The sequence below is a fragment of the Crocodylus siamensis genome, chromosome 2 (genome assembly GCF_052110815.1).
Source record: "Crocodylus siamensis isolate JL-2025a chromosome 2, ASM5211081v1, whole genome shotgun sequence".
Lineage (NCBI taxonomy): Eukaryota > Metazoa > Chordata > Crocodylia > Crocodylidae > Crocodylus > Crocodylus siamensis.
In genome coordinates, this window is record NC_143396.1 from 255,249,697 (window position 1) to 255,538,054 (window position 288,358).

The 288,358-nt window shown below is 46.8% G+C and overlaps 3 protein-coding genes and 1 long non-coding RNA gene across 11 annotated transcripts; 2 read left to right on the forward strand and 2 right to left on the reverse strand.

The window, feature by feature from the left end:
* Positions 1-8,123: 8,123 nt before the first annotated feature.
* Positions 8,124-36,881, reverse strand: ALKBH1 (alkB homolog 1, histone H2A dioxygenase). 2 transcript variants are annotated; one of them, XM_090033800.1, is made up of 6 exons: positions 36,750-36,881; positions 26,484-26,592; positions 16,561-16,723; positions 11,492-11,582; positions 10,095-10,288; positions 8,124-9,619 (listed from the first exon to the last, which is right to left on the reverse strand). In XM_090033800.1, the coding sequence occupies exons 1-6, from the start codon at positions 36,870-36,872 to the stop codon at positions 9,208-9,210; spliced, it is 1,092 nt and encodes a 363-aa protein (XP_089889926.1). In that variant the 5' UTR covers positions 36,873-36,881; the 3' UTR covers positions 8,124-9,207. The 2 variants fall into 2 exon arrangements, with proteins under 2 accessions (XP_089889926.1, XP_089889927.1); XM_090033801.1 differs by lacking the exon at positions 36,750-36,881 and adding an exon at positions 28,472-32,698.
* A 54-nt stretch (positions 36,882-36,935) lies between these two features.
* On the forward strand, positions 36,936-39,835 carry LOC149872083 (uncharacterized). The gene is made up of 3 exons (XR_016440354.1): positions 36,936-37,015; positions 37,317-37,375; positions 39,755-39,835. It is a non-coding gene; the product is annotated as an uncharacterized LOC149872083 (long non-coding RNA).
* A 2,123-nt stretch (positions 39,836-41,958) lies between these two features.
* Positions 41,959-65,800, reverse strand: SNW1 (SNW domain containing 1). Its single transcript, XM_090033799.1, has 14 exons — positions 64,645-65,800; positions 63,457-63,610; positions 61,552-61,713; positions 51,341-51,436; positions 51,142-51,248; positions 49,759-49,863; positions 49,602-49,671; positions 48,791-48,856; positions 47,431-47,547; positions 46,896-47,037; positions 45,793-45,889; positions 43,916-44,033; positions 42,809-42,972; positions 41,959-42,726 (listed from the first exon to the last, which is right to left on the reverse strand). Exons 1-14 carry the CDS (start codon positions 64,656-64,658, stop codon positions 42,528-42,530), a joined length of 1,611 nt encoding a protein of 536 aa, XP_089889925.1. The 5' UTR covers positions 64,659-65,800; the 3' UTR covers positions 41,959-42,527.
* Positions 65,801-82,401: 16,601 nt separating this feature from the next.
* Positions 82,402-202,571, forward strand: ADCK1 (aarF domain containing kinase 1). Of its 7 annotated transcripts, none has more exons than XM_090033805.1 (11): positions 82,402-82,454; positions 87,797-87,933; positions 92,785-92,868; positions 135,574-135,777; positions 167,114-167,272; positions 172,195-172,353; positions 177,075-177,191; positions 197,009-197,158; positions 197,458-197,655; positions 200,003-200,196; positions 201,552-202,571. In XM_090033805.1, exons 2-11 carry the CDS (start codon positions 87,808-87,810, stop codon positions 201,721-201,723), a joined length of 1,563 nt encoding a protein of 520 aa, XP_089889931.1. In that variant the 5' UTR covers positions 82,402-82,454; positions 87,797-87,807; the 3' UTR covers positions 201,724-202,571. The 7 variants fall into 7 exon arrangements, with proteins under 7 accessions (XP_089889931.1, XP_089889932.1, XP_089889935.1 ...); XM_090033806.1 differs by lacking the exon at positions 82,402-82,454 and adding an exon at positions 82,526-82,694; XM_090033809.1 differs by lacking the exon at positions 82,402-82,454 and adding an exon at positions 85,902-86,000 and having other exon boundaries at positions 197,458-197,556.
* Positions 202,572-288,358: the final 85,787 nt, after the last annotated feature.

Sequence of the window (288,358 nt, forward strand, 5' to 3'; positions counted from 1 at the left end):
GAGGATATAGTATAAAAGCAACACCAAGAAAAGTTGGATTTAGGCTGAGGGCACCCTCGCTGGCCCTGTCAACTTGGTTAAATACCTGTTAAAACAGAACTGGAACATCTGTTTGCTGTGATCCAGCACTAACCCACTCAGAGAGGAAGCTATTCCTCTATTCTGCAAAACAGAAAAGCTATGGCAGACATTAAAACCCCCCTTTCTCCTTGTGAGTGCTGGAAACAGTAGCTAGCTTCTCCAACACTTATCTGTTCAGAGGCCCTGGATTTGAACAAGTGTAAAATGTGGCTCCCAGCCAGAGCCCATGCTTACTTACAAAAAATAAGAATTTAGTAGGTTAACCTGTTCAGAGCGGACACACACAAGACAGGGTGTACATTTAAAATAGCAGGAACTGGGAAAAGAATGTGTTGGTTCAAACTAAACCTACCTGCACTATTCCAGGCTGCTCCTGTGAGAAGAGGAACAAGGCAGATCTGACCAGACTTTCCACTGTGAGACTCAGGAAAAGTCAGGTCTACATGGAGAAAAGGGAAGATTCTTGTATTAATGAGATAAATATCGTCTCCCCTTTATAATGAGTCATGACGTTATATAAAGGCAAGAGGAAGGGCTATTTTAAACATGTCTGTGCCTTTTTTTTAAGCCTAAGGAAAAGGCCGGGTTCTTTTAGTCCAGAGTATATAAATGGTCCATCCATTCTAGTATCATGTCTGACTTTAGCCAATACCCGATGTGTTGAAGGATGCTACACAAATGCCATTAAGGTGTAATCTTTTCAACAGAGAAGTTTTGCCTCGTCAGTTAGAGGTAGGATATGACCTGAAACAACTCTACACATTTTCTTCAATTATTTAATGTTCTAATTTTCCATGTAAACATCTGATCTTGCCCTGAGTTCTCCTAAGGACTAGATTTCAAAGGTAGAGGTTGTTTTATTTTAAAGGCTGTGAAATAAAACACATACATACATTATACATATGTTGCCTTTCATTCGATGGCTCTTTGGTCTTGTATGAAAAAGCAAAAATACAAGCAAATCTGTTAAAGACTATTCATCATCTTCAATCCTTTTATCACATTCCTCTCCTGTCTTTGTCTTCTGTACAAACAAAATCACTCTTTAAACAGGGGCCTTGTTAGACATCACAATCTATTGCCCGTCTCTGGAGCCCTTTTATTTCTGTTATGTCATTTTGTGATGTGACCTATGCATGGTGCATTTTCATAATTCTGGTCCTCTCTGAAAACAGTTCAGTGGCTGGTACAATACTGGTTAAAGGAAAGCTATAGGAAAGAGGTAATTGGTAGTAACAAGTGACTTTGTTAGGTTAGACCAATCCAAAGCTTTAAGCTGCAAGAAGAGAGTATGTGGAGTAATAAAAAGAATCTCAATTGACTCCGTAAATATAGGGAAAATTACCAAGACCAGAGCCATTCAGGTGATGCATTCAGTTGTGGAGACAGCACCCCCAAGTATTTTAATGATCAAGCTGGCAAGAAACATGCTTACTGCAAAGCTGCATAGAGACGCTGTTGCCTGGGCTAGTACATCATACCTGGCACTAGCTTTTCCAAAGGACGTTGTGCTGGAAGAAATCAAGAATTAGAAAGGCAGCTCCTTTAGAACGGATTTCTTTCTCCTGCCTCCCTACAGCTCACATAGGTTGATTTCTGAGATCATGATGCCTCCGCATCAGTCTAATCAGTGTCGCTGCTGTGGCTTTGAGACTGCTTAGGCACTCTAAAGATTTCAGTTTTATACTCTATCATATTGTCTAAATTGTAGCCAGTTGCACAGCAGATATGTACCTGTAAACCATATCACCAGGACAGAAGAATAGCATGTGTGAATACCAGCCTGTTTTACTTACCAGATGTGAGGTGGCTCAGTTGTCTTTCCGTGACCAGTTCACAACAGTCATTTTGCAACCTAGGTAAACCCAAGATTAATCAGGAATCCATTTTCTCAGGAAAATGGACCTTTCTTTCTGATTTGCGGAACAACACAGACTGCACTCAGCAGCCTGAAGGGAGAGCACTTTGGATTCAGTCTGTGGGCACTGTGACCTCTGTTGAGATTATTAAAGGCTAGCTGCAGAGACTTCCCCCAAATGCACAGGTATAAGCATGGCTGAGTAATATGGTAGATTTGGATACTCCTACCTGGGATATGCTATGAAAAAACTGCTGTGCTGACACGACTATCTTTGTACTAACTAGGCTGTATGATAGTGTCACAGGTAACCTTGCAGTCTAGATCAGAGTTGTCTAACTGGCAGCCCAAGGGCCAAATGCAGTCCCCAAGGGCTTATTTTGTGGTCCCTGGGCTCCCACACAGCTGCCCACCCTCTTTCACCGTCTACAGCAATCACTGGGGTTTCCAAGCTCCCCGCCCTTCCCTGCCCCCATGCCAGTGAACAGTGTGATGTGGCATAGTGCAAACCTCAGCTTGGTGCCCCTGCATGGTATGGCACAGTGAAGGAGCCCACAGTAGGGGAGCCGAGGGTGAGGCCAAGGCACTCAGGTGGCAAGTGGCCTGAGGGACCTGTGGCTTGCACTAGCACAGCTTGCATAGCATGCAGCCCCCACTGGTGTGGTCAGGGAAGTGTGTGGCCCTTAGCTACTTATAAGCAGGGATCTGGGTTTTTCCATTTCCCACGGAATAACAGAGAAAACCAAGCAGATTCCCTGTTTTTATCGGAGAAAATGCGGATTTCTCTTTTTACCAGTGAAATCCGTGGATTCTCCACTTTTGCAAAGAGTTCTTGCAGGTTGGCACAGCTTCAGCCTGCAAGAGCGGATTGCAGAAAGGGTGGGAAACCCCCAGCCCTGCTGGGAGGGGAAGGGGAGGGCTGGGTCTGAGCCTCTGAGGCAGCCAAGGCTGGGCTCAGGCTCAGGCTCAGACTCGCCCTTCACCTCTGGAGCATGGAGGTAAGTGGGGCAGGGCTGGGGAAGATGGTTGGGGGCTGAGGGAGTTGGGGGATGCTGCCAGCTACAGGTGGCACATCACAGCTGGGAGCAGGGTCAGGGTATGAGGGCAGGGGTGCCCCTCTGCGGTGGGCTTTGCAGGCAAGAGATGCGGGGTGCAGTGTGGTGCCGCCCAGCTGCCTGTCCAAGGGAGGCGAAGAGGGAGGCTGGCATGGGACCTGCAAAGCCCCACCCTGCCGCGTGCAGCTGCCACCACCCTGCACTGCCGCGGAGCTGTGAAACCGCTTGCAGGGCATGCCATTGCATGCAAGGCCCGTTTTACCCCCTGGTCAGGCAGTGTAGAAATTTACTGACAAAATCATAAATAAAAGTGTAGCAGGCTCAGTGCTTCAAGGACAGGCTGATAAGACACAGGCCTCATCGCCTTGAAGTCTGAAGCAGAGATACAGCCCCCCCCATTAGTTAACACGCAGCCAAAAACCAGTTTTGAAACAATTGAGTTTTCCCACACTGACCTAACATCTTGTTTTCCTTCACAGTGGAAAATTCCCACCTGCGCGCGCATCTTGTCTGTAAACTATAGATCACCTCTAACAGTTTTATTCGGGGCCCCTGAGTTCGCTCAGAGTGCCCAGCATGCTGAATAAATTTTGAGATTGACAGCGACTCTGTGTCTTTGGGAATAGCTCCGCAAGGGGTCACAAACTCAACAGCAGCACATATGTCGCCCGCACACGGTGGCTGCCACCACATTGCTGCTGCTGCACCCTGCACCACTTGCCCACAAAGCCATGCAGGTGGCTGTGGGATGGTAGTGCAGGGTGCAGTGGCAGAGTTGCGGTGGCAACCTCCATGTGTGAACCTCCTGTCAGGCCAGCTGGCATGTGTGTGGCCCACAGAGTGGCACCCCTGCCCTCATCCCCTGGCCCTGCTCCTGGGAGTGGGCACAGGGGCACACTTCCCCCTTTCTTGATCTACCTCCCAGCACCTTCCCTTTCCCCCCCACACACACTTACTTGCTGGGGTGGGTGTCAGTGTCTGTATATCTGTGGGTCTGGGGGGCTGTTGAGACTGTTGAGGGGGAGTGCAGGAGGGGCTATGTGGGGCCTTTAATTTTTATCACGGATTTTGGGTTTTTAATCAGAGAATTTGCAATTTTTAATCAGAGAAAACCAGGATCCCTGCTTATAAGTCAGACAGCCGTGGTCTAAGCAGATCTGAAGTCTGGAATGGTGCAGATAGGTTTAGTTTGAACCAGCACATTCTCTTCCCAGTTTCTGCTATTTAAATGTACACCTTGTCCTGCGTGTGCCCACTCTGAACAGGTTAGCCTGCTAAATTCTTATCTTTCATAAGTAAGTGTGGGCTCTGGCTGGGAGCCACATTTATGCTCATTCAAATCAAGGGCCGCGGCACAAGTAAGTGTTGGAGAAGCTAGCTACTGCTTCCAGCACTCACAGGGAGAAAGGGGGTTTTTAATGTCTGCCATAGCTTTTCCGTTCTGCAGAATAGAGGAATAGCTTCCTCTCTGAGTGGGTTAGTGCTGGATCACAGCAAACAGAAGTTCCAGTTCTGTTTTAACGGGTATTTAACCAAGTTGACATGGCCAGCAAGGGTGCCTTCAGCCTAAATCCAACTTCTTTTGGTGTTGCTTTTATAATACATCCTCTGTATGATGAGACTGTCCCTTCTGTCCCATTTACTTTCTGAACTTTGCCCAACTCATGGGTGTCCATGTTGACTGGACTGACCAGGCTCTAGAGACTGAACTCTCTCCTCCCCGTTAGGACTTGCCTGTTGGTGGTAGAGTAGCAAGGGGAAGCTTTCTCATGCTGTGCTGATTCCAGGCAATGTTAATAACAGGTTTGTTTATTTTGTTATCCATTCAAGTAAGCATCTCAAATTCTTGCTCCACTTATTGTGGTGCTTCTGTGTACATTTGTTTCTGACTTGTGGACACAGAGGCAGGACAAGGCTTCAGTGACTTAATGGGTCCTTCCCACAGTCAAATACTGTCAGCCAGCTTGCAGCTTTCAATGCGACTGCAGACTTACAGGGGTTTAATACTAAACAAGTTTTCCAGTTTCTGAATCTCAGGGAAAGTTGAATCCTTGTTCATTTAAATCTCACCTATGCAATAATTGATTCATGTTTAGCAACAGTTTAAGTAACTGTTGTGGAAGAAATCAAACTTCGCATTGTGGTTGAATCAGAACTGACAGAGCCAGCTTTTCTTTATTTAGGGCTATACTGTGATCACAGGGAGGATTTCATACAGCAAGGGGAATCATTCACTTGTCTGTTTCAAAGGAATCCTCCCCCTCTCTAAGTTTTCATGCACTTTTATACTTAAGACAGATAAAGAGAAAAAAAATATGACCTTGAAGAAACTAAAACAAGTTTAACTTAATTGGACATCTGTGCACAGAATAATAAGACATGTAGAATTTTTTATCTCAAAACATATAACTGAAATAAGCAGCATCAGCACTTCTGGTCTCTGTCTGTTTTTCTAGTCAGGGAGGCCAGAAGCCTGACTAAATTCACTCCTACATTCCCTAATTTTTTTTTCCTTTAACAAGTTAGATATTTATAGCCATTAGTCTTTCAACTTCTAGTTTTTCTTTTTTTTTACTTTCTGCTATTTTAACATACAAATTATATACTGCGTTTCTGGTTGATGGGCTATTCCTCATTTGCTTAACAGCACAGTTTAAGTAAAATTGAATTATAAACACTAGGCATACTCTAATAAAAACAACAAAAAATATCAACAAACTATGAATGACGATAGAGCCTAAGGAACTGAAAATAGAGCTAAACTAAGAACTCAAATTCTAACTATCTGACTTACGCAATTTAGCTGCTTCTTTTCGAATGTTTACTTACATCTTGGATTTCTTCTGAATTATCGGGAATATAAGTACAACATTTTTTACCTATTAAAGCACAGACTTCTCCTTTGCTGGCTAGTGTATAATCTAACGCAAGTTGGTTTTCCAATATCATTTGCCTTATTTCCTTCATTTCTGTATTTATTTTATCACCAGTAGCATTAGCAATTTTTTCCAGAGATGCTGCAACGTTCTTTATCTTGGACATAGCTAAGCTTGTGCCATAGCTGGGGAACATTATACTCCAAAATCTTTGATGTTCTATAATCTTGTGAACATTGCAAATTATTCCTTTAGGTAAGTGAGATTTAATAGTAAAGGCAGGATACACTGCAGAGACATAGTACATTCCTCTCCAACTGGAGGGAAGCTTTTTATAGGCCTTATCTCCACACACAAAATAGTGACCAGCTAGTGCACTATGTCCACCTGTATTACAGCACGGGGACATCATCTATTGTGAATAATAGCCTGAAAATTGACCTGCAGGGGAGTAGTTAGATATTCAGGGAGGGGGGCATGTGCCCCCAGATCTGCACAGGATAGGTTGGGCTGTGGGCTGCACCAGGCTCTTCCTGGCAGGGGACTGGACTGGGCTGGGCTGGGCTTAGAGCGGGTGGTGGTGGCACTGGGAGGGAGGCTACAGGGGGGCTGCAGCCACCCCAAAATTCACTGTATTCCCCTGTGGTCCCCCTCCCAGTGCTGCCACTGCCTGCCCAGAGCATAGCATGGCCCAAACCCTGCCACCCCCAGACTGGGAAGAGCCTGGCACAGCTTTGGCTCCAGCTTGCCCTGTGTGCAGATCTGGGGGCACATGCCTCCTGTGCCCTCCCAGGGTGCGCACACTAGCACCAGGTGTCCCTTGGACAAGCCACTCATGGCTCTGTCCTATGACCACCCGGCTGTGCAGGGCCAGCTCCTGCCCCAGCCCCACTCCCTCCCCCTGCCCTTTCCCCCAGACTTACCTCCTGTGGGGATGTATGTGCACATGCATGTGTGCGCTCAGCCCCACCAAATAATTGTTTCTCCTTCTAAGGGACCACACCAGCAAGGCTCACTATAGTTAGCTAGGTCTAGTTTTCCTTGTTCACTCAGCAGTTAAAAGCAGGAGAAACTTTTGTGGCACTCTCTTGTGGAGACCTCTTGGATTTAAACCCATCCCTGGACTGTTTAAAGCAGAACATCCTTCCACTCTCAGGCGTTATGAATTTGTGCATCTTGAGCCTATAACTGGCCTGGGGGTCCTTCCTCAAAAGGATCAGTGGTAATACTGGGAGCATTAGGGGAAAAAACAGAACACTAAAAGTATTGAAGAATAGATATGGAACAACACAGTTCACAGAGTACCCACCTTCATGGTACCTACTGAGCTGTACTTTGCACTTTACACAGCAAGAATCTCACCTCAGATTTCTTCAGTTACAGTATAGCGAACAACAAAGGGGTCTGTTGGCCCACGGGGTTCACTAGCGAGCCCTTGCTTTCTACCCCCTGAGGGATAGGTGCGGCTGCCCGCTAGCTAGTCCCAGGGCTGGTCAACAGCTCATGAACAGGATAACAAACAACAAAAACTGTAACGTAGTGAATCGAGGAACGGGGTCATGACGCCAGTCCAAAAGACAGTCCATAAACCGAGGTTGGAGATGAGAAGCCAGAACAAAGTAAGCCGAAGTCAAAATCGAAGCCAAACAGTCCCGTAACTGAGATCGAAAAGACAAGTCGCTCCACCCGCCATCCGCAGCCTCTGCTTGCGCCTCACAGTCCCTGCCGTCCGCAGCCTCTGCTTACAGGATCGTTCTCTCCTTGTGAGACCGTCCCTGCAAAGGCAGCCTCTGCTCACACGATCCAGCAGTCTCTCCTCCAAAACACACCCGGGTGGCAGCTCACAAACCTTTTATAAGAATTTAGTGGCCAATCAGAATGCTCTTCACAGAGAAATTTCTAGTCAAATTACATCATGCAGTAATCATGAACTGAGCATGTGCATTAGATCAGATTACCTTATGCTCTGTGATTGACAAGCCTCCAGGTCACCCAGAGGGCACATTCTGGGGTAGTTTCAACTCCCTGTGATGGCAGCACCAAACTTAAGATTTTTCCTTGACATGTGGTATTGCCCCAAACCCCCCAACCAGCACATCAGATGACCCTGCAGAACTCCACAGGGTTCCTTCCCCACAGATGTGGTATGGTAGTCGATCTGAGAGAAGTCAGAACGAGACAGCACGAGGGATATGGCAGCATTAATGACACAGCAAAATAACTAAACAGAAAAAAAAGAAACAAACTCTCCAAGACAGATAGGAATCTTTAATTTAAAAACAGAGTAAGTTTATTCATGGGAAAAGCACGACAAAATACCCCTGGGATAGAGAGTGACACGCCAACAATTAAAATTGCATTAAAAAGCAGATAGGAAGGTCTGAGTCCTAAAGAGGATGGGCACAAAAGCCAGCATTTTCCTTATTTAGTTTCAATATATTTACTTGTTGGGCAATAGAGATAGTCTCTGATTAATTTATTTTTTAGGTACTTCATTTACAACTTCATTGTTTCTGCTTTAAATTATTCTCCTCACTCTGCTCCTTAAAGAAGCCAGGCTGGGATTGCAGGACTACATTTCTGTGGGCAACTAAAAGGACCAGTTCCAAAGTAGGGAGCCTCCATCACACGAGGAGTGGAGACAGGAAACTTGAACAGAAGTTTCTAGATCATCTAGGAAAGCCGTTGCTCCTAATTATTTTGCTCTAGCCCCATTCATGAGCTTAGTCTCTGATGGTATGGAGGGCAGAACTACAGCTGACTTAACTCTGTAATTGATGTCATTCTGCCTTCTGCAGAAGACTGTTCAAGACAGTACTTTGTATAGGAGATGGCCCCACGCTTAATGTGCCGAAAGTAGATATCTCCTTCAGGGGCCTGTTTTCATTTAATCCTAAAGAATCAGCAGCAAACTTCAGAAGGGCTTTGCCAACCCAAGAACCAACTTCAACATACAAGCAATCACTCTCTTGTCTGTGCTGGCACCTACTACCCACAGACGCCATGGCATTTATAAACATTAAGAAACTGAGTATCCAAATCCAGTGATGGGGGCATTTTACAGGTAAGAAAACTGAGGTACAGAACAGAAGTAATTTGCCCCAAGTCAAACAGAAACAGAAATTGCATCGTAAGTCTCTGGCTTGTGCTCTGGTCACAAGACCAACCTTCTTTCTCTTTTAAACCTTCCTCTCTTTTCCACCTCCATCTTCTAAAAATAAGGACTGGAACTACTCTGCCAGAGTTCCTCATTTCCTCTATAATTAGAGGGTGATGGAAACCATCTGCTCCATCTGGAGATTACCATTGGGCCAAAGGCCTGGGTTCTCTTCACATCTCAGCTGTCTGCATTTGGCTTGTGTCGCTTGGCTTTACTGTCCTCCTGATGGTAAGAGTCTTTAGAAACTGCTGTCTGCTCAGAATCCTCTGGAAAGCTCTGACCATCAGGCAGCACCTGCCTGATGGTCATATTAATGCGGGAAGTCTGCAAGTACTTGGCACAGACCTGCCAGTCCTCTTCAGAGCTGTGCTCAATGACTGAGCCATCAGGGAAGTCTGAAGGGAGTGCCAGCTCCAGGCATGAGGGCAAAGCTGTCCCCTCAAGGTTGGGGAGGACTCGGGGAACAGCATGGTACAGTAGGCGGCTGAAGCCAGACATCACCATGATATCTCCACTGTGCATGAACATGGCTGTAGGGGCTTCGTCCCGCTTCAGGCCCCCCAACAAAAATATGGAGGATTGTCCAAAACTAGGGAACGAAGATGTATGGAGAAAAAAACAGAGAGATAGAAGTCAATTAGTGCAATCATTATGTGGAAAACCAGGAGATTTTATCAACTACATGCCTTTTAACAAATCTGAGAGAGCCACAGTTACAAGTTTAGATTTAGCACATGAAGAGACCAACAGCACTGGCTTAAGCTAGGCAGTGTGGGCAGATGCCATACCAGCTCGGCATATGCATTTCATCCTTGCTGTTTAGCACCTTTGGCTACTCTGCTAGTCCAGAACCAAGCTCCCCACTCTGCTGAGGTATATTTATCCTGAGCTGCAGCATCCACTGCTACTCAGGTCACTGAGTGTCCCTCAAGCATAGTTCTGCTTATGAACCTTACTCCTCACCTATAGTGATCCTGCAAGTTTACCAAAAAATGAATTCAACAGGAGATAAATGGATCTGCTACCCTCCACAACACACCAAGGTCTCCCCTCAGCCAACTCACCTGAATGATAAGAGAGGGTGGGAATGATCCAACTCAGATTCATCCACATGAATTCCCAGAGAAGAATCAAAGTGATAGTAATTCAGGATCCCTGCCTCAGCTTTGAAGCTCTGAAACCCACATGCTGCAGCCACTTGCTTTGATAAGAAAGCAAGGTCAATGGGGAAAGGAGTGTAGTGATCTGCTGAGTATATCTGGAAGGAGGAGGAGGAAGAGAGAAACATTTAAAAAAACCAGAACCTAAGAGCCTAGACATTTAGTGAGAACTCAGGGGTATAGCTTGCAGTTTTGCAGAATGACATCTTGGTTGTCCCCACAGTGGTCATGCCATGAGCAACAGGAGGACAAAACTTCCCTCAGACCCTTAGGTAAATTCAGGCCTATTGACCCATTCAGTTCTAGGCCTATGCTGAGATTGCCCATACATTGCTAAGTATGCCAAGTGAAGGGTATTTTGGGCCACAACTGAAGCCAATCTCAAGACACTCTAGATTTCTCAAGGGCCACTGAGTAGCTGTCAGAGAGGAGCTACTCGGTCATGGCTTCAAGTTGCCAACCTAACAACATAAGGCTCCATTTTCTATCACCAAAGCTCCAAGCTAACCAGCTTATCTCCTCTTTAAAAAGTAAAACCAAACCAGAGTTGAAACCCTGCTACTTCCCATTTCTCCCTTTCTCAATAAGTATTTCTGACTGGGGAGACTGAGAAGCAGCAGCTGCATTTTTATTAAGGCTGTACAGTAACAGGTTTGCCCTATACAGATAACATTGCAGACTCACTTAGTTATGTGTCTGCAATGTGCTGAGAGACTGTGCTCTCTTTCTGCACTTTTCTCCCAGCCTCACAATCTGATTAGAAAGGTCATTTTTGTTTCAGAGATCTTCAGCTGCCTCAACCTGCCTGGTAGTTGGTGACAGTATGCTATTGCTTTGGGCTTGAAGTTTATGGTCAGAACAGGAGTAACCTCCTCCTGCCATGTTCTCTCATCCACCCCTCATCGAAAGGCAACATTTTTCAGGAGTGGCTCATCTTCATGTACCCAATGCCAGGGAATACCCTTCACTCTTACAATTATAACTAATCCAAGTGCACTTCCTTGCAATGAGGAAGAGACATTCTGTCACCTGAGAATAAAGGCTGAGATCTGGAGGAATAGCATGCACCACTGCACTACCTCCTAAAATCAAGAATGTAGCTTTTACCATTAAGCCTTCCATATCTGGTTCAAACACCTCCTGAAGATAGACCCTTGTGAGACATGAGGATTTCACAGCCATCTTATTCAAGAATGTCCTCTCCCACCCTTCTCCTAACATATTTAACCCCTTCCTCACTCCAACATCATAAGCAGGCAGGAAAAAAAAGGAGAGGGGAAAGCATAATTCCCTTTGAATACCTTGTTATCCCAGTTGTAATGGTAACCAAGGGTCACCCAGCGTAGCTTTTCCAGTAAACTTTTGGGTTCTTTCTTACTGGAATTTTTCCTCCTAAAAAGGTTGAAATTAAAAAAAGACAACATCAATTTCCAGCAGAATTTCTAACACTAGTGCATGCAGGAAGTCACTGTACGTACAGCAGCCTATGGAACATCTCAGAACGCACCTTTGATCTGCAGAGCCTGACGCTCCTCCTCAGCATGGCTGCTTGGAAAGTTCAGTTTATACCATTTGCACAAAGCTTTCTGGGCCTGATGCAAACTCCCTTCTCTGCATTGTCAATATAAAACCTCCAGGGCAGGGAAAGGCAAAAAATATCAGTGAACTGGAGGAGTACATTTAGAAGAAAGGGAGACAGCTGAATAGGTACCACACTGGCAAGTTACTGCTAAACATGAGGAGGCTTGTCTCTGAACAGTTGATGGGTGTAAACACGGGAGGACTATTTATTTAAGGTAACATATAGGGTAGATCTAGAAGAAAAGAAGAAATCCTGTGACAGTACGATGAGCTGGCTGCATCTCAAAGGATGCGTTAGTAACTACTGCTTGGTGCATGTACAATGAGTTTGATAGACTGACTAGAAAATAACCTGTAGGAAACAATGCTGGTCTGAGTATGGAACATATGTTGGGTGAGTTAACAAGTCTGCTTCATCTTGTAATCTTTCAGATTCTAGACTACTGCTGCCATGCTATGCAGAACAAGAAACATAACCTGACATATTTTTATGCGAGACAATATCAGAATGGAAATGTCACAGCATTTTGTCAACAGCTGTTCTGAAACAAAAACCCTAATATAGAGAGGCAATGGCCTGAGTCAGCTCAGCAGTTGAGAAAAGATGGAAGGCCTCAGAACAGTCACCTAAAATGTTCTATTGCTATAGGGATAGGACAATATTTGTCAGGATTCAGCAAAGTGTACTGCTATAGGAGGTCACACAACACCACACTGGTGGTAAATACAGAAGCAATCGCGCAAAAAAAGAGACAGCTTCCAATTCACTTAGTGCAACCCTGCAGCTCCCCTTTCAAGCAAGAACATGAAAAGGGCGGGGGGGCAGTGTATATGCAGAATATTGTAATAAACAGTAGTGCCAGGCTGTTAGCCTAACAGGACATATTGTTTCTTAGGAGGCAGGAGCTTCATGTCCTCGTCACAGCTGAATTTCACCCAAACTTCTGCACTCAGCCATTCCTTTTCTGTCTGAATAAAGACCTTGCTTTTTCTGCCCTCTAAAGTACAATGGTCTGAAAACAACAACACACCCCTTTGCCTGCACATGGGGTAGGAGCTCAAAGGCCTTTTCCCTCATGTCTTAGGAACTTTCATGGTGCCAAGATTAGTGAGAAAGTCACCACTCTAGTTTCCTTCTTTGAGATAAGGATAAGTAACTACACTAATCAAAATGCAGCAACACGCTAACTGCCATATGTATGTTGGACTAAGCAACTGTGGTTTTTGAAGACAGGTGACGTGGCACTGAAAGCAAAAGAACTCAAGTCTGTCTCCAAACACACATCAAGAAAAACTTAACATTTGCAATTAGGAAAGTTTAATGAGGACCTGTATTTTCAAATCACCCTTCATGATTTCATTACAGTGCCAGAGGTGTTCAGATGATGCCAGTGTCTCCACTGTTGCATGCTTATTTTTCCAGGCCTTCATATTTCATACGTAGCTCCCATGGAAGAAAGGATGATTCTTCACACACTGGGAAACTATAAATTCCTAAGAATGGGCTAATATGGAGTGTTAGAGGTCAGGACTGTGAGGTTCTTAGATAGCTGAGGGTGGAGGAAGGTGTCAATACTGAAAAAGGGTCCTACTGATTAGAACAGAAGGGAGCTAGCTGAACTGTAGTGCGCACCCACAGGTCAAGAACAGCTTAGAGAACTTCAGACCAGGACTAAGATGCATCCACTTTGTGAATAGGAGGGCTCTAGTACTAGATAAGAGCAGGTGATAGGTCACGCCTAAAATCCATTGGCAAAGATATGGAAGGAAGCTTAAATAAAGCCTGCCTGCGATAAGCCTACCTCTAATTAGCTCTTAATTCTTCTCTTTCAAAAGTGCTGTATTAATTTATTTCAAAAGCCCCACAGCAGCAGTGCTAAAAGGCATTTAATGGCTCCTCTAGAAAGTGAGTTTCTAGAGATCTTTTGGGGGGGTTTTGGAAGCTGTATGCTCTAAAACCTACCTCTTCCTGCTAGCATCACCTTCCTCCTCATTTCCCTAACAGTAACGACCAGTATAAACACCTTTCCTCCCTTGACAAAACTGCTGGATGTACTAAAACGTCTGGAGTGCATGGTAGTTTCCATTACTCAGGAGAGGACCCAGGTTCCCTTCTGTCAAGGAGAACAGCATGGAAGCCCCTAGATCCCACACCAAGCATGGAGCTCCTGCCTGGATGGGATGAATCTGTGCCATCATACAACCAGATTTAGCCATCTAGTTAATTGTTTTAAAAGCCATCTTAAAACTGTGTGCAGACTTGAAGTGGACACTTCCTTAGTTCAGCAACTCTCTCAGCCATACGCACTGACTCTGTGGGTGCTCCGGGGCTCAAGCACCCAACAAAAAAAATTAGTGAGTGCTCAGCAGGAGGCAGATGTTAAAATAAATTAAAAAACGGGTTTTACCAGAAGCAGCGTGTGACTTCAACCTGGCTCTGCAACATCTGTAAAGATTGGGCACTTCAGCAGGGATTTTTGGTGCTTTTAGCTAAAGCCGATTCAATCAGCTATAAGCACCCAGTCTTTACAGATTCTGCAGATCCAGGCAGAAGTAACATGCAGGGCTTGGCACAGGAATGTGTTGAGTTAAAAGTGAAGGTCTGGGGGTTTTATTTATTTATTATGTCTGCAAGCACCCACTGGCAAAAAAAAGTTGGCACCTATTCTCTCAGTAGCCCCCAAAAGCTTTTGCCTCAAGATGACAGATAAACTGGCTGGATTACTCCCTGTCCCCCAGTGAAAGCACCCATGCAGCAGTTGCTCACTGTCTCAGACAAGTGCTTCATAAAACTGCCAATGTTTTGCCCAACCATCACGCCCCGTGCAGCACTGCTTTCAACCGAACTGGAACCAGCTGCAAATTAACCTGATCACTCTGTGCACATGTAGAGGATGCTGCTGGGAAAGGTGTCAAGCATGAGCAGCAGTCCAGATTTCTCTACAGGGGGTGCTGTGGACCAGCTTTTCGAGAGCAATTTTCAAACTGGACTGAACATGGAAATGTAAAGCTAGCACTTTAAAAAACAAAGGGTTGTATGCTTCTGTATCCAATTCTGATTCTGGAAAACGGAGGGGAGAGCTCAACCAACCAGAATTCTCTCCCAGGTACAAGGCCTCATCAGCCATAATTCTCCCTATGCAAGGGGTTTGGGGATACAAACTTAGCATGTGCCATTTTACTGAAGAGGAGGATATGGGCTGCAAAGGGAGGATGCCACAGTAAGCAGTGACATGTGAAATCAACAAGGCTAATGACATAAATTCTGTGAAGACTGAAGAATTGTAAACAAGCCACGCATACATTTTATTTTCATATGTGACTTCAGTGCTGGATGAGAGATGACAGTTTGACAGCCTGGAGAAATCCCCAATGTACCTTCCGATCAGGTACAGCATAGGCAGTAGCAAGACATGCCTCTCTTGTAAAGTATGCCTGAGATTGATCACCTCTTGGGCAGAGGAAGGATGTGCATTAAATTATATATTTAATATTTGGCTTCTTCACCAAGACTGGATGGAAATTAATGCCAGCGGCAGTGATCAAACACCAGTCAGCAAAAGACGTGTGCAGGCAGAGGTTATTCTGGAAAATGAATCCCTGTAACTTATCAGAATGCAGGGTGGCTTCCCCCTCCTCCTCCCCTCAGGGGTGGAGAGAAAATAATATTTTACAGCAGGTTTGAAGGAACTTGTGGGGAAAATATTTTACTTTTATAATGGGACTGTGGTGCCCCATCTACTCCTTCAGTATGCTAGAGACAGTTCTCCTCCCTTGATAAAAAATAAAACACACCCAAAACAGCTGTTTTTCCTAGACAGGACAGGGAATGGCCATATCCATGGCAGGGGAGGAAAGAAAATAAATGGTTTTGGAAAGTGTCCTTGGAAAATGAAACACAAGACTGACAAGGAAGGACAGAAGGACTCTGACTCTTTAGCAACTTTATTCAGGGGTTCAGGGTACAAAAAGTTGGCCCCTCTGGGGTCCAGGTCCAATATACAAAGCAAAGACAAACAAATTACCATCAAACCAAGAGCACCATGCCATTACATTCATAACATCACACCGTGACAGACACCTTCACTGTATTACACGTTGCGCCTAACATGCCATTATGCAGTTGGGACACTAGCCACATGGTCATACAAACCAAAGCCCTCTATAAACAAACTATTCCTACCCTGCTCTATCCAATCATACACGTGTCAACACCTTCACCTTCCCACACAAATAAAAAAGCAACCTGGTGAGGGCCTAGGGTAGGAAGGAAGGAAGGAGCAACCTTTTATTTATACAGCATCAGTTCTGATTCAGAGAGAGTGAGGGGAACTGACTGGTTCAGAGTGCTGAAGAAAAAAGTCCTTTCACCTCTAGAATATAGGTTCCAATCTAAGGTCTAGAAAGATCGTGCAATCCTTAATGTCTGGATTCAGCGAGACACAGCTTCCTGATCTGTAGGATGTCAGTTCTGAAAAGCAATTGATACTATATACTTATCACTTGACTAATGGGTCGAAGCAGTTTGCAACTAAAGAATCCTATTCCCTGGGTGAGAAGTGGGAGGTTTAGCAAAAGTGAACAAACAGAATGAAGACCTAAATTGAATTTCAGGTATGTCCAGTTCAGTTCCCCTCCTTGCATTCATCTTCTTGTAGCCAATCTTTTGCCAGTTCTCTTCCCCACTAATCTGTATCATATCAGCCAAACCAATCACTAGAAGTCAAGTCTTGTTTAGGTTTTTATTTTTTAAAAACTGTTTGAGGTTATTCTGAAGGACAGGACTCACCTTAACTGCTCCTTGCTCCGCCCCCACAGATCAGTGGTCTCCTCAGCAGTCATGTGCCTGTCCAGGTTGCACACATTGGGCTTTCGTGGGTACAGCTTCAGACACTGTTTCACCCAGTGACGCTGGCAACCTGGAAGGAAGGGGTTTGGGATGAAGATGAACCCTAAAACATGGAAATAAGAGAGAAAAGCATGGTTAAGCATCCTTTCCTTTTTTTTCTAAACCATGCAGAGTGAAGTGGTGCAAGAGAAGGGGGAAATGGGACTCTGCCTCATGTGCTTTTTCACTGACCCTACATATCAGCAGATGCAATCCATTCTTGAACTGAATCCATTTTATAACCTGTGGTTGAGTTAGAAATAAAGGGCTGAAAAACCCAAAGGGTTCTATGAGAAAGGGTTTCAAGAAAGATAGACAGGAATTAGGCCAGCCTGAATAAAGAGAACTGACAGGAAGAGGTCTATTTCCCAATTTAACCCCAGTTACAGTTGACAGGAGAGATGTGAATTTAGGAAGGAAGGAAGATAGTATTCAGTCGCCTTACTGAATATGATTTTACTTTTGGAATGTTTCCTTATAATTCATCAATGAGCCCAGAATACTTACACTGAGCCTGACTTTAACAGTCTCTCTAGGCTTCAGACTAATCTCCTTGCCATGTCTGAACTCTGTGCTCTTTTTGATACCTCAGTGACCTGAATTGCACAGAATATTTCACAGACCCAGAGAGTCTGCAGCATGAAATCTCTCTTTCCTTTGTTTTCCACCAATTTCCAAAGCAATCCAATTAAATCCAGCTTAATGTTTTATACCTGCTAATACACGTAACAGGAACATTAAAAATATGTCCAATCTCCCTGTTGCTGCAGTCCTAGTTGCTATCTATGTCTTTGTGATTGACTTTAATTGACAAACCAAACAAAACTTTGGCTAGGGTACATATTAACTTGGCCATCCAAATGTCCCACTTAAGGTTCCAGCAGTAGTCTGTGGAAGAGGAATAGTAAAAATGTACTGATTTTCTTAGTCCAGAACTCAGCAGACAGTAGTCCATATGACAATAGTCAGGACCACAATTTGCACTAACTGGTATTCCAGGAGAAGAGCCAAGGTCTGAAGTGACCTAAGACCTCTTCTCTATAAAAAAGGTTGTCTCCAGGCCAGGGAGGAAGCACAATGGTGATGCGTGACATGCAGGGGAAGCTGCCATTGTTCTTTTGCACCTGTGCTCTGGTTCTAGAACAGCTATCCAACACTGTCAATTTGGCAAATTTTACCAACCCAAAATTAACATTTCATGTAGGGGAAAACAGGCAAGAGAAGTTCCAGAATTAGCTCTGTCAGGTCTTTGTGAGCTGTGAAGATGTCCAAAGTTAAACAGAGATGAAAGCAGAAGTAGGCAAAGCCTAGGCACAAAGTGTCTGTGGGATGCAAGCTTACCTTACAGCTTTGTGAAAGGGGTAATAAAAGCACAAGAAAGACCTCCTGCCAGCACTTCTCACAAGCCGTGCAATAGTAAATTAACTAGCTTAGAAATAGAACCCTCAAGGTATTAATATGTTATTGCTCACTCCACTCACTCCCTTGCCTCCTCAGACCAGTGGGTGCCTTCAGACACCTTTGGTTACAGTATGTTCCCTTGCCACAAGTATTAAAATTATTTTCTGTTGGTCTCTATATGTAACAGAACAACACTTTTTTCTTCTGTGTATTTTCTATCTGGGGTTCTTGAAGCACTTCACAACATACTGCATTTACTCAAATAGAATAAAAGGTTTTTTCCTTCATTTAACATGGAAAAAAGAAACCAGGTCTGAGATTCAAGTATCAGCTTTGGCAGACCATGTGGTCTGGGCAGGAGAGATCACGTGACATGGTTTGGGGAGGACAAAGACCACATAGTGGCAGAAGGCCTGCTGCAGCTGTAGCTCTGACCCAGGGCAGGAGCTGGGTCTAGGACTAGGACTGGAGCTGCTGCCACTGCTTGGCTAGGCTGGAGCTACCATGTAGTCTGTGCCCCAGAGTCAGAGCCAGAGAGCCACCACATAGGATAAGTGGCAGGTGGGACAGATGCCAGGGAGGAAGGCAACGAGGCATTCAGGCCCCAAAGGGGAGGGGAAGGCAAATGGCATGGGGAGGGTAGTCACGGGGGGGAAATGAATTTAAGATGATCCCCCCCAATAATTCTAGTCTATGAATGGAAAATTTTATAACAAGTTTATGATTTTCTGTGTAGAGAATCAAATTGAGGGGTCATCTTACATTCAAAGTTCTCTTAGATTCGGGTAAATATAGCACATGAATTAGTGTTAAGCTAGGATTATCTCTATTTTATTGATATAGGAGTTGAGGCACAGAGGAAAGAAGGGACTCACATGAGGAATTAGTGGAAAAGCAATGACCAGAACCAGGTATTTTGATTATCCATCTGATGCTACAGAATATATTTAATTCTCAGTAAATCTTTGTTGCCTGCTAGTTGAAATGGTATTCAAGAATCAAAAAACAGATCTGCTTGAGAATATGAATGAGGGAAGAAGAGAAGGCTTACTGGTGAAAAAAGCTGATCACCTCTGCTACTTGGTTTCAGGCACAGATTTCATAGATTTCTAGGGCTGGAAGGGACCTATTAGATCATCGAGTCTGATCCCCTGCTCTGTGCAGGAAAGAGCACTGGGGTCAAGTAACCCAAGTCAGGTGCTTGTCTAATCCTCCTTTTAAATGCCTCCAAGGTATCATCTCTCAGCCTGCTCTTGCAGAGGCTGAAGATATTCAGGTCCCTCGGTCTGTCTTCATAGGATCTTACCTGCAGGCCCCCAACCATATAAGTAGCTTCCTCTGAACCCTTTTCAGGTTATGTACAACCCTCTTGAAGTACAGCGCCCAAAACTGGACGCAGTACTCCAACTCTGTCCTCACCAATGCTGCATAGAGGGGAAGTATCACCTCCCTAGACCTGCTTGTGATGCACCTATACTAATGCAAGAAAGAGCGCAGTTAGCCTTATTACCTCGTCACATTGGCGACTCATGTTCATTATTGCGTTGACTATGACCCCGAGATCCCTTTCCGCTGCTGTCCTACTTAGAACAGTACTTCCCAGTCTATTTTTTGGTGATTCTTTCTCCCCAGGTGCAACACTTTGCACTTATCTTTGTTAAATTGCATCTTATTCTGATCCGCCCACTTCCCCAGTCTGTCCAAACCTGCCTGAATTTGCTCCCAACCCTGTAGTGCTTGTACTATATCCCATAGTTTGGTGTTGTCTGCACATTTGGACAGTGCTTTCTACACTCTCATCCAAATCACTGATGAAAATACTGAACAGTACTGGTCCGAGGACAGAGCCTTGGGGGACACCACTGCCCACATCCCTCTAGGTAGAAACTGACCCATCCACCACCACTCTCTCACTGTGTCCCATAACCCAGTTTTCCACCCACTTGACTGTGAAAAAAATCCATGACACAGCTATTTAGTTTATTTATAAGAATTCGGTGCAAAACCGTATCAAAAGTCTTTTTAAAATCCAAGTAAATAACTTCTACCTCTGGTCGTGCATCTAAACACTTTGTGATCTGGTCATAAAGAGAAACCAGGTTAGTCGGGCAGGATCTGCCTGCTATTAACCCATGCTGGTTGCCCCTTAGCATTGTGTCACCTGCTGGCCCCCCACAAATGTGATCCTTAATGATTTTTTGTAAGGTCTTGCTAAGAATAGAGGTGAGGCTAACTGGACTATAATTACCCGGGTCCTCCTTCCTCTCTTTCTTGAGGATAGGGACCACATTGGCCCTTTTCCAGCCCTCTGGGACCCGTCCTGAACGCCATGAGTGCTCAAACAGTTGCACCAGTTGTTTCGCTGTGACACCGGCCAATTCCTTTAGTACCTTTGGGTGAAGACCATCGGGGCCTGCCGACTTAAATACATCCAATGCAAGAGGGGGGAGGAAGAAGGAGAGAAGCCAGGCTAGGCACTAGATCCTGCCCAGGAAAGGCAAGTGATCCAGCTGCCTGTACCTTTGGTTTAACTGACTATTTGTTTGTTTGGTGGGCATGTGCTCTGATAAGCTGGGAGTGAATGTTGAGTGCCTGCTGATTGCTGTGGGATTGCTGCCTGGGCCTGAGTCAGCTTAGACAAGCCATCACTGAGAGAGCTGAGGGCTGGCCAGGTAAGCAGAAGAAGAGACACTGTGTCATCGTTGTAGGAGACTCCTCACTGAGAGGAACAGAGGGACCCATGTGTTGTCCAGATCCCACAGTGCACAAGGTCTGCTGCCTGCCCAGAGCCAGGATCAGGGATGTCACAGCGAGAATTCCTGACCTCTTCCAGCCCTCTGACAACTATCCCATGGTCCCCATCCATGTGGGAACAAATGATGTGGCCAGGAGTAGTACAGACCGTATCATGAGTGACTACAGGGCTCTGGGGACCAGGCTTAGGAAGACGGGGGCGCAGATGGTCGTCTCGTTGATCCTCCTGGTCAGTGGTCGCAGTAGGCATCACATCACCTGTGTCAGAGAAGTTAACCCGTAGCTCCAGAGTTGGTGCCATTGTGCAGGTCTTGGCTTCCTGGACTGCACTTCCATGCAAGGGACCTCCTGGGATGCAATGGGTTTCATGTCTCCACAAAAGGTAAGAGTCTCTTTTCTTACCTGTTGGCTGACCTCCTACATTGGGCTTTAAACTAAGTACAACGGGGGATGGGGAGGCAGGAGATAGAGAGAGTCTAAAACCTACAAATTGCAAGATATACAAGAGTACACCCCAGGTAAGTACCAAGAGGCCCTTTGGGCATCAGAACAGGGGGCACCAAAGGCACTATTCAGAGGGCTCAAGTGCCTCTATATTAATGCTAGGAACATGGGGAACAAGCAGGAAGAACTTGCACTTCTGCTTGCGCATAATAACTTAGATTTAGTGGGGCTAACGGAAACCTGGTAGGACCCTATCCATAACTGGGTGGTACACACTGAGGGCTAACAGGCTGTACAGAAGGGACAGAGTAGGGAGGAAAGGGGGTGGGGCTGCTCTCTATGCAAAGGAGCATTATACATCTACCCTAATTAAAATGGGATTAGAGGAGGAGAAAGTTGAGGCATTGTGGGTTAGGATACATAGAGGTCAAGAGGAAAGGGACTTGGTGTGGTGATCTATAGCAGACCCCCACCACTAAGAGGAAAAGCTAGACTTGGAATTATTCAGGCAGTTCTCAGAGGCTGTACAGTCTAGGGATGTGGTTGTCATGGGGGACCTAAGCTACCCTGACATCTGCTGGGAGAAGCAGTCAGCCAAATCCAACTGCTCATGTAGGTTCTTAACCTGTGTGCAGGACCTTCACCTAACGCAGGAGTTATATAGTCTCACTAGCGAGAATGCCTTACTGGACTTGGTGTTGGCTACAGGGGAGGACATGGCAGGGGAGCTGCAAATTTGTGGTCACCCTGGGGAGTAACCACCAATCAGTCAAATTCACTATATGGTGTAGGGTGGGTAAGATAACCAGTAGGGTGGAAGTGCCTGAATTTAGGAAGGCTAACTTCAGTGTGCTTAGGAGTTTAGTCAATAATACACTACAGGATAGGAGTATTGGTGAGATGGGAGTCCAGAAAGGGTGGTCATTTCTAAAGGAAGCGATCCTTTAGGCACAGAGGGAGATGATCCCAGTATGAGGGAGAAGGGGGAAAGGAGCCAAAAATCTTCCTTGGCTAAACAGGGAAATCCAGGACAGCCTAAGGGCAAAAAAGAAGGCATATAGGCAGTGGAAGCACGGGGAAGCTACCAAGGAGGAGTATACCTACTTGGCCTGCGCTTGCAGAGAGGCAGTTAGAAAAACTAAAGCAACTACAGAGCTGAGGCTGGCAACACAAGTTAAAGACAACAAAAAGTCTTTTTTAGGTATGTAGGGAGTAAAAGGAAGGTGCAGGGCAGCGTAGGACCCCTACTGAACAAGGAGCAATTAGTGACAGACAAGGGGGACAAGGCTGAGCTATTCAATGAGTTTTTTGCCTCGGTGTTCCTGAACAGAGCTCAAGATAAGTCTTCTAATGGGTTCTTAGATGGGCATCAAAGGGACACAAGCCCACTGACTGTTGACGCTGACTTGGTGCAGAGTCACTTGGATGGACTGGATGTGTTCAAATCAGCAGGCCCAGATAAGCTGCATCTGAGAGTACTGAAGGAACTGGATGATGTCATAGAAGAACCACTGGCATGGCTGTTCGAGCACTCATGGCACTCAGGTCAGGTCCCAGAGGACTGGAAAAGGCCCAATGTGGTCCCTACTTTCAAGAAGGCGAGAAAGAAGGATCTGAGTAATTACAGGCCAGTCAGTCTCACCTCCATCCTTGGAAAGGTCTTTGAAAAAATTATGAAGGAACATATTTGTGGGAGGCCAGCGGGAAAAATAATGCAGCAGGGAAACCAGCATGGATTCGTAGCAGGTAGATCATGACTGACCAATCTGGTTTTATTTTATGACAAGGTCACAAAATGCTTAGTCGCAGGAGTAGAGGTGGATGTCCTTTTCTTGGATTTTAGCAAGGCCTTTGATATGGTGTCTCATCCCATTCTCATAAATAAATTAAGCGTCTGTGACACAGACGTTTACACAGTCTAGAGGGTGGCAAATTGGCTTAGTAGTCGCACCCAGAGAGTGGTAGTAAATGGGTTGGTATAGACCTGGAAGGATGTCGGTAGTGGGGTCCTGCAAGGTTCAGTCCTTGGACCTATACTCTTCAATGTCTTCATCAGTGACTTGGATGTGGGTGTAAAGTGTACTCTGTCCAAGTTTGTGGACGATACTAAATTGTGGGGTGAAATGCACACTCTGGAGGGTAGGCATTGTAGGCAGACCTGGACAGCTTAGAAAAGTGGACAGTACACAATAGGATGCAGTACAACAAGGAAAATGTAGAGTGCTGAACCTAAGGCACAAAAATATCCAGCACACCTACTGGCTGGGAAATGACTCCCTCAGCAGCACAGAGGCGGACCGGATCTCAGTCATAGTGGAACACTAAGCTCGGAGTCCAAGATGAACATGAGTCGTCAATGTGACAAAATTATCAGCAAAGCTAACCGCACTTTATCATGCATCAGCAGATGCATGACTAATAGAACCAAGGAGGTGTTACTTCTCTATGCGGCATTGGTCAGACTGTGGTTGGAGTGTTGCATCCAGTTTTGGACGCCGTACTTCAAGAAAGATATTGATAGACTCAAGAGGGTCCACAGGAGGGCCACTCATATGGTTAGGGGCTTACAGGACAAGCCTTATGAGGAGAGACTGAAGGACCTGGCAAGAGAAGGCTGAGAGGTGATCTTATGGCCACCTACAAATTCATTAGGGGGACGCAGCAAGGGATTGGAGAGGCCCTGTTTACCAGGGCGCTTCTTGGGGTAACAAGAAACAATGGTCAAAAACTGACAGAGAGCAGATTTAGGCTAGATATTAAGAAAAACTTCACGGTAAGGGCGGCCAAAATTTAGAATGGGCTTCCAAGGGAGGTGGTGCTCTCCCTTACCTTGGGAGTCTTGGAAGAGAAAGCTGGATAGGTATCTGGCTGGGGTCATCTGACCCCAGCACTCTTTCCTGCCCAGGCAGGGGGGGGACTCAAAGATCTGTTGAGGTCCCTTCCGACCCTAGCATCTATGAATCCAACCCCTCCAAGCGCCCCTTCCCTAGGTCAGCGCTGACCGTTGGCAGACTGGTATCTCTCTCATGCCAGACTAAAGTATCATTGGGTATCTGATAGAAAATATCAAAGGTATCTGATAGAAAAAGCTAGCTTCCAGGTACAGCAAGCATAATTTTCCTATATAATCTTACACCACAGTGTAAGTGTAAAATAGCAATAATGCTGACTTACTTGAAAGCTGTATTAGGAGAAGCAAATCAAAGTGCCGAAATGTTCAGATAAAAGGTGCTACAGAAGGGTAAACAATTAGCATTTCTGTCCCAAACAGGCTTCAGTACCACTTTGTTGTTACATGGAACTGAATATTTGCCAATGTATTTGTATTTCATAACAGGTTTTCCATGTCAAAGCAAAAGAAGATACAAAGCCTTGAGAATACTCCATTTTGTTCAATGGGTAAGATGACTGGCAAGGGGCATCTAGGCACACAGAGATAAAATGACGATGACAGAAAATGTAAGCGTGCGAGCAAGTGTGTAAGTGTAAGTCCAGGCAGAGAGTAACTGCATCACAGGTAAACAGAACAAAAGCTAAGAGGGGTTGTTGGTTGTAGCTGGGTTGGTTTAAGCACACAGGCATTTCTTAAAGAGATCTTTCCAGAACTGCTCATCCTAGCCTTTAAACAAACACCAAACTTCACCACCAAAAGCAAACTTCCTATGATCCAAACCACACCAAATGAATCTAAACCATGCCAGTACAAGAAATATAACACCTGCCAACACAGCTCTACCAGTCCCACAATTAGTACATCTCTACCAGTCCCACAGCAGAACCATCGCCATTCCTGGATTTTAGGCCTGTACCTCCAGAAATGTAATATATCTTATCCAGTGTACCAAATGCCCTGATGGAAAATATGTAGCAGAAACCAAACAACTGCGTACCAGAATGAACACACATCAAAAACAAAAATATCCAATTACTTCTCACAAGACAATCACACTCCTTCTCTGATCTCTCAGTTCTGATTCTCAAAGGGAAATTACAAAACACCTTTTATATGTGAGCCTACATGTTTCAATTCATCAATCTTCTGGATACAAAAAAATCATGGACATTGGATTTATGATGCATTACAACCTGACATATAACACCCCAGGTAACCTGCCTCCAACTGACCAATTGCATTCCTTCACACATTTCCCCAACTTCCTCACCTCCTATCTCTACCTATTGTCTTCCTAACTTCTGCTCATTTGCATTTTTATAGACATGCTCGCTATAAATTTGCTTCTTTTCTACCTTGGAGAACATATAACATCAGCAGAGTCTCCCTATGCCTGACAAAGGGTCTTTGTGCCTGAAAGCTTGCAAAGATCTTTTTCCCAACTTTTGGTCTAATAAATGATATCACATCTACCCAAAGAACTTTGCCTGTCAAAGCTAAGAGGGTGCACAGGTGAAAGGTTCTTGATGAGATTGTCCAACTCTCAGTACTTCAAAGAGACTAATGGTTACTGGGGTTGTCACAATTTCAGATAGAGCTGACTAGGCAGCTTCAGAGCATAGGAAGGCCAGAATTTTATTTTCCCAGGCAGGAATTGTATTTGAGCCTAGGAAACTGCTTAGGTTACAATGAAAGGTAAGCTTACACAGCACATATTGCAGACAACATGCACAAAAGAACGCTGAAACCACAAAGACTCAAGAGAACTACCAGAAGCAACATCCTGTTGCTGGAATCCAGGGTTTGGGATCTTTTACCTCCCACTTAATTCCCGGAAAAGGTCCGCCTCCCTAAAGTCCCCTGTATCTTCACTTACTGCATTCTTTGTTGCATACAGTTGTTAAGTGTAGTTAGGCAGATGTCACATACATCTTTCCAGAGATTGCTGCATTTCCGACAACGAGTGGAAGGATTCCTGCAACACTTGTTAACATCTAAGATTCAAGGATGTTGTGGAAATGTCTAATTGTCTTCACAGGATATATGCCTGAGTACTTGTAGTCTCAGGGTCAAAGGCAGAGTTGGTGAAGCTAAGAAAAGAAACTGTACTCTTCTGCTCCCATTTTCATGCCCACAAGCTTCCAAAGTCTTAAGTTAGTTTCCCCCCATTCCCTCTTACATTTGGACTAAAATTTACATTATGGTCAAACCATATCAATTCTTTGCACAGGGCAAGGTAAAGCCACAGAAACTAGGGAGAACAAGGGAGGGAAATGCTCAAACTAGATGCAAAAGGCCACATTTGATTTTACTTGAAGCCAAATGCACTTACCGGGATAGCCATCCAAGCTGTAGGCTTTCCACTGGCGAACTGGCTGCAATCCTGCTCTGTAGGCATCTTGATCACTGACTGAAGAGATGCTTAGTTGAGACCTGACCACCTGACAAGAAGGAAGCAGAGATCAGACAATGAAGCAGCTTGAAGATGTAATATTCTTCCAAAAAAAGCTGGGGTTAAACAGGTTTATATTCAGCAGAGTTAAAAGAGAAGCATGAAAATCCTTCCTGCAGTATGTGAAGGTCCAAAAGGGGTGCTGCCAAACTTTATACAGCTGTACTGCACTGCATCAGCTTCTCAGAGATTCTAGTGAGGATAGGAGTTGTTCCCAGAGAAATATTTCCTTAGCAACCTTACAGGGAAATAAGGAAAAGTTAAAAAAATCAAGCAGAAGGTTAAAGCCTTTATCATATGTGATAGGTCAGAAGGGAAGTGACTTACCTTCCAAGAATAAGAAAAAGCCATATGGGGCCAGAAAGAATACTGAACTATATGACTATCTAAGGTCATGCTGGCAGTGAATGGGCCACTCTGATCCATTAAAAAGACAATAGTATTTGGCACTTGTTTAAAAGCGCTTCCCAAACCTTGGTAGTTCATCATTCATCTATCTTCCAGTGGGATGGTATTACCTTTATTTTGCAGAACTTCCTCCCTATCCTGAACCGAGATATTTCTCTGCTTCTAGTACCAGATCATCAGATAAAGGGTTAAAAGAATCATTTTTAAAGCCTTATTTGCAAAATGTATCTCCATGTTCTCTCTCAGTTCAGTTGTTCAGGTTGCACAGTGAGGAATGTGATACTTAGGCAGATACTAAAATACTTAGGCAGAGCTCCCATCTCCTTTCAGACTCAAAGCTGACAGTGCCCCAGTTTACAATTTTCTAAACCAAAGGCAAAAACCATATGTCACGGATGGCCCCGCGAGCGGCCGTGAGCTCGCGAGCGCCCCTTTGCCGTGCCAATTAGGGTGGTCTGACACCCTCTACTCGCCCGCCACGTCTTAGATCTTATTGGTTCAGTATGGGAGGCTGCCTACTCGCACCTAACGGCACCTCAATGGTCTCACTACCGCTCCAAAGTGGGGTCCTCTCCCCCAGCCTTATGGGCAAATGCGTGCCTCCAAAACCTCCCCTTTAGCACGCCCCAAGCCTCGCAGCTGTCCCGGGGGACGTTGTCTGGTCCCCTTCCTGTTCTGCGCCCTCTCCGGGCCTCGCCCTCTCTGGGGCCTGTACCGCGCTCACCGCGCCGCGCCCTCTCCGGGGCCTTGCCCTCTCCGGGGCCTGTACCGCGCTCACCGCGCCGCGCCCTCTGCGGGCCTCGCCCTCTCCGGGGCCTGTACCGCGCTCACCGCGCCGCGCCCTCTGCGGGCCTCGCCCTCTCTGGGGCCTGTGTACCGCGCTCTCCGCGCCGCGCCCTCTGCGGGCCTCGCCCTCTCTGGGGCCTGTGTACCGCGCTCTCCGCGCCGCGCCCTCTGCGGGCCTCGCCCTCTCTGGGGCCAGTACCGCGCTGTCCGCACTTGGGGCTCAGGTGGCCGTAGCCGTGCCTGGCCCCCTTGACCCTTTCTTGGGTCTTTTGCCCCACTGGGCAAAGTGCACCGTGCTCACCGCACTGCGCCCTCTCCGGGCCTCGCCCTCTCTGGGGCCTGTACCGCGCTCTCCGCGCTGCGCGCCTCCCGCGCTTGGGGCTCAGGTGGCCGTAGCCGTGCCTGGCCCCCTTGACCCTTTCTTGGGTCTTTTGCCCCACTGGGCAAAGCGCCACCCTTCCGGGCCGGGGTCCAACCCCGTGCTCTGTGCCACTCCGGCACCACCGTTGTGCCCCCCCGGCACCGTGCCCCTACTGGGCACCCGGAGCCCCCAAACTGCTGGGGAGCCCCCCTGAGGCCTCCTCGCTCCCCTACAGCCTCACCCGGTCCTCCGGTGTAAACTGTAACTTAAAGCCAAGCCCGAACGGCTGTAACAAAATCAACGAAGAGCCTACCTGCTCGTAAAGCCAATGCTCCGTCCTACCTCTCATCAGGGCAATCTTGTTCCCTGCATCATTGCAGCCTGTTAGGGGTAAGGCTGCAACCCCCGACTCTGGCCGCTCAGCTCAGCCGCAGAGCTCCTGCTCCTGCGGCAGCCAGAAGGGAACTGTTCCCTAGGCTTTGGCCTAGCTGTTTATAAGGGCCTGGCCCTGCCCCCTCCTGGCCACATGACCTGCCTGGTTGCCCTAGCAACCCCCATCTGTGTTGCTTCAGGCCTCTCCTCTTCCTGGTCTCTCCTTAGGAGCGGGGCGCGGGAGTGCCCCGCGACACCATACATATTTTATTTTAGTGTTAAGCTTAAATTATGCAGAAAACAGCAAGATCTGTGTAAAATCTGCGAGGCGACCCTGAATCCCTGACATTTTCACCAGGTTGCTCTATTCTGTCATTAAGAAAGATTTTCTGCTGCCAACCATGGGGGGCCATTAGCTCCAAGACTCTGGTCTGCAGAACGTGCCTTCAGAAAGGTTTCTTATGCAGTGAGGAGCATCACCACAAACTTCCCAGCTTCTCCCTCTCTTCCCCTCTCTCTCTATCTAAAAGCTGCTAATGCACCAGTGGCTGCCATAGTTTCAGAAAGATGGAAGCTGCTACTCCACCAAAGAGCTACATGTACTGAATCAGTTAAATAAACCTCAGAGATAGGCAGCTGGGAGATGTCTAACTTCACTGAAGCACTCAGTCATTTGCAACAGTTTCTGAGAGAATAAGAAGCACAATATATCTGGCCAACTTTTAATGGTCAATCATCATTCATAGGGAAGAGATGAACCCTTTTAGGCATAGGGAAAAAAAATCACTAGCAAGTTATCAAGTTATCAAATCATCTCAGATGATGGTAGGGCAGGAGAAAGACACACAGATAGCACTGACACCTGCAGTGCTTGGAATGTCCCAAGTGGGCTGCAGCATGGGACATCTATTGTGTTGATAAGAGGATGTTTCAAGCCCCCAAAAGGGATAGGACATCAACGAGCCCTGCATTCACTCAGATACTATTTGTCAAGTGTAGTCCAAGGTACTGCATCAGGTTATCACAAGCTTCCTCCTACTGAAATAAGCACCACTAAACATCTATTGCATATTTCATAAGGGGACGTCTATAACACTTCACATCTTCCCCATGTAGCCCACATATCTCCCACAACACTGTTACTAAGAGACTAAAGAAATATAGACTAGATGAAAACACTGGTTAGAATGATCATCATGACCATGAGTCGTCATCAGTGTCTAGTTGGGAAGAGGTATCAAGCGGACTTCCCCAGGGGCCTGTCCTGACTCCGGTATTAACATCTTCATTAATGATCTGGACAATGAGATCAACTGCATGCTTAGCAAATTTGCGGATGACACCAAGTTGGTTGGAGTTGCAAACACTGGAGGGTAAGGCTAGGATCCACAATGACCTGGATGGATCGGAAAAACCAGGCCACAATCAATCAGATGAGATTCAAAAAGAAGAACAAGTGCAAAGTCCCATACTTGCAATGAAATAACCGCATGCATAATATAGACTGGCTAGGCTGCAGTACTGTAAAGAAGGACCAGGGGATTACATCAGATCAACGGTGCTCAATTTTTGGCCACGCTGGCCAAATGAGCGGTGTGGAGCTGGATCAGACTGTGCACCGGAATCAGGACCACATGCCCAGATCCAAATGGCACTGCCCAGCCCAAGAATACCATACAACTTCCACCTGGCTCTATATTTCAAGATCAGAGCACTGGTGTGTAGGACAGTGTAGGGCCCAATCCTGGCACAAAAAGTCCAGCAGAAGCAGTGCGGGGTCCCAGGGCCCCAGTACCTGGCACATGGAGCTGGGTGGGGTTGGTGCAGGGCCCCAGGACCCCACACTGCCTCTTGCTGGGTTCCCATGTGTGGAGACCAGGGCCCCAGAGCCCTGCACCACCTCCACACAGCCTCATGCAGGCATTGGTGCCCGTGTGTAGGGACTGGGATCCCAGAGTCCTGTACCTCTGCCCAGCCCTGCGCACAGGGATCAGACCCTGCATCACCTTGCATGCTGCATCCAGCATGCAGGGCTACAGCCCACAGGACTCCCCACATACCTGGAGGGAGCCCTGCAGATGAGGTGACACAGCACAAAGAACTGGAACTGGCCTGTGGGCTGTGGGCTTAGCATCCCTACAGTAGACCATAAGTTGAATAGGAGCCAACAGTGTACTCTTGCTGCAGAAAGAGGTCAACAGAAGTCTAGGTTGCAGTAATCAGTGTCACTTACAAATCAAGGAAAGTCATTACTTTGCTCCATTCAGCATAGGTGAGGTCTCACTTGGAGTGCAGTGTCTAGTTTTGGGCCCCACACTTTAAGATATGGACAAATTTGAAAAAGCCCAGAGGAGACAGACAAAAATGGTTAGAGACCTGGAAAGCATGACTTGTGAGGAAAGGCTGAAAGAGCTAGGTTTATTTAATTGGGAAAGGAAAAGACTGGGAGGAGTGGGGGTGAGTGTTGATAAGTCTTCAGATAGGACTATTATAAACAGCATGAATATGGGTTTGTCTCTGTGGATGTAGGGGGCAGGCCTAGGAGCACTGATCTCAGTTCTAGCAGAGGAAATTTAGACCAGAGATTACGAGGAAATTACTGACTACTAGGGTAGTCAAGCATTGGAACAGGCTACCAAAAGGAACTGTGAAATCTCCATCCTGGAACTTTTCAAGAGTGGGTTAGACAGACACTTGGCTGAGATGATTTAGTCAGGAAAGATCCTGCCTGGAGCAGGGGGCTTGACTAGATGACCAGCCCTACTCTTCTATCATCTTGTATTTCAAAGGTTTTAGTAAGGCTTTCACATTTATCAGTATCCTTTATTAGCCTTCTATTTGTTGTACAATCTTATGGGAGACAGCCCTGTTTAACAGTCTTTTAGGTGGTATTTACTGTTCTTTCCTTTAAAAGACAAAAGTTGGTTTAAATGGTGTGGAGCTGCTATTGTTATTGAGCCTGCTGGAGTCTGACCCTCCTTCCTTTGAGACAAAAGACAAACAGAAAGACTAGATGGTGGTGCCAGTTTCTTTGACCATGGGGTGTTGTTCCAAGGAGGATTACTAGGAAGAGATGGGATTGAGATTAAGACTGATAAACGTTTAGGCTAGAAAAGACCATTATAATCACCTACTCATGTCCCACATGGCACAGGCCACAGAAAACAGCTGCTTTTTTTGTGAAAAATTCTTAGAGGCAAGAAATCCTGGGAAGAAGAAAAAAAGTGTCCCCAGGGCTCTAAGAGTAGCATTTTTCACTACTGTTAGTTAGGTGTTCTGTTTTTTCAAACAGGACTCAAACACAAAAAGCTAAATGGATGTACAGTTCAAACTGCCTTTCACTAAGAGAGATGCATCAGAATTAACACAGAGAACTTGGAAGGGTCAGCGCGAAAGTACTCACATGGAGGTAACTTCCACAGCACCATCACCCCTCAGACTGTTATGATGCATTAAGGAAAGCATTTGTGGGAAAGCAAAGCGGAATATGAACATGGAAATGCAGAGCAAGAGGAGGACACTTGGGACTGGCCAGGGTTGCTACCTATCCATACATTTAAATGTAGATCATAAAAAACATGGCTTAAAATGACTAAAAGAAAAGATGGAGTGGCAGTTAAAACAACTAACAACTTGATGGAGACAGCAGAGCAGTGCCACCTCGTGTCTGAGCTGAAGCACAGCACCCTGCAGGGAGCAATTTTCTGAGGGCTTTGTAGCCCCCTTCCTTTCAGCCATCTGCTGCTGCTGCTGCATCTCATCACCTGCCTGTAACATTGCTGGATCATAGGTTAGGCAGACAGTTGTCCTTCTTTGGGTGGTCTGTGCCAGACTGATGGAAGAGGGGTGGGAGGGTAAGGCTGAGGGTGCACCAGAGGGTGCAGAATGGTATGAGGTGCAGCCAGGGGTACCAGGACGTGAGGATGAGCAGGGGAACCCTGGGGTGGGGGTAACACAATATAAAATCATTGCTGCAGTCTGCAAGCTTTTTACTGACAGCCAAGTTTTTAAATATTATTTTGTGTGTTAAATATTTAAATTCAGGGTGACTAAAAATCAACAATTTTTAAAAAGCAACTGATATTATTTACATCAGATTTTTTATTTAATCGTATTTTTTGATTTTTTAAGATGCTTGTTAAAAACAAACAAACCTACAGATAGTTTTAATTTAAGATATGTTAAAGCTCAAAGATATCATCATGGAATAGTAGAGGTGCACCGATAGAGATTTTTGGGGCCTATACCAATGGTCGATTTTTAACATGACATATCGGACAATACTGATCCGATTGCTGATATGCACCCCGGCAGTTCAGAGAGCAGCATGCGGCTGATAAGTCTGTTCTGGGGGAAGGGGAGGGGGATGTGTGGGGGGGCAGATTGAGGTCATGCGGTGAGGGGGTGGGGGAGTGGGGCTGGGGCAGAGATAGGCGATGCCCAGCCAGGGCAGGGCATAGGATGGAGCACCTCTATGATATAGAGTTTATAACTTCTAATTATATACTATTTGAGAGAACATATTTATGTAACCTTTTTAGAAGTTTTGTAAGTAGGTCAAAACATGCCATGGACAATATTGGGGACCCAATCTTATGGAATTCCTAGAGGCTCTTCTATAGATTAGTAAAGATCAAGAAAACGACTGTACCCAGTGGGACTTAGTGCTCAGTCTATAAGATCCAACTAAACATCTCTGTGATGCTGAGTTTCAGTTTTCAAACTGGATTTGTCTCTCTAAAGATCACAGGCAGACAAGGTTCTTGGGCAGATGTGATATCTTTTAATAGACCAACTTTAAAGTTGGAAAAATTGTTCTTTGCAAGCTTTCAGGCACAAACACCCTTCTTCAGGCATAGGGAGAGTTTGTCATCTCCAGACATAACATCTTTGTAAAGAGCAAGCAGTACACTGAGAAGAGAGAACAGACTTGACTACCCACCCGTCAGCCCTACTGTCTCTCTGCAAGTTTATGTACACACAGTCAAGCCCTTACCTTTCTCTAAAAGTGCAAAGTTCCAAGAAGTTAAATAAATACACGTTATCAAAAAACAAGAATGCACTTTTTGTTGAAAACAATGATTAAATTAAATGATTAAATGAGGCTTCCTGACCAATTTAATTAAAATCAAATCCACCTTCTTTAAATTAGAAACTGGCTGTGTCCAGGGCCTGGCAAAAGGGTTACATATTTATATTATGTAGAGCAGGACACTAAAAATGTGTGCCAGTAAAAAAAAAGTTTGGTCAGCTGGAGAGGGTGGAGGCAGTTAAGGCAAAACCTTAACTATTAACTTTTAACCGTAGCTCCAAATGGATCACAGTCATAGTCAGAGGCAAACCAACCTGGGGAGCTCCCTCCTAGCCAAGTCACTTGGGAAGGGAGTCCTACCCACAGCTGCCATCCAGGGACTCCACCACTTATGATCCAAAAGAAATTCCTTATTCAAGCCAGTATACTTAGTGCAGTGGGCATGGCACGAAGAAACTGCACTCTGGCTTAGGCAAGACTCTGGTCAGGAGAGTCCAGGAGAGTCACCTAGTGCTACAGAGGCATGGTGTAGGGTAGCCCAAAAAGGATTTGCAATGATAATCTCAGGCCAAAACCCGAGAGAAGGGTGCTGTGAGTTGACAGCATGACAGAGCCAAACCATGCTTTGGGCTAGACAATGCTCTGGTCAGGGATGCTTGAAAGAATTACCCAGTGCCACAGTCATAAGTGCACTGGCCCAACAAGGACTTCCATCTCTAATCCCAGCCCAAAAAAGCGTTCCTTATTCGAACAGTTATACTTAGAACAGTGGCTGGGGTGCTGTCAGATAGCAGCCAGGCACGGCCAAACCGCATTTTGGGATGGGCAAGTCTGTGGTCAAAGATGTCCATGAGAGTCCTCCAGGCACACAGAGATATGCCATGCGGTGGCCCAAGGAGGATTTCTAGCTGTAATCCTAGCTCAGAAGCCTGTTCCTTATTGGGTCCATACATCTAGCACAGTGGCTGGGGTGCTGTCAGTTAGCACCCTGGTACGGCCAAACCGCCTTTTGGGCCAGGCAAATCTCTATTCAGAGATGTCCAGAAGCATCCCCCCACCATGGCGCAGAGGTGTGGGCTGAGCTGGCCCAAGAAGGATTTCTGGGAACAATCCCAGCCCAAAATCCAGTTCCTTATTCAGATCCAAGTACTTTGCACTGTGGCTGGGGGGCTGTCAGTTGGCAGCCTGGCACGTCTAAGCCATGCTTTGGGCCGGGCAAGTCTGTCTTCAGCAATGTGCAGGAGAGTCCCCTAGTGCCACAGAGGCATAGCGTAGGGTGGCCCAAAAGGATTTTTAGCTATAATCCCAGTCCAAAATCCAGTTCCTTCTTCAGGTCCATATACTTCACACTGTTGCTGGGGAGTGGTGTCAGCTGGCAGCCTGACATGCCCAAACCGTGCTTTAGGCTGGGCAAGTCTCTCATCAGAGATGTCCAGTAGCGTCCCCCAGTGGCATACAGACATGGTCTGGGGTGGCCCAAGAAGAATTTCTAGGTATAATCCCATCGCAAATTCCAGTTCCTTATACGGATCCAGATACTTTGCACTGTGCTGGGCTGCTTTCAGTAGGCAGGCTAGCACGGCCAAACCGCGCTTTGGGTCAGGCAAGTCTGTGGTCAGAGATGTCCAGGAGAGTCCCCCAGTGCCACAAAGGCAGTGTGGGGTGACCCGAGAAGTATTTCTTGGTATAATCCGAGCCCAAAATCCAGTTCCTTACTCGGGTCCAGATACTTAGCAGAGTGGCTGGGGTAGTGTCTGTTGGCAGCCTGGCATGGTCAAACCATGCTTTGGGCTTGGCAAGTCTCTGGTTGGAGATGTCCAGGAGAGACCCCCAGTGCCACAGAGGTATGTTCTGGGAAGGCCCAAGAAGAATTTCTGGGTATAATCTGAGTCCAAAATCCAGTTCCTTATTCAATTCCATATACTTAGCACAGTGTCTGGGGGGTGGTAACAGTTGGCAACCTGGCGCAGCTAAACCACGTTTTGGGCTGGGCAAGTCTCTGGTCAGAAATGTCCAGGAGAGTCCCCTAGTGGCACAGGGAGATGGTCTGGGGTGGCCCAAGAAGGATTTCTGGGTATAATCCCAGCCCAAATTCCAGTTCCTTATTCGGGTCCAAGTACTTAGCAGTGTCTGGGGGGGGTGTCAACTGGCAACCTGGTGCAGCTAAACTGCATTTTGGGCTAGGCAGGTCTCTGGTCAGAGATGTCCAGGAGTGTCCCCCGGTGCCACAGAGGTGTGGTCTTGGGTATAATACCAGCTCAAAATCCAGTTCCTTATTTGGGTGCATACAGTCAGCACAGTGGCTGGGGTGCTGTCTATTGCCAGCCTGGCACAGCCAAACAGCACTTTGGGCCGGGCAAGTCTCTGGTCACAGATGTCCAGGAGAGTCCCCCGGTTGTGCAGAGGTATTCTGATGGGTGGCCCAAGCAGAATTTCTAGCCATAATCCCAGCCCAAAATCCAGTTCCTTCTTCAAGCCATTATACTTAGTATAGCGGGCATGGGGGCTATCAGCTGGCAGCCTGGCACGCCCAAACTGTGCTTTGGGCCGGGAGGGACTGTGGTCAGAGTTCTTTGGGACAGGCCCCCAGTGGCATCACCATGAAATATGGGGTGGACCAAGAAGTATTTCACCCCATAATCTCATCCTAATCTGACCTTTGTTTAGGGCTCTACACTTGATGTGAGATATTATTTGACATATTAATTAGTACATTCACGTAGCTAATTAAATTCCGTCTCTTTAGGACGTATAATTCAATAATAACAAGATTTTATTGGGTCTAGATTATCTTTGAAAAAGGAACAAGGAATAAGGAACTGGGAGTAAGGAACCAACTTCAGCCTCATGTACACGTTTTATTTATTGACTGCGAGGCTGGAAGGGACCTGGGAAGATCATCGGGTCCAGGCCTCTGCACCAGGCAGGAAAGACAGCTGGGATCAGGTTGCGATTCTCCAGTGAGAGCTGCCTTGCTCGTGCCACGGATCTTGCCTTGCCCATGTGGCCGCTCTACGTTTACTGCGCAATTCACCAGTGAGCTGCGCAATACATGTAACGTGTGCGGGACCCGGGCTCCTTCCCGCCTAGAGAAATGAGGAGCCCCGCCCGCCCCGCTCACGGGCCCCGCGAGGGGCACCCAGGCTCTCCGGCCGCCGGGTAGGCGGGCAGGGTGCTGCCGGGTTACCTGACTCCCCGGGGCCGAAAAGTCGACGACGCCCCGCAGGTCGAGCCCGTCGCGTCGCCGGTAGAAGCGGAAGAGGCGGCGGAAAGCATCCTCCCCACCCTCGCGCACCAGCGCAGCCGCCATCTTGTCCCCCGGTCGCGCCGATTGGCAGAGCGGGATGGGGAAAGGTCAGAGTGGAAAGGTCGCAGCGCCTGCTTCCAAGATGGCGGTCAGGGATTTGTACCGTAAGATCCTAGTGAGGGGGCTGCCCTGGACTGTGGGGAAATGTAAGGTCGGGGTTTTCTGTGTCTCTGCGCGGCCGTAGGGCGAGGTCTGAGGGGCTGTTCGGGAGGCAGGATGCGGGTGGGGAGAGACTTCCCCGGAGCCCTTCGTGGGGAGCGGAGCCCGCCCGGGGAGACCTCCTCTGGCCCTGCCCCGGGCGCGGGGGGACGCGGGTCCTGTTCGGTTCTTCACGAACCGGCTTCCGTGGGCCCCGCGAATGAGGCTTGTCCCTGCGGAGAGCGCGGGCGGGACTGGGGCGGCCTCCTGGCCTTGAGCTCGCTGTGACTGTGTGTCTTTCTTCCGCAGTTGAAGTCTCCGAATATTTTAAGCAGTTTGGGTCCATCAAGAAATGCAACGTGCCGTTCGTGAGTATGAGACCCCTCCCCTGCAGCACAAACGGATTTACTGGTGTTTGCCAGCAGGAACTTTCCCTGCTGAGGCAAGAGTGGGGTGAACAGAGGCAAAGGCTAGTTCTGGTATTTACAGACCTCAATGGAAAAGTGCACTCATCAGATGTTTCTCAGAGCTCAGTCAGTCTAGTTGTCAAGAAGTCTTGGGTTTGGATAATGCTTTTTTTCCCCCCAAATGTTTGTCTCTGCTTCTTTAGATTGCTTAAACAACTTGCAACTCTTGGCAGGTCTTCCTACTTTTGGATACATTTAGATGTTTATGATAACTGATATTTGGATAATGCTTGAAAATGGTAAAAAGAAGAGCTGGGAGTCTGGACTCTTGGCTTGTGTTACTGTTGCTGCTACTTAGGCCATAATTTGCCCATCTGCACAATACTCAGAATAACAGAAGAGCCTTGAGCTCATCTGCTCCAAAGCATTATGAAGGTACAGATCTAACAAGTAAGTAGTTTTTTGCTTGACCGAGGAGGTTTTTGGGTCTTAACTGTCAAGTAAGATGAACAGTGTGGCTGTTTAAGGATAGACATATAGACAGCAATGGAGCTAAATGGGATGGTCCTTAAAATTATTTTCATTCTTCTGTAATTCAGAAGGTAATCGTGGGATCATCAGGCCATGGGGATCATCAGAAGATTCTCATCTCTAGGAGAAGTAGCATGAATACATGTGAAGTATAGTGTTTCAGCTAAACAGTGTCGTAGCCCAAGTTCTTTCACATATCTTGTGTAAATATTTAGGGATTTAATTCATGATGCTGAAAAACTCCCATTCTGAAATCTCCATCTCTCTCTAATTCTGTCTGATAGTTAAGCATTTCCTTAATGCTACCTTTAAGTTAGTAGATCACATTTCTTTCCCCTTTGTGGACAAGTATTCATTTAAGAAACTGGAACGGTCACTTTCTTCCTTTTAACTTGCTTACCTTGGGATTACAGAAGAAAATGTATTGGAGTGAGCCCTCTGTTCTTCCTGCGTTTTTCAGTGTAAACAATGGTAACATAATGGCCCAGGATATGAGAGAAACAAGATTGGTAAGGTTATATATCATACACTTGACTGGTGCTCTCTCAGACCTGACAAAAGGTGCCTGAAACCTTGGCTCTCACTTATACAGGTTGGTCTAAGAAAAGCCATTGCCTCACTTTCCAAATCCTGTTTCTTTCATGTGAACAGGTCATCTATGTAAGATTAAACTTGGTATGAAAAGTAAATTAGTTGGCAGGCAGTAGAATGGTGTGTTCTTTAGGGGAGTATTTTCTTAAAACTAAAATATTGGGATGGTATTAGTACCTCTGGGTACTGAAACAGCACATTATAATGGTATCTAGTCAGAAGATTCACTGTTATTTGGAAGTGCTGTTAGCCATGAGTGAAATTGGCAGAACTATGTAGTAGCCTCAGGCCTAACTAGCTGTGGCTTAACCATTTAGGTACTTTAGAACAGTGGTTCTCAACCTTTTTTGTACCAAAACCCATTTGTAAACATAGATGTCTAGTCCTAACCCAGTGCTCCTCACTCCTGACCCACTGCCCCTAGGCCCCAGCCCCCCCAGTGTGTGGGATGGGGCTTGGGGGGCCCAAGCAGCCCCTTCCAGGCTGGAACTCCATCAGTCTACTAGGGAAAAGCCATGGTTTCCCACATTTTTCTCCTTTAAAAGAGAATTCATTTTTAAAGCATTTCCATGATCCTTTCATGTATTCTTGAGACCTGTTTTTGGGTCACAACCCATGTGTTAAACACTGCTTTAGATGATCTAATTGTTTCACCTGGCTCTCCCTTTTGTGAATAACAACTCACTTTTAAACAATTCCATTATTTGAAGGGAATTTAGGAAGTTGTCGTTTTCTCTCTGCCTGTGTGGTTAAGGGCAGTTTGCTGCAATGTACTTTCATCGCGTCTTAAACAACTGTTTCCCTCACTTGTCAAATTCCTTTCCAGCACTGAAGCAGTCTCTTATTTTCAGATCAACCTTCCATTTAAGTGTCACTTATGCTATGGATTTCTGGGTGATGGGTTGTGACTGGAATTTGGAATAAATATCTCTGTCATGGTTTGGAAGTGAAGTTGAAAACATTAATTCTTCCTGTATTTGATGCACTGAAGGAGAGGGGAACAAAGCAGCACTTGTTTAAATTCTGATACACAAAGCAAATTGGTGTAAGTGGTTTGAGGAGAATGGGGTGGGTTTCTGAAAGAAGCAGGCCTTTACTCTTCCAAATTCTATATCCCCTTAAAAAAAAAAATAGCTGCAAAAAGGAAGTTAGAACAATATGCATGTAATGCTTTGTATCAGTCTCCTAAACTGCCTTTATTTTAAATTGGGTGTCTAGGGTGAAACAGGATTTAACAAAGGCTATTCCTGGGTTATATTCCATTCGCAACACAGTGTCCACAAGGTGTTAAAGGAATCTCACACTTTAGAGGGAGCCCAGGTAACAACTTTCTGTTGAATCCTTAATCAAATGATTTATTCTGCTAGACTCTTCCTATGTCTACTTCATTCTGAGTAGGTTACTGGCAGTGAAGCAGTATGGGGATCTCAACTCAGAATATAGTAACTTGTTTATTGTAATTAAGTAGTTAACCATAAGATTCTAAATTGAAAACTTTTTCTAAAATCTTTCCTCCTTTCCCCTCCAGCTTAAGTAAGTGGTCTTGTAATGTGTTGTAAAGGTCAAACTGTAACTATTCTGGACAAAAACACTATCCTAAAATAGCCTTGAACCCAGTTTTCCCTGCACCCAAGAGTGGTAAAACTCTTGCACATGTTCTTAATGTATGCTCATGTAGACATTGTCTTGCATAGCTTCCTGTCTTGTCCCTAGCAATACACATTCAAACTTAAACACTTCAAATTGCACAGCAGCCCATAGCATGTCTACCCATTGATACAAGTGCAACTAAAAGTAGCTATTTGCTGTGGTCCTGAGAGTTTGAGTGGCATTATAACATGGCTTCAGGTAGAATAATGTAATTATTCTTTCTGGAGGACAAATGCTTGTGGTGGCAGCAGCTGCCTCTAAATGTATAGAAAGGGTAAAAAGGTGGTATTTGGTCACTTTATACTACCTGAAAATCTAGAGCAAGGTAAAGATCAAGCAGAAGCCTGAAATTTCTGTATTAAAGGGTATGCTGATGCAGTAAATCTACCCTTGTAATACAGAAATTTCAGGCTTCTGTTGGATCTTTATCTTGCAGATTAGTCTAGTGTGGTGGAAGGGGAGGGGGCAGATAAAGGCTCCTGCAGTGAAGAAAGCTGTGGGGTTGGGGTGGGGGAAGGGGCAGCATAGATTGTGATGTAGCGGGGGGTAGGCGGCTCCTGCTGCTGTGCGCTGCTCGTCTGGGAGCTGCTGGTCCTGCGGTTCATCCAATGCTTGCCTGCATATTCAGTGGTTCCCAGTGCTCTTCTTGCTGCTTGTCCAGGGATGGGGTGCCCCCAGATCTGTGGGGCAGCAGGGTGGGGCTGTACCAAACTCTTCCCAACAGGGTGGAGCTGCACTGAGAAGAGAGATGGTGAATTTGCAGCTGCAGGCTGCCCCTGTAGCCCCTTCCCAGTGCAGCCCCAGCCTGCCCTGGCCTGCGCAGATAAAGGGGTGGATACTCTCTCAGATGACCGATAGGAGCTGCCAGACCAGCAGTAGAAGCTGCCCTCCTTCCCCCTATGACCAACCACAGCTCTGGGCCATGCCCATTCTGCCAGGGCAGCACTTGGCCCTGCCCTACACTCTTCCTTGCCGTGAGGGGCCTTGATCTGCCTCCTCACACATGCCTTCCCTCCCCCCTCCCCTTCCACCATGCCCAACTTACCAGCTGGCAGTTCTCAAACGGTATGGGGCTGTAGTCCTCGTCTCCTGTGTTGCACTGTGCCTGTACATATGCACATGCACAGGCCAATTATCGGTCAAATTATTGGCCTGATGTAGCAGATTTCCAATATAGTAAATTTTCTTTGTATCAATGCCGATCTGACATCAGACTGATGTATCTGTGTACCTCTAATCTGTACATAGTAGAGGAAGGTTTCACCCTGTGGTAAAGTAGCATGATAAACTTAAAATAGCTCTCTAGTTTTTGTGCAGTGTTTAATTGATGAGGACTGAACAGCAGTCAGCTTTAAGTTTCAGTCGCTCAGAAGTCCTCAGTGTAAGGCGATGAATTTCTGCCTCACTGTAAAAAGGTTCACTGGCAATTTATCCTAGTTCATTCCAGGCAAGTGCCTCAGACAATTACTTCCTATTAGTTCTACATGAAATTCCCAGGAAGCTCTTAAAAGGTATTTTACTAGGCTAAATATGATTTGCAAGGCAACACAGCTGTCTTTAACCTTGTTGGGAACTTGGAATCTGTACTCATGCAGGATGAAACCACACTTTATTGTAGATGAGAATACCTTTAACAGCATGTCTTGCATGAAATTGGGGATAATTATAGTGAAACATCAAGACAGTGATTTTAAACAGGTGACTTGATTTTTTTTTCCAGCTCAAGATCAAGTCAGCACCTTTCCAGAGCAGTATTAAACTAAGATCCATACTTAGTGGAATGGATTAACATCAGAAGGAGGCTTTTTATTACACTGGCATGTAACGCATTTAAAATAAAAGATTACTGACAAACTATGTATGAGTATTGGATTTAACAGAGTCTAGCTGGTTCCTCTTTCAGTACAAACTATACAGCCACAGCAGGAGAACACCAAATCATAAGGTCCCCACCATATTTCCATTACAGCATAAGCAATGGCTAGCTATATACACCAGATGTACTTTCATCAGATGAAGTAAAAAGCTTTAGCTAACTAGACAGAACTAAAGCTCTAAACAGGAGTATCCTCTTAACCTGAAATGCTGAAAGAGTTCTCATGAGTATGAGCACAGGCCAAAATTCTGTATACAAAAATAACACCCTTATTAATGGTTCAAAATGGTTTTCCCCTTCCCATTTCCCATGGATAGTTATCTCCAAAGAATCCATGTGTGTAGTCTGTACATTGCTTTCTTACATGACCATCCCACTGTGCATCCCTGCTGATAGATTAAAAGTGCTATTAGCATGGAGTCCAGGGTTTCAGTCCATTCTTGCCTGTCAAAGAGGCCAGGCCACTCACTCCTTCCTCCTCTTCTTGCCCTCATGCTCATGTTCTTTAGGGCGGCTGCTATCGGATGGCCTCTTGGAACCTCCATGCTGTTTGGCTTCTTCTAAGAACTTATCCAGACCAAATGGATCTTCCTCAAACTGAACTGGTCCCTCTCTGCCCCTCTGTCTACGGTCAGAGCCAGAAAATTCCTTATCAGGAACAAACCTGCAGCAGGAGAGAGATTATATTCCATCCATTTGCTATTAAAAATGAACAGCAAAGAAGACTGATATGCTCTCTCTCTTACCTGTTTGTCTTTATTCGAGCCTCTAGATCATCACCATACATGTCCTTATCCACATTTTTGTTTGGTCTGTAAATGTTTTGGGCCATGTCTTTACCACTTCTCCAGGGTTGGTCATATACATTGTAAATTTCATCCTCTCCTCCAGCAAAGCCACTATCCATACCCTGGAAAAGGGGAAGATAGGTAAGAATAAAGGTAAAAACCAGAACAAGATGCTTGGAGTTTACAGAACTCAGCTGATTTAAATAATAAGTGCTTAGTAACACCTGTTTCTAATTAAGTCTGTTAATTGCAACCATCTGTAAAACAAGAAGCACAATAGACTATGGATGACACTTTGGCCCTGTCCTGAAATGTAGTAGCTTAAATAACAATTTTACCACGTTTCAGCCTGGAAAAAAGATGAAGGCTGATTTTTGCAATAATAAAAGGAATAGTTAGTTTAGAACTTTAGTCAACTGTCAGAAAGAGAATGTTTAATTTTTTGAGTCATAACACTGAAGAACTGCAGTAGGAACTGCTGCTTTTCCTTGTGGGTCTTTCATAGGAGGTGAAATCAAATAGGAAAACTCAGGGAGGCTGAAGAAAATCTCATCTAGAGTGATGACTTAAAAGTGGAGAAGGACCCCCTAAAACCTGTTATTGCTATCAATTTAGATGTAAACAAGTCAGAATCAGCTAATTACAAGTTTACGACTGTTTACTTTCAATCTTGGAACATCAACCTTTACCTTTATGTCTATGGTACATTTCCCCTATTGAAATACATTTGGTGCATGAGGGGAATGGTGGTCTTCACTTTTATATGAAACTCCTCTACTCCTCAAACATAAAAGCAACATTCTTTCTTGGCAGACGGCCATCATACATTTAAGCATTCAAAACATCCAATCACTATGCCATCAGCATTAAATGAGAGCGCAGGACAGCTGAAGCAATTTCTACTCTGTCTGAGATGCACCAGTCTTCCTTCAGAACTCATTCATATATCTGACAAAATGGGGTCAACTCCAGTTCTCTACTCTGCATTCTCCCTCTGAAAGGGTGGGTTGGGCCAGCATGTCCCTTTTAAAATCCCACACAATTGAGAAGCTCACATCCATTTACCTTGCTCTGGTTGAAAAGCCTCTGGTCATACTGGACTTCACTAGATGTTCGAGGGTTGGGAACACCTAGAGCAATAACTTCACTGATATCTCTGTTTTCATTTCTCTGCAGCTTTGACCTAAGTTAAAAATATAACCAAGTTTACACTGTTTGTCAGGCAAACTCAATCGCATCAATTAAGAAACTGCTATCTAATGCTTCACTAGTAAGTTATTCTGAAGGATTCTGTGCCTTGCTCATGTTTAGTAAGTAAAGCTTAACGTGGTCTTTTGGCAAGGAAAACATTTTGAGAAAAAAAAGTCAAGTTGCTACAGCATCCAAGTTAACCTCTACTGTTAGTACAATGTTGCATTCAACCTGTCTAGAAACTGCAGTATTGTTTTCACTAAAACCCAATATCAAAGGCAGTTTGATAGGGTTAGTGATCTAAGAGTTGTGAGCTGAGAATTTAAACTTCCTGTAGTGAACAAGTCCTATTAAGCCAACCTCGTGGGTATAGGCAGAAGTGTCTAAACTCAATTATGAGGGGAAAGGATCCAGGAACCAGATGGGTGAAATCCTGGTCTCACTAAAAATCAATTGTAAAATTTATATCAACATCAACAGAGCCTGAATTTTGATCCGACCGTTTACACATTTCCTAGGTTCTAACAACTTAAGAGTCTATTCAATATTAGACTCTATTCTCTATTGTTGTCAACCAAATGGTGTCTGGCCCAAAATCTGAAGTTTAGATAACTATCTTGACATCTTTGAGTCAAATAGCTTCTGATCAAGAAAATTAGATTCTGTAAGCTAGGCTTAACATAGCAAACTTGTTACAACAGAAGTTCTTGTAATTCTGTGACTTACACCCGCATTTTCTGTAAGCTAGGGTTTGAAAAATTTTTAAAAAAAAAGTACATGCACCCTTATAAGTAAGGCTATCATTTTGGAAGGGGTTTTTTTAGTATCAGAGGTGAGGAAAAAGCAGCAATGTTCATGGAAAAAACAAAACAATGACCCTTGTAGTATAAATTCCATCTGTGAGCACAGCCTTATAGGTAGAGCCTGTTTTAAATTGTGGGTCCGGCTCACAGCATGGCGGCTCCTTTAATCTTGGGAGTTCCCCCCACATGCCCCCCTGCCGTTGATTGGCGGAAGGGCCTGTTGGCTCTGCCATCTGCTCCTGATGGCTGGGAGGCAAAAGCCAGTTTCAAATATGCTGCAGGTTTTGCCTCACACTGCTTACTGCTGACCAGACAGGAGACAAAACCACAGCACATTTAAAACTGCGGTTTTTACCTCACAGCCATCAGGAGCAAGCCACAGGGCTCCTCCACCAGATCAGGAGTGGAAGGGGGGAGGGGACAGAACATGGGTGGAAATCCTAGATTAAAAGGAGCTGCCATGCTGCAAGATGGGCTCAAGATTTAACCCAGGCCATACTTATAGGAGCTCCAGCATGGAAGTCTAATGTCCCATTTTCCCCCCTACTGACCAATAATGCCTGCTTCGTTTCATTATTTTTAAGCACAGCCTCATGGGAGCTCCCATTCTTTCCTAAAGGCAATATACCCCATGATCCTGTGGGTCATCATCTTTTGACAAAGTAGCAAGGTACCTCATGAGAGCCAGTCTTCAAATTCAAAGGTTTCTACGAGGCTGTGACAATATCATAGCCTTGCCTACCGGTCCTAAACTCAGAGTCAAACATTGCCTACAGAAGTTACACACACTACTAGAGATTAAGTCCCCTAACAGATCAGATTACTTTATCTACTGATCTTGCTTCAATGCCAATGCAACCCCCTATTGGGCAGTTCAGACACCTGCATAGTCAGATGGAGAAGCTGGTGTGAGAACATCTACTAAACAAGCTGCTTTTCTTGACTCACCTCTTGTCAGGGGCTGCTCTGGAAAGATTCCTGTCATGCTGTCTCTCTTTACGCCGGTCATGTCGAATTTCATCTCTCTCTCTAGCTTCTCCATCCTCTGTACAGACACATTTGAGATTGTTCATTATGTACAGTCACTTGTTATCTAAGTTAATTAAACTTCAGTTCATCACAGTAACTGAATTCTATTCATTTAGAAAAAAATGAAGGGCCTTTAATTCAAAACTACATTAGATTTTGAACAAACTGAAAAAGGAGAATTAAAAAAAACTTATCTTTTATGGCAAGCATGTAATTGGGCTTGCCAAAACAGGTGAAGGTTGCAGTCTCTGCTATAACTGTTTATTCTTGGTTTCCAACGGTTTAGGTTAAATCCATATAGAATTATTTCCCTCTGCTCTGCCTGGGAATTAATACCTGTCAACTCCCATGGACATTAAAGGTGCATCACAGTGATAAGTCCTCCTGTACCATGGATAATGGTGGTGGTAATGATTATTATTCAGATATATTCCACTCTATCCAGAAAGTACCTTTTTGTGTTATTAAAACTAGCCATTGGTATCCAAAGATCAAATCCAGGCTGTGTGCAAGAACATCCACTGCCATGTAACATGTAAATATGCACCCAACAGTTCTGATATGCTTCTTGCCCTTTCCTTAAACACGGTGCCTAGATTACTGGTATTTCAATCCAGAATAAATGGCTGCCCCAATAATTCCTATTTAGTTAATAATTGACCTAGAACACAATGGAGACTTCTTGCTATATTCCTCGTTAATGTCAAAGATTCCCAAAGTCCAAAGCCAGTTCTTGAGTTCTGGAGAGCCTTCACTGCAACATCTGCTGCCACAGAAGTTTGGGACTCAAATTCAGACTCCCTTCAAATTACTTGCCCATTAACTGGCTGAATAGACAGGAAAGTCACTCAAGACCAGAAACCATTTCAGTGCTTAAAACCTGATTTTTTTTTTTTTAAATCACAGACTCTCAAGCTCTTTTTTTCCCCTAATTTTAAAGGGTTCAAACAAAAATGAAAGCACCTGAAAGCATCCTGCCTAGATTTCTTGCGGGCAGATTGCAGAGAGGGAGAAAGAATTACCTTTCTCCACATGGGTTTTGATCCCTGCTCTCCTTTCCCTGGCTTTCTGGGCCATCTCTCGGAGCTTTTCCTCATGCTTTTCTTTTTCTTTTTGAGCCATTTTTCTCTCCACCTGGGCACGCATCTCCACGGCCTCACGAGCCTGCATGAGTTTAAGAACATTTGATTAACAATATACTGCTACCACCCTGGATGCAAGGACAGCAGAAGGAGCTCAGAAGCTGCCCAATAAACAGTGTCACATTTGTTTTCAATAGGAATCACATCTTAAACGTGACATACAAAGCCAGGCAATTATACAGCTTAGCAATTAAAGCTAAAAACCAAGAAGAGCCACATGCTCCCAGAGGCTAGCCCCTGCCAAGTCACTGATTCAAAAATCTTTGGGATAAGACTTTATATCACATGTCAACCCAGCAGGAAGACTGAGCAGAAAGCCATAACCTCACCCAGTCGTTTTCCCCTCAAGGAAATAAAAATACAAAGAAAATAATAAAACCAACCACTGCAAACGCAGATTAAACAACTGCCTGACCTTTCTGTCAGCAATGTAGAGAGCCTCAGCCAGCTTGGCGAAGTTTTCATTAATATGAACAGTCTGCAGTCCTCTGCCATCTGCAGCCAGACGCTTGTCTAATGGAATGGTGTAACCCTGGCGTGAAAACAGACAGGCACTTCATCACCAGAAAGAAACATGGTGTACTAAAAACGAAACAATCCAAAATCTTAACCCATCATTAATATGCTTCAGTGGACTTGTTCTTCACACATTTACATAATTACACTACAGAATGCAAACTTTACCCTGTTTCACACAGAGCATGTATTTTTCAAATGACACCTTAATTGGGAGGCCACTGGTCATTTGTAATCAATGTCTCAACTCTTAACTGTTCTGGGAACTAACCAAGCAGTTTCCCCATGTTTAGGTAGTTTTTAAATGCATTTCAAATGTACTTCATTTTTTTTTTGAATCTATAAAAACTTCAGTCACCCCCCAAGCTGTGTACCAGGGGACAAGATTACCAGTAACTGCATGAGATAGGGAAAAGATGTACAATCTCTCAAAAAATGTACTCTGCAGGCATTTGGGGAGATTAAAGATCTTTATGAAGATTTTGTCTCCCTGAATTTTAAGAGTTTTGATACCCACTAGAGATTCACGTTACAGTGCAAGTCCCCTTAACACAATTACAGAAGCAGAGAAAATAAATATCAGAGCACATGGTTTCCTTCCACCTACATTTGGAGTTTCCTCATGGCTGTCTCTTAGTCAGTTTGAGAAAAATGGTTGAAACAGCCATGTCAATATATTATTAGATGCCCTCCCCTCCAAATGCAAATGCATATTTACTGACAACCAATGTAGAGCCAGTATAGATGATTCCTACTAAACAGCAAAGTAAGTGCATTCCCTGCTAGTGAATAAAGATCTTAACCTTAACTGCAGGTAGAAAATGAATGAGAAGGCACAAGAATTCTCTCTAAATTCAGACTACAGCAAGTGTAAAAAAGAAATGACTAAGTTCTCTGAAGCCACCTTTTCCTTTTTCAGTTTAGATGGCCTCACTTTCAGGGCATTCAGTATTTTGTTTCAAGCTTCACATACTGCACCACTACAGGGATTTTTATTAAGTGTCATTTCTTCTCAAAATGTATAATCTCTGACATGAAGTAATATATTCTCTTTCAGCTCTGTGCTCCTGTCATCTTGACATTCCTAATAACTAGCAAAGAGAAAAACCAAGCTGTACAATTGTGTTTCCCATTCTGAAAGCAGCCAGTTTACTGAGCTTTGGAGGTTTAAAACCAGTATTATTCAGGCTGCAAATCATTCACAGAAGTCTCCCAGCAGGGCACAATATTAGAGGGTGAATTTATGACAACTTAATTACCTTTGCATTTTTCCAGTTTGAAATGCACGGAGGAATTTTCCACTCTTGTTGCTCCTTCACGGTCATCTAAATTGAGAGATAGGGGAGAGAAGTCATTTTTAGATTTACAGCAGGTTTTCTCTCAAAATGGCAGCTATGAAAACACTGGGACAAATCACATTGCAAAGGCCAGGAAGCTTTTGCAAAAGAATAACAACCTTGTTTTGGTGAAAACTGAAGCATTTACTGTGCTGTACTTTCCAGAATGATACAGCAGAGGAATAATACTTTACGTAGTTATTTTCATACTGTGGATACAGTCCAAGTTTAAGTTTCTCTGGATGGTTACCAAGCCACCATCTTCCTCTGCTGACATGTGACCACTCTGAACACGGCTCATAGCTGGACTTAGTACTACTGTTCTTAGATGTTTAACACCAGGTCAAGCCCTTGTCCTCAAGAACAAGCAAGCCAATGCACTAATCCTCCGAGGGACAGCGAACCTCATGCTGCAGAAACAAAGCCTGTATGCTAGTCAAAGAGCAGTGCCACTGTGTTAAGGCTAGTATCTCAGTCAGACCTACAAGCCAAGGGGAGTCACAACAACGCAAGCCTCTGTGAAACCGGTAAAGAATGTAATCACCCTTTGTCAAGGTTAGAGAAACCTGACTCACTTCAAAACTGCCAGACTCTTACATGCCAGATTAAGCATCCAACACCCATCAGCATCATCCAGCACCCATCAACAGGGAGAGAAGGCAAATGCAGCACAAGTGCTAGTCAAGTACAGACACTAGAAACCAAACCAAAACACAGCAACCACATTCAATACCTTTCTGCTGGGAGAGTGCATTACGGGAGCTGGAGGAGAAGGTGGCCCACGGGGAATTTTCTTGTTAATCCTGTATAATAAAGCAGTGTGCTCAGTAAAGGAACACACAAAATCCTCACTTTGCTACTATGAAATGCTCCAGGGGTAGAGTACTCACTTGAATCTTGGGGGCTCCATGGGGTCCTTCTGCATCTCTACCATTCGAATAACCCTCTGTTTTGCTCCAGAGTTGAAGGCCACACCCTGCTGAGATGGTGTGTACCTGAACAAAGTCATCAAGACAGATTCAGTTCTCTATGCACACTGTGTGCTCTATTTCACCTTCCTCAGCCTGAACCATTCCCTCAGCATTTCTGCTCCATCCACACCAAATTCTTTAAATAGTTCTCAAGGTTCTTTGGGTAAAATAAAAGTGATATATTTTATCAGACCAACTACATTGTTGTAAAAATTGTTCTTTACAAGCTTTCAGGCACAAACACCCAACTTCAGGCATAGGGACAGCCTGTTGGTGTTTATGTGCTCTCCTTGGTGGAATAAAAGCTCAAACTATCAAGACAAGGTAAGCACACACATGCTGTATGTGGCGCTGCAGTTCCATTTGCAGCACCACACACGCCACACATGTAGGTATTCACCATGATGCTAATTTGCAATGCTGGGGTATATTCTGACACTGGGAGAACCCAGTGTCAAAAAAAACCTGCAGCAGAAAAAGTGGGGCGGAGCACATAGCAGCAGCATGCACAGCCCCAAACTGGAGCCTGGCCAGCCGGAGTCACGCTCTGGCCGCTGGCCAGGCTCCCTGCTGCTACATTGCTAGCACTGGAGCCCTGGGAGGCCCCCAGGTAAGGCTGCTAGCCCCAGCCCAGGTGCTGGCCCCAGCCTTCTATATGCTACCCAGGGCAACATGCCATGTGCTAGAGCACACATGCACAGGTGTTCCCTGGAGACAAGTAGCAGTGGTACATATTGTGCTGCTGCTGTTTGTCCCTGGGGAAATGCACATGCCAACACGTCTGGATCAGGCCAGAGAATCTACTTAGCCAGAAGCTCTATATTTTGGGAAACCATTCCCTATTAACAGGTTCACTAGTTATGATGACCCAGAAGATTCCTTCATATTCTGGCACAGATGTACATGCTGAAGCAAGTCAAACTCTGATCTGAAGGTTGCCTGTGGCTGTAGCTGAAAAATCCTCCTAAATAAAGACTAGCCTTGTAATTTGTAATTGTTTCAGAAGAGCAACCGGAAAGGGAGAGGCAAATTATAAAGATCTCATTTTGAATAAAAACTCACAGGCAAAAGCCGAATTCCACTGCACTGTGTTTTCTGTACTGGAACTAGTAATACGTTTCCCTGAAAAGCAGTAACCCCTTAACACGTCAAAACTGCTGGTATATTAAAAAAAAAAAACCCATATACACATACATATATTTGTGCCAAGGAGCAGGCTTCAAAGAGGAGGATCCTCTTTTCAAAAAGGAAGGGATGTCCTCCACAATCAAACGTCTACAGACAAGGCTTATGCACACTAACCTTATGTACTGAGCAGGAGCTAGTTTGTCAGCAGCTCGGACAGGCATAGCTGCAGCAACTTTCTGGGACACCGATTTCTCCAGAGCTGCTCTTGTTTTCTCAGTTATCTGTAATCAAGAACATAGTATTAAGTACTTTGACCAAGATGCAAGAAATGCAGGGTAGCTTGAGCAGCTACGTCCACCCCCATATGCAGTACCTCTTTAATAGCTTCCTCATCAGGTCTTTGCAGCTCAGGATCATCCACATTCATAACCTCTTTTGGTACCAGGTCTGTATATTTGCTGTAAATTACCTGAAATGCAAAATGATCAGTGCATTAGGAACAGACAAAAGGCAGAGTTCCTCATAGAGGCATTTTAGAAGCTAGATTATCCTTCAGCTGTTACCAATCTGAGAGCTCCTACTTACCAATAATTCTTAAATTATCCATGTCAAATATGAAAGTAGTCTTGCTCCTATTTTACAGAAATATGAACAGAAGTAGGGAAAAAGAAAGTGACTTTACCTCAGTCACAGAGTAAACTAATCCAACAGCAGGGCTAATTGGCATTCAAGTTTCCTGGCTCCCAGTGTTCTGATTACCTCTGTATTTGGGCCCACAGTAGGGTTAGGGGATCCAGATTTATATTTTCAGTTTCAAGACTTAGGGAAACCGATATACAACCCATTGCCCCTGCTTTCACACTTTACATTGTCATCATCCCTACTGCCAATAAATATTTGAGAGACCTATTGTCCATGTTCCACCCTTCCATGCCCCACTTCCCCATGAATACTGCAGCCTTCATACAATTCACTGACACAACTAACTTTAAGATACAATAAGAAAAATCTAGGAAGGAGTGCTGCTGCAAGAATCACATGAAAAATAAAATGTGAAAGAGTCTGAATATCACATTTGTCCCAGTGAATTGGGAGTGTCAGATACTGTTAGTTCAAAGGATTAAAAAATAAAAAGCTTTGTAATTATGAAGGAGAAAACTGAAATAAAGAGCTCCTGATGGTGTATACCAAACTATAAAACTGACCTGTATTCTCAATGCTCATTTAGCACATAAGAGCCATTTACTGCTTCTTTTCCCATGCACTCCAAAATTAATAATCCTTTAAATGAATATCAGTAATATTCCAGTAACTTGCAAAGCCAAGTGAAGGACATCTGAAGTGCAGAGTTCTTCTAAGGTAATTAACTATAACACCCAAATGTCTCCAGCACGAAGAGCCAGGCATGTCAGAAGAGCTTGGATTATCCCAAAAGGCAAGAGAAGGCAAAAGAGTTCTCTCAGAACTACAACATACCCCCTGAGAGATGCCTAGGTCACAAATAAGCTTTGTGAACAAGCTAAATCCAGAACTCGTTACTCACTAAACAAATATTCTATTAGTGTGGAAAGTGGCAGGAAAGCACTTGGAATTGAGTGATTAGTTTGACAGAAGTAGCAATAAGCACTGTAACCTCACTTCCTTCCAAAAATGTACAAGACTATCCAATATTATTTGGATCCCTGTTTTGGCTAATGGGAGGGAAAAAAAAAATCAGGTAAGAAATGCATCACAGTGTCGTGTCTCAAGGCATTTACTTTAATCCTTCAAATCTTCCATTCCTTTCACCTGGATAACTGCACTTTGGTACCCAAGGCTATGATCATGGGAAGACTTCAATGTGACACAATGTTCTGGGAAGCCATTGTGACAAGTATGAAGCAAATTATATATTCCATGATGTCCCACAGTGTTAAGAAGGCATGTTGCTACATTTTGCACAAGTTGTGGTTTCTGGAAGGTTTGAGGCCCAAGTAGATTGTGTTGCTGTAATTTCAGAGAAGAAATAATGGAAACAATCTCAGTTACAGGCTAGGTCATCAAGAGATTACATGGCACCTGCATCAGAGAAAAATGAAGAGCACTCTTGAGGTGCAAAATGACTCGACTAGGTCCCTTCAATTCGGGACTGCACTATGGATTGAAATGTCTGAGAATGTTATCCTTGTAAATCAATATACAACCTTTATCCTCCTTGATAAGAATTTCAAATAGATGATCACAGCCACGCACTGGACTAATCTGGCAGCAGCGAATTCTGCTGTATTGTGACGACAAAATATTTTTTGCTCCCTATATTACTTGCTTCTAACTTCCACTCTACAACAAGGGCACAAGCCACTTCTGCAAAAATGGCCCTTGAGAAGCAGCTTCTGTGAAAGGTAATTATATGGTGCCATCTCCAACCTAACACTAGCTCCTCCCCACATCATGTAAAGGGACGAAGCCCAAGGACCTCACGTGGGGAGAGAATTGTGTAGACAGCTGCCCTATGCAACATCAGGGTAGATTTGAACTAGGGCTGTCAATCACAGCTAATACATGCCATTAACACATTAATTGGTTCTTGCATTAATTTTAACATGTTAACAATGCACATGATTTTGGAACCGGTGCCCAAGCTCTGCTGCCTCCAGGCCTCTCAGTGGGGCAACAATGGTAGCCCAGAGGACCGTAGGGAACCCTGGGTGTGGGTTCTAGATGGCTGCAACAGGAGGTAGGGGACACACACATAGATGCACAGACACAGATACACGAGCAGCCAGTCTACATGCTGCATGTAGGGCAGCACTGCACCAGTAAGTCGGGGGCGGGGGGGAGGAAGAGAGGGAAGGGGTGGCAGGGAGTAGATGGAGGCCCCCACAATAAGGGAGAGAGTGAGCCAGGGGCTGGGGTGAATGGGGTCACGGGGCCAAGGTGGCTCGCCCAGGGGTGGGGAGGGCCTCCTGCTGTGTGCACCCCTGGATGAGGCATGGGGAGCTGTGGCAGGGCACTGTGGGTAGGCCAGGGAGATGGCAGGTGTCTGATGAGAGTGGCCATTTAATGCCCATCTCTCTGTCCTAAAGGAGTTTGAAGACCAGCCAGCAGGGGAAGGACATATCCCTGCTGAGCTCCTTGTACCAGGAACAACTTGGAGATATATGGGCTAGGGCTATGGGCATAGAGGAGGCCCCAGGTTCTGGGCATGACCTAAAACTGTACCCTGCCAGGATAGGGAACCCTGGTGGGTTTGCTGGTGGTGTTTGCAGGTGACACCCCCTCCTTCTGCGGCAGCCGCCCAGAGCCTGTGCTGAGGTGCTGTGCATGCATCTGTCCATGTGTGTTGCCCCTTCACTCAGTCCCAAGACAACCCCCGCCAGCCGTGCTGCTGCCCCCCACTCCTCACCCATGGTACCCCACATCTTGCCAGGGCATGTGGGAACCACCTTCCCTCCTCAGGTTCCAAACCCCACACACACACCCACAGCCCCTCACACCTTCACAAATTCCACCCCGGCCAAACCCATGCCCAACCATATGAAGTACTTGCATAATTCTGAGTTTTCAGCTGTGCAATTAAAATCACAATTAATTTTGACTTAAAAAAAAAAAAAAAAAAAAAAATCACACAATTAATCGTGATCAAATTTTCTAACAGTTTGACAGCATAATTTGAACCTTATATACTTACTAAATCAGGGACTACCTTCACAGCACCTGATGAAGTAAGCCCTCTGCTTATGAAAGCTCATGCTATGTTCTGATGAATTACCAGTAACCTTCCATCCTATTGTGTGTGGCAGAGGTTGCCAGATAGTGGCATTGCATGTAGTCTCACAAGTTCTTTCCTTGGAGTGTGTGGGCACAATCTACCCTGTGGCGAGGACTGGGGGTTTGCCATGGCATAGCTGTTCTATAGTAACTGCTCAGATAAATCATCTCACCTTGAGTTCAATGAAAGCTAAGCTACTATGGGCTAACTTTCATCTACTGCAGCACAAGTTTTGGGTGCCTCACTTCAAGAGGGATGTGGATAACTTGAAAAGGGTTCAGAGAAGGGCTACTTGTATGGCTGAGGGCCTGCGGGTAAGATCCTATAAAGACAGACTGAGGGACCTGAATCTCTTCAGCCTCCGCAGAAGAAGGGTGAGAGGTGATCTCATGGCCATCTACAAACTCATTGGTGGGGGTGGTCAGCAGGGAATAGAGGATACTCTGTTTACCAGGGTGCTCCTCAGGGTTACTAGAACAATGACCATACACTGAAGGACAGAAGATTTAGATTGGACATCAGGAAGAAATTCTTTATAGTGAGGTTGCCAAAACATGGAATGGGCTTCCAAAGGAGGTGGTGCTTTCTCCTACCTTGGAGGTGTTCAAAAGGAGATTAGACAAGCACCTGGCTAGGGTTACTTGACCCCAGAGCAGGGGCTCAGACTCGATGATCTAATAGGTCCCTTCTGACCCTAGAAATCTATGGATCTATACAAATCTGATTTTGTTCACCTTTAAGATGCAAATCTACTCTGATTTCTGCTTAACTTCAGACTAACAGTTAACTACCGTATTTTTCGGACCATAAGACGCACTTTTTTCCCCCCAAAAGTGGGGGGAAAATGAGGGTGCGTCTTATGGTCCAAAGGTGTGGTACCCCAGAACATTTGTTTGCGGTCCCATGCGCCCGCTTACTGTCCGCTGCCGTTCCCATGCTGTGGATTGCTGTGTGTGGGGGAAGTCCCGCCTCCTGGAGTCTCAATGTCAGTCAGTCAGTCAGGTCACATGATCGGCACAGCGCACGCCTCCCCTGCGTGTGTGTGTGTGACACTGACAGACTGACAGGATTAGAACGTTGAGACAGGAGGCAGCTAGGTACGGTACTATTTTATTTTATTTTAGTATACCGGTACTATTTGGTTCAGAATATTTTTTTTCTTGTTTTCCTGCTCTAAAAACTGGGTGCGTCTTATGGGCAGGTGCGTCTTATGGTCTGAAAAATACGGTACCTCCATCTAATGAAGACATAACAGTAGCCCCAACAAAACAGGTTAAATTAATAATGCTGCTTGCCCATGTTTTAGTCACATGGGCTAAGCTGTTATTGAGAATATGCCAGTCAGATATGCTGCAGTACAGAGAGATTTGCATAGGGACAGCTGTTATGGATCTCTAGTTTGGGATCCCATAAGGTCATGGTTAGATTGATCTGTGGATCCATCCCTGGCTTCTGTGCATTTGGCAGGCTCCTTACACCAGCCCCAGGCAGGAGAGATGATGACATGCCAGATCCTCAAGAACCACAAAACCAGAGTTTTTCTAGGAAAGCTCCTAGTAGCATTTTTTAAAACCAAGATAAAGAACCACAGGAGCATGAGTGATAAGCTACTGAAATGGTGAAAACTGCTGGCAAGCTACCCAGACAGGCCCAGCAGCACCAGTCTCCACCACAGGAAGGCAGTCTACTTTATTCAACATTTCCAAAGGTGGTGGGGAGAACAAAACTCCCTGATAAAAAGCCAACTAATGAAGTGATCCCAGTCAGACTCCTTATGGAACATCTCATGAGACTATTAGAGAATTTAGAGAATGTGATTTACCTACATAGCTCAGGGTATTCAAGGTTCTCTGTTCAATTTTATTCATATGTCAGCAAAAGTTAGGTTGGTAAGGGACATTCTGTAACCCAGTCCACCACGGCTCACTGAAAGGATTACTTCTTTCCTAACACTCTCAAGTCTCATTTAAAACAGCTCAAATGAGACTTCCATCACCTCCACCGAGAGGCTATTCCATGACCAAACACTTTCAAAATGGAACCTAAGTTTTTTTTTTCCCCCCTTTAATTAACACTTTTGATTCTAGCTGGTGCCATCATATTTGCATAATTCCTCTCCATGCTCAACATTTATATCTACCAAGTACCTTTGGTGATGATAAAAGTCAATTTGGTTGAGATGGAATGGGCCTAGAACCAAGAACTCTCACATTCTATCTGACCCGTGGAGCCCCTAAAAAAATTTAGAAAATAAATATTTATCTGTCTTTGGTTCCTGTCAAAAATGACAGGAATCGGGGGCAGTAGGATCCAGGGGAAACCCAGTGAGCTACTGCAACAGCAGGGCCTGCCCAGCGCCGGCGGGGCCCAGAGCAGGGTGGCAAAAGTACAGGGTTCCGGCTGGCAGGGACTCTATGGAGCCATACCAGCTCCCCCCTCTCCCTGCTGGTGCAGCCCAGCCTGGCTCCACAGACCCCTGCCAGCCTGTGCCACACTCTGGGCCCCACCAGTACTAGCCCCGAGACATTGGTCCCAGGACACTGGGACATTGGTCCCCAGATGGTGACCAGGGGCAGGGCACCTGTCAAGGGTCAGGACTACCCATGCAGCCCTCGATAGCTTGCCAGAACTGGGTAAACAGCCCTCCGCCCGAAATAATTGCCTGCCTCTGGCCTATGTGCTTGGCTGCAGCTGTATACATGTACGGGGCATTTATCAGCCACATTAGGCAAAACAAAAAAGCCAATTTCTGATACAGTCAATTTTCTTTATATCGGCGCAGATCCAATATCGGACTGATGCATCAGTGCACCTCTAATTATTAATGATGAAAATATTTTTTCATTGGTCTACGAGTGTGAGGTAAAACTGACATTTATCAATGTTTACCGATAAAAACTGAATCCTGCCAACCCTATGTATAGGTAAAATATGTAATGCTGGCATACCTGAAGATTTCTGATCGCAAAGCCACAGACAATGAAGGTCGGACAGAATCTCAGGAAGTCATCTAGTCCAACCACCTGCTCAAATCAGGTGCCTCCCCAACTAGATCATCCCAGCCCAAGCTTTGTCTACCTGGGTCTAAAAAACCTTCAAGGATAGAGACTCCACCACCTCTGGGTAGCCTAGTAGTAAAAAACACTAAAACCTTTCCTTGCTGCAACTTGAGACCATTGCTCTTGTTCATCTATCACCACTGAGAACAGTCCAACTCTATCCTCTTTGGCACCCACTTTCAGGTAGTTGAAGGCTGCTCTTAAGTCCCCTCTCTGTCTTCTTTTCTCTAGACTAAATAAGCCCAATTCCCTCAGCCTTTTATCATAAATCATGTGCCGCAGGCCCCTAACCACTTCCATTACCCTCCACTGGACTCTTGTTAGTACCTGCCATATTCTCCACTACCCAACCAGCTTGTTTACTTTACATCTACAGTTTGAGAGCACCTCAGTACTAGGATGGAATAACTGAGGTGCACAACCTCCTCTCTCAGCTCTAGAAAATATTTTATCTTCAACCACTGGGCTAAAAGATCCAGCATTATTTTTGCAGACACCACACTGCAATCTCACAGTTGGGCTTTTGTTTTATCCATGTCCATGCCCACTACTTCAAGTGATTATAGGTAAACCCTGATTTTTCAAACTTTGACTGGGATAATTGAACTTTGAATTTCACTCTGGACTTAAAAATATGCTTTGAAAAGCTTTGGAGTCTTTGCTGGGACACCTGTGAAAACTAGGATTGCTCTCTATGGATTTTCAGGTGTTTTCTTCATTGTGAACCGTCTGACATCCTAGGGGCAGGAGAAGCGTGATTGTTATTTCTTGTCTATAGTTCTGCCCTGTCTTTTTGTTTTCTATTCTTTGTTATATTTTACTACAAAGTCCCAATTACTGTCTTATACAAGTATAATTACCATTTTGAACCACCTCCCTCCTGCAGATAATTAAAGATGTTAAACAAAGCAAGACCCAGTACAAATCTCCTTCAACTAATACACTGACATTGCCATTGGTTCTGTTGATTCAGATGAGTTTCAATCCATTGCAGTTTAGAGCCAGCCTGATTTTTAACTTATTTTTCAAACTGACTGTGGCAACTTAAAATGCCTGTCACAATAATGCATGTAATACATGACATATATTCAACACTTATTAGACTGTGGTTTCAATTTTTTTTAAATAATACAGTAGTTTGGAGCTTCACTCACTGGCAGTTATAAGATCAATTTCAGAGAAGTCTAAATATAAAAGCCTAATTTGGGTTTTGAAGACGGTCAATGAATTTTAGCCACTCTGACAAAGGCAATTCTCACCCCATTTTACGTATGAATTGTGTTTGTAGCAGGACACTAAGGGCAGCACAGGTGTAGGTTGCTAAGGCAACCGATTGGATCAGCTGACCGGAAGGGGGCAGGGCCTGGCCTTTATAAACTGCAAGGCCGAGGCCAGAGTCAGTTCCCCTGCTGGCAGCCTGAGGAAGAGAGAGCTCTGTTGGAGCAAGCGGAGCAGACCAGAACATAATATAGAAGCCTGATGGCTGGAGAGTGCCTGCTTGACAGTACTAGGTGGAAGAAACCCTGATAACAAGGAGATACGTGAGAGGGAGCCAGGTTGGCTTGGAAGTTGTGTTGTAACCCAGGAGAGGAAGATTTTGGTTTTGGTTATTGTTATGAACCGGAGGACCGGGCAAGGCTGTAGCGGTGGAGGAGGCCTCAAGGGAGCTCCCCAGTAGAAGGGGAGTTCCTAGCGCCAGAGAGGGTGCTGTGTTTTGGGGTGTCCCAGCCCCAGTGTGGGCGACTATCGGGACAGGCCCCAGTGGGGCATAGGCCCGAGAAGGCGGGTCTGGGGGCCAGGTAAGGTTGAGGCTGCCTGAGCCCCAATTCTGGGAAGCCTGAGTCGGGCATAGAGGGCCCCAGTGCGGGCAGAGAGCGCGAGAAGCGCGGAGAGACAGGCCCCAGTGGGGTGCTGTCTGTACAGGAGAAGCCCCAGGTGGGGGCAAGCCTATTGAGAAGCCCCAGGCGGGAGCACGAGGCACAGGCCCCAGAGCGCAAGAAGTGCGAGCAAGGCCCCAATGCGGGCGGAGAGCACGAGAAGCGCGGAGGGACAGGCCCCAGTGGGGTGCTGTCTGTACAGGAGAAGCCCCAGGTGGGGGCAAGCCTATTGAGAGGCCCCAGGCAGGAGCATGAGGTACAGGCCCCAGGAGAGGGCGAGCATACGGAGGAGCCCCAGGAGGGGGCGAGCTACTGTCTGTATGTGGAGAAGCCCCAGGAGAGGGGGCAAGGATGCATGAGCACGGAGTGACAGGCCCCGGTCGGGCACTGTCTGTACGGGAAAGGCCCCAGAAAGGGGCGAGCATATTGAGCAGGCCCCAGGAGAGGGGGCGAGCATATAGAGGCAAGGCACCGGTGCAGGCTATGAGAGCCGCAGGCGACAAGCCCCAGGGTGGGCGAGAACACAGGAGATAGGCCCTAATGTGGCGGGGGCTGCGGGAGAAGCGAGGGGGCACCCATGAGGGCGCAGCTCTGGTACAGTAAGACCCCATGCCGAGGAGGGCAGGAAGGCAGCTTCCCATTAATGATATACCAACAAGACATGGCAGGTGAGACGGAGGGTGCATTCAAGACCCAATCTGGCATGGTAGGTAGGGGTGCTAGGGGAGGTCACGGCACCCCCAAAGAGCGTCCTGCCACGGTGTTCACACTCCTTCAGCTCTTGATACATTTAGAGAAGTTAGACACCTTGCTTGTCTACCTCAGGGGAACATAATACCTGTAACACCTCCCTCATTTTCATGGAAAACCTAGGTAGGTCATGCCACGAAAAATCCTGTCTTCCAGAACAAATATCCATACCACCCCCACAACCAATTTTTAAGTCAGGCCTCTGCATTTTATTCTCTTTTCAAGTCTCCTTTGGTTACCTTTGCCTCTGCAGGTAATATACTTTGGGAAAGAAACAGTCAAACATCTGGTCTAGTCAAGCCTCACTAATCTCTCCAGCCCCAACACCTGCTTAAGGAAAATTAAAGCTTTAATGCATTCTACCATCCACATCCGCCCCTTCTGAAGCAGACCTCCTCAATAATGGGGGCTGGGTAGTTTGACAAATCATTCTCTCAATGTCAGTTCGGACACCACAACACCTAATTTCAGTTTTGCCAAGTCTCCTCCCACCCAAGTCAATAGGAGTTTTGTCACAGATTCCAGTAGGAGCAGTACTAGGCCCCAAGTGCCTTAAGAATGTGGCAGTCTTAAGTCCTGTAGCACCAGCAATGCAAGAGAAGGCAAGAAAGATACAATTCTAGTGCAAAAGATGAATATGCAGAAGACTATCAAAAATGTCAACTCTTACAAAAAAAGTATGTTGGTATATTCTTCTGGAAGTTGAATTTGTGCTGCTGCCTGTATTTTATAACTTGGAGAGAGAGAAACTTCTATTTAAACCTGGATCACTGAAGTCACTTAAGGCTTCCTGCCAGGATTCCCCCCTCACAGCCTTGCTTCCTTTTTGGCACCCTATAAAGGAGGTTTATTAAACTCCAGCATAAAGCCAACCAGCAGACAACGTCCACGTAGGCAGCAAACAGCTATATTACTTTCTCTCTTGGTTGAAAAAGTTACTAATTATAGTTACAAAAGGATCATATCACCATATCTTCTGGGTTACACTGTTCCACACTGTTCAGCATTACTTCAACTCCTAATCTTTTAACAAATCTAGTTGCTATCTAAATACCAAAATGATGATTGCCTATTGAAACAGGTCTAACCCAATCCAACTGAAGCTTCCATACACACAACCCTCATTAAGCATCTAAGAAGCTATTACCTTGTCCTTTGACTGTCCTTGTCGAGCTATAGCATCATATTTTATTTTTCCTTCCGCATCCACTTGAACTGCCAGAGCATTGGACATTTTCTTCTTTCGGCCCATATCCAACGGGTACTGGGCCACATGGATTTCTGGAAAAGCCCCTCCATCTCCAAAATCCTACACAGGAAAGAAACAGAAGTGTATAGTGAATAAAGCACGTGGGATAACTTTGTCAGTGTTTTCCAGTATGAAGCAGAAGCAGGAACTGCTTTGGTTTCCAGCACATTGACCCTGCTGTCAGTGTCAAAGTTACAGTGCACCACAGCATACTGTTTGGGTGGGTAGCAGAATTTGGATTTTTTTTTTTTTTTAAACAGGAGCCACCAATATGCATTTATCTCCCTCAGAGAAATATCTACAATTATCTGTTATACTAAACAGGGGTCTATTGCCCCGACTGGAATAAGCATGCATTATCATACTAGTGATTCACATATGAATTCCTCTCCAATTTATTATTTGTATCAGCATTTTTAACATTTGTGATCTTTACCACTATAATGAAAAGTGTTTGTGGACCTATGAAAGGCACAAGATTCACAGGCCTTCTGCTGAGGATCTGTATTTACCACACACAAAAAAAGTACAACTTTTTTTTTTTAAAGGCAAATTTATTCTGCTGCTAAATGACCAAACTTTCCTGCTAACGCTTATAGTGGGCATAGTAGGAATGCCCAATTCTAAGTTATCAGACTTCTCCAGCATGACATGCACTATCACTTGGGTAAGAATTACAGACCCCTATACTTTTTATTATTCCCCCTTTCATGTAATACACAAGAGCTAAAGCACTTAATAAACTGATGAGACTGATATCTTGAGCTAGGCTATCATGAGTCAGTAACAGTTAAGGCACATACAGGATTAGTTGTCCCAGCATGCTAAGAACAATCTTATAAGGGAGGAGAAATGCAACATGATGCACTCGCAGTGAGGTGCTTCAGTGTTTTCATCCATGAAATGTTTTCAATCATTCATTCAATGTTTTCATCCAGTTTCATCCATGGTCATTTTTAAATATTTGGGCTGATTTGTAGTGGAATATATTTTATATTACATTGATGAACTACATGGAAGATTTTGTGAAAACCCAGAGGGTGAATGAAATACCATATGGGTAAATTTGCTATGAAAAAGCGAGCTATAAACATTAGTGCACGGGTTGTCAACCGGGGGTACGCGTACCCCTGGGGGTACTTGAGAAGGCCCTAAGAGAGTACACATGGGTAGGCAGCAATGAAGCACCACCTGCCCAGCCAGATCTGAGGGGAGGCAGGGGGAAGCTTGCACGCAGCGGCTGCCACTCTGCATTTGGCTGTGCACCACCCCCTCCACCAGCGACGAGTGGTTCCATAAGTTACGCTGTATAATGCGTTCCTAAGAGGTTTCTAAAGTATGCAATACAATAAAAGCCATGTTATCTGGCACTTTTATTAACCAGCATGTTCTATTAACCAGCACGCTGGTCGACACGGCATAAGTGAAACTGGAAGTCCACTTCATCAACTTTGTGGCACGGCCCCTTCCTTGTCCCCCAGAAGAATGATGCCAGGGAGTGAAAGCCTGGTACCAGCCCAACCAGGCAAAGATTCCTCTCCAGTAACCAGCATATTTGGTTATCCTGCACCCCCCATTCCCCATGGCTGCTGGATAATAGAGCTTTTACTGTAATAAACCAAATGAAAAAATAAAACACACATCCACCTAGCCTGTTGAACATACAGCCAATTCCCACACAGCCAGGCTCACACAATCCTCCGTGATGTAATCCAAGTGCTTAGAATTCACCTCTGCTTCAAAAAGAGAAGAACAACTTTTCAGGGAAAGAGACTTCATTAGAGCATGAATTTAAATATTTACCTCCAGCATTCGTGGTATCCATCCTTTCCGATAACCATATGGAGGCGGTTCTCTGCGTGATGAAACCAGTGCCGTTTGTCTTGATCGCTGAGCTCTTGCTCTTTCTTCTAATTCTAGCTGGTCCTGAGACAGCTGAGTTGGAGCTGGCAAAAAACTGCAAAAATGGGAGAAGGAATTTTAATCTTATATTCTCACATTCTCCACACCTAAGACTGAATGCAGTACTTGATTCTGCTACTACGGTATTCAAAATAATTGCTTATCTGTCCCTGGTCTGTATTGGATCATAAGCAATGTACAATACTTGAGCATTTCACTTTCCAGTTATGCAGCAGCTACTCTGGAGTTTAAATGGAGAAGAGAACACAATCTCTCCCCACCAGGCCAAAAGATTTCTATGGGGTTTGATAAAACCATCATCCACATTTGCACCCCACTGTCTGAACAAAACCAGGGCAGGAGCCATATCTACCTTCTCTTTAGCAAGGTAAAAAACAAGCTTGGAAAACCCTACACAAGTCTGCATCTAAGTATGCTTTCCACTGCTCTTGACAACAATGTGAAAAATCCCTAAGTTTCAAGCATTTCCATACCTAAGTGACTAATGAAAAAAAAAAAAATTGTTTCTACCCTATGTGTGGTGCAAAGCACTTAGGCCCTAGGAGGGCTCCCTTGTCCCTTCAGGACAGAAGTGGAAGATCACAAATTTTGGGGAAGCCCGTGCCCGCCCTGGGCTCCTACGGCAAACCCCGTGCCCTTCCTCAAGGAGGGGCCTGTTTGCCTGCCTGGTAACAAAGCCCTTTCTGATCCCGCCAAGGTCTGAGGAGCCTGGAGAGCAGCTACCGGGGCGTAGCGGGGTCTGCCCGCTCCTGGGGCAGGGGGCGCTCCCCACCGAGCAACCAGCCGCCCCCTACACGGGGAAGCCGGTCGGGGGGAGATAAGGGGGAGCGGCTGCCCTCGCACAGGGCAAGGCGGCGGCAAGGGGCTTTTCCGCCCCAGTGCGGGGCGCTCAGTACCGCCCATGGCCCTCGGCGGCCCCGGGGGCGGCGGCTGCCTCCGAAGCGGGCGCTCCCGGCTGCGGGCCGGGGCCCCTGGAGCAAGCCCACTCCGCCACAGCCAAGGAGGACTGAGGCCGGGCGAGGGAGCCCCCAACCCCGCACCGGGGCGCACCCGACCGGCCACACCGACCTGGTGAGCGCCATCTTGTCACCTCCTTCCTCTTCGCCAGGCTCCGGGCCGTGAAGAGAAGCCGGGTGCCAAACCGAGCAGACGCGGCGCGAAAAGGCTTCTGGGAGTTGTAGTCTCTATTCCGCGGGACAGTGCCATGACCCATTGCGCAGGCGCGCAGGCTGAAAGCTTCCTCAGCGCGAATCTTGGTCCCGCAAACGACTCTAGGCGGCTCCAGTGTTCCACTGCGCATGTGTAAAGGGCTGTTGCTCGGCTCCGCGCTGCTCTGTGAGCTGGGGAGAGCACGTGCGGGCTGGGGCCTGGGCTGTTCCCCCGGGGCTGTAGAGCTGCTCGGGGACGTCTGCTGCTTGCAGGCTCGGTCCAGGTCCTCTTGTGCACCACAGTGGGGCGCAGTAAGGGCTGATCATTTTTCCCTTTTTTAAAGAATTTTTTTCATGTTCCAGGCCAGATCAGATAAATCCATTCCAAATCCATGAATCATTCAAGAACCATATGTGGCCCTACTACCAGAAAACATCCACCCCACCTGGGACTTCAGATGTTAACATATTGTTTGGCAGGCATCCTATGGGCAGGCTCAAGCCCAGGGGCTTGGGGTTCAGATGCCCCCAGGTTTTGCTTGCCCTTAGCCATATGGCTGCAGGAGCAGGCTAGGGAGGAGTTGCCCAGTTCCATGAAGTGGGTGTTAGAAATATTATTAAAAATGCATTATTAATAGTGTTGTTAGAAAAACACAGCTGCTAGCTCTCCTTGTCTCCTTGGTGGAAGAAGGGCGGGGGTTGGAGATTGAAGGAAAAAAAAGCTACTAAGGGCTCTTTGTACTAAGGTATCACTCTCTCTTTGTTCTGCAAATTTACTATCTCTTTGTTACACTAAATCACACTTTCTTTCATGGCTCCCACATTTCTTAGGCTAGATAAGAATAATTGCCATCTTAGCCTTGAGCTTGAACCTTTTGTAACCTGAAGTTCTTTCTAAGCATGCGTAATAAGCTAATGCATATATGCCTATCCGCCCCGCATACTTAAGTAGTTAATTATAATACACATGCGATGTATGATGTGACGTATTCACATACATGTTTGTATGAACCGGAAATGAGTTGTAAGAGTTCCTGCTTCTGTACAGGTGCTCAGGAGAGAGGGGATAAAAGCCTGCTGAGAAGTGTTCCCCGCGGGCAGAGTGTTTGATCTTTTGTCTCTCTCTCTGACCCTATTTGCAAATATATACCTTTTGTATTGCTAATGGAGTGTGTCTGTGACTGAGAGTTTTTTTTTCGCCTCCCGAGAAACGAACCATAGCAGATTTCTGCAACATGGGCATAGAGCTAAGATCTTCCCATTGAAAACTGAAGTGGGAGAGTAGCTATACATTACCTCTGTGGGTACTACCCTATGCCAGAAAAGTGGTTATCTCCTGTCCCTGGGAAAACCACCATGGTGATCATGGTATTTTCGCATCATCCATGACAGATGCCAGCACTGCCTGGCCCCAAGCAGCAGTGCCCTCACTGTGACATTACCTTGTTGGGCATCGTCATGGCACTGAGCTCTGGGACCTGATCTGTGATGGATAGATACCATGGCCCTCTCTCCAGTATGGAGCTAGCCTGTGGCACTGGCACAGGGCTGGCATAGCTGTGTTGGCAGAGCCCTCTAGTGTGGTGATGTTCAAAGCTTTTTGGACCCATTGGCCAGAGGAGAGGCATGGGGCTGGTCTATGGGACGGAAGGAGCTCTGCACACTGCCGTTAGGCCCCAGGGGGCCTCATCTGGCCCCTGCCTGGGGCCTGGCACTACTTCCTCCCTGCCCCAAGGAGCAGGAGCAGGAGCAGGTGCTGAGGCCTGGCACAGCCCCTGCCTGGCCATGCACACTGGATGGAGTGCAGGGCCCAGGGATCCCTATGGGTTCAGACATTTGGCAGCATGGGAGCTGTGCCACCATTCCCAGTCCAAACCTATGGAGAGTCCTGCAGGCCAGATGATGTGGCACCACAAGCCAGATCTGGCCCGTGGGCTGAGCCCCCCATCTCTAGTGCAATGGCTCTCAGCCATTTTAGATCAAGGCACCCCATTACGGTTCTGAATTTAGTGATGTCCCTTTTCAAAAAGTGGTGACACATTTAGAACTTTTTTTCTGAAGCTTCTTTACCTTAAATGAGATCTTTTTACAAAAATTATTTATGTTTTAATTTAAGCACGTGGAAGAAGTTGTAGGGACGCAAGAAGTCAGAACATGAGAACACTGCAGGGTCTGAGCCCCATAATTACATGGGTACAGTCCTATCACTACAGGATAGGGTTTGCAGACCTCCCCCACCCGCCATGACCTGAAACTGGCAGTGGTGCACCACTGGCACTTCCGGGCGAACCGCTGGCACTTCCAGGTTGGTGGGATCAGCCACTGGGGGACCGCATCTCCTGGCACATTCCCTGGCCAGCACTTTCAGGGGGGGCACTAGTACTCTCACCTGCCTCCCCCGCCCAGGAATGTTGCTGTCAGGGGGTGCCCCAGCGCTTTCAGGGGGTGCATGTACACCCCTATGCACCCTCTACACATCACCACTGGCAGCAGCAGACTCTCCCACAAACAATTCAGGAAGAGAGACATTTTCTGCAAGACCCCAAGGAAATCCCTTTTTTTCTGTTGGATGTAGGGTCTAGCTATTGGAGACAACTTAGAATGCCGGGAGCCAGTGAGTGTACACTTAGCCTGAGTGAGAGAGGTAGAAAACAAGACTATGCAAACTGCCTAGTGCTTCAGTTAGGACACAGCCCCAAACTTCAGCTCCACACCTGTTCCCAGACTGGCTCTGCAGCCCCATATGTCTGTACCTGTCCCTTAATCTGCAGCTCCTGTTTCTCCCACTGCTGCTTCCTTGTGAGAAGCTGCACCTCATTCTCCATTAACTCGCCCTCCCCAGATCTCTCTCCATAGACACTGGGGGCTACCAACACCATCCAGTACAGGCCAGGCCAGCTCAACGAGCCTTTCCTTACTTTGAGCGCTTTGAGTGGCTCCATAAGACCGCTATGCAAGGCACAGACAGGTCATGCCAGGCCACTTCCTGAAGGATGCACACATCTTAAAATGTCCTTAGAAACATGTTTCAGCACCCCAGGGTACCACAGCACCTGGCTGAGAATCACTGCTTTAGTGAAGATGCTGCATATATCAGCCCAAAGGTTTTCTTCCTGCATATTTGTACCACCTCCTGAAGTAGCATAAGCTAAGCCAATAAAGCCCTTTTCTGCCTGCATAATGGCATCCATAGCAGCAGTTTTGCTAGCATTACTATGCCAAGTAGGGGTTGTAATCTTTTCAACTCTGTGTTCCAATAGCTGATATAGCTGTAGTGTAGACCAGGCTAGTGTCATGAAGTACCAACAAAATGAGCCAAAATTACATTTCCCTGCCCCCTTGATATATTTCTGGTATCTGCAAGCTGCTGTTGCTGGGAGAAATGTTCCAGAAAATTTGAATAATCCATAAAAATGGCATCAGGTGGAGATTCTGAAGGATGGGAGCATGATAAAATATTCAGATCTTTTCTCAGGCCTCTTTTATAAAAAGACAGCTCCCAACAAGCAATGGAACTTTACTTTTAATTACCTATCAGAAGCACAAAGTGTCCCAGGCAGGGACAGAAGATATAGTGCAAGTAAGACTGCAATGAAGCTCTTTGCTAATTTTGATATCTAGTACCTGGATACCATAGATAGATGCATTAGAGAGAGAATGATAGAATGATGAAAAGTGCTATGTAAATGGTAAATATTATGATCAGTGTTATGCAACTCTGTCACATTTAAAATGTTCTTAACTAGGCTTAAAAGTAAAAAAAAAAATCTTTTGTACTAAATTTAAATGCCAGCTGCTGCACTGTATGTGTGTACTGGGCATACATTCACATACCTCCACAGAGGCATTTTCCCCTGATTCAAATTTCTAAGAGGCTGAAAGAGAAGGAATCTTTTGAGATTTAGATAAAGAAAACTGTTCATTGGGACTCCCCCCCACAAAACAAAACAAAACAAAACAAAACAAAACAGTAAATTCTATTAGCCTGTGAAAGGTAGACTAGTCTTACTAAAAGAAGTTAAGGTAGTGCTGGGAGTAGGAATGGAAGAGTCCAGTTCTGCATAAAGTCAATACAGCAACATTAATTAAGTAGTACTACCGCTTATATAATATTGGTACTTAAGGCATGGCAGAAAGCAGGGCTTCATTGTGTCAGGCATTGTTTTAGATACAAGGTAATAAACAAATCTATGCCCAGAAGGGTTTACTATCTAGCACAGGGGTATCAAAGAGTCCAACCAAGAGCCTTTCAAAAAGTCCAGCAAAATCACCTCAAAGAAGTCCTTCCAAATCAATATGATTGCTATTTACGATATAAATACATTAATGTAGCTATATTACTCATCTATAATTGATTGAGTACAAAATTCTGGGGTATTTTTTGGTGAAAATAGGGTACGGGCCTTGGTTCAGGAACCAATCCCCAATTTATAACATTGTTTCTTATGAGAAAATTGGCTTTGAGTTACAACGTTTTGACTTAAGACCTGGGTTTTCAGGAATCAATTGTGTTGTAAATCCAAGGACTGCCTGTCCTCTATTCTGGGCACTTCAGCCAAAGACACAAAACTTTTTCATACATTGTTTATCAATAGTCAACAGCAAATCATTTTGCCAGGCCCCATCTCTCTCTCTTCTCCTTTTCATTTCCTTCCATCTTTTGGCAACAAACAACAGAGCAATCTTTTCTGCAGCTCTCACCATCTGAAACTCTCTTTTTGTATCTCTTTTTCCAGCTCTCTTATAGGTCACAGCTGAAAACATACATTTTCTCTCTTGTTTTGGCCTCTTGGATTTTTTCTTTGCTGTATTACAATATTTAATGCTGTATGGCAAACTATATTATACAACTCTGTAAAGTGTTTTGACATGTAGTTTGTATGAAGGCTGCTGTACAAAATCATTGTGTTAAGCTGTAAAATTGTAACTGAGCAATCTGACTCAGCTCAGACTCTTGGGAGATGCTCCATTGGTTTTCTTGCTCTCACTGAGTGCTCCTGCAACTGATTCATCTTTATTTTTTGCAATCAGGAAGCTGCTTTTGTTTCCAGATGATTTTTAATTTTCTGTTACCAGCAAGAACTCAGTTCTTCCGAATCCTTTATTTCCCCTGCCTAAACTTGTATTGCTCAGTACAACCTTAGCTGTGACAAGCTGAATGCAGTTTAGTCAAGTCTGAGCTTAATGTGTGAGACTGGCTAATTAATGTTTGTAGATATAGAGGGCGCTGAGTAGAGTTGAGCACATAGCAACAGGGATGGCACAAGCTTTCTCAAGTCCATATGGTTTTGCAAATGTATTTTAAACCACTGTTGTTCTACTCTTGTGCTTCTCTTTCCCCACAACTCTACTAATACCATGCTAACCTAGAAGTTTTTTACACAAATAGCTTATTTATTAGAAGATACAGTTTTGGATTGAGCAAAACTAAATTTGCAAATTGTTTTGACTGAGAAATGAAAAACACTTAAAAATGTTTTGCTTCAACATTCTGAAAATAGAATGTATCAACTTTGTTTCAAAGTGGTGTTCTGAGACTGAATTTAGTTATACTATACCTTTATTTTTTTTTAAGGATAAAGAACATACCAAAGCACAGTATTTAACTTTGGGTTGGTCAGCTTGTTCAACGGAAAGTACAATTATTCCAATTTCTTTTCTGTGACAAACAAGCAAAACATTTGTTCTCAGTTCATTCCAAACATTGTATCTAAATCCAGTCATTCAGCTGAAAAAATCAGGTATTTGTACAACTCTACCAATCTAACCTATGACACCCCGTCTTATTTTCATCCTCTATTATACATGACCTTTTTTTTTAAGTTATCACTACACAATGCACAAAAAAAGGACAAACTGGATTAGAAATTGGCTGACACTTAAAAAAATAGTTGTCAATGAGGCATCAGTGGTGATGTTTCTGACAGGGGTCCACAGAGACTTGATTAGACTCAATTGTATTTCAATGTTTTCATCAGTGATCTGCAGATAAATAACATTTGCAAATAACACAAGCATTGACAGAATGGTAAATAATACCCTGCCTTCTGCCTGACTTCAGTCTAACGTAGCTAACTACCTTTCACTAATCAGGACGGAGCAGTAGTTCAGAATGATGTGGGTTGCTTAGTATTGTGGGCCCATTCAAACAAAAGAAACTTGCAAAGTTATCTAGGAACAAGGAATGCAGGCCATGTGTTCAGAATGGGGGCCTGTGTCGTGGAAATCAAGAACTCTAAGATGAATCTAGGAATCACAGTGGAGAAATAGTTTGACATCAAGCCCCAGTGCATGGCAGTGGCAGCAAGGACTAATGTAATCAGGACTAACATAATCACTTGAACTATAAACAAGGAAATGTGACAGTAACAAGACTAAGGAAGAGATTTTTTTTTTTTACACACCATTATGAGATCAATACTGAAATAATGCATACAATTCAGGAATCTGTATTTTTTAAAGGATATTGAAAATTTAGAAAGCGCAAAGAAAGGCAACAAAAACATTTGAGGGTTGGGAGAATATCTATGCCTTACAGAATTAAAGGGCTTAATATGTTATCTAAAAGAAAACTGAGAGAAGATATGGTCATGATATATATGCTGAGTTCCTTCAAGGGAAGAAAATACCAGGTCCTAAAGACCACTTTAGTTTATCAGGAAAAGGCATGAAAAAATAGCCCCAGGAAGGTTTGAAGCCAAACTTATTCAAACAAGGCTGTAGTGAATCTTCTATTTCCTGAGGTCTTCATGTCAAGACTGGAAGTCTTTATGGGAGGTACAAGGTACAACACAACATATGCTTTAGTTAAGTTTAATATTTTGGGCTAAATAGAACAGTAATTGGATGGAATGTTATGACCCATAGAATACAGGATAGCAGACAAGGTGATCTTACATTGTTGGCCCTAAACTTATTTACTACAAATCAGTAAACTTGACATGTCTCTTATGAGTTCAGGGTCTCTTCTGAGTAGAAAGTGCCAATCACAAATAATGCCAAGCCTGGCAGAGATTATGAAACCACCAGCAATGACTAGGTTCTGACCATTAAACTCATTCTCCTATGGACCGCAAAACAGATGAACACCCCCACCATCAAGAAAAAAAGTTGACCACATGGGCACATCTACACATGGAGGTATGCATGCTTGCAGCAGCTCAAATAGGAGTGGCACAAATTTGAGCGGGGGATCTTTGCCTCAGTGCACGTGCCTGGACATGTACTTGGGTGTGAGGCAAGTTGTGCCACTTGGGGCAGAATAACACTGCTCAGCTCCTCCTGGATCTGCAGCCAGGGAAACTAGAGCCTGTATAAATATCTGTCCTGGTGAGCAGCTCAGGGCTACTTGTCCTAGGAGCTTCTGCAGCCCAGCCAGTTGGTATCTGGGAACATTACTCCTTGTGCCGGATGGACTGCTGAAGCAGCCCTAACCTGGAGTGGCCCCTGCCCCCTCTACCCACTGCAGGAGTCTGGCAATGGGGGCTGCTGCCTGGCTGTGATATTACCTGTGACAACATCTGCCCCCTTGGACCTACAGCCCCATGGCTGTGCACCTGGCAGACCTGGATGGGGTATCTCCGCTCTGCCATCTGGGCAGGTATCATCCAGCAGATGTGCTCCTTGTGGTGGCACACTTTAAACTGTCTGAGTGTGTCCTCTTGGCCCTAAATGGCCAACAGGTCAGCCACCTCATCTGCCCTCCAGCTGGGTCCCCAGTGCTGGCCCTGGACAGGCTCCTTTGCCTGGGTCATGCCACTTGTCTCACCAGCAGAGATCCTGGTTTTCCCTGTTTAAAAATGGCAAATTCTCTGATAAGAAACCCAAATTCTCTCACTAAAATACCCCAGATAAGTGTTCTTTTGCTATTAAAACTAAGTGCCACTATATATAGAGAGAGATCAGTTGGGCAATGTTTTATTGATATATTTACAAATTTAAAGCAATTTGGAAGCCTACCCGTACCTCTGTTATAATAAAACAATACATTCTAAATATCTACACACTTTGGCATTTACTTTTGGCTTCTTTGTCATTGAAAAATCAGAGCTGCCCCTACCCCCTTCGCTCACCAGGATGTGCAGTGCTGAGCCCTGCCCCTGCCCTTGCCCCTCACTCTCAACCCACAGCCGGCCCCCCACCCCAGGCCCCTCACTCCTGATCCACAGGGCCATGTTACAAACTGTTCTGAGATGCAGCAAGAGGCACGTGCAGGCTTGTGTGGACACGCCCCACAGTGTTGTCTTACTCATGATCCTGTTTATTTGATACTAGCCAATTGCCTGTCAAGAATGATGGATTTCAAAAGAGTGTTTATATGGCCGGCCTTGAAGGGTGAGCAGGGGGCGGTGGCCATGTAAACACTCCCACCGCCACCGCCTCCTCCTTCAGCCTCTGGCGGAGGGGGCTCCCTCTCCCCCCGCCCACCTCTGTCTGCTCCGGTGAGCAGTGGGGCCTCCCTCCTCCCCGCCCCGCCTGTGTGCCTCTCTTCCCCACTCCCCTCCCTCCCTGCTGCCTCTCCCTCCCTGCTGGCTGTTGGTAATAAAAGTTGTGGGGTGCATGCATGCATTGGGCACCCCACCCGGCCGGGCACGGGGGGGTGGAAAGGGTGGCAGGGCCAGGCGGTGGGGCGGCACTGCAACCATGACGCCACCCTGTTCACCTCCCCCTGCCCTGTGCCAGCCTGTGCCCTTGCAGCCAATTGCTGCCCTCTCGGCAGCGCAGGTGCAGTTGATGAAGAGTGTTACAGACAGACAGACAAAGCCCTTTATATATTTAGAATGGTGGAACACAGTGCACCAAAAGCTTCCCACATATGTAACTTGCCAATGTCTTTCACTCATATTCCAAGGTGACTTTCTTTAGGGATAAGAAAGGAATTTGGTTACAGTGGCCCTTATCAGTCTTTAGCCTGGGTGCAAGCAGGGACAAGCACTACCAATTATGCAGGTGGCTTTGTGTTATAGATAACAGAACTGGATAGAGATCCACCCACTCATTTTAAAACATTTTTTCTGACTCATGAAAGAGCTGTATGGAGTCCTCCGGGGTAGATTAGAGATGTTAAATTAGAGGCACCCTTAGTCTCTGCTTCAGTACTCTTCACATTTCCAAATACAAAATTAAATGTCTCATGAAATATCTTGTAACAAATGGAGATGACAATACAATGTAATGTAATAGGTTTGCTAATATCAGAGATCTGTATTCTTAGTAGTCACTCTGAGTTACAGAATAAAAACGATCAAAATAAATTACAATTCTCAGGTCAGGGGATAAATTATTCCATGGATAAATTGTTAAACAGAGAAAAAGAAGAAGCTTATCTCAGGCAGAAAGGTTCAGCCACATTGGCAACCCCTGTGCTTTACATTCCCCCAAAGGTTACAAGGAGCATTCAAAAGGAATAATTACATCTTGGGAAAAAAAGGGTCAGAAGGTCTATTAGTGCTTTTGTAGAAGTCTCTGAATTCTTCAAACTGCTCCTGTATTATCTGGGATGATTGAAAGGAAGGCTAGTTTAATTTCTATAATTTGTTACACTTGGAGGAGAGTAAAATCGCTCAAGAAAGTAACAATCATCTCATGCATTTCTATATGGCCTTCCAGAAGCCCACAGTATTCTGTAGAGTACATGCTTGTAGTATTTCATACGCTGATGAAAAGCAGGAACCTCCTCTAAGGTGGAATGTAGTGGCCTAGCAACACCCTTTAATGGCCTGGGGCAGGAAGTGAGGGGGGAATCCCTTAGGCAATTGCAAGGGGAATGTATGGAGGTAGCATCTTATGACCCAAAATGAAACTTGGCCAGAAAACTGGCTCTAGCACATTGACTGTTGTGAAAAGTGCCCAAAGATATTTAAAGACTGCAAGGTGGAAGGACCTTGATTTTATACATCATTTAAAGATAGCTCTATAAGTAACACAATCATGGTTTAATAAGACAAACAGTTCCTATTGAACTGCCCATTGGAGTAAATATATTTTTGAAGGTGTCCCATCAAAGTATTGGCCTAGTCCAGGCTTAAACAAGACAAGGTTGCAGTGTAAGCTGAGATGGCTACTGTTCCATAGACATCTGGGTGTTTCCACTGGCGGTACAAAGTCAACACATTTAAAGCTGACACAGATGGACCTGCCATTTTCTCCCCCATGCCCATTTTGCCCTAGTGAAAGTGCTCTGAGAATGTTAGGCTGTGCTGTAAAACAACTTCCAGGTGGATGATTTTGTTCTGTACTATCTGTCTTGATTTGTGCATCCATCAGCATTACAGCTATGGAGAGCTTCTATGTGATACAGAATACAAGTATTTCTTCTTACAGTCAGAATTGACAGAACCAGAGAATAATCCTGAAACAAAGATTTCTAGTAACAGTTGATCTTTTGGGCCAGATCTTCACCTCCGTTACCCTCACAAAGCGCTACACTGATTTATAACTGCTAATAATCTGACTCAGTAGTAATATGAATATCAATACAGTATTAATATCATGGTTATAACATCCACAGACTGGATTGTGTTAAATGTGGTTAAAAGAAAGACTATGGATTCTTATTCCATTATCTGGATTAACTTTGGTGACTCCTTTGTTGCTATAGGTTTAATGCTTGTTTGCTTGTCTTGACCAGTTCTACCCCACTACCCCTCTCCTACCCCATTTCTCTCTCACCCCTCCCACCTTTGTCTTCTAATTTCTCTTCTCAATTTATCTGTCCTTATACAAAAATAGAGGTTTTTGCATGTTCTTTCTTTGGTTCTCTGGTTAAAGAGCTCAAACTACTTCTCTAGGACCTCAAGGTCACAGGTTCACCTATTCTGTGAAGTCCTTTGGATCTCTCGTTCCCCTGTACAGGGGAGAGTTGATCTTGATGATAGTCATCAGATGTCTTTAGATATTTTTAATCAAAAAGGATTGAAAAGAAAGAAAAAAAGTGAGAGAGAATAATTCTTTGTGGGGAAAGCTGGAGCTGCCCTTCTATCATCTCTACAAACAATCTGACTGAATTCTTCCCACCATGGGCTTGGGACAATGAGGCCCTGTGTCAGTGGAATTGTTTCAGCTTTTCCAATATTCTGCATTAGTCACACCCCTGGGATGCAAATTTCTTTAGCAAAAACCAGAAAAAATACTTTTCCTCTTTCCTGGTAATTTGGGATAAACCGAGATTTATTTTATTCACCAGTTAAAAGGAAAATAGAAACCAAGCCAGCGTCTTTATTCTAGTCCAAGCTTTTTCTTGCGTGCTCCCGCATAGGCTCTCACAAAGGAGCTCTGATGGCTCTAACTAGGTGCTTGTTCTAATTATAGAGTGGTTTAGCTTTGGTTACATAATTGCATATTGCACTGGGGCACATGACATTGTTATGCTACAAAAGCTTCCATTTTTATCTCTCCCAGCTCCAGCCTGTTTAAGAGCAGCAAAAACTGGATTCTTCTGAAGCATTATAGCTTAGTTTTTTCAGTGGAAGCCGATAGGAATCAGATGCTGGACTGCTTCTTTCCTTCTGCTGGGAACATTGCCAAGGCTTGTGATCTAGTGGTTAAAACAAGGGATTGGTAGTCAAGGCTGTTTAGCAACAGTGAGTTCATAGACTCAGAGAGCGTGCACGTGTGCTTGCAGCAGCTCAAATAAAAGCAGTGCAAATTTGAGCCGGAGCTTTTTGCCTCTGTGCACGTGCTCGGACATGCACTTTGGTGTGGAGCAAATTTTGCCACTTGGGGCAAAATAACCTTGCCTGGCTCCTTCCAGATCTACAGCCAAGGGGAGCTAGAGCCTGGGGCCAGCACCGGTGCTGTCCCCAGCAGTATAAAAAGCTGCCCTGTCCTGGCCCCTTCCATACAAAAAGCTGCCCTGGCAAGCAGCTTAGGGCTATTAGCTCTCTGGAGCTTCTGGGGCTCAGCCAATTAATACCTGGGGACACTACCCCTTGTGCCAGCTGGACTGCTGTAGCAGCATCCCAAATCCATTTTTTAAAATCCCCCCAAATCCATGCTCTTCCACATTTAAAACAAAACAAACAAAAAACCCCACTCTACACACACACACATATATCTAGACAGAGAGAGAGAGAGAAGTTAGGTAATGCTTTATTGGTATATTTACAATGTTAAAGCAATTTGGAAGCCTACCAGCGTCTCTATCATCATGAAAAAATAAATTCTAAATACCTATGTGTTGATCTGTGCTTTTGATTTTCTTCACACATGATGGGTATATGATGGGGGGATGTGGTATTTGTAGGAAGGTGGTGGGAAGGAGTGTGGGAGAAGGTGGTGGGTGGACATGGAGGGATGTGGGTTGGTCTGGGGGCATTGTGGGTGTGGGGGACCTTGTGTGGGGGCTGCTCAGGAGGGGTGGGTCCCTTGGCCCCCACAGGGTGCAGACCCACCCCCCAACACATGGAAAACCCTCTCCACTCAGAGTCCCAACTCCACCCTGGAGGGCCACAGACCCTATCCCCCACAGGGCCCCAGCCCCCCCTGCCCAGGGCCCATAACTAACCTTTAACACCAGTAGTGGGGGGGGGCCATGCGCCGAGTCCAGTCTGGTTGTGCCAGCCCTGGGGCTGCTCTTGCCACCGAGCTGGGCTGGTCTTGTGGCAGCAGGACCTGGTACAGCATGCGGGAACTGAGTACCAGGCCCAGCTGGGTCCTCGGCCCCCTCTGCAGCCCCGCTGGGCGGGGCCCAGATCCCTGAGGCTCGCTAGTCTGGCTTTGCACTGGCCAGCTCCCACCTCTGCCCCATGCCTGCAGGGGTGGAGTGGGGTGGTGAGGACCTGGGCCAGCCCCATGTGACTTGCTAGTCTGGCCTTGCACCAGAGTGGGTCACAGGGCTCTGGGAGGCACAGCTCCTGTGCGCGCCTCCTGGAGCTGTGTGACCCGCTCCAGTGCAAAGCCAGATTAGCGAGCCTCAGGGAACTGGGCCAGGTCCTCACCCCCCCCCCCCCAGCCCTAGGGACATCCCCCCCGCCACTCTCCAAACCCCCCTGTCACCCATGAACCTCTTCCCCCCCAACTTACCTTGGACAGTGCTGGAGGCAGCAGAAACACAAAAGAGACACTCTGGCCAAAATCAGAGAGTCTCTTTTGGAGGATTGGCTTTGGGCACGGTGTTGAACCACGACTTGCTCTGCTCTATTGCAGAGTGGTTTCCAGGGGTCTAATTTTGTCCCCACGCTGCAAGTTTGCAGTGTGGGGAATGTTTTTTTTTTGTTCCCACATGTGCCTGTTGCCCCGCCTCAAAGGGGTTTGAGGCGGGGCAGCAGGCACATGCGTGTTCATCTGGACGTGTCCATAGATGTTAGGGTCGGAAGGGACCTGAATAGGTCATCGAGTCCAACCCCCTGCCCTGGGCAGGAAAGAGCGCTGGGGTCAGATGAGGCCTGAGGTGCTGCAACGGGAAACACTGTTTACTTTTGTTTCCACCCCTTGTCTCTCCCCCAGCCCCTCAGCAGGTGACCGGCGAACACGGACTACGAGGCAGTTGGCTGCCCGGTGACTGCTGACCCTCTTCCCGGGGGGAGCAGGACCCCTCTCTCAGCTCCCCTGACTGCAGCCATGGAGGCCAAGGTGGGTGAGCTCACACCAGGCAGGTCCCAGGGCCTGGGCCAAGGCGCACCGCCCCCTGTGCCCATCACGTAGCTCCTTTAAGCTCCATGCCGGGGCAGTCCACACTGCATCAGTGGAGAAGGGGCAACGCAGTCCAGTGCAGGGATGAGCATGCGAGTGTGAAACACAGGTGCCTGGCTGTCAGTGGGGCCGTGTTCCCGGGAGGGAAGCTGAGGAGCCCACGCAGAGGTGCCACATGCATGCATGTGCTCGTGAGGAGGAAGCAGAAGGTCACACTCACGCCTTCCTCCTCCTCCTCCTCCTTGTCCTCCATGGGAACTGGAGGCGAGGAGGGAGGCGGGCTGCATGCGCGTGGCCATGTGTGAAGACCGGGCTCCTCGTCCCCAGTGGAGATGGGCAGCGTCCTGAGGCACTGCTTCTCCTCTTTCTCCTCCTCCTCCTCCTCGCTGCTGGTGCAGAAGGCCAACAGACAGCTGCTTCTCCACAGCTTCCTCTACCTGGTGCCGTATGCTCAGGTGTCTCAGGGCAAGCCTACATTATGCGTCTTTCATTCACTGAGAAGTGTGTAGAAGCAAAAGTGTTTATTTGAGTCAAGTGTTGGGTATTATTTCATTGTTGCTTTTATACTGTTTTTATTTTGGATTTTAAACCACATTTCCAGACCCATTTCATTGTCACTTCCTGCAACTTCATTGGTGTCAAAGGTCATGTGACATCATTTCCTGATGTGATACCACTTCCCGTGAGGTCTTTGAATATGGCTCACCGGTCCACTGGGTGATTAAAAAGTTCATGATCCAGCCTCACATTCAAAACGGTTGGACACCCCTGAAATAGAGCATCTCCTATTCCCTGCTGCCCTTCCCTGATGAATTTACAGGCAGCCACAAGATCAGCTGTCAGCCTTTTTTTGTGAAGGCTGAAGAGATCCAGGTCCCTCAGTCTCTCCTTGTAGGGCCTTGCCTGCCAGCCTCTGACCGTACGAGCGGCCTCCTCCAAACCCTCTCAAGACTCTCGGAACTTGGAGATTCCAAGTCGTGGCTGGAAGCGGGGGATGGTGACTATGGCTGAGAGTTACCTTCTTTTCTGCAGTTCCAGCTGTGCAGCAGGCTGATCGCCTCAATGATTTCCCCATTACTAATCCCCAGTTTGTTTCTGATCGGTGTTCAGATTGAGATCAACTGAGATCATGAGCTTGTTTGCATTAAAATCAGTGGCAAAACTGCCATAGACTCTTAACTACAGCAGGATTCCCTCTTTTTATGTACATGATTAAAATCCTTCTCTTCATTGCTCTGCCTCCCATATCAACAGCACCTGCAAACTTGCAGAGTTTGCTTTCAACACCCTAAGCCATTTATTTATGATGAATGCTACCTAGCCATGCCAGGATGCTTCCTCAAAACCTATCCTTAGTTTAACCTGAGCTAAAGCCTTAACTTTGCCTTCCCTGAGTTCAAGTTGCTTCACTTCTGAGAGCATGTTCATAATTAACTTCATAGCACTGAAGTTAAGCATGAATTGTGACATCTGGGATGAGGGAATAGGCAGGGTAGATGATCAGGCATGGACAATGCAAGAGGTGGTAAGGCAGAGAGTAGGTATGGCAGGAAGTAACAAAGGAGGAGTCCAAGAAACACTCCTGAAGTTCATTAAGGAAAATGAATGATCAATTGTGCATCATGGGCCCACAAAGGAAGACATGCTGATAAGCTTTTTGAGAACTGGTCACAGAAGCTGATTGAAACAGATGTTCATCTTGAGGACTGTTATCTGAAAGAAAAGCTTATTAGTGGGAATCTTCCTTGGGTACAGCTGGCTTGGCCTTCATTTGCTGCAGTTTGGTATTTCTGGAGGTTGCAGTTTTGTGCTCCAGAACTGAAGCTTTTCTGCAAAAATAAATTCTCTGCCTCTTCTGGTTTCAAATATGGGCCAAATGTCACCAACATAGTGGTGTTTGCCAGAATCTACACACTGTTTGACACAATTACTCCTGAAGTGCTATGGACTGTACTTTATGAAGGTCTTTCTTGTTTCAATTGGCTTATTTACATCCTGGGTCATCTGTTATTGATTCCTGTCACCTTATGAACTTTTTTTTTCTAGGATCAATTGAAACAGTTGCCTTCTTAACTCCATCCTAACTATTTTCTATTTCCCACTGTGGACTACCCAGGTTTTATTGGATTCCATCTTATCTTAATTTCTGGTTGGAAATCAAAATTATTTTCCCTGTTTTCCAGTGAAATAACATTGCATTTTTGCAATGATCTATTTAAATGCTTCAAATAGAGTAGCTAACTATGTAGGTATTTATATTGGAGAATCTGAGTGGCTTGCAATAAATATGCTAGTTTAGCAGGATTTTTTATTCTCGTTCTTGGTCCTCCTCCCCCAACTCAAGGCATGTATTTAGGCTTTTTTGTTCACTTGTCTATTATCATCATCATCACCATTATTCTGGGAAGGCTTTGATAAAGAGTTTTTGCATTTCATCTTGAATATGGTAAGATTTGTCATCATTCTTGTTTCTCACAGTAAGGAGATTCCTAGCTGAAGGCCAGCTGCAGAGATTTCTTTCCTGTAATTCTTTCTCTTGTTGTCAACTGCTCCATTGTTCCTGATGAGTGGAGTTGTTGTACCAGATTATCTTTTGAGAGAAAGTCGCAATTTATGAGATACTCCAGAGCACTGAGGGTTTTAGAATTTCGGATTTGGGCCCTGTATTTAAATTAGTATTTAATGGGGAACCAGTGAGGGTCTTTGCTATGGTAAAGGTAAGATCCTCAACTACTATAAACCAGTTTAGCTCCATTGTATCTATCAATTTACACCACATAAGAACAATTATTCTTGGCAATTTCTTACCAAGGTAGCTAACATTCTTCTAACTCAACTGGTGTGTGAGTTAGCAACCTGCTGTTGCTACCAGCGGCAAAAAATGCAGCCAGGTGCCCAGGACACCTGAAACATATGGGGGCAGTGGTGATTTCTGGCTGCTGCCAGCACAATTGTGTAGCTGCAGTGGCAGCAGTCATTTCCCACCTCCCCACCCACACACTCTTAACCCCCCAAATCAGTGCCAGGGCAGCTGCCCCAGTTGTCCTTTGGTTATTCTGTTGTTGGTTACTGTAGGCAAAGCGCTCATGGGTACTGCTATTTAAACTACAATATAATGGCTTGAGTGGCCCCATCTAATCTGGTGCTACTGAAAGTGCTACCTACTGCTGGCAGAGGTGCCCTGGTGTCAGCAGAGATGGGAAATTCTTGTGTTTTTTTTAAACCCTAATAAAAACTCTGCTGTAGGCAGAGGTTTACTTGACTTGACGGCTCATTGTATTCTACCTGATCTCTTCTAAACACATCATTTCAAAGGTATAAATGACCCTCTCTTCTCTTTAACTTCTGGACCCAACCTTCGTGCCTAACAAAAGCGTGTTGCACAAGTCAGGCTTGAAGCTAGAAATGTACGTGGCACCTGCAGGAAGGCGTCAGTCTGATGCTGTTGGCAGAGGATTGTTCTACACACAATGGTCTCAGCACAGAGGCGAAGCGTCCCTCTGGTCTGTCTGTGGTACATTGGTGGCTACTCCAGTGGTTTCTATTACAAGTACTATGCTCTCCCGTTTCTGCAGGGCTTTCCAGGAACGCAACCCCTTGAAAACAATCTTCTGAGTCCTTAGGAAGTCCAGGATGTGGCAGGAGACAAGTGTGTGTAGGCATCAGGGTACAGTGGACATGTGCCTGGCAGAGAGGCAAAAGGAATCAGGACTCTTGGTACAAGTGATATATTTTATTAGACTAACTAGATATTTGCAAGAAAAAATCTTTATTTGCAAGGTATTGGGTACATGCACCCTTCTTCAGGCACAGTAGAGTGCAAAGACTGTATAACTTCTCCTAGGTGGAAATGAAAATTCCTGGGCGAGACCCAGGTAGACTTATTATCATTAACCGCGCCTGTGAGTCGCCCCCTGGATGGGGCAAAAATCTGTGGCCAGGCTGCCGTAGCTTTCCAGGGCCCGGCTGACCTCACGGGCGCCCAGGGCGGGGACAGCAGGGGACTACAAATCCCAGCATACCGCGCGCGTGAGGACGTACCATGGGGGGGCGCTTTGGGATAAATATCGCGGTACCAGGAAGCCGGGAAAGTAGCTGGTACGTTCCCGCTCCCTTCGCGGGGGGTGGTCGGGGCGTCGGGCTCTACCGCGGACTACGGAGCGGGGTGGGGGCTCGTTTCTGGCCCGCTGCGAGCGGCTTGGCCCAGAGCTGCCCGGCACCGGGTCCCTGGTCCGAGGCGGACCCAGTGCTGGGGTTTGCAGCGGGAGGCGTTGCCGGGTGCGGGGCCTGGTGAAAGCCCAGCCCAAGAGAAACGCCGGAAGCTGCATCTTACAGCGGGTGGGCGGCCGGTGCGGGCAGCTCCTGCGGGGGCGGGGCAGCTGCCACACAGGGCGAGGAGGACTAGGCAGAGCGGTGGATCAGACGGGGAAGCGCGGGGCAGGGGACAAGGGGTAGGGGGCAGAAAGCAGAGCAGATCAGGTAGAGGGGGCAGGGCAGCAGAAAGCAGAGCAACAGATCAGAGAAGAGGGGGAAAGGGAGAGGGGTACAGGACCGATCTGTTTCATGCCTGTCAAGAAAGTTACTCTCATGGCATTAATGACCTAGGCATTACTTTCACATGTTGTTGTAAACGTTGAACTGGCACAATCATCTCATCCTTTGGGTCAACAGTGTGGATCTTGTTGAGGTGAAGAGTAACTCTGAACAAATCTCATCTGATGATTGCTTAGTAGCCCAAAAGAGAGAGAGAATCCGTCTAATTTGGTGGACTTTCATAGCATAAAACAGAAGAGCTTCAGTTGCCTATTTGGTTGCCCATTTTAGACACGAGGGTTGCAGGAGCTGCAGACATAGTTCCCATGCTCCTCTCTAAAAGTAGGGTCCCTGGAGGGTAGGGCTGAAGCACACTGGTGAATAAATATGTGTAAGAAGCTTGTCCTGAGCAGAACCGGTTTGCTGAGTAAATGGAGAACATTAGGCTTCAGAGCCAACTTTCCTCAGTGTGAAATTAATTTAAAAGAAAACTAAAACTAACCAAGCAAAATGTAGAGAGGTTAAATATTGTCAATATTATTGCAAACAGGCTCTTGAATTACCTCCTATACAATGCTGGATGTATTGTTACATAAGCCTGAGACTGAGAATAGCAACTCAGGATATGGAGATGAAACATTATACTCAGTTAAGTGGAGGTGGAACTTGCTGTGTGTCAAGCTAGTCTGTTGTAACTGTTTTATGCATTTGCTCCTATGGTAAGTAGGAGGTAAACTATCTAATTCATGGGCAAACTGTCCAGGATTAGCTTCCATTCACCCTGAGAGAGCAGACAGAAGAAAGAGTTACTAATGATCAACTGACACAGTCTCCCTCTCCACCCTTTTAAATTGGTGTAATTGTTTCATCTGTCCAAACCCTCATTCTAGATCAGCTTTATGCACAGTCATGTACTAAGTCAAGGGAAAGTCAAAGAAGTTAGTTTAAGCCTACAAAGGAAGAGCAGAAGGTGATTCATTAGCAAACATTTTAATAGTGAAAGGCGGTTAGGCAGAGAGGCGTATTTCACAGCTGACAGTGTCTTTAAGATACCCTTAGGGATGTTGTAATAGCTCATTTACATGATAAAGACTTACTGACACCTTATGGACAACTTGAAATGCAATTGATTTTGACAACTTGGTTTCTGTACCTTATATTGGAGGTATTTTAATTCCCCTTTTTATTGCTGAGAGACATTAAACATGAAAACAGGAACTTGGATACTGAAAAGCTCAGCTGCTGCTTCTGTTTGTTCTCTGCCTACAGTTGCCATCTTCTGTTTGTGACGTCACACTTAGTGGGTATGAAAACAGTCGTGACATCACAAGCTGCAGATTATGGCTTCGGGTGGGAAGAAGATGTGGGAACAGATGGACCTACAACCTGTTTCCAGGCAAATATTCTCTATAATAATAAAAGAAAAAAACAAGCAATGAGAAGAGGCACAGGTTTTTCTTTGTTAAAAGGGAACTTTGCCTGACAGTTTGAATCTCAGATTTGCTGATGGATACTTTTACAGAAATTTAGGAGAAAACAAAAATGTTTTCCTGAGTTAAAACTGTTCCATAAAAGTATGCTTTGGAGGCTGTGGAGAAGGGTGGGGGGTGATTTCTGCACTATTTCTGTGATATGATACATGCCTTAGTTTACCAGCCTCTTGACTGCGTGGAATTTATAGCAAAGGAGTATTCTAGGGAGTAACAGCCAAGAAGCAAAGCAACTGCAGAAAACTTCCAGAGAACAAAGGCCCTGAAAGGCAGAGTAGGAAAGCTTTCTTGGGGAACAGGAGGGAGCTGGGAATGCCCATGTGCCTGTTCCAGCCAGGCTAATTTCCCAGGTCCAAGTATTGGATCTGAGGGATACTAAAACAATTAAAGACCCCTACTTAGAGAGGAAGGGAGTGGGAAATGGCTGGAGGTGACGGAGTGAGTGAATGTGGCGAGGGCCACTTGCCCCTTCCAGTGCGGAGGCAGGGGTGCTTGGGCTAAGGGGTACTTAAAATTTGTAAGGAAGTAATAAAGTTTATGGGAGGTGATAGTGCCTTTGTACTTGGCACCAGTTTGGCCTCATCTAGAGTCCTGTTCAGTTCTGAGGTCCACATTTTAAAAAGGACATGGAGAAGTTAGACAGGTTCCAGAGGGTGACAAAAATGATAAAGGGTTTGAAAGGAAGGCAAGTCATACAAGGAGAGGCTGAAGGAGCTAGGGACGTTCAGCTTGCAGAAAAGGTGCTTAAGACAGGACATGATGGCAGTTTTCAAATACCTGAAGGGCTGCCATAAAGGAGAGCAAATACCTCCTCTTTCTTGCTGCTGAGTGTAGGATGTGGACCAATGGCTTGAAGTAGCAGCAAAGTATGTTTGGATTGGATATTGGGAAGAACTTCACTGTAAGATCTGTGAGGCTGTGGAATAGACTGCCTGGAGTAGTTGTGGATTCTCCATCACTGGAAGTGTTTAAGCAGAGGTTGGACAGCCTCTGGTCAGGCTGATCTAGGTGTAGGTATTTCCCATGCTTCTGGGCTCTGCTGGTTGCTTCATGGGACTGGGAGGAGATTCTGTCCCAACCTGTACCCCTCTACCATGTATCAGGGTTTTTTTTAATTCTTCCTTAGAGGCACTGGGTGTTGGCTACAGCCAAGGCTGTGGACTTTGACTGCGGTGTGTCAGTGCTTCTGCTGGGACTTAAAAGCCAGAGGGTCCTGGCCAGATGGTCTTGCCCATCTGCTCAGGGTCAGACCACTTGCCATATTTGGGGTCAGGAAGGAATTTTGTCATATGGGCAGACTGATGTGGGCCACGGGGGGTTTTGCCTTCTTCTGTAGCAAGGGGCATAGCCCTCTCCCTGGTGTGTGTGTGTGTGTGTGTGTGTGTGTGTGTGTGTGTGTGTGAACAACCTTTACAGCAGCAAGGATGTTGGTGGTTGTGGTCCCCCTCTTTTACCTGTGGCAGGTTAGGGTGTTGTAAGGATTGACTGTGTAATTTTGCTAAGAGGTTAGACAGTGGATTTATATGGGATGGTTTGAATAGGGATGATCCTGCCTCAGGCAGGGGGTTGGACTAGATGACCTATGGAGGTGCCTGCGAACCCTGCTTCTCAATGATTCCAGGTATAAATCATGCATGTAAGTTCTTGGGGTTATTTTAGCCTGTTTCTCTGACTCTGTTCCTATGACTCATAAATAACAGAGTTCTGAAAAGGCTAAACTGTATTGTAGCCTGTGCTTCCTTATTACAAGCTCCCAGGAGAAAGCAACCTCCTGGGGATTATGCTAGATTGGCACCTGTGAGGGAAACAGTGGGAGGAAATGGGGTGCTGGAAAGTACAGACATTGTTCATGAATGGTAGAATTGTGGGACTCTGAGGGAAGGGGAGGCTCAAAGCCTGTCACTAGGAAGGGCATACTCATGAGAGACTTGTGAAGGATGCAAGGCATAACACAGCTGGGGACATAAGTAAAACTAAATTTGGGTCAACTTTCCCACTGATTTGGTAGGGAACTGAGGAACAGCAGCCTTGGGCTCTTGACTAGAGGGTGCAATTGACTAGAAGCAGAAAATGAAATGGGATGCGAGTGCCACTGCCCATGGCAACAGGCCAAAAGAAAAGAGGATTCAGTGGAAGGCAAGGACAAATAAACTGGATTTGTAAATGGCTTCCAGGTTTGCATAGTCAAAAGTGTCATTTAATAAAACAGGGAAAGAAACTGTCAGGGGGAAGAGGGAATGTTTCTTCTCCTTTTCCTCCCAGAGGTTTGTAATGATGTATAAGCATGTCTAACAATCTAGTTAGAGGATAACCTTAAGCCAGTTCTAAAATACCCCACTTAATACTAACAGTGACATAGTAGTTAATGTTTATATAATGAATTACATGCTCAAAACACTTTACAACCAGCATTCAATTAATGCAGTAAATAGGTGGGTATAGCTGCCATCCTCCTCATTTTAGAGGGAAACAGAGTGGGAAGCTAAGTGACTTGCCCAGTGGTCTCTCCCCCCTAGTTGAGCCAGTGGTAGAACTGACAACTCTCCTTTTGATTTCACAGCCCCTGGTCTCATTCTAGCCACTAAACCAAGCTGCTTCTCAGTTGTGTGGGGTCATAAATTAGAATTGCAAAGCTTTTGCCTCCCTTTCCCCTGATGATAAGAAGGCTGAGAGAGTCCTCGTTTGTTGATTTGAGATTATCACTTCCCTCTTTGCCTCCTTCCAATAGATCTCACCTTTTCAATACAGCAAGCACAAATTGCTTGGTTTCTTTTTTAAAGTCCTACTTTCCATTGAGACATCAACCATGCAGTCTGGCTTTGCCAACACTTCTTAAACCCTACCTACTTCAAGATGCTTCCTGACCTCTTGACAATGGTTGGGTAGCTGGTGTGCTGTGAATAGCAATAAGCAGCAATCGTATCTGACTCACGGTTACTTTGTGCATCCCATGTCTCTCTTGTTTCATTTCCTGGTGTCTCTTCCATTAAGCTTATCATAACACCTTTGAGGCTGATGATCATTTTCTTAGGGGTGTACAGCTTCTGACACAATGAAGCCCTAATCTTCTAGACATGCTACAGTGTAAATAACAATGAGGGAGATATAACAATAAGAATACTACTAATAATAATGAGGTTAGAGCTGCTTGTGTATACCTGCCTGTTGATTCCTAAGGCACAGAGGAGAAATGACTCTCAGGATCCATGATGCTCTGAATACTGGAGTACATTCCTCCCACACCCAGACAACAGGGGTCATTTGCCATCTGATCAGCATGAATCCTGAGCTCTGGTGGGCAGGTAGAAGGAAGTGCTTGGATGACTTGGAACTTCTAGCCTTGGCTGCTTGAGATTACTCCTTCTGTTCCCTTCTTGCTACTCGCGTAGTAATGATTCCTACTTTGTATCTCTGCAGTGGTCATTGGCATGGCCAGACGGGCCTTGAAAATTTTCTCTTTGGCAGCAGCTACCTCTGGTGTCTACCTGTATGGCAACAAGCATGTGGATCCCAATGATTTTGGAATCATTCGAGTGGGCAGAGCCATTGCCACAGTAAGTTTAACCCAGCAGCAGTGTGGGAGGGACAGAGTGAAAGGTTTGCTGATTGGGGAAAGGGAAATTCTTGGGAAGGAAATGGGAGTTCACAGGGGTCAGGAGTGGAATTTAGTTTGTTCTTTTGCTATATTTCAAGTTTACATTAGCATTTGGCTCCGGAACTTTGGGTGTTTCTGTGGGGTGTTCCTACAGCCTGAGGAAGAAGTAAAAACAAGGAAGGGAATGGAGGATAATTGTCTGTGAAGCAGAGGGAGCTTGTACCTTATGGAGGAGCCTTCCAGGTCAGTATTGCTGGGAGCACACTCATGTTGCTGTGTGGCTTTCCTTATGCACTGCCTCCTCTCCACCTAGAACTCAGTACTGTGCATTCCCACTGCTGTTTCTGGTAATTTTGCTTTTAAATCTCTGTTGCTTTAGGCTATTTCTTATACAGTAACAGTTTTTTTTAAAGGATTGTACAGTAGCTGCACAAATACTATGTTGAGGCCTGACCTGTGAGCTTTACCCTAAGTCCTCAGTGTTAAAAATTGGGGGAAGGGGAAGAGGTGTCTGAGCATGTATGTTTGTATGGTGATATTCTTGGGGTAAGGGTGAGGTGGGAACAGCACTTACACTTCACAAGGTTTGATTTATTTCTCTTACGTTTCTAAAACAAGTCCAAAAAGACCTCCTAGCTCCATTTGGGTGTCTCCTTTGGTTTCAGCTTGTTGATCTCAGTATCTAGACACTTGTACAGAGGGTCACAACCTGTCTGGCTGTCAGCCACAGCTCTCAAGAGCTCTCCAATGAATTCATTAAGCACATAGTAACAAGGTAGATCAGATCCTGTGGAGGGGATTGGTCTGCCCTGCACCTCGGTTGTGTTATGTGGCTGTCACTTCAGCCCAGAATCTCCATCACTTATAGGCTCCTGGTGCTACAATACTGTTGGCTTGCATATCCTGGACCCTTTAAACATTGTGTCAGTGAGAATTACAAGGGGGCCTCTGCTGCTGGAGGATCAGGTTCAGGGAACGTGGCTTAAGATCTACTACATTCAGGCTGGTGCAGAAAAGAAAGTGAGTAGTGGCTGAGGCCTGAGAGGGTGTTTGTTTTGGAAATGCAAGGTGGGAATGTTGACTGTCATCACCCTTTTAAAAATAAAGCTAAATGAGGCACTTCCTACCCGATTGCTTCATAGGTCTGCATGATTGCTACTGATTTTCTGTATTACCACCATCCCCTGTGTTGGGGACATATCTTCATTTTACTGAGGTACTGAGAAGTGACTAGTCCAAGGCCCCACTGACATCCTGGTCAAGCTGTTGTAACCCAGGAGTCCGTTGCCCTCAGTCTCAATCCACTTGGTCAGTGTTTCTCAATATGAAAAGAGTGGCTAATACTATAGTCCTATTTTTTTTTAAAGGGTTAGAAAGTGTTTTTCAAGAAGAGGGAGCCTCAGTTGCATCTCATTTATGATAGTTGCTTAGAGTTTGAGGGGTTGTCTGATTGTTCAGATATGTCCTTTGCTAGGAGATTTTTGATTTACAAGTGTCTGACCAAGGCCAGACTGAAGGACTTTGGCTTCACCACGACTTGGCGCGCACTGTAGTGTCATCCCTGCCCTCTGGGTTTTCCCTAGTGAGGGGCCACCCTTCTCTCTCAGGGGAAAGAGGCAGCAGTAGGGGACCCTCAGTAATTCTGTGCATGGATGAGTCAAGTATGCCCCTTGCCTTCCTTCCAGGAAGCCATCTGCTGCCAGGGTCCTCCAGAGCAATGGGTTTTTGTATGAATACCCTACTGCAGTGGTCTTCAAACTTTTAAGTAGATCACGTTTGGCATTTAAAAGCAACCCAAGATTTACTGTGCGCTGCTGCCACTCCCCACCCCTCACCCAGCAGCTGTCTGTGGGGAGGAAAGGGAGGGGGCAGATCAAGGCAGAGGGAGAAAAAAATATTTGGGAGCGCGTGTCCCCAGCAGGCAAGTCCCACCTGGCCAGGGCCCCATTCAGCTTACCCCTGTTCCTGCCTTTGTGGCACTGTCCCTCACTACGGGGGCCTTGATTTAGCTCCTGCCCCTTTCCTTCCCCACAGACTGACCTACTGGGCTGGGGCATGTGTGCACTCAGCCTCTCGCCTCAGCCTCGGATAGATTCCAAGAGACTCTGAGATCTACCGCAAGAAGCTCTGAGATCTCCTGGTGGATTGGGATCCACTGGTTGGTGAGCACTGCTCGACTAAGATGCACAGGCCTGTTTGGGCTCCAGGCTGCATGCTAACTCAGCTCATGTCACTGCATTAGTTCACTCTTGTCTTATTTCTAAGCATTTCCCCATAGCCCTGAAGGCAAGATAATTACTGTCTTTTTAATGAAAGCTTAGTTGTCTGTAAACATTTGACTCCTGGAGCTGGTGGCCTAGATAGAGACCTGTTGTGTCTATCCCTTAATTCAGTACTGGGTAGACTACTTAATGGGTCAGTAGGGTCCCATAATCATTTTTGGATGTCTTCAGTCATGATAGATAAGCCTTAAATGCTCAAATATTATCCAAAGAAGTACACAAACGCCTGGATACTTGACTTTACCTGCTGGACCCCATCCAGCCACATGCAGGCTGTATTTAGAGGGTTTTGTTTTTTTCCCATGGGCTTGGGAGTAACAGCTGCAAAAATGGAGGGAGAAAAAAGCTATGGAAAGTAGGGGAAGTTGGTGGGAGAGGGGAAAGACATGGAGACAAAATATTCTTAAACTTGTAGCCATGTTTGCTTTGAATTTTGCTTGCAGGTTTGATTCAGTTTCTATTTTATCCCCGCTGACTCAGCTGTCCCTTGTAAAATTTCCTCATGGACATTTCTGATATGCCCAGGGGGAAGTTCTGTTTGTCCCCAGATTTAGGGAATTTGATTTCGCTTGTGTGTGAGGCCCAGCGGAAAGTGCAGGGATACTCGAGGACAGGGATTTTGAGTGGAAACATTGGTTCAGGAGGTGGTGTGGTTAGTCAAGGGAGGTATGAGTTAAGGAACTGAATGATGTTTCTTGGGATGTTTAAACACAGACTTTAAAAGTTCTTCTTGAGGACAGTGCTGCATTGATAGTGTGGGCACTGGGTGATCTCAAGGGTCTCTTTATGTCTGTGAAGATTGGCTCCAGCTTAGAACCCAGAGGCCAGAGAACCAGTCTTTGATGCAAGTGAAGTTCTCTTTATGTCCAGATAACAGTAGGTCTTGGTGTCTGTGTTCTGGACAACCTTAAAAATTAAGCATCTCTGCTTCAATTTGGCTGTTCCTTTCCAAGGGCCGGTTGCTGCCTCTTCCTCTTTGGAGTATGTCAAGTTAACATCCTCTGCTTTAGCTTAAGTGCATCTCAGACACTGGAGGAGATTTAGCAATGTCAGAGTTGCCTATCAGGATCATCGCAGTACTAATTTAGTGTTCAAGATTACAATGTAATTAGCAATTGCTTAATTAATTCCCTCTTCCCCTTTAATGCAGACCAATCTGTTTAGCTGTTTCTTTTCAAGTTGGAGGTGATAATTACCATCATGGACCAGAGATAAAACCAAAACCAAATGAAACCTTCATCCAAGGCTGATTGGAACCTCCCTCCACCCTAAAGCTATTTTTTAAAGTTGGAAAATGCTTGGTAAATGCTTTTTTCCAATTTTTTTTCACAGCCCTCTGCAGTTCCTGGCTTTAACAGGGACAAGAAGGGATGAAAAGCCAAGAGAAAAGGCTTTTCCCACCCAGTTTCTAGCTTAAGGAACAGGAAACAGCTGAAACCTCAGCTCTACAGGGAGAGGACACAAGCTTGTTTGTGCTTGATCCCTAGCCTAGGGGACAGGTGATTTGAATTTAAGCTTGTCCTAATCTTTCATTACTCCCCAGCTCTTTGTTTTCAGTGGCTTTCTTTCTAACATGGTCATGACACTGGTTTCCTTGCCTTCAGACTTGCATGGAAGGGTATGTTGACTGTACACAGACCTGTTTGTTGTTTTATCCCAGCAAAACCAGAAACAAACACTGGTTTGGGATTGAGGGTTTTGGAAATATGATTTTAGATCTGAAATATTTACTGGTCCCGGGGGTCTTTAAATCCAAATGGAAATTCTGTAGCACATGTTCATCTCTGTTGCCTAAAACTTCATAAAAATTAATGTTTTCACCCCCATTTCTGTCCTTGCTAATCTGTAGTAACTGCTTGTGTGAATGCTGTTATTCCACAGTAGGTGGAAGTTGAAGTGCAGCACTTTAGTTTTCTTTCATGGCAAGGTAGTGTGGAATAACTTTCACTTACCATGAGGTGAAAGATGAAAGGAACTATCCAGATTTTTTTCTCAGTGCACTGGTGGTCAGTCAGTGCAGGAGGTATGAATGGGTAAATGGCCAACCATGGTGGAAGAACTATGGATGGTTTAGCTGTGTTTATGTATATTGTTTATGGAAGTACCAGCAAAGAATGGGGCATTGTTCTGCTAGTTGCTGTACATACATGGAGTAGGAGATGGTGTGAATGGAAAGGAAAACAGGGGAAGCTGTGAAAAGTAATAAATATCTGTAAAATACTTTGAGTTCTTGGAACGGAAGACAGAAGATACAGAAGTAGTGGATGTTATTCACATTTAATTTCACCATGTTAGTGTTTCCTGCATGACAGGGAAGTTTTCAATTAATGTTCTTTGGAAGAGAGATTCTTATGTGTATTAGTTTTCATTCATCATGAACCTAATATGATGAATGGTTATTTTTTATTTTATTGTATTTTATACCCTTTTATTTTAAACCCAAATTAAGAGTCTAAAGCTAGAGTCCCTTGTGGTCTTGGTCAGAGGTTATTATAGGATTTTCATGTTGTATATACTTTGGTTTTCAGACGGCTGTTATAACCTATGACTACCTCACTTCCCTCCGGGGTGTCCCGCATGGATCAGAGGAGTATGACTATGTCAAATCACAGGTAAGGCCACCGCAGATTGGGGCTTCGCTCCTCAGGTACTCAGCAGAGAGAGAGCGAGTTCTGCCAAAAGCAAGACTCCAGAACAAGTCAGTGAAATCTTGGCTTGATTGATCAGCCTCTGCACCTTAACACATGGATTCTCAGTGGTGCCAGCAGTAGAAAGAAACTGCTTTGAACAGGAAAAAGGACTCTGCTAGTAAAAAGAATTACCTATCTGCCAGATGGGAAAGATGAGCTATCTAGGCCAACCACCCCTAACCCACACCAGTGTACATCCATCAGGGTCTGGACATACTGAGAGGAAGCATGTTTGAGTTTCCCATCAAGATGCCACGCTGATTGGTCAGGTGGAGGCAGCTCACTTGTTGGAGAAGTGGGAAGACAAGCAGCCTGGTGTTGCTTAGCAATGGTGTCTTATGCTGCTTGGCCAATTAGCTGGTGGCAGCTGTAATACAAAGACTAGGTGCAAGTGAGGCAAAGGTGGAGGAGTAGAGGGGAAATCCTTGGGGATTAATCAGGGATCAGAACATCCTTGAAGAAATGAGGAATAATTGAGCAAACCAAGGGACTCCGCCTTGCCAGGCTTTCTCTTGCTGCCTTTGATATAACTAATTAATATGAATAAAAATAGCATCTAATGACAGGAACTAGGATATAAATGACAATGTTGCCCCAGTGCCCTGTAGTCCTGCCCTGCAGATCTCCTCTTTCAGATCAAGGCCTTTACTCACTGCTTTGTAGATAGACCCCCTCAGTCTTGACCTGCAGGCACTTGGCTTTTCTTTCTTTCCCCTTCCTGCCTCACACTACTTTGCCAACACTTCTCTGCCTCTACTATATCAGTCCTGGAGCCTCTTTAGAACAGAGGATATGGATCATGCTGAACTATGTGCACTAAGCTCAGTTCACTGTTTAACTAAGTTAGCATTTAGACCCTAAATGTTCAGAAGTGAAAAACCAGTGCATGGGACTCTACCCATCCTCTCCCTGGCCTCCAGAGGGCCACCCAACCTCTCTAACACTATATTAACCTAGAGTTGATTTTAACTAGTGTAAAGTGCTTGGGAGCTCTTTGCAAAGTAGCTTCCCTTCTGACCAAGGGAATTGATTTGCTCAGTGGTAGCTCTTCTGATTGCGAGGATGTGGTACAGATACTGTGGGATGAATTGGGGATGGGTGTCAGACTGACCACCTTGGCATCTAGAGTGTTTGCCTTCTACCTGCCTGGGTCTCTGCCACTTCCATAGCTCTATGGTGGCCCTCAGAACTTGGCTTTCACTCTTGGTTCCTGAGTCTAATTTAGTTGTGGATAGTAGCAGGTGAAAATAATGGCCTTATGGAAAACATCCTTTAGGTTGTGCTGGTGAGTTGATGTGTTCAGGTCTTGGCACATAGCACAAAACTGCCATCTTTGTCAGCAAAGGAACCAATTAGTGCTGATAATCTCAGCAAAAACCAAGGACTGGGTGAGCTGTGGAACCTGGATTCCTTTGGCACTGGTCTTTCTAGGCCAGGTCCCTGGACAGTGGGGTGGGAAGAAGCTGACTGTGCTGTTGCTTGCGTGGTGGCTGCTCTGAGATTCCAGGGCTGTCAGTATGGCCCCTTCACTGTTGATTGGGAAGACTGTGCCACTGAAATTTGAGTCTGCTGAAGACCTGGGTAATCCTGCTCTGAGCAAAGCCTGGGTGGGAAAGTTGCCTGTGCTGCAGACCTGCCTGTGGTTTGACAGCTGTTCCCAGCAGCCCCTGCAAAATCCTGACCTTTTGCCTTGTGTCTCCATGGCCTCATTAACCTCTGTCATGCAGCTTCTGATGGTTTGTTGACTCATGCGGAAAGGACTGCACTTGTTGGAGTTCTGCCATGATGCACTCTCTCTTCTTGGCATTCAAGACTTAGATGAATCAGGATTTGTGCCTTGGCATAACCAATGGCTAGTACAGCAAGTTAGTGCTGTGTGAGGGCTCTATTCCGTGGCCTGCATTTCCTTTAAGCCTTAGGCTGCAGAGAGGGGAAGGTAGTGAAGCAAATTTTGACTAGTATAAGAAGGCAGAACACCTTCAACAGGTGTAGGACCTGTGCCCACCTTGCTGTTGGAAAGGCTGCACTAAGTGTCAGATGTCTGCCATCGGTGTGATTTGGCTCCAGGGGACTGAGGGTGGCATACTTGTCCCTTCTGTAGGGTGCTGGTCTCACTTCAGCGGTAGGTGGATAGCAAACAAAGGTCTTCACTGTTTGTTGGCTGAACTTGTGGGGCCTCAGTCCAAATCTCCAGTCATTAGACAGTCCAACATCAGAGCTAGTACTAATTGCTCCCCTTGTGGGATCTCTCCATCTCCCAAGAGATTTAACTACTTTTCAGTTCTTCTACTAATCCTTCTCTTCATGAGTGTGGTGCCCTGGGAGGTGGCAGTATATAGGTGCCCAATATGGGTAAACAAAGACCATCACTCACTAAGTCATCTTTTCTTCCTCCTTTTCTACTGATGCCACCCCTGATTACAAGCTGCTCCCAGAACTATTGTCTTGTCATTTCCATACCATAGCATCCAAAAAACCATTAGTCTCTTCAATTAAATCCCACTGTTATGGCTTGCTTCATAGCAAACCTACAAGCAACGGACCAATTAGCAGTGGCTCCACAGTGAGTGATGAGGATAGCTGGTGATTTTCTGTTTCCTCCTTCTCTGCCACCCTTTGTGTGCGGCTTACTTTTAGATTGCAGGCTTCATGGGGTGGGGACTGTTTGCCTGTAATTTTGGATAGGACAGGGTATATTGTGGGTGCTAGTGGAGTGCAAACAACACTGCACTTGCTACACTAATTTGTGCTCTGCAGCTAAATCAGAACCTCTAAATTATCCACTGTGTCGATCGGATAGGTAGGAGACCTCTGACAGCACCAGTCCTGGAGCCTGTTGGGACCAAATGGGGACATAGTCATTAAGAAACAATTAAATGCAAAGCAATTAAAAAGAAAATGGGTTCCCAAGGGGCTCTTAGCTAGGTTCCCACTTAGCTCCAAGGAAACCTCTTCAATCTTAGTTTCTTTTTCTGTCCCTCTTGGGCTGCTAATATTCTCAGTCAGGTAGTTCCTAGCACCTCTTTATGGCCAGCAAATTGGGGGATTATTAATGCATTCCAAGAGGCAGTGGTATGAGCTGGGATGTAGTCTTGCATCCTTTGATTTGGTAGCTTAGGTTTGATGCTCTCATCTTCTTTTGCTTCATAAGATTGGGGAGCTACCTTGCTGAGGAACCATGTCAGCAACAGACAGATAAAAGCTACAGTCCCTCTGCTTCTCCAGGTAGGCATATCAGCAGCAAAGTTTCATACCCACCAAAGCAGCCTTTCCAAATCCTTCACTACCAGTATCTTTGTAAATGGGTGACCCTAATTTTCTTCTCAGTCTGTCAGGAGGATTTCATGGGTCTACTGGCCCTTTCCTGAAATTGTTGCCAGTACTGATTGAATGATGCTGAGGTTATTTGGCCATCTTTAGCCTTTGAAATGCTGTAGGATGTATGGGCATGTCCAGTGCTGGGAGTATACAAGAAGACCAGTGCCTTCACAGGTTCTTGTCAGGTTAAATTCTTCCTGCTTCACTGTTACTCATGGGAATCTGCCCTAAAGTGGACATTTCCTTCTGCTTGTCCCAAGGTAGCTCCCCAAACCCTTGTCTATAATTCATTATGGGGTGGAGATGAAGGAAGTTAGCTCAGTCCTCTACCAAGCTGGAGATTTATGTGGAATTTTCCCCTTAACCCTTTTCTTCCCTCTCTCAATAGCTCTATTTTTTCAGTTTTCAAATCCCTCCGGAATACTGTCTCTAATCTTTCTTTTATCTATTCTATAGCATTCTTTCAATGTCCATGGCAACAGCATCTGGGCACCACTGTTGGAACTCTGTAAACTGATGAGGTTGCTTTTATGAAGGTTGTACCTTCAAATCAAAAGAAATTATGGAGCACAAAGTTTGTATAAGGGGTGCATCAAAGTGCTTTTAAGTGGGTAGTAGCCAGAAATGTTTCCTTTTGCAGGTTTTCTGTACTAGTGGGCACAGCTAGAAGGCTCAGACAGGACACTTCATGATACTTCAGCTTAATGTAAAATACGGTTGCTGAGAGAATGGATGCCATTACTTGCCAACGGGGAGGTGGTGGCAGCAGGTACGAGGGAAGGATGCCTTGTGAGCTATAAAGAATCCATCCTTGAGTTATCTTTGTTGCTTTTGGAAATGCTTTGTCAGTGAAAGCCATTCAGGGAGGTTAATTACCTTCCTGCCCTTTGAGAGTCAAACTGGGATGTTTTCCTTACTCAAGCTTCTGGTTATTGGGCTGTCAGTACATGGGCAATTAGCTGGAAGCTGCAACTTTCTGCTGTCACCACTTGAAATGCAGAGCCTGTTCCTGGCAGCTGTGGTGTTTGACTCTGAACATGAGGTGGGTGTTTACAAAGAGGGTATTTTGGTGAGAAGAGGGGTCCAGCTGAAGAAGTCTCTCTCTCCAAAGTATGTGAGTGCTTGGAAAGAAAGCCTAAGCATTTTGGACAGCACAGTCAGGAGAGAAGACCATATGCAGAGGCTCTTGTGATTCAGCAATACTCTGCATACTGAGTTATGGATAATTTAGTGATGGTTCAAAATCCCAATCTGTGGACCTGCTCCTGCTGAGGGAGAGTCTAGAGAGCTCTCCATGGTGGGGACTTTGTGATGTACTGGCCCCTTACACAGATATCCTCACTTAGGGACTGTCCCCATGACCTCCTGGCATCTTTCTTGGAGGGTGTGATGTAAGTTCATGGCCCATGTCAGCTGTTGACAGTGTTCACTAGAGCACTAGTGTTTTTGGTGATGTGGTCACCTGTCAATAATGAACTGATCAGAGGCCAGTTAAATTAATTTTCTGTGAGACACTGAATAGACGCTAAAAGGCAGTCTCTCTCTATCCCTGAGCAGAATTGGAACCGGTGACAGCGAAACGTAAAATTCATCTCTTATCTTCAGATCCATGAGCCAGCCAGTTGCATACTGTGTGCTCCCCAGGATGTCTTCTCTTCATCTAGGAGTGCTGTCACATGGCCACTCTAGTCCAACTTACAAAAGGTCTCAACATGGCTGGCTGGTCAGTCAATGACTGGGTATAGGTGGTGTTAGTATTATGGTCTTAGGAACTTTGACGCAGTGTAAGCATTTAAGCTTGGTATTGAAAAAATATAACAGCTGTTAAAATATATCTTATAATAATGGTAATATATGCCCTTCTCTCTGCTCCTCAGCTCCAGGGTGGTATCAGTTGGACTGCTGTTATGCCTGTGATATCCTGTGGTCATGGATTTGGAAGTAGTAGGGATGTTCAGCCCACCAGAATGTGGGCTTGCTTAATGGAGCATTACTAAGCCATTCAAAGTGACATGTTCAGAGGAAAGGACCACCCTGGTGTGACATCCTGTGAGAGAAGTGAAGTGAGAGGACATACATGATGCCTCTTTTAGGTCGCACCTTGCCTCCTTGTCCTTTACCTTCCTATGTAAGCTGCCCTCTGAGCCTAATCTCAGTTGCAGGGACATACAAGCAGGTTGTGGACTTGTCAGACACCCACTGCTCAGCTCACTGCCATGTCTGCTTTGTGGTTTGCCTTCACATTACTGTGTGCCTCCCCCCTCCTCCCATGGCAACTGAGAAGGCAGTCTGTCTTGCACACACTTTTGCTTTTTGCCTCCAGGTGGGGCTGTCCCTTTGCAGTTGTCTGACAGAAGGAGTGTGTAGCTTTGTTTCCTTTGCATGTCCTTAAAGGTAAATAACTAGAGGAAAAGAGAGGAACGCTTAATTGGATGTAGTGAGAAACGCAAGGAAATCCTTGAAGGCCACTAGCAACAGGAAACCTGTGCAAGGGTCTGGATTCTCTTGTAACTACTCCATATAGAGGAGTACTTATGAAGGGGGAATTGGAGAAGAAAAAGAGGTGATGGTGGTTGCTCATATTTTGGCCTTGAGCTAGAGTCCCTTTTTGAGATCAGGATGGTGGGCTTGTCATGGGATGATGATGAAGCAGTATTAGATGTGGGGACGTAAAAATGAAACCAAGTTGATGGAACCCCATACGAAAATATATTGCACTTGGCTCTGAAGGGCCTGTTCCATTGACTCCAGTATGCTTTGGATCAAGCCCAAGGTGGCATTTGTCTGAAGGAATCGAGGATCAATTGACTGAACTCCTGGAAAGCTTGCATCTTAACATTTGAAAGTAGCTGTTAAAACAGAAGACCTATCCCATGATCACCTCTTGGCCAAACTGGCCAGTTGTGGCCTTGGCTCCACCACGATCCGCTGGCTGGGAAACTGGCTCCGTGGTCGGACCCAGAGGGTTGTAATTGATGGCAGTCACTCATCGTGGTGCCCTGTGACCAGTGGGGTCCCTCAAGGCTCTGGCCTTGGAACCATACTGTTCAACATCTTCATTAATGATGTGGACACTGGAGTCGGGAGTGGACTGGCCAAGTTCGCCGATGACACCAAACTTTGGGGCAAAGCATCCACGCCAGAAGATAGACGGGTGATCCAGGCTGACCTGGACAAGCTCAGCAAATAGGCATACGAGAACCTGATGGTGTTTAACACCAAAAAATTCAAGGTTCTCCACCTTGGGAGGAAAAACCTGCAGCATCCTTATAGGCTCGGCAGTGCTACGTTGGATAGCACTACAGAAGAAAGAGACTTGGGGGTCATCATTGACCACAAGATGAACATGAGCCTGCAATGCGATGCTGCAGCTAATAAAGCGACCAAAACGCTGGCTTACATCCATAGATGCTTCTCGAGCAAATCCCGGGACGTCATTCTCCCCTTGTACTCGGCCTTGGTGAGGCCGCAGCTGGAGTACTGCGTCCAGTTTTGGGCTCCACAATTCAAAAAGGATGTGGAGAAGCTTGAGAGAGTCTAGAGGAGAGCCACGCGCATGATCAGAGGTCAGGAAAACAGATCTTACGATGACAGGCTGAGAGCCATGGGACTCTTTAGCCTGGAAAAGCGCAGGCTCGGGTGATCTGATGGCCACCTATAAGTTTATCAGGGGTGACCACCAGGATCTGGGGGAACGTTTGTTCCCCAGAGTGCCCCAAGGAATGACGAGGTCGAACGGTCACAAACTCCTGCAAGACCGTTTCAGGCTGGACATAAGGAAGAATTTCTTTACTGTCCGAGCCCCCAAGGTCTGGAACAGTCTGCCAGCGGAGGTGGTTCAAGCACCTACATTGAACACCTTCAAGAGTAAATTGGATGCTTATCTTGCTGGGATCCTATGACCCCAGCTGACTTGCTGCCCTTTGGGCAGGGGGCTGGACTCGATGATCTCCCGAAGTCCCTTCCAGCCCTAATGTCTATGAAATCTATGGAAACTTAGAGAGTACCCAGTCATGTACCCAGTTTAAAAATAACAACCAAGATTGGATTGGGAATTGTAACCCCAAGAGTTTTATTTGAGACTGGCAACAATAGCTGAAAGGATTGTAAAGATAGCTGGATGACAAGGACAAATTGGGGCCTGTGCAGGTAAACCCATACTTCTTATGGACGTTGCTTTATTGTTTATCTTTTCAGTTGATAAAAATGAAACTACCATGGACTCTGGGCACTTTCCATAAGCTGCCAATGTCACCTCACAAGGACAACTCTCTATTCCCTCCCACATTAAGATCTATAGACCCCTAATCCAACCATTTACTCGTTCCTCCCCACAGCGAAGGCCTGAGAAAATAGATGGGCTTGAGAACATGTCCTGAAGGTCTTCAGAATCAACATTTGTGAGACTGACAGGAGGAACGGATTGTAGAGCGGAGGGTTCAATCCTGTTTGATAATTACATCTAGGGACTCTTGACTTGAGCAGTTCATCTAATCTCAGTGTCTGATCTGAAACGCAAAGACATAGACAGGTCTTTCTGGTGTGTAGGACTCAAAGGACTGCACCTCAGATTGCAAAGCAGAGCCCACTGTTTCCTCAGCTGGTGGAAATTATGGGGAAAAATTGTGTAGTCATTGCTGTTCCCTGGTGCCCTGAAGCAGCAGAGGACACAATAAGGTTCTGGGGGTTGTGTACCTCATTAACTAAGCCGGTTGAGCTTCTTTGGCTACAAAGGAAGATGTTCCTTCAGCATAGTCTCCACTTCCTTTACAGTGACCAAATTCGGGGTCCCTGGTCCTTGAAATCTTTCAATTTCTTTATATTTTCTGAAGGCTTTAGCTAAACATGTTCAATCCATTTATTACTTAACTGGAAGAGGAGGCAAAATGGCAAAATTTGCTGATAATACAAAAAGGCAGGTTAGGACTAGTGAGAAATGTGAGGAGCTAGGCTAATTATGGGGCTACAGCTTGATGGCATATTAAAGTCATTGTAAGCAAAAGTCAGATTCTGCACATTGAAGAGTTCTGTTAAGCTTTTTGGGTGCATGCTGGGCTGTTGAAGAAAAGCACTGATAGTCCAAGTGTCGTAAGGAAGGTGGAGATGCTTAGATGGTTCCATTTAACACGTGTTGTCATGTTGCACATGAGAGATTTGGGTAATGGGGGTGTATAAACATGGGTGACAAAACTGCCCCTGCCTATTAAGGGTATACTGGGTGCAGCATTTGCTAGCAGAGCTGAATACCGTTCAGACTTGCTCTGCTAAACCAGTGACCTTATCAGATTCTCCCTGAAGTGTATCTGATAAAGGAATGTGCTGGAGGGTAACGCACAATTATCTTACCTGTCAAGCTAGTGTCTTCATTTTGCCTGTTATGGCACCAAGGGAATAATTGCAATGGGCAGTGACTTATAAACACTTCTCTGTGGTTGGCACAAATGTTGAGGACATTTTATCAGGTCCCAGGTAGGCACTGGGGGCTGATGTGGGAGCCATACTGTTTGCACTCCTGAGTGAGAGATCTGTCCAAAGAGAATCCTTCTTTATTTTCTTCTATTGCAGTGGTTCCCACCCTTTTTAGACTGTGGACCAGTAAACCATGGACTGGAAGTGACTGGGCTGGTAAACTGCAGACTGGCAAACTGCAGTCCAGAAGTGACTGGGATACTGCAGAGCGGCAGCTGACCCTTTTATATACTCAATATAAAATATACTGAGTATAAAAAAGGGTTGGCTGCTGGTCTACAGTATCCCAGTTACTTTCAGTCTGGCAGCCAACCCTTCACGGCCTAGTACTGGGCTGTGGCCCGGAGGTTGGGAACCTCTGTTCTACTGAGCATTGTAGGATCAGAGGGGAATTTGGTCTGTGCCAGGCGGAGGAAGAGTCCAAGGGCTAGAATAAAGTATTCTGTGCTATGAAATATAGCAGCTGCTGCTTTAGTTTGGGAACAAAACAAAATAAAGTTTTCAGTCCCAGCTTTGGCAGCTGCTGCTAATTTTAATGAATAAGGGAATGGCTTGGGTGACCTGTCTAGGAAGGTGTTTGGTATAAGCATATATTTATTTATATCTGGACTAGCATTCATATGGGCATTTCTGCTTATATTTATGGGCATCTCTTCTTGCATGTGGGTCTGCATGTTCTTCGTGGAATCACTTACACTTAGAATCAAAGCTTCCAAAGTGGCTGTGTAGAGGAGGCCCTTCTCTAGTAGTAGGCTTCTTGGGGACCCTGGATAAACCCAACATTGGTACTGTGAAATGGTAGCTCCTTGACAGCCCTGTTTCTAAGGCTGCAGATTCTGATGATGGTGCACCGTGTAGAGCAGCTTCTGGCTCCCTCCCTCCTTTGCAGCTGAATTGCCCAAGCAGGACTGACACTGGTAACAACTTGTTCTTGTCAGTGCACTGAGTTGATGTGACTTAGAAGGAACCCACAGGGAGCAGATAAATGCAGTGACAAGGGTCATTGCTATACAGGCTCCAGTCTGGCCACAGCCACATTTCAGTATTCACCTTAAGTGCATGCAGAGATCCTTCTGAATTATCCCTCTTAGACACAGGTCCATTTGCTAGGTTTGCAGAATTTCCAAGATAAGTGAGATGAAAGGATCCTGAGCAGAAGTGTTTAAACAATAATTGTAAAGTTACTTGGCTGACTCTAGAGCTTGAATGTGAAATCTGAGCTATTGTTTTAGCGGGGAATGTGAACTCTGTAGCTGTATGTGCTGGTCCAGTATTGTCTGGAAGTTCTGGGGAACTGGCTGTCACCCAGATGACTCAGCTGTAAGTAGTCTAGGCAGTTGGAGGTGGCTGGATGTGATATCAGCCGTATCATCCATTTGTGAGTGCTGGCCACAGAAGATGACTTGACCACCTTAGCCCTATGGTTTACTAGGCTCAGTAGGAACTCTGGCTCTTTGCTCAAAAGCATCAGGCCACACACTAGTTTGTTATTCCTTTGCCCTAAGAGGAGAGTCCTTTTTTTTTTTTTGTTTAATTGCTGGAGCTTTTTCCCCTTTGCACACTGGCAGGTTACTTTGACAGGGATCTCCATAGCTCAACAAAAGTTGCTTGGATCCTTCCTGCCCTGATAATGCCAGCTGCTGCTTATTTCCTCCAAGCATCTTCTCTTCAGTCTATTTCAGACTGGGCCCTTGGCAGAATGACTCAGGGAGCAATGATCCCTGACAAAGGGAGAATGTTGTGCTGAAACCTGGCTTCATAGTTTCTAGGGTCATAGATTTCATAGACATTAGGGCTGGAAGGGACTTCGGGAGATCATCGAGTCCAGCCCCCTGCCCAAAGGGCAGCAAGTCAGCTGGGGTCATAGGATCCCAGCAAGATAAGCATCCAATTTACTCTTGAAGGTGTTCAATGTAGGTGCTTGAACCACCTCCGCTGGCAGACTGTTCCAGACCTTGGGGGCTCGGACAGTAAAGAAATTCTTCCTTATGTCCAGCCTGAAACGGTCTTGCAGGAGTTTGTGACCGTTTGACCTCGTCATCCCTTGGGGCGCTCTGGTGAACAGACGTTCCCCCAGATCCTGGTGGTCACCCCTGATAAACTTATAGGTGGCCATCAGATCACCCCTGAGCCTGTGCTTTTCCAGGCTAAAGAGTCCCATGGCTCTCAGCCTGTCATCGTAAGATCTGTTTTCCTGACCTCTGATCATGCGCATGGCTCTCCTCTAGACTCTCTCAAGCTTCTCCACATCCTTTTTGAATTGTGGAGCCCAAAACTGGACGCAGTACTCCAGCTGCGGCCTCACCAAGGCCGAGTACAAGGGGAGAATGACGTCCTGGGACTTGCTTGAGAAGCATTTATGGATGCAAGCCAGCGTTTTGATCGCTTTACTAGCCACAGCATCGCATTGCAGGCTCATGTTCATCTTGTGATCAATGATGAAGGAGGGCTGACTTCAACAAGCTAAGGAGGATCGTTGGGGAAGCGCTGAGGACCCAGAGGGGAAGGGAATCAGATGTCGAAGGGGAGTGGTTGCTCCTTAAGGAGACGATCCTCCATGCCCAAAGGGAGGTAATCCCAACAAGGGTCAAAGGGAGCAGGAGGGCACATAAACCCCCACGGCTCACTAAGAGCATCCGGGAATGTCTCCTTGCTAAAAGGGAGGCATACACCCAATGGAGAGATGGGGTCATCACCAAGAAGGACTATGTTACAGTTGCCTGAGGATGTAGGGGGGCAGTCAGGAGGGCCAAGGCAGAGATGGAGATAGGACTAGCTTCCCGGATTGGGGACAATAAGAAGTCCTTCTTCAAATACATAGGGGGTAAAAAGAGGGTCCCGGGTAATGTGGGGCCCCTGCAGGACACGATGGGCAACTTAGTCATCACGCCAGATGACAAAGCTAACATATTTAACGATTTCTTTGCCACTGTCTTCCTAAGTAGGGACCAGTTCAGCCACCTCCCTGCTGGGCCCCCCTCGGGCCCCGGGAGAGACACGCCTGGACCAGGGGTTAGCGAGGAGTTAGTTAGGGTACTTCTGGAGAGGCTGGACGTGTTCAAGTCCGCTGGTCCGGACGATCTTCACCCTAGGGTTCTACAGGAACTGGCCGAGGTCATTGCGGGACCCCTGGCGCGGCTCTATGAGCACTCGTGGTGCTCTGGCGAGGTGCCGGAGGACTGGAAGAGGGCCAATGTGGTCCCTATCTTCAAAAAGGGAAAAAAAGAGGACCCGGGAAATTACAGGCCAGTTAGTCTTACCTCAATCCCGGGTAAGCTCTTTGAAAAAATTATCCTGGCACACATCCAGGAGGGCCTTGCGGGGGAATGCATGCTCAGGGGCAACCAACATGGGTTCATCAGTGGCAGGTCTTGTCAGACCAACCTGGTGGCCTTTTACGATCAGGTCACCAAATCATTAGACGCAGGGGTTGCTGTGGATGTAGTCTTTCTGGACTTCCGGAAGGCTTTCGACACTGTCTCTCACCCTGTCCTCATCAAAAAGCTGGGAGACTGTGGTGTCGATGCCCACACGGTCAAATGGGTCGCCAACTGGTTAGAGGGCCGCACCCAGAGGGTGGTAGTGGATGGGTTCTTCTCGACCTGGAAGGACATGGGCAGTGGGGTTCCGCAGGGCTCGGTCCTCGGGCCCGCACTGTTCAACATCTTCATCAGTGACTTGGATGAGGGGGTGGAAAGCACCCTGTTCAAGTTTGCTGATGACACTAAGATGTGGGGGGATGTGGGTGCACTAGAAGGGTGCAATAGGCTACAAGCTGACCTTGACAGGTTGCAACGGTGGGCGGATGAGAATAGGATGGGGTTTAACACTGATAAGTGCAAGGTGTTGCACATGGGGAGGAAGAACCGGCACCACACTTACAGGTTGGGGAACTCCCCTCTTGCCAGCACGGAGACGGAAAAGGATCTTGGAGTCGTCATTGACTCCACGATGAACATGGGCCGGCAGTGTGGGGAGGCAGTCAAGAAGGCCAACCGTACCCTGTCATGCATCCACAGATGCATCTCGAGCAGGTCCAGGCAGGTGATCCTCCCCCTCTATGCGGCACTGGTCAGGCTGCAGCTGGAGTACTGTGTCCAGTTCTGGGCGCCACACTTCAAGAGGGACGTGGACGATATGGAAAGAGTCCAGAGGAGGGCCACTCGTATGATCAGGGGTCAGCAGGGCAGGCCTTATGAGGAGAGGCTACGGGACCTGAACCTGTTTAGCCTCCACAAGAGAAGGTTAAGGGGGGACCTTGTGGCCTGCTACAAACTGGTCAGGGGGGATCAGCGGGTATTGGGGGAGTCCCTGTTCCCCCGTGCGCTGCCAGGAGTGACCAGGAATAACGGTCACAAGCTGGCGGAGGGTAAGTTTAGATTAGATATTAGGAGGCGCTACTTCACAGTCAGGGTGGCTAGGGCCTGGAACCGGCTTCCAGGGGAAGTGGTGCAGGCTCCTAGCCTGGGGATTTTTAAAAGGAAGTTAGATAAGCACCTTGCCGGGGTCATCTGACCCCGGTGCTCTTTCCTGCCAAGGCAGGGGGTCGGACTAGATGATCTACCTAGGTCCCTTCCGACTCTAGCTACTATGATACTATGACCCCCAAATCTCTTTCTTCTGTAGTGCTATCCAACGTAGCATTGCTGAGCCTATAAGGAAGCTGCAGGTTTTTCCTCCCAAGGTGGAGAACCTTGCATTTTTCGGAAGGGACCTGAGTAGATCATCTAGTCCGACCCCCACCCCCGCCATGGCAGGAAAGATTACTGGGGTCAAATGACCCCAGCAAGGTGTTCATCTAACCTCCTCTTAAAGATCCCCAGGGTAGGAGCCAGCACCACTTCTCTTGCAAGTTGGTTCCAGATCCTAGCTGCCCTGACCGTGAAGTAGCGCCTCCTGATATCTAGCCTAAATCTACCCTCTGCCAGCTTGTGACCATTATTCCTGGTCACTCCTTGCAGTGCTCAGGGGAACAGGGACTTCCCCAGTGCCTGCTGATTCCCCCGACTAGTTTGTAACAGGTCACTAGATCCCCCCTCAGCCTTCTCTTCTGGAGGCTGAACAGGTTCAGGTCCCGTAGCCTCTCCTCGCATGAGCGGGAGCAGCAGGGCAGGCCCTACGAGTGGCCCTCCTCTGGACCCTCTCGATGCTGTCCACATCCCTCTTGAAGTGCGGTGCCCAGAACTGGACGCAGTACTCCAGCTGTGGCCTGACCAGTGCCGCATAGAGGGGGAGTATCACCTCCTTGGACCTGCTCGAGATGCATCTGTGGATGCGTGACCAGGTATGGTTGGCCTTCTTGACTGCATCCCCACATTGCTGGCCCATGTTCGTCTTGGAGTCCCCACCCCTGTAACCTATTTAGGTCCAATTGCAGCCTATTCCTCCCTTCTAGCGTGCCCACGTCCCCCCACATCTTAGTGTTATCAGCAAATTTGAACAGGGGGCTTTTTACCCCCTCGTCCAAATCGCTGATGAAGATGTTGAACAGTGCGGGCCCGAGGACCGAGCCCTGCGGAACCCCACTGCCCACATCCCTCCAGGCTGAAAATGACCTGTCCACCACCACCCTCTGGGTGCAGCCCTCCAGCCAGTTAGTGACCCAATTGACTGTGTGGGTGTCAACACCACAGTCCCCCAGTTTCTTAATGAGAACGGGGTGAGAGACAGTGTCGAAAGCCTTCCGGAAGTCCAGGAAGACTATATCCACTGCTACCCCTGCATCTAATGATCTGGTAACTTGATCATAGAAGGCCACCAGGTTGGTCTGACAGGACCTGCCACTGACGAACTCGTGTTGGTTGCCCCTAAGCATGCAGTCCCCTGCTGGCCCCTCATGGATGCGTGCCAGCATAATTTTCTCAAACGGCTTGCCCAGGATTGAGGTAAGACTAACCGGCCTATAGTTTCCTGGGTCCTCCTTCCTCCCCTTTTTGAAGATTAGAACCACGTTGGCCCTCTTCCAGTCCTCTGGGACCACACCAGAGCACCACGAGTGCTCATAAAGCCGTGGCAGGGGTCCTGCAATGACCTCAGCCCATTCCTTTAGTACTCTAGGGTGGAGATTGGCTGGACCGGCTACCTGAATACATCCAGTCCCTCCAGAAGTTCCATAACTAGTTCCTTACTAACCCTTGGCCTAGGTGTGCCTCCCCTGGGGCTTGAGGGGGGCCCAGAGGGTGGGTGGCTGTTCCAGTCCCTGCTTAGGAAGATGGAGGCAAAGAAATCATTAAACATGTTGGCTTTGTCATCTGGTGTGACGACCAAATTTCCTACCCTGTCCTACAGGGGCCCTGCGTTACCCGGAACCTTCTTTTTACCCCGTGTATTTAAAGAAGGACTTCTTATTGTCCTTAATCTGGGAAGCTAGTCCCAGTTCCATCTCTGCCTTGGCCTTCCTGACTGTCCCCTACATCCCCGAGCAGCTGCAGTATAGTCATCCCTGGTGATGTCTCCTCCTTTCCATTAGGTGTATGCCTCCCTTTTAGCTAGGAGACATTCCTGGATGCTTTTGGTGAGCCATGGGGGCTTCCGAATGGTGAGAGCTGAGAAATGGGTCCAGTCAGTCTCTTCTCTCATTGCAGGGTTGCTGTTGAAGGAATCTTCCCTTTAAAGAAGACCCCTCATCACCAGGGATCCTGGTTTTCTCTGATTAAAAAAAAATCTGCAAATACTCTGGTGAAAAAAATTGCAAAATGACTGATTAAAATTAAAGGCCCTCCCAGGCACTTCTTGTGCCCCTTGCCCCCCATTCACAGCCTCTGCCCCCAAGCTGTCAGGGCAATGGGGCCAGGGACCCAGGTCTGGAACTCCCTGCTCCCAGTAGAAGGCAGCTGCAGCAGAAGGGCACGGAGCTGGCTCCCCCACTGCTACCTGCTGCGGGCTCAGGCAGGGTTGGGGCCAGTTCCTAGGGGCCGCACGCACTCCCGGGTGGCAAGGGGGACCCGCTTTCCCAGATCCGTTCATGGCGCAGGCTGCAGGCTTGAGGTCTATCCCTGCTTTCCTCCCATGGGGCCTCTGCAGCATTTGCAATGCATAGGGGGTTCATGGAGGTGCATGTGCACCCCCTGAAATTGGCAGTGCATCCCCTGACAAGTGCTGGTGGCGTCTGTGGGTGGTTGCCGCTCACCACCCCTTCCCTCGCTGCCAACATCGCCAGTGGTGTCTGCAGGTAGTCCCTGATCGCTGCTGGCTGCAGTTGACACTGCCAGCGGCGTCTACAGGTGGTCACCGACCACTGGTCAGCATTTGCCATCCCCCTCCAGCTGCTGACGCTGCCCTGGCCGCTTGTGGGAGCTCCCTGCTTGCTGCCACTGCCTGCGGGCGGTTGTCGTGCCCCCCCAGCCTCTGGGGGGCATGCATTGTTCATGTTCTGCAGTGCCGCAGGCACACCCCAGGGTGGCTGGGAACAGTGGTGCCATGAGGGGATCTGCTGCCCTGGCGACATGTCTTCTGCTGCTTTGAGGGGCGCAGCCCTGCGCTGCTTCCCTCGGTGCAGCCCCGTGATTTGGAGACATGTCACCAGTAAGAGATCCCCAGCTGTGGGCCCACTGTTTCGTGCCCCCTGCTTCTGTCCCCCATGACCTGGTGTGGCTGGGGGGACAGAGGAGCTGCACAGGGATCTTCTACCGGCTGCTCGCCCTGCGCTGCCCTGGCGACATGCCTCCTGCACACGGGGCTGCACTCCTCAAATGCAGCAGGAGGTGCATTGCCAGGACAGCAGGGGGCGCGAGGACATCCCTGCGCAGGCCTGCTGTTCCTAGCCGCATTGGGTTCTGGCTGAGTGCCTGCAGAGGCCCTGCCGGAGAGAAGCAGGGTGGCAGCCTGAGCCTGCAGCCTGCCCCACACACAGATCGGTAGAGTGGGTACCCCCTGAACGCTGAGTGAAAAACACAGAGCGCCTGACTGGCTGCATGTGGACTGCGAGCGGCGCTATTGGCTCAACCAGGCTTGGTGCCTCCATGTGCAGCTTCCCTTAAGGGCCCATAGCACCGCTCGTGGTTCACAGGCAGCCGGGCACTCCACGTCTCTCACCAACACCTCCCTGCTTCCGGCCACAGTGTCTGGCTGGCTGCACGTAGACTTCAAGTGGTGCTATGGGCCCTTAAGGGAAGCCACACATGGTGGTGCTGAGCCCAGTTGGGCTGATAGTGCCTCTGGCGGTCCACGTGCTGCTGGCTGGTCACTCCGCGTTGTTTACCAACACTTCCCTGCTCCCTCAGCTCGCAGCCAGCTCCTTGCAAACCCCACTTACCTAACCTTACAGGCTCTGGAAGGAAAGTGAACCAGAGGTAAGTCTTGGGACTGACTAAAAGCCTCAGGCCCTGCCCTTGCCCTTCCCCTTCTCCCTCCCTCTCTGGGTAGGGCTGGGGGTTTCCCACCCCTTTTGCAATCAGCTTTTGCAGGCTGGAACTGTGCCAGCCTACAGAGGTCTCTGCAAAAGTGTGAAAACTTTGGGTTTCTCTGCTAAAAGAGAAAATCTGTGTTTTCTCTAATAAAAAAGGGAAGTCTGTGGTTTTCTCTGTTTTTCCATGGGAAAAGGAAAACCCAGATCCCTATTCATCACCCATGACCTCTTCCTAGTGTGTTCAGAGAGGGCAGGCTACTACACCCTGGGGTTTTTGGCTGCCTCCTATTCTAGAGCACTTTTACTTGCCCACCTCTGGGACCAGAAGGGATCAGATTCTCTTCACCTTCCTTTCTCCTTCAGTAACATCTTTAGCTGGGAATGAGTCCAGACCAGGTGAAGTAGTGAATTTGATTTTAATTTAGTGTTGGGTTTGATGCATAGGAGAGTAGGAAGTGGGTAACATTGGTCAGAAGAAAATGATGTGGAGGAAACAGTGCAGGGTTTCCAAAGACAGCTCTGTTTTCTGCACCATAGTTTCAACCTACATATCATCCTGTTCCAGCCTGGCCTGTTGTGGAATCTCCATCCTTGGAGATTTTTAAGATCTGGCTAGACAGAGCCTTGGCTGGGATGATATAGCTGGGGACAGTCCTACTTGGAGCAGGGGGTTGGATTAGATGACCTCCTGAAGTCCCTTCCAGCCATGATTTTCTATGATTCTATGTCCCTCCTCTGCTGATACTTATTCTAATGTATGACACTTATTACCCGTCTCCTCTTATTCTAGTGCTGTCCCCCCTGAAGCTCTGCTGATGCTCCTCAGTCCTAATCTGTGTTTTCGTTCCCACCCCAGTTCCTAGTCTGTTTCCAAGCCATGTTCATGCCTTTATCGTAGACTTTCAGCCCCCTGTAGCTTCAGTGTGTTCACAGCAGACATCTTGCCACCTGTGCAGTAGTCTGGCCAATGTGTTCATTAGGAACTAGGCTGAGACAACCTAATTTTTCATTTTTTGCAACTGGGTTGTGAATCCTTCCTGTCCTGAGGTGAAAGATGAATTCCCAACTTGCTCTTTTAACCTCTGTCATAGATGGTTGTTCTTTCAGGCCACAGGTGACCATGCTCTGATCGCTTGCAGACGAACCAGCCAGTGGCTTGAGCAGAAATCCCCTGTAGCTGTGTTCAGTCCCGCTGACCTGCTACCTACCTACTGTATCACCAGCAGCATGCTGTAACACCTTTTGTTTTCCTGGGAGGTCCCATGCAGGGTCTAGCCAGTTCTGTCTACGTAGCATGGTGAAATCTGGTGTGATTATAGCCCAAGAAACACATCAACTTAAAAACAACCCTGGAAGTCTGGTATGTTTTACACTACAATTTCATCCTAACGCAGTCAATTTTTTTGCAAAAAAATTAAGTTTATACAAACAAACAAATAGACAAAAAAGACAAGCTTTGCTTTTGCGTTTTAGACGTCTTTAGTTTACTTAAATGTAATATAATTGTAGGACATATGTGCAATTAATGAAAGAAAGTTCCTTTTAAAAAAACTGTTGACTGCTTATAATTGTTGGACATATGTGATTTAATTAAAGAAGAAGCAATGCATAGACAAGACCACTCCCCCACACAACCCCCACCCCAATGACAGATGCCCCCCCACCCTTCCACCTGCGTTGCTCAAACATATCTCATTTCAAGATGGGAAATGAATTCTCAATCACAACATGCCTAGTAATTAACCGCACTGTAATTCCAATGTGCAGCGCTGTCACCCACCATCAGGAGGGGGGTAGGGAAGGCGCTGTATTTTGTTGATGGTTGAACATTTGTTTTCCTCATCATTTTGACACCAGAGGTAATTGCCATTCCTGAAATATTCTCTCGCTACCGTTACAAAGCAACTGTTAGGGACAAATTAATTATGAAGACTCTCGTTATGGCAGATTAATAGGCCAACAGAGAAGCTTTCTTTCCTTTCCTCCCGTGTTTGGGCAACTGGATACTAAAATGTAACAGCTCCCATATATCCATTAAAGGCTTGTGTTGTCTCTAGAAGCCAACAATATTTTTGTTGCACGTGGGGATTTACAGAAATAAGAATAGCATAGATATAATGGGTTTCCAGGGTTGCTTTTACTGAACAGTTGTTTGGGAGTTGTTTCTGCTGTGATAGTAGACTGTTTGGGACTGAACAGGCTTGGGTCTGACCCTGTCTTGTGGCTGGTAGGTTATCGAAACAATCCCAGCTTTCTGCAGTTAAGTGGTTGGTGGTTCAGTGTCTTCTGTCTGAGATGTGATTTGATTCCAATATACTGGAGTACTAGATGGCATGGTAATGTTAGACCTCTAGAGCTGCTGCTTTTTTTTGGAAGAGATGTAAAGACCAGTTTATGACTACTTTATGTCTATTGGAAGCATCATGCAGGGTTAGTTGGGGTATTGGATCTGGTGTATTGGTTAAATTCTAGCTGACTAATTATATGCTACTACCTAAAGTCTGTTGGCCGTTTCAAAATTGGCTACAGTATTTGTCAGTTCCTGGCCAAAATAGCATTACTGTAGGCTGTTAAGTAGCTATGGCTAGTATTTTGTTCCATCCCAGAGATGACTGCATGCCTGTGGTAGAAGTGTTTTTTGTTTTTTGTTTTTTTTGTTTTTTTTCCCTGTGTGTAACCTGTTTATGATACACGCACATAGTAATGTTTATGATTGTCTCAATGTTGCTTGGCTGTTCTGTGTTTGGATGTGTGTTTGAGATAATCTGGACCACTAGTGAATGTGCATGTGGGCAACTGCTCACCTAGTTTGAAATCACTTACTATAACTGTGCACAGACTGGGTAATTGTGCATTCAGAAAAACATTTGGATGTACAACTTGTGCTTGTGTGTATCCTCAGGAGTAGTTCTCAGTACTGGGTAGTCAGTTGAAAGTACTGAAGTCTACTGGTAGTACTGAATTGGAAGTCACTTGCCTATTCTTGCAATGAACAGGGTAAAAAAAAAAAAAAGGAGAATGTGGATGGAGAATATGCATGTCATTGATTCTCAGATTTTGGGGAGGAGATGGGGACTTGTGTATGATCTTCATCAGGCTGATTAGGTTATTGGTTCTGCATTCTCTTTTTTTAGGCCTTATGCTAGTTACTAGACAGAAATAACTTGGCAGTCATGTAGCAGAGCTGTCTTTGCTGTATAAGCATATCCTTTCCTGCTTGTTCTGCTCAGCACTTCATACCTTCTGCTTCTACATATAGTACTTTGCATTCTGGGCAGGATCAAGCCCTCTGGCAATTACAGTGAAGTTTTTCAGGCCTTGTATTCCTTAACCAGAACAGGGTGGCACCAGTGTGTGCCAGTGGCCAAACCCAAAACAGGATTTACCCTCTTCCATTCTCCAGTCATTGTGGACAGGGCCCCATGGTGTGGTGACTTCACTTATCTTAAAAGGGCTTTCAGCGTTTCTTTGTAAAACATACACGTGCTGTTACAGTTAATGTAAGGGGGAAGATTAAATGTGAGACTAGAACTGGCACTTCTTACATAGCACAATGTAGCATTACCTTAAGACTACTGACTGCTCTTAGACTTTTCTTCATCCTTCTCTTGTTTGGTGCTAGATCACCATGGTTCTTTCTGGGATGAAGGCTTTTTTGATGGATGTGTGCAATGTTGGCACCTTGTCAGTGGGGGTGTACTGTGGTGGGCTAATTCTTTGGAGTCATAGTAATATGAGGATGGGAGAACTGGAGTGATAGTAATTTTACCTTTAGAAGTGTTGTCTTTTCCACAGCTTCACAGCTTGTACATGTCTGGTTACATCCTGAACACTGTCTTTGATTTAGTTTGTCGCTGAAGATAGACATCAGGTAATATTCCAGAATGTGTTGAGATTTTCTTGTCTCTGGTATTTTTTAACTGCTACTTCTGGCTCAGGATTGACCTTCTGTGTCTGGTTTTCTGTTTCTCATTTGACGAAGATATGAAGATCTTCACTTTATGAGAGATTCTGATGAAAATCTCTGGGTAGTCTGTGTTGTCTTAGTGCAGGGGTGGGCAATTATTTTGGGCGGAGGGCCGCTTACTGAGTTTTGGCAAGCCATTGAAGACCACATGATAGGCAGCCAGGGACAGATAAATATTAATTTTCTAAATTTTTTTAGGGGCCCTGTGGGCTGGATAGAATGGCCTAGCAGGCTGCATTTTGCCCACCCCGTCTTAGTACTTGTTAAATTGTGCTGATGACTATTGTGAAAGAGATGAAAGGGGAAAAAAGTGAAGGCTGTGTATGTTGATGCTTTGGAGATTGTGGTGGAACTATGGAAAGAAATGTAGTAGTCTCTTGATGTGTGGAGCCCATGTACAGAAGAAAGTGGAATGAAAATCAGTAAAGATGAGAGTGAAACAATGGTTGTAATAAGGACTCTATAGATGGCAGAGTTATCTTAAGAGGAAAGTAATTAAATGTAGTTGGTGGATTTAAATATCTTGCATCAGTGGTCAGAAGTGAAGAGAGGCCTGGAGAAAACTGACAGAGTTGCAGGGTAAATGGTTGGGGGTGACAGAAGTACCCCTAGGGAAGCTGTGTTAGTGATGTACATGTTTACTACATCCTGATTACATTGTAAAGGGCAGAAACTTGAGTGTTAACAAAGGGATTTCAGTTGATTGCAAAGTGCAGAAATGAGGGTTTTTTTAAGGGCAGTTATTGGGAGGTTGAGCTGAGATTGGGCAAGGGATGATTGTATAAGAAGTGTTTTAAATTGGGAATGTTGGAAGATCCAAGTATAAGGATAAAGGCAGGTGTAGTTTGTTTATGTGAAAAGATCATATGAAGACAGCAGACTGCAGGTAATATTTGGGCTATGTATTGTGGGCAAGAGGCCAAGTGGAAGGCCGTAGAAAAGAATGGAAGATGAAGTTTGGAAGGACATTTTTACCAGAGGGGTTTCCTGGGAGGAAATTGCAGCAAAGGGTGGTGAAAAGATAAGAAGAGTAGGATAGAGTTAGGATAGTGACATATCCTGTGAAAGCCTAGAATTGGCAGCTGTTCATGATAGTGATGGTGACTTGTACAACTGATGGCCTTAACTTCTGTCTACAGATAGAGGCATGGGTAGCGGCAAGTGAACTTCTGCTACTCTCCCCTGCTGAGGTGCCCCTTCCATGGGCTGATTTCCCTAGTGATGGGTGCCTCTGGTAGCGAGAGAGAAACACTGTTACTCTATTCAGTCCCTGGCCTTCACTTTGAGATGCCCACTAAAAAGACAAGTTGGTGGCTTTTGTGATGGGGGCTTATCTTCATTGGCAGCTAGCTTGAAATCCAGGAATTCATCCCCTGGGCTACATAATGGCCACTGGATGTCGAGACATTTTGTTTACTTTGGTATTGGGCTGAACTGGCGATCTGGAAACAAGCCTTTTCTAACTTCCTTTTGAATTCTCTGAGCTTAGCCAGTTTCATACGTCTCAGGAGCAGACCAGATAATGACAACAGGGCAAAGTAGAAAGACAGTGTTTCCTTGAAGTAAGAATTAGACAAGATCTCTGAGAACTTTTTTGAATAAGGTTTTCCAGACTCCTATAGATTAATAGACATTAGGGCTGGAAGGGACCGCATGAGACCCTTGGGTCCAGCCCCCTGCCCAAGGGGCAGGAAGTCAGCTAGGGTCAGATCACCCTGGCAAGATAAGCACCAAGTGTTTCTTAAAGGTATCCAGAGTAGGTGCCTTGCACCACTTCTGGGGGGAGTTTATACCAGACTCTGGTGACTCGGACAGTAAAGAAGTTTTTCCTTATGTCCAGTCTAAAATGGTCTTCCAGCAATTTGTGACAGTTGGACCTTATCTTTCCATGGGGTGCACTGGTGAACAGATGTTCTTCCAGTTCCTGACGCATAGCCAGACAAATACAACAGCCCTGACTCTTGGACATTCACCTCTTACGTGACATGGGTACAAAAAGTCAGGAAGCCCCAACTGGAAGGGCTAGTACATAAAGGTATATGAGGAAGCTAGATCTAAATTTCACCCCTGTCATGGCTCAGTGGAACAAAGTCAAAGTGCAGAAAATAGGTTTGATGTAGTTCAGGGCTGTCCCACTAGCAGCCAGTGAAATGTTAACATGAAGTCATTGGGCCCCTGCAGCCACCTCTCCTAGTGTTGTGTGGTAATGGAGGGCCTGGGGGGCCACATGCCACTAGTGCAGCCTGCATTCCCAGGGTGGGGATCCAGGTGGGGCTGTTGCCCTCCCTCTGCAGTGTGTGGCTTACATAGCATACAGACTCCAGCCTCATTGAAGTTGCACAGTGCTGGTGTAGTTCATTGTGATCCCAGCAGAGTTAAGTTGAATAGTTTGTTATTGCTGTGGGATGTATACCTGTATATTGCTGGTGAGGGGAAATGTAAACTTCCTGGCATCACAATGAAAGCAACATGCTTTACCTGGTGAGCGAAACGAGCAAACAGGTAAGCAATGGGGGCCAGGGCAATGCTGGGACTAGGGGAGCAGTACACACATCCACGGGAGGCCTCAAATGCATCTACACAAACTCTTGTAGCATGGGAAACAAGCAGGAGGAACTCGCCCTCCTGATGGCTGACGCCAGCCTGGACATAGTGGGGATCATGGAAACGTGGTGGGACTCTACACATGACTGGGTGGTGAATGTCAAGGGCTATAGGTTGTACAGGAGGGACAGGATAGGAAGGAGAGGTGGGGGCGTGGTACTCTATATCAAGGAGGAATACACATCCTCATTAATTAGCAAGGTGTCAGAGGAGGGGGACTCTGAGGTGCTTTGGGTTAGAATACAAGGCAGTCAAGGGGTGAGAGATTTAATGGTGGGGGTCTACTACAGACCTCCCAACCAGGGAGAAGAGCTTGACCAGGAATCCTTAGGTCAGCTCACAGAGGTGGTGGGGGCTAAAGATGTGGTAGTCGTGGGGGACCTGAACTTCCCGGATATCGGCTGGGAGGAGCAGTCAGCCAGGTCTGACCGCTCACGTAGGTTCTTGGCCAGAGTGCAGGACCTCCATCTAACCCAGGAGGTGCAAAGCCCCACCAGGGGGGACGCCTTGTTGGACCTAGTGCTGGCCACAGGTGACCTGGTGAGGGGACTGTGGGTGCTCGACCACCTGGGCGATAGCGATCATCACCTGCTGGAATTTATCATCCAGCGCAAGGTGGCAAGGGCATGCAGTAAGGCAGCAGCCCTAGACTTTAGAGGGGCAAACTTCAGCGAGCTAAGGAGGATAGTTGGGGATGCGCTGAGGTCCCAGAGGGGAGGGGAGCCAGGTGTCCAAGGAGAGTGGTTGCTCCTTAAGGGGGCGATCCTCCAAGCACAAAGGAAGGTAATTCCAATGAGGATCAAAAGGAGCAGGAGAGCACACAAGCCTCCATGGCTCACCAAAAGCATCCGAGAATGTCTCCTTGCCAAAAAGGAGGCGTATACCCAATGGAAGGAAGGGGTCATCACCAGGGATGACTATTCTGCAGTTGCTCGGGGTTGTAGGGGGGCAGTTAGGAAGGCCAAGGCAAAGATGGAATTAGGACTAGCTTCTCAGATTAAGGACAATAAGAAGTCCTTTTTTAAATACATAGGGGGCAAAAAGAAGGTCCCGGGTAACGTGGGGCCCTTGCAGGACGCGTTGGGGAATTTGGTCGTCACACCAGACGACAAAGCTAACATGTTTAACTATTTCTTTGCCTCTGTCTTCCTAAGTAGGGACCAGAACAGCCACCTCCCTGCTGGGCCCCCCTCGGGGCCCAGGGGAGGCACACCTGGGCCAAAGGTTAGCATGGAACTAGTTAGGGGGCTTCTGTAGGGGCTGGATGTGTTTGTCAGCCGGCCCGGATGATCTCCACCCTAGAGTCCTTAAGGAATTGGCTGAGGTCATTGCATGACCCCTGGCACGGCTCTATGGTGCTCTGGTGTGGTCTCAGAGGATTGGAAGAGGGCCAACGTGGTTCTAATCTTCAAAAAGGGGAGGAAGGAGGACCCAGGAAACTATAGGCCGGTTAGTCTTACCTCGATCCTGGGCAAGCTGTTTGAGAAAATTATGCTGGCACGCATCCATGAGGGGCCAGCAGGGGACTGCATGCTTAGGGGCAACCGACACGAGTTTGTCAGTGGCAGGTCCTGTCAGACCAACCTGGTGGCCTTCTATGATCAAGTTACCAGATCATTAGATGCAGGGGTAGCAGTGGATATAGTCTTCCTGGACTTCCGGAAGGCATTTGACACTGTCTCTCACCCCGTTCTCATTAAGAAACTGGGGGACTGTGGTGTTGACGCCCACACAGTCAACTGGCTGGAGGGCTGCACCCAGAGGGTGGTAGTGGATGGGTACTTCTCCTGGAAGGACGTGGGCAGTGGGGCTCCGCAGGGCTCAGTCCTCGGGCCCGCACTGTTCAACATCTTCATCAGCGATTTGGATGAGGGGGTAAAAAGCCCCCTGTTCAAATTTGCTGATGACACTAAGATGTGGGGGGATGTGGGCACACTAGAAGGTAGCATCAGGCTTCAGTCAGACCTAGACAGGCTACAAGGGTGGGTGGATGTGAATAGGATGGGATTCAACACAGACAAGTGCAAGGTGATGCACCTGGGGAGGAACAACTGGCACCATACCTACAGGTTGGGGAACTCCCCTCTTGTCAGAACGGAGGCGGAAAAGGATCTTGGAGTCATCATTGACTCCAAGATGAACATGGGCCGGCAGTGTGGGGACGCAGTCAGGAAGGCCAACCGTACCTTGTCATGCATCCACAGATGCATCTCAAGCAGGTCCAAAGAGGTGATCCTCCCCCTCTATGCGGCACTGGTCAGGCCACAACTGGAGTCCTGCGTCCAGTTCTGGGCGCCGCACTTCAAGAGAGATGTGGTCAGCATCAAGAGGGTCCAGAGGAGGGCCACTCGCATGATCAGGGGACAGCAGGGCAGGCCCTATGAGGAGAGGCTACGGGACCTGAACCTGTTCAGCCTCCACAAGAGAAGGCTGAGGGGGGATCTAGTGGCCTGTTATAAACTAGTCAGGGGGGATCAGCAGGCATTGGGGGAGTCACTGTTCCCCTGTGCACTGCCAGGAGTGACCAGGAATAATGGTCACAAGCTGGTAGAGGGAAGGTTTAGGCTAGATATCAGGAGGCGCTACTTCACGGTCAGGGCAGCTAGGATCTGGAACCAACTTCCAAGAGAGGTGGTCCTGGCTCCTACCCTGGGGGTTTTTAAGAGGAGGTTAGATGAACATCTTGCTGAGGTTGTTTGACCCCAGTATCGTTTCCTGCCATGGCGGGGGGTCGGACTAGATGATCTACTCGGGTCCCTTCCAACCATGAAACTATGTCTAATATGGAGCCCTACTCAGAGCACCATTTTCCTCATCCTTTAATGACACCAGGTCAAATAATTTTTACAAGTGAATTGATTTTTAAGTGCTGTTTCTGCAAGCTCAGCCAGGAATGTGAAAGTCAAGATGGGTTCTCTCTGGTTCCGGCGGTACCAGCAGTGATGAAGATGCTGGAGGCCAAATGCCTACCCTCAGTGATATCTGTATAAGCCCATTGTCGCCAGATTTTGTTATTGCTTACCCCAATCCAACCCTATCATCTCATCTGGGAGTATAAAGAAGGGACTGAAATCAGAATCCATCTGATAATGGCAGTGTAACAAATGTATTGGTTGTGTGTGAATCATTCATCATAGACATCATCTTATTCTCTCATAGCTTTGCCTTTTCTTTGGGGCTACTAAACTCCAGTTTCCAGAATTAACAATTCTTGTTTATATATTGGTTCTGCAGAGCTAATGGGAGGAAAGAGCTACAAAAACCCTTCCATTTTTGCTACTGTAGTCAGCAGCTCTGACTTTAATACTCAGAGGGGCACTGGTCTGCCGAATAACAAGGAGTCTTTTAATAATATTTTAAGAGTAGGATTTCATTTGGAGGATCCATGCTTTCTTACTACCACTTATTGTGGCACCTCTATTACTGGACACAGTGCTATAGCTGTGGCCACAATTTTGTGGATTTGGTAGTCCAGTTCTGTTTTTATGGTCTCTCCTGGTCTGCTCCTTGTCTCAATTAAATCGGCTTACTTCTGATGTGCATGTCTCTGTAGTTTCTGGACACCTTGGTGTCTGGTCAGTGGTTGAAGAATGGAATAGAACAGGGAAACTTGTCAGATTTACTGATTTAAGGTGCAGTGATTAGGAAAAGGAGTCTATCTCCTCCAATTTGGGAAAAGAGCACTACCGTGGAATACTAAGAAGTCCAGCCTGACCGCAGCAGAAGCCTTCCTTTTGTTTTTCTGTGGTTGGAGTAGCAGTAGGACAGTGAATGCCAGAGCTATGGCTGGGTGGCTGCAGTTGCTGGAATCTGTTTGCTGCATTAGTCTTGCAGATAGAGTGATCTGCTGGGAGGGAGGCTGTTACAAGAGGGAATAGCTGCCTTCACAGTGCTTAATTGCCTGACATTGACTCAGATGGGTCCTGATTGGAGGTCAGGCATGACAGGCAGCTAGTAGGTTGGGATTAGAAGGGTGGGAAGGAAAGAGGGGTAGTAATGTCAGCCTGGATTCCTTTGTACAGGTGGAATTGATGTGACAATTCCTTCCTTCCAGTTCCAGTGTCTGGGTAGGCGGCTTCTCTGATTACTGTGTTCTCATGTTCAGAAGTTAGACTGTGGGGAGCAGTCTTGCCTGGGCCCCTGGGCAATGGACTCAATTAGTGGTTCTTAACCTTTTTAGACTCAACGCATCCCTCATTAGACTAAAGGCAGCCCTTTATAACTTCTGTGAACTGAGCAGTATCCCATTTCCAAAAGTAATTCATTTATTATACTGATTACCTCCTTACAGAGGAGCCAATTTTATTGAGGGCTGGGAACAACCAAACAGGGACAAGCCTAAGCCTACACTTATCTGTTTATCTCCTCACACCTGGCTGTACCCTTCAAAGGATTTTTTAGCACCCTAGGGTGCCCCAGCATCTTGGTTGAGAGTCACAAGCTAGATGAAACTGAGGGTTTTCCATCTCTACAGGTGGTTCCCGCTCGCCACCAACTACAAACGGTGCATCGCTGCCCCCCCCCCCCCATTTTTAAAGGTGTCAGTCGTTCTTGAGATCCACAGTTGTCTTGGTCTCCTTGCTATCGGATCAAGGTCCTGTTCTGTCAAGAGCTGTGGAAGATGATGTGGAGCAGCTTCTCCACAATAAAAGAAGTCACTCACAGGCATCTTTCATGCAAGCACATTCCTCATGCCCTTTGGTGACCAGCTAATAGTGTAATAGGAGTGTGAGGTCTGGAAGCTCCTAGTCATGAACTGGCACAAAGGCAGCAGTTACAAGAAGGTTGTCTAGCACTTGGATAAGACAGGAGTGCAGTTTGGCAGCTGTAACTGAGCAGCCCTCTTCAGGATATGCTCTGCTCGCCCCACGTGTGGATGAGGCTAGAAAAACTGCCCTAAACATAGCCTGTCTAATACAGCATTCTGTATTTCTTCTTGACTGGATAATCACTTCCAGGTAGGATCACCTTTACTGCTGTCGAAAATACCGGCAAGGACACACCATTATTTTCAGGACCTGGAACATCAGGACCCTCATGGACTACCTTAATAGCGAACGCCCAGAGTGCCATGCTGCAGTTGTGGCCTGAGAGCTCAGGTGACGCAATATCAATGTAGCTGCACTGAGGAAGACTTGAAGAGCAGGAGATGGGCAGCTCAAAGAATGTGGAGGCTGCTATACCTTCTTCTGGAAGGATAAACAGGGAGGAGAACATTGACTTCATGGAGTTATTTTTTCCATTAAGAATGAACTCAAACCAACTCGGTGACTTCTCTGTTGGAATTAATGAGTGGCTCATGACTGTCTTGAACTGGTGGGGAGCCAATATGCCACTGTCATCAGCACGTTTGCCCAGACTCTTGACACCATCGATAAAACCAAGGAGGAATTCTACACCAACCTTGACCAAGTTATTTCTGACGTTTTGGAGGGAGACCAATTTATTCTTCTTGGTGATTTCAGTGAAAGAGTCAGAAGAGACTCTAACTTCTGGAATGGAGCCATCGGCAAATGAGTAAGAAAGGTCAACTCCAGTGGCATCCTCCTTTTAAACAAATGTGCAGAGCGTGGACTCACTATCACCAACTCACCATTACCAACCTGTTCTGCCATAAAAATGGGCATAAGACATCCTGGCAACACCCACGATTTAAGCATTGGCACCTGATTGTGTCATCATCCATGGCCAGGACTGCAAAGATATCTGTATCACCTGAGCTGATGATTGCAGCCCATCACAGACTTATCTGCTTGGTTATGTCACTTAAACTGGCTCCCAGACAATGGCTGCAGCAGAAGCAATGCTGACAGCAGATCAACATTGAAGGAACTGAGGACCCAAGGAAGCAAGACCTCTTTCACCAGTGCCTTAATGAAAAACTGGTGCATTCCAGTGAGCAACAATGGGAGAATGTCAGCAGTTAGTGGGGTGCCCTCAAGGCCACCATCATCAGCACCTATGAAGAGATGCTTGGATTCTCTACCAGGAAATATGGTTTGATAAGAAGAACCAGAAGATCCAAGAGTTGATCAATCACAAGTGCAAGGCCTTTCGTGCTTGGCAAAATGACATGAACTCCAAGCAAAATAATTAATCTCCAACAAGCCAGGGCAAAGGTGGATATGCAATGTGAAAAACAAAAGGTGAAAAGACAAAGCTAAGGAGATTCAACATCTGGCTTACATCCACTATTTGTGCTGCTTTTTCAGTGCCAGCAAAGCCACCTACAGTCTGAGCACTTGGGGACCAACCCTCTTAAGACCTGAGGATAGAGGAGACCTAATTAAGGAAAGAGGAGGCTCTTTTGATGCAAGTGTTCTCAACTTCATCCCAAAACACAGTCAGAGATGATCTTGGAATCCTTCCAACCCTTGAAGAGGTGAGGAAAGTTGTCAAGCAGATGAAGAACAAGGTGTCTGGAGTGGATGGAATCCCTGCAGAAATCTTCAATCAGGAGGAAGAGGAGGTCACATCACAGCTTCATGCCCTCACCTTAAGGACCTGGAATGATGAGGAAATTCCAGCCCATGATTGTGATAATCTTCAAGAAAAGAGATGTCTGACTGTGGAAACAACTACAGAGGGATTCCTGTGCTGTCCACCACAGGAAAGATCATTGCAAGAACCCTTTTGAACTGTCGTCTTTCACTTGCTGAAGAGCTCCTCCCAGAATTTCAGAGGGGTTTAGGACATCTAGAGGCGCAACTGACATATTCTTCACAGCTTGCTAGCTACAGGAAGAATGCTGGGAACAATATATGTCGCTCTAAATTGCCTTTTTTGACTTCATAAAAGTTTTTTTTTTTTTTTTTACTTTTGTTTTGGAGGATCCTTCTGAAGTATGGATGCCCACTGAAATGTTTCACCATTCTCTGCCTGCTCCATGACAGTATGCAAGCGGTGGTTCTTAGTAACGGATCTATCACAGATCCCTTTCAGGTTAGAATGGGAGTTAAGCAAGGCCGCAACATCACTCCAGTACTCTTCTCAGTATTCCTTGCTGTGATGCTACATCTGACTACCAACAAACTTCCAGCTGGAGTGGAGCTAAACTACCGAATGGGTGGTAAGCTGTGTAACCTCAGCTGACTGAGCCAAAATCAAGACCACTCCAACCTCAATCATTGAGTTCCTGTATGCTCCTGATGCTGTAGTTTGTGCTCACTTGGAAGCAGACCTTCAGGCAAACTTTACCGAAGCATACAAGAAAATGGGACTGATGCTTAACATTCAGAAGACTAAGGTCCTCCACCAACAAGCTCCTAATGAACAGACCCCAGCTCTGGTAAATCAGATCCATGGTAAGACTCTGGAGAATGTTGAGCATTTTCCATATCTTGGAAGCCATCTCTCACAATAGGCTGACATCAGTAAATGAATCCAACATCCCTGCAAATGTGCAGGCTGATATCAGTAAATGAATCCAACATCCCCGCAAATGTGCAAGTGCTACCTTTTGGACACCCGAAGAAATGGGTGGTTGAAGATCATGACATCAGATCTGAAACCAAGCTCATGGTTTATTAAGCAGTCATGATCCTTACTTTGCTATATAGAGCCAAGGCATGGACAGTGTCCAGGAGGCATCTAAGCTAGTTGGGGAAGTACCATCAATACTGCCTGTGGAAGGTCCTCTGAATCCAGTGGGAAGACATGCACCAACATTAGCATCCTACTGCAAACAAACACCATGAGTACTGAGGTGATGATCATCCAACATCATTTCTATTGGGCTAGCCATGTCATCCAGACTCCTGAAGCAAGTCTTATTCTCCCAGCTCAGCTAAGGTGTACGCTCAAGAGGAGGGCAGAGAAAGCACTTCAGAGACATCTTCAGGGCATCTTTAAAAAAAAAAAAATAAAATAAAAAAAAAATGCAACATTGATGTCAGTTCATGGGAGACTGTCACCCAGGGCCACACCAAATAGAGGGAGAATCTGCTGTGTGGAACTCACTACTTTGAAACCTCACAACAGCAACGGAAGATGGAAAAGTGGGAGTGGAAGAAACAGTGCGTCATAGACCAAATCAAGAATCCATCACCACCCAGCCCCCACAGAAACACATATCCAAGCTTCAGTAGAGTCTGTTAATCCTTAATAGGCCTCATCAACCATCTTCAGATGCATAGATAAGACAGTCATGGAAGGCATGTGTGAGGGATAGTTGTAGAAGGTAAGGGGAGTTTTCCCTTGTACCTATATGTTTAGAAGTTGGCTTATGACCAATTGACCTTTATGTATTTTTTTTTTTTTAATTGTGCATTGTACAGATGTGTTTGACTGTGTAGAATGGGAATGATGATACTGACCTTTTTAAAGTGCTTTGGGAACTCTGGATTAAAAGTTTTAGATATAGATATATAGAGATACAAAGGTCAGCATTTTCATAAAGGTATATGCATGTGAATTGGGTAGTGCTGTCCATAAATGTCTAAAGCCTTCTAAGTCCTTCTAAACTGTTGGCATTTATATCCTATGGTACTCAGTTCCACCAGTTAATAATTCTTGTGTGTGGGGCAGGGAGAAAGATAAAGGAAGGCTTAAGTAGTGTGCCTTTCTATTTTGTGGACAGTCCCTTTTGTTTGCTATTCTGTGAAAAAGGGAAGCAGAAATGGCAGATTTACATCCGGTATACCATTCACTAGGGCTGTGTGAAGCTTTGGGTGCTGATTTTCAATCTGGAGGAGATTCAGCCCGATTTTGGCAGCCAAATCTCTGAATTGAATCGGGAGACCAGTAAAAAGGTCTGAATTGATTCGGGCAGTCCCTGCTTGCCATTGCAGGGAGCTGGACCCGGACTCCGTGCCAGTAAGTGGGGAGGGGATCTGGAGGGAGGGAGGGAGGGGACCATGGGGGGACCCCCACCAGGTCCCATCCCCTGCCTGTTCCCCCAGCCCCCCAACCCTTGCCTGTTCTCCCAGCCCCATCAGTGGCTGCCCCACCCAGCCCCAGCATCCTGACACTTAAAAAGCCCCACACTTGCCAGCTGCTGCAGTAGCCATTGAGGCCTCGGGGGCTTGTGGGAGAGCCCCCCATGCAGTGTGGGACAGTGGGGATTGCCCCTCCACCTGGGAGGAGCCAGTGAGTGCAGGGCTTTTTTTTTTTAAAAGGGCCAGGATGTGGTTCCAGACAGGGACAGCCATTGACAGGGCTGGGAGAGTGGGAGAGATTCAGCTGATTTGGTGGCGGATGAATTTCCAAATCAGATTCGACTGAATCGATCAGGGACAGTAATTCGAATCATTGAATTGAATCACTGTCCTCCGAATTGGCCAAATCCAGAGCAAATATTAGCTGCTTCGCATAGGCCTACCATTCACTAGTGAATTTAATTCCTTCATGTTCCCTTCTCTGCATCTCCTCTCTCAGCTGGGTAGTCCTAACTTTATCTCTCTCTTCATACAGAAGTCTTCCCAGGCCTTTAATCATTTTAGATGCCCTTCTCTGGACTTTTTATAGTTCTTTTGTACCCTTTTTGAAATGGAGTGACCAGAATGAACATGTTATTCAAGATAAGGATGTACCATTAGTTTATGCAATGGCATTATGATACTTTTAACATTCTCTCTCCTTTTCTTAATATAGCTTAATAGCTTGTTTGTTTGACTGCTGCTGTGCAGATGCTTTCATTGAGCTGTCCACAGTGATCCCCATGCCATTCTCCTGAGTGGTTACAGTTAATTTAGAAGCCATCAGCATGTCTGAGCAGTACAAATCGTTCCTTCCAACATGTATAACCTTGCACTTGTCTACACTGAACCTGATCTGCTATCATGTTGCTCATTCATTTAGTTTTGTTGTGTTCTTTTGGAATATTTCATATATATATATATTTTTTTCTAGTATTAAATAAGCTCAATATGTATGACATTCAGTCATCTCATTCTTCATAACTTTGCCAGATCACTGATAGATACAGTAAACCAGGCCTGTCCAACTGTCAGCTTGTAGGCCTTGTGGTCTGAGAGGGATTAATTTGTGGTCCCCAGGCTCTCACTTGATTGTCATGCCCCCACTTCTTCCAGGGTGAAGTGATGTGGTGTGGCACTGCCTGTGATCTCAGGTGAGTCTGTGGCCAGTGTGCAGACATAAGGTGTACATTTGTACCTTTTAGAAGATGGACAGCTCTGCATTAAACTTCATCCCTAGAATGGGCTCATTTGACGTACTCTATTGTTGACTTTGACAATATTGTACAGTAAATGTTTGTTTCTACTCTGTTTTCTGTCTCATAAGCTTTTTGCCTATACTTTCTTCTCCTTATCACATTTCCTGTTGTTGCTACCACTGACTCAGCATCATTGGAGCTGACAACAGAAGTGCTTGTGTAGACAGTGCTGCTGCGGCCACTGGCATCTGTGCTACCATACTGTCTAACTTTACTTGGAGGAGGTCAAAATGAGACTGGAGGGCGGAAAACACTGGTGTCTGAAGAAATCTTAAGTAGAAATACCTCTTTTTTTGCCATCATCTGAACTGGAAGTTCCAAAGCTGGGAATTTTGGGGTGGTGAATAAGCTAATGCAGACAAGGCTATAACCACTTTCTGGTTCAGCTGTCTTACTGTTTGCCTTGTGTTCTCCTGGGAACCATTCATTAAGACTTGGGTAATTTTTTAAAAACTGCTGAAGTGATTTGGGAGCCTGAATCCCTTTGAAAGTCAGTGGTCACTTAAGTGTTTCTGCAAACGTTACTTTCTCTCTCCTGTTGCTGGCAGAAAAAAAGAGATTGGTCCTTTATGTGCTTCCAATTTAGGAGTCAACAGTGTTTTAAAAAGTAGGTGCCATGTGCTTGAGGGTTACTCAAGGAATGAGGTATCTAGGATTCTAAGGCAGTCAAGGAAAATCAGGTGCCCCTGAAGGGCAATTCAGAGACTCCAGACACTGAGCAAGGAGCTGCCTAGGTGTAGCCAATAGGAGACACTAAGCACAGGATTGTGTCTGACCTCCCACCCCTGCCCGTGAAGCTCAAGTGCGTGCCTGCGTTAGGGCTGTGAAGGAGGCTCCTCTGGAGCCAGAGTAGACAGAGTGCTGAGCCTTCTTCTGACTGTAAGTCCTTATCTGAGTAGCACTGTTTATGGTGCCCGCTTTCTGCCCTAGTGTTTAGAGCACACAGATTTACATGTTGTGCTTCCTGGAGGAACGTACTAACCCCAGAACCATAGAAATGCCTGAGGGCGACTGCCACTGTGCAGAAAGGGGTGCAAGATTCATGGAGCCAGGAACAGATAAAGTGGGAGGGAGCCTGTCTGTAGCCCAGGGATGGGTTCCCCTGGGAAGGGTTTTAGTCCCTGCTGCCTGGGCTATTCCTTTTATTTATTTATTTATTTATTTATTTATTTATTTATTTTATTCAGGTACTGTCTAATTCATGAACAGTCTTGTAAGCAAGGACTAGAACCCACCTCCTTCTGTTCTTTTGTTGGAGGGATGGTGACTGGCTGCTGCTTTGCTCTGTACTGAGCTCTGAGCTGTTGGGTGTGCTAAGTGTTCACTGAGCACATCTAGGTCAGGCCCCGTTAGGGAAGCAGAGTTCAAATACTGCTCTGCTTCCATTCTGTATTGCTAGTGTAAGAGTGATATTGTAGTTGTGATGGTCCAGAAATTAGGTGAGACGAACACTTCTTAGGATGATATCGTTTATTGGATCAACTACGTAGTTGGGATAAAGTTTGACAAGTTTCGTGTGCAAGGCATTCTTCCTTGGGTCTGACTGCAAGGAACAAAGCACAGCACTTGAGGGAGGTAGGCACCGAGGTGTCCATGCTGAGGTGCTTCCTAATATGTATGAAAGTCTAAGATTTGGTGCCTAGGGATCAGTGTACTCCAAAATATAAGGTGTCAGATAAACTTAGGCACCTAAGGGATTTTGTGGCCAGTGGAGTGCCCTATTCTGGACCACCTCTTGTGATTTCGGCACTTAAATTCTTAAATTTTGTTCTAAGAGCCTAGTTTACTTGTGTGGTTTTGGCCCTTACTACTCCATTCTTCATTGCTGAATTACTACTTTCCCTTTTTCTTTTCCCCTAATCTTTTTATAAAAGAGATGGAGAAAGACTGGCTCTAGCAGAGACCGGGAAAACTGAGACATGCACACTGACATACAGGGAGATGTTTGTAATCTGAGATGCTTTCTGGGAGTGGCTTAGTTTTTGTAGTTGTTAGGATTTATGTTTAGTGGACTGTGATCAGATTTGTGAGCATTGTAGCATTGAACTCAGAGCAGTGGGGCTGGCACCATTGTCCTTATGTTGTTGAGTTTGGTAACCCTTTGGGAGGCTTTTAATTGTTGCCCTAACAGGGTTATAAATCACCATCCCCACAAGCTAAATTGTTGCAGGTTGGCTTAGTGAAGGAAAGCAAGATTAAAATAAGGAGTATTTCATTCAGTTTTGAACACAGTGATCTTTGTGGTCTTTGTCCATTCTTATGCCTCATGTGGGTGGGTTCCATCATCTGGGCTTAGCTCCTGTGAGAGTTTCTGTCTTAAGCCATCATGAGCCTTTCCCCTGGTTGGCCATTTCATTTAGCTAGTGGAATATAGCTGCTGTGGGAAATGATGGCTGCAGAGATAAGGTATCTCACACTGCTTGGCCAATCCTACAGAGGTCTTTTGAGTTCTGGGTAGAAACCTTGAACTGAAATCTGTAAGTGAGGCCTGATCTTAAATCCATTGGAGTCCATGATGAAGCTGTTGTTGACTTCTGTGGTACAAGATTGGACCTGTAATTAGGGTGTCAGGTATCATATTTGTGGCAGCCATGGTGGTTAGCCAATTTGAGATTATGAACACTGACCAGATTTATGCCTGGTAAGAGGGGAACCTTTTGGCTGCTTGCTGATTAAATTGGGCATTATATACTACCTTGGTGTGAAATTGTATTGAGAAGCCCAAAAGGTTTTTCTTAGATTCCTAAGAAATGGGAGGTTAGACATTAGAGGGAAGCCTTGCAAAAGCTCTAAAATAAGTTGTGGTGTCTTTTTATTACTGGTTAGAGACTACATGTGTCAGAATTAATGATAGTTCCCCTCCTCAAAGCAGGTGCTGACAGCGTTACCCAGATTACAGGTAACTTTGCAGGCTGGCTGCTGATAGAAGAAGTAACAATAGGTGTATGGCTTGACCTTTTATTTGCTTGCACTTCAAAACATGAAACAAATAATTATCTCCAAGTGTATCTGGCTACCCATGACAGCACAACATAAGGTCTCCCCAGCCAGTGTAGGCAAGAAGCTAAGGGATAGGAGAATGGTGGGACACAGATTGGTGGCAGGTCTTCTTGAATTTGCTGAGTTCTCCAAATTTCCCTCCAGCCTTTCCCCCATATTTATTATATGGCTTATTCTAAATAGTCTAATAAATGTTATCTGATTAGGTTTTATTCAACTTTCTTTATTTTACTGAAACTTTGGAATTGGATGAACCAGTTTTCCTGTGGATGTGAAAGGTGTCAATTAGTTGGGATTTATGTTTCTGTGAAAATTATGCTTCTGGAAGGAAGAATTCTTATCTCTTCCTTTCTTCACCATTGTGGAATATTTCTTGTCCTTATCTTGTTTTTCTCTTTCCCAAAATGTATAGTCTTCCACTTTTATGTACTTTCATCTACTAATAAAAGTCAATTTTATTTATTTATTTACAACTTACCTGGAACCTGCGTCTATTATAGCAAAACAACATCCAATACATTTGCTTTTATCAATTAGTTTAAGCTAAAGCTATGCTATAATATTATATTATGTAATGGATTATGTAATGTCTTTTTCAGCCTTTGTGCTTTGTTTAATTTAATCTCATTGCTGGTTTAGTTAGACATGTTGATGGCTTTCTTTACTTTGTTTACCAAGCTAGTTGTCATGTCTACAAAGGTTCACTGTACAGTCATTCAAAAACAGGCTTTGGGGTCTTCTGCTTAGCCATACTTCTCCAGCTTGGCCTAGGCCCCTTGAAAATGGCCAAGGCTGGCAACATCCCTCTGCTGGCAGCAGTTCCAAACATTTTGGGTACATTGTCAGGGATTGTCCCTGAGAACCAGTAGCACTTCCGTCACTGCTTCTAGCATAAATGGGCCAAATTAGTGTGGGAGGAGGGTACTGTGTCTTAGTTTCTGCTCTCTTGCTCCTGGCATTCTCAGTGTGGCTGTCCTTCTCTGAAAAAGTGGAAGATATCAGCTCTCCCTGTGAGGAGTTATGTCCATGAGATAGTTGGGGTTCACTAAGGGATGTAAAGATTTTGTAGAGCTTGAATTTCCTCTGCTCTTGTGCCAGGGGAGGTCTAGGCTAGTTTTGCGCTCTTCACAGCCGTGATATAGGGGGGTGACGGTTTTCTTTGCATCCGAGCCCTAGTGATCTGTGTCAGTGAGGGGCTGGAGAGGGTGTTTTTTCCTGATGGAGTGTCTTTGACATCAGGTACAGATGGTTGTGCCTTGCTAATTCTTTTTGATGGGGTAGGGATTTTGACAGGTGAAGACTTGCAGCCTTGCTTGCATGCTCCCTCACCAGCTTGGTGCTAGTGCCCTGTCCTACACAGGCAACTTGGATTTTATTCCCAGCTCTCTTTCACTTTCTGGGCCTGACCAATGTTTAGTGGGCAATATGACCTTGTAATTCAGTTCCCTAAACCTAGTCCATCCTGTCCAGGCCAACTTGGTACTTGATATTGTGCAGTACTGTGCAAGAAACCAAGGTTGTTGATGCTTAGCCCTATGTTTCATTCCCTGGCTCATCTTCTTGCTTTGTGTTCTGCACTAAGCCATGCAGGAGACAGTGGTTTGACTCTGTCCTTGTGTTTGGGTTGGCCAGGGCCCCAAGCTCTGTCGAAACAGCTCACCTGTGGCTCCTGCTGTGTCTCTGTGAGTTCACAGAGCCCTGGCTTGACATTCTTCTAACACGGAAGAGTCCAGAGCTTGAGCAAAAAGAACCAGGACTGGAAATGCTTCTTTCCCCTCCCCCGGACAAGCATGCTTCACCCAGCCTGCCCTCCATCTCCTCTGGAATACAGACAAGCTCTGGGGAGCTGTAGACAGTGACACCCCTCCAACCTTCACTGGCTGCTGGACTTTATTTTTTTCAATCCTCTGCTGGAGACAGTGTCGAGGACAATTATCCAGGCTGCATAAAAGCTGTTTCCCTGTAATGGGCTGTACTCCCTGTACTGTGACAAACTGCCCAGCTGCTCTGGCTCTCTCCCTCCCACTCCCTCTCTTTCATTCCCTGCTACTCCCTTTCTAACTCTCTTGCTCTTCCTATTTCATTTCTTGCCTTCATCACTCCCTTTCTTTGACTGTCTTTCTTTCCCACACACGAACAGACATGCACAAAAGGACGGGGAAGGGGAGCATCTTGGTCAAGCAGGGGACTGTTCGTCACAACAGAAGTATCAAAGGAAACCCATTAAATCCAGCAGTCTTACCTGTGTCCTCTGTAGGTCTGGGGGATTCAGGCAGCATTTTGTGCATGTCTGTGGGTGGCTTTGAGTAGGCCTTGTGTGTGGGCATCTCCTATTGTGGTTATACATGCACATGCAGTATGTGTACTTGAATATGCGTTTCCTCTGTGCATCTTTCTGTTTACACATATACCCGTCTGTCCAATTTTTTTTTTTCTCTAAGATTTCCTATAGTATCTTGGTGTTCCTTTGAATGAGGCTGGCAAAGGAAGCCCAGTGTGGACATCCTGAGACTTCTGGGCTTAAGGTTCTTCTGTGGAGGTATAGTGTGAAATGCTTTGTCAAAGAGAGAGGTTTTGTAGAGTGCCCTGTAAGATATCCAGCTTTGGATTAATCTACCCTCCTCTAGTATCTTGTTTCACGGCTGAATCCCTTCCACCGAGAGTGATTTGTTCTGGCACCTTTGTGCTTCATCTGGCCGTGGTTAGGTGCATTTGCCTAGAGGCCAACTGTAGCTGCATCCAGGCCTTTTGATGGCTCTGAAGATCAGACCAAGGCATTGAACTGGCAAGGAAAGTGACCTGTAGATAAGAGCACAGAGATGACATGCTTAAACACATGTGCTTGTGTGTGCTGTAGTTATTTTGAATAAATGTGAGAATGAAGTCCTATGTAAGCCCATTTTGCCCAAATGCCATCTGCACTCATGTCCCCAGGAGTGTCAGATGATTGTTCTCTGATAAGAGTTCACCTGGAGGGGGTTTAAACTTGTGAACCCCATATAAATATTTTTGAATTGGGCATCCCTTGGTTTCTGGCAAACGCTAGAGGATGTGCTCTAATTGGATTCTCAGTATTTTGGAAAAGCCCTATTTGGAAGTTTAGGGCCCTACATTTGAACTGCCCTAGTGAGAGCTTGGACCCAGGTTTCAAACTTGGCTTCGTGAAGAAATCTGTTCTTCATAAGTTCTTCTGTACAAATCACTGCCACCCCTGGGTTCTTTCCTGCATCTCATTAACTGACATTGCTGATGCATAAACTGTTCCTTGCTTGACATGTGGTGAATTGAATCAAGGACTTGCAGAGTGAAAAGCACAACCTGCTTCAGCTATGAAGAGCTGGGGTTCTGGAGCTGGTGGTGCCAGCAACTCGTATGATCTGTGGGTCAGACTGAGTGTAGCATGTATTGGGTCTTGATAACATCTGTCATCTGGTTCTTTCTACCTCTGAGCCTTCCCCAGAGAGAATTGTGTGTGCAGTATACTGTGTGGTTTGGTACGTTGCTGCTTTATGCATATTTTTTATCCATACACTGTTCATTGTTGTATTGAAAAAGGCAGGGCCTCGTCCTTGGAGCAGAGGTTGATGAGGATTATGCTGGCCTTTGATTTATGTAGAATTTGGTCTGAGGCTGTAGAACAAACTCCTGACAAAAAAAACTGTCTTCTGGAGAGAGAAGATTTACTCTATGGTAGAGTGGTCCATTGACCTCTTCATCCCAGAGCTTCAGGTGATAGGCTGTCAGGTGACTTGATTACAAAGACTGAGAGCAAAGTCTGAAGAGTGTTTAAGCAATAGAGTGAGACTGGATGCAAAAGTCTTGCTGTTCATAGATGAACACTTTGTAATAATTTAAGGAGAGTGTCTATATGTGTAAGCAGTGGTTGGGGACAGAGTTAAGAGTAAACTGTTTCCTAACTTTTGAGCACTTGATTTTTCCAACTTCAAGGTGAATCTGTTTTTTGTTTGGGTTCTGGATAATTTCTCTGAGCCAGTGTTTCTGAATACCTGAGCAAGCAGCTGTTAACTGTGAGGATTTGGTGTCTTTAGCCGTGTCCCTGAGAGAGGGAATTCATGCCAGAACTGCAGCAAGGATTTGGACTTTGCTGAACTCTGACACCCAATACCATGAGGTATTGGCCACTGCTGTGCAGACAGCAGCCAGGCGTAGAAGGGGACGGGAATGTGTTTTTGTATATTTGCTTGCATTTTATTAATTTAGCAGGATAAATTCAATTGAAATCCATTAGTAGACTACTGACTAAATCTGTGTCCCTGATGGGGATGTTTCCTACTAGTAATGTAAACAGAATATATCATTGTCATTAGAGGGTTTGGTGCTTAGGACTTTCTTGAGAGAGAGCCAGTGCTGTCAGCTGACATACAGACCTGAACAGTGATTATCTGCAGTGGTTGGTCTCTTGGGGTGCTGACAAAAGTAACGTTTGTTGTGTGATTGGCTCCCTGAAAGTGCTCTACAGACAAGCCGTGTCACACGTACGGCTGCAGAGAGCTTTAAAAGTGGCTGATCATGTGACAAATTTTAACCCTCATCTAATGATCAGATGAAGGCGCTCTGAAGTTGAGTGCCTCAGGTAACTTCTGCATACTCTGTGCATGATTGGGACTGGGCTAATGCAGCCCAGCTTCACCCCTGGTGCTGCCTGTAGGAAGAGAGTGAGGAGGAGAGGGAGCTGTGGGTTGGTGTTTGCCCAGCCTGAGCTAGAAGGTGGATTGGAGCTCTCTTGCCTTGTGGCCTCCCTCCCAGCCCCCTCCCTCTCCAGCTCAGTTGGGCAAACCCCAGCTTGCAGCTCTCTCCTCCTCCCCATCCCTCCTCCTTTTTTGAAGACAGCCCTGGAGCTGTGGGTGGGGACGTGGGAGAGCTGGGGGGGTGGTGTGGAGAGAAGCTGCAGGCAGGCAACTCCTCCATTGGACTGGATCCAGAGCAAAGCCTGATTTCTTTCCCCTGCACCCTCCCAACCCAACAGCGAATGCCTGTTGGGTCTGGGGGGGTCACTGTAACTCATGGAGTTTTCTGTGAAGTGCAATGAGTTAGAGTGGGGGTACTGCATGTATCAGTTCCTGGTGTCCGCATCACTGAAACTTGTATGATAGCTGTCATGGGGATGCTTTCTGTTGGCTGACTGAGCAGAGGCTAAGAACTGATGGAACGTGGAAACTGATCCCCAGCCTCACCCCTGGAACTGGGACAGGGAGAAAGGGGCTGGTAGAAGAGTATGTGTAATAATCCTGGTAGTGCTGTAGTCCAGATTGTAGCTATTTTGCTGATAAGTAGGATCCAGTCTCTGAGTGGGCTGCCTATCTAGTACCATTGACTAGGGCTAAATTGACATCAGTTGTTTTCTGAACATGTCTTTAAATAGGAAGTCTTTCCACATTTTCCGGGAGGCATCTGTGTTGGGACATCCTCTAGGTGACCTCTTCACTTTTTGTCTGTCTTTGATCTGCTGCTTTCTCACTGAGATATGGCTTCACATACATTTTAAACAGGAGCTTGTAGCTTTTATATGCTGGAGTGTTCCTCGTTGGTTCCCCTCAGCTCTCTGAATCAACAAAATGCACTCCTAGAGTTCATGTGACATGATAGATGGTGCAGATACAGAGCCAAATAAGCAAATTAATTCAGTTTAGAAGAATAAGAGTGGGGGATTAAGAATTCTAAGGGTGGTGGGATGATGAGAAGCAAAAGGTTTGAGAAAGCTCAGTTGATGTCCTGGTTTCTCTGTAGGTGCACCTTCGCTCTGCAGAACGCCTCCGGGACCTGTGCTGTGCCAACAGAGGCACTTTCATCAAGGTGGGACAGCACCTAGGAGCACTAGACTACCTTCTGCCTGAAGAATACACCCACACCCTCAAGGTGCTGCATAGCCAGGCCCCACAGAGCAGCATGCAAGAAATCAAACGAGTGATACAAGAGGATCTGGGCAAAGAGGTAGGAAAGACATTGTCCCTTGTATACCCCACCAGGCAGTCAGCTGCAGGGTGTGGTGCCTCTGGATAACCACGTGTGATAATCTGCAGCCATAGGAGGGCACATGTACATTGGAAGCCAAACATTGAACGAGATGGTAGCGGGAGTCCTCTTAGCCTATCCTTGGGGGAAATGTGGTAGAGCTCTCACAGCTTTCCCATACGTCTGTGCACATGGTTGGTGAAGCTTTTAAAAAAAAAGAGGAGGCAGTAGCAGAATTGTGGGATGGGAACCTTAGCAAAGCTCTATGTGAAGAGCCCATGACAAGAATAACAGAGGTACTGAAGGTGAGGACTGAGGGCTGTAAGCAGAGCTGTGGGCATCTCCAGGAGTTGAGTGCAGGGGATGCTGCAGTTACAGAGCATGGCACAGTGGCAGAGTTGTGCATGTGTAGATTGCACTGCCCCTGGCTGCTTCAGACCAATTCTAGCTGGCACTGACAGCCCTTTACTTTCACAAGCCCCTAATTAACCCCAAATGGAAAAAAAAATAAATCACTTTAATAACAACATCAATCACTTTTGGTGCTCACACAAGATAACAGGGTAGCAAAGGAGGCCCTGTCACCATTAACCCTTAGGAGTCGAGAGTGAAGAAACCAATATGGCATCCTGCTGTTTTTCATCTAATCCTTTCTGACGACAGCTTCCTTTGTTGCAGGGTGAGGAGCCTCAGGGAGGAAGGCATCAACTGTGCATGTCTGTGTGGTGCAAAACAGTGGGAATAGCAGTGCGGGGGGAGTGGGGCTGCCTTGTGGAAAGGGAAGGGTAGAGGCTATGGGGAGTGGAAAAAGGGTTGGGGTGTTGCTGGGCATTGGAGTGGTGTGTGTGTGTGTGTGTGTGTGTGTGCGCATGTGCATGCATGGACACATGCACATGCATGCCAGGGTACATCAGTTTACAACCATGGGTTAAGGGGGGATGTATTGGATCATGCCTGGCTATGTGGATTAGTTATAAGCAACTGTATGCCTTTTAGTGGCAAAGAATTAAGGTTAACTTTTTTGACCTGCCTCGGCACTACCTGTAATTATGACCAACAACCCCTCAGCTTTGTAGCTAGGTTGGTACCAGCTGGATTCACAGTGTAGCAGATAGCTGGAGTATGGAGCAGACCAATATACCTGTTCCCTACAGGACCCATTCTGCAGCTTCTGCCTCATGCGGTGCTCCAGCCAGCTTCTCCCATCCTGGATGAAGATGAAAGCCACACTGGGACTGACTGTATTAAAATATGAAAGCAGCTATCTCTAGTTCAGCTAGCATGGCTCCTCTCTGCAGCTGACCAGGGTGCTCAGCGATAGGCCCGTTCCTTTATTCTCAAATGCATTTTCAGCTGCCACAGCTCCGCCGTGGTTTCTCTCAGCATTTCAGGAGCTGGCCGAGCCTTCAATGCCTCATTGATTCCCAGCAAGACAGCTTGGATCACCCTCTTGGTAGCAACCTTTCCTCTTAGCATTCACTTCACCCGCATGGGCAGTGCTGGGTTGGTATTTAATTTTAAAGAGACAGTGAGCGAGAGATGGAATGAGAGGGAATGCTAATGAGCAAAAGAAAGCAACAATGAAAGTGAGAAGACAGAGAGGGGAAAGAGAAATGAATAAAAAGAAGCAAGCTGGTGGGACTGGACTGTTATGAGGCCAAAGGCAGTTGCTTAGGGCCAGTAGTTATAAGGGATTGAGTCAAGGTAGGTAAAAACGCAAAGGGGTTTGAACACCTCATGTGCCAAAGTCCTCCTTGCTGGAGCCTGTAGGATACTAGGGAATCACATTAGAAGTGATCCAAATCCTGGTTAAGGAATATGTCCATTGTATTTTCCAATAAAATTCCCATTTGAGAACTGGGATTTGGGTAGGGGATTATTAGGGAAGTTGGGAAGTGGAAACCGAATACAGTAATGTTGCTGGTGAGGTCAGGAGCCCAAGGCACATCTGTACTGCCCTGCAGCACTCTTGAGATTTGCTGCTGCAAATTTGCACCCACCGACTCCACATGCAGCAAAGCTGGAAATGAGGCTTTGAAGCCACCCTGAGGGCATTTATCACTGCTCTCAAGCATGTTTCTCACTGGCATTCTTCTAAGCTTTGCAGAAATGGTATGCATGAGTTTCTTGACCCAACAGCATTCTGCCTGGGAACCAGCAACTGAAACCATCTAGAAACACAAACTGAACTGAAGTAATAACTATAATGGACCTGGAGCCCAGTTGTACTGCTGTATAAGTTAGTGGCTGAATGTCTGTTGGCTTTAGTGGGGGTAAGATCAGGCTCCTTCATGAGCTTAATATATGGGGCAAGAAATAAATGCCCCCCCACATAGCTTCCAGCATTCAGAGACCCTGGGAGTCCTAATTTGGAGGTTGCATCTCCAGTTATTGTGTTTTAATACTCACTGATGGACCTGTCCTCCTTGAATTTGCCAATTCCCTTTTGGTCCTGCTTTAAATTATTAGGGAGTAGTAGCAGAAAGCTAGCTCTATTGGGTTGCATATGCTGTGTAGCATCGTGTCTTGGGACAGAGAGGAAATGGCACTACTGGGGACCTTGCTGGGACCTCCACTGAGAATACCATATATTCTTGTGTAAAATGCACCCTGGAATAAGATACATGCTCTGTTATTGAAAGGCAGAATGAAGAAAGGTCTTTCTTTGTAGTAACTGAGTAGCAGCAGCTAGCTAGGGAGCTGAGCTTATTGATCACTGTAGATCATGTGCAGACTTTACCTTTGTTGCAGAGAGATGCTCTTACCATATTTCTTGCATATAATGCACTCCAGTTTACAGCAGCTGTTTTTTTTGGTAGAAAAACAAACGTGTTGTATGTGAGAAAATACAGTATTTTACTAATGCTTTGTGTATATGAAGAAAAAGAAATATAGCATGTTTTTGGAGAAATGTTGCAGAAACAATGGGGCTAATGCTACTGATCTTTCAACAAAGAGTAAAAGCCTTTGTGTGGTATACAGTGGTTACCACTTTATTGTGCAGGGTTATAGGAAATCCTGCTGCTGTAGGTACTCCCACCTTGGGCCAGTGGTAGAATTTGAATCTTAAGTTCTGCAGCAGAAAGGTCTACTACCCTTTCCAGACCTGTTAACCTCCATCTTTCATGAGGCACATGTCTGGGCTTCTCTCCAGCTCACTGATGTCCTCTGTTTTTGTCCTCTCAGATCACCTTTATTAGTGCACATAGCTCTTTCTCTTAGTGAGGGGCATCCTTCTCAAATGTGATTTCTTCTCACAGCTTCCTCAAGTTAGATCTTGTTGTCTGGTTTTCACTGGGAGAATCTGTAGGTCTTTCTGGATCTTCCTGATCACGCTAGAATTTTTTCTCAGGTCCCTAGTGACACAAGTCCAGTCTGCTAGTTTCTGTTCTCCAAGTTTGTCCTCGGGGCTCTAATAAAACTTGTGTGTGAGCTCAGGGGAGGTTAAACCTGCTGTCTGAATAAAGCCACTGAACAGATCAAATAGTAGACCAAGCAACAGGCTTTTTGGAACCTGCCCCAGCCCCGCATCATACGCAGGGGGAGTTCCTTTTATGTACACAGCACTCTCCCGCATCACTGATCCAGGAGTTTTGCTCCCATTGACCAGTAGATGGCAGATGAACCCTGGCCTACTGGATTAGGATTAGTTATATAAAAGAGAGCTGGAAGCACTTGGGGGACAGGGTAGAAGGGCCACACTCTTACTGCTTGGTATTTGTTGTGCTTTGAAGGAAAACGCTCCTCCCCTGAGAGACTAACTTGATGGCAGGCAGACAGTTGGCCTGCAAGGGCAGACTTGCATCCCTAAGAGCTTCATTCCAACCGCTCCCGGCATTTGCCCCATCTCCTGCAGAGTTGTCTGTTCTGTGTCTCTAGCGCTGTGTAACTCTCATGTGACCAGGGAGGTACATAATCCCTGACACAATGCTTGCAGGGAGGGAGCATGTTGTTACATGTTTTGCATGATCCTGTTGCATTTCCTGTAGCAGTTATCTCCAAGCCCATTCCATGCTCTTTTTTTTCAGTTCTGCTTCAGTACTTGTATGCCTTGTTAGATCCCCAACAACATCACTTTAACTGGGTGACCCTTAGGGTGGGCAGATGCAGGGGTGGGGGGAACACAGAAGCTGGACACCTTCACTTCCCCACTTCCAGGCACATTGTTTGTGGGCACTGGAAAGAGAGAAGGCTGACAGGACTGTATTCCGTTTGCAAATACTTTCAGGTGAGTCTGACTTTATCTCTCACCTTTCTTAAGAATAGGCTCTTAGGGTTGTTACCCTGATCATTTAACCCCTCAAATCATAAGGGTAACCCTGGAAAATGGGAGGGGAGGATGTGACCATTCCTCCACCCCTTGCACTAGTCTCCCTCTGGGCTCTCAAGCCTTCCAAGCAGCTGTCAATAAAAAAACGCATTTATATTAAAACGATAATGAGGAATAAAAAACCTTTACATTTTTTTCAATAATGCAGGGTATAAAAAGGAGATTTTTATCAATTATGAAAAAGATTTTGGCCATAAAAAGGTAATTTAAAGAGTCTGAGATGGATGGCGAGAAACATTAATGTCACCCAGAACAAATGGGCCTGCATTATTCAATTGAGAGGCGGTGGCGGCTGCTTATACTAGTGCTGCTGTTGCTTCTCTGCTCTAGCTGGCTCACTTCTTTGCATCTCAGAGCAGATGCACCTGCTGATGACAAGCCTCAAAGAAGCCACCCCCAGCAGTAGTTAGGCCTTCTTGGGACTGATGGCAACTGAACTATTCAGTACCTTGGAAGCACGGTGCATGTTCTGTGGTGTGGTGCTGTGAATATGGGGAAAGCAGCATAACCTGTGGGGACTTCCTGTGGCTCTTGCCGCACCCATCAGTTTACCCACTGGTGTCCCCTCTGTTTGCTTGGTAGCATTCAGGATGATTGACATTCTCTCTAGCACGCTACCCGAGATCCTAGGTAACACTGCTGATGGCAGTTTTGCAGCCCTTATTTTAATTGGTTAGACATGGAACATGAGCACTCCCTAATTGCATGTGCTAGTTTCATGGGCTTGAGAAGGACTCATTTTGGTGACTTTCAGCTGTTGTAGGAAGGTCTTGCTGAGTGTGCCTGGTGTCATTTACCATGGGAGACTCCATTCCTCTCACCCAAGTTAAGGATGGCTCTGGTAGCCTAGATATTCTACTTTGGTTCTCTTCACTTGCCTGTCAGTGGTTTGACAGTTGGGATGCTGGTAGCTGACTGCGTGGCCAGTAGATTTTCTGAAGTTGTCCTTGTCTCCCAGTGGCAAGTACGAAAACCTCATCTCTTGGGTTTTAGAATTATATCGGAAAAAAATCTTGGGGAATAAACTGTAGAAAGTAATTCTGCCTTGGCTGCTTCTTCTCTAATTTGTCATTCTGTCAATCGCCTGTGTTACAGAGTTTAATATACTCAATGGGCTTTGTCAGACTGTCCTGTTGTGGTCTCAGGTATGGAGGGCAGGTTCCCTAAAGAGATTTTGTCACCTTGTGTTTGTTCAGGGGTTTGTTGACTCATGGATTATCGTGCATCATCATTACAGTGCTGTGTCTTTATTGATGTACTATGCTTATGGTATACATGTCCCTTGGGGACTCTGGCAGGATATGCTGGGCACTGTTTAGATGACTTGTGCTGGAATTTGGAGCCAAATGTGTATCAGAGAAAAGGCCCTTGGGAATCCATGTCATGGGTATGCCTCCCCCGTGTTATCAGCCTCACCTACAAAAGGCAGCTTCCAGATGTCCTTACGTGGCATTCTTGCACCAGGACTCTCTCAGCTTATCAAACTCATGAGCATGTGTTTCACCAGCTCGGGGATCTTGGTACCTGTTTTCAGACTGGGTTTGTGGATTGGCCTGGGGCAAGGACAGCAACACCATGCCAGGGGCTTTAGTTCTGTTTTTGAACAGGATGCTGACATATTTTGGAAGATACCCAAGAGACTGTCTGAACTCAAGCATCCTGCCTCCTGCTTGTATACTCAGATATCCCAGCATCCCCCATGGATTTGTCTCCTACCACATAGGGACACCTGCTTCTCTTCAGGATCCCCAGTCCTACCTAGCTCTTCCAGCTATATCCATGGAGCCAACTGAGGAGTGCATGTGTTTATAGTTATGCATGTATATGGTTATGATGAAATAAAGGGATCTTGGGCCCCACTTCTAGCATGTATATATCTCCCTGATACATGCACGTCTCCCAGGCCTTATCTTTAAACGCACTGGATGTTGCATTCCTGGTTTGTGCCCCATGCAGTGGTTTAGTTTTACAGGATACATTTTCATAAGATGCATACTTCAGTGTCATACAGTCTACAGATGAGCTCTTGCAGTGAGTGGAACCATCACTCCACCCAAGCTGTGCTTACCAGTGGTGCTTGTGTGCTCCTCCAATCAAAGTACTGAACTGATGCCACATGTTTCATCTTGCCATTCACAGCTAGCCAGCTGAACTCAAATAGTAGATTCTTGCACATGGCTGCTCGGTATTAAGTGCTCTGTGTTTCAGATAATTAGAAAAAATATAAATGGATTCATTTTGGATAATAAATTGATTTGGGGAAGTGACATTTGTGAGAAGCTAAATCTTTTGGATGTATTATTGAATATGAATTACTGGCTCAGGTCTATTGAATGTTGTTCCCATTTATCAGACTGGGCTAAAGGGGGCCTTGAGCAATTACAATTCCCAGGGCCTGCTTAAGAACAGAGGAGCTGATAAGGCTACTGTAGGTAATGATTTTGCTGCCTCAACCCAGGAGCAGTGCAATGATGTGGGTATACCTCCCCCTTAGATTCCTCCTGTACTGGTGTCATAGTCAGACAACTTGGCACTCTCAAGACTTGAAGCAGCCCCATCATAGGCTTGGTACAGTGCAGTACAGCATGGTAGTTAGGAGAAAAATGTGTGTTGTTGTACATGAGTATCCACTACCCTATTTGCACTCCCCCCTCCCCACTTCTAAATCCTAGATCCATTGTTGCCCCAGTCTCCTTCTTTTGTAAATTGCCCAGTGTCTTGTCCTCCATATCCCCAGTATATGACTAGCTGCTGTGTCAAGCTACCTCTGGGTGCCCAGTCGGTGACTGTGCCTGGGGGGGTGAGGGGGTCTACTTTTCTGAGATCTACCTTCTGATATCTACTTGTGGAAGACATGGCCTGCTTGGTGATGGGCTCAGGCTGAATGCATTGGCTGTTGTGCAGTTCCCAAAGGGTCATTAGAGAGAGGAGGGAGCCTGTCTGGTCTGTGCTGGTTCTGCTAGAAGATGTTCTTCCTCTGCATTTCCTGTGTGGGGATAGCACTGATGAGGTGCTAGGTTGAACAGCTCTGTTGACTTGGTATTCCTAATCTAACTCAAGAAAAGGGTCAGCTTGCACATGCCTAGTTCCCTGCCTCTTTTTAGTTTCCTACTGTCTTGGACCTTCCATGTGGAGCTCCATCTTTGTGACCCATTCAGTCCTTGGTCCCTCTGCTGAGACTTGTGGTGTTGGTTTTTGAGAGGCAAAGCTCTGCCTTGCTAAGAATTGGACTAAGAACCCACCAATTCATTTCATACCACTCAAGAGACAGTAATGACTTTGTTCAGTATTGATCCAAGTTAGTTGGCTGCTAGCAACCTTCAGGAGGGACAGAAGGCTCCATCACCTTCTCCCAGTCCTCTGAGGAGGCCTTTTCCTTGCTCCATCCAACAAACCCTTTTCACCTGTTTTAGCCATGGGCAGGTAGGGCAACTAGATAATGCCCCTTCAGTGCTGGTTGCATTAGAAATACAGATGAGAAATTAACCACATAACACCTTCCCTTTAGCTCAGATTTGCTGGTTGAATTGGAGTTCAGCAGCAACCCCTGCGGGGGGGGAAACCCACATTCCAGAGAAAAGAGAGAATCCGTTTCCTACTGTCCCCCCAGCCTGGCAGCTCTGCATGTCACCCTACTCATAGCAGCCGTGGCAATGGCAGGAGCAGTGCCGGGCCTGTAAGTGCAGTTGATTTATGTTAACTGTTGAGACGATAATGTTTAATCTGTAAAGTGCTAATCTATTTTTTATGTTGATTATGAATAGGCCAGCTGTGCCTACTTTCCTATTCATAGAGTTTAGTGAACAAGCCCATTTTACAGGCTGAGCTCAGAGGGTGATTTACATGCAAACAGACACTGCTTTAAGGGGAGTAAATCAGCTGAGTTACGCCACTGAACCAGAGCCCTGGCAGCTCAACAAGAAGACAGTGAGGCTTGGAGGAAAGGAGGGGGGAAAGAATGGATGGAAGACGGGGAGGGGGGAAGGGGAGAGAAGCTGACTAAGCTGCAGAAGGAGAGGATGAAATACAAGTAGGAAAGGGGAAGAAGAGGAGGAGGAGGAGGGAGAAAAGAAGCGGGGGGGTTAGCACAGTACTTGGGTTTGAGATCACCCAGGACAACGCAAATGCTCCAAGGAGTGGGGTGGGGTGCTCAGAAAGGAGCTTTCCCTCTTACTGCTGACCACACGTTCTATGCTGGGTGGTTCTAGTTGCAGGGGATAGTATGAATGGTGCAGCAGAAGGCACCATCCCCTGCATCAGTAGTGACCCCACTTCCAGTGCGATACCAGGAGTGCTTGCTGGAGAGACTAGTTTGCATGCTTTCCCTTCTGTAATTTGGGCCTTTTTATAAGAGTCCTAAGAATTACTAACCCTAATGCCATCTTTGCTATTTCTCTCTTTCTTCCAGGGTCAGGATCTTTGCCTCCCAGATGTCAGTGGTGCTGTCCTGCAAGTCGTACATATCTCTCTGTACCACTTCTCTTCCTGGGTGCCTGTGCTGGATGCCTGCTCTGTGTTGTAATTACAGTGCATTGGAGCAGGCTTGATTAATCGAGTAGCATGCTTTGGCAGCCTTGGTGTCTCATGCAGTCAATGTCTCTGTGTTTTTCAAAATGGCGGCAGGGTCACTTTAACTAAAGCTTGTCAAGTAAGCTTTAGTTAAAGTGCCGCACTGCATTTTGAAGCGTGGGACGCTGAATACATGAGACTCTCTGGGCGCTGTAATTAAAGTGCTCCTCCACCCTGGAGCATTTGTAAAGATGCCCATACAATATAATTCACTCCCCATTTTTCCATATGTACCACAAAGGCACATTGTCCTCTTACCTATGCTCACCAATCATAACATGACTTGTACTCGTTTGCAAACCAAATGCATAGAATGTCACTTCACACATCTCTTCCTGCCCATTATATGCATCCGACTGCTCCAGCACCCTCCTTCCTATACTCTTTGCACAGTCATCCATACCATCACATGCACCCGCAACCAATCCCAAGATCCACATATAACTGTCTACACTCGGCCTTCTGCTTCCCTCATATGTTTTCCAAAGTAGCCGATGCTTAGAAGGTGAAGCTGGGGTAGGATTTAAGATATGGTTCAGGTAATGTCTGTTCCCTATGGCCTGTATGTCCTCAGGCATTGACAGCTGGTTCTTTCTCAGAGGGCTCCTGATACTTTTGCTCAAACTTACTATTGACAGAGCTCCTGGGGCAGCTCTGCAGTTGCATACAAAGTCTCACTCTACTGACTGAAGCTAACTCCACCTAATCCCACCTACCTGTTCCTGCTCTCATGTGCCAAGCCCAGGCATGCTCCAATGATGCTGATCTCAAACATGCTAGAGACTGAGATCTCAAGAGCAGTCACGGAAAGTTTGGCAGGTTTTTCATGGGTTGTAAAGAATGCTGAAGAACACCCTTCCCTGAGTGACCTGGGAGTGTGGTGTAGATAGAGCCATGGAAGCCAGGTTGGAGATGGCTTTAGATCAGGCATGGGCAAAATGGTAGGTCCAGCTGTGGCTGGATTCCGTTTCCTAGCAGCCCCTGCCTGTATTGCTGTGGTCAGTTTCCATGGAGACCCCAGTAGTGGCAGGGTGGGGCCAGGTTTTCCACGGAAACCAGCCCCAGCCACGCTAGCAGGATGCACAGCTGGTAGCTGCTCCAGGGTTGGGGCTGGGATCTTGCAGTGGTAATGGCGTGGTCTGGAGCTGGGGCAGCAGATTGTAATTCTGTCCCATCTCTGTCCCACGCTGTCACTGCTGCAAGATCCTGGCCCCGGAGCAGCTCTCTGCCCAGCCGTGTGCCCTGCCAGCACTGCTGGGTCTGGTCTCCATGGAAACCCTGGCCTGCCGCTGTCATAGCCCCACCACTCCTGAGGTCTCCCTGGAAACTGGCTGCAGTGACGCTGGCAGGGGCAGCTGGGAAGTGGAGTCTGCTGCAGATGTGTTTTAGCCTGTGGGTTGGGCTTTGCCCACCCCTGCCTTAAATGCACATTTGCTCCTGGCTCTTCTTTTCCCCAGAAGACTCACTGTTGTGCTAGTCTCCTGTCCACGTCACTTCTTTCCAAAGTTTCTGCTTTAACTCTGTGCAGGATGTGACCTAGAATCCTTTGCTGTGATCTCTCAAAAGACTATGGTACCTTGCTCAAAGGATTGTGGGATATTCCCCTGATGCTCACTGTGTCTGACTGAACAGTAGTAGGATCCTTTGCTGGGGTGAGGAGAGAGCAGTGGTATTACTACTATTAATTTTATATTACTGTAGCAACTAGGCAATGGTGCCTGACCAGAACCACTGTATTCTTGGTCTGGTAAAACAATAGCTGTGCCCCCAAAAGTTTTCTAATATGTAAAACGATACAATTGATGAATACACTCACACTGGAGGGTGTAAGGAGACACTGAAATAGTACCGATCAGCATTAAAGCCAGTGATGTCAAAACAGCAGTGTAGGGGGAGAATTTTGTTGGAAGATAATATGTTTGATTGGTGGATGTGGATGGAGAGCATCTCCCAAATGAAAGAGGCAGTAGGGAGAAAGCAGGAAGGTGATGCTGCTTTGCAGATTTAATAAGAGGGTGATGATGGGTTGACTGGAGGAATGACTCATCATCTCAGTAGTGAATGAGAGTTGGTAATTGGATAAAGATAGGCCAGAACGTCTTGAAAGTGAAGGCAAATAGGCTAGATTTGATGCGACAAGTAGGGGAACCAGCAGAGAGAGGTAAAGAAAGGGGTGACATGGTCAAAGCACCAGTCTAGGAATTATCTTTGCAAAAGTGGTCTGATTGTGTATGAGTGGGACAAGATTGTATCTGTCCAGGCCAGGGAAAAAGATGTGAAGAATCTGTGACAGCTTTAGCTGTGTGGATAAATAAGGAAGATGGGTGTTTTAGAGAGATTTGCAGAAAGAACGTGAGATTTAGTCATAGCCTAGTGGTGGACCTTGTGAGAGGTCTGAGTCAAAAACCAGGTTAAAGGTGTGTGTGATGGGTAGCATGATAGTGTTGTCCACACAAAGGAGATAGACTGAGAGGAGTGTGGGAAGATGGGAGAGTGAAACCTCTTTTCTAGTCAGGTTGAACTTGAGCAGACAAGTAGACATCCATTAAATGTCAGGGAGACAGGCTGTGACTTTTAGTTTGGAGAGGTGATGAGTCTGGAATAGTGTGGCAGCTGTGACATGTCAGCATAGAGGTGGCAGTTGAATTTGTTTGTGAAGGATATTTCCAAAAGATAGAGGAAAAGAGCAGATAAAAGAGAGAGCTCTGTGGAGCCCTACACAGAAAATGGACAGTGCATGAGGAACATCCTGTGAAGCACACTAAAAGAGATATTAGAGAGTTAGAAAGAAGAAAAGGTAGTCACAGAAGTCAAATGAGGATAAGATTTCAGGAACATGGTTGACTGTGTTGAAGGTGATTATTAGGTTGCCTAGGATGAAAATTGAGCACTAGTTTTGTGCTTTGGTCAGGAAGAGGTTATTGGAGACTGAGGAAACTAGCCTCAGCAGGTGGTGCCAGGGGTAGAACCAGGTTGGAGATGGGTTCAGGGAGCTTAGAGGTGAAAGGGAAAAAGTTGATGGGGAAGAAACTGGGGAAAAAATGAGATCAAGCTTTTTTTAATGGGAACATTGCCTTTTGTTGCAAGGGGAAAGAGTCAGAGATGAACTAGAGTGGGAGGGGGAGAGTAAGGGACTTGTGAGCTGGTTGATACAGGTGGGCTTTGCCCCCTTAGTAGTCTTTCAGACTGTCTGAACAATAGTTTACAAGTGAGCTTGGTTGCCTGCAGCCTTGCTGTCTGGCTTTGCTCTTTTGGGAGCCCCTCAGCAAGTCCTCATAAAACAACAAAAGTTTTTGGTCCAAGCAAAGCAAACCTTTCTCCAGGTGGCAGGAGAAGGCCCTTTAGCTCTGGCCCTTCCTAGAGGCAAGCTCTTTTTTCACTCTGCTTCTTACTCACAAACTGCTCCTTCTCCCAGCTTGAGCTCTCTGCTCTTCCCCTACTTGAGTTTTAAACTGATAGCTGATCTTTCACAGCTGAGCTCCTACCCTGGCTCTGTCTGACTGCCTCCCTCAGAGTGCCAGACCACTGTGTTGCAGAGGAGTCTGGGTGGGTCTGAGGGGGAGATCACGCAGTGCGATAGAATTGGCTCATTAGGGCAGGTGGAGGGATACAAGGAGGAAGGCAGAAGTGGGGCTTTTCTGTCAGTGACATGGGGACGAAGGAGAGAGAAGGATGGAAGGGAGGGGGAATGTCATGTCTCATTCTGTTAGATGTTTTTATATCACTTCTGTAGAAAGGCTTGCTTTCTGGCCTGCTGAAAGCCAGTAGTGACAGTCCCAATATTTGAACTGCTGCTCCTGCAGGGCTGGAACTTCAAGCTGCTACTCACTCAATAGCACTACAGAATTGCAAGGTGCAGACAAGTGCAGCTCCCTGGTCTAACTCAGTGTTTCACAGAAAGCACTATGAGTTGGACTGATCCACCCAACCTAATGCATATTAGCTGTTGGGTCAGGAGGGTGGAGAATTGAGATCCAATTTAGAGCTGATCCAGGGAGGGAGGCTGCATCTCTGCAACCTCTTCCCCTAGCTTTGCCCCCCCCCGCCAGCCCCCAGTGCTGTCTTGGGATGGGTGGGTGAGGCAGGGGAGGGAGGACCATTCTGCGGTTTTTCCAGCCTGTGCTGGAGGGGGTGGGGTGACATGGACTGGAGCCCCCACCTCAGGAGAGCTCCAGTCCACCCACCCCAGCCTCCAGCACTGGCTGGGCAACCACCAAAACAAGCTCCCTCCCCCCCTCCCATTCTGCATTAGCCCAGCCCTGCTCCTGGTACGTGCAGATAATTTAATGAAGGCGCTCTACTTTGGACTGAACACTTATGTAAATGAGGGTTTAGATTGTCATGGAATCAGGCCCTTTTACAGCACACTGCAGCTGTGTACTCATTAGGTCATGGCTGTATAGTGCTTTCAGGGGCCAGATTGGGCAAAACGTGTTACTTCCATCTGTGTTTTCAGGCTCTTTTAAGTTTCCTTGAGGGGTATGTTTCTGTGTCATCTTCTCCAGTTTCTCTCTCGCAAGTCCTGTCTGTCTCTTCCCTTCTGTATGTCTCCATGGCTCTGTTTGTGTGGATCACTTCCTATCTCTTGCTCTGTCTGTTGGTCACAGGGATCTGGGCAGCCTGGGGCTGCCTCTACAACAGCAGTTTTCAACCTGTGGCCTGCAGACTCCTGGTGGTTTGCAGAATATGTCTAAAGGGTCCATAAAAGATGACTATGATCAATCAAAAGTATGTGAATACCCACACTTACCATTCAGATGGGTCTGCACCTCCATTCAAAATTTTTAGGGAAATGAAAGAAGGTTGAAAACCATTGTTCTACAGCATTGCTGGGCTGGACTCCTCTGCAGCTGGAAATGCCTCATTGGGGCCTGTAACCCTTCCCAATTCAGTGGCTTTAATTTCCATGCCTTGTGGAGTACATGGAAGAGCTAACAAAGATACCTGGCTTTCCCTTCTTTTGACCATGTTGCTGCTCAGGGCAGTGCCTCCCCTCAGTTGTCCTTACTGTATTTTAGATATTGGGGTATTTCATTGGAGACTTCTCTCTCTCCTAAAAACTTCAGGTTCATATCTTCACTCCCAGCCTTTGGGAGAAAAGGAGGTGGAAGGAACTTTCTGAAGTTCAAGAACATGAGGATTTTGGTGTGCAGTGGGTGATCACACCTAGGGATCCCTCCTAGCAACCCAAGAATGGGGTTCTCCTAATGCTGGGTAGATAGAGGTTGCATTAGAGAAGGGAGAAGGGCAGAAGGAAGTAGCACAGCAGGGACACTTCCTCTCTCCCCTCCAACAAGGAGATTCCTATCAGTACTACTTTGAAGTGGGGAAAAACATGGTTCTTTAAATATGCAGGATATGAAAAAAAAAATCCTTGGTTTGGGGAAGTTGCGCATTCTCAAAGGACCTGGATTCCGATCCATCTTGGAGATTGACAGACACGGATCCATCCTGACAGGTGGTTAGAGAGGGATGCAGACAAGGTAATATTTCTTCAAAGAGAGAGAGAGAGAGAAAGAAGGCAGAAGATTTAATGAACATTGTACAATTCAGGTGGAAGACAGCTTAAGATAAAGATAAATTAGGTGACCAGGAGGTATTTGTGGGAGGGTGAAACCATAGCAAATTGGAGCCTGTACTCCAATAGTTGCTGGAGAGGGCAGTGTTGAAAGGACTAAGGGACTTCGGAAATCACTGACCCTTTCATTTGTGTGCGATGGGCAGAAATACATTCACCTTCTTGTGCTGCATAAGGCAGTTCCTTTGTGTATTTGGTTTTTGATCTGTCTGAATATTGCATAGACTAAAATGCATTTGGGGCTTAAACAGCCTTTTTAGTGACCACTTGTGATCCATTCTACTCATCATCTTCATGGTTCTGGGCATCAGCGGATTGCTGACTAGTCGGGAGGGAATTACTTACCCTTCCTTGCAATATACTAGTTTTAGTCGGACTAGAATGGGGATAGCACTCAGGAACGTCTGATAGTGACCCCTGTTGGAGGAATATCTCCAACAGATCTGGCCTGATCCAGTGCAACGCCAGATAGGATAACACATCAGCTGAACCAAAGATCTGTTCTGAGATTGTGAAAAGGGATACTATGAACTGATTGGATCATTGCTTTGATCCAGGATGGCTAGAAACAGGAGAGGTATTTTGATGGACTATCGGCCTAATTATGAGATACAGGATTAGATTTACCATTGCTCTGTGATGGTGCAGTAAAAGGCATAACACATTCACTGATTTCATTAACCCAAAAGCTCCACTTCTCCCAGACCTGTTCACACAGCTATGGATGAATCAGTTGAATCCTTTTCTTTCTTATGCGGCATCCTCCACATAAGCAGCCCATTTCTAGCAGTGAATCTTTTCTACAGGGATGACACATGAGACGAAAGAGTCCAGCTGGTACTTTGAATCTGAACGTGCACTGGGGATATCAGCATGGAAGAAAATCATGTTTTAAAAGGAGCTGATTTGATCTGGGCCAATGACTACATTTCCCCTCTTGGTCTCTCCATTTGCATGTAAAGAGTGAGTGGAGATTATTTTTGACTTTGTGACCGTATACAGGGAGATCTTGCGTATCCAAAAATTGAGAGGCCAGTTTACAGGCTGGTTCTGAAACCTCACAGATTAGCTATTACCTGACTTGCCTTGGTATTGCACAAGCCTTACACAAACATCTAAGTGTACAATCTCTCTGACTTCACCCCCAACCCCCAGCCATACACACTCCCAAGACATACAAAGACATGCACATACCCACCCTCCAAACACATACATGCACATCCACACCCCTCAACAAACACTGCCTAGCACATTTGTGTGTGCACACGTGTACATGTGCACACGCATATGCATACACACACCAGCAGCACCCAGTGTGGGATAATTGGCATTAAATTTTCTTCAGTGAATAATAATAAAAAAAGTCAAATACATCTTTTTACTACAATAACAAATAGAAAATAAACAATAAATGAAAACCTTACAAAGAAAAAAGCATAAAAAATCACAATATACACATGTGTACAGCATAACGTTTGCTTCTTGGTAATGAATAAGCTGCCAACCATTTTACTGTGTCTGATAAGTCTCATATCGAGTCTGATTATAGTACAGATTGAATCCTCCTCTGGAGCCTGTGGATGGATCCAAGGTACTTGTGATTTCTCTACCTCGGAAGACATTCAGAGCAGGATGCATGCCTTTTCGGCTGAACAAAAAATGATCCAGATTTCCTCTCAGCCTCTTTCAGTTCCTGGGACACTGGACAGATTTGTTACCCCTCTACTGGCAGAAGCCAGAGCTCATATATCCTTAATAATCAGCCAGTGTTTTTCAAAAGGGTAGTCTGTTATAATCAACCAGACTTTCCCCTTTTACACAGAGTTCCCTCAACACTTCTCTTCCCAGTCCCAACTGCTCAAGAGGTCTTATTGACCTTCCCAAGATGGGTGCATATTGAAAAGTTCCCTTGTATAGTACAAAGGGGTTATACTAACCCTGAAGGTAATTTCCAGATGCTTCAGTATCCCACCCTCAGCTAGATTTCTACATTGTGGTAAAGGGCATGTTCTGATTAAATATTCTTCTCCATAGCAATCCCTTTAAAAGCATCTACCATCAGACAGCTAAACTGACTGTGTAAACTTAGGATGGGGTGGGCAATTATTTGGGCTGGAGGGCCACTTAAGGAGTTTTGGTGAGTTGATGCAGGTGGGTGTGGGGGGGAGGCTGCAATTGATATTATATAGCCCTGGCCCCAACCCATCCCCCCCCCGAGGGCCAGATGGGCTGTGGGACCTCCACGGAGACTAGCTTGGGACCTCTGCAGACAGGGTATGCTTGGATGGGATGGGGCCACAGGCAGGCACAGAGTGGCATCTAGGAGTGGATGGGCAGGTGAGGCTGGGGACTGGGGCAGAGCTGTAGTCTACTTCTCCCATGTCCCTGCGATGGATGCCAGTTCTGAGGGCAGGGATGTATGGGGAGTGGATTGCAACTCTGCCCTGGCCCTGCACTGTCACTGCCCTGTGGCCCTGGGCCTGCCCACCCATCCTTGTCCTGGATGCTGCTCCCCACCTGGCTATACGTGCCCTGCCTCTGGGGGTCCTGGGCTGGTCTCTGTGGAGACCCCTGCTGGCCTGCTCGCTCTGTCTGGCGCTCCTGGTGGTGTGTGCGAGTGAACCGGTGGACTGGTAGTGGCAGCTGGGCAGAGTGAGCTGCCTCTGTGGGGCTGCAGGGAAGCCAAGTCCTGCCACTGCAGCACCCCTTCCCTGCCATATACCTGGGGATGGCAGGCCCGGCCTCAACTACCACAACCTGTACCTGTGCCTGGGCTGGGCAGGGCAGGGCAGAGAGACCTGTTGGGGGCTGGGTAGCATCTTGGGAGGCCAGATCTGGCCCACGGGCCATATTTTGCCCACCCTGACTTAGGGTCTTGCAACCTTGTACTGCCCTTGGGTGTCCAAATACCTAGAAAGGCAAAGAACACTCACTTCCGTTTGGGATACTCAGAAGGTTGTGTGGTCATCCAGGCTTCCTTAACATCTAGTCTTGAGTATGGGAGTCCTTGGTATGTAGAAGCAAAGCTCCAGGGTCTATGAAAGGTCTACCTGACTCATAACGCAGTGGCCTCCCTGCCTAGCAACGTAAGTGGCCAGAAACTTACTAGCTGTGTTTCCTGTGCTTTAAATCAGTTTCCATCAAATGCAGTTCAGTTCAAGGTGGCTGCCATGCTGTCAAACTCCACTTGGGGGGATGACAAGGTCAAATGGTCATAAACTACTGCGAGACCGTTTCAGGCTGGACATAAGGAAGAATTTCTTTACTGTCCGAGCCCCCAAGGTGTGGAACAGCCTGCCATCGGAGGTGGTTCAAGCATCTACATTGAACACCTTCAAGAGCAAATTGGATGCTTATCTTGCTGGGATCCTATGAGCCCAGCTGACTTCCTGCCCTTTGTGGTGGGGGCTGGACTCAATGATCTTCCGAGCTCCCTTCCAGACCTAATGTCTATGAAATCTATGAAATCCTCATGAGCTGAGTCTAGCCTGAACATCTACATTAGTGATTCTCAATACGGCACTGCTTGTCAGATTCTGGTACCCCTCAGAAATGCCAGCTCTTAATTTTCACTCAATTTTTACTACAAAAAATAATAGAGCAACTTTTCTATTGCAAAGAACACACAGACCACAAAAAGGCACAACAGTTTTAACACCATGGATTCCTAATTGCAGTTTCTGGGTTCATCTTGTGAATCATGGTTGCACACTTGACAGTACTAACATTGTATGGCACTCTTGAAAGGATCAAGGCACCCCAAGGTGCTGCAGCACCCTGGTTGAAATCTAGACTGTGGAACTCATTGACAGATGCTGGACCACTAGCTTCATGGTGGTCAGGCCCCACTCTATGCCCAGTCTTTCCTTCCGTAGCTGTTTACTTGCTGAGTCACTTTTGCTTGGGTATACTGTATTCCTTAAAATAATAGCAGTGTGACAGTTGAACTCTAAGCTTGACAGTTTTCAGCAGAGAAAGACATTCTTGTTATGTATCTTGAGGTTCACCAGTGTTAAGGTGATGAGCAACAGTATAAGACCTTAAGTAGATTTTATGTTGGCAGGTTCTGGTGGGATTGTCTGGGTGCACCTGGGATTAGTGTTACCTCTTCAGCAGTTCATGTCAACTGCTTGGGTTGCACTGGACTGGATGTGGTATGCTTTGATATTATGTACTCATTGGTGTTCCCACTGCCTGGTTCTCTACAAGCTGCCTCTGGATGTTGTTTTCAATCCAGGATTAGTAATTTTTGCAGGTAGGTTTGTCCTGTCGTAAACATCTGACTTTAATCAGAGAAATAAATGAAGATGCTGTGTGCTTGCCTGAGCACAGCTGTTAAGCAGGAGTTAACAGGGATGGAATAAAAGGTGCTTTCCCCCAAAGCATTGCTTTGTAGAAATTAAAAAATATTGAATGACAATAACTGAGGCTTCTGGTCTAGCTTATTAGTGAACTGAGATGGGGAGTGGCTATGCATGGGCATTTCCACTTGTCTCTCTCTGGGAAGGGAAGGTCAGAAAAGGCCTTCACTAGTCTCCAGGGGGTGGAGTAAAGAGTGTTTCTTTTCCTCCAGTTGCTTCTCTAATGTTGATGGCTTTGTGATGAGGAAATGTTGATGGAATCCTAAGTGGAAGCCTCAGTGGTCCGCCTCAGTGCTACAGATGGCGGTCGTGATGCAGAGCAGTAAAGTGGTATCAAACTAGGAGAGAATCAGGATGGGAGATGAAAGCAGATGAAGGAAGAATCCATTATCTTGATAGATGGGGGCAGTGGGGGGTGAACACTGCATAAATCCTGGGCCACCTGGTAAGGGAGTCATGTCCTGTGGGAGACGCATGGTATTTGCCATGTTGCTCTCCTAAGGGCTTCTCTAGGGAGACAGCTTTGTCTTGTGGCTGCTACCAGTGAAAGCTGCCCAGAGCATGTGCAAAATGTGGACTTTTTTGGGAGCCCTGAATATGCTCCATCCTAGTTAGGACTGTGCACTAGTGGGGCGGCGCTAGTGATTTTACATCCTCTATTAAATGAGTGTGTTATGAGAATCCAGTGCCATTTTGACCCTCTTGTAGGAGGGCTGTACATGATCTGGAGCCTGATTCCAGGGTCTGTACTTGCATATCTGAGTGAATCAAACTCCCTGTCTTCATGGCAGCCCTGGTTTCAATATGTGACTTAGAGGAATATATGAAGGACAAGCTCCACAGCTGGCTTGCAAACGTTGCCCTGAATGGTGATGTCTTCTGTATAGTACCCAAGATGTGGAATTGGGACCAACATGTGGATATGAGCTTGAGAGAACAGATGAGACTTCTAACTGTTTTGGGAGGAGCAACAGTTTGTGTCTAATGGAAAGAGCTGGGGAAAGGATGAGACAGTTAACCCCTGTTTCCTCACATGTCAAGAGAGAAAACAGGATATTTCTTTTCAGAGAAGAGATCTGGACATGATTAAGAGAATAAGGAAATTACACCTGATGAAATAGTAACAGATGCCTAATGTAAAGCAGTTAGTCCACAGCCTGCCTGTAGCACAGGTAGGGGAGGGAGCAAGGGATAGCTTCAAGTTTGTGAATATGCGTGGTGATAAAAATGCTAAGATGCTATCCTACATCAGCTAGTCACCGGCAGCTGTTTCCTTAGATTATATACAGTAAGTATGGGTTGGTGGTGGCAGAGGGAGGGGTTGAGCTTTGCTGGGTATAATTTTTCCTATCTTCATTGAAGATAGTGGGAGACTTTTCTCTAGAGGATGTAGGTGTTTCAGGAAGTGCTGCTGCTGGTTCAGTCAGTAGTATTGTTCCCTCTGAGTCACTGCCTCGCCCCCAGCAGGTTACTAAGGGATGCTCTGCTGCCGAGGGTGCTGTCTTTCAGGCAAGGTTTCAGAATGGAGGCCCTAAATCTGTGATAACTAAAGGTTTTTAATTACTTTATGCAACAATCGTGGCATTGGTCCAGAAGACTGCCCAGGCTTTGCCATCCTGTAATTTCTCCCTCCTTACTTCTGTTCTAACCAGTTGCATAATTTTGCTATGCATTGCTCAACAGTTGTCACTTTTCATTCAAGAGACAGATTTAGAAATTATATATGGATATGCATTTATATGTTTGTGCATAGTATTTATATTGTGCTGAAAGAATGATAAAATAGTATCACTTCAGGATTGGGAAGTAGCAGATTTAGGGTTGATTGTACCACCTCCATTCTGTTCATTAGCAGAATCGGATTAGAACCCATATCTCCTGAATTCCAGCCTTGTACCTTCAACACAAGGGGTCATTGTTTCTCCTCTTGAAAACCTCTTGCTTCATTTGGTGTCCGGTCTTTGGCTTAAATGAGGCTAGGGTCCTGGGGAATAGATAAATATGTGGTCAGACTGTATCATAATGAATAGGCACAAGGACAAGATATTTATACCTGCATATATACAAACAAACTTGGATACATTTATGTGTGCATGTATTGGTGTGTAATATATATTTATATATGCTTTAGAATTGGTGGGATGAAAGCTACTATGCTGCTGATATATAAGATATTATTATTAAAAAATTGAGTTAATAAATACACACTTGACAGATGAGTTTGGGTCCCATCAATTAGACCCAGCATTCATTAGTGGAGAAGAAGTCCAATCAGATTGCACTGACTCAACCAACCCTTCTATAAATTGTGGGCTGTGTGCACTGACATTTGATAAATTATTCTTCATAATCCACTGTCTGCTGTGATAAATCTAATCTTTCCACTTTCGCTGTCTTAATAACTCCTGGAGTAACACTGCAACATTTTGTTTTTGTGTGGGGAACGCAAATAACCAGGGTAGAAGGGTGGGGAAATGATGGAACAAAATCTTGGTTTGCAGCTGGGGAATTGGCACTTCCTGCCCTGGGTTGACTCATGTCTACTCTAGGACACATGGTTTTGTAGATTTGCAGAGAGCAGTGATCCCATGGTGACATCCCAAAAATGGCCAAATATTTGCTCTTGAAAAGATGACACAGTGCATATTCACATGTATACTAGCAAGGGGATTGCAGGTTTTTGTGTTCAAATGAGCTCCCAATCTCAAAAGAGGACATTTATAAAGTTTTGGCATGGAGATCCATAGAAATATGGCAGAAGCCAGTTTGGGTCTCCTAAACTAAGTCAGCAACTCTCTGTCTGTGAGCAGGAATCTCCCTCATAAAATTCACCATTGTATGCATCACTAATTTGATCCTTCATGGGCAGTCACAGCCCAAAGGCCAGGTACTGAATGGGCCATAAGCTTGCTCTTACTCCTGGAGGGCTTCTGCAACTCATCTCACTCCCCTAGCAACTCTTTAAAAATCTCATTTATTTGTGTGCTATTTAAACTGTTTTACTTTTTTGCATTTTGCTCTTCTAAGGACAGGGAATGGGCTAGATTTCATACTGTATTTCTTAGGCTGTGGAAAGTGCTATGGTGCTTGAGTATGTTGTAAAGGGAAATTTAAATGTGAATCAGTCAACAACAACAGTGTCAATACAATATTTAAAAATGTATAGAGACATATTAATACAGGGCCAAATTCTGAGCTTCAGTTCAAGTCTTAACTAGCCCAAACTCCTGTTGACTCCAATCAGAGTTCACCTTACCTCAGCATAGTCAGTAGCTGGCTCTGCCCATTTTGTAAATCTCTTTAAAAGAAGTTCTATATCTTTTGGGCCCAAGTTAACTTAGAAGTAATTTTCATCCCAAACAGTGTTTGGGAGACTGCTTAGTGCTCAGTTCTGCTTGGGGCTGAGTGCCTGTCACTCTCATTATCAGATATCTGTGTCTGATGGTTGAGCTTTGGGCCATAGAGGGCAGGTATTGCTTTGTACATTGGTGATGCCTTTGACACAGATACAAAAGGGAGGAAAACAGTAGAAAGATGGCCTAGTAGCCAAAACATAGCCATGAACTTGCGCAACATTGAACAAGTAATTTAGTCCACTCTGTATGTGAGTTTTTAGTTTGAATGCGAATAGTATTTCCTGACCTCATGGTCACTATTTTTTGATAGGTTTTCTGCTATCACAATTAAATTGGCTTCAGTGAGCGTGAAGATTTCAGTCTTCACTAGCAATGAGGTTCTCAGTCCCAAACTTTCAAGGTATGCTTATACCACTGAGTTACCTGGCTGGGCAATGTTGAGAGAAATGCATCGTACTGCCTCTCTGGTTGGAAGTAGTGAAGCCACGTTTGCATGACCTTATGCCCTAGCTAATTAACTTACCCTGAATGTTGGATCTGCTGCTTCCAGTGTGGAAGGAAGTACACAGAGAGGAGTATGGTGTGCCTGGTACAGTAGATTAATGGTACAGTTAAACCTGGAAGCTTTGCAGGGTTAGGTTCCTTAGCTCCCTGCCAAAGTGAGTGTTTGTGAAGTAGCTGGAAGGGAGTCTATGCAGCTGCTGCTCAGGAAAGCTGAGATGCTCCAGCTGTTTGATCTGGCTTTTACTTCAAAGGGTGCAGCTCTTCCACTCACCGGGTTGGGACTGCTGGTAAGCTCCAGCCACGTGGAAAGATGATGCTCTTTGAAGTAAAAGCCATAACAAAGAGCTGAGCGATTAGTTCTTAATTCTGCAGTTCACTGTGAACTAAGCAGGCTGCAAACCATCGAGATACAGTCTGGTTCCACTGTACACACCTGCTCTCTGAGTGTGAAGCCTGTCAGAGTTGGAGGAGGGAAGTTCTTGGGCCAGCTTCTGTTAGGATTTTTGTGTTTTGTGGGAGGGGGAGTCCAGGTTGTGTAGCAATGAGGAGGGAATGGGATGGGATGGGATGAATGCCTAACCACCCATGTTAAACTAGTGTCTGTTGGTGGGTCCCTTTAAGGTAACTGGTATATTGAGCTCCTACATTTCCCATTGCTCTTCAGGCATAGGAAATATATCCTGATTTTCACCTGCTCTAGATCCTACAAGAGTAAATCAATGGCCTGCATACAATGGTATTTCTTTGTCTGTCACATGAGAAACTGTGAAAACTGCATTTGATGAATTCCAGTATTTAGTCCTGGACTAGAGGTGGGTGAAGCCATCCCTTCATATCCTATCCTCACTTCACATAGTGGCATGAAACTAGTTAATGAATGATATCAGGGACGTGGTTTGATGAAAATCCTGGGTGATGGAGGGTGTAGGGCCCATCTACACCAGGAAACTCTGCAAGCTTTGGAATACTTCTTGTTTTCAGGGGCCCATTTTGAGTTGTACTAGCTGAGTTGAGCCATCTGACAAAGATGGGGAGGTGGTGAGGGAGATGTATTTTGGAAAACCAAATTTACAAGACCCTTTGGGCCATGCTGCACCCTGTCTACCTGGCTTCTGTTTTCACATGAGTGAAAACCTTGATGGGGCCCATAAATGGAAAGTGTTATTTACTCCCCATACTGACTACATTCTGACTGCAGCACATTCAATGCAAGAATGCTGACAGATGTATACTTCTGATAGGCAGTGTTAGCACTGCATTATTGCAGGGAAAATTCTCTTCTAACCTCACAGAACCTCCTCACACCCCTATAGTCCTTGGGAAAGGACAGTTTTTTTGGGATAGACAAGACTATTGCTGTTACAGGGCTCAGTTACAGAAATGCCTACTTGAAGATTTATTTATTGTGCCTTTTGGGAAAGGGAACATATTTTTCTGGAATGGGCAGGGTGGACTTGATTGGGCAGCAGCAGCACAGACTGCTGGGTGCTTCTGGACACTGCAAGTGGGCATTAGAAGGCAATTTATTTAGAAAATGTATCTAATAGGATGTGCACCTTGTAATTTGTATGACTTCGTGGGTAAGACACTCGTTGCTGGGAGACTAATACAGCAGTGCACAGGCAATCCAGGAAGTTTTTGGAGAGTATTGGGGACAATTCCCTGTTGCAAGTATTGGAGAGGTCAACTAGGGACCATACTCTTTTTGAACTGCTTCTCACAAACAGGCAAGAATTGGTGGGAAGTGTAGTCATGGATGGTACCTTGGGCACCAGCAACCATGAGATGATTGAGTTCAGGATCTTTAAAGGAAGGAAGGAGAGTAGCAGAGTAAGGGCCATGGACTTCAAAATGGTAGACCTGGACTCACTCAGGGAACTCATAGGCAGGAGCCTCTGGGGGGCCAGTCTGAAGGGGGGAGGAGTCCAGCAGAGCTGGCTGTACTTTAAAGAAACCTTACGGAGGGCACAGGAACAAACCATCCTGATGTGCCAGAAGACTAACAAGTATGGCAGAAGACCAGGTTCACTTAGCAGGGAACTCTTCGGTGAGATGAAACACAAAGAGGAAGCTTATAAGAAGTGGAGTCTTGGACAAACAACTAGGGAGGAGTATAAGAGTATTGGTTGGGCATGTGGGAGGAAATCAGGAAGGCCAAAACACAATTGGAGTTGCAGCTAGCAAGGCACGTGAAGAGTAACAAGAATGGTTTCTACAACTATGTCAGCAACAAGAGGAGGAACCCACCAAGGGAAAATGTGGGTCCTTTACTAAATGGGGGAGGTGAGCAGACAACAGTGGTGAAAGAAAAATTTAGGGACTATTTAGAAAAGCTGGATGTATACAAATCCATGGGGCCGGATGGGATGTACCTGAGGGTGCTGAGGGAGTTGGCAGATGTCATTGCAGAGCTGCAGGCCATCATCTTTGAAAACCCGTGGCAATCTGGAGAGGTTTTAGATGATTGGAAAAGGTCAAAATAGTGCCCATTTTTAAGAAAGGAAAGGAGGATCTGGGGAACTATAGACCAGTCAACCTCACCTCAGTCCTTAGAAAAATCATGGACCAGGTCCTCAAGGAATCTATTTCTAAGTTCTTGGAGAAGAAGAAGGTGATTAGGAACAGTCAGCATGGGTTCACCAAGGGCAAGTCATGCCTTGACCAGCCTGATTGCCTTCTATGATTAGATGACTGGCTCTGTGGATGCTGGGAAACTGGTGGATGTGATATACCTTGATTTTTAGCATGGGTTTTGATATAGTCTCCCACAGCATTCTCCCAAACAAGCTAAGGAAGGACAGGTGGGATGAATGGACTGTAAATTGGATAGAAAACTGGCTGGCTAATTGGGCTCAGAGCGTAGTAGTCAATGGGTTGAGGTCTAGTTGGCACCTGATATCAAGTGGAGTGCTCCTAAGGTCATGTCTTGGGGCCAGTTTTGTTCAATACTTTCATCAGTGACCTGGAAGGCAGGATAGAGTGCACCCTCAGCAAGTTTGCAGATGACAACAAGCTGGGGGGAGGAGTAGATACACTGGAGGGTAGGCCTAGGATTTAGAAAGACTTAGAGAAGTTGGAGGATTGAACCAAAAGAAATCTCATGAAGTTCAATAAGAAGTGCAAAGGCCTGGCTTTAGGATGGAACGTGCACCAGTACAGTCCGGGGGGCTAATTGGCTAAGTAGCAGCTCTGCACAAAAGGATCTGGGGGTTACAGTGGACAGTAAGCTAAGTATGAGCCAACAGTGTGCCCTTGTTGCAAAGAAGGTGAATGGCATACTGAGCTGCATTAATAGGAACATTGCCAGCAGATTGAGGGAAGTGATTCTTCCTTTCTATTCAGCACTGATGAGGCCACATCTGAAGTACTATGTCCAGTTTTGGGCCCCCCACTACAGAAAGGAGGTGGACAAATTGGAGAGTCTAGTGGAGGGCAATGAAAATGGTTAGGGGCCTATATGACTTCTGAGGAGCGTCTGAGGGAACTGGACTTATTTAATCTGGAGAAGAGAAGATTGAGAGGGGATTTAGTAGCAGCCTTCAACTACCTGAAGGGTGGTTCCAAAGAGGATGGAGCTGGACTGTCCCCAGTGATGGCAAATAACAGCAAGGAGCAATGGTCTCAAGTTGCAGCAAGGGGAGTTTAAGTTAGCTATTAGGAAAAATGTGCCCACTGGGAGGGTGCTAAAGCACTGGAACAGGTTACCCAGAGAGGTTGTGGAGTCTCTATCCTTGGAGGTTTTTAAGACCTGGCCAGACAAAACCTTGGTTGGAATGATCTAGTTGGGGTTGGTCCTGCTTTGAGTAGCGGGGTGGAGGTCTCTTCCAACCCTAATTTTCTATGATTCTTCTGTGATTGTATGAATGTGGAGTCAGGAGATCTGGGTTTAATTCTTGGCTCTGCTACAGTCTCCCTGTGTGACCCTGTGTGATCTTGTAACATGACCTTTGCAAAATGGCCTAGGTGACTTAGGAGCCTTGGTCCTGTTGACTTTCAATGAGACTCAGGCTCCTGAGCACGTCATTTCTGGAAATTAGATTTAAGCTGATAAATTGCTAAGGCACTTGTAAAAATTTCCCTCCAATTTCTTTGTGCTTCCATTTCCCACCTGTAAAACTGCAATGCTGATAGTTCTTGTCCCTCGCTCTGTCCATCTAGTCTGTAAGTTCTTTGGGAAAAGGATTCTCTTTTACTAAGTGCTTGTACAGCACCCAGCACACTGAGGGTCCAACCTTACCTGAGTATCACCTCACTACAAATAATACATAGTAAGCAACCAGATAGCTAAATTCTGGAAGAGCCTTTAAGCCCACCTCCCTATGGCTGGAATACTAATGCAGCAATCATGAAAAGATCTTACATGTTTTAAAATAAATGAGCCTCATTCTTAAGGATCAAACATTCAGCGTTGCTTTTTTATCCAAGGAAGTGTAACAGCACGTGCAGTTGTCGGGAGAGTGTGCTCCTGATGGGTAACTGAATAAGCGGAGGGCTAATTAGAGGCTTCAACACGTGCATGAATCCCATTTATCTGGGCAGCTGAAGTAGCAGGGCGTGTAATTGGGGACCTGTCTTGTTTGATGATCTGGCCATGAGGTTTTCCTTCTGACTGCTAAACCTTCTTGGAAACTGTTCTATTGTTTCTGCCCATGGAGCTCCCACAAATACTGCTGACGTCACAAATGGCATCTGCTGGTTTGGCATGGCCTCATGGGATGTGATATGATCTGAAATAACCCTAGGGGCCCTTAAAATACCTTATGAATTGTGTTGTGCAGGGGAAGAGACTGCCCCAGGACCTTCCATCTCTCTTCCTGCATCCTGAAAACACTGAGCCAGACTGTTGTTATGGCTGCTAGATAGCTGGCTGGATGCATGGCCATGGCACCCTCTCCTACCCTCTTCAAAGGGTAATGTTGAATGAGCATTCTACCTCCTGAGTTACAGCCATGTGCCATTGCTTGCATGAGATGGGAGCCTGGGCCCCTCTATCTGAGGGAGTAAGGAAGGAGGTCTTGGCCTCCTGTTCCTTGCTTGGCAGTGTTGGTAGCATGTATCACTTTGTCTCCAAAACCGATATGGAGTTTGAGACTTTCATTGAGGGCAGGGGCACCAGGATGACAGAGAGAAGCTGTCCTTTGGTCACACATTCCCCTTTGCCTGGAGCCCTTGGGGACATGCAGCAGCTCATCTGCTGCTGCACGATCTGCAGCAGGGATGAGGGTGGCTAGCTGCCTTCTCTGAAAGCAATGGCCTGGGGCCTGTTGGCAAAGGGCATTCTCACCATGAATAGGGGCTTTTTGCCGAGCAGGGGTTCTTTGGCCTTGTGCTAATTGTGCTACCACCTTATCTAGTTCTCACACTGCTCATGGGATGACACTATTGTCTCCTTCTCCTCTTGTCCTCTTGCCATCCCTCCTAGAGAAGCCATCATTTCTTTTGTTACACCTGACCTCTTGAACATGTTGCCTTACTGTGGGGCATGTGTGGGTGTTTTCTTGGTTGGGCACCTACACAAGCTCAGCTGGCCATTGCTGCTAGCTTGGACTCTTGGTTTGGGGTAATTCTAGCAATTCAGGTAGATACTGAGCCTGTTTTCTAAGTGAGACTCTTCTGTTTCAGGACAGTTTTCCTTCAACCATTTTACCAGGAAACCTGATCTGGCACTTCAGTTTTCAGAGCGTGTTTTTTGCTAGTGACAGACACTGGCCTGACTGCCAGGAGACCAAAAGCCTCTAGAACAGAGGCGGGCAAGATATGGTCTGTGGGCTGAAACTAGCCCACCAAGTGGTCCTGTCTAGCCTGTGGTGGGTGCCTTGGCCCTCTCTGGCCAATGTGTGGGGGGACAGCCTGGGCGGTGGTGCATGTAGCTGCCCCTGCTGCCCCTGAGCATGGAGGTGCCACCTGGCGCAGAGCACAGCCTGCCCTGTTTCTGCATATGGCTCTCGGGCAAAGGAGAGCTGTAGTCTGCAGGGCTGGATGATGCAGGGATGGGGTTGGGGTGGCATGGTGGCCGGGCTTAGTTTCCTGGCAGTCCCCACATTGGTGGCTTGCCCTCACACTCTGGCTGCCACTGTTAGTATTTCCGCCACCAAACCCAGCCCTGCTGTCCGGGCACCCCAGCCCGTCTGCCCCACACCCACTGCCATAGGGATGTGTGGGGAGTGGGTTGTGACTCTGGCCCTGGCTCAGGTCCTGGCCCTGGCCCCATTCCCAGATACTGCTCCCCACCTGCCTGCAGCCCCATCCCATCTCCCGCCTGCATGCACCCTGTCTGCGGGGGTCCTGGGGTGGTTTCCACGGAGACCCTACCTGCCCACACCATCTGGCACCTCTAGTGGTGGTTGTGGGGTGGACAGGGCTGAATATGATCAATTGGCATCTCCCTGGCCCACCCCCTGCCACCCCTTGCTGCGCTGGGTTGTGTAAACAGCTATGACGGGAGCAAGACCAGGTCAGCACCCCTCCTCTTTCCCCAGCCCTCAGCAGCTCACCAGAGCTCCTTAAGTGGCCCTCTAGCCCAAATAATTTTCCACCCCTTCTGCAGAATCACAGGGCTGCCAAAATCTGTGTGGGGCCACTACCAACCTATCCCATACCATACAGCTGTGAATATGCCTCAACACTCGACTCTTTGTCCTGTGCTATAACCACTGGATTATGCTTCTTCATCAGGTGGAGCAAAGAGCTTGTCTGGTATGCCTGGAAGTGGGGTACTGGACTATGTGTCTCACTGAGATGCTGTGTAATAGTAGGAAGCACAGTACTGGACTAGATGACCCTGTAGTCAGTCAGATCAAGCACAGGTCAAATTCTGTGTTTGCATTTTGTCCATCTTGCTTCAGGCACTTCCCAGACCAGGGTGTTTGTGGCCATCTTGATACTTTTCTCCTCAGCAGGTTCACTCTTCATCTGACAGATATGCTCCATGTACAAGTAAAAGGCCTCCTCTCACAACTACATCTTCCCCTGAGAAACCCGATGGCCCTCACAAGTCTTTGTTTCTTTAAAATAATCTGAAGCCAGAATCTGAAAACCTATAAATTGGAAGAAAGGAAGAAGGAAAAATAAACTTGATTTTTTCTTTCTCCAGACAGGAATGTCGATAGGTTTGAATCATGGGCCCACTGTAATTAAAAAACATATAACTAGTCGTTTTTAAATGCAGTTGTTTTACTTAATTGATTTTGCCGCCAGGACCAAACGGAATAAAATAAATAAATAAAAGGTGCCTTCCTAGTGAATCACTGGAGGCAGCAGAGGCTCCGTTTCAATCTAATTGCTGCAAATGCTCCAGTTTGTTTCTAGTAATGGTTGTGTAGAAGAGGTGGTGGGGGAAGGGGAAGGGGTCATGAAAGAAAAGAGTGGGGAGTGCGTTTCTCAGCAGCTGCGTCAAGGAACAGGCTGCTCCCGGGATAGTGTTCTTTTCCCTCTTGCCATCAGCATAAAGAACACCCGTTTAACACTTTGCATGAAGGCTCCATTTGGAAGGGCTTTATTCATATTTAATTACTAGCTTGCTGCAGCTCCCCTCTTTAATTACCTTTTAAAAAGCAGGTTATAAAAATGCACTGGCACTCTTTTTCTTTTGCATAAATTACATGCTCTTCAACTGTTCGTGTTAGCAAGAGCTGAGCATGCTGGAGGGGAGGGCTGGGCAAATGCTTCTTTCCCAGTTCTGCTTGTTCCTTTAACTCCTGAACCAAGACAGTGCCTTGTCACCCACTTGGGTTTCCCATCACCCTGCCTCCACCCCCACAACACTCATTCCTAACTTACATCCCATTCTGCTGTCCTAGGCCTCAGACACAGTGCTGCTAATCCTCCGCTGCTCCCTCCCCCCATTCTGTCTCACGAAATCCTCTGCCGTCCCCAGTTGTGGGCCTTTCCTGAGTTGAGACTGTCAATCATCTTAATTTTGTGAGTGAGCAAATGCCCTCCAAGGAATCGCGCATTACACTAAAAAGATTTTGAAATGCAGGTCTATAGAGATGCAAACAGTAGTTCAATAACCCACTGACTGATCTAGCCCTCAGCCACAAATTCATAACACATGCTGACATAGCCAACTTTAACCATGTTAGCTGGATGATATTGCTCCTGTAATGTAAGCACCAGAGGAATATGTGCTGTCAGGTATTCAGGATGTGATGATATGATATGTAATATTAAATAAAAATATAGAATTATATGTAAAGAGAAAAAATCAGCTTCTGTACCCAATGTAACTCATGCCCCTGTGCTTGGTACAGCAGAAGCTCTGGCAGTGGGATCGCTAGTGCCAAAAGCCATTACTACTTTTTGGCTGTTCTGTGTCTTGTGTGAAATGGACAGACACCTGCCAGTTCAAGTCCTAGTGGCACAGATGTCCATCCCATAATTGTCCCCATCCCTGGCCTTCTGGGCAGTCTCCTCAAAGAGGTCAAGGACTAAATACGCTTTAGTGGAGTCCTCCCAGGTCAGGGGTGAGGCCCAGGGGTTCACTGGAAGGGAGAAGCTTGCACAATCTTTGCCCTGCTGTTCCTGTTCTCTAGACAGAGGGCTTCAGTCTCTGGCAGGTTTCCTGGTGATACTGTCTTAGTGAACCTTGCAACTTCTTTTTCTTTTCTCCTGGCAGATTAAAGAGCTGTTTGTCAATTTTGAGGAAACTCCATTGGGAGCAGCATCTCTGGCCCAGGTCCACAAGGCAGTGCTGCAGGATGGGAGGACAGTAGCAGTGAAAGTCCAGCACCCGAAGGTTCAGGCTCAAAGCTCCAAGGATATTTTGCTGATGGAGGTAAAACAAGGCAATGCGCCTTTGACTTGCAGAGAACTTCCCATGCAAAGTAGGTGGGCCAAATTCGCTTGTGGTATTTGCAGGCATATCAACACTGATACTCGGGTGGGTCTGGGATACTGACTTGGGTTCGTTCCCCTGAAATGCTCTACAGAGATAAATGATGTAGTTAGAGGTTTGCAAAAATAAAACAAAAAATCAATGAGGGCTGCAGCAAAGGAGAGATTGCTTGGATGGAGAGACTGGAACCTAGTGCTGGATGAGCAGAGAGGAGAGAAAGAAGGAAGGTGGAGGGAGAAAGTCTAGTGCCCTTAAATAATAGGGGGCAGAACTTACAGACCAATGTTAACCAGTTATGTGCTAACAGTTAGTAGGGGCTGGGCATTACCACAGCTCATGTGGTCTGTGACAACTGCTCTTGTGCACTCAACTACTTTCCTGTAAAGACTTAATTGAGGCACAGCTTACCTCTGGACAAAACAGGGTTAAATTTAGCTTTTATTTACCTCAGAGTATTTAGATTTCATAGACATCAGGGCTGGAAGGGACCTCGGGAGATCATCGAGTCCAGCCCCCTGCCCAAAGGGCAGGAAGTCAGCTGGGGTCATAGGATCCCAGCAAGATAAGCATCCAATCTACTCTTGAAGGTGTTCAATGTAGGTGCTTGAACCACCTCCACTGGCAGACTGTTCCAGACCTTGGGGACTCGGACAGTAAAGAAATTCTTCCTTATGTCCAGCCTGAAGCAGTCTTGCAGGAGTTTGTGACTGTTTGACCTAGTCATCCCTTGGGGCGCTCTGGTGAGCAGCACTGTGTCTGAGGCCTAGGACAGCAGAATGGGATGTAGGGTGCAGGAAAGCTACAATGGTGGCATAATAAAATGCAGCTCCCAATTAACTGAGGGCATGTGGGGTAATTGTGGATTCCGGGAAATTAGGGCTCCATAGAGCTGCTAAGATGCTGCTTGAAATCACAACTCTGTTTGGGAACATGCATCATAAAGGGTTTCAGAAACCAGGGGCCAAATCCTGAAGTCTTTATGCTGGTCAAACTCTGGTTAACTTTGGGACTCCAAGAGGACACATGGTGATTGTATTCTGATACCTGTGCGGAGTGATGGACTTATCTGAGTGGGGCTGAAGAGGTTGTGTTTTCCCGTGTGCCTGTGGCCTCCTGCATAGGCAAGAGCCTAGAGGGGAGCAAGGACCTAGGGAGGCTGAGAAGCAGTGAGTTGCTGTAGCTAAAGTGCAAGGAGAAGGTTAGTGCCCCTTGTGGGATCAGACCGGCTTGGCCTGCAGGTTTCCTTACAATCAGGGCTGTAAAAATTTCATGGAAAGCTTACCCCCTATTGACTAATTGTACACTAATTGTACCATCTCTCTGCTTACACTGGTCTTTGTGTGCAGTGAGCTGCACAAAGGTTACTAGGTGAGTTATGGTATTTTTCACTTAAGCTGAGGACCACATAACAGAGACTGAATAGACTCAAGGAGGGTGGAAGAACAAGGAAGATGAAGAAGTAGGAATTAGGACAAGAAAAGAATCATCTATGAAGGAGCCAGGGCCCAGAGACCTAAGGCATTTTCTCTCTTTTCACATAGTGTTATTGGCAGAGTCTAGTGCAGGGGTGGGCAATTATTTTGGGCAGAGGGCCACTTACTGAGTTTTAGCAAGCCATCGAGGGCCGCATGACAGGCAGCCCAGGGCAGATGCATATTAATTTTAAAATTTTTTAGGGGCCCCGCAGGCCGGATAGAATGGCCTGGTGGGCTGCATTTTGCCTACCCCTGGTCTAGTGTGTAGCTGTGAATCTCTGGCTTGCATTTCTATTTGCTTGTTATTCTATTAGATATTTAAGAAAGTACTTTTACAATGATTCTTTCGTCTCCATTTTCAGATTAATTCTCTTGGGAAGCTTGAAGTTAAAACAATCTATCTTCTTGCTGTGTATTATTTTTCCTCCCTTTTCCTAGGCTCTGGTTCATTGTAGTAGGGATACTAGCAAACATCTGTTACGTACATGCTGTAATGTTGTAGTAGGGTTGCTCATGAATGCTGCATGTCCTGCCTTAGTTTTGAAGGGTCTCCTGTGGGTGCTGGGTTTGCACATATTGACTTATTATTGTAGGGTCACTTGTGCATGCTGTTTTGTGGGGATTCTTTTTAGATTTACATGTTTGGCCCTTTAAGAATTATGCAGACTTTGCAAGTAGGTAAGAGATTACATTTAAATATTGATTGATACAGTCTTTTATACTTGGGAAAAATCTGAATGAGAAAAGCTACGTGGAAAATTCCCAACTTCACTGCATTTATTTGTAGGTTCCATGGTATCAGAGGAAAGACTCTAAAAATTAGGACTCTACCCAATAAATCTGCAGAGAGAATACATTGCTTGCCATACATCCATCCCTATTTCAGGACAATACTCTAAACGAGTTCCAAAAAGGGACAAATCAAATTGCTATTCAGTATGTCCCTGCTAATGTTTTAATCATTAAATAAACTCAAAGCATTATTTAGAAAAGTAGAAAGCAATGTATCAATGTCCTGATAACAACCCCCAATGCAATAATCCTGCAGTCCTGGGAAGTTTGTGCATATGGTCATGAAGATCGCTGGTTCCATTTCATTTGAGTGACATAAATTTGAAAGGATTTATGCCTCCAGACATAACAGGAGAAAATCATTCAATAGTAGCTGGAACCTGGTGATTACATTTTTAAAGGGATGCTGGGCTTAGGATTGACATTTAAATAAGAGACATTGAGATGGGGGTGGGGAATAAATGTTTTCACACAGTTGAGAAGGAGCAGTAGCAATTTATGACTTTTTGTTTTACGTGGTACCTGTGTTTCTATGTGTGCTTCAAACATTTCCACTGATGTCCAGGAAATCCTGACTCAACAGTGCTGAGCCAGGAAGTGAAATGCTCTAGAAACTGACACAGATGAGCCTGTTTTCATATTCCATTTCTTTGTGGAGGGGAAAGGGAATTCAATTCAATTCCTCTACTCTCCACTATTTTATGATGCTTATGGAGCTTTAGGGAATGATTATTTTAGGAGAGGTAAATTGGCTCTTGCCCATTGAAGCCAGTGAAGCTGTGGTGATTTACACTGGCTGAGGATACGGCTGCCTACTTGAGTTTTAGGGTGTCAGTGTCCCGTAACAGAATGTAAATAAGATTTCTTTGCCGAATTATGTCACCAAATGGAATTTCAGGGCCACTCTGGATTGTCTCTAACATAGGCTGTCCATCACATGTCTTTTTGGATCTCTTTTTTCTGGTCTCATTTTTTATTAAACATTCCTGCAAACAAAAGTTCCTGTATACTATTAAACTGAGGGTTTCAAGGTTACTTGGGGAAGTTGATGCCCAGCTGCTAGTCATTTTAAGGGCACCTGGGTAGTCAGTTTCCTTAGTTGGCATTGCAGTGTTCAGCTCAAAGCTGAAAAAAAGTGCAAACCTTAGGATTGCCAAGGTGGCTCTGACTGTGATCTTGGGGCTGCTGGTTACCAAACCCTTGTGGGTTTTTTTGGTTTTTTTTAAAGAGCTATAGATTACTACCTGTAGCTAAAACTGGCCTTCATTTCTGAACTGTCCAGCAGCATTTTCCTGTGTCAGCAAAGTTCTTGCTTAGCAATGTAAGGAGTAATATAAAGGTGACAGGCCTTATTTTAGAGCTTTCTGTTCAACATTAACTGAAGCCCATTAAAATGAAACTGAACAGTGACTCATCAAACTGCAAGAATTAAAGATTCAAAAATGACCTTATGGGTCACTTAGCCTGTCCGCTTCAGAAGCCAATGCAGTCATACCACACAGCCTCCCCTTCAGGGCCTTGCTTTGCTGAGTTTCAAGTGCTCCAGGTGATGGGACTCCTACCATTTCCCTTCAGTGCAGTTCTGTCTCCAACATCACAGGCCACATACTGGTCGGAGCTAATGGGGATGTAGCAGGCCAGACCTTGTATTCCAGAAATAAACCACTGCATCTCTAGTTTGCAGCCTGATAATGCATTAGCTTTTAGGGTATTTTTAGAATTATGGGATTTGAGCTGGTCCTATCAAAATAAGATCGTCCTGAGGATGACAAGGGCAGATTGGGGGTCAGTAGTGAATGCACTCAGGGTTGGTATGTGAAGAGATGCCACTTAAGTTCTGGGATTCGCTCTCTGGCTTATACTGCATACAGCTCTGGTCACCCCATCTCAGAAAAAATCCTTTAAAACAAAAAAGGGGATGGAGAAAGGAAGCAAAGATGATCAGGGTTGTGAAATGGCTGAAAAGATTAAGACTCCCTAGCTCAGACAAGAGGTGGCTGAGGGTATGTGAGATAGAGGTCTATGAAATCATGAGTGATATGGAAGAAATGAAGGGGGAAGCTGTTATTTACTCTCTCATAATACAGGTGGTAAATTTAAAATTAAAAAAGGGAAGTACTTTTTATATAATAAATAACCCATGGAACTCATTGCCATAGGCTATCATAGGGACCAGTAGCATAACTGGGCTCCAAAAGGGAATAGATGGATTTATTGACCATAGTTCTACCAGGTGCTATTGAATATTACTGTCAGGCATGGTACCTCAACCTCAGGACATCCCTAAGCCCATGACTGCTTGTGACTAGAAGAATATAATAGGATAGATTACTCTACATGTGCTTCTTACACTCTTCCTCTAAAGCGTCTGCTATAGTATGGTCAGAACCAAGATACTGGGTCTGCTGGGCCTGGCCAGTATGGCTCTTCTGTTCTTGTACTCAGCCTCAGGTAGGAGGAAGGGGCTGTTAATTAGAGAGGACATGGGCTGGGTTAACGTGTGAGAACTGGAGACTGCTGTATAGCATTATAGCCACACCCGAAGAGTGGTTCAGGAGCTATGATGCAGCTGATCAACTCCTTCCTTGACTTTAGGTTCTTCTCCTGATTGTGAAGCAGATCTTCCCAGACTTCGAGTTCATGTGGCTGGTGGAAGAAGCTAAGAAGAATTTGCCTCTAGAGCTAGACTTCCTCAATGAGGGCAGGAATGCTGAACAGGTGGCTCACATGCTCAAACACTTTGACTTCCTGAAGGTAGGAAGCTGCAGGCATGTCCACATGTGACCGTGTGGTGTGTGTGTGTGTGTGTATGCATGTATGGGTAGGAGTGAGCAATGGCACAGCAGCTTCATGGGGGGGAGGATGATGATCTGCAGAAAAATATCTCATGTGATACAGTGAATATAATACCAGTGGTGGTACTGAATCAGTAGCCCTGGAAGCAAAAACGCCCTCTGAGATCAGGGACAGTCTAAGCCAGCATGCTCAACCTCCAGCCCATAGACCAAATATGGCCTGTGGGGCCCCCCAAGGGTCAGGAAATGTGGTGGTGGGGGGTAGTGTTAGTTAATACTGCCATAACTTCCTGCTGCCAAAATATCAAGCCCTGCATGGTGGGTTGGAGCCAGACCATGACACTCTCCCAGCATGGTCAGGTTGGGGCCAGGCCACACCCCCTTTCCTCTGCTTGGCCAGGTTAGGGCCAGTCCATGCCCTTTTCCTCCTGTGGGGCACGCCTCCTTCTACCTGCATAGGGCTGGCACTTTTCCTCCTGCCCTTCTGTGGGGTTGGGCTATGCCTTCTGCCCCTGTGGAGCTGGTTCAGGGCTGTGTTGGGGCCAGTGCAAGCCCCCTTTCCCCACATGGCTGGATCAAGTTTGGGCTGCCCTGCTGCACTCTGGGCAGCTGGATGGGGCTTTGCTGTACTTGCCTTGAGCACTGGATTGGGTCTACTGGCTAGATCTGGCCCACAGAGGTACTAGGCACTGCCTGTTTGGCCTGCTGGCCAAAAGGTTGAGCACACTAGTCTAGGTCTATGCATTTGCCTCATCTGTGACCTGGAGAAAAGAGGTGGAGTGAAAAAGAAGTTTAGTCTCCATGTGCTATCTAGTCCTAGGCCTCTGCTGAGACTGTTCAGGGACTAAGCTGAAACCCACCTCCCTGTCCACCCTGACTCATTTCTATACTGTAAGCCACTCGCCAGCTGGCAGAGAATAAACTTTCTGGCAGGGTCACCCTCTGCTAGATCAGAACTAGTGGTGTGAGGATACTTGGCTTGCTATCCTGTTGTTTGTTATTTCTCCAACTCAGCTGTTACACAGTTAGCCGAGTCAGAGAGAGGGATTCCATCAGGTCCTTGCATTGCCCTGAGCTGTGTGCATTAGCCATTAGCTGCTGAGTGGCCAGGTGGCTTCTTTTCTGGGTTTTTTCAGAAGCAAGAGGAGGAAATGGTGATAAAGCAGAAGAGCTGGACTGAAGCTAATGAAGTTAGCCATATTCAGTGAGGGAGCTCATACGTATCATAGTAGGAGGAAGGGCATTTTCTCTGAAACCTCTGCATACAAATACCCTCTTCACCTGATACACAGACATGTAAAACTTGTAAGTGTGAGCAAATGCACAGCTTCCCTGTGCACCCAGCCAGGTCACCTTATATATAGATGGACAAACATACACATACTTCTCCCCCAGCACTGACATGCTTATCCATATACACCCATAGTTCTCTCCAACACATCGCTATATAGGCACTCTAGACACATGCATGGGTCTCTTTCAGTGAAATACTTCTGGATATGAACTAGTTTCCTATGGACCCACTAAGCCATGCACACAGATGTGCATACCCCTCCCATCACAAACACACTAAGTTGCATGCAATCACTGACATGCAAATACGTTTATGTACACACCAGTGCTACAGACAAATGCACTTGCACTTGGTTACAGACATGCATAAGGATGCGCACATTGGCATGACACTTTCACCTCCTATTTGTACAAATACCTAAGGTGAAAATAATGGATATCTGAGGCCATATGATTTTTCATCAGATTTCATAAATCTTGTCTCCTTTCTGCCTCCTCCTGGCCAGTGTTATGGTTACTTATCTTTCAGCTCTGGTCATGGGATAGTCCTGTGGAACTCAATGGCACCATGGGCCAGCCCTTCCGTAAATACAAACAGTTATGACCCACCTGACTATCAGGACAGCAGGAGGCCAAAGGCTGATGAATCTGCTGAGTGGTTGCTTATCAAAAGGGATGCACCTTGGAGAGCTGTGTCTGTTGCTGCTGTAACCAGGATACTGTGAAGTAAATCCCCACGGAGACAGCCAATCACGTCCTTGCTGGGTTAAAGAGCCGTCATGATATCGATATGTGTAACAATAACAAATGGCTTTGAGATGGCTAAATAATGGATCCTCCTGTCTGACCTGCCAATTCTGAGACGTGTTCATCACCCCAAAGACAACAGAAGAATTGGGCTTCTATATCATTAATTTTCCTAAACACGCAGCAAAGCTGGGAAGTGGATTTTGTGCTGTGAACCCAGTTGAGCTTTTAAAACCAGAGATAAATTGTTTCCATGCACTGACATTACAGCCAAACATCTGTGAGTAATTAAAAATTCACCAAAGAATTTGACTCTTGGCTAGGGAGTTGTCTCTGAGTGCTTGTACAGGGCTTAATAAGCCCTAAAACCTGCCCCTGTAAATCCTGAGATGGGGATGAATGTCAGGGCCAGATTGAAGTGATCTAAGGCTACTGGGATCAGTGGGTTTAGGAGCTGAAGTGCAGAGGCTGGGGAGAACATTGTGGGGTCTGTTAGTTTTGGAGTCTGTGTGGAGGGGCTCTGGGTCTTTTAATCTCCTGCCAAGTTTCAAAATAATAAAAATCCAGATGGAATCAGGGATGGGGAGTGGATTGAGAGTAACTGCACTTGCCTTTCCTAGTGGACTATACAGGTAGCATGAAACATATAGGAGTGGTTGTACAGTAGGATGCAGGGGCATTAGAATTGCACTGGGCAGAGGCCCTGTCCTAGGATAGCAGGCACATTACAGGACCAGATCAAGGGACTTTGCAAGAATGTTGGGCCTAGGGTTAGAATAACAGGAAGCTGTGGGTCATAATAGAGTGGTATCTGTTGCTGTGAGGGAGGTGAGAACTGCATTTGCAGTGGGTTCCCGGTGAGGGCTGAAGTACTTCTACTGCATGTTGCCCCTCAGGAACTGAAGTTATGAAACAAGTGCAGCCTTCTTAGGAACTGTGCTGAGCCACAGTGGCAGGGCTAGTTCCCTTGACCACAGTCATACGAGTGGCTAGGAATTCTTTCCTCTCCCAGGCTCTGAATTCAGGGCCCTTGCTTTGCAATAGGGGAGTTGGTGAGTCCACCGCATATGATACAGCAAACATCCTGGGACAGCTAAGGAGGCTACTGCTTATCTTTGCTACCAAGGGGTTCTGTAATGTGAACTTCTTCCCAAAGGAATCACTAGCAGATCTAGTATCTGTGGGAGTTTCAGCCTGCAAATAATTTGGGAGAATCACTAGCTGGTAGTTTTTTGAAAGGAAGGATACACTAGTTTAAGACTACTTATTTGCTGAGTCACTGACTCACCATATAAAACTGGGGCCAGTTATTCAGCTTCCTTGCAAATCACTCAGACTGATTTGCTGCAGAATGAACAGAAAGCGCGTTGGTATTTTATACTTGTAAGAGTGTCACATTTGTAACAAGATACTTAAGGGTCTCCCAGGGTTTCTGTGACAAACCCCTTATTTGTGATGCTTGATTTTACTCCCTGTTCAGTTGCTGATGGCCGTGTGAGAGGCTTGTCAGCCTGGATACATTTGTGTTCCAGAGAGCACTGCTGAGATACAAATTATGATGTGATTATTTATCATATGCAGAGCTATGCAAGTCTGTGTTATGGCCAACCAAAAAGAGGCTTGGTTCCGGCTCGAGTTAACTGACAGGTGACTTAGTGAAGTGCAGTAGGTAATATGACCAGCTTTTGAGAGGGTCTGAGAATTTAACAATGCCCATTGACATCAGTGGATGTCATCAGTACCTTGCAGCTTTGGGTGTTAAATGTGGACTTGAGCAGATGCTGCTAAGAGCATTCTGCTACTGTATGTCCTAAGGTGCCTGGTACTGTATCTCTATGCATGGCTTCTGCGCAGGTTGTCACTGTTCCATGTAGGGAATGGCTGCCTTCAGTACTTTTCACCAGTGATAAAAGTAGCTAAAGCAGCTAAGGAAAGGCAGCCATGTGGGTGGATTTAGTGGCCTCCCTTGTTTTGAGCAGGAAGAAAATACAGGCTCCTTTTTACCTCTGCTGGGAAATTCCTTTGTCTCGTTTTCTGCATCGGGGTGTCAAAGATATAATCTGTGGGCTGGCTGAGGCCCATGAAGCCCTATCATCCAGCCTGAAGTGCTGCCCCTGGAGTTGACCCACTTGCCACACATGGCATGTGCCAGACCAGCCCCATGTTCAGGGTTCAGGACATGCACCACACGTGGCACTAATTCCAGCTGACTCAGGGCACACACTATATGCGGTGCCCACCACACCTGGTATGGGACACATGCAGTATATGGTGCCTGCCCCAGCTGGTTCAGGACCTGTGCTGCATGTAATATCCCCTTGGCCACTCCAGGACAAGCTTTGTGTGCATTTTAAGTCCTGGGCTCATTGGAATGGGCACTATGTAAGTCCCAGACTGGCCTCACATGGGTGTGTGTTCAGTGTAGTCCCAGACTGGCCAGAGTGAGCACTGCATGTGCTAGATCCAGCCCACAGGGCCAGCTATACACTGTCCATCTGGCCCATGGACTGGTCCTGTGGCACTCATTTGGCCCATGGCACCAGGTAAGTTTGACACTCCTGTCTTGCATGGTGCATGCCACCCCCATTCCCTGCCGTCATCCATTGGTTTGGCCTAACATTCCTTTTTGTCCTATGACAGGTCCCTAGGATCTTCTGGGAGTTGTCGACAAGGCGTGTCCTCTTCATGGAATTCATGGAAGGTGGGCAGGTGAATGATAGGGCCTACATGGAGAGGAATGGCATTGATGTTAATGAGGTAACATCTTCCTACCCATCTCTCAAGTTGGGCACTGAGGGTGTTGTAGAGAGATGGGAATGGTGATGATAATAGACACTGTGGCACTAAGGTTGCTAGTTCATGAAAAGCCAAAAATGATGTCACACATACACATACACATAAATAGAACATCTGCAGTGATGCCTCTAAACCAGAAAGACAACAGACGGAAGGAGGTGTCAGGAAGGTTATCTTCAGCTCACATATCCTGCAGGATGTTGAGGTGCACAGATTGAGCAAAGGGAGTTCACATCTCCAGTACTTGGTGTGGTCTGCTGTAGGAAGCAGGGCTGATCAGAATGCTCAGATGCTGAATGGACTCTTAGTTTTTTCCATGATTGTAGTTCCTTTTATTCTGGAAACAGTCTCAGCTCTGGGCATTTTGTAGCTACCTCTCTCTTTCCTTTGTGTTTTGTCAGGATTTTAGCTGTGTGCTTTAGGAGAGTGTCACTTTAGATCTAAAAACCCAACAGTAATGGGAGTTTCACTTCTATCCCTAACAAGATCCTAGAGTCCCTATGTGGTGAGAAGTAAAACAGAGATTATAACTGACTCTGGTTATTAATTCATTTGAAAAAGTCATAATGTCAACCTCAGTTTGCTGACCCACGTTCTAGCTACGGAACTTATATTCTGCTTTCCTTAAGCTCCTGCCCTGTCCCTCTCTGTAGTTGCTATTGGGTATTGTTTTCCTTTGTTTTCTTTCCTAAATCGGTATGTAATGTTTCTGTACTCAGTCAGACAACAGGAATATTTCATCTTGGAGGTGACTGCATTTTACTGGTGGTTGAGTAATTCCTATGTGGGGTATAAAGATGGTCATCAGCAATCCCTCAGCTCAAGCATGATCCCTGCCATGGCTCATTGATAGGCCTTGAGGTTACTTAAGAGTCCAATCCTTGAGCCCCAGATCCATCTGTGAAGTTGCAGGTGTTTCCACAGGGGAAAGTAGGCCATCCAGGAGGGTAAGTAGGAGGGCCCAGGGCCCAAGGCCCTGCCAGTGAGCCCTAGGGAAGGTAGTCCCATCAGTAGCCGGACTATCAGTGGCACAATGCGGACGGGCACATGCTGCACCCCGAGGGTCCCCTTGGAGTCTGAAGCTTCCACCTCTGGCACCTCAGAGGTGTCTACCCAGATGAAACCCATGGTTCCAGGCTCCATGCAGACGGAGCCTCTGGCTCTTGGCTGCAGGGGCTGCCTGGCACGTTTCTAGGCACATGTGACCGGGAGCATGGCCACCTCCCCGTGTGAGATTTGCTCTACTTTAGAGTCTCTAGGGCACCAGATAGAGGAGCTCAAGGCCGCAGTCCAGAGATTGCGTGCCATCAGGGATGACAAGCGGGAGATAGACTCCTACTGCCAGGCCCTTCACCCCCTGGAGTCTGAGGGTAGACCAAGGTCACCTTCCAGGATAAGGGAGGATTTGGGGATCTCCCATACTGTCCAGCCAGGGGGTTGGACCAAGGTGGTCAACAGCCCCAAGGCCTGCTGTACCAAGGTCCCCTCCCCTCTGGAGCTTTGCAACAAATATGAACCTCTTGCAGACCCAGTAGAGCCTGCAGAGCTGCCAGCTCCCACAGACAATGCAGGCTCACTCACAGCTACCATCCCTGCTCTCCCTAAGGCCACTTGTAGAGTGGTTGTTGTGGGAGACTCTCTCCTGAGGGGGACTGAGGGCGCAATCTGCTGCCCCAATCCCTTAGTTCGGGAGGTCTGCACTTCCTGGGAGCCTGTATCCAGGATGTAGCCGAGAGGATCCCAAAACTCATCCGGCCCACCGGTCACTACCCTATGCTCCTTATTCATGTGGGCATGAATGACATGGCTCTGAGCAATCCCAGCCGGGTCATGAAATGCTACAGGACTTTGGGAGTGGGGCTTAAGGGGTTGGGTGTTTTCCTTGATCCTCCCAGTTTTGGGCTATGGGCTGAGGAGGGAGAGGAGGATTGAGGTAGTTAACCAAAGACTGTGGCTCTGGTGTCATCATGAAGGCTTCTGCTTCCACACTCATAGTCCGCTCTTTGGTTTGATAGAGGCAGTGGTCTGCTAGGAAGAGATGGCTTCCACCTCACTGCGCTGGGGAGGAGGCTCTTCTTAGTCAGATTGGCTGACCTGCTTGACCAGGCTTTAAACTAAGCCTGCCAGGGGGTGGGGGGGACTACTGCCACAGTGAGCCCACTGGGCAACTTGCAAACCCAGTAGGCTAAGGCACTTAAGGGAACCCACCTCTACCCCAGCCCCAGAACGATGTGTAGGGCAGGCAGGGGCCCCCAATGGGACACTTACATTACTGCACTCCAATGCCAGGAGCTTGGGGAATAAACAGGAGGAACTGGTCCTCCTGCTAAACAAGAATGACTACGATCTCATAGGGATAACAGGGACCTGGTGGGGCTTCACCTATGACTAGGCCACAGGTATAGATGGCTATACCTTGTACAGGAGAGATCATGTGGACAAAAGGGGTGGGGGTGTAGCTCTCTATGTCAAGGAAAGCTACACGTCCCTGGAAACTGATATTGCCACCCAGGGTGGACTGCTGGAGACTCTCTGGGTTAAAATCCATGGTGAATGTGGCACAGGGGACACAATGGTGGGAATCTACTACAGACCTCCTAGCTAGGATCAAGAGCTTGACCAGGAATTTGCCAGAGAACTGGCTGCACACTCCTGGTGCATGGTTGTCATGGGAGACTTCAACTACCCAGACATCTCGTGGGAAGAGTACTTGACCAAATGTGAACAGCCGCAAAGCTTCCTCATGTGCATGGATGAGCTCTATCTGATTCAAGAAGTCTATGGACCAATAAGAGGCAAAGCGGTGGTCGACCTGGTATTGACAATGGGGGATGACTTAATCAGCGACCTAATGGTCGAAGGGAAGTTAGGAGACAGTGACCATGAGCTGGTCACCTTCACCATCTGTTGTAAAGCTGGCAAGTCAGTCAGCAATGCAGAAGTCCTTGACTTCAGAAAAGCTGACTTTGATAAGCTCAGGAGCCTTGTTGGTGAACATGACCAGATGGGGAGGGGAATTCAGGTTGAGTGGTTGCTCCTCAAATGAGCAATCCTGGAAGCACAAATAATGTTTATCCTGTCTTGGAGGAAAGGAAGCAAAAGGGCACAGCAGCCCCCTTGGCTCTGCAGTGGAGCTCCTGTGTTTAAAAAGAAAAGCCTATCAAAGATGGAAGACTGGATCCACCTCAAAGGAGGAGTTTTCTGCACTGGTCTGGACCTGTAGGGAGCGAACCGGGAAAGCCAAGGCTACAACTGAACTCCAGCTGGCTCCACGTATCAAGGACAATAAAAAGTCCTTTTTTAGATATGTGGGGAGCTGGAGGAAAAGCAAGGGTAACGTTGCATCCCTGGTAAACCGTATGGGACAATTGACAACTGACGCCCAGGAAAAAGCCAACCTGCTTAATGGGTTTTTCACATTGGTTTTTCACCAGCCCCAAGGCATGGCCCTGCTTAATACAGTATGGGATGGCCAGGGTGAGGGAGAATTGTTACCCTTCAACAATGTAGACCATGTGAAGGAACACCTTGAGAGGCTGGACACCTTCAAGTCATCTGGCTGAGACAGTTTACACCCCAGGGGACTTAAGGAGCTGGCAGGCACCATAGCTCAGCAACTGGCAGGGATTTTTGAGAACTCATGGCACTCAGGCGAAGTTCCCAAAGATTGGAAGAAGGCCAGTGTGGTGCCTATCTTCAAGAAAGGGAGTGTAACAGGGGGGCTTCTCAGGGCCAGTCTACCAATGCCCCGCCCTCCTGTTTCTGGACCAACCGCTCACCTTCTCACCTGCCATGCCTTGATGATAATCTAATTAAGTTGTTAATTAGGTGGGAGGCTGCCCATTTCTTGCCCTGATGCCAGGGGGCGCTATCTGCAACTCCATTCCTCCCCTGCACTACAGCCCAAGCCTTACAGATGGCATCCATGAAGGTTAATCTCACCAGCCCCTCACTGGGCCCCAGAATCCTCAAATCAGGACCCCTATAAGATCTCTCAATTCAGTCAGCCTACCCCACCCTCATTCAGGGCTGCCTAGCTCCCTGAAACTATTTTCCCTCTCGGGTGTGGTCCCTCTGGGACCTTTGGCCACGCAGGCCCTGGCCTCGCCTCCAAGGCCAGTTGGCATCCCAGGCCCTCAGCTCTGGGTGTCTCTCGCAGTACACCCCTGGCCCTTTTGACTGTTCTGGTCCTGGCCCCAGCATTGACCAGTCGAGGGTACTGTAAGTTGGGCCTCTGTGCCTCCAGCCCACTCTCTCTTGGGTCTGCCCTCTTGTCCCTATTAGGGGTAACCCACCCGGTTGTGGGAACTCGGGTTATTAAGGTGCCCTGACCCACCTTTCACTGGGGTGGTAACTGGCCTGGCATTTCCTGGAGGCTCCCACTCCACTGAGAGCCCCACCAGGCCACCCACTCCTGGCAGGATGCAGTTTCAGGTCATGCCCAGGACCAGGAGCCTCCTAGCCATCCCCTACAGCTCCTGCCCTTACCTCCAAAATGTTGCGGCCAGCCTTGTGGCCTGCCAGCAGCATATTGTTCTGTTTATATAGGTGGCCTGAGATCTAAAATGGCCACTGCAATCAAGCACCTGTTGGCTGCTTGGCTGAGCTCTTAAAGTGGCAGGCACCCACAATGCCCTGCCACAGGAAGGAAGGCAGATCTGGGGAACTACAGGCCCATCAGCCTGACCTCTATCCCAGGGAAGACCTTGGAAAAAATTATCAAAGAGACCATTCTTGACAAATTGGCTGTTGGCAACATCCTGAGGGACAGCTGGCATGGATTTGTTGCAGGTAGGTCTTGCCTGGCCAATCTCATCTCCTCCTACAACCAGGTGACATCACCTGGACAAGGGAGGAGAGGTTGACATCATATATGTTGTTTTTAAAAAAGCCTTTGATCTGGTATCCCATGATCATCTCATAGAAAAACTGGCCAACTGCGGCCTTGGCTACATCACAGGCTGATGGCTGGGGAATTGGCTCTGTGGTTGGACCCAGAGAGTGGTCATTCATCATGGTGCGCTGTGACCAGTGGAGTCCCCCAAGGCTCTGTCCTTGGGCTGTACTGTTTAACATCTTCATTAATTACATGGACATTGGTATCAGAAGTGGACTGGCTAAGTTCGCTGATGATGCCAAACTTGGGTAAAGCGTCCACACCCGAGGACAGGAGGGTGATCCAGGCCGACCTTGACATGGTCAGAAAATGGGTGGGCAAAAACCTGATGACATTCAAAACCTTGGGAAGAAAAACCCGCAGCATGCTTAATAGGCTCAGCAGTGTTACGCTTGTTAGCACCACGGCTGAAAGAGACTTGGGGGTCATGATTGACCACAAGATGAATATGAGCCACCAATGTGATGTTGCAGCTGGTAAAGCAAGCAAAACTCTGGCTTGCATTCATAGATGCTTCTCAAGCAAATCCCAGGATGTCTTCCTCCCGCTGCACTCAGCCTTGGTGAGGCTGAGTGCACCAAGACTACAGCATCCGATTCTGGGCTCCACAATTTAAAAAGGATGTGGAGAAGCTCATGTGGAGAAGAGAGTCCAGAGGAGAGCCACGTGCATGATCAGAGGTCAGGGAAACAGACCTTATGACGAGAGGCCGAGAGCCATGGGACTCTTCATCCTGGAAAAGCGCAGGCTCAGGGGGGACGTGGTGGCTGCCTTTAACTATATAAGGGGTGTACACCAGGGGAACACCTGTTAACCAGAGTGCCCCAAGGGATGACAAGGTCAAATGGTCACAAACTCCTCCTAGACCGTTTCAGGCTGGACGTAAAGAAGAACTTCTGTACTGTCCTAGTACAGAAGTACAGGCCCCAAACGCCTGGAACAGACTGCTGCCAGAGGTGATGCAAACACCTACTCTGGACTCCTTTAAGAGACATTTGTATGTTTATCTTGCTAGGATCCTGTGACCCCTGCTGACTTCCTGCCCCTGAGACAGGGGCTGGACTTGATGATCTTCCGAGGTCCCTTCCAGCCCTAATGTCTATAAAATCCATAAACTGGGATATCCCTCCTTTTCCTTCCTCTGCTTTCTCCTCTCTGCTTTGAGGGCAGTTGGTAAAGCACTTTGGATTTGTCAGGGTTGAAAGAGTCTGTAGGAAAGAAAGACATTACCCCTTGCAGGAGCTGAGACCAGGCTTGGGGGAAAGTTTTTGAATCATTGAACAATGTGTTAACCCTCCCCTCCCAATCAGTGAGTGTTGATTGAGTCTGTGCTGCCTGCCTTTTCCCCTGTGCGCTATTGATGAGCCTCAAAGCACCACTTGGTTGACTAGCTATCAAAGAGCTACGGCATAAAATCAATTGTACTTAATCCGTCCATCTGCCTGACTCTGAAGTCTGGATGTTTCCTCCCCCTCCTCCCTTTTTATCCATGGCAGAGTTCACACAGCGTCAATTAAAGATGTTCCAAAGAACTAGCAGGGGAAGGGACCTGTGAGCTTGTCAGCCCACTTCAGGTGAAGATGTTCACTGTGTCTTCACAGCTGCCACCAGATCTCATACACTCTGTGAATACAGAAAACATGTAAATTTTTCAGTAAAACCTTTGGCACATGGGGGCCAGCACTTGTGCCTCCTTGACCTTCTTCTTTAGCTGATCTATAAATTTCCTCTTCCTCTACTTCTGGGCCCATCAGGAATCAATGGTGATCTACCCAAGGTCCCTTGGGCAGTGAGGCAGGCAGCTGCCACCACTTCTTTTGGAATTAAGTAGGGGAAATGCTGGGATTAAAACCAAGTGGACTTTTTCACTGCAAATAGAGGCAGTGCTGTGGTGAGCAAGCCAGAAGCCAAGGCCAAGTGTAGAGGTCATTGTATTTTCCCAGCAAGACATCTAGTCAGGCTGCCATTGTTATTCAAGGGTTTTTTTTACCCAGATTCTCACCAGCAGGTGGCAGTATGGCCCCTCTCTTGCACTTTCCTTTCCTCTCCCCCTCCCTGCTCCCCTCCAACCCTGGTGCACACATTTGTTAGTCAGCTGAGACGTGGAACCTCATGAGTAACACTCGCATCAGAGCTGCAGTTCAAGCCTTTGGGCTTGCTGCACATATTTGGGTCACTAGGTTGGTTGAAGACTGCTCCCCCACCTGTGAACAATCAGGGAGGGCTGAAAGAGCCCACCACTGCAGGTCACCTGCCTGCTTCCCTTCACTTCTCCCCAGTGGGGACTGTGCAGCCTGGTATCCATCATTTGCATAATCGCACTTGGCTGCTACCACCCTTCAAAATAGAGCAGCCAGCTGTAGTCACGGAAACGTAATTAGGAAACATTTCAATGTGATTAACTCTGAGATCCATCCTTGTCTGTCCTACCCATTGTGAGAGTCACGGTGGGTGCCTGCTCCTCAGCACCTGGGCTGCTGTGCAGCGAGTTCTTTCTAGAGCAGTGGTTTCCAAACTCCCTAAAGTCACAGAACCCCTTCATATCACTTCTGCTGCTGCAGAACCCATACCCCTGGCTCCCCAAGCCACGTAAGCTGACATGGAGCCAGGTGATCTGGCCTGGCAGTAGCAGAGCACCGCCTTCCAGCCTGCTCCAGCATTACCCCCAGTCTCTTTGCGGAGCCCCGGGGACCTGTTGCAGGAGCCCAGGGTTCCACGGGGCATAGTTTAAACACACTCTTCTGAGAGGGCCTTGTGCTGGGGAGAAGTGCCACATGGGCAGTGCTGGAGACTGAAGGCCTCCCTGTGCTCTCCTCCTTCTCTGAGATGTGCAGGATGAGTAATTGGAGGGAAGGATTTCTTCCAACTCCTGTGAGGTAGCTCCCTCCTGGCATGTGGTCCATTCAGCCTTTGCCATCCCTGTTAAGGCAGGTGATTTCAGGGTCTAACTGTACATGTGAAGTTTATGATGTGTAATAAGAGCCTAAGTTTTAAAGGTCTTTTGGCCCCTAACTCTGGCCCCAAGAGCTTGTCTGAGACATAGCTATTCATTTCACATGGAGGTTGCAGGACAGCTAGCAGATAAAATGGCTTTGACCCAAGTCTGACATGATCAGATACTTTAAAAGCTACAGCTTTTAAAACCTGAAGTGACAGGTACCCTAGACACACCTTAGACTGAGAGGGGGCAGAAAACTGTGCATCCTGTTGCTTCTTGATCCTCCTTCCCCAGTGCACCCTGTTTCTTGGCTCTGTCCTGAGGTGGTATTGGGATTTGTGACATAGAAGGCTTTGTATTTCATGTCTGACTCTCTAATCCAGCCACTTGGTACCATTTTTTAAGAACTGGAGTCTAATGCTTCCCTCTACTTATTGTGGGAGTCCTGATATGCTAACAGGCGAGCACAGATAACTTCTTGCTGAAGAGAAATGAAAAGAGAGTGACCTAGCAGCATTTGGGAAACATAGATTTTCATGCGAGTTGTGGGTGTAGCCTGTAGAAATATATAACTGTCTACCTCAGTAGCTGCTCCCAGACAAGGGCTAAGCAGTCATGACAAATACAGCTGGATCACACTATCAGCCCACTAGGACCTGAGACCAGCTCATTCCATTAGCGAGTTTGAACCTACACACACAGCCAATCATGGCAATAAATTAAAAGCAGCATGAGCTGCCTTCTCTCTTCCTTTGAGGAGTTGTGTCTTATGCAGATTCCTTCCTCCTAGAACTGGGTCTTTGCTCCATGGCTGATGGTAAGAGAACATCAAGGAATGCTGTCCAAGTTTTGGGGAGTTTGGATTGGTTGGATTGGTTTGGGACTATGAGAAACAGGGTTCAAGAGTGGAATTTGCATCCAGATTTGGAGCTGAGTTTCCTCAAAGACCTAAGGCAGAGGGTCCCCCTCAGGTTCGGAAAATCCAGATGGTCTGTGTAGGGGCCAGATGCTTCTAAAGTTCAGATGTTTCCTAATTTTCCTCCTCACTCTTGGGACTGCACAATTGTCTGAAAAAGCCCAGGGGACAGGTGTTCTAGTGCGTTCTCCAGGACTGCTTCCTTCCAGTTGAGCTGGAGTCTCAGCGAATGCAGGTTTTCCTGGTGTTCTTTTGGGACAAGGGTGTGACAGGATAATTTAAAGAGCAAGGTTCCCAGACTTTTTCTAAGTCACAGAAGCTTTTGGTTGGAGGAAGGGCTTCTGTTGGAGACTTGCTTGAAAAGTCCATTTTGGCTCTCATTGCATCCTTTCCTATTTAGGCCACTGGGGGAGCTGTGTTGCCACATCTTGGCATTCAGGTTCCATGTTGCAGTGGAACCTCGGAGTGGGCTGATTTGGAGCCAGCCCCAAAATATCACAAACTCTGTTAAAAAATGGAAAACATTGCCATAAAGAACAAAAATGAACAAAAACAGAAACAAACAAAAATTAAAACATAAAACCAAACCAAACAAAAAGATGGCGTCTCAGAAGACTTTGTCACTGCAGGATAGAAAATCACAAGGCCATTGTCAACCTGTCTGGCATCGGCAGTTACTGAAGCTCTGTGCCTGGATTTGGTGTTGGTGTTGGTGTTGGCTGGGTAAATGTCTGCAGTTACCTCTGAGCTGCTCAGTTACACATCTGGAGGGTTTTATTATTTTTTTTTAAATCGACTACTATGGATTGTCAGCAAAATAACAGTATGGATCTTGGAGTGCAAAACCTGGAAGAAGTATGTGGTGGAGAATACAACCTTTAATATCAGGAGATCTGACTTTCAACAAGAGGCATTGATCCCATAGAAACTTTGTCTGTTCTTCTATCTGCCTAATCTGTCTTTCTGTCTAATTTATCTATATCACTCATCACCACACCATATCTGTAACATTTTTAGCTGGGTGGGGGAAAAGCTTTCACTAAGAAGGATTTCTCTTATGTAGCAATGCAACCTTGAAAAGTAAGTTGAGCCTTTCTCTTCTAAATGGAAAGGATCCCTGAGGTGAAAACTCCCTTCAAACCAGGTTACTGACATTTACTTAATGCCGTCTGTAGCAGGATTATCATTAAAGCTGCCCAAAAGCACATTAATCTCTCTGGATCCGTCCGAGCGCTGGACTGTAATGGTATTTAATCAGGGAAGGCTTTGATTTCTAAAGACAAGTGCAAACACTGAAATATCTGCCCGTGGAACAGTTACTTATTCATGTGCGAGTGTAGCTTAGGATGTGAATGCAACTGGGATTTGGATGATAGGAGTGAAGCACAGGGAGAATGGTTGGTTGCAGGGGAAGGAGCTTGCTGTGAATTATGAAGCTAGGGTAGTTGTGCTAGGATTAAAAGCAGGATCATTTGGAAACGGAACTGTTCCTGTGTCAGGACATCAGGGTGTTCGCAGCCTGGGATGGAGCAAACATGTGTCCAAGGCACTTTGAAGCTGTTTATAGCATGTTTGGTGCAGGAAGATAGAGGAGAACCGAAATGTTTAAAGCAAGTTATTTTATAGACCCCCACAATTAAAGAGATGCCCCCCTAAATACAACTATCCTTATGTGAAATCTTTCATTTGGACCCACCCTGTTTATCCTAGTGGAAGTTCTGTCTCCATCTCCCTGGAGACCTCTTGGTCAGCAGATTGTGTGAACGATGGATGTTTTAAATGGGCAGGAAGCTCACAGTGTGTGCTATAATGGAAATAACTAGCTAGCACAGCTCAAAAGCCCAATTGCAGATTCCATTGAGATAGCTGTGGCTTGTAGTTTGTACTGTGTCAATTAATTACATAAGCCATCCAGCCTACAAGCAGAAATGAGACCATGTACCACATGTCTCTCTTCACCTGTGACACCCTGTACAGGTGTCACAGATAGTTCAGTAAGTTTACAAAGCACTGTATATTAATAAAACAATAGAAGAAAACTCTGAAGGTGGCTAAGATGAGTACCTGTGTTTCTAGATATATGGCAAATTTACATCAATGTAATTGGCATGACAATGATAAAAAAAAAAAAAAAAAAAGAGAGTTGGACAGAGGATGCAAACCTCTACACTGGGGTAACTTTTCCTAATCTTGTAGAATTTCCCTTAAAAGAATCAGGGGTAAAACCCCACTGGTAAATTGAACTGGTATAGGGGGTATCTGTCCACTTCCATCCCAGAGTAAACTTTTACTGAAAGCAGCCTAGTGGCAAGGCACCACAATAGCTGCCTAGTACATGAAGCTGCTCAAGGATGGCTGCACATTTGTCCATTCCTGGTCCAGGTTTAATTTACATTGATGTACCATTGCATGTAAATTACACTGGGCATGTCTACATGTGAATTCACGTGCACCTGAATTTACTGTGTCTTAGCCTAAGGCATATTAAGGCGATTTAGGCATGTGTCTACATGTGCTTGCCTTAAGGTGCCTTTATGTGGCTCATTGGGAAACTCCTTTGCAGTCTGCCCTGGTCAGCCTCCTGGACAGCTCCCCACAGCCTGCTGCAGCGTAGCAAGATGGTGCAGCCTAGCGCTGGCCAAGGGAGCAAGAGCCTCTAGTCCCTCCCTAGAAGTGATCAAACGGGCCCCCGCCATAGCTCTAACCCCCTCTCCATTTTAGGCTAATCAACTTTAGGCACGATTAGCACCTTAACCCATGTGTAGATGCCTTAAGGCACCTCAATGCTATCTATGTCGACTGAGCGGGCTGGAGCCAAGCCTGCAGGGCCTCGCATTGCCACTGGGAGTCACCAAGACGAAGAAGTGATAGGGGGCTCTGAGTGGCTCAGCCCGGGGAGGCTGGGTGCAATGTGGGTGGTGGCTAGGTTCTCTCCTTGGTCTGCCTGATCCACCCCGATCCCCTCCTGCATTGTATCTAGCCTGCCCAAGCTGAGCTGCGCAGAGCCCCCAGGAGCTCACACTGCCTTTTGTGCCTTTTGCATGTGCTATGCCAGGAGTCCTCGTGGCTCCTGCTTCCTCTGCCAATTTAGTCTCAAGTTGGTCGGCACATTGACAGGTACTGCTGCTGCTGGAACCGCCACTTCAGCTCCAGCATCTGTACCTTGGAGGACAGCACCTGCCACTTCTTTGTCTTGGTAGTGCCTGGTGGCAGCGTAGGACCCCACAGGCTCAGCTTCAGCCTGCTCAGTTGACATAGACAGTGTTAAGATGCCTTAAGACATCTACACATGGGTTAAGTCACCTTAACTAATCGCACATAAATTTGATACCTGCTGTATGCTGGTAAATTTGATACCTGATCTATGCAGGTATCAAATTTAGGTGAAGTTAGCCTAAAATTGACATTTTTAAGGTGTATAAAGGGTGTGTATGTGTAGACCTGTGCCCTTAATGCACCTTAAAAATGGCTATTGTGCCTTAAATTGGCATGTGTAGACACGCCCACTGGGTTATGGGTTCATCTCTGTGCCCTTTACATGACTAACACCATAACTTTTGAACTTCTCCATTCTAATCTTTTCTCTGAGGTTTGCTACTTTTACGTATCAAATCATATCTGTAATACACTGGTAAGCTCTTTGGAGCAGGGACTGTGCTTTCTCTTTGTTCTGTCTATGGCTTAGCACTCTTCTGACTGCTGAAAGACTCATGATCTGAATTATGCTTTGGGGCTGGGATTTACCCCTCTGCAGAGAGCCAGCCAAGGGTTGTGTCTCATTTAAGCTCAAGTGAGATTCCAGGGAGCATGGGGCTTGAGCTGTTTTTTCACTTTTTGGGTAGTGGAGCTAAAACCTGTATTTCTAAGTATTTGTGCTTATACAGCTTGTAGCAGGCAACATTGATCCTCTGGCTTATGGTGTATGCATAAGAGGTGTGATCACCAAGACCTTCAACATGTATGCCTAGGCAAAAGTAGGAGGAGTGCAGACTGCCCAAGACCTACCATCCTCCCTTGAGACCATTAAGATAAAATCCTAAGGCCAAACCGAGTCTAGGCATTCAGCACCTCAATGGTTGTAGCTTCTACCAGAGAGCAATAGAGAAGAACTGCTGCTGACTGCCTAATGCCTCAGCGAGGGCATGTTTCTGTCAGGCTGATGTCTCTTAGCCTTTCTGCAACCAAGTGTTTACAGAAATTGAGCATGGGGAAGATCAGTGTTCCTGAGATCAGCTGCTCTGGCTCCTTATACCTCACTAGTTAGCTTGGCAAGCCATTTCTTTGGAGTTTACCCTTAATTTTTTCCCGTGTAAAATGTAGTGAAAATTAGCAAGGAACCAGTAAGCACAGGTGCTAGTGGCAGAACTGGCTTTGGACAGGTGACTCAGCAAAAGGTTAAAACAGAGCTGAGGTGTATTCAGATTAAGTCAGTCTCGGGCATCAGCATCAATTAGTTGCTAAAGATTTTCAGAGTGCTGCTTCACCTTAAATGCAAGAGAATGTGATTGCATACAAAGCCAGGGGAAAACGAGGCCCAGTTTTATTTCAAGTGTCAAATTGCAACAAAAATGGAATGAAATAAATAAATAGCATCTCTTTGTTCTTCTCTGGCTCCCTTCATCTGAGGATCTCAAAGCATGTTTCAAACACTCAAGAGTGTGGTCTCACAGTTCTCTAGGGAGATCAGCCAGCATCATTCTGTTTTACTGGTGGGGAAACTGAGGCGCAGAGCAAGAAAATAGCTTGCCAAGGCCTCACATTGAGTAAGGAACAAAGCTGGGAATAAAGCCCAGGAGTCCTGAGTGCCATTCTTAAGTGTACTGTTACCCAAACCTCATCCCACTATGACACTGTAATGGCAATTATGCACTACAGATTTGTGTGGCTTGATTCTGATCACTCACTGTTGAAGGGCAAAGTTTCAAACCTGCAGCTCTTTGCCTATGAGGGTCCCAAATCATGGCTGAGAGACACCATTACAGAGCAGAAAGCACTGGCTTCAGATCAGGGCCTTCAGTCTCCAGCCCCCTTTGCTAGTTTTATGTCAGTGTAACTGGGTCTCTGTAAAAGCCAGTTTAAAAATACAAAACCATGACAATGGCAACCACAACAAAAAAGAAAACAAAAGCCCCAACATACTCTCAAATCCAATTAACCTTCGATTAAGGTTCCAAAATCGATGCCATTCTTTTGGCCCGAGGAGGCAATATCGAGCCCTGAGAAATGAGCTGCACAACGACCTTTACTTTTAATGAGATCAATAGAAGTTAGTGTCGCCGTCTCTTAAAATAATTGGCAAATATTACAGCCAAATTAAGGCCAGCAGCTAGTATCTGCTCCTGATCTAAAGAGACAGGAACAAATGGAGGAGAGAAAGCAATGAATACCGCCATATCAGGCAGCCTCATCTGGGAGTCTCCAGTGAGTTTGGCTGACCAATGAACACATCACATGGTTCATACCAAGACCAGACTTAATCAAGTGAGGGTGGAGGGATGCAGCCAGAAGGATCATTCACATCAACCTTCAGTTGTTTCTGAAGATTGGGGGTGGATCAGCAATGCAGTTATTAAATCTTGATGATGCTTCTTGTATATCATTTGGCACTGTGTTACTGTACAGGTATATAGGGACAGCACAGCTATGCAAATGGCCATGTTATTTTGGATTGTGCCTAAGCTGTGGTTTGCATACGCTGCTTGTTATCAACACGGTTCTTATGAAAGTCAGTTGTGCATAATGGCAGGCCATTTTAGGGTTACTCTTTCCAGATGGGCTGTATGTATTATAGGGTTGCTTTCTCCTGATGGCTCTGCTGGACGTGCTGATTTGTTGTTGAGTTGCATGTGGCTACTGGGCAGTTGCCAGAAGTTTGTTGTTATAGAGTTGCATATGAAGGTGCTGCATATATAACATGAGTTGACCAAAGAGAGATCGTAGGGAGATTAACCTCATATGTTTCTTTGATTTTTCTACCCAAAGGCAATGCAATAGGTTCCATCTCTCTAGGCTTCAGTAAAGCATTTTATATAATGACACACAGGCACTTGTTTGTTCAGTTGGAAAAGATGGTGATTGGTAGAATAATTGCAAGGTGAGTAATGAACTGGCTAAAGCTGAGATGACAGTGGGTTGTGCTGAAATACAAACTGTCAGGATGGATGGAAGTTGTTAGTAGAATTCATTAAGGACCCTGGCACAAGAGGTGGGAGTGTGCAAATGAAATTTGTTGGTGTGACAAAGTTGGGAAGTACTGTCAATGTAGAAAAGAATCAGAACATCATATAGAATAAACTGGATGACCTTGAGGAGTGGATTAATAGAAATGGGATGGAATATATTAATATGCAGCACATGGGGAGTAACAACAAGAATTTCAGCTATAGGCTGGGAGCTCATCAGTTGAAAATTGCCTACAATTTCCTTGACCTATTAGTTGATTACACAATAAGTATGAGCTGCCGATATGATATGGCCACAAAGTGGCGTATTTCCAGTAGAGACAGCGAAGTGTCAGTTCCATTGGTTGGTGATGATACAATACTGCTTGATGGCTATTGCCATCAGGTTCCAGTGCAGTGTGAATTCATGAGCGGAATTAATTTTATTCAGTAACACACCCTATAAATTCCTCTTGCAAGACACAGGGCAAACCTATGTAATTTAGGATATAGGTTAGTCCAGCTCCATGTCAGTTTCTGTGACCCAGCTCTCTTGGTGACTACTGTATGAATTTCCCCTTATATTGATCCTAAATTGCCTCATCTTTACTTACATCCCATTCTACCTAGTTAACTCCTTGTGCAAAGCTCAGCAATTCTTCCCCCTCCATAGTTTTGACATCCTTCTGATATTTGTAGGCAGTTATCAAGACCTCTTCTGCTATCCCTTAGCCAAGCTAGACTCTTTAGTTCTTGTAACCTTTTCTCCTAAGAAAATCCTTCCTGCCCCCTAATTTTTTTTTTTTTTGGTGTTCTCTGAACTTCCTCCACTTCTCTGTTAATGAGGTGCCCTGCAATGAATTCAGGATTCCAAGGATAGCCAGCCATTGCCTTATGATTTGTGTCACAGCATTGCTTGGAGACCCTGATTTTCCTGGTTTTGAATGCTGTCCAGGCAAAAGGTCATTGACCTCTTTCTGTCACGATGAAAATACCTCTGTGCTTACACTGGACTTTGCTTCCATAAATCATTTCAGTCCTGTCAGTGTTGCTGTCCACCATCGCCTGTGATGGGTGTTTTATAGGCTCACCATTTGCCAGAATACTTCAAGTGTAGTGAGAGTGCTCTCTCATGAGTAGCTGGGTTTTATGTGCTATTTCTACAAGGTCTGCTGCTTGCATTTCTTCACAGGGAGTCTCTGTTTATTCCTGGGTATTTGCTGTGTAAATATGGTAGAGACAGAGATTGGCAGTGATGGGACACTGGACCTCTCTGTAAGGGGGTCAGCAGCATTGGGTTATCTGCGGGGAGATCACAGCTTCCTCCCATTGATTTTTCTGCAGGGTTTTTTCAGAATTCTGTTCCATGAATTGACCATGACTGTTCACAATTCGATCTTTGTTGCTTCCTGGTGATTGGTCAGGAAATCTTGTACAATAGATCAAGTAAATCACATGCTATATGATAGAGTTATACTCAAACACACCATGTATTTTCCCTCCTGCTGCTTGTTACAAAGCTGTGGAGAGGTGCACCTTATTGCGTACCTGCAGCAATGCCTCCAAACACGTGGTTGTGTGCTCTGAGCTCTAGGTGCAACTTGCGAGTGCAAAGCAGGAAGAGAGTGAAGTGATGTGTAGCCCAGCTGTCAAATCATCAGAGCTTAGATTCCAGGTGGCCACTATGGCATGCTAAGACTTAACTGTTTCTAGAGCAGGCAACTGTTAACCTCCCATTAAGTGCTTAGAAGCTGCACTTTTGAAAGTGGGTATCTGTGCTTGGTGTTAGGGCACTGTTTTAGAGAATGATTTGAGGGATTGAGCAGATGCACTCACAGCATAAAGAAGACTAACAGACTAACCCCTGTGCCCCAGGTTGGTGCTGCACTATAGACAGTACCTTGGGTGACTCAAAATAGGGTGCTATATTGGGTTAATATATACCTCACTGTCCCTGAAATAATGACATCCATATCTTTAGGCTTGATCACTAGTAGCTGGCATGTTTGCAAAGCTATTAACCTCTGTCTCCACTCGCATGTAACATGTAACTAACGTCTTTAGAAAACAGCCACATTTTTTAGTCCAGGCATGAACACACACACTCATCCTCACTAACATGTTTAGAGAACAGCTAGATTTTTTAGTCCAGACACGAACAGCCGCACACGCACACAGCTGGGGACTTGTACACTCATGCTCCCATCAGAGAGAGCTCTTGGTTTTCAGCAGGAGAATGGAGTGAGAGGACTGTGTAGTGTGCTACCTGCCTGACAAGCTGCCTTTCCACATATGGAACACAGATAGTGCCTCTTTTATTCTCCTTGCCTTGTGATTAACCTTGATGAATGTGTTTCAGTCTTTGCCAGTGGTCCCCATCAGCCTGATGTGTTCAGAATCCCAGCTGGCTCTAGGGATACTGCACCGACAGGAAGAGGATGCACCTCCCAGTTTTTGAGCCAGCTCACAAGTGGAGGCTGCTAGCTCAGTACCTCCTCCTATCATGTTCTAGGTCCTCCCAGCATTCACAGGGAAAGAGGGGGAGCAAGACTTCTGTGTTTGAGAGGGAAGTTTACATGGGGGCAGCCTTTGCTAGGCTGCAGCTCCTGCCCTCTTCATTTAAAACTGCCTTTTGTCCTTCTTCCTGGCTTGTAAGAGTTCCTGAGTGTGGATTCTGTTCCTGGACCATAGTTAACTCTGCCAATGTACTCCATCTCTGACCCATAGTACCCCTGATCAGCCAGTCTTGGACCTCGTGGTACTACCAGTGCTCCTGGATTGGAATACTAACCTTGGATCTCATGCAGCTCTACCAGTAACTTTAGTCCTGACCCATGCTCCACCACCCTGTTAAACCACTCTTGGACCATTGCAGCTCTGCCAGTGCACATAAACTCTGAACTGTGGAGCTTGGGCCTATTGCAGCACTTCAGTCCTGACCTATTGCACCGCGCCATAGCAGGCCTGGACCCTAACACCCTGCTGTGCTGATGCACCCTAATCCTGACGCCTAACACCCATGGCTATACCAGCTCTGTCCCCTCTCCCTGCTCTGCTGGCGTGCTTCGATCCTGACTGGCAAGCAATCCTTCACTGTTCCAGGCCTCCAGATCTCTTGCTGAGGCATTGGAATTCCACTCACTTTGGACCAAAGCCACAATAGACAGCTCAGTGTCTTTGGTTGAAAGGCTGATGCTGTGATCTGAGGTGGAATTAGAGTCCAATCCAGCTGGCCTGCTAACCTAGCACAGGATCTGGGTCTGTACTTGGATGGGAGACCACTTAGGATCACCTGTTTGCTCCAGTGAACTCTGTTGGTGGTTCAGTAGGGTACAGTCAGTGCTGGTAGTAGCATGCTGGAATGGTGGTAGGTAGGGGTGTTGTGCTACAGAATATGGTCTGAGTGGCTCAGCAAGGGCAGTATCCTTCTGACTGTACTGGTCCCAGTACTACTAGAGGAGCTGTTTATTCCTGACTCCTTGTAGCCATTCCCACAGTTCTCTGCAGAGTTAAGGAAGGAGTTGCTTCCAATCCCAGCTACGCAAATCTCAGCATGGGGAGCAGTCTGCTCCTCCTGCAGATCCTTCCTGGCAGATCCTTCCTGTAATATGGGAGTCTTTCATTTCCTGTCTTAGTGGAGTAATGCTGTGCAGCTTCCAGACCACTGCCACCTCCCATGCCAGAGGATGGCATAACAGTGGTTGGCAGCATGGTCCCTGCAGAGCGCTTGGGATCTTTCTCTTCCTGGTTGGCACTGTTATTCCTGTTGTCCTTATGCAGATGCCCCTCCACCCCCCAGGAGGACTTGCTGCAGTGAGGACTTCTGGTTTGATGGTTACTCTGTGTTTGTAGTGAGATAGTGGTAGGATTATTTATAATGATTGGCTCACAGACGCCTCTTCGGCATCCTTCTGCAGGGGCCCTGTAACTTTCTGGTGGAGGGAGGGGATGAGGGAGGGGTGTGTGCGTGCACACGTGCATGCATGCTGTTGAGTAGCAGAATCAATACACTGGGGATGCCTGGTCCCCCTGCCACAGTGCCATGCTGGGCTTGAGGCTGTTTACTTACTCTAAGGAAGCTTTTAACTTTAATAACATTGCACAGTGATAAGGAGGCAGCAGCATGAGGGGACATGGCAGTGACAGGATGATTTAAATGGCCTCTCGGTGTCGCTTCATCTTTGCAGACATCATAAATCAGATTAGGACTGAATTGAGCCAAGGCAAGGAGAAGAAGGGGCAGTGTGAGGGAGGAAGGGAGACGGACAATCCCGTGGTAGAAAGCAGATTGATGGGCCTCCCCTCCCAGCACAGATGCAAGTCCCCATATGTGTCTCAGGTGGGCATCCTCGTTCTTCCCCAAACAGGTGCCTCCATCATTGCCCATTGGGTGGGTGCTTTGTGTCCACCCCCGAATACATAACTCTGCCCAAGAGATGCCCCTAGTCCCTGCTGCCCATGCCTGCTCCACCAGATCTCTCCCATGTGTCCTTACTTAACATCTCTATTTCTGCCTAGGGGAATGCTCCTGATGTGTGCTTCCAATTCCCTCCAAAACAGGCATCCCTAACAGTCATCTCTCTGATAGACTGGGGAATGGACACTCCCACCATGTTTCTGAATGCCCTCAGGCTGGCAGGCACCCTGCTAAGTGCTTCCTTTGTAGTGGATTCTTGAGTATGTGAAAGGCCTGGAACAACTCCTCCTCACTGGCATATGTGCCAGAAGCTGGCCTCTTGCTCCTTCCTGAAGCTTAGAGTCTAACAGATATGCTGAGGCCTGACTTTCCCTGCCCCCAATTTGTTAGATGGTGGTGTCATTAGCAGGGTCTTCCTAAGCCATTGACCCACTTCTGTCTCCTTTCAGCTCTCTCGCAACCTGGGGAAGCTGTACAGCGAAATGATCTTTGTGAATGGCTTTGTACACTGTGACCCACACCCAGGCAATGTGCTAGTGAAGAAATGTCCAGTCACTGGCAAGGCCCATATCATACTCCTGGACCATGGGCTCTATCAGGTATGTGAGCAAGGTGGATGCCATGCAGTGCCCTGGGGCCTCCTTTTTCATCTGGCCATTTAGCACCTCGGTGAATGAAAGGGCTACCCCAGCTTGTTGACCCACCTTGTGCATTTCTGCTTTCACTTCTACCATGCTTTAATGGAATTGTATTCCTGGCAGCTTCAAGCATGGCACAGCACAGCAAGTTTGGTGGCTCAAAGCAGCTGCTGGACAGGACAGATTTTTTTCCCCCTTCCCAACTGTGCTGTGGATCAATTTCTTTTAGAGAATGTCTCTCTCCCTCCCTCCCTTCCCAGGTCCTGACAGAGAAGTTCCGCTTGGACTATTGTCGACTCTGGCAGTCCCTGATCAAGGCAGATATGAAGCAGGTGCAGAAGTACAGCCGGCGCCTAGGGGCAGGTGATCTCTACCCACTCTTCGCATGCATGCTCACTGCCAGGTCCTGGGCCTCAGTCAGCCGGGGTATTGATCGGTCCCCAGTCACAGCTAATGAGGTGTGTCCCATTTGTGCTCCATATTCCTTTGGTGCTTTTTTCCATGAAAATCACCTGCATAATTGATATTGGTAATTGTGTTGGGAGTGCCCTAGCAGGTCCATAGTGAAGGCTGCACATAGCATTTGAGGGGGCCTAGAATCCCTCTGCAATATCTCTTTCTAAAATGTAGGTAGGAATCTAAAATGAAGGGCTGGAATTGTGTGTTATGAAATGATGTGATAGAAATTCATTGTTGTGTGCAGGATTTTCAAGGTCGGAATTAAGGTTTGCTCTGGTGGGTCAGACATGCCCTTAGGAAATCAGAAAGCAAGTTTCTGTATAACAGGAAGGCAACTTCTTTATGTAGGTTTTGGAATGAAGTGGAGAGTTTAAAGGCAGCAGCAAAGAACCAGGCAACATTGTAGAGAGGTGCCATGAAGCACACAACTCTGGGGTTATTTTTAAACCCTGTATTGCAACAGCCTCTGGTATTCCAGTATTGCGGCCCTCTAAAGCTCCACTGGCACCTGTCAGATGTCCTTCGGCATGGTCTGGTATTCCTACCTTTGTCCTTGGCATAAAATGCCAGTTAAGATGACAGATGATGTCATGTGGACAAATAGTCTTTACACACAGCTAGAAGTTCAAGAAGAATGGAGTGAAAAGGATTAGGCATGTATTGAAAGTGGTATAGCCTTTGCGGTGATGTGAGTTATGACAGAATGATAAGGGTCCCTTGTATCAGAATGTAAGTTAGGTTCATGGAGGAGTTTCCTTCAGGAGGCATTGTTAAACACTGGCATGCAGTGAAGGGTTTTAAGAACTTGCTTTTGGCCACTGTTGCAGATAAGGCACCAGATTAGATAGGAAAGCCTGTGCTTGCTCGCTCACTCTCTCTATATATATATCTTTTCTAGTGAGTTAGTTTTAGTTAGTTAAAGGTGTCAACCCAGCTTTCTCAAATTGTTATAACCAGAGGAGCAGAAGAGAGACTATGAGATGACATGAACTATTGGTACGATCTGGTGGAAGTGGACACCAGACTTATTTGGACCCTTGGTCTGTTCCCAGATGCAGAATCTCATGTTCCCACTAGATGGGCCTCAGGGCCAGCATAGAGAAGTGGGCAGCTCTGGTCACCACCTCTGAATTGGAGAAATGTTTTTATAGCTGTCCCTTCTCATCCTCCACAAATACTAGCCCTCTTCCTGCACAAGAAGCTGCCTCAGCTGCATTCTGCACGCAGCCTGCTGGGTTCTGAACCCTTCAAATGCTCCAGTGACCTTTTTCTGGATTTTCTGGTTCAAACCACAGCTGCTATGGGTGGATGCAGGAACAGCCTTGTGTGTGTGCGATGATCCGTTGCACTGTCCTAGATTCACAGGGATTCCTGTTGAGCGGCACTAACAGCTCTAGCAAGAGCCAGGAGAAAGAAGGCAGGCAAGGGACAGAGACCCTGCTACATACCTCTATCCAGATATACTATGCCCCTTGCTATTGCACCCAGCTGTGGCAGTGGACTAAGTCCTACTTGGTGACTGCAGGACTCCCTCACTTTACTTGGTGAGGCTCAGGCTGAAGGCTGTAGGAGCTGTGGTATATTGGAGAGGCTGCTGGATGCTCTGGAGGAAGGAAGATGCCTCCAATGGTACTAAGTGCTCTGAAAGGCTAACCTTCTGCATGTGGAGAAGTCTCCTGATCACACTAAGGTGCAGGTGATAGGACAGAGTGATAGATGAACATGGGCTTTCAGGACAGCTTGAGAGAGGCTTTGGGGGTGCTTTGTCTGGTTTGCCAAGGAGTGGTGGGAGGACAGAAGGCAGAAAGGCTGCTCAGAGTCCAGTTGTTTTAGTCTGTCAGCAGCTGCTTAGAAGAGACTTCACAGTTCATCACCATTACCTATCAGCTCAGCTCCTTAAAGGGCCAGTATTATGCTAGTACACAAAAGAGCTGGTTTTGAGTGCCAGCCGTGGACTGTCTTCTCCATGATGCTGGAAAGGAGTGAGGAAAGGGTACTGCTGGGACCTCTGGTCAGGCTGGCCCCAGAGCAGTTCTCAGCTGTGGGCTCAGAAGTAGTTGGAGGTAGCAAGTGAGTATGGGTGCAGAGTAGGTCAGGACAGGCTCCATCGGGATTCATAAGTGCAGATTTGGTTCCTCTCTGCTCATCCAGATTGCCGTTGCCTCATGTGCATGGGACAGTCTGGCCTCTGCCATGAGGAGCTCTTTAGCTTTTAGTAATCTGGGGTGATCTCCTGTTACTGCATTTCACTGCCTGCCCTCAGAAGCAGCAGTGCATGGACTTCCAAAGCTCTGTTAACCTCTCTCTCCTCTCTCCCGGGCACTCCTCTGATCCAATTGTGCACAGGATGTGGAAATTCGGACCAATGCTGCTGCTTACCTACCTCAGATCACCCAGCTCCTCAACAATGTCCCTCGCCAAATGCTGCTGCTGCTGAAGACCAATGATTTGCTGAGGGGGATTGAGTCAGCCTTACACACGAGAGCCAGTGCCAGCTCCTTCCTCAACATGTCTCGCTGCTGCATCAGAGCCATCTCCAGGTGAGCCTCTGTGTCTGCATGCCTGGGGCCTTGACTTCCACTGGGCACCCTTCCACCAGTTGTGTCCAATGAAAGCATCAGCTGAGATGACTCTAGAACTGAAAAAATTGTCCTGTTCACCTTCCCTCTCTCAAATTCCCAGCTTTTTTTCTTTCTGGGCCTACCCCATTTCATTTCCCCACCTCTTGTTTTGTCACACCCTCCTCTGCCACCTCCCACCAGACTCTCCCTAGGGAAGGCTTTTCCCTCAGCAGGAATGAAGTTGGGCAGAGCTGGGAGGAAGAGGGAGTCATGGCAACTTTTTTGCTATACATTTGCTCTGGGATTGCATTTCCCTTTGAAGAGCAGGGTGGAGGATTCTTGGATGTGATTGTTGTCACTGCCAGGCCCCAAAAATGGAAACAGAAACCTAAGTTCATAGCTGATCACCTCAGCTTCATGGTTAAGGGGCTTGAGGCTTGTGGTAATGAACTGACAGCCAGGACAAATGCGTTCCATCCCTGATTTGGATGTTAGCTTGCTTCTTGATAGTAGTTACCTCACTCCCACCTACCTATTTCACCATCTCTTCACATCTCTTCTCTGCCTTTTATCTTGCATTTATAGAACAGGGCACAGAACTGTCTTTTACTAGATCAGGGGAGTCGGGACTACTACAGTCTTGTCTTGGCTCTGCCCCTGACCTTATTCATGATCAAGGGCAAATTACTTAATTACTCAGAACCTCAACTTCCCCAGCAGTTCTGAAACACCTTGAGAAACCCAGGCAATAGCCTCTGTAGCAGTGCAGAGAGATAGTAATGGTGATTCCCTGCAAGGAACAATCAGATTTAGCTTTTTTTAGGGAAATGGTTACACCAGCCTAAATTGTGAGATGGATACTAAATATTAATTACAATGAATGGTCACAAGGTACTTAATCAATATGATTATCTTCAATATCAAACAGCTTAATTGAAAAAAGAACACCTACTGGGTGCATTTGAACCCAGTACTCAGATGAGGCCCAGAGAAGGAAATGTCTATCCAAAGGGGTCAGGATGGGCTGTGGGAAGAGAATCCATGAATTCCTAGCTCCCAGTCTCAGGCTCTGTCTCCTAAAGGAGGCAGTCTCTTTCATACTCTACTTCCTGTCCCTCCCTCCTTCTGGGGAAGGACAGTTACTGGCTGGTCAGGAAGCTTTTGCCTGGAGGAAACCCCCAGCCCACTGAGATTCCCTCCTGTGGGTGAAGCTTTGAGGGTGGGATCTTGGCTGATGGCTGGCACACCCAGTGACGAAGACTCATGGTTATAAAGCTCTACCTCAGGGAATGTGTTTTGTGCAGTTGATAGCAGCTGTTTGTCTCTCTTGCCAGGTACCAGAGGAGCAGGACTGACTCCCTTTACAGAAAAGCCCAGATCTCTTTTACAGAAGCCCTGAGCCTGTGGCAGATCAACTTGTATGAACTCTACCTGCGGCTGAAGGGATCCCAGCTGGGTAACTGGGTCATCACTCTTCTGAGCTGGATGCACCATTCTCTGTACTGACATGAACTTTGGGGAGGAGCCAGGATGATTATCCCCTCATCTCTTCCTTCACACCTGCCTTCCTGACCATGTCTGTCTGTAACTCCCAGGAGCTCTTTTCTTGTAACAGATCATGCCATCCTTTCCTGTCACAGCATCAACTTCTCTCCAGCAGTAAGAGAGGTGGGAGCGTGGAGGGGCTTGGGGGCCAGCACTGCAGCATTCTGTCTGAGATGTGGGAAGCAGTGGTATGATCCATTGGGAAAGGCAGGAAGCCTGGGAGTGAGCCTTTATAGGGAAGTCCTATGGGTCCAAATTAGAAATTAGACCCTCTCTCAAGGTCTTTTTAATAGCCACCCTAGAGAGTTTAAGATTTACATCCCTGCCATTGAATTCTCCAGGACACTTCACAGAGCTCCAGAGGGAGGAAATAATTCCTTTTAAAATGCTGTGGAGTTTGAGAGTTGTTACAGAATGCAATCGATCTCATTGCTGTGAAACCAGACAGATGTCCTTTCTAAGAGGAAAAAGATCTCATGGTTAGAGTTGGGGTCTGAAGCTCAGGACTCTTGAGTTTTATTCCCAGCTTTAGGAGAGGAAATGGCCTGAATTGTGAGAGCAAGAGTCTAGGAACCAAAAAATCAGATGTCTGTTCCTGTGGAGTGTGTCATTTTGGGCAAGTTTCTTAACTGCTCCTTACCTCATTTTCCTGGAAAATGGGGGTAATGATACTTGTTCCTCCCTGAATACCCCAAGGGGAATGTGCTGGGGGATGCCAACCCTTAGCTCACAGCTCATTGCCGATGGTGTATGCATACTGTACTGTACTGTTGCACAGGAAAATAAAGCAGGGTGTTACATGGGAGACACTTCATGGGAGAAGTGCTTTGTGGCCCACCCCTTTTGCCCCTCCCCCTTTGAACCACAACATCATTTTTAGTTCTTCGCTTCCATGAGTAGGATGCCATTCTGGGCTGTTAATCCCTTACAAGCTGAATGCAATGCCATGCCTGTGCCTGTTCCATTTTATACATGGCCTTCCCTGTCTAGCAGACTCAATTCATCCCAAGGTCAGCTGCTTTTGAGTCAGATATGCTCACGTGGGAATGATGGAGCCTGTGCCATGCTGCCGGGGTGACTCATGGCTTCTGCCCCACGCATCCATGCAGAGACTACTTCTTTCTTTAGCATGGGAGCAGGCTGCAGTGCATCTCTGAGCCCCGAGATGCCCCCTCATTGCCATGCAGGGAGCATCTTGCCTCAGCCCTGCCCATGACATTTTGCTGTTCTTGCCTCAGACAAAAACCTGCTACTAGTTTGGTGGTACAAGTGACAGGGCTGGTCATTTTGAGTCTGCAGCTACAAGAAAAGCCCTGGAAAGCCTTGGCCAGAGGCTTCACTTCTGCCAAGCCTAGTCAGGCTCTCCTTTTGCCTTGCTGTTTCCTCTGGAGCTGCTTGCAAGTAACAGGGAGGGATGGGGGCTCTGTGTGGCCAGACATGTGGGGTGCCCACGGGACCATCAGTGAAGGCATGTGGCATCAAGTAATGGGTGCAACCTTCCAGATCTCTTTGGTCTTTCCTCTAGATGATCTCTGCCAGGTGGTTCCTTTACTGGGCACAAAGGAGCTGTTTGAGATGGGAACCTGCTTCACTGTCAGTAGAACTGGTGGAGCAAGGATTGCTACCACCTGTGGGAGAGTGCAATGTGTGAAAGCACGCATCTCCTGCACCTGTGTGAAACCTGTCAACGGGTGTCACCAAACATGTTAATTTAACACTGCGTATGTGTGTGTGAGAGAAAGAGAGGGAGGGAGGGAGAAAGAGAGTGTGTACGTGCATATGTGCACATGGAAGTGTCAGTGATGGTTAAAGAATCCCCTTGCCAAAGTGTCTGTGTGCATCTGGGAACTTCTGCCTCCTTAGTGTGAAAAGGTGTGTTAGTGGTAGTGTCTGGCAGGATTGTTGGAAATGGGGGATGGATACATGTGTCTCAGGATGTAGCTGTCTCAGGGAGCATGTCTCTTACCTGCGGTATACCTCAATCCAGGCCATGCACCCAGACCACTCACTGGTTAACTGTCATTGGCTTGTCAGCTGATAACCAAACTGCCCAAAGAGATACCTGCTTAAGCTGTCTGCCTCTTTCTCAAAGGGAAGGGAAGAGCTGGAGGAAGGAACTGAGCTCTCTTTGTAATGGTAAGAGAATGGGATAGGGGAAAAAGCCTGGCCAAGCCTTGTCCTGGAACTGTAGCTCAAGTCAGACATCCCCAGCCTGAACTTCTGAACTTTCATTTGAATCTTGAAACCTGACTCGCAGGGATTTCAGCAAGGGGTCAGGGCAGCCCTTGGGACCAACCCTGTAGCCCTTAGATGGTAATCCTTGCTCACAAGAATAGTCTCGCTGATGTCTCTGCCACTGAGTAGGTGACTGAAACTTGCACAGTACTAATTAAGGGGATGGAGAAACAGTTGTGGGCCTATATCCTATTCCCAAACCAGGCTTCCTTGTGGGAAACTGAAGAGTGGAGAAACTGAAGTCAGGGCTCTCCATGGCCACCTGTGATGATGGCCGCTCACTGAGTGGTCCCATGGTCTAAGTGTCCTTGCAGACTCCTCCGTGTTGACCTACTGGAGCATTCTAGAGAGACCCATTGCAGAGCTGTCCCAAACAGATGTCACAGCAGGTCACCTCCCTTTAAGAGAAAGAGCACCTTCACGTCCCCCATTTTCCAGAGGAGAACACGGGCCCTGTGAGCTGGAATGGCTTCCCCAAAGTCAGAGCTACCATTAATGGTAGCAGTTAGGACTAGAGCCCTGGCAGTATTCATATGCAGTCCTGTGCCTTCACCTCACCAACATCCATCCACTGAACCACTAATCACCCTGTTTAATGCAGCCTTCTGTTACAAAGACCATGGGAAAACTGCAGCCCAAACAATGGTGCAGTGGTGTTGTTGACCCATTGTAATGAACAAAGGGCAGGCTGGGTGTCAAGGAGCTTTGTGTCTCTGCTCCCTGTTCAAGTTGAACACGAAGAGTCCTGTCCACAAGATCTGTAGGGCGCCTGACAAAGTGTCATCCCTTACCTTTTCTCACAGATAGTGCAAACCTTGCCTGAGGAAGGACTCAGTAAAAACTGAAGGCATGACCCTTTCTTGTTCCCACTCGGTCTCTGTATAAAGTTCTCACAGCTGAATGTGCTAAAATGGCTTTAAAAAGCTCCCGCCTCCTTTTTGTCCTGCTTTGCTGCTGTCAGATGCTGGCAGTGCTGGATCAGCTGTTAACAGTCCTGCCTCCCCTTGCCATAGTCTGTAATTATCTCTTGCTCTCACCAAAAAACCCAACAAAAACACCTCCCCCCTCCCTTTGCTCCCAACTCTTCCTTGCTATTCTACACAAGTATTTTCACTCCCTGGGTTCATTTTCTAGGGAGCTGAAAGACCATGTTGATCTTGTTTCTGTCCTAGCTCCCTCTGCTGGCTCTGTGGCAGCACTTCACAAATCAGATGTAAAGAGATTGTACACCCAGGATTTGACTCCTGTGTACAGGGATTATATCTACTCCTGGAAGCAGACTCCATCCTGAATCCTGTCAGAGTTAGAGCAGGAAAGGTACAGAACAACTTGGAGGCCTCTTCTTCTACATTCTGTGTATCAAATGCTATCTTAGATTTCTACAGGACTTCTCACCCCAAGGCTCCCAGTGCTCTTTATATACTGCTTGCTGTAGAGCCAGAAGTCATTTCATCCAGCACTGAAATACAGCCACCTCTGGAGGGGCCAGGACAGTTGTTTAACAACTACATAAAACTGCCCAACAGTTCAAATCAGTCCAAGGCCCCAGCATCCTCAGTATACTCTGTATTGTTACTTCTGTTCAGCCAATCAAACCAGTGTAACCCCCTCTCATATCAGCATCTCATTCTTCCTAAACAGTTGTGCAATTCAGTTCCCATAATCAAATCAATTTGATACCCATTTCCCCCAGCAGCTGGTTCCCTAAATCAATGCATGTCTCCTTTCCCATCTCCTGATAGGCCTCTTTGGCTGCAGCACTGCCAGCATTTTTTCCAGGCGGGTGAAGGAGATCCTGGGATAGGAGATCTGTCTGGATTTTCCTCCTTCTCCATGCTCAGACTACAGATGGGAGAGGGAGAACATGGGGAGCCCAGACAAGAGTTCCCTCAGCTATTTAGAGGCTGTCCAAGAGTGTCAGCTGGCTACGGAAGAGACAGAAGGCGCCCTCCTCCTCAGCTCTGAACTGCATCTCCTGCAGACCTCAAAAGGGGTCATCCCTGCTTATCCCAACAGCTGGTGACTGGTCAGGATGCTAGCTGCAGTCACAGTTGCCCTATCTTAGGATCAGCTCTGGCCAGGGTGGCTGTTCTATGGATAAGTGGGGAAGCCAAGCTAATACCTGTTCATCACAAAAGAGATGGGCACGAGGCAAACAAATGGTGCAGAAATGCATGTGAAGGGAACCTGGGTGCAGAGGCTAGGCTTAGTTCTATGCTGATGGGATTGTACTGCCCTGCTAGGACTGGTGGCCACCCTGCTGAGTCAGCACCACCTCTGGGCAAGCCACAGAGAATTCAGAATCCGTTTCGGGAAGCCAGACAAACCTAATGGAAGCACCAAATCTGACATCCTACAGAGTCATTCTGTGCTCTGACTGTGGTTAACATACAGCTGTTTGTTGGTCCCATTCCCTGCACTGCATCAGAACCAGTGAGGACTGCCTGTGGTATCCTGTGGAGAGGTCCCACAGTTGCTGAACATGTGTTATTTAATACCCTTTGGAGGCAGTCCTGTGAAAAGTACTAACTTTGCTATGACATGATGGCACTTAGCACATGACTGGATGCATGCACACTGGTGTGTTAAGTGTGCTTAACACATCCTACATATACCGTGCAAAAAGGCTGTCATAGAAGTCTGTAGCTGTTGTTTCCCAGATAAATATTAATGCTGCAGAACACTTCTGTTTGTCCTCTGAATGAACAAGGGTAAAGAAGTTGGCAGTGAAAGGTGCCACTATGATAGATCTAACCAGGAGCAGCCTGGGCAGACATGGAGCAAGGTCCTCCTGCAGTGCCCCGCCACACTATGCCTTAAGCCTCTCCAGTGAGACAGCCTACTGAAAGGCCAATCCATATCTGAATCTCTTCTGCTAGGAAAAGGACTGAGGACTCATCATTCATCTCTCACAGGAAGTGAACAGCCATGAGATGATAAAAATCTGTTGTTTGCGACCCTAGCTGGATTCACACCAATGACCCAGAAGGGAAAGGCTCCCTCCTCCTGGTCCTCCGAGCTGCTTTAGTGACTGCTGGGAAATGACTAAAAGGAGGATGAATTACCAGCTGCCTCGCCTTGCACGTTCCTTTGTATGCATGATGTCGTGGCTGCTACACGTGAATTGTCTCACATTGTGTTAGATGAAATAACCTGAACGGGCCGAATGCTTTTTGTGCCATCTAATCCCTAATCCTTTTGTGTTTGTCTCTCGAGGAGGTGATTACCATGCTGCCCCTGTCCACAACGAGGGGAATTATCCTCGCCTGATTTCCCGCAATGTTGCAATGTCCAAGGCGGTAATAACTGTGTTGACATTCCAAACATGAAGCGAAATCTATTTGAAAAGCAGCACGAAGACTCGTACGGTGCTATGCCTTAGCTGATATTAATTTTCCAATGGGGAGGAGGGTGGAGGGGGTGATGCTAGGAAAGAAGAGCCCTTTTGAGGAGTAAATACCAGGCAGCCAGCTTGCCACTAAATTGATTTGCACGTGTTAAAATGCTTCCGCCTCTGGCTTTATGTGACTGCTCTTCATCTGCCTGTGAAAAAGGCAAACCCAGACATTGTATCAGACAAGACGTGGACCTGGCACTGTGAAAGGATTCTCCTGTGTTGCTGATGGGCCCTGTGAATGCAGCTTTGGCTTTGAGTGTTATTTCTGGAGGCTCTTTTCCTCTCAGGAGTATCAAAGCTGCTTGTCTTTTTTTCTTCTGGAGTTTTCTTGTGGCTGTTCTCCACCCCCTCCTGTGTGGGTACTCATAGGCCTTTTAATTTTTGAACCAGTCAGCAGCGGCTGTCACTCTGCCCAGAGTGATGAGCTGTCAGAGAGAGAGCACCCTGGTTACACAGTCAAGAAGAGTAGAGAGGAACTGTGATGGCTGGTGTGGCTCTTCAGCTTCTCCGAAACTAAATAGCTTCTGGTGCTGAGATAATCCCAGCGCTGTGCTGCTTGTCTGACGGGCTACCATAGAATCAAGGTCACAGAGGCCGCCTTTCTCCAGCGAGTGTACACCCGCTTCGCTTTAGCGCTCCTCCATGGGGGAGGGAGGCTGAGGTGTGCTCTGGATAATGATAACCTGCCTGCACTGAGTGCAGCTGGTATTGGGGCTGGATATAACTCTCTTCAGCTGCTCTGGGTAATGGGAGGTGACTAAGTGGGTCATATGTAGATGTGAGGCACCCAGAGCGTGGTTGTTTGTCACCGCTTGCCGCGTGGAGCTCCTTTGAGCTGTGCTCCTATCTCATTGGATTCTGCTTCACCCAGACAAGCCACGCGGTTCTAAGGTGCCGTCCCCACAGGGCATCGCACTTAAATACACACACTGCATTAGCTGTCCCCCACACTGGCCCTGCTCAGCTCCTCTCCCCTGAATTCACACACCCGTGAAGGTGGCTGACATTTCTCCGAGTCCGTATGGCACGTGGCACACCTGTGGCCATATACAAAAGGACAGTTATTAACACTGGGTACTTTTCAGTTCTCACAGCCAGGGGTCATTTGCACAATACAAGCTGTATTCTGGAAGGGGCGCTGCCCCCAATTAGACAAGGGCCCCCCCATTCATTATTCTCCCCTGAAATTCACCCTTTTAGAGAATTGTACAGATAGGAGTGATGTCAGCAGTTCCCAAACTTGAGGTGGCAGCTGTTGCAAGAGGGGCCACAGGCCACATGGTGCCTCTAATTGCACTGAATCAGTGATTGCCCCACGTGGCCTCAGTTAACAGGGGTGGGCCTTTCCTCTATCTCAGCTGCTTTGCAGTAACTACCCCAGTGCTCCAAATGTGCTGCAGAAAGTGAAAGCTAAAGTGGGTCAATTTAGACCTGCTTCACTGAAGGGTAAGCTGCTCTGGTTTAGCTCTCACCTGCAATATGGGGACAGTTCTTACACAGCAGCTTCTTCTCATGTCTCTACACTACATTTGACAATTTTGTTATGTATCCTTGTGCTTGTTTATTGTACTTTGTGAGATTTCATAGACATTAGGGCTGGAAGGGACCTTGGAAGATCATCGAGTCCAGCCCCCCGCCTGAAGGGCAGGAAGTCAGCTGGGGTCATAGGATCCCAGCAAGATAAGCATCCAAATTTCTCTTGAAGGTGTTCAATGTAGGTGCTTGAGTCACCTCCGATGGCAGACTGTTCCAGACCTTGGGGGCTCGGACAGTAAAGAAATTCTTCCTTATGTCTAGCCTGAAACGGTCTCGCAGTAGTTTATGACCGTTCGACCTCGTCATCCCTTGGGGCGCTCTGGTGAACAAACGTTCCCCCAGATCCTGGTGGTCACCCCGATAAACTTATAGGTGGCCATCAGATCACCCCTGAGCCTGCGCTGTTCCGGGATAAAGAGCCCCATGGCTCTCAGCCTGTCGCCGTAAGGTCTGTTTTCCTGACCTCCGAACATGTGCGTGGCTCTCCTCTGGACTCTCTCAAGCTTCTCCACATCCTTTTTGAATTGTGGAGCCCAAAACTGGATGCAGTATTCTAGCTGCAGCCTCACCAAGGCCGAGTACAAGGGGAGAATGACGTCCCGGGATTTGCTCGAGAAGCATCTATGGATGCACGCCAGCATTTTGGTCGCTTTACTAGCCGCAGCATCGCATTGGAGGCTCATGTTCATCTTGTGGTCAATGATGACCCCCAAGTCTCTTTCTTCTGTAGCACTAGCCAGCGTAGCACTGCTGAGCCTATAAGGATGCTGCAGGTTTTTCTTCCCAAGGTGGAGAACCTTGCATTTTTGGGTGTTAAACACCATCAGGTTCTCATCCGCCCATTTGCTGAGCCTGTCCAGGTCAGCCTGGATCACCTGCCTGTCTTCTGGTGTGGATGCTTTGCCCCGAAGTTTGGTGTCATCGTCGAACTTGGCCAGTCCGCTTCTGACTCCAATGTCCACATCATTAATGAAGATGTTGAACAATATGGGTCCAAGGACAGAGCCTTGGGGGAGCCCACTGGTCACAGGACACCACAACGATTGACTTCCGTCAACCATCACCCTCTGGGTCTGACCACAGAGCCAGTTTCCCAGACTGGATCATAGTGGACCCAAGGCCACAGTTAGCCAGTTTTGCCAAGAGGTGATCATGGGATACCAGATCGAAGGCTTTTCTGAAGTCAACGTATATGACATCAATCTCTTCTCCCTTGTCCAGGTGATGGGTCACCTGGTCGTAGAAGGTAATGAGATTGGTCAAGCCAGACCTACCCACAACAAACCTGTGCTGGCTACCCCTTAGGATGTTGGCGTTGGCCATTCCATTAAGGATGGCCTCTTTAATAAACTTTTCTAAGATCTTCCTCAGGATAGAAGTCAGGCTGATGGGCCTATAGTTAGCCGGATCCACTTTCCTCCCTTTCTTGAAGATAGGGACCACATTGGCCTTCTTCCAGTCTTTGGGCACTTCACCAGAGCGCCAGGAGTTTTCAAAGATACCTTCAAAGCAGCTGAGTACCCTGGGGTGTAAATTGTCAGGGCCAGCTGACTTGAAGGTGTTCAGCTTCTCAAGATGTTCCTTCATGAGGTCAGCTTTGATGGAGGGAAGGGGATCTCCTTCACCTGGACCTCCCTGTCCCACAGTGGGCATGGGCGTCCCATGGGACTGATGAAAGACCGATGCAAAGTACCCATTTAATAGGTTGGCTTTTTTCTGGGCGTCAGTTGCCAGTTGCCCCATCTGGTTTAGCAGGGGTCCAACGTTGCCCTTGCTTTTCCTCTGGCTCCCCACGTATCTGAAAAAGGAATGTTTATTGTCCTTGATGCTTGAAGCTAGTTGGAGTTCAGTTGCAGCCTTGGCTTTCCTGGTTTGCTCCCTGCAGAACCAGACCAGTGCAGAATATTCCTCCTTGGAGGTGAATCCCAGCCTCCATCCTTTGTAGGCCTTTCTTTTTAGCCTCAGGAGGTCTGCTAGATCTCTGGAGAGCCAGGGGAGCTGCTGTGCCCTCCTGCTGCCTTTCCTCCAAGATGGAATTGAATTAGCTTGTGCGTTGAGGATTGCTCCCTTGAGGAGCAACCACTCTTCCTGAACTTCCCTCCCCCTGGGGTTGTGGTCCCTTAGGGCCTCACTGACAAGCCTCCTGAGCTTGTCAAAGTTGGCTTTCCTGAATTCAGGGACTTCAGTGTTGCTAACTGACTTGCCAGCTTTACGGCGGATAGTGAGGGTGATCAGATCTTTCCTTGAAGCAGTGGGCATTGTAGCAGGTGTTGCATAGTCTGAGGCTCTGTGCCGCAAACACAGGTGGCTGAACTAATGGTATAACCCCACTTCTTTGATAGTTCCTTGGAGCATCCAACTCTGCATAGGTGGTTTAGAAATTGCCACCTTTGCTATGGATCATCAGCCCCTGCTAAGGACTCAGCAGCTGGACTTTCCATTTTTTTGTTGTCAGGTATTTTTTTAGCCTCTCATTCCATATCTGTAGTTGTGTTTTCTTGGGCATGGCATTGAGAGATTGGGTGCTGGTGGGGACGCTCCTGCATGATCCTCCCCCTCTATGCGGCACTGGTCAGGCCGCAGCTGGAGTACTGCGTCCAGTTCTGGGCGCCACACTTCAAGAGGGACGTGGACGATATGGAAAGAGTTCAGAGGAGGGCCACTCGTATGATCAGGGGTCAGCAGGGCAGGCCTTTTGAGGAGAGGCTACGGGACCTGAACCTGTTTAGCCTCCACAAGAGAAGGTTAAGGGGGGACCTTGTGGCCTGCTACAAACTGGTCAGGGGGGATCAGCAGGTATTGGGGGAGTCCCTGTTCCCCCGTGCGCTGCCAGGAGTGACCAGGAATAACGGTCACAAGCTGGCGGAGGGTAAGTTTAGATTAGATATTAGGAGGCGCTACTTCACAGTCAGGGCGGCTAGGGCCTGGAACCAGCTTCCAGGGGAAGTGGTGCAGGCTCCTAGCCTGTGGATTTTTAAAAGGAAGTTAGATGAGCACCTTGCCGGGGTCATCTGACCCCAGTGCTCTTTCCTGCCAAGGCAGGGGGTCGGACTAGATGATCTACCTAGGTCCCTTCCGACTCTAGCTACTATGAAATTATGAAACTATGACTTCAGACATTTGTGTGCTGTGGGATGGTCCTACAGCAAGTGTCACACATCTTCAGTTTGTCTTGATTATTCTATCCTGCTGGCCACTGCTCTTCTGATGTCAGGCAGAGCAATCTATCGGGCGCTGGTCAGACCGCAGCTGGAGTACTGCGTGCAATTCTGGGCGCCGCACTTCAAGAAAGATGCGGATAACCTGGAGAGGGTCCAGAGAAGGGCCACTCGTATGGTTAAGGGCCTGCAGGCCAAGCCCTATGAGGAGAGATTAGAGAAACTGGACCTTTTCAGCCTCCGCAAGAGAAGGTTGAGAGGCGACCTGGTGGCTGCCTATAAGTTCGTCAGGGGGGCACAGAAGGGAATTGGTGAGTATTTATTCACCAAGGCGCCCCCGGGGGTTACAGGAAATAATGGCCACAAGCTGGAGGAGAGCAGATTTAGATTAGATATTAGGAGGAACTTCTTCACAGTTCGAGTGGCCAAGGTCTGGAACGGGCTCCCAAGGGAGGTGGTGCTCTCCCCTACCCTGGGGGTATTCAAGAGAAGGTTGGATGTGTATCTAGCTGGGGTAATGTAGGCCCAGCACTCTTTCCTGCTTATGCAGGGGGTCGGACTCGATGATCTATTGAGGTCCCTTCCGACCCTAGCATCTATGAATCTATGAATCTATGTTTAGGCTGGTAGACATCAGACATCCTGTGATGCATCAGCAGCTCTTATTCAGAATGGGTTTGACGCGCTTAGCATGTACAGATCTCTCCCATACAGGGCATGCATACACAGCGGCTGAGCTGCGGTGAGTCCTCCCCACCCCCTCTGCCAGGCAAGGGCATACAAACAGCAGTAGCTCTCTGCATGTGGGGTCACATTAACTATTTGCCTGTTACTGCAGTGCTGATAAGACAAATGTTCAGGAACCACTGATTGATGTATGATGGCCCCTACACTCTGGGATGTGTCATCAGCTCCATTGTACAGATAGGGAACCTGAGGCAAAAGAGAGGAAGTGGCTTGCCCAAGAGCAACTCTCAAGTTAACACCCTGGCTTGAATTTGATTGTTCCTGGTGCGTAGTCTCACATTGCCTCCCTTCCCAAATGTGACCCACTTTTCACTCGGATCCAAGATGCTCTTATATTTCAAGGCTTGTCCCTGTTTAAAATGGGGTCCTGGGTCTGTGTGTGCAGATTGTCTTTCATTTGGGTCATCTGCAGGATTTAGGAGGTCTGCCTTGACTTCCTGGCTGAATGCCAGCCTAGAACGTTAATCTTTCAGTTCTAACACATACCGTATGCTTTCACTTCCTGTCTAAAACTTTCCTAAGCATTGTATTTGTCAGAAGAGGCATAGCATTCCTGCTCGGCACAGATCATGTGTTCCGCGGGTGAGAGCTTCTGCTAGCCACCGTGGACGCAACTCGGCACCAACTGCATTTTATTATTGTTTGTATTTAGTGTACTTTCTTATTACTTTATGTTGTTTTATTTACTTATTCTGGCAGTATAAATAGGGCCATAAAAGAAGAGAATGTTACAGTTGCATACAATTTAAGGTCTTTTTAGGTGCTAGAGAGATAGGAAGTGACCATAGCATAATATGTATCGGGTCCCCTCAGTGATTCTGTACCTGATGGTATCCTGTAAATGTCTTGTCAGGAACTGTGGGTGGCTGAGAGCTCTGCTCTTCCTCATACCTGGCCAGAAGGCTACAACCCATTATCTTAGATTTAGTAATCCAAGGATCCATCACCTTCAGGGATCACTGCAATGTGTTCTGCCCTAGGATACACTTGAAGACCCTTTGGAAGCTGCTAAGTGTGGTGCCTCATGTAGCTCTGCATCTCCCGTTGAACTTGTGAGCTTGGTTTTCCAGGGAGTAATGGCTTTCCGTGGGAACCCGGATGCAATTCAAGGTGACATTTTCAAAGGATGATGTTCTGTATGGACTGGCTTCTGCATTTCTTCAGAGGCTCCCTCTTTGGGGTTCTTCTCTGGTAGGTAGGACACTCAAACTGATGTCTGAGGCTGCTTACATCCCAAGCTGGCTTGTCTTAACCCAACTGTGGTGGCTTTTAGGGTCCCTAAAGCTCATTTATCCACATTGGAGATGGTTTGGGGTGAGTAGGGTCTTCAATTTTGTAATCTAGGGAGCACTTTGGCCCTGAATAAAATACTCACTTGCTTTCAGGCCCCTTTGCATAGCCAAACCAAACTGATAGCATGCATGAGAATCAGGCCTACTGCATCAGGACAGGTTTATTTGTTAAATGTAACTTGTTCCTGTGTCTGTAGTCAATGAAACTAAGTCAGTAAATATGCATATTTCCAGGGTCGCCAACCATCAGAGCTGTTGGCTGGGTGGCACTTGGCCACAGTAAGCCACCAGTCTGTCAGCTGGCTGCCTAATAGCGCCTCTAACTTTAATAAAATGAAGATGGAAGAGATTGCTAAATGGTGATTAATAAATAAGGCGATATGCATGAAGCCTGGTGATATCACATTGCTCTCAAAGGAAATATGAAAAATAGGAATCATGGCCATTGTTATTACTATCTTGTCCTTCAATGTGCCTAAACTATCCATCATGCTGATAAGACTGAAAGAAACTCCCAGCATTTAGCAATACAAGATGCATATTTTACATCATGGTTGGTTACAGCAGACATCATCTCCTTTCTGCCCTGATATCCCTTTCACTTCCCTGCCTCCTATGGGCATTAGATAAATCTTAACCAAGTTAAAGAAGAAAGATTCCACCAACTTAGCACCCTTAGTGGAAAATCTGTAGAGGAATAAGTCATTCCTCAGCAAAACTAACAGCAACCTGTGTAAGTGTAAGACAGCAATAACGCAATGTGGGCTGGGGATTTTATTTTGGTGCATCCAATCTAAAATATGCTGCAGTAAGCCAGATGGACCTGGGTGTGTGTGTGTGGGGAGTCTGTTGTAGTTGAGCTTTGAGTAGGGAAAGTCAGTTAAAAGCATCAAATCCCTGCTAGCTTTCTGTGGGATGCTAACATGCAATATTACAATAGTAGAGTCTTTGCGTATAGCTTAACTTAGTGATTTTCAATCATGTTCTCAGAGAATGAGAGTTAAGAAATGGGCAGTAGTAGAAAGGGGAGAGTGAAAAGATCACCCAATCCAATGCTCTACCCCTGCAGGATGATTCTCTACAGAAAGGGTCTGTAACATGGCTTGCAGGCTGGATCCAGCCCACAGAGCCTCTCTCCACACTATGCTGGGGCTGGGGAGTTGGAGGCTGAGCCCACATTGTCCCCATTTCTCCCCACCCCCGACTTCTCAGCTGCAGTGCAGGCACAGCTTCCAGCCAGTGGGAAGCTGAGTCCCAGCTAGGCAGCTTCCAGCTGCACCCATGCTGCAGCTGAAGGGGGTGGGGGAAAGAACAGAGAGAAGTGGCAGCCATGTAGATGCAGCTTCCACTTGCCCAGCCCTGGTGCACTTCCCCACTGGTTACAAGCTGCGTCCATGCTGCAGTCAGGGAGCAGGGGGCTGTGGAGAAGCTGCAGCAGCAGCCCCGTGGGTACAGTTTCCCAGCTAACTAATGCTGGTGCAGCACTCCTCCGGCTGGAAACTGCTCGTGCCCCGGCTGGGAAAAGCAGCAGTGGGGCCAGTGCCTGCCTCACCGCTGACACATTGCTGAAGCCATTGCGCCTGCACCAGACTAGAGCTGGGTGGTTCCAGCTTGCTGCTTGAAAAAGCTGCTGGCTCCTGCCATGCAGCATATCCTCCACACTAGATCTCATGCACAAGGGCTTCTACATCTCTCTGTAGGCCATTACTCCACATGCTCTTGGTTAGAAATCTGTCCCTGGTATTCAGCCTACAATTTTCTTTGTTCAATTGCCCCTTATTATTGGTAGTAAGGGCAATCATCCATCCCTGTTCTTCTCCCTCTGCTGAACAACAGCAAAGTCAAGCAAATGGGACACTGGACTGGGAACCATGACTTCCTAAACTGTAACAGTGGTTCTGTAACCTTTAGGGCTTTGGGCAAGTCACCTGAGCTCTCTTCCTCAGTCTTATTGTCTGTGAAGGTGGAACGAGTCTATTAATTACCAGAGTGAGCTGCTGTGAGTGATTTGAGAATTCCTTCATACATGTGTGCAAAGCATGTGGAAGATCTTGGTTACTGGGTATCATCGCTGGCACTTACCATCTTCAAATACTTAGGAGACCACAGCTCTGAAACACCAACATCTACATGAAATATTGTTAAACCTGAGACATAAATCACACTCAGGCAGAGTAGACTGAGTGAATGCTGCCGCTCAGGCTTTAAGTCAGGCTCATTATGCAGGCATTGTAGAAAGGATGGTCTTCTGCCCAAGGACCTCACAGTGCTGGGTCATGTTATATGTCCCAGATGGTTCCTTACAAATAAATTTTACAGCAGCTGTGCAGCTGCTGAACAAAGAGACTGCCAAATGGTTCTATGCCTCTCTAACACACTCTGAAATATCACTACAAGTACAGCCACCTAGGTATCTGAACATGAGGTGTCAGTCTAAGGAATAGTAAGAGGGCTTCCAGGGAGGACAGGGCATGGAGGAAAAGGCCTCACTCACCTTGGCAAAATAATTACCTTCCTAATGACCTATAAGTTGCATCAAGGACAATCCAGGTCAAACTTTTGAATCATGATAGTTCATCACGAGGGCATTGTGTGCAGTCAAGGAAATCTGTGATGTCCTCAAAGTTAGGACCTTCCTGGTCTTAGTCTAAGTCCCAGTAAGGCAGGCATCCATATCCAAATAGCATCAGCATCAGCGGCATGAATTGGCTCCCTCACTAGCTGTCTCAGCAAAAAGGCTGTGGGTTGAGTGGGCCATGGAGAGTTTAATCCTTAGTCTTTCCATCACAGTGCCAAGTTGTGTTGGTCATTCATAGGCAGGAATAACTGACTGGCCTCTTGACTTCCAAATGTGTAATGCAAGTAGCTGTGTGTGGATGTGAGAGAGAGCATGACGTTCACTCTGGCAATGCCCCCATTGTCCCTCCTCTGTGGATAAACAATGTCTGTCTCCAGGGCTGTCAGCATGACCTCTTTCACTAAGAGGAAACATACATATCCTCCAAAAAGAAAAGGACAAAGTCTGGGAGTATCCTAAAGAAATTGGGCCAGGTTATTCCCCTACTCTCTTCCCATCCCCTCATGTCCTGTTTTCTGTTGCTGTACAGTTAGAGGGAAGTTGAGGAAAATGTATCACCTTCATACCCAACTGGAGCTTTGGCAGAAACTTCTCAGCACTACAGATGATTGTTAGGGGCTTTGGGGGCATTTTATCAGAAAGAATGATAGATCGAGTTGCCTGGCATTTGAGCTAAGACCTCCTATGTGGGAGAGCAGAAAATACAGGCTGCTCAGCCACTCATCTTTGGAATAAACATGGACCACTGTAAAATGAGCCCCATCCTGACAGCTGCTTTGCACCATCCACTCCCATTCATCTCAATAGAGAGGGCTCAGCAAGTCCCTGGATCCAGCCCCATTTGGGTATGGCTAATGATCATCCAGCAGCCAACAACTTCCAGCTCATGCCATACAATTCCCCTCACTGTCACCAGTCATTTGACTCCCCCATCCCACCTGGTTCCCTGGGACCCCCTGTCTGTCCCTCTCAGATGGCAACAAAGACAATTACCCAGCCGCCAAGTTAAATTAGCACACCGAGCTCCCTCTCTCTCACACTGAAGCACTTACCTGAAATTAGCAGCGGTCGGCGCTTTGCAGAGGTGAACACGATTGTGATTATGAATGCACTTCTTGTTTGTCTTTTCAGTGCCGAAATCCTGTCAGCGAGGAGAAGCGATAATAACATGCTATTAAGTTCTTTCTGGATAATGTAATTCAGGAGTCAGGAGGCAGTTTGGTCATTTATGCCTTTGAAAAGCTTAGAATAATTTTCAGTGTCATTATCTTCCATTTTAAAGAGCCCGTTTCAAATATCAATATACAGAACCCCTCTCCCCACTGCCTTACGCTTGCTTTTATGATTTTCCCACCTTTTATTCTCATTTTCTGTGGGTTTTCAGGGATTTTATTTTTGTTTCCAAATGTTCACCCCCCAATACTCACCCACACAAACCCCACACGCAATCACACTCCTCCCTCCCTTCCCTGTTATAGTCAATTTAGGAACTTACCACTATTGATTTAGCATCTGTAAACTTGAGCCCAGCCCCTCACAGATCTCAAGTGGTTAGCATAGCAGCTGTCTGTGATACCAGAGGGTGTCATTTCAAGTGTCCTTAGTAGCAGAGTGCGTGCCTGTGGATCAGAGAACAACCAGGCCTCGGCCATTGAACAGTCTGCATATTTCCCAGTGCCATTTAGTACACACAGAAATACAGTGCAGAGTACCGAGTGCTAGTCCCGTTCATTATTTGCGAGGAGCAGAAATGCTGCAGGGGCTACATGGCCTTAGTGGGGGTTTAACAGAGTCAAGTCCTAGTTCTGGAGACTTAGATTTAAATCCCATGCAGATCAAACACAGAATGAAGTTAGTTGCTTCAGCCCAGTGCCCAAGGAACATCTGTCCCTATTGCCAAGCTACCATGCACAGCAACATGCTATGAGGCACGAGTCTGAGCCCTTCTTCAGACCCAGGTGACAGGCTGCCCTCCGCCAGCCCAGCTGCAAAGGGGACCTGGTCAGTCAGGCTGGGAGTCAACGGTAGCTGGATGTGATGCTAGCCACATTGTTCCCTGGTGTATTCTTGGCTACAGAAACAGTCAGGCCTTAACTATGTTAGTCAGATGGGAGGCTAGGTTCAGGCACCATGTATGGCTACTTCAAAAATGCAGCTTCTGTGAGGAATATGTTGTCCATTTCTAGTCTCAGGCATTCCTCCGGGCTTCTATGAGGAAACGTTCAGGGTGTGAACTCCATGCCAGGTCCTCAAGCTTTTCCTGTTCACAGGCCACTCGTCACAGCTCTGCTCTTATTGTTCCAGGCTTGTTTCAGGTTCAGAGAAGATTTCCTTCAATGGACTGTGAAGTTCAGGGGCTCTGTTGTTGCCTGCAGACCCCATGTTCCTACTCGTCCCTTTCCCTTTTGTCATCTAAGCACCATCTCATGGTTTGCATTCTTCAGGATTGTCACGAGCTCTCTAGGGGCCACTTCCTGAAGCTGTGCGCTGACATACTGGAAGCCTATAGCACTGCCCAGCTTCTTGTACTTGCCTTTGACTTTCTGACTTGTATGCCTGAACTTCCTACTGAAATCATAGAGTCATATAAATAGCAAATGTTTTGTCCCTGGAGATAACATTAGACAAGCGAGTGGGCACCTCTTGGGGTCTGACCCACAGCACATTAACATTTGTGTAATTTACATCAGTTCTGTGAATCTGTAAATAATTCTAGGGTCCAGAGTGGATCGAGGCCCTGTTATCTTGGAGTAGCTGCCACAGTATGTGCTATTACACTGTCTTGCCACTAGCAAGTAGAGGAACATGTCAGCCTGGCAGAAGGTAGGGCAGAGTAGCACCTTATAGAGTAATTCAGAGGGGAATAAGCTTTCCTAACAACAGCTTGCTTGGTCAGGTGCTATGAATCTAACAAAGCAATAGCATCTGACCAAGAAAGCTGTGGTTTATAAAAGTTTATGCCTCTATGAATTAGTCTATAACAGGGCTGTCCAAATGGCTACCCATGGGTCCCAGCAGCTGCCTCTCCTGCTGTCATGCTGGAGAAGGATCTGGAGGTTTGCATGCCTTATGTAGCCTGTGGGGTGGAAGGTGGGGAGCCATGTGCCATCATCAGAGGGGCAGGAGGGTTGTGTGTCACTGTCAGAGCCTGTGTGAGGGTGAGGGGGCCATGTGCTGCTGGCAGGGACAGAAGGGGGCCTGAGTACTGCTGGTGAATCCTGCAGCAGGGGTGGGGTCCATGTGCCACTGCACAGTCTGTGTGGTGGGGAAATCTGGGGGGAGGGGGCTGCCCCCATCCTGTGACACGTATGGCCATGTGCCAGAGCTACCTACCCCACTGCAGCAAATTGGACAGCCAGGATCTATCAGGGTAAAAAATGATGTGGGATTTCTCCTATGACAAAACCTTTTATCCTGGGGTCCTACAGACAGACAAGACGATCCTCCATGCCCAAAGGGAGGTAATCCCAACAAGGGTCAAAGGGAGCAGGAGGGCACATAAACCCCCATGGCTCACTAAGAGCATCCGGGAATGTCTCCTTGCTAAAAGGGAGGCATATACCCAATGGAGAGATGGGGTCATCGCCAAGAAGGACTATGTTATAGTCGCCCGAGGATGTAGGGGGGCAGTCAGGAGGGCCAAGGCAGAGTTGGAGATAGGACTAGCTTCCCGGATTAAGGACAATAAGAAGTCCTTCTTCAAATACATAGGGGGTAAAAAGAGGGTCCCGGGTAATGTGGGGCCCCTGCAGGACACGATGGGCAACTTAGTCATCACGCCAGATGACAAAGCTAACATATTTAACGATTTCTTTGCCTCTGTCTTCCTAAGTAGGGACCAGTTCAGCCACCTCCCTGCTGGGCCCCCCTCGGGCCCCGAGAGAGACACGCCTGGGCCAAGGGTTAGCGAGGAGTTAGTTAGGGTACTTCTGGAGAAGCTGGACGTGTTCAAGTCCGCTGGTCCGGACGATCTTCACCCTAGGGTTCTACAGGAACTGGCTGAGGTCATTGCGGGACCCCTGGCACGGCTCTATGAGCACTCGTGGTGCTCTGGCGAGGTGCCGGAGGACTGGAAGAGGGCCAATGTGGTCCCTATCTTCAAAAAGGGAAAAAAAGAGGACCCGGGAAATTACAGGCCAGTTAGTCTGACCTCAATCCCGGGTAAGCTCTTTGAAAAAATTATCCTGGCACACATCCAGGAGGGCCTTGCGGGGGAATGCATGCTCAGGGGCAACCAACATGGGTTTATCAGTGGCAGGTCTTGTCAGACCAACCTGGTGGCCTTTTACGATCAGGTCACCAAATCATTAGACGCAGGGGTTGCTGTGGATGTAGTCTTTTTGGACTTCCGGAAGGCTTTCGACACTGTCTCTCACCCTGTCCTCATCAAAAAGCTGAGAGACTGTGGTGTCGATGCCCACATGGTCAAATGGGTCGCCAACTGGTTGGAGGGCCGCACCCAGAGGGTGGTAGTGGATGGGTTCTTCTCGACCTGGAAGGATGTGGGCAGTGGGGTTCCGCAGGGCTCGGTCCTCGGGCCTGCACTGTTCAACATCTTCATCAGTGACTTGGATGAGGGGGTAGAAAGCACCCTGTTCAAGTTTGCTGATGACACTAAGATGTGGGGGGATGTGGGTGCACTAGAAGGGTGCAATAGGCTACAAGCTGACCTTGACAGGTTGCAACGGTGGGCGGATGAGAATAGGATGGGGTTTAACACTGATAAGTGCAAGGTGTTGCACATGGGGAGGAAGAACCGGCACCACACTTACAGGTTGGGGAACTCTCCTCTTGCCAGCACGGAGACGGAAAAGGATCTTGGAGTCGTCATTGACTCCACGATGAACATGGGCCGGCAGTGTGGGGAGGCAGTCAAGAAGGCCAATCGTACCCTATCATGCATCCACAGATGCATCTCGAGCAGGTCCAGGGAGGTGATCCTCCCCCTCTATGCGGCACTGGTCAGGCCGCAGCTGGAGTACTGCGTCCAGTTCTGGGCGCCACACTTCAAGAGGGACGTGGACAATATGGAAAGAGTTCAGAGGAGGGCCACTCGTATGATCAGGGGTCAGCAGGGCAGGCCTTATGAGGATAGGCTACGGGACCTGAACCTGTTTAGCCTCCACAAGAGAAGGCTAAGGGGGGACCTTGTGGCCTGCTACAAACTGGTCAGGGGGGATCAGCAGGTATTGGGGGAGTCCCTGTTCCCCCGTGCGCTGCCAGGAGTGACCAGGAATAACGGTCACAAACTGGCGGAGGGTAAGTTTAGATTAGATATTAGGAGGCGCTACTTCACAGTCAGGGTGGCTAGGGCCTGGAACCAGCTTCCAGGGGAAGTGGTGCAGGCTCCGAGCCTGGGGATTTTTAAAAGGAAGTTAGATGAGCACCTTGCCGGGGTCATCTGACCCCGGTGCTCTTTCCTGCTAAGGCAGGGGGTCGGACTAGATGATCTACCTAGGTCCCTTCCGACTCTAGCTACTATGAAACTATGAAGCCCATTGTCCCAGCATAAATACCTGTGAAATAGCTAAGATAACACTTTTTCCCCGGGACAACCAGAACTAATTCAAGTAATGATAATTGCCATTCAAGCTGGATGTGTAAATTACTGTCCTGCACCTATTTTGATGCAACTCAAAATCGGGGATAATCAGACTCAGGATAAACTCAAAATACTGACATCAGACTTACACAGCTAACCACGTTTCTCTGCTGATGTAACAGACTGTTTGCATAGAGTAGTTATCTCTGGCCATATGGTACCAACCACAACGTAGCTTACACCATTGTATTTTTATTGCTGTTTTTCCCAGGGTTACTCTACTTCAGATTCTAGGAAAGTAGGGTGTTGTTACAGGTTACCTTTAAATCATTCAAAAGGGGCTTGAAACAGGAGCATCTGTGTGATGAAGGGTGTTAAACTGTGCTAAGCATCCTCTAAGTGTCTGAAAGCAACTCTATTTTGGGTGAGGGTTATCTTTGGGTTGTTCCACCTAGCTTGAGCTAGGGTATTGGTCTGTCCCACAGAATTAAAGTGACCAACCCACAGTCATCCAGCACCCTAAGATGCATCACTCCCAGCCCCTCTATCCAATAAACTTCCCACCCTCGAAGCTCTAGTGCCCAGGGGGTGGTACTGGCCCCAAGCCAACACCTCTACCCATACCCAGTATGACCTCATCCCATGTCACATCGCATTGCCATCTCCAAGAACACCAGAAAATGTGATCCAAACTCTTGGGCTGGGGGCCAAGCATACAGCCCTCCCTGCAGCAGGTTAAGCCTTTGTCTCCAATCCAGGTGACTCTCCCCTAGCCAGGAAAATTGGGGGGCGTGCAGCTTCCCTCCCCAGACTCCCAGATTCCTGGAATTAAAGGGGGGAAGGGCTGCCTAGCATCAAGTGCTCCAAGAGCATGAAGCCCAGGGAGGCATGCTTCCCCAGGGTCTGTGCTGTTGCTGTGGTTATCCCCACATGGCTTTGCTCTGGGAGTGGAACCACCAGGTGGAGAGATCATGGAGCCCATTGTAGAAGTACTTAGCTTACTTGACTAGAAAAAAAACAGACAAAGACCAGAAGTGCTGATACTGCTTAATTCAAATGTTCTGAGATAAGGAATCCTCATTCCTGCATTCCTTGGGTTATCTTGATATCCTGCCCTATGCATAGATAGTTTGTTTAAGTAAACTTCCTAAATTTCTGTGTAATTTACTATTGTTTTGTTTCTTCAAGGTGTATTTTTTATCTCTTTCTCTGTCTTTAGTATAAATACGCTTGTAAACTTAGAGAGTCTGAGAAATCCTTTGAAACAGACAAGTGGGTGATTCCCCTTGCTGTATGGAATTCTCCTTGTGATCACAGTATAGCCCTAAATAAAGAAAAGCTGGCTCTGTCAGTTCTGATTCAACCACAACACCAAGTTTGATTTCTTCCACACCATGGAGGCATGCTCCCCCGGTTTCCATGTTCTCGCTATGCTTAACCCCTGGGTCTCTGCTCCCAGAGAAGGGCTAGAGTCCTGGTTCCTGGCTATGCCCCTGCTCACGAGGCCTTCTACTGGCAAGCCACAGTTGTGCAGGTCAGAGACAGCATTAAACCTTAACTTGCGACTGCTCTGAAACTGTTCTAACTTCAGCACTGCCTTACATCCCACCGATTTAGAATGGTTTAAAGGAAACCTGTAACCACACCCTAAATTATGATGATTTAAGGCAACATGTGGTGTGTTCGCTCCTTTTTTATTGCAGTGTAAAGGTGGGTTATACTTAGGGAGCTACTTAATTCATGGTTTTGTGGATTTTGCAGAAACTGCGATATCTGCGATTGTCCATGAGATCTGCGAAATCAACAAAAAAACCTTAATAAAAATAAAATGCTGGCAGTCAGCAGTCTTCACTGCTAGGATAGGAAGGCACTGCTGGTGAGTCGGCATGAAGGGCAGCAGACAAGATGGCAACTGTCCCCTCATTCCCCACCGCACCAATGGCCTCTCATCTAACCAGTGCTGAGGAGCAGAGGTACCATGAAATGGGCATGAAATTGGCTCTGTGTGCCATGAGTGGGCTATAAAAAACCCTTTGTCTTGCTGTAATTTAAAGGTCCCTAGGTATACTGGTGCAAATGTTTCATGTATATAAGCCTTTCTTTCTTCTCTAGTATGTGTGTATGCACCACTACCGTGTACTGGCCCTCCAAAAAAAAAAAAAAAGGAAAAGTGGGATTAAATATCCACTCTCCCCAGCTGCTCAGATCTTGGGCCACTGTTAATTTCTCAAATGTATCACAGGAGAAGTGAGCCTCAAGGAAGGCCTGAAAGGAGGGCAGGGTGGTAGCTTTGTAGACTAGGTCAGGGCACATGCTTCATACATGTGGGTGGCTGTAGACATCTGCAGTGTTTCAAGAGAGGATGTCAGGTGGGCAGGTGGCTTCCCTTGAAACTAGTTCTGTAACGCAGCTGAGTGGGTCCTTTGCTCTTGTTGCCAAGGGTCAGGACATGTCCAGTCCAGGAGAACATGTGCCTGTGTTGTAGGCAGTCAGAGATCACTGGAATAGAAGCAGGGCCAGAGGAGATGGGCAGCTTGGATACCATCGCATTAGCAGCAGCTCCCTTGTTCTGGGTGGGCTCCCTCTCTGTCTCTGGGCACAGACTCTCCAGATGAGTTATATGCCAAACTTGATGCATCATTATGTTCTTTGCTCACGCTTTTGTTGAGTGGGTGCTTCAGTGTGTGCAGTTAATGGATATTTTAGCCCTGAAATAGCCCCCAGGAAAGAAAGCGCAGAGGCTCCTTAACAGATGCAACTTCAACACCAGCCTACACTGCAGGCATGAAAACAGACAGATGTCTCCTAGTGAATGCAGCAAAATTACCATCCAGAACTGGGGCAGGAAAACAATCAGGCTCCTCTCCTGCATGCACAGGACACAAATGATGAGGAGACTTTTATTTCATTAAGTTAATTGGCAACAGTCCCTGAACTATCAGGCATAGACTTAACTTTGCCTCTGGGTCCTGGCAAAAGCTTGCTGCTCCTGTGTTTAACAATACAAATACAAAGCATAAACTTCCTTCTATGTCTTAGGTACTGGCTCTGTCATCACTTTAGTAGCAATGGGAAGGAAAGGTTCTTCCTCTGGCTCTTGGTTTTCTCCAGGGAGGGAACTAGGGCTTCTCTCATTGCGCAGGTGCAGGTAAGATTCACATCTATGATCAAGTCCCCATTGTATTTTGCCAGAGCTTCTGCAGGAGGTGGCTGAGACATAAGAGCTTGCAAAGCCAGTGAGCAGCTCCAGGCTGTTAGAAAGTGTGGTCTTCATGTGTATAGAAGGGTCCATATCATTTGCACAGAGCAGCAGTGCCCAACTCATCTAGCCCCTCCCACCCCCCCACAGGCTGGAGGAAGGGTGCGGGGCTGCTCTCTGGACGGGATATGGAGCATGGAGCTGTGTCATTGGGCTCGCAGGGATGGAACTGGGTGGTGGGAGTGCTAATTGCTGAAGTTCCAGGAGTTGTGGCCATTCCCCCCGCCCCGGCAGCCCTGTGGGCCAGAAGATGTGGTTCTGTGCTCTGGTTCTGGCCTGAGTAGCTCCCCACAGGTCTGGAAACTTGGTGGCAGGATGAGTGGTGGCAGCATTAATCGCTGCAGCTCCAGAGATGTGGCAATTAGGACAGTCACTGCTTGTCACACCACCCAGTTCCAGATTTGTGAGGAGCCTTGTGGGCCAGGTGACATGGCTCTGTGGGCAGTATCCAGCCCATAGGCTGTATCTTGGTCTCTCCTGGCATAGAGCATGCAGAGCCATCAATTTAGTAGTACCTGGACTACAGCGGGGTGTAGGATCATTGGCTTAAAGCAGGGTCAGCAACCTATGGCCCACAAGCTGGATCTGGCCTGGGAAAGTCCAATCTAGCTCAGGGCAGCATGATGCAGCTATGCCAAGCCACCCGTTCTCTCTGCAGCATGTTCCTCCACAGCCCCCTCTCTGCTGCTCTCTCATGCCTGTGCTTAGTCACACTGCAGAGGGGCCAAGTATCTGCAGCAAGGGTAAGCAGAAAGTTTGAGCTCTTCAGAGGGCAGAGATTTGTGGCCTGTGGCAGGGGCTGAGTCACAAGTTCTGACCCAAAGGTGCAAAAGGTTGCCAAATCCAGGCAGAGGCAAGGCCTCACTGTCATGGGTGGCAGGGTATGTGTATCATAGATGCAGGTCATTTATATTTGGCTTTGTAGGCACTGGGGGATGTTGCCCTGCCTGTGAGAGGGTACCGTGTGATTTGCATGTGTGCTTGGTTTGAATGCATTAAGGCAGAAGGGGCAGAGACTAGCAGCCAATTCTGGCTGGGACAGGGTCATGCCCAGGCAGCCCTCTACTTCCCTGGCTAAGCCCTAACTCTCAGGGCACACACTGAGGTAGCCAACTGACCCAGCTCTCTGAGGTGCCTTGAGCTATTTTCTATCCTGCTTCCTTCCTTCACAAATGCTCTACTCCAGGAGGATGGGACAGGGACTCTGTCCCTCCCACCAGGACTCCTGGACTCTGCAGCTTTTGCATTTAGCTGCAGGATGTTGGACAGGATCAGGGGGCCTGTGTGTGGTCTGTGTAGTGCCTACTTCTTGGCTTATGTGTGGAATCAAGGAGTTATGGTTTGTTTTAGGTCAGTTCTGAAAAGGAGTTTGTTGGAGCTCAGAACTCCCTCAGGGTCTGGGACAGATGGCTGCAACTGGAAAAGCAGGTGTGGATTAAGGACCATCAGCAGAGCTGTATAGAGAGACCCATACTGGAATGAGGAGGGTGCCTCAGGCTAGGATTCCAGAATACTTCTCCCCGCCTTGGGCTGTTGGGGCTAGTGCAGACGCTCTGCTCTCCAAGCATAAGGAAAGTCCCTGGTAAATAACAGACTAATGGCAATAGGACTTCTGATGTCTTCCCAACTGGTAGAGGAATGACTGCTTCCATCATACTCAGGGTATGTCAACACTGCACTCACAACTCACGTGGACCTATCCAAGCTTGCTTTTAACTAGCTACCTTCAGTACTGCTAGCTGTGGGGCCATGATGGCCCAGGTCAACGTTAAGCTGGCACAAGTCAGCTTCGAGCGTGACTACTCTGGCCATCTAGCCATGGCAGCACAAGCTTGTGTTGTATGAGTTAGCACAGACCCCAGCACAAGTGGTACAACCCATCTACAAAGCAGGGTAAGCACTTGGTGGTTAGCCCACACTGAACTTTGTGCTACTGTGGGTGAGCTGGCTAGTTTAGAGGGGATGTCTGTAAAGCCTGCAAGCAGGTAAGATGCAAGTAATAGAGTCCGGTTCCAGTGCAGAGCCTTTCTTCCATCCTTCTGCTGGGGTGTCAGGTGGTGTGGGGTGGAGATTTTTTTTTAAAAACTGTGTTTAGCAGCCAAAGATGAATAGCATTACCCTTGCCTCGTACTCCCTGTGTTTACAATCAGTCCAACATAAGGAGCCAGAGAGACCTTCCAGCAGGTGAGCATGAGACAGCCACATTGGGTCCCACATGGTGAGTGCCCGTTTGGTTGATGGGATTATCTGTTCTGAGTCTGAGACGATAATCTTCAGAGGGACAGACAGGAGGAGGTGGCAGAATTAATCTCTCTGTGTGAGGATGGCCGTTGCAGAGGGAGGCAGTGGGCAAGAGTATAAGAAACAATACTGGACAGGCAGGAAGCAAAGGAGGAAACAAAAGTGAACAGACCAAGAAACAAGTCCAGGACTGTTACCTGCCTGTGAGTACCAGGAGAGTACCACTATGTCCCTGCAATGAGGGGCTCATGCTTCATCATCACCTGGATTTCCTTTATTGGTTCGATACCTGTTCCACAAAAAATTGCTGATTGGGATCCAGTCCCAGATTGGCCACTTGAAGCTCTCTGTCTGGAAATACAAGCCACTGTGTTCACAACTGGTTAGTGTCTCAGGGTAAAGTTACATGTTACATTTAGACCGTACTAAATCTGTTGAATGTTAAGCAGTGTTAAAGTTAGAAGATGCTGTGAGCAGCCATGCATTAAGGCTAGGGACAGACATTCAAGAGGCTGAGCCTGAATTGATTCAACCTTTGCAAGTTAGTTTAATCTGGCTAGGCTGAACCAGTTTGAAAACAGACAGACATTCTCTCTGGACTGAAGAAATTCAAGCACATGCCTGCAGTGGCTCAGGCTAGAAGCCGGGGGGGTGCTAGAGCGGCCCTCCCTTCCCTTCTGCAGGGAGCTGAGCTGTCCAGACTGGGCAGGACTCTCTCATTAGGGATGTCTGCCTGCACACTCCCAGATTTTTCCCCGCTGGCTGCTCAAGGGGTGGGAGTTTTGCCAACCCCCAGCTCCCTGCCCCCTGCTAGCACTCTGAGGCAAGGGCAGGGGGTAGTGCATGCATCTGTTGATGATATGGAGATTTTCAATCTCCCTCCCTGCTTTGTCATGCCATCTGTAGTAAACTGACAGGCAAGCAAGTCAGTAGAAGGCTGATCATGATAACAGTCTTTATCACCCAATTAGCAAAACAATGGCCTCTCTCCATTACTTCAAACTTCTTAAACAGCTTACCAGCTGACCTGTTGATTAGCTCCAAAAGCCCTAAGTGGTCCCTGTTCTGTCAGCCTGTCCCAGTGAAATTGGAGAGAGACATGCACAGACACCTCTTGGCATTAGCTAGCATACCACATGCCTAGGGTCCCTGGGTCTGGGGTCCATACTGGGGGGGATTTCCTGCTTAAGCAGTGAGGGGGAGTCCCCTCTGGTTCAGTGGTAGAATCCTTGTCTACTGCACAGAAGAGCTGGGTTCAATTCCCAGACACTTATACAACTACAGCTAGGGAGATGTCAAACACCTGGACTCAGTCTGGTCTTTGGATTGTGGCTCAGTGCTGTAAAGGGAAGACTGAAGGTCTGGGCAGCCTCTACTCCCTACTCCTCCAAAAAAAATTTCTGCTCAGGCATATGCATCAAAGGTCTGGGTGGCCCTCATGTGTACATGGTGATCCAGGAGGATTGATGGTTGTCACCACATTCAACCAGGTTTATCTTAAACCCATTTCAGCCATTTTCAAACTGGTTTATATGCACTGAACATCTGTTCTGTTACAGGTTTAAACCAGTTTCTGATCATTTAAACCAGTTTGTGTAATGTCTGTCCCTAGCCTAAGGGTTAATACCATTTCTTGCCTACACAGCTCTGACTTGCCACTAGAAAGCTGGTGAGGACATGAGGAGCCAGTTCTATTTCTGCTCTTGCTGGGGCTGGGTCAGGGTAGGGGGCTAGGGCTGGTGCTTCCTGGGATGCTGGAGGACTGCAAATTGCTCATTTTATCTCTGTGGAGTGGACTGAAGTTACTTTTTCCATCATGCTTTAATCTGCTAATAGGTAATGGAGATTCTCTTTAGCTTCAGTAGTAGAAGGGACCATACTTCTGAAGCAAAAATTTAAGCTGTCCCCTGGCTTATAAGTGTAGTGCTGTATGGCCACTGTATGACATACAAAGTTGACTTAATTCATGGGAAGACATTCTTCAACTCTATTCAGCATCAATGAGGCACCCCCTTGAGTACTGTGCCCAGCTTTGGACACCATGCTTCAGGAACGTTGTGGACAAATTGAAGAAAGGAGGAAAACAGCAAAAATAATTAGGGCAACATGATACCTGGGGAAAGATTGGAAGAAGTAGGATTATTTAGCCAGGAGAAGAGAAGGCTGAGGGGGGATTAGATAACAGTCTTCAAATACAAAAAGGGCTGTGATAAACAGGATGGAAATTGATTATTTCCTGTGTCTATGGAGGACAGGAAAAAAGTAATGGGCTTAAATGGCAACAAGGGATATTAAGTTGGATATTAAAGAGCTAATTCCAACTTTGAGAATTGTTAAGCACTGGAACAGAAAACCTAGAGAGGGTGTGGAATATGTGTCACGGGGAGTTTTTAAGTGCAGGTTAGACAAACATTTAGCTATGATGGTTTAGACACAAATGATACTGCCTTGCACTGAGGGTGAGGCTAGATGCTCTCCTGACATCCTTTCCAGCCTGTTTTTCTGATTTCTACATTCAAATGGTCCCCTTCTATATTTTCAACCAGGAAGCTGTAGAGTCCTCCGTCATCTGCTGCCACAGAGAAACAGGGACAATTATGGAGTTAAAATGGCAAGAACAGCTGATAATATGAACTCTGACTATAGTGTCTAATTAGTCTCTAATTCTCATATGAACCTGGCAGCTTACAGACCAGTGGCCTATCTAATCAGGTGGTGAATCTCCAGCATCAGCTGCTAGCACTGTCTCAGGGAAAAATATAAGAAATTCAGAAGTGGACAACTATGAAAAACTTGTCTCTAAGAAACATTTCATCCTGAGCTCACACCTCCAGCCATAGTTGCCATGATCCCTAAGACAGACAAGTTTGTGTCTTTTCTGATTTTGTGTTTAGATCCTATTTGATGCAGCTGTGGCTATTCTCAGTCATTACAGAATACTTTATCAATGCAGAACTATTGTTTCAAGATAAACCGAGTGTTTAAGAGGTTCTCAAGCACCATTTCCCATATGTGTCTGTTTTAGATCTTGTCTCTCTCAAAGCTTGCTAAGAAGCTTGATAAAAAGCACTTCCTGCCATTAGTAAAGCAGAAACAGCCTGGTGGGAGTAGCAGTTGAATAAGGTAATTCTCCCCAAGGCTGGTGTCTCACAGGGAAGAGGGAGTCAGGAATGGAGGCTGTGAGGACCTTGGCTACAGAAGCCTGGAGAGGCAGAATGGAAGGGCTGAGTGGAGACAGGTGGAAGCATGTTAGAGCACTGTGAAGTAGTCTGAAGCTGATAGAGGGCAGGTGCTGCCAATAAAGGGTCTCAGGATTGGAACTTGGGCTTTCTCTCCACTAATATTTGGGAGCTGTTGTGATTAAAGGGCAAGAAGTCTAGTAGGCTCTTGTGACATGGGACAAAGGGCTGAGGTTGAGTGATGTGTAACTAAGGGATAAATGAATTTGGAAAATCATTCCCATCCTGTGTGAAGACTCTGGGAGCATCTGCAAATGAATGAGGAGAACATGGCTACCCAAAGGCAGAAGGGCTTGCTTTGGCCTGTGGAATGAGTTGCTTTAACTGGGGCTGGGCCATGTGCATCTGATAAGGTAAGCAACCCCTACAAGCACTATCTTCAGACTTCCTCCAGTGATGTGAGGCAGCATGGTTTCTGCTAGTCTGCAGGTGGGAAAACTGAGGCATAGAGTGGTTACTTCACCTGCAACAAGTTTGTACAGCAAGCTATTGGCAAACCAGAATTGTAACCACGTGTATCAATCTTCAGTTTCTCTCTGAGTCCACTAATTTAACGCCTTTTCTTTGAACAACTGCTTCTCGTCTGCCCATGCCCTTAATGGAATTCACTCAGTTACTGTTCTCCTTTAACAAACAGGAGAAGCCTCATGAAATAAGAAACCCTCAAACAGCTGAGTCAGATCCTGATGTCAGGCAAGCCATGCCTGTTGTACTGGCCACCTCTGGCTTGATCTGACTATCTAAGAAAAGGTAGAACAGCTTTGGCTGTTCTCAGCTAGCACGTGTTGCTGTTAGACTAACGATCAATGGCTGAACAGGTTCTGTTCTGACAAGTCCTTCCCAGTTCAGACCTTCCTTCCACGGCTATCATTTGGTGGTGGTAGTGGTGCAGTGAACATCATGTGGGGTGCAAGATGCCATTTGGCTGAGGCAGGGAGGGCTTGTGCCAGATGTTTGCAGTGGTGGCTATGATGTCTCACTTGGGGTAGGCAGTGGATCCTTCCCGAGGTGAGGCAAGGCAAGGCAGGGATGGAGGCTGGGGCGGGCAGCTGGCGTGGGCCCTGATGCCGGGGAATGGAGAACTTCCCCAGAGCCGGCTGAGCCTGCTCCCACCTCCAGCCCCTGGCCCCAGACCCCGGCCCTCACCCTCCTTCGATAAGTGTCCCACACTGGACCGAGGCGGCGTGCTCACGGACTGCTGCTCCTTAGAGGGAACGTTGGACACCTGCTCACTGGAAACTAGCTTCAAATCCATTAGCTTCCTTCTCAGGCTGATTCTAACTACAAACTTCATCTGGAAGATGCTGTCTTGCAGTTTCCCCCTTGACAGTGAGATTCTCCTCAGGCTGACATCTTGAGATGATCAAAAAACCTTGAGTTTTGCCCAGTGGGAAGCAGCTGCCAGCCTTCACGTACCCAGCTCACACAACTTAGACAAAAAGCCATCAAAGGGAAAATGCATAATGAAGGCCATTGCCGAGCCAGGATCCACGCAGAAACATGACCCATCTCGAGTCAGAAACACATAGGCTTTACTGGGAAGTTTGCAGTGTGTTGTTTTTTTTTTGTTTGTTTTTTTTGTGGTGATTCAAGATCCTCTATCAAATGGTGAAGAGGTTAAAAAGAAGTGACTTAAAGTCAATCAGTCCATGCTATAGCCCCTCTCTTGCTGTGTAGGTTGAGGTAAGCAAGGGAGAGGAAGTGTGGGCACCCGGTGGTGGACAGACAGGGATGTGCAAGGGATGCTAAAAGCTCCCCTGCCATTGCAGATGGGACAGAATGGGAGGGCAGCCAGTGTGCCTGGTGATAATCAGGTGCTCGTTAAGGATTCTAATCAGGCAGAAATATTTTCCCCTCAGCTCATTACAAACTGTAAGGAGGTCACAGCTCTGGGTCCCGGCTGCTTTTTCTTCTGCTGGAAATAACTAGTGCATCTGCTGGAGCCTTTGGTAGCTTGTTTGTTACAACATGTGAGTGATATGCCAAGGGGAGGGGTGGAGAGCAGCCGGCCTGCCACCCTAAGGGAGGGGGAGCCTTGCTTCTCTAGGCAATGCTAAGGAGGGCCAAGGCTTTCCTGTGGTTGCCTACAGCATCTCTGGGGTGGCTCAGCTTCCCCAGATGAGGCCCTTCTGTTATTTGCATGCTGGGATTATTGATTAAGCCTATCTGAAAGAAGGCTAAGGGGTGACTGGGAGAACCTGTTGGTCCCCAGAGCTGGTAGCGGGGGTGATAATGGTATATTTGGTGGCACCCTCTCTCCAAAGCTGTGGTGGCTTTTGAACTGCAGTGAGACCCTTCAGGATAGGAAGTGAAAAAGAGAACATATTAATTCAGGTTGGGATTGGTCCTCTGGAGTGCTCTGCATTTTTGCAGAAATCTCTGCTTTCAGGTTCTTTTCTGTAATCTAGCAAAAGAGGGTGAGAAGGGGCCTCAGAAGGGCATCTGGTCCAACCTACTGCTCAAGGTAGAAATGTCCTTGTCTAAACAATCCCAGCCAAATGTTTGTCTAACTTGCTCTTAAAAGACCTCAAATGACAGAGATTCCCAACCTCTCTAGGAAATCTGTTCTAGTGCTTACTCACCTTCATAGTTATAAAGCTCTTATTAACTGCTGAAAGTATCCTAGGTTGCGATATGACGAGCCCTTTACTTCTTGTCCTGCCTCCTGTGGCCATAGGGAAAAAAATGATTTCCACCCTCCTCTTAGAACAACTTTTTTTTTGGTATATGAAGACTGTTCTCAAATCCCTCAGTTACTTTTCTCCAGACTAAATATCCCAATTCTTTCAACTTTTCTCAAAGGTCATATTTTCTACACCTCTCCTTGTTGTTGCTCTGCTTTTGACTCTCTTGAATTTATGCACATCCTTTTGGAAGTCCAGTGCCCTAAGCTGGACACAGTAGTACCCAATGTGAAGTCTCACCAGTGCTGAAAAGAGCAGAGGAATCGCTTCTTGTCACTTCCATGTGATGCTACTGTTTAATACATCCTATTATGCTATTAGCTTTTTTGCATCATTGTTATCCTGTTGGCTTATATTCAACTCCAGCTGAGTTGGAAAAACTCCAGAGTAGAGAGAAGCAAGGGACAGTTCAGCACCCAAGGAAAGAGGTAGTGAACAGCAGGGAAGACATACAGCATCTAGGCCAGGGGAAGTGCCAGCACTGATGTTTGTGTTCAGTGGGAAGAAGGCAGAAAGCAAACCTACTGTGTGTTTGCTGGTAGAAGGCAAAAATGGGGATACTGTCCCTCTTGGAGAAGGGAGAGGTGAGACAGGGGGCAGTAGTAGGAGCTGGCATTGTTTTCATGGGGCTAGGAGGTAGGCTGGTGAACAGCTGAGTGGCTCAACCACATGCAGGAGGATCTGAGAAACAAAGGACTTCTGATGTCCAGGTGAGGCCCTGCAGCAGCAGAAAGGGGTATAAGACGGGGAGGAGCTTTGCAGCGAGAATTGATTCTCTTGTGCAGTGGGAAGTCTATTGGGGAGGTCCATGACACTGGGTACAGGTTCTGCCATCTTTGTGCTCTGCCCAACTGCCCCCTCCTGGGTATGTGATCAGCACTGCCTGGAAGCTGGGCCTCATTACAATGCCTCTTGTCAGGCACCTGAGCTTTTGAGGTATCAAATGTCACTATTGAAAGATGTCTTTCAACACTTTCTGGAGCTGCTGTACCCAACATGACAGAGGTGGCCAAGCTGTGGCATGCATGCCACAAATGGCATGAGCAGCTTCTATGTGGCAGGAAGGATTGCAAAATGAAGGCCATTGCAGGGGCAGGATCTGTGCAGAAACATGACCCATCTCTGGAGCCAGAAGCACACAGGCTTTACTAGGAAGTTTGCAGTGATTTTGCTGGTGATTCAAGGTCCTCCATCAAATGGTGGAGAGGTTGAAAAGAAGTGACTTAAAGGAGGAGTCAGTCAGTCCATGGTGTAGTTCCTCTTTTGCTGTGTAGGTTGAGGTAGGCAAGGGAGAGGAAGCGTGGGTACCCAGTGCCAGACAGAGATGGGGATGTACAGGGGATGCTCAGAGCTCTCCTGCCATTGGAGATGGGACAGAATGGGAGGGCAGGGAGCAAAAAGCAGAGCAGCACCTGTGGCAGGGGGAAGGGAACGGCATTCAGGGAGGGTGTGGGTCTAATTTGTGGCAAGCCTGCCAAAAAGGTTGGCCCCCCATTGCAATACAGGTTATGCTGGGTCACCCCCAGCGCTGCTTGCACCACACTGGAACATGGCACCACTCCTGGCAGCACAGCTCCCGTCAGTGCTGCACTGACACATTGGTTCATCAATCTGACTTGGAAAAAGTGCCACCCGCTGGCTCTCTGGCCTCACTGCCTTTCCCTCAGAAGACTTTTCTGTTCCCTGGGCTCCTGACTGAATGGATTGGCAGAATGATGCACAGTCCTCAATAGAAAAGGCTCAGGCAGATTTAAAGCATCACCTAAATTCATGAGTCAGCATAAACTATGTTGCAGTAAGCAGGAATTGACACTTGTGCTGAGGTTTATACCAAGCCATATTGACCAAGAGAGGCTGCTCTCCATACAGGAATCCAGGTCAAGTCTATATTTATCACTAAAGCAACCCGTGGCCTCACTAATCCCTCAGTGTCAGACACTCAATAACCCTACAGAGATTCCTGTGGATTGGAAAAAAGCATTTCTTTGCAGAGGCAACTGTCTCTTACATGTCAGCTGTAAAGTCATGATCAAGGTGGAAGGACAGGCCCTGCAGTGACTGACATTTTGTGGCAAAATAACCCCTAAACAGGCCCTTGTGTTTGTCAGCTTGCCACCTATTTTGTCATGAGGAAATTAAATAATGCCTCTAAGTCATACGGAGCCTATTAAATACCCATGATTTATATAGGGTCGAAACAAAAACAGTGTTTCCTCTCTGAGCATTTCTGAATCTGTTAACTAACCTGCATCTGTTGCCAAAGTGGCTGCTGCTGCTGTGGCTGGAGAGGCTGCTTTACCGAGAACGAAATAGATACGGCTTTTTTTTCAGTTGCTGTTGTTAATTTCAAGGCCCACTAGAAACACAGGGAACAGACACAACTAGTGTGACAAGCGCCAGATTGGGGAGAGAGGAAGCAGGGTGTGGAGAAGATATTTGCTACGCAAGGAGAGTTTGTAAACAGCCAGAAAGTGGGTATTAAAACTGAAAATCACCCTCAGGCTTCATTGCTGCTTCTCCCTGTCTCGCAGGGAGGCAGGACTTGCATACACCCTGGGGATTTCTGCTGGTCATCCCAGAAGCAGAAATCTCTGGCCACCACAGTTTTCCCAGAAACCCTTCCTGCAGGCTTTGGCCACTCTGGCTGTAGAAAAGTGAGACTGGAGACTCAGCTGGCAGAACTGCTATCTTCAATGCCATTGTCTTTCCTCTTTCTCTCCCAGTATGCAGCAGGGAGGGTACTGGGTCCTATCATGCCCATTCCTACATGGCCCTTAGAGAAGGCACTCAGCACTAACCTATGTTAAATCAAATGAACCTTTGTTTACCTGCCAGTATGTCTTGTCTATGTACAACCTTTGATTAGGAACCTCATTTGGCTGTCTAGGGTATGTCTACCCAGAGGTGGCAGCATGTCCTGAGCACTGCCCGCTTGCTTCTGCCCACACATGCCAAACCTGGAAATATGCTGGTAAGACTGGGGAAGAGCTCAGACCAGCAGCTCCTCCCAAAGACTTAGGAGGCTGCCGTCTAGAGAGTGGCTGTGGGGATGCCCCTGGAATGGCTATGCTGGCACATCTCTTGTCTGGAGTGCAAGTAGGTGGGCAGAAATACTGTGGAGCTTCCCTCCTGGAACATATTGCTGCTGCAGTGCAATGATAATCTTGGGTTGCAGCCAGTGATCCACCTTGCAATGAGGTTTGTTTGCTTTATGGTTCTTGAGGACTTGTTCTGCCAGTTGTTACTCCTTGTTTTCATACCTGTATCCTCTGTCACTCCAGAGTCATCTTAACCAAAAGTCACCTCTGTTCACAGACAAGCCAGGAATGCCTGTTTTGAACTTAGGTGTTAGTGAGGTCACATATCCATGATAGGTTCCCTTCTCCCCACCCCTCCCATTTTGCGCAGAGCCCCTCCTGGACTTGACTGTTCTCCCAAGAGGTGCATGTTCCTCAGCTGTAGAAGAGTCACAACAATGCAGATGTCTACAGGATACTGTCAGAGCTAACGAAGAGTGGGCATACCCCTGGAGCTCTTCACAGCTCTGACTCAAAACTAAGGAGCTCCAGGGAAAGTACCTGAGGACCAGGGACCAGAGCAGGACCTCAGATGATTTTGTAATACAAAGAACTGGGCCACATTTTTGCAAGAATTGTCGGAGCTGTACCCAAGAGTGCAGTGTCCGATAGCTTTCTATGGGACACCAAGATGGCATGGCTGCTACCCAAGAACCCTTGATCAAGAGTACTGTGGCTCTCTTGTGCTCAGGTGTGCCGTGGGATCTGACCATGAAGGGGTTTAGCAGGGCACCCATGAGCTGTAGAACCTGATAAATATGGAGGTGATCAAAGGAACCCATGCAGGCAGTCAAACTGAAACTGCCATGGAGCATAGCTTTACCACCTGCAGAGGGCAGGGCAGTGTGCAGGTAATGTGCTGCATTACCATATTGCTACATTTTCTAGGTAGTGGCTGGCTGCTGCCATGTTGGACAGAGCCAGAAGCTTCTTAAGCTTGGTATTTAACTCCTGCCCCACACCTGGTGTATTTACAGCAAATGGCACATGCACTAGAGTCTTAATTTTAATGTCTTTAATATAACAAATCCCTCAACTGTTGGCTATACTTGCTGCTTCCATACCCCCCTTTGAGAGGCTTCTTTCTCATTCTCCTGACACCCACCAGAGTGCTCTCACCTCCTGTTCAAGATGTTGGCACCTTAGGGATTAAAAAATTCAAATGCATTGCCTGGCAAGCATGTATATTGTAGCTACTGAGAAGGAAAGAGACAGCAATAGAAAAGGCATGTCGGCTCAGTTTCATTAATGCACTCTGCTTTAGTAAAGCTAAGATTTCTTGAGGTAAATGGTCCAGATCAGGCTACAGAGATGCTTCAAAATGCACAGAATCTTAAGGCAATTGTTCCAAAGCCAAATGCTGCAGAATTTGATTAATTTTGCAGTGCACTTCGTGATGATCAGTAGATGTCAGAAAGGGAGGAGAAGGCAATGAGTGCCTTCCGTTTTGGAATGCGTAATGCAGTGCAGCTGTCCAAGACCTGCTCCTATAGATAAATGTTTCCCTTCTATGTCTGTACCTGCTTAAACAGGGAGAAGCCCTGTGTTAGTAAATAAGTGTGAGGTACTTCTAGGCTTGCCCAGCAAGTATCTGAGAGAGTGTTTTTTCTTATGGCTCCTGAGGCCTTATGTGAGGTTAACATCTTTCAATGTAAAGGCAGCTTCTAGGTCTGCATATGAAACTACTAACTGTCCAGTAGCTGTCCCCTTGACAATCCCCCAGACACTAAGAACCTGAAAAGATACCTAAAAACCAATTCAGTCCCTTGCTTGCCAGAAGCAAGCACAGCCACCCGTGTGTCTGGCCTTTGCTACAGGGGCCATGTAAGAGGGAAGCAACTTGTTTCCTGGAACATTCTTAAGTGTTCAAAAGGGAGCACACAGCCTTGGAAAGGGGCCTGATTTGGGCAACAGACAGGCAAACTACTATTTGCAACAAAAGTTCAAGCATTGTCCCCCGACGTTCTTGTTTCCTGCAAACTGTAGAGAACACACAATATAGGAACCACTGTTTCAATCAACCAGTCTAATTAAAGGTCTTCCTACAACAACCATCCCCTTCCCCCCCACCCAGGAGTTGGAGGAGGAGAACCCTTTCAAGTACATTATTTACAAGACTCGTAAGAGCTCCTGAGTTTGGCCATGCCACACTTCTATTGACCTTATATTTGCACAATATTGTGTGCAATTGTTTTTATTCAAAAAGCAATGGACTACCCATAGCTCTGCTTGTTGGACTAAAATGAGTTTATTGAATTAATTTGGCAGAATGATTTCAACTGAATTATGTTTCAGATGATAAACTCCCCTCTCCTCCCATAAGATCAAACTACAAACATATACAGTATCCACAACCACTTCCCTGTCCTCGCCATTAGCAACATGTTGCAGCCCTGACTAGGGCACTATGCTAAAGCGCCCTCTTTGGCTGTCTCTTATTCTTGGAAAATCTCCCTGTCTTCTGCTCCTGACCATGCTCCAGGATCACTCACTTGCTCTTACAGATGTGAAAAATAGAGCATGCATTTTTGATGTGCGGCACATGACAAGAGTCGGTGTCCAGCTTGACACTGTCTTCCACAGCTTCTAGTTATCAGTCTTCCAGAAACACACTCCCCTCACTCAGGGTAAACTTACAGCAGTCCTTTCTCTGGTCCAAGCACCTAGTGATATGAATCATAAACCAGAGAAAGAGAGGGTAGGCTGTCTCCTAGAAGGACAGGAGGAATCACAATTCTATTAATATCCACACTGGTGCACTCCTCCTCCATTAGCTATATTGCCATGACTTCCAATGCTTTATGAAACAGCAGAACCACTTGCCTGCTGAACCAAATGAATGTGCACCATCCAATTTACACTCATGACTCAAAACTGCAGCACTCAACAGCTTGTTCCGTATGCCACCTGACAGAAGTTTGAAAATGGCACTGGCAAAATGCATGGATACTAGAAAAGAGGAATCATGGGGATTTTGGTTTGGCCCCCAGAGCCGGGATTCCTGTACTTTCCAGTATACATCCCATAAGGTGCTGTGAGAAAAAATGGAGCTTGGAACTGAGTGGCTGATTATGGCATCACAAGCTATCTGCCCTGAATACTGAGTGGTGATTCTCGAAAGCACAGAGCTGTGTGGATGCTCTTCATTAACAAAGGAAGTCCCATAAGCTGGCATAGCAAAGTAGCAGGGATGTGCTTCAGTTCATGATAGGTAAATTGCTTCACTTAGAGAACCAGGTCTAGAAGTGCTTCTGTCTCCCATGTACAGACTCTTTCTTTCTCTCTCTCTCTCTCTTTCTCCCCTCTCCTCTGTTTAGCCATGGACCCACTCACCCAGGTTAACCTCTGGTGAGTCAAGCTCTCCTGATTTAAAAGCGCTGCAGACTAGTGGCTTTTAGTCCCTGCTCAAAAGTGGCAAGTGATACCCTGGATGGATTGGGAATGATTTTTCCACTTTCAAACTCCTGCCTTTCACTGCATGGCGTACTCCTTTCTCCTGCTTTCAAATGAATGCCCTCCTCCTCTGTGCAGAGCTGTCACGGTGATTTGCTTGAGTCTCAAGCTCCACCTCTCCAGCAATGTGTCCATAGCCTGTTGCTGTCATTTTCTGCACCTCTTTGGCTTTGAGACTACTATTCTTTACATCAACCCTACTGGGGAAAACCAGTGCTGATTTGCCACTTGTACTTATCTCTTCGGCTGTTATCATACCTTGGCACATGCCCTCAGGCATCAACAAACCCCACTGCTTCAGCTTCCTGCCTTGAAATGGCACCTTGTTGATGTAAACTGTGGGCCCTTCCTCTGTCCTGCAGCCTGGCCCTGTGGGATGCAGGCTTGCATAGATTTTATGGTAGGATACAGCCCACTAACCCTAATGGTAAAGGCTTCTCTCAGGATGTGGCATAGTACAATGCTTTATCCATTTAGGGCATTAGTAGAACTAAGCCTGATGAGAGCTGAGGAAGTTTCACTAGCTCTTGAGTGAGATTTCCACTTTCTAAAGGACTGACCTTAAACCCATCCTTGTTAAATAGTGTGTTCATATTAGACATGGCCCCTCCAAGCCAGAGCTGAGGGCAGTAGTGTAATTAGGGGTGGCTGAGGGTGGTACTACTCCTGGGTACCAATTTAGGGGAGGTGCCATAGTGGCAGCCCTGGGGAGTCTGCACTGTAGCAGCAGGCAGTGCAGGGGAACTTGTGCTGCAGGAGCAGCACCAAGTCACAGGGGGGCAAGGCACCGACAGCTGTGGTCTTTGAGTCTCTGGTTAAGACTCTTCAGTGCTCAGCACCATTGTCCCCTTCCCCAATGCTCTCTGGCATCTCTGCCCAGGGCACCACAGTTGCTAGTTAGGTCTCTGGTTGAGGCACATTGTTAGGGGAAAATTGCCCTGGCACTGCCCATGCTTTATGGCTGAAGAGAGGTTTTTAGGTTTCACACTTCTCAGTGCAGTACCTCTCAGCATCAGGATAGTGCCTATCAGTGAGCAAGACCTGTTCTGACTGCACACCGTGGACACTGAGAGTACAAAAGCTCATGTGCTTTTTTGCAGGCATGTTTTCAGAAACTGGGCATTATTGACCCCTCTTGTGGACCCAGAATCAAAGTCATTTTGCCAAAAATCTACCCAGATATAATACCTACTTCTCTTCTTTCCTGGCCTACCCCTTTGGGAGGGCAGCAGGAAGTGAGTTTCTGGGGAGCCATGGGAACAAACCTATTGCCACTCAAAGTCTCCATAATTTCTGCTGAGTTGCTGTGGCATGACTTGTATGTTCTTGCCCTGTATGCTCCCCACATGATCTCCCGCTCCCCTCTCCCAATCTCCCTTCTCTTTCTTTAAAAGCTATACTGAGTGATTGGATTTGCAAATGAACAGGCAGGAAAGCTATAACAAAGGGGAGCTGGAGCCTGGGCACTCAGGTATAATTACTGTAATTAACTTGAGCAGCAAGGGCACAGCCAGTGTCGGAGCATCGCTGAGAGACGCCGTGGGCAAAGAATGGGAGAGGAGTCCTTGACAGACGTGTGCAGCCCTCATTCATGGCACAACAGGCCTCTTTGCCTTTAGGAAAGAACAAGCTCTGCCATACAGCTCCCAGGGCTGCAGCTTTTGGGCTTTGCAGCTTGAGGGCTCTGAAGCTGGGGTAAATCAGCCCTCCAGGGATGACCTCTCTCCAGACAAAATGCAACAAAATACTGGAGGAGCCAGACAGCAGCATGGCTGTGAGGTTTCAAAGGCTCAGACAGAAGTGACAATTTTCACCTGATCTGGCCCCTGAAAGCACTCTACATCCATGACCAGACAAGTGCATCGCTGCAGAGCACTTTAAAGGGGCCTGATCCTGCATGAGGATTCAGATAAAGATGCTCCAAAATGGAGCAAGTTCATTAGCTTGTGTTTGCGCTGCCTCCTAACCCTGTCTCTGCTTTCAGAATGGGGGAGGGGGTGTGTGGAAAGGAAGCAGAGGGAGTTCAGTCTGGGTTTTTTCAGTCAGTGTTGGAGGCTGGGGTGGGTGGATTGGGGCCCCCCCAATGTGTGTGGAGAGGCTCCAATCCACCCACCCCACCCTCTAGTACCAGCTGGGGAACCCCCAGAATGAGCTCCTCTACTCCCTTTCTCCCCTCCCATTCTGAAAACAGGGCTAGAGCTGGGATGGAGGAGGGGCATTGCTAGGAGAGACTAGCTGCAGGCTCACAGCCAGCAGCTGGATTTCCCAACCCCCAGGGCCCAACAGTGAACTTCTGCTGGGAGATGTAACTCATGGCGTTTCCTGCAAAACACCATGAGTTACAACAGGGAGCTGCTCTTCTTTTTGCCCCTTTTATCTCTGCCTCAAGTTAGAAATAACTCTCCATGCTTTTGCAAGGTGGGTTCTGAAACTGTGAGACACTGAATGCCTTCATCTCCCATTCAGTTGAATAGGATCTGTGGATACTTAGCATCTGGATGGAGTAGATGCTTGTTAGAGAGATTAAGTCTAAGCTAAATCAGAAACAAACCCTTCCCCAAGTTGTGTGCTGTGCTGACTGCTCCATAAGGGGAGAATTTCTAGGCTGCCTTACTTCTCATCATGGGGATTCCATAGGAGGTCATCATGGCCATGACATCATAGCACGGTGTAACCACTTACTTATGGTATGCATTTCATTCATAGATTTCATAGACATGGGGGACTGGAAGGGACCTCGCAAGATCATTGAGTCCAGCTCCCCTGCCATAGGCAGGAAGTCTGCTGGGATCAAATGATTCCAGCAAAATATGCATCCAAATACCTTTTGAATGAGTCTAGAGTAGTTGCTTGCAAGTTCAGTAATATGAAGAAAATTTTGGATCACTCGAACCTTGGTGAGCCTGGGAAATGTTGGGTAACTCCTTGCCAGGGCTGTCCAAATAGTCTATGGCTTGTTGACTCGACGCTGGACTAAGGCCACACAACATGCACGCCACACAACATGCATTTTTTTCCCTTCTGGGTACCTGAATGGACTCTCAAGAATGACCTCTTCTCTTATCTCAGAAGACACTGTCTTGGGTGGGGCTTGAAAGTTGTTTGTGGAGGGTGCCAGAAGCGCTGTTTGTGTTGATGCTGACATCAGGGAAGGTACTGTGCAGTTCAGCATTTCTCTTCTATTCATAGATTTCATAGACATTAGGGCTGGAAGGGACCTCGGAAGATCATTGAGTCCAGCCCCCCGCCCAAAGAGCAGGAAGTCAGCTGGGGTCATAGGATCCCAGCAAGATAAGCATCCAATTTGCTCTTGAAGGTGTTCAGTGTAGGTGCTTGAGTCACCTCCGATGGCAGACTGTTCCAGACCTTGGGGGCTCGGACAGTAAAGAAATTCTTCCTTATGTCCAGCCTGAAACGGTCTCACAGTAGTTTATGACCGTTCAACCTCGTCATCCCTTGGGGTGCTCTGGTGAACAAACATTCCCCCAGATCCTGGTGGTCACCCCTGATAAACTTATAAGTGGCCATCAGGTCACCCCTGAGCCTGCACTTTTCCAGGATAAAGAGCCCCATGGCTCTCAGCCTGTCTTCATAACGTCTGTTTTCCTGACCTCTGATCATGCGTGTGGCTCTTCTCTGGACTCTCTCAAGCTTCTCCACATCCTTTTTGAATTGTGGAGCCCAAAACTGGATGCAGTACTCCAGCTACAGCCTCACCAAAGCCGAGTACAAGGGGAGAATGACGTCCTGGGATTTGCTTGAGAAGCATCTATGGATGCAAGCCAGCATTTTAGTAGCTTTACTAGCCGCAGCATCGCATTGCAGGCTCACTTTCTTCCAGTATATTACCTCTCCATCTTCCTGTTTGGCGTTTGGCCCTTTCAAGTTCATTCCATCATCTGCTCTGCCCTGCATCTTGGAAGTGTCATACCACCTCAGATCTGAACAGTGGGATACAGTTTTCCCAGCATACTCTCTACCTGAACATACTTGCTCAGTGCATGGGTGCAGCAGCACAGCTCTTTCCTGTTCAACATGATGTGCAGCAACTTCATTTATTTGTGAAGGGACTTCCTTTGTTCTCCACCTGCTACAAAGAGTCATGGGGGAGGGGGATTGATTTAAAGTACAAATGTTACAAACATTAATTGCCATTGATCCTCTGCTTTGACTCATTAAGAATGTTATTGGTTTCAGTTTTTTATTATCTTTAAGACCTGACCTTATAGTGTAGAGGGCAGACTTGATATGTTTAAAGTATAAGAGGTTTCAGGAGACTCCTGTAGAGAGGGGCTTTTTTCTTTTTAATTATAATCCCTTCCAGTTTCAGGCCTACATAAACCAAAAAGATGTGGAATTCATGTTTTTCCCCCAGTACATGTTGGGCTAAAGGTGGAGGCTGGTCACACTGTCTCTGCTGACTTCACCTACCTGAATCAGACTAACTTCTATAAGTAGTGGTTGGCTCAGGTGCTAAGGGCCTTTGTTTTGGGAAGTGGAAAGTCCGTGTTCTAGTCCCAAGAGACTGAGTGTATGTGAAATATATCTAGGAATGGTGGAGTATACAATGCAGACTTTTGTTATAACAGGTCAGAGACTGCTATGTATTTTTGCTGCTTGTGAAAATTACAGAATTCTCAGTTTTCATTATGAAAAGTACAGGAAGAAAACATCAGGAAACAGAGGCTATGTGTACAGCTTTCTTTTAGACTTGTTATCCTTGATCAAGAGAGACTGTCTTCAACTTCAGGGCTAGGCTGTATGATAGAGCAACTGAAAGGATATGGCTCCACATTTTAAAACTGGAGTTGTCTCAGCACTTGGTGCACACAAATGGATTAAACTGCATTGTATGAGGTAAGTAGGTGCTAGTCTTGCTGTTACTGGTGGAGAAACTGAGTCACAGAAAAGTATACTGTCTTGCCTACAATCACCAGGTCATGTATCATCTGGAACCGATCTCGGGTGTGATTCTAAAGGTCAGATCCAAAAAAGCAGGTAGATGTCTGAAGAGAAACTTAGGTGGAATGTAGGTGCTTACACTACATGGACATCAACCAGTGTATCAGTCTCTCACTAAGAAATAGCTTTTTGTCCTCTACCACACCATTAACCATATCACCAGAAACAGCCAGAACTACCCTGTGGCAAGAGGAATGGGAGAAACTAGGTGACAAAGTTGTTAAACACAGCCAGCAAGGAATTACCCGCAGAAGAAGTTAGCATCTGGCTCCAACTACAAATGGCAGACATGATGGAGGCTGAACAGATTGAGAGTGGGTCTCGGAAGATGCAACTTTCTCATGAAATCATGGGGTCTCTATGCAGTGGACCAATGTGTTTGTCAGGAGAAGCAAACCATAGATCATCTCCTGAGATGTCCTGTAGCACCATAATGCACCCCACAAGATCAGGCAACACCAACACCAGAAGCAGTGGCCTGTGCAGAATATTGGGAACAGACTATAGAGAAAAGTTGGATTGGAGACACAACAAAGACAATGACTTGAGTAAGTGATCGCAGAAACGTGCCTAAGCATTTATGTACATGAAAGGCCTTGGGCATCTAAGTCTTCGCTGCTGGAGTCACTTTGGAGCATAATGTTCTGCTACTGGGTATACTTGGAGGTTGTGTCATCTTGGTTTGATTTGGTGCCTGTTTCCTGGTGCCTGAGTATGTTTAAGATTTATTAACTAGGCAACTCCATGCCCGAGTCCCCTGATGAGCCCAGTCTAGTAGGCATGCTCAGATTGCTCCTTGCATACACTGACAGCACTAGGTTCAACACAAAACCCAGCCAGTGCAAACTCTCCTATTAAAAATGCTGCTCCTGGTGGAGCTTCTATCCTTTATATAATAGCTTGTGCCTACAGCACTTGCCCAGGAGTGGGAGGCTTGGGTTCTAGGCTCTCTTTAGCCTTAGGGGACTCAAACCCCTCTAACACACCCAGATGTGTAAGAACGTAGCTGTGCACCCAGGGTAGCTGTGACATATGGGAATCAAGCAGTTGTGAAGCTGCAGTAGGAGCAGTCTTTTTCTGCATCCTGCCCTCCCCCAGGTTGGTGCCTGGGGCAACTGCCCCAGTTGCCCTACCCTAGTTTTATGACTACTCAGATCTCCAGAACAGTGCCCTAACTGCTAGGTTGGGGCAGGAGCATGTTCCACTCTTTTTTAAAGGTGAATTATCATAGGGCATATAATCATAGAAAATTAGGGTTGGTAGGGACCTCTAGAGGTCATCTAGTCCACTCCCCTGCTCAAAGTAGGACCATCCCCAAATAGATCATTCCAGCCAGGGCTTTGTCAAGCTGGGCCTTAAAAACCTCCAGGGATGGAGATTCCATCACCTCTCTGGGTAACTTGTTCCAGTGCTTCACCCACCTCCTAGTGAGAGTTTTTTTCTTAATATCCAACATAAACCTCCCTTGCTGCAACTTGAGATCATTGCTCCTTGTTCTATCATCTGCCACCACTTTTTTTTTCCAAATATATATAGAATAAATAAATAAATAAAAAAACTCCACCTCCAACACTCTGCCAAGTGGCCCTTGTGGTTCACATGGCAGCTCAAAGCACACTAAAAAACCATTACACAGTTTGTACCGTGCAACCATGCAAGTGTGCACCTATCCCTATACCTGTACCCCCACCCACTGCCCTCCTCAGAGGGGCCAATCCTGAAAAAGTTTATGCCAGACCCCTCTCCACAAGATGAGGTCTGCCATTTCTTTCCCCTCATCCTTTCTGTCTTTCTGTAGTACCAGTACATTTCACTTGGTCTCATTTTAATACAGTACTGTACTTTCTCCAACTTGTCCACATCCTTTCTATAGTGGGGGGCCCAAAACTGGACATAGTACTCCAAATGTGGCCTCACCAGTAAAGAATAGAGCGGAATAATTACTTCTCTCAATTTGCTGACAATACTTCTGCTAATGCAGCCAGTATGTTGTTAGCTTTTCATGGCAACAAGGGCACTGATGACTTATATTCAGCTTGTTGGCCTCTGTAACCCCAGGTCCCTTTCTGCAGAGCTGCTGCTTAGCCAGTTGGTCCCAAACTGGTAGTGGTGCATGGGATTCTTCTGTCCTAAGTACAGGACTTTGCACTTGTTTTTGTTGAACTTCCTGAGATTTCTTTTGGCCCAACCCCCTAATTTGTCTAGGTCACTCTGAATCCTAGCCTTACCCTTCAGTGTATCGACTATACCGCACAGCTTGGTGTCATCCACAAATTTGCTGAGGGCGCACTCCATTCCATCTTCCAGATCATTAACGAAGATACTGAACAGAACTGGCCCCAGGACCCACCCCTGGGGCACTCCACTTAATACCAGCTGCCAGCTAGACATTGAGCCATTGACTACTACCTGTTGAGCCCAGCAATCCAGCCAAATTTCTGTCTACTTTACAGTCCGTTCATCCAACCCATACTTCCTCAGCTTGCTTGCAAGAATGCCATGAGAGGTGGTATCAAAAGCCTTGATAAAGTCGTATTATATTATGTCCATGGCTTTCCTTGCATCCACACAGCCAGTTATCTCATCATAGAAGACAATCAGGTTGGTCAGGCATGACTTGCCCTTGGTAAATCCATGCTGATTGTTCCTAATCACCTTCATCTGCTCCAAGTGCTTACAAATGGATTCTTTGAAGACCTGCTGCATGATTTTTCTGGGGACTGAGGTGAGGCTAACTGGTCTATGTTGTCTTTCCTTTCTTAAAGATGGACACTATAGTTGCCCTTTTCCAATTGTTTGGGACCTCTCCCAATTGCCACATATTTTTGCCTCCCCCAAAGGCCAACAAGGGGGTGCCTCCCGCAATGGCCAACAACTCTGCAGTCACATCAGCCAACCCCCTCAGCACCCTCAAATGCATTGCATCTGGCCCCATGGTCTTGCACACATTTAGGTTTTTTAAATAGTACCTGACCTGTTCTTTCACCACTCCTGGCTGCTCACCTCCTCCCCAAATTGTGCTGCTAGGTACAGTAATTTGGAAGCTGGCCTTGCCTGTGAAGATTGTAGTGAAAAAGGCATTGAATACTTCAGCCTTTTGTGCATCACCTGTCACTAGGCTGCCTCCCCCATTCAGTAAGGGACACACACTTCCCCTGATTTTCCTCTTGTTGCTAACATACTTGTAGAAAGCTTTCTTGTTACCCTTCATGTCCCTTGCTAGCTGCAATTCCAGCTGCACTTTGGCCTTCTTAATGTCATCCCTGCATGTCTGAGCAATACTTTTATACTCCTCCCTAGCTGTTTGTCCAAGTTTCCACTTCTAAGCTTTCTTTTCGTGTTGTAGCTCACTGAAGAGTTCCCTGCTAATCCAAGTTGGCCTTCTGCTGTACTTGTCCGTCATCTTGTGCATCAGGATGTTTAATTCTTGCACTCTTAGTAACGTTTCTAAGGAGCTGGCGAGACTCCAAAGCATCTTCTGGCATGAGGACTTTATCATATCTATACTGGAGAAGACCTTTAGGACTGCAGAGGAAGGACTGCCAGAGGCAGTGCTAGAGAAGGAAGAGGACATAGACTCCCATGAAGCTGGAAGTATGTGATCTCTGGCAGCAAGCAGAAATCTTTATCTCCACCTGCAGCTGTTTCCCTGGAGAACAGATATGAAGGCCTAGCAACAGGGGAGGAGGAACACGTTCCATTGGTGGAATAGGCCAGGCCAGAGCTCCCCAAGGTAGGGAGGACTGAGACCACTGCAACCAAGAAGAAGCAATGGGAAGTGGTGATTGGAGACTCCCTTTTGAGTGGGATATAGGCATTCATCTGCTGGCCTGACCTGTTGTCTTGGGAGGTCTGCTGCTTGCGTGGAGCCCAGATCTGAGACGTCACGGAAAGATTACTAAGACTCATCTGGCCATCTGACTATTACCCCATGCTGCTTGTCCACGTGGGCACCCAGGATGCTGTCAGGGGCAACCCTGTGCAGATCAAAAGTGACTACAGGGCTCTGGGTGCAGAGGTGAAGGGGACAGGGGCTCAGGTATTCTCCTTAATCCTTTCAGTTAACAGGAAAGACCCGAGCGACCAAAACACTGGCTTGCATCCATAGATGCTTCTCAAGCAAATCCTGGGACATCATTCTTCCCTTGTCCTCAGCCTTGATGAGGCCATAGCCGGAGTACTGCGTCCAGTTTTGGGCTCCACAATTCAAAAAGGATGTGGAGAAGCTTGAGAGAGTCCAGAAGAGAGCCACGCGCATGAGCAGAGGTCAGGAAAACAGACCTTACGACGACAGGCTGAGAGCCATGGGGCTCTTTATCCTGGAAAAGTGCAGGCTCAGGGGTGATCTGACGGCCACCTATAAGTTTATCAGGGGTGACGACCAGGATCTGGGGGAACGTTTGTTCACCAGAGCGCCCCAAGAGATGACGAGGTTGAACAGTTATAAACTACTACAAGACTATTTCAGGCGGGACATAGGGAAGAATTTCTTTACTGTCCAAGCCCAAGGTCCAAGGTCTGGAACAGCCTGCCATCAGAGGTGGCTCAGGCACCTACACTGAACACCTTCAAGAGTAAATTGGATACTTATTTTGCTGGGATCCTATGACCGCAGCTGACTTCCTGCCCCTCGGGTGGGGGGCTGAACTCGATGATCTTCCAAGGTCCCTTCCAGCCCTAATGTCTACGAAATCTATGAGATGCATCCTGCAGGTCACTGTATGGCTGCTCAGATGGTGTTGCCACCAGGGCTTTGGCATGAGATGTTGTCTCAAGGAGACGACTTTCTAGGAAGAGATGGGATCCATTCAATGAAGAGCGGGAACAGCATCTTTGCAGGCAGGCTCACTAACTTGGTGAGGAGGGCCATTAGGCAGTCCAGTGGCATAATAATGGGTGGGTCAGTGGGGCATGAGTCCTGGGTGCTGCTGAAGAGGGAAGGAGGGCTCTAGATCAGAGCTAGGGGACTGCTTCACCGTCCTGCCTCCCATCTCCCCACAACCACCCAACAGTGATTCCAGTTCTGACAGCAAGAAGGGCAGAACAGCAGTGGCAGCAGCAGCACGGGAGCAGTAGCCAGTGGTTTGTTCTTCTTGTGAGAGATGTTGCTTCCTTTCTTGATGTCAAAAATTGGAGTTTTTTTGGCTACTCAACATGCATGTCAGCAGCAACAACAAGGGAAGTCACATCTCCCCTGGTAGCAATGAACCACTGGCTGCTGCTCCTGCACTACTGCTACCCTAGCCTCTCTGAGTCAGAGCCAGAGTTGGAGCCACTTTAGGGAAGGTGCAGGGTGTCTGGTGCAGGACTGGCCAGATCTGCCTCTAATGCAGCCATGAATGAAAAAGAAACTGAGTAAGAGGGAGCTGGTGCTGAGGGCTTTTGTCCAGGGGTTTTGGTTCTAACCCCTGCTCCCAGTATGGCTGATATATTTTATCCAATGTCTACTTAATGCAAAATGTATAAGCCACCTTGGGAGCAGGAGCCAGAACCCAGGACTGCCTTCCTCCAGACCAAAGCCCTGATCACTTACCTGTAGAATCATATGCTCTCTTCTCTTTCCCTGGTGTCATGTATCTTGCATCCTTGGTTAAAGAGGATGGAGAAGTTAGGGCGCTCTTACATGGGTCTGAACACCCTCAGGCTCAAAGCAGCCCAGAACTCATGCCACTTTGCTTCCTGTGGACATTTTCTAATCAGCAGCTGTTTGCATGAAAGGGGAACACCACCTCTTCCACCTGTGCTTTGAAAGAAGTGTGAGCTGGTTCTGTACCTAAAGGGGTGTCTGAGGCACCTAAATGCAGGAGAAGGTTTCAGGCTGTGAATTCCAGTGAGGGGTAGGTACCTCACTCAGGGCTACTGAGAGGATCCTGACCCTGGGAGAGAATCAGGCTTCAGATACTGTTGTTTTTTGATATGTACTTAATCAGCTGCTAACTTCTGGGAATCCCATTTTTAACTGAGATTAGGGGAGTCCTATTTTAGGGACTCATTGCATTGCATATGGAGTGTAGGTGCCTGACTCAGGATTTGAGAGTTCCTTCCTGGGAGCCCGGGCACCTAAAAGTTAGGCATTGGCATAACCAGCATCACCCACCCTCTGTGAACCTCAGCCTGTGCACTCTGTGCTGAAGCACACTCCCTTCTGTGTATTTAATTTTACCTGGTTGACTGGGTTCCACACTTTCCTCAGCAGACACAGAAACTTAAGAGCTTCGCACTTGGTAGATGACTGTTAGGGAACAAATTGCAATTTTCGACTTCTCTCAGCAGCAGATTAATTGGATGATAAGAAGTAGAAATGCTGATTTCCCCCCTACATTAAAAGAAGTGCATTTAGGTATTTTTAGCAAGTAAATGTGCCAAAATGCAGAAGCTACTAAATATAGCATGTTTGAGATATATTTTTCTGTAAATCCTATCAGTGAGAACTCTGCCCCACCCGTTTAGGAAGGAAATGAAGCAACTCAACAGTAATTTATATATTTTTAGTATGAAAAACGTCGTTCTATTCCATTAATTCAAAGCTATATTCCAGCATCACACTGGGCGGTGCTAAAGTGATGCCTGAAAAGACATTTTCATTTGGTGTTGTGGCTTTTACCTTTCTTTCTTCTTTCAGTGGGACACACTCACCTGTCTCTATGCCATGACACACAGCCTATGAATGAATGAGGGTTGAGCGGAAATGAAAGGGAAAACATAGACTAATTGGGGCTTCAGTGAACCGCATGATGAATGTCACCTCTGCCACTCACTCCCAGGTTTGCAGCTCTCCTCTTGTCCCTTTTTTGTACTTTTATGAAGTTTCTAATCCTGCACTCAGCTCTCTGGAAATGGATGCAGGATAGGGTCCTGTAGCAAGGTAGACCTGTTCCCTTCAGAGGAGGCAGCCAGCTCAGCTGAGAGGCTGCAGCTGTGTGAAGGCTAATGCGGGAGTGGGGATCAAAAACCCCAGCAGGCAGATCCAGAGGGAAGTATGGAGGAGAAGCACCTGAGATGGGATATTTCTGGGCTAGGAAGAGGGCAAGCCTACTGTGGGAAGTCTGGAGCCACAGCATCCAGGACAATAAGGGATTTTTTGCTTACTTGCTTTATTTGTTAAAGAAAGCTGCATATTACCAGGGCAAGCTTAGGGATGCCCCAGGGAGCTAAGGCCAACTGGTTTAAAAGACTGTATGTTGTTGAAGTTTGCTGCGAGATGTTCAGGAAGTGAGTCTGGCTGAAAAGGCCCTGAGGCAGCAACCTGCTGTAGGGCCTTAGGTAACAAATTTTAGGGCCTGGACCTGATTCATTTGATGCTTGTAAAGGGCCCAGCAGTTTTGTGGCATTATAGGAAAGGAAGGAATGATGTGAATTTGTGATCCAAGGAGATGACACTAAAATCAGCAAACTGCATCCCCAAGTGTCATCCCCTTGCAGTGTTTCCCCTTGGAAAGTGATTTCAGGCCCAGCCCTACAGTCGTGCTACTTACTGGGTATAGAACTGTCCTGACAAAACTCAGATGAGCGTTCCCAGACACACTGGGCCAAGTGGGAACCGGGGGGAGGGTAGTTCTCCTGTACCTGAGGTGATTAGAAATTGAAAGCAGCCCCCCTGAAATCACTAGTGTTACCTTAGCATGCGCTAGAAAGGAATCTGATCCTGTGTAACCATGACAGTCATCTCTGTGGTTGACAACTTTGCCTTTCAGCCACCTTCCAGGCTGAAATGTGCCCTGATTAGGCCAAGGCCCTTTCAGTCAAGTAGGGAGATGTGGAATAGCACAATTCATCGCTCCGTTTATGAGGTGTCTCAACACAATAAAAACTGTGTTTGAACTACAAATGTTAGCACTGGAGCTTACTGTGGGGCCTGTGGCCTGGCCACAGGGTTAGCCCTAGCTCTATTTTATATTTGAAAATATTACTCCTGGCTGGGCATTGCCCCAGTAGCAGAGAGCAATAAAACCATTAGGAAGAGTGGGGAACAGTAGTGAGTCTGTACTAGAGTGAGTTAGGCTGACACAGGGTATCCCTAGCATGGCCCCCGTGTGCCACTCCCTCATGGCAGATATGGCAAATCCCTGTTCCTGTGCAAAGACGGCCCAAGAAGAAGTCGGCAGCACTTGAGCCTTGCACTGTCTTTGCGTGCTTTGGAGGGAGCAGTGCAGGCTGGGATGCATGAGTGAGCACAGGTAGTAACTGACCAGGTGAAGTGAAAAGGTTAAAGAGGGAATTGCACTGCTGGGTTTGGATTCAGGCTCAGTCCTTCCCTGTTGCTTCTCCTTTGAGGACTTACAGCATGCTAAAGGCAGTAGGTCTGGCAAGCTGACACACCCACATGCACCTTGTCAGGGCGCACTTCAGCTCCTTATTACCACTGGCCACAGAGAAGAACTGCAGTGACAGCCTGGAACAGAGCCCAGGAGCTGGGAATCTTGTCCATGTACGTATTGGAGCAAAAGGCCACCTTGCAACTGACTGACCTACACTAACTGTGGGTGATTCCTCCACGCCGACCCTGTTTACTGTTTCCAAGGGGAACAGTGGGCTCTGTGCTTCTGCCCAGAGGCCCCATTGCTTGAGAGAGATGCTGCCAGCCTGGCAAGGGAGGCATCTTAGCTGGATGTCTCTCTGTAGTAGGCTTTAACTCTGCTTTCCAGCTGCAGTGCAAGACTCATGTACCATCAAAGTACTTAGTATGTGCACCCACCTTCCCTCTCCCTCACTGTTTGTCCTTTTCCATCCCTCTTACTATCACGCTGTCTTCCCGTTCTTACTCCCTCTCATTCCTCTCTCTTTTTCCCACTTGCTCATTGCCTCTGTCTCATTCCCTCCCACAGTTCCTTATTCCTCTTCCACACCCACCTTCCCCTGTCACTCCCTCCTCCAGCATGGGAAGCTCTGCAGGGTGCAGCTTACACCCCCTGTGCTCAGGCTTGGTGCCAGTAGGCAAGTAGCTTCAAAGTGATATTGCCGAGTCTCTGGCTCATGTTCTGTACACTCCCATCCAGTGCATGGCTGGAGACCATTTCCACTGCCACTTCCTCTCATGGATGGTGAGATGGATATTCCCCTTCATACAGCCCTTTCTCAAACAGGATCATGCCTGTTGGGGTGATCCTCCTTCACGATCACCAGAAAGCCAGCTCCACGTACTAACTCTGGAGCACAGGTAGGGGTGAGAACGTGCCCTCCTGACAGAGCTGGGTCACGTGTAGTGTACTCACTGGCTGCATCTACCTTCCATTTGGCTCATCCTTTCTTTCTTGATCAGCTCTGAACAGGAGAGAGAGGGATGGGTCAGCAGTCACTGGATAGACTACATCCTTTTCCTCTAAACTTCTGCAAGACTCTACAGTGACCAGACTCAGGATGGGCCCATCCAATCCATGCTGGGCAGGCAGGGCTCAAACCTGGGGAAGGGGTAGACCTTGCTTTGACTCTGCTGTAAGAGCTGGGACTGATAGAGATACTCAGCTCTGGCTTCGATGGAAGCTTCTCAACCTGCTCCATCCATCAACATTTCCTTTGGATGGCTGCTTACAACTCAGCTAATGAGCCCAGAGATGTGCACAGCAGGAGGTGTGCACACACAGGAGGACTAAGGAGCAGGGAATTTTATCACACTACCCTAACATGCCTGGTTGCCTCACCCTCCCCTGATGTTCCTGCCACACCTTCCCCTCCTATTATTATTGCTATTGTTGAAGGGCCAGTGATGGATCAGGGTCACATTGTGCCTGGCATTGTACAAGTAAATAACATGCATAACAACTAGACAGTCTGTGTGCAGAAGGGTGTACTGCTTGCCTGCCTGCCCCACTCCTGTCATTGGTTCTTGTCCTTCCAGCTACTGCCTGCCTCTCAAATTCTTCCCAACATGTTGCTCCCATTGCCTTTCTCTTAGCCTGGCCCTCCCTGCCTTCCCTTCCTGGACTGGAACCTGGATTTCCCCGCCATTGATGTTATTGGGAATCCAGGGAAGGCTGATGTGTGTGGGGATAAGGATCCCAGCTGCAGTGCTGGGCTCCTCAATGCTGGCCATCCTGAAGACCCAAAGCTTAGCTCTTGTGGGATGGGGAGAGTCCAGCTATCTGCAGCCAAGTGAATACTTTCTTTTGAGGGAGGCTGGTGGAGAAGGGCAGGGAAGAGAGCTGGAGAGACATTCATAAGAATTCCCCAGGAAATGGCACATTCGGTGTCTCAAACTTAAGAAGCTGAGCATTCAAGGCAGAGATGTCTCCTGGGAGGAACGGTTAGCTCAGGGGCAACATCTTGCATTCTGTGGTGTCTAGATGCTGGTGGGGAGCAGGAGGGGAGAGCTTAAAGGGGCTGCAAGATGCAGTATGAGAGGACATTGCCCTGAAAGAAACCTGCACCTGTCTCATAAAGGCAACCTGCCATGTGCACTGGACCTGCACCTGTTTTGTGAAGCAGCAGAGCAGAGTGAAGAGAAGGTGAGAGCCAGGGGGGCAGGCCCTTTGACAGAGCAGCTCAGCAGAACAAGACATGGCCCTCTGGGTCTCATGCTGCTTTGAACCATAGTGTGTCCTCTCCCTCCCACTCATGCTGTGAAAGCACCTACAGGCTCCGGGCTTGGCTCTCACCTGCTGTGCACCATGTGTCATTATTTACTCATGCAGGTGGCATCTTGCAGCCACTTTGTACAAGTGTAGCTGGCAGCAGAAGATGAGGCCAGGCTCATGGCATTTGAAAGGAAGCATCAGCATCCCACTGGCCCTTGGTGGTAAACTGGCTCGAGCTGAGAATAAAAGCAACCTGGATTGAGTTGGTTCTGTCCTGAGGAGGAAACCAGTTCTTGGTCTCTGTGCCCATCTAGTGCCTTGGGCCATTGCTACTCCCTTCTCCTTGGGGTGGGGGAAGTCAAAAGTTCATGGAAACCTGTTTTCTGGGGTTTTTCTAAAAAAACAAAACCAATTCTGTTAAGTGCAGGCGTAGCTGTTAACGCATTCCCAAGAAAAAGCTAACAAAACCAGCTCATTAGACATAAGTTACTTTGTGGATGTGTGCCCCTCATGGACATTCCTCTTGTATGAGAGAGAATCTGGCATGCTCAGAAAAGTGTGAGGTCCCCCAGAGGGAGATAAGCCTAAATGCATGTACAGCTAATGATGAACACGTTGGCCCCAGAAGCATTCCAGGAGGCAGAGTGGAGCCTAGGACTGTGTCCTCCATTCCTGCCAGGGCTAAATTTAATGCAGTGTTGCAGAAGAGAACTAAAAATGTATAAAATCAAGACATTCTTAGGTCAGGTTCCAGCCATAACCTAACTGTGACCCCTTGTTGCTTCTGCATTAAAAAAACATCCTCTCACAACTTGGAGGAAGTGGTGGGGTAGGGGCAAACTGAGTGAGGAGGAACAGGGGACTCTCGTGGAAAAGTGAAGAGGCAGGAATGGAAACTACTTGGAAAGAAAGGGATAAGGGACTGAGCATATGCAGGATGTGATGTTCCTTTCCCAGGTTCCTCTCAGGCTAGTTCTCATTAATACCACGTGTGCCTTGGGGAAGACTGTTGTAATACAAGCAATTGTACTTTGCACTTCTCAGGCTTCTGTCTGGAGATCTTCAAGTGTGTTACAAACTTTCCATTAAGTAAGTTTCCTGACCTCTCTGGTGATCAGGTTTTCTGCTGTTTTACAGACAGGGGAAACTGAGGCACAAAGGCCTCATAACAGAGGCAAGCAAAGGACCCAGAATCCCAGTCCTACGCATTAACCACAAGAATATCTCTCTAACAGTCATGTGTTGTGTTGCCCAGGGAAGAGATGGGAGTGACTCTACAGCTGAGGCCAAGCTCAGAAGAGAAGCTAGGAGTCTGGATTCCACAGCACATCCTGCTAGAAAGCACCGCTGCCATGTGCTGATACAGATGCAGGTTGCAATATTTAACTACTTGGACTAGGGCCTCCTGTCACACTAAGGGATGGATTCATCTAGCTGAATAGGTCCCAGAGGGAGTGACATACAGTACTTGGGGACTTGGCTATGCTGGAATTTGGGCCTGGGGGTTAGGCATCGGCCAAACTACCCACCACTTCACATCTTTGGGGTGGTTTGGACCTGGATCAGAACCTTCCAGCCAGTTCACTTGTGTGTCTGCCATCTGTGTGCCCCCCATGTTACATGGTCTTTCTGAGACTGCTGTTCTGTCAAAAGCTGCCCTGCTGGGAATGGCAAGTCATTAGGACCTTGGCCATCCTGACTTCACTCCCAGAGTGTCACCCCACAGAAAGAGAGCTCAAGCCATGACATTAGGATGTCTCTCTTCCTACCTTGACACCTGATATGCCCAGGGTGGGTGAAAGTCTGCTGGTGTGAAGCAGGAAAAAGTGAGCCATAGATGAAATCCAGTCCCATTTCTTTTCTGAAATCAGAGGCTTCTCTGACTCCTTTCACTGGTAGATAGGCCTGTCACTGCATGTTAAGTCAGCCATGTCTTGTAGTGTGGCTCTGCCACTCCTCATACTCCATCTGTCTGTGACGTGAGCCAGGGTTACAGACAGAGTGGGGCTTTCTCCCGTCTCAATCACCATCAGGCCAGAGGAGGAACAGTGGTGGCAGCAGCATTTGGAATGAAAAATAACCATCTATATGCAACATCATCTGAAGCAAGACCTTCCCCCCCTTACACTGATTTGGAGTTAGCTGGCATTGAGGAGCACAGACCAGGGCTCTTTGAATAATAGCCATGCAGGACCTCGTGGAGGTCACTAAGATGCTCAGTGCAGTCACTCAGAAGCCCTAGCAGCTGGGCTAGTTCTCACATCTAAGTGCAGGCACCTCCCTGCACTGGAGCCAGAGGAGACCCTCCGGCAGTTGTGGAAAGCATGGTGTCTATGACACAGAGCTGGGCAGTTCTGATTCTGTTCAGCAGAGGGCAGTGATGCACACCCACGCTATCCAGCTCACCTCAGTATTTATGATATTAAGGAGTGAAGACAGAACAGCTCCCAGCATCGCTGTGGGAATGTGAAAGGAAGTTGGGGTTGGAGGCAGCCAGATGCTTCAGAAAGGCAGGGGAAGGGAACATTCCCATCCATTAGGCCTGGCAGTGCCAAGAGTGACCATTTGATGGCTATTTGGTGTGTAAAATGAGTTGGTGGTTGTCAGTTTGTTTCCTAGTACATAGCTGACCTTATCTCAGAAACTAACACCATTGCCACCATAAACTGTCCTCTCAGTTGCAGAACAGAGAGCAAGAATTTGGGTCTATGTGCCTGGGCTGCCCTGATTGTCTGGGGCTATATGAGCTGAGAGTAGCTTCCACTGAGGCTTGCAGGGTTGTGCAAGCCTGTAGAGAAGCAGTGAAGGAAAGGCCAGGTTTGATTTTACTCCCTCCAGCCTAAATCCAGAGTTATCTTACAAAAGTGACCAGTGCCCCATTGCAGCTAGTTGAGTGACTCTGTGTGGACACTGGTAGAACCAGCACTGTGCACAGATGGGTCCATAGTTTCCAGGGCTGTCAAAGTGGCATCTTTCACCAATATCCTATTCATCTTAAATTACGCCTCTCTTCCTTGTGCCCTAAAGGGTGTGTCCCAGAAATGTGAATTGGATCCAAATCCTGACCACAGCTCTTCAGCTCCCCCTCCTGGAAGGGGCATCTGTGACTCCCCACTGCCTTTGTGTTTGAATGAGAACGGAGCATGCTGCTGGAGTTCACATCAAGCGCCACAGGGATCTAGAATAAATACTGCCGTGTAATAGATTTTTATCCACTGCCTTGCCGTAATCCCCATCTGAATCCCTTCCAAATTGCAGCCGGGCGCCTGTTTGTACAAGTCAAACATTGATTCAGCTGCCTCTCGAAAGGGAGCATAGGCTGGAGGGAGGGCTGGCTGGGGAGTTGGGATAATGGGATTTATTTGTTGCGTGCTGAAGGGTTAAATTCTTTTCACAGCACTCGATGCTGATGCTGGAGTCTTTCCCCCTTCCACGCACGAGGAGGAAGTATTTATAGAAAGGATAATTGCTTAAGCAATGCAAGTGGCACCTCGAGGAGCTCTCCTGTCTCTGTTCAATGGGGATGAGGAAAGCAGGATCCCAGCAGACCTTGGCAGGGGTGTGCCTGCTGCCTCTTGCTGACTTGGAACCACATGCAGGCGGGGGAGGAGAGACAAATCTCAGAGGGAGGTAGGGGCTGAGGCTGTTTGAACAGCTCAGGAGGGAGGCTCTGCGGCTTGGGGCTGTGAAGATCATGGTTGTGCTCCTCGGACACTAAGCAGCAGCTGCAGCTGTGGTGACAGAGCACAACCCTGCCTGGTCCAAGATGATTCCCTTTTATGAGGCCTTCATAAATAAGTAAAATAGAACACACTTAGCACTCTCTGACCTTACAGACAAGGAATTAAAGAGCCTTCTTAGCATCAGTTCCCCCTGTTCATTCAGGTAGTAATGTATCCTTACCCCACATGCTGCAGATGGGGAAACTGAAGCGTGGGTAGCAGCAGAACAGGGAAGGGCAAGAATAGAACAGATGGCGAAGAAGGGATTTGCCTAAGTCCCCAGGGGGAAGGAGTGTCACAGCGAGACCTTGAACTTGGGTGTTTCTTTTTGGGGGCTCTTGCTCTTTAATTTCTTGATAGAAAATGTGTATGTGGATCACATGCCTTCCTGTTGACCCATTTCTGCTTGGTGTGCTCCCTAATTCATGGTCATGCCTCTGTTCCCTAGTGAGTGCTGCTTTAGGATGAGGCCTCCTCACATCACAAGTGGACTGAAGGGTCTAATGAGGTGTTGCTAACTCTCCTGTGGCGGGGCTGTGTCTCTGGGATGTTAAATGCAGATTCACAAGCCCCTTGCCCTGGAGTCATTATTTCAGGCCTAGCTGTGATAGGCGGTGGAGGCATGACCTAGTTCCCAGTACACGAGAGGCTAATCAAGGCTGCCCATCCCCTCTCTCAATGCTTGTGTGAAAGGAAGGGCTCCAAGGCAGTCAGATGAAGGGGGCAGTCTTGGAGGTAGGGGCTGTTTGTGTGATTACCTTGCTGGCTTGGGGTCCTGTAAGGATCCTGTCCTGAGGGATGGACATCTTTGCTTCTTGTGGTTTATCCTTCTCATCCACCTCCATGGTTCTCAGCAGGATTGTTATCCCTTTGTTTAACTTCCTGCTGACACTTGGGACTTATGGTTAGGACTGCCACATCTATGGCTACCCTTAGCCCAGCCAGAGGACCCCTGCAGACTGGGCTGGATCTGGGACTCTTCTGCATGCTGTTGCATAGTTCTGTTACAGCATTTCCCCTCTCTGCATCCCGGGAAGTGGGATGGTTTCAGGTCAGAAGATGGGCCTGAGTACATGTGGGCCTGGTGAATACTGGGTTGTGTAGCTTCACTAGCCAGTCTATGCAGAGGGAGAGCCCTGTCAGCTGTGGCCACCGCAGCCCTCGCCCTTCTGGAGTGGGTTCTGGTCTAGCCTGTGACTAGCTGTGAAACAGGTATTGCCCCTCCTCTCCCTGCTCCAGATCATGTAGCCTATCCTAGCAGCTTAGACAAAGCCCTGGGTTGACGATATGGCCAATAAACAGAGACATTTTGTGTGGGGGGGTGTCCTGCCTTATGTTTTGTATGGTGCTGAATATGTGGCTAGAGGAATAATGGTAAAAAATAAAAATCCTATTGCTTGCTTCATAGGGTCTGAGCTGCAGCGGTCCCACTGGTGCTGGGTTGGGTCTGAAAACTCCCCAGAAGCTACTATTTGGGGAAGATGTGTTCAAAATCTGGATGGTGTCTTAGGAAGCTGTATACATTTCTTGAACCAGTGGCCCCAGGTAAGTACATAGACCAGCTGAGAATGCAGCATACGGAGAGGAGCAGGTGGAAGAAATGCAAATTTCCTAGCTGAGATGCTTCAACCACCCCTCTAGACCAAGGGTTTTCGGCCTTTTGGAGTAGTATACCCCCGGCAGCCAGATGTGAAGTGGGGAGGGGGCAGGGGGGTACATGGCTGAATGTGGAGCTGCGGCAGCCACATACGAGCTTCCCCTGCCTCCCGTGTCTGGGCGGGCAGTGCCTGCATGGCAGCACAGGATGGTGTGTGGCGGCGTTCCATCCCTGCCCACCCGCCCGCGCGTTCTCCTTAGGGCCTTCTCAAGTACAACCCCTGCTCTAGATCAAGGGTGCAGGTAGTTTTGTTAGGGTGGGGAAGGAAACTTCCCTGGAGGTGAAATAGCCACGGGGCTTCACCAATGGTAGGGTCAATGGCTGATTTTCATTTCTGTAGCAAACCGTGGCATGGATCACAGCTGCATGAGAGAGGAACAGATATTCTGGGGGTGGTGTCAACATGTATAAGGGGGCAAAGGGGTGATGGAGGTATTTGGCTAGTAGCTCATGTGAATTGCAGAGATCAAGCTGAGATTTACTGAGTTGAGCAGACAAATTAAGAGCTCAGTTCTGAGACAGTCCAGAGCAGCTGAATATCCAGGGTCATCTTGGGATGGGGAGGGGAAGGAACAGAGCTGTCCACTCACTAAGGGAGTGAGAGCAAAGGCGAGAGGCTTCAGGCTGCTCAGTGCTGAAGAAAGTAACCAAGTCCCCTGCAGCTCAGAGTCCTTCTTGAAAGTGATGGAGGCTGACAGATCTTGGATTAATCTAAAGGTTTCAGCTCTCTGAGCACCAAGTGGAAATTTGCCCGGAAACCACAATGCACGAGCTGAGCATGACAGCATCACTGCCTGGAAAAGGGGGTGGGGAGTGGGGCTGGGGTCAGTGAACTCCTGCATCCCCATTACTCACAGAGGCTAGAGACTCTCCTGCCCTTCAAGAGATGCTCTGGGCAGGGAAGGAAGGTATTTAACACTAATGAGAGTACTATGAAGTAGGCTGTATTTTTTACATTAGACCTAAATTCTCAAGCACAGCCTCCGTTGCACTGCTAATGAGATGTGAGTACAAAACTGCACCCACAGTTATTAGCACTCTGAATAGCACCTGCCTACCTGCTAGTACACTTCAAGCAGACAGGTGTGTACATGAGCATAGCTGCAGTTACAAAAAGCTGTAGCCAGGATGTTGTGTCCCAATCTCATTCTTGGGGAAGTGTTGTTGACCAGTTTCGCAACTCCCAACTTGGAAAACCAGCTTTCTGCTTTTCTTGTGATTCTTTCCCTTTTATCCTGCCCAGTTTGGGTAGACCTACCAGGAGTTAAAGTTCACAGAGTCACTAGAATAAACACAGGCATTGCCACCCAGGGAAGGATATTTATACATAGGCATGTATATTCCTCCACAAAAAAATGTTGATAGCTTATAGTGAAGGCTCCTGAAGTATATTGCTTCACAAGAACAGAAACACCAGAAAGCATGGATATAATGCCAGTGTATTAAAGCAGTATTCATATCCAGCCCAACACTGGTCCACAGGCATTAGCGCGCACACCTGTCATGATACTAATTAGTCACACACCAGTATGCTTCCTAACATATTCAGGTACACTACAACAATCCTCTCACCCTTTCTGTTCACATCAAGTAGCTGAATATCATACCGCAATACTCATCCTTAACCCCAGTCTGTTGATTTGTTATATTCTTATATAACCCATTATGAATGTACAACACTCCTTGTCCAGTGTTCATCCTCAAAATAGTTTTTCATAGTATCAAATAGCATGGGTCATATGAACTTTTTTCCTTGGCTGCTTTAGCTCTATCTTGAATCCACCAGAGCACAAGAAGGGCTGTACCTGAATAGGTTAGCCAGCATCATGTTGTCCTATGCGAGTTACTTCCGGTCCTAGGAGTCAGTATTGCACATTTTGAGTCAAGCCTTCAGGCAGTCTTGATAGCATGTGAGGTCAACTGCTTTCCTGTTTGCCAGACACCATCTTGCAGTTGAAGCTTCATCAGTAAATGGTTGTCTGACATCCTCAGCATGTGGCTGGGACCATCACAGCTGCACTGTGATGATCATGGCATGAATGATGGTCATCTCTGCATGTTGGACTTTCCATAGTCAAGAATGGTCTGGGCCTTTCTCTCATCATTTTCAGACAGACCAGATGAAGAAAGGGATCTGACTTCTGTGTAAAGCAAGTATATGTTGTCCATGTTTTGGGAGCATAAAGCAGGCAGAGAAAGATAACCACTTTGTGGACTGTTAATTTGATTTGGAGTGTGATAACTCTCTGCTTCCAAAGCTGGTCTCAGAGCTTTCCAAACACTGCTCTGGCTGTGACAATTGTATTTGAAATTTTCTCCTTTACCTGAGCATCATGTACCACAACAATTCCAAGATGATTAAGTCTGGGGACTGATTGAAGTTCCTGATTGAAGTGTAAGGTTTTTTGTGGGAGAAGCTTGATCTTTTTGAAACCAGGAGTATGAATAAGTATGAATGTATCCATACATTGTGCTTGTATATAGTTTGCTAAACAGTGTGTGTGGTGGTGGTGATCTGATTGTTTTAAAGTCAAAGAGCTAGCTTCTCAGCTGAGTAAATCATTGCAGCACCATTGATTTAAATGCGGCTTTGCCAACATAGCCTAGTTCAGAATCCGGCCCTGAATGTTAATCTGTAATGGAAGCTTGTTTGTGTTGCTGACAAGCTGAGATATTTTGAGTATGTAATCAGCTTGGCATTCTCTCCCTCTCTCTGTATGGCATAATTGTAATTTTCGGATGATAATTGTTATTAAATTATCACATAATGTGGCAGTGTAAGGGGAGAGTAAGGTTGAGTATTGTGGTGTTCTGCTCAGTTCTGCAGTGCGTGTGCACTCATGATCATATTGTTGAGCTGAAACTGGTGTGGTGAGGTGTGACAGAGCACAGACTGTACACACAAGCAGGTTGAGGGCACTCCCCTCCCAAACACATACAGGCCACCTGTGAAAAATGTGCCGCCTCCTAGCCATGGATCTTTGTCATGGACCTTTGGAGAGAGAATTTTTATTCCACTGATCCACAGGCCCAGCCTGTGATTTCACAGGTGGTGCCACCTCAGTTCTTCAAAAAGCTCAAAATGTTGAATTGTGGCAAAGCCTCCTATAATTGTGAAGAGGGGCTTGGAACAAGAGGGTGATGTTGCAGCCAAAATCTGTTTGCCTGTCTGGCCTAATGATCAAAAATGCTGACAGAAGGAGTTCTTACGAGAAATTATGGCTTGAATGCAGTGGCAGCTCTCTACTCTTAACATGTCCAGCCTACAGTCTCATCTATGCTTAGGGAATACACTGGTTCAGCGCAGTGTTTTCAGACTGGAGGATGGAGCATACTTCTCAAGGGGATGTGAGAGGAAGGGGTGGGGTGCCAGAAGAAAGAAAAGAGGAAATGCAAATGGAGGAAAGGGAGGAAAAAATGAGAGTGAGTCTTTTGAAATCTCTTAGGTCCTTGGACAGGTTTCAGTGTGGCTGTGGTGACAATGTTACCTCTTCATTATCAATAACACGGAATCCTAGAAGTACACAAAGTGCAGCCAACTTAAAAGGACTCTGTGTGACCCCCAAAAGTTTGAGAACCACTGGTTAAATGGGTAATGGTCTCCCTCTGTCATTTGGCTTCAGCAGCCATCATAGCCAACTGTTTACACATAATGAATGGAGTTCATTTTATTCAGTTTCCTGCCTTACGAGATTTTTTCTGCTATTCCTAAAGATCTTTCTGTTACAGAATGTATCTCAGTTTATTTAGCCTAGATTTTCATGGCCTTATTTTAATCCCGTTTCTGTTGTATGTTCTTGTCCCATTCTTGACTGATCCTCACTCTCTCCTTGTTGTGTACCCTCTTCTAGATATTTATTCTTATTTTGTTGTCCATTATTATTTAAATAATTAGATTTTATGAATCATGATTAATTATTATAATACATATTTCTAAAGTCCATACCCCCCTAGTCTGTGTACACCAGCCAGACTTTATATATATATATCTTGAGCTCTTTAAATTTAATCTCATAAGTAAGTCCCTGCAGCTCCTTCATCATTTATTGCTCTTCTCTGAAGTCTTTCCAATCTATCAGTATTATTTTGGGTCTAAAGTGCATGGGAATGTCCTTTTCAGACTCATCCTGGCAGCTAAGTTAGTTGTTTTGAGATCTGAGGGTGGAAAGCACCACAGAAGTGTTACATGCTGTTATGAGCTTACGAAAAGTGACTCTATAAAATAGCATTGTGTTTGGTGTTTGTTCTCCCTTGGCAATGTCCACATTAAGGCACTTCAATTACAAGTGATGACAAAGATTCTATTTGCTGCGAGCAGAGCCTGGAGGCAGGAGACAAGCGTGCGATGGAAAATGCTGAGAGTTACATAGAACAATCCTTGCCTGAACTTTTTTTTTAATACAGTGCAAGCCTTTGATTAGGAAATTTCTTGGTTTGATGTTTTGAACCCCCAAGGTTGCGATTCAGTGACACTGGGGAGAATTCAGGAAGGTGAGTGGGCTTAGCTGAAACAATAGCACGCTGGACATTTTACCTGACTCGTGAAGTGGCATCTTACCCCCAACCCTGCCTCTCCTGTTCTCTCCAGATTTTGGAGCTTGGGAAATGGAGCTTGACTTCAAAACCTCACTTGTCTTTGCTTATTTTGACTATCTTCAAGCATTTGGCTGTATCATGCTTGTCCTGGTCATAGGTGTGATGGGAGATAAATAGGCAAAAGGAGCCTGCTGTCCTCTTGCCTAGGGGGCAGGCACATTTTGTGTCTTGGTTCTCTCTGTGTATGATGGGAGGGATCGAGTACAAAGCGGGTACTAGGCCTCCCCTAAAGGCAAAGACCAAGAAAATGGTGGAGCACATTTCCTTCTTCCTTGATACATAGACCTATGCTTCTGCAGCAACATGGTTGCCTTTGGCCCTGTGCCTCTGGGAATACTCTTGCATGGCTCTGCTCCAAATTGGGCCACAGAGACAGGGAAAGAAATGGCAGCTTGACTTTTCCACTTCCTATCCCTGCTAAATCCAGGTACTGCGGAGGTAGCATGTTTAATGAGAGGCAGCTGTAGTAATGGATGAGGCTTTGTCAGGTTTCTAGGACTTATCCGAGCCATTCTTGCCTATGTTTCTGTTGAGATTGCTTCCATAGGTCCGCAGGTCTTTTGGGTGCAAGCTCTGGAGCTTGACAGGCCAATGACCATGCTTACACTGCTACATACAAGTGAGGTAGCAACTTGTCTAGGAATTAAAAGGCTAATGACCAACAGTTACAGAGCCGGGTAAGCATCTGCCACTTGACCCCCCCAGTGGGTGTCACTACTCAGTATTGAGGGGAAGCTACCCGGCATCTCACAAACTGGGCTTTTGAAATGTGAAAGTCTCTGGGAATATGCAAAAACTGCTGTTATATCCCCACATCAAAATGTTCCATCTGACACCAGGGCTTTGCAACATCGCACCATCTAAACTACCATCTTGTTGCATAAGTTTGTCCAGTAGACCTAACATCTGAAGGGGGCTAGGCCAGACTTCAATTCCTTAAGACCCTTATGTGACCTTTAGGCCACACCCATGATCAGGAAAATAGTTAACTGAAAATGTGATGCTAGCAGTACCCCAGGTACAGGCTCAGGAAGGACTCTCTACATGTAGACACATCCTGATATTCAGAGGCAAAAGTCTGATCATTGAAAGCTGTTGAGAAAGGTGAGTTGAGAATGGAACCCCAAACCCAAGTGTCCTCGCACCCAGGAGACCTCTCAGTCTAGATCCATCTCTATCCTGGCTCCAACTTCTGGAGCTTTGTAGCTCAGACCATTTCCTACAGTTAAGTGCACACTCAGCGAAGCATTCACTTTCAAAATTCTTCCAGAACTGTCACACCCTACTCTGCCATCACTACCTCCTCCTACGGAGCATCGTTGGCATGAGTGAGTTGGTGACACTTGATGATTGATTACAGCAGTGGTCTTCAAACTTTTTTGATTGCGCACCCCTATCAGTAAACAGCACACCTCCCCAATATATGTATATTTATATTCACACACCCCTATCAGTAAAAAAATTTTGAGCACACCACCAATATATGTATATTTATATTCACACACCCCTATCAGTAAAAAATTTTTGAGCATGCACCCCCAATATATATATATATATATATATATATATATATATAAATATAAATAGAAGTTCTAATATTTTCTTGCTGCACCCCATTGGATTGTCTTGCACACCCCACTTTGGAGACCACTGGATTAGAGGAGCAATGACATGCTTCAGCCCTGTCTGTGTTTAATGCAGAAGAGCACCTGGCTGTCATCAGGTGTTTAGACAATAAATCACTTGGATTTACTCCCCATATGACTCTATAAAGCTGGAACTGTAAACAGCAGGCTGTGTCAGTGATGGAGCGTCACCCACAAACACAGACGCAACAGGAATGGCATGTTAGGCATTAATCCTCCTTAGTCTCTGCTGTAACATGGAGGCCTGCATGTGGGAAGGTGTTGAAATGGATGTGGAGGGGCGGGTAAGGGAAGCATTAGAGTCCTGGCATGTTGAGTCTGTGGCTTTTCAGTTTTTTATTCTGGTTTCTGGCAATGTAATTTGATTTCTTCTTCTCTTAGGGAGAGAGCTAGATGAGTGGTATGGGGGTGGTCTGTGGACCCACTTCAGTGTAAGGGGTGCTCTGGGGGCCTGATCTGGCATATGGTGGGCCTTGGCAATTAACACTGTCCGTACTCATCTACTGCCAAATTTCTGGACCCAGAGGGAGCTCTACAGCCCTGGTGAGATGTCTCTGTGGGCTGGATCTGGGCTGCAGGCTGTATCTTGGTCACCCTGACTAGATTTCAAAGACTTTCGCTTTGGATGTAGGTTTAGCTGGAAGAGCTTGCAGTAGCCCAAGCAATAGCTTATGCCTTGCAATCCTGCCTTCTCAGGAGTCTCTGAAATAAATAAAAACCCAATGAGCCAATCATCACAGTAATAGTAATACTAATTATAACGTTACTTGGCACTTTTTAATGTTCAAAGGCAAGAATTCTTGTGGGTGATATACTTTATTGGTCCAACTGTATGGTCGGTGTAGACATAGGCAAACTTTCACATATCATTTCCTCAGGCTTCTTCTAAATTTTGAAGCATCTTACAATCCTCTCAACCCTTCCTGTCAGGGACCTGGAGGAGAAGTATAGTCCAGTGGTTGGAAATAGGGCAGGACTCGGGCTCTGTTCCTAGCTATGCTGTGGACTGGCTGGATCTCCTCCCACAAATCATTGTCCTTCTCTCTGTGCCTTAATTTCTCCATCTGTCCAATAAGATGATGAGACTTCCTAACTAGTACAATGTGCTTGGAGAATTCATAGAAAGGTTTGGCATTATTAGTATTTATTGATAGGGGCCTACCAATTCTATGAGGCAGCCAGTTGATTTTGTGGGGAGGTTGCAGGGCCAGCCTCCATCTTCATGGGCCAATTGCGGTGGGCCCCCCCCCCCCACCTCTGGCTGAGGGGCCCCAATGGTCCTGCTCCTTGCTGCTGATTGGTGGAGTGGGGTGGGGGCTGCATGACAGTCAACCCTCTCAGCCAATCAGTGGCAAGGGATGGGGGGGCAGTAGCCATCATGGGCTCCCCTTTGTGCTGGCAGCCCCCAGCAGACTGTGTGGCTGGGTCACAGCACCACGAAGACTGCTGGCTCCCTTTGGATGGTGCAACAGAAATCTTCATTTTACCTGAACTTGGTCAACTCTGGTGCTAAGTATAGATCGATTTAATGTGCCATTTTCCATGCATAGACTTTGTGTGCCAATTTACAGATGGGAAAACTGATGTGTAGAGGAGGTAAGTGAGTCACCCAGGGTCACACAGCAATTCGGTGTTACGGTCGTGATTTAGAACATAGGCATTCATGTACAGTAGTGTAACAAAGGGCGGGAGGGCACTGCGACACCAACCCTGGGTGCAGAGTTGAGGTGGGGGGGCATGTGTGCTAAAATAGCAGCTGTGACACTGCTAGTTCAGCGGCTGCCCCTGATGCTAGCAGCCTGGCTGCTGCTGCTGCTGCTCCCCATGTGCTGCTGCTACCCAGGGCAAAGCACTGCCTCAGTATACCTCTGTTGAAGTGTTTTGAGTCACTAGACAAATGCCCCGTTGAACCTCATGCTTTCTATGAATCTCCATGTCTGACTAGCTCTCTTCTGAACAGGACTTAAATGTTATTAAACTACCAAAGAGGATTTATAAGTAGAAATGAATGTTGAGAGCAAGTAACAGGGGACCCAAACCCTGTTGCTTGGACACAATGGAGGGGGAGGAAATCCTAATCAGTGCATCTGGAGCAGATGCCGAAGTGGTTCATATGAAGATGGGGGACTGGGCAGATGGCATCAAAAGAGAGAGACTGCGAGAGACATTTGGGGTGGGATCAGGGATTGGAGCAGCCTGTCCAGGAAGAGGGGATCTGCACCAAGGACTCAGGAGGCTTGTGTCACTTTAAGAGGACACAGCAGCAGGACTGCAGGCTGACCCTTAAGAGAGTAAAACTCCTCTGAGTGGCTGAGGGGGAAGGCACTGATGGAAAAGGACTGGGCTTCCAGGCATATAAGCCCAGGCCCTGCAGACTGCAGGGAGAGGAGCTCCCCAGGTGGAGCTGACTGCAGGGAGCAGTGCCCAGGGAAACCCGAGCTATCCATGAGGGTAGCTCTGGGAGTTATAGTTGGTGGGAGGGATCTATTTGGTAGCCATGTTGGTCTGAGACAGAAAGAAATGCAAAACTCTAGAACTTGTGGTTCAGAGATGATACCTTTTTATTAGACCAACTAAGAAGTCACAAAAAAATTACCTTTCTTGGCAAGCTTTTGGGCACACGCACCCTTCTTCAGGCTGAGGGAAAATTAAAGATGGTAAAAGTCCCCGTAGGTAGAAAATAAACTTCATTTTGCACAGAGGAAGCTGAAGGTGGATGAAGGCTTCCTTTGTGCAAAATGAAGTTTATTTTCTACCTACGGGGACTTTTACCATCTTTAATTTTCCCTCAACCTGAAGAAGGGTGCGTGTACCCGAAATCTTGCCAAGAAAGGTAATTTTTTTGTGACTTCTTAGTTGGTCTAATAAAAAGGTATAATTTCTGAACCACAAGTTCTAGAGTTTTGCATTTCAGTTTGTGGGAGGTGAACTTTGTGAAAGCAGCTTGTGCATATTTCAGTTGTACTAGTATATGGTTGTTTGTTTTCTGAATAGCCAGAGGACTGGGGGTAGAGTGGCTATGCAGGTGAGACCATGAGCAGGGTGCCAAGTAGGTACCCTCCACTGTGAGACTGCGGCCCAAAGAGCCAGGGTCCAAGTCAGTGGACCTGAGCTGAGGGGCTTCAGCTAGAGAAAAAGGGGCCGAGGCCAAAAAGACTGAAGCCTGGGACTTGGGTTCGGTTCTGATGGCCCCAGTGTTAGTCCGGGCAGAAAGAAAGAGAGAGAGACTTCAGGGCCTGGGGAATCTGAACTCCAAGCTGAGTGGGCCAGGGTGAGCCCCTGGAACTTTGATTAGGACTTAGGCAACCATCAAAGGGGCACCACAGCAGCCCCAGGGCACATCCTGTTTCAGAGCATAATAGCATCAATGCCCAGACTTGCCAAGTCCATTATAACAGTGTTAGATACAAACACACAAAAAGGCCAAGTGTGATCTGACCATGAGGGATTCAGTAGAATCCATTTCTGTGCATGGCTGGATTGGTAGGTTTAGCGACTGAGACTTGCAGTTAAATGATACAATTGATTTCTAATCTTCCAGACAGTTCTGCAAATGAAAGGCCAACGTTAGAACAGAGGCAAAAACACAATGGTTAAGGTGAGGTGGGACCATTGTGGCCTACAGTCTTTCAGGGCAGTACGAATAAGAAGCCTGAATAAGTTTGTTTATCAGGAGAGATGAAAAAGATTAGGACTGCTTGATTTGGTGGAAACACAATTGAGTTATTTATAGAGGGTAAAGAAGGCTATCTAGCCTTGCTTATTGACCCTTTGCCATCCTATGAGAATAAGGAGGGAAAGTAGTGAAAGCATTTTAAAGCCAAAGTAATAAATACTCTTCTTAAAAATGTGCAAGTAATCTGTGAGAGGCCAGGATTTCTTAGGGTGATATCTTTTATTGGACTAACTATATAGTTGGGATAAATTTATCCCAGCTTTCAAATGCAAGACATTCTTTATCAGGTAATTTGTGGAACTCACTACCACATGACTTAATCAACAGGTTAGCAGAATTTTTAAAAGGTTTAGATATATTTATGGGTAGGAGAAGGATTTGCAGCTACAATGGGTAAATAACATTAGTTAACCACTGCTTGGAGTTGGGGCAAGACTTCCCCATGGCAGCTTGCTTGATGATGGTTTATTGGTAGGGTTTACATCTCCCTCTGAAACATGTGGTACAGTATTGACAACTGCTGAAGATGTGATCCTGGGCCAGAGGGACCAATGACAGTAATGGTTAGGAAGAGTCCTATGTTCATTCATAGTTCCTGGGTTCTGCCTACAGAAACAACAGGTCCTAGCTTGCAATACTTCATCATGATGTTGGTATAGTGGTCCCTGTCCCTGCAAACTGCACTTCTGTCCTGAAGATCAGAATGCTAGCAGCCAGCCCATTTTATATAGCCCCCTGGCAAGTGGCTATTGTGCCCTTATTTTCAAGAATGTTAGGGCAGCCCTGGCCTTGGCACTGATTTTCATCAACTGTTTGGGGAAGGGCTTGATCTTCTGTCCCATTCTCCCCAGCCATTCCTGCCCTCAGTGTTCCTTTCCTAGAGCTAAGTCTTTATCTTAGTAACTCTCAAGCTTTCTAGACTTAGGGTAACCCTCGTTAGACACGCCTTCAGAAATACCAGCTCTTAGCTTTCACTCATTTTTGTTGATTACAGAGAAACATTAGAGCAATTCTTTTGTTGCAAAGAACTTGGGAAGACCATAACAGGTTAGAATGTTTTGATCCTGTGGATTCCCATTTGAAATTTCTGGGTTTATCTTGTGAATCATGTGTAGGGATTTGTGCAGTACTCTTTGGCACCCTCACAGCTCCCTAGGATGCCAGAGCACCCTGGTTGAAAATCACTACTTTTATTTTTTCTAGTTGTCGTTTTGCTGCTCTTAAAATGTGTGCAGAGTCATTGAGGCTGAAACGAGCTCCCTTTGGAGTGAGATGAGCAATTGCCCTGCACTACGGCAGGGTATCCCCACATGTCAGAAAGGAGATGTTCTGGTAACAGCATCAGTTTTCTCTGCTGCACAGCAGTACTTGTGCTTCTCCCCTTCCCTGGTTCTGCCTGTGAGGGAGCAATTATGCTCTCATCGATCCTTCATCTCCTGGAATCGCCCCGCATGCACTAGTGCACTGTCAGAATCAATAGACCAGGCTTCGTACGGAGACTGTACCAGGGCCAAAGAGGCAATTTGCTCACTGGACAGGTTACAATGAAATAATATTGTGTCAGGAGGTGAGGCAGCTGAGAGACTGGCACTAAAGATTTTCCTTTCTCACCATGGGGAGAGCAAGGGGTTCGATCAGATTTAGAGGCAGGCTCAATAGCTGATACCTTAGATTCTGCTGGAGATAAAATGTAACTGGAGAAATATAGGCAAAAAATAATTTATAAATACAAAGCAGTATGGACAAGCATCTCTTAAACCTAGCCCACTCACATTTGCACTGACAGAGAACTAAAGGAGAATAAGAAAATGCCTCAGGTTCTCCCTTCAGAGAAAGAGATGCAGAGAAAAAGTCCTAGCTATTAGAGCAGCAGAACAGACCCAGGACTTGGGATTCCATCCTCAGCTATGCCAGGAACAGATGTTGTGACCTCAGGCAGGTCGCTTACCTTGCTTTTCAAAATTGTCCACTAATTCAAGCGATCCAGCTAGCTCAAGCGTTGAGCAGCTGTGGAGTTTGCTGAACTCATCTGGACTTGCTGGGGCTCAGCACATCTCTTGATGCAGCAGCTTAGTCTGGCTCCAGCTGGGCACCCCAAAATCACCCATCACTTTTTGACATTTAGGGTCCTAGTCTTTTCATGCCTCTTGCCCCCTCTTTGTAAAATGGGGATAATGATACAAACTGATCTCACTGGTGTATTAAATTAGTTTATTGTAAGGCCCTGTGTGGATGCAGATCATTGTGCACACATCAGTGCAATTTAATCAGGTTAAATTCAGATGCTGTCTGAAGGAGGACTAACTACCAGAAGCCTCAGTAATCAGCTCCATGAGTTCAAGGTAGCAGAACAGTATTGCTAAATATTAACACACACTTAATGCTATAGAATAGCAGGGGTGTTCAACCACCAAGACCATGGGTCAGATTTGACTCACAGAGTCATGTCATTTGGTCTGTGGAGCCCCCCAGGGGAGTGGTGGCAATGCTAATTGCTGCCCCCTGCTACCAAATTTTTGGATCTGTGGGGAGCTACATGGATCAGATAGCATGGCCCTGCTTGTGGGGTCATTCTAGTGAGTGGCCTGATCCCCATGAAAGGGGTTGGTCTGGCATGCTGGATCCGACCCATGAGCCAACTTCACACCACTCATGGTGTCGCTGAATTAGAGTGTGTTAGAGAGAAAGGCAGGCACAGCTCTGGACTGTGGTGTAGTGGCAGAGGTATATGATATCCCTGTTCTGAAGCAGCACAATGGGCTGGAGTTGAGGACTGAGGAATGTTGATCGTGTACGTGTGTGTGTACACAGTTCAGGCTCAGGTGTAGTACAACAGGTACAGTTTTCTGGGGGAAAGCAGGGGAGGGAAATTTTATATATATGCAATTTCCGGCCCCTTACTTTCCCCCTGAAAACTGTACCTGGTATACTGTGCCTGAGCCCATGAAAATGTAACTGCACCAATAAGCTGAGCACATTGGGATGGGGATGCAAGCACTGTGAAGATGGAACTGCTCACTCCTTTGTGTACAAATGGGAAGCAGATCCTATGAGTGGGCCTGGGAACCTGCCAGCAATGCAAGGTGGCATCTCCCTGGCAAAGAAAACAAAGCAATATTTTCAATGGCTCAGTAGAGGGAGAGAGAATGGAAGTGCCGGCTGCTCTGTCTCTGCACAGCATAGCTGCCCATCTCCACCCGTCAATGATGCTTATTTATCGCTGCTGAGAGGAAAGCCCAGCCATGTGCAAGTTCAACATCTGCTCTGAGGGCTATACAGCCTCCCAGCCTCTGCACTGCACACACTAAATCATGGCATGGTGTCATTGCACAGTGCCTGCCACAGCAGCTCTAGGTGTTCTTTGGTGATATCGTGGCAGACTGGACTGCAATGAATCCAGCCAGTTTGGCATGATAAGCAAACTGGGGTGCATGCATCAACTGCCTCAAGTACCAGCTGTGATGCATCCTACTCCTAAAGCAAAGCGTCATGGGCCATTTTCCAGAAGTAACATGATCACAAAGATGAAAGAGCTGAGCTCCAGCAGTGCTCAAGGGCTCCTGTAAAGCAACTGTGCTCCTACCTTGCAGACCTGGAAGCCGTTCCCATGGTGGAAAGACAGGAATTGGGTTGAACTCCAGGGGTTTGAATGAGGCCACTCAGTTCCTGAACACATATCTTCAGAAGCATTTCTTAAAGGACTCCTTCTACTGTTACTTTAATTCACAACAGAAATGGTTCTAAATAATCTCTCAATAGCTCAGATGTTGAATGTATCCCAGCATAATATCACAGCCCCATCTTTAGGCCCATCCACAAATCCTGCTGTACCTTTAGCTATACTTGAAAAGGCATAGAGGGTCTCTACTGCTTTAACATGAAGGCGTATAGTGTTTGGGTAAAGCAGGGGTGGGCAAAATATGGCCCTTAGGCTGGATTACGCGCACCAGGCAATTCTATTTGGTCAGCGGGGGCCCCTCTGAAGGAGAATTGTCTCTGGCTTGCGCTGTCCCCTCTGAAAGCTGGCGCCTCTCTGCCCTCCCTGCAGCAGGTGCTGGCTGCAGCAGCTCTGGCTCTGATTGCTGGGCAGCCAAACCTGCTCCCCAGCCTGGACTGACCCATCCCACTCCCAGACCCAAGGCAGGGAGTGCTGGAGACAGGAAGCTTCTGCCTAGCGAGGCTTCTTTCCCATCAAACCTGCAGCTGTTTGCAGAGGAGACAGCCCGCCACCCCCACCCCCCAGCAAGAGTTGAAGTCTAGGTATGGGGCCAACAAGGCTGCAGGCCAGAGACTTGCATTCAAGGGAAGGGGGCTGGGAGGTGCAGGTGATCTGGGCTGGCCCTGCTGTGTGCCACCATGTGCAGCTGGTGTGGTTACCCAGCCTTATGCCTAGGATTTGGGCTGGAAGCTGCACCAGGCCCCACTGTGTGTCACTATGGGCCCAGCCCCACTGCATACTGCCAGGTACAGCTGCCCTCATGCCCAAGACTCATGCTTGGAGCTGTGGGTGATTGGGTCTGGCTGGGCCTGGTCCCACTGTATGCTGCTGTGTGGCTGGTGCGGTGACCTGGCTGCACACCCAGGACTCAGACCGAGAGCTGCGGATGATGGTCAGGCCTTGGTAAGGACATGGACAACAGCTGTGCTGTGTTCCCACAGGAGGTGAGCCACTCCTGTTGCAGCTACTGGCTCGCATGCCTGCCCTTCACGTGCTGCTTTTACCTGCTGGTGCACTTAGAGGGCAAGCTGCTTGTGGTGTGCTGCCCATCCTACCTGTGACTTCCAGGCTACCTGCTACCCTCTGCAGCATGACTGCGGACCTCACCTGGCTGCCTGGCCAGGGTGGTGGGTGAGTCATGACTCAGTGGGCTGGGCTGTGATGGAGAAGAGGAAGAGACCAGACAGAGGGAGAAGGAGCACAGAAGTTGAAAGAGACACTCCGAGTTTGGCTAGGAGTATCTGGCTCAGACAGCGATGAGACTGAGGGATTGACTTTGAGCTCAGCAAAGAGGGGCTGGTTAAGATGGGAAGGAGTTGGCACAACTTGGCGTGGCAGTTACAAGCCAGCATCATGCTATGCTGCCCCTGAAGTCTGTAGTCTGGAATAGTGGGCTCAGAGCTAATAGGCGCAGCTACAGCAAAAGTGGACAGGGGTGGAAGGGACCCTACTCAGACAAGGGCTGAGTTAATGAGAGCTGTTCCTTTGATGAGATGGTCCCTAGTCAGCTTATTCCATCAAGTCATGGCAGGTGGGACCACTTGGGGGGCATGGGGATGAGTCAGGGGAGGAACAGGGTGATCGACTAGAAGAGTTTTGAGATATCTAGTACATTGCATTTATACTTTGGTACAGGAAAGACTTTATTTTAAGCTATTATGCAAATCACCTCTGTATATGCTAAAAAACCCCATAAATTAGGAGAAAAAATATTTTTGAAATAAAATTAAAATCTTTTATTGTAGAAGATGGATTTAGTATATGGCTTGTTTTTTGTCTATACTTTGTTAAATAATTTCTGAAGGATTTTGTGTGCAGCCTTTGACTTGATTGGTTTGGCATCATTCTCAGGGCGGTCCAGTGCCCCTAAACCCCCCCACATTTACTGGTCAAGGGTGATGAGGCAGGCTGTTAGAGGGGTCACAACCCCTTGCTACCTGATAGGTTGTGCCTGGGCCTCGTGGCTGAGGGGGCAGAATTTCTGGAGTCCCAGGGGTGGGCCATGCACCATGAGGGTAGGCCCGCTGGAGAAGCAGCGTTTCCCAGTCAAGGGTAGACTTCTGATGTCAGGGATCATGTGATGGAGGCAGTAGATTCTCAGACCAGCATGGCAGTGAGGGGGGTGAGATTTGATGTCAATTGGATGGCACTCCTTGGCTAGGGACAGCCATTACACATAAACCAGTTTAAGTGATCAGAAACTGGTTTAAACCTGTAACAGAACAGGTGTTCAGTGCACATAAACCGGTTTAAGAATGGCTGAAACTGGTTTGAGGTAAACCTGGTTGAATGTAGTGTCAGACTTAACTGATTTGGCTCAAACTGGTTTATGTAGTGTCTGTCCCAGATCCCTTGCTGGTTTAAGATAAAACAAACATCTGCAGCATCCCGGCATGCTCTCTGGGCTGGGCAGGGCTCCCTGCTCCACAGCAGGGTTTGCCCCTCCCCTCTGCTCCCTGCCTGCATCTCCACAGAGACTGTGGGCTGCTTCCCCCCTCCCCTCCCCTCACTACTCCCTGCTAAACAGGAATTCCCCCCTCCCTTCTGCCTTGCTGGGAAGTGTCTGTGTATTAGTTAGCAAACCACATGCTGGCTACAGTCTTGAATCAGCTGGCAGAATCAACAAATAGCTGGTAATGTCCCTCTGTTGTTTTCTTAATTGTGTGATAGATACTGTTATCAGTTCCCTGCTGGGCTAATCAGAGCTCCTGTGGGAACCTGGCCACAGCCTCCTCAGTTCCATGCTGTGGGAGGAAGGGAGGTCTGTTCTAGCACCCCCCTGTCTTCTAGCTTGAGCCACTGCAGGCATGTGCCTGCATTTCTGGGATGTCTGTTCAGTTACAGAACAGTTTTAGCCTAGCTAGGTTAGACTAATCTGCAAAGATTGAATCAATTCAGGCTCAGGCTTTTTGAATGTCTGTCCCTGGTCCTTATGCCATGGACCATGTGATGGAGTGGGATTTCTGTTTCCAAGACTGCAGCCCCCCCCCCTCCCAAAAGGGGGACTTCTGGGGAAAGGGGAGAGACTTCTGGTAGCAAGGGTCAGGGCTGGGGGGTGGGGGAGGCTTCCAATCCCAAAACAGCTGCCAGAGGGTAGGGTACCTGTCAAGGGGTGGGGCTTAGCAGTTTAATAAGAGGTGTGCACTTGCAGCCTTGACAGCTCAACCAAACTCATTAAGCAGCCCTCCAGCTGAAATAATTACCCATCCTTGGTGTAAATGGTGGTGACTGTAGATTGATCCCTGGTGATGACTACAGTATCTAAACTGGTATAGGCCTCTGTCTTGAACCCTGAATTCCCATAGTTGTAGTAGTGGAGCCAGACATTAGAGGGAGACATGAGCACACAGGCTAAGCCTGCATTTTATATTTCTAACACGGTTGTTAGAAATGGCTATGCTTTGTTTCGGTTTCAGACTCGGATGTTTCGGAGGATAGTGATTTATTTTGGATTACTGTTCCATTTCAATTCGGCTGAATCTGTTTTGGAGTTTTGACGTTGTTTCAGAGATTTGGATTGACCAGGGAGAGGCAGGCACAGCCAGGCAGCTGTAGGTTCTCCTGTGGCTTGTCTGGGTGTGCATGCCTCTGCCTCAGTAGGGGGAGCTGTGGGAGAAGCCTCTATGGCTGCCCTGCCTGGCCCCAGCCCCTGGCACTTAAAAAGTTCCATACTCACCAGCTGCAGCAGCAGCAGCAATTTGGGCCTCTGGGTGCTTGTGGCAGAGCCCCCCCATGCAGCATGAGACAGTGAGGGGCAGTGGGGATCCCCCCCCAGCCTGACACCCATGCAGCAGCTGTCCCATGGTGCGGATGCAGCGTGGCTTGGCAAGGTGCCACACACCATCTGGGAGCTGGGACCACTGGGGCTGAACAGTGCTGGGCTCTGTGCGACTGCTGGAGCTGCCCCAGCTCCCAGACGACGTGCGGCACCCTGTTGAGCTATGCTGCACCTGCATGATGTGACAGTTGCTGTGCAGGTGCCTAGCAGGGTGGGGGGCAATCCCTGCTGCCCCCACTACCCTATGCTGCACAGGGGGGCTCTGCCACAAGTACCCAGAGGCCCTGATTGCCACTGGTGCAGCTGGTGAGTGCAGGACTGGGTAGGGCAGCCATGGGGGCTTCTCTTGCAATTCCTCCAGCTGTGCCTGCCTTTCTCCAGCTGGGGGGAAGCTGCAGGAGAAGCCCCCATGGCTGTCCTGCCTGGCCCCAGCCTCCTGGCACTTTAGAAGGAGGGCTGTGCCAGACTATTTCCGGGGGGTGGGGGTGGGGGGCACCTGAAACATCTAAACTGGGATAGGCACCTGAAACATCCCAAAACATCTCCAAAACATTTTGGATGGTTTTGATTTGGAGCCTTCCTTTTCATTTTGGATTTGGTGTTTCGGCTGCCAAAACACCTTTGAAATGAAACAGCTGCTGAAATTTCACACAGCCCTAATTTCTAATACACAGCAGACTGAAAGTCATGTTGGAAACATCATGGCTGTTTGCTGGCTAGAAAATATCTTTTTCCCCCAATAAGACAGTCTGAATATCTTTGTTTCACTGACATTTTTCTTTAAGACATTTTAGTTTTGTCAACAAACAAAAATACTGTTTTTGGTTGACATCACGGCAGGGTCCTGCAGGATGGCCGTGATCTCCCCAAGGCCCCCTTACTGTGCCAAGCTGGCCCAATGGGCATCCTTAATTCTCACCCACCATGTCTTTGTTAGTAAATATATAAGGGAGACTGCCTTTACATTTTCTTGGACATGATTTTGCTGTACTCTGACCCCATTGGCTCCTGGACCCCTTGTGGGTCATGTTCTACAATGAGTGTTTTGGGGCACCCTAGCCTTATGGGCTATGCATGGCTCCAACCATCCCTTTACTACGCCTCAAACCTCGCAGATGGACCTGACGTTGTTCGGTCTGGGCCTTGTTACAGTTTGGCCCCCTGCTCCTCCTCAAGCTCTCCTCAGCTCTGTCTCACTCTGCACCTTTGCTGGTGCTTGGGGTCCATGCACCCCCAATGCTGCACCCCCTCTGGCACTGGGGTCCCCATGCTGCTGTGGGTCCCCTGTGAGGCCTCCTTCTTCCCCTAATAGCTTCACCCAAACCACTGGTCTTGAACAGCAAACAAAACACAAGCCTCCTGGCTATAACATCATTCAAGCCACACCAGGGTGCTCCGACCCTAGAAACTATGAAACTATCTCTCACCAGTATCAGAGGCTGTACCTGCAGTCAGGCCTCTTCCCCTTGCTCGCTCTAGGAGATCTCCTTCCCCCTTGGCTGCTGGGAGGAAACTGCCTTCCTGGTCCCAGCCCTGGGATTTATGTGAGCCAGGCCCTGCCTCTTCCGGTCAGCTGACCACTGGCAGGTGTGGGCCCACTAGCTCACTCTGGTTGCCCTGGTAACCAGCGGCTGGGGCTCCTCACTGACTGCTAGGGCTCTTTCCCTAGTAGTTTCTATTCTTTAAAGGAGCAGGGCACCTAAGCTGCGACAGTTGAAAAACAACCAGCTTGGAAAAAATGGCCAGCTTTGTTTTATAACAGAAAACCTGATTTTTTAAAAAAAAAAATAGAAGTGGGTATTTTTCAGAAAAATTTTGATTTTTGTGAAAAACAGAAATTTTATCAGAAAAATATTTCAATGGGAAATTTTCAACCATTTCTAGTCATTACACTGGATGGCATCACTCTTGGGCCTGCAATCCCATTATCAAACATTTGTGGAATCTGCTATGTATAAAGTATGGCTTGTCTATAAATAGTAGTTAAAAGCTGGATTTTATTTTTATATATATTTTTGGAGAACCATGATAAGAAACAGTGAATGGTACATTGTAAAGATATATTCATAGATTCATAGATTGTAAGCCTGGAAGGGACCTTGGAAGGTCAGCGGGTTCAGCCCCCTGCACCAAGCAGGAAAGATAACTGGGAGTCAGGTGACCTCAGAAAGGTGATTGTCTAGTCTCCTCTTGAAGATTTCCAGGGTAGGTGATTGCATTACCTCTTAAGGGAGCTTATTCCACAGTCAGGACACCCTGACTGTGACTGAGTTTTTCCTAACGTTGAGCATGAATTGGTCTTCCAGAAGTTTGTGGTCATTACTCCTAGTTTTCCCCTCAGGTGCCCTGATGACCAATTACTCACCGAGCCCTTAGTATAGCCATAAACTGCTACCAGGTCCCCTCTCAGCCTTCTTTTCTTCAGGCTGAAGACTCCCAGATCCCTCAGCCTTTCCTTGTATGGCTTCCCGTGTAAGACTCTGATCAAATGGGTGGCTCTTCTTTGGACTCTCTCAAACTTGTCCATGTTCTTGTTAAAGTATGGTGCCCAGAACTAGATGCAGTACTCTAACTGCGGTCTCGCCAGTGCTGAGCAGAGCAGAAGAATCACCTCCTCGGTTTTGCTGGAGATGCATTGATTGATGCATGCCAGAGTATTATTTGCCTTACTGGCTACAGCGTCGCACTGCCAGCTCATATTCATACTGTGGCATTGGCGATGCGTAGGGGGTGCACACAGGTGCATGTGCTCCCCCTGGGCGTAGTAGCACACCCCCTGTGAAAAGGCACTATCTTCATTGTTGGTGGTGCCTGCAGGAAATCACCACTTGCCACCCCCCCACCCCTTGCTGCTGAAACTGTCGGTGGCATCTGCAGGCGGCCCGCTGCTGCTGGCGGTGTCTGTGGGTGGTCATTGACCACTGGTCGGCACTTGTCAACCTCCCCCCCACCACTGTTGACAGCACTGTGGCTGCCTGCAGCAGCTCCCCACTTGCCTCTGCCATGCTCCTGCCGCCGACAGCACCACTGCTGCCTATGGGAGCTTGCCGTGTTCTCCCAGCCTCCAGGGGCCCACAGCGTTCATGTACTGTGGTCTGTTATTACCCCCAGGACCCTTTCATTCATGATGCTAGTCAGTTTGGTGCTGCCAAGCCTGTAGTGTATTGGGGATTGCTCATCCCCAGGTGGAGCATTTTACATTTCTTGACACTGAACTTCATCAGATTTGGATCTGCCCAGCTTGCTAGCCTGTCTAGGCCCTCCTGTATCTGTAGCCTATCTTCAAGCGTGACCATGCTTCTCCATAACTTAGTGTTGTCCGCAAACTTGGCCAGTGAGCTCTTCACTGCCACATCCACATCATTAATAAAGATGGTGAAAAGTACTGGACCAAGCACCAACCATTGTGGGACACCACTGTCCACTTCTTGCCAGGATGACACATATCCAATCACTCTGACTCTCTGGGTCCTATCCTGCAGCCAGTTTCTCACCCATCTGACTGTCTTGGAGTTAAGCCCCAAATCCTCCAAATCTTCTCATATATTAATCCATTCTGCTGAAATTTGATTGGAATATTGTGAAAATGCTCAAAATGTTGGAAGGTCAGGACATTCAAAGTTAAGTGCATTATCACTTAAAGCAAAACAAGGCTAATGGAAAGTCTAGAAATTAACGTTTCAGAAACCACCTCTGCCATTGTGCACTTTTATAGGATGTACATTAGAGTATGACCACTTTTTTCCCCTCTTATACTTTGTCCTGAATGTGGTACAGGTGAAGGCATAAGTTTCTTTTAATATTTCTTTACAATTGCAACAAAGCCTTTAATTGAGATGTTCACTGCTGCTGTAGAATGGAATATTTTAACTGATGGGAAATCAACTTCACGTGTCAAGCTACCCCTCCTCCTTGACATCTGACAGCTGAATCAGATGGTGTATGTAGCCAAACAAAAGCATGTCCAGCTGCTGATTGGCTGGTGGGGAAGCTGTGTGACCTATAATAATCTACGCTGGCCAAATGTCTGTGATAGCAAGGTACAGCCTTGCATTTCTCTAGCATCTTCAGTCCCAAATCATGTTACAGACTCTGCTGACTAGAATCAATTTGGTAACTTCTGAAAAGTGGACGCTTATGGGTGTAAAATTGTAGTTGTTTAACAGCACACAGCATTTGTACAACAGTCTTTGGGAGTGGAAGTGAAAAATAGATTTCCTAGCTGAAAATATTAAGGGCATGATAATATGGTTAGGACACCAGAATGAATGTCCCTACATCAACAAATTGTTCTTTAATAACTGGAATCAGTCAGACCTCAGCCTGGAACAGCAGAGGGCACTGGTCCTCTCAGCTATTTCTTCCCTGACACTCAAAGCAGTGAACTGCATGGTGCCTCCTTAGCACCACGCAGGGGACCCTATTAACTAGTAGGAGCATGCACACTCAGCACATTTTGCTGTTCCTTAGTTTTTCCTTGAAGGTATTCTGTCCATATGCTAGTCCCACCCAACACTGTTGCATTTGGGATTTCCAGTGAGATTATAGAGAAAGGTGGTAAGGTTGTGAGGTGCACAGGTTGCTATCCTATTTTGGGCATTGTATTGAATGATTTCCCCTGTGGGCTATGGATGTGGGAAGGAAACATACCCATGCGTGCTCCTCACACTGCAAATAGAAATTTCACATGTAAAGGTCTCCCTTTGCTTTCTCACAATTCCTGTTGAGCTTCAATCTGCTAGTCACAGTAAATACTATCTCTTGTGAGTTCTGCTTCCCAGAATCAAATGGCCCCATGAGAGACAGATGACCTAAGAGCATTCAGGGGCTTTGGTGGGAGATCAGACCCCCATCTTTAATCTTGAAGGCCTACATTGGAGGCATCTCAGGAACTCTCTTGTACAACTCTTTCATTTTCCAGGAAACACCCTTCATTGGTGCTACTTTGCTCTTCCATCTGAACTTGCTGCTTTACCATGTCCTCTTTTCTGCTGCACATGATCAAAGCAGCAGAAATTCAGCAGATGGGAGAGAGGAAGAAGCAAGACAGAGAGGCCTGGTTGTGAAAACATAAGGTCCTTATTTTTATGGCAAAGGGATTCTCTGCCTCCAACCTGATCTTTGATAATATAACTACTTGGGTGGATGAAGGGAATGCTGTGGATAGAGTGTATCTGGACTTCAGCAAGGCTTTTGACAAGTTCCACATGACCTTCTCATGAACAAACTGGAGAAATGTGGGCTGGATAAAACTACTACAAGGTGAATAGATAACTGCTTCAATAGCTGTAAGCAAAGGATAATTATTAATGTGTCCATGTCAGAATGGCAGGAGGTTTTGAGTGGAGTCCCACAGGGGTCTGTCCAGGGCCTGGTGCTGCTCAACATGTTTATTAATTAGTTGGATGCTGGCATGGAAAGCTTGAGCAAGTTTGCAGGTGACATGAAACTGGGAAAGATTGTAAACACAATGGAGGATGTGAGTGCAATTCCGAAGGATCTTGGCAGATTGGAAAGTTGGGTTAGAGCTAACAGGATGAAGTTCAGTGAGGACAAATGACTGCCACATGACTTCTGAGGAGAGGCTGAGGGAACTGGGCTTATTTAGTCTAGAGAAGAGAAGACTGAGGGGGGATTTAATAGCAGCCTTCAACTACCTGAATGGGAGTGTGAAGAAGGATGGAGCTAGACTGTTTTTAGTGATGGCAGATAACAGAACAAGGAGCAACGGTCTCATGTTGCAGCAAGGGAAATGTAGATTAAAAATTGGAAAGAATTTTTTCACTAGGAAGTTAGTAAAACACTGGAACAGGTCACCCAGAGGTGGTGGAAGCTCCATCCTTGAAGGTTTTTAAGACCCAGCTAGACAAAGCCTTGGCTGAGATGATCTAGTTGGGCTGGTCCTGCTCTGAGCAGGGGGTTGGACTAGATGACCTCCTGAGGTCCCTTCCAACCCTAATTTTCTATGATTCTATGAAAGGCAATGTGCTATACCTCAGGAGGAAGAATCAAAAACACATACAAAATGGGGAATACCTGGCTGGGTGGCAGCTCTATAGAAAAGGACTTGGAAGTCTTGGTAGACCAGAGACTCAATATGAGCTCCAAGTGTGCTGCACGTTGGCAAAAAAGGTCAATGCCATTTGCTGCACTGATAGAAGCATTAGGTGCAAGGTATGAGAGAGTGCCTCTCAATGCTGGTTAGGCCTCATCTGGCAGTTATATATGCACTACATGCAGTTCTAGGCTCCACTTTAAAAAGGATGTGGAGAGTTAGGTAGAGTCCAGAAGTGGGCAGCAAAAATGATCAAGGGCTTGGAAGGCAAGTCATATAAGAAGAGGCTGAAGGAACAAGGCATATACAGTTTGCAGAAAAGGGTCTTAAGAGTGGACATAACAACAGTCTTCAAATATTTGAAGGGCTTCCATGAAGAAGAGAGAAAACATCTTTTCTTTCTTGCTGCAGAGAGGAAGACATGGACCAATGGTTTGAAACTGCAGCAAAGTAAGTTTAGGTTGGATATTCAAATAAATTTCTTCACTGTGAGAATAGTGAGGCAGTAGAATAGACTGCCTAGGGAAGTTGTAGGCTCTCCATCAGTGGAGGTATTCAAGAAGAGGTTGGACAGCCATTGGCCTGGGATGATCTAGGTGTAGCTGAGCCTATTTTTTACCATGGGTATTTCCCATGATTCTGAGCTTTGCTGGTTGCTCTGAGTCAGACTGATCACCATATTTGGGGTCAGGAAAGACTTTTACCCAGTGGTCAGATTGGTATGAACTGTGGGGGGTTTTGCCTTCCTCTGTAGCAGGAACTGCCTACCTGGGACCTCTTATGCATATATTGTCAGCATTTTATAGAAGCAGGGCATTGGTTGCCATGGTTCTCCTGCTTTACCTGTGACAGGTTAGGGTGTTAAGTCTATAGTGTGTCAGGGTTGAGGTTAGGACTCTAGTCTTATGTAGAGTTTAGATTATGATTGTATGGGATGGTTTGGATAGGGATGATCCTGCCTCAGGCAGGGGGCTGGACTGGATGACCTGTGAGGTCCTTTTCAGCCCTACTTGTCTGAGTCTATGTTTCCTTCCAACTGTACATCATGTGTAAGGCCAAATGCAATCTTCAGCATGATCCTGATGGTTCACAGCAAGTGATGTTCCCGGATGTGTAAGTCCATGACTAAAGGATTCAAGGGTTCTTTATTTGCCCTCATGAAGCTAAATTTGTCCCTCATAAACCCATACACTCACTTTTTAGGTACATTCCCAGTTTTGCTGCCATCACCTTCCAATTTGTTACCTTGAGGCCAGGGTCACAGGATGGGGCTTATGCTTTTATCATACAGCATCAACCATTCCTGGAACTGAAGTACATGCTCCTGTGAGATCATTTCCTAAATGTCAGTGAGGACATTTCAAAGGAATGTTTTGCCTTGACACCATCAGTTTATACCAAGATCTTTGGGCTCATACCAACTGCTAGCATAATAATTTAGAAGGCAGAAAAAGTCTTATTGGGTCTTGCCCATTGTCTCCTTGGATTCTGTTCTCCAGAACTGTATCTACTAATTTGAAGTGCCTAGGGAGGATGCTCACACAGCTGCAGCCCTTCCCTTGGGGGAATAATTCTGCAATTTTGTAAGACTAATACAGTGATTTTCAACCAGGGTTCTGGGGAGATGAGCAGATAAAGGCAGGCTCGGGTTTTCCTTACCTGGCCACTTGGCTACCCATACTGCCAAGCCCTTGGTAATAAATTAGTTTTTGTGAATTGAATGGCCCCTTATTTCAAAGTTGTGGAGGATACCTTGAATCTAAAAAGGTTGAGAACCCCTGGACTAACAGTAAGGAAGCTTTTCCTGACAGTCATCTCACGTTTTCCTTTAATCACTTTGTCCCATGTGACATCCCTTTGAAGCGTTCTAATAAGCCCCTTTTTGCTGGTCTATTGAAGCTCATTCAGGGTTTCACAGCTCTTGTAAACATCCTCACCTTGCAGAAGCATTTAGACAGAAAATTTAGACTAAAAGCTTCTCTAAACCAATGCTTCTTCCTCCTCCTTTGTAAACCCAGTGCACATTAAATGAAACTTATATGCTTCTTGAAGCTGCCTGTGTTATTATTGGAACTGATGCACATTCGCTCTAACCAATCTATTTTTATTTGAACCACTTATGCCGTATGAAACCAAGCATAATAACTACAGTCAATAGAGATATATTTGTTTTTATTTAAACTCATAAGTGTGCTAAAAGCAATAAATGCTTTTCCCTCTGAAAACCGATATATACATATAATAGATAGAAAATGTATGTATCAGTCAAAACAGGAGTGACCGGTAGCCCAAGGGGCTGCTTCTGAAAACCATTGTGCATTATTATTATAGACAGCTTCAGGGGACAAGGGGCTATGGAAGCTGTGTGCTCAGTGCTGGGTTGGGGGGAATGAAGACTGGCTTTTGGATACTGATAACATGAATGGCAATTCAGCACAGCCCTATTCAGCCAAAGTAAAAGGGCTATGATGGGTATCTGAGAGTTAGGGGGGAATGGGGCACATGGCAAGGACAATGTAGCAAGATTAGACCCCTGTCCCAAGTAAGAAAAAATGGAGATTCACTTTTATCTGTAGTATTTAGATTTAAAACATCCCAGATCAGCAATAAATAGATGGCTTTTCAAATGGGTAACTCAGCCTCTGGATTTAATTATTACTTTCCCAACAGGGCCTAGGATCTAGAGGCAATATTTTTTACAGCAGGATGGTGATATGTTTGGTTCTCAGCTTTCACTCTCCATGGTTTACTTTTGCTGACTCTGTGGGTGATCTGAGTGCAGGGGTGGCCCCAGAGCTGCTCCTGCCTTGCTCTAGCCAGGGGCTATGAGGAGCAGTTGTGCAGGGAGCTGGGCTCAGCCAGGGGCAGCAGTTGTGGTGTGTAGGTTCCTTCTTCCAGGACTTATTTCTAGCCAGAGGGGGACAGCTATGAGGGAAGGTGGGTAGGAGCAGGGGCAGGAAGGATGAATCTGCAGGCTGCCACTGCTGTCCCTGGCCAAGCCAGGTACCTCATGCAACTGGTCCCCACAACTTCCCACTGGAGTGGGGCAGGAGTAGCTCTGTCCCCATCCCCTGGTCAGCCAGGGACAGCTGCATTTGTTTTGGTGGGGTGGGTCCTTTCCACACTGTGTCCCTGCTTCCTGCCCAGCTTTCTGGTGTCCCTTGCTGACCTGAGAGCTCTTCTCCCACCTTGCCTCCATCCCACCATAGTCTGAAGGGTGGTGTGTCATACTCCCCTATAGTAAGGCTGGATCTGCCCATGATCTTACCCTTACACATTCTGCCAGGTTTATTGATTCTCCTGTTCAGAACAAAACCCCTTTTGTTCCCTCAGGCTAAAAACAGACTTGGGTTTATCATGGGTCTAATTGTCTCTGGGTTTGTCTTTCATAAAAACAGGTAGGGGACAGTCATTTACATACACAGTTTGAATGGGAATTAACTCGAATTAACCCAGATTATCTTGTGAAAGAGTTATGTAGGTGCTTCATGTGTGTTTAAAGAGGGACAGTGGGCTTGTGCATCTGTAGGATCCCTGAATTAAAGACTATATCCCTGGAGAAATCCACTGTCTGTTTTTTACTGGTAAGGTTGGCTTCTGAAGGTTCCTTTCCCCAAACCCAGCCAGGTTTTTCCGTGAGGCCTTCAGAAGGACTATCCTATACAAGCGTTAAGTATCATGGTTAGAGATGGTTAGGAAACGCTCACTGAAATTCTCGTTGAATAAGTCTCGTTGAATAAGTAGTTGTTTTGGTGAAACTGAGGTTTTTTTGGAAGATATTCCAGAATTTGATTAAAATTCCATGGGAAAAGTAGTATTTCAAAATTAATAAAATTG

Excerpts from the sequence above, each read along its gene's own strand:
- ALKBH1 (XM_090033800.1), bottom strand. The coding sequence starts at position 36,872 with ATGGCGGCTGCGCTGGTGCGCGAGGGTGGGGAGGATGCTTTCCGCCGC. Across the intron at positions 16,724-26,483 it reads CAGCTTGGATGGCTATCCCG|GGTTCATCTTCATCCCAAAC; the intron begins GTAAGTGCATTT and ends TCCATGTTTTAG. Across the intron at positions 10,289-11,491 it reads ATTACAACTGGGATAACAAG|ATATACTCAGCAGATCACTA; the intron begins GTATTCAAAGGG and ends TCCTCCTTCCAG.
- SNW1 (XM_090033799.1), bottom strand. Across the intron at positions 51,249-51,340 it reads ATGAGGAAGCTATTAAAGAG|ATAACTGAGAAAACAAGAGC; the intron begins GTACTGCATATG and ends TCTTGATTACAG. Across the intron at positions 42,973-43,915 it reads GGCTTTTCAACCAGAGCAAG|GGTATGGATAGTGGCTTTGC; the intron begins GTAAATGGATGT and ends CCCCTTTTCCAG.
- ADCK1 (XM_090033802.1), top strand. The coding sequence starts at position 85,955 with ATGACCTATGGAGGTGCCTGCGAACCCTGCTTCTCAATGATTCCAGGT. Across the intron at positions 87,934-92,784 it reads TGGGCAGAGCCATTGCCACA|ACGGCTGTTATAACCTATGA; the intron begins GTAAGTTTAACC and ends TTTGGTTTTCAG. Across the intron at positions 135,778-167,113 it reads AAGAGGATCTGGGCAAAGAG|ATTAAAGAGCTGTTTGTCAA; the intron begins GTAGGAAAGACA and ends TTCTCCTGGCAG.